The 288,358-nt window shown below is 37.7% G+C and overlaps 2 protein-coding genes across 13 annotated transcripts; both read right to left on the bottom strand.

The window, feature by feature from the left end:
- Nucleotides 1-10,690: 10,690 nt before the first annotated feature.
- On the bottom strand, nucleotides 10,691-22,020 carry LOC308651571 (required for drug-induced death protein 1). Its single transcript, XM_081298845.1, has 2 exons — nucleotides 21,659-22,020; nucleotides 10,691-13,014 (listed from the first exon to the last, which is right to left on the bottom strand). The coding sequence occupies exons 1-2, from the start codon at nucleotides 21,947-21,949 to the stop codon at nucleotides 12,895-12,897; spliced, it is 411 nt and encodes a 136-aa protein (XP_081154971.1). The 5' UTR covers nucleotides 21,950-22,020; the 3' UTR covers nucleotides 10,691-12,894.
- A 19,770-nt stretch (nucleotides 22,021-41,790) lies between these two features.
- On the bottom strand, nucleotides 41,791-179,566 carry MARK1 (microtubule affinity regulating kinase 1). Of its 12 annotated transcripts, XM_081299131.1 has the most exons (18): nucleotides 179,432-179,566; nucleotides 109,583-109,786; nucleotides 108,350-108,403; nucleotides 91,233-91,281; nucleotides 89,925-89,990; nucleotides 86,177-86,247; nucleotides 81,520-81,576; nucleotides 79,167-79,403; nucleotides 78,959-79,078; nucleotides 70,550-70,649; nucleotides 69,386-69,498; nucleotides 66,072-66,225; nucleotides 65,576-65,769; nucleotides 54,835-54,935; nucleotides 53,398-53,562; nucleotides 51,892-52,143; nucleotides 47,750-47,794; nucleotides 41,797-43,918 (listed from the first exon to the last, which is right to left on the bottom strand). In XM_081299131.1, exons 1-18 carry the CDS (start codon nucleotides 179,480-179,482, stop codon nucleotides 43,564-43,566), a joined length of 2,388 nt encoding a protein of 795 aa, XP_081155257.1. In that variant the 5' UTR covers nucleotides 179,483-179,566; the 3' UTR covers nucleotides 41,797-43,563. The 12 variants fall into 12 exon arrangements, 9 of the variants coding, with proteins under 9 accessions (XP_081155260.1, XP_081155262.1, XP_081155261.1 ...); XM_081299134.1 differs by lacking the exon at nucleotides 47,750-47,794 and having other exon boundaries at nucleotides 41,791-43,918; XM_081299136.1 differs by lacking the exon at nucleotides 179,432-179,566 and having other exon boundaries at nucleotides 41,791-43,918; nucleotides 91,233-91,309; nucleotides 109,583-109,651.
- Between the last annotated feature and the right edge of the window lie 108,792 nt (nucleotides 179,567-288,358).

Below are 288,358 nucleotides of genomic sequence, written 5' to 3' on the forward strand. Positions count from 1 at the left end.
CCCTGTGGCCCAGGTACACCCTGAGCAAGTTCTTGGGTGACTTTCTCGCCCACAGCCTCATGCCCACATCAGCAAATCCTGGCATTTCTGTTCTATCCGTAGGACTCCAGCTGACCCTCTATTTCCCATCAGCCCTGGCCACCAGCTGTCCTCTGGGAGAACCTAATGGCCTTGTCCACTCTTCCCACTTCAGCAGTGCCCACCCCAGGCCTGTCCTGTCCCCACAGCAGCTAGGTGGGCCTTGTCCAACCGTGGCATGGATCCCATTGCCTTCCCCCGCCTGTCTAATGTCTGCCCTTCATGTCCCCTCACTGCCCAGCCTCAGGGGGCCCTTTTCTGCCGGGCTAGCTTCCCTGCTGGACTTGTCCCCACCCTCTCTCGACTGTGCTGGGCCCCGGCCACCCTGGCTTCCTTTTTCCAACGATGCAGCCCTTCTGCCCTCCCGGAGGCCTCCTCGCTCCTGACAGCCCTGAGCAGCTCTGCCCTGACTGGACGCCTGCACCCCGGCCATCATGTCCTCTGACAGGCCTCCCTGCCCACCCACTGGAGGCTGGAGTCCCATCGTTTGCTTCCTCCACAGTGGTTGTCTGTTCATTTGTCATGTATCCTTGGTGTGTCCCTCACTATGAGGACAAGGGGCAGGCACCACGACCTTGGTTACTGTGCAGTGCCAGGGTTGGGTGCAGAGTAGATGCTCATTAACACTTGCTGAATAACCCAAGGATGAAATAAGTCAAAAAATGGAAAGAATTGATAAAGGAATGATATACCATAGAGCCAGGCGCCCTTCTTTGAAGATGCAAAGGCAGGGGATAGGACACCCATATCAGACTTCAGGCCGGCTTAGAGCCCCAGAAATGCTCCTGGAAACCTTGAGTGCTGACCTGTGGTAACCTTGAGTGCTGACCTTGGCCGAGAACTCCGCATCGAATCCGGATGCCAGCACCTCCTCCCTGGGCAATCTACAATTTGTCTGTCCTTGTTCACTGGAGGAGATAGGAAAACCCAAACAATAAAAAGAGAAGTACTTTCCCTACGGTCACACACTCACCACAGAACCCTTCTGACACCACACGTGTCCCCCACAGAGCAGCTCTCAGTGGACACTGCTCTCGACCTGGAGTTAGAGTCAGATCCCTCAGGATCTGACAAGACTGCCCCCTACTTCAGACACCCATTCCAAGTAAGAGGTTGTCACCCTGACTTCTGACTGACCCGCTCTAAATGGGGGTTCCTGTGGCTGTCTCACACAGGTTTGGGTAACTTGCCAGGATGGCTCATGGAATTCTGGGAAACACTTCACTGATGTTTGCCAGTTTGTTATCTTAATAAAAGAAATGGAAAGGATACGAATAAATAGCCAAGTGGAGAAAGAGATACAGAGGACAGGGCCCGAGCACAGGAGTGTGCCCTCATGGAGTCGGGGTTCACCATCTCCCAGCAGGTGGACCGGCCTGTCAACCTTGAGGTTTTCCACACCCCAGGGTTTGGGATTTTTTTAATGGAAGCTTCATGATACAGATATGTTCAATTATTAACTCAATCTCCAGCCCCTCTCCCCGTCCCAGAGAATGGGGGCAGGGGGGATTTGAAAAGTCCAAACTTCTGATTGTGGCTTAGTCCTTCTGGTGACCAGTCCCCACCTAGGAGTCCACCAAGAGTAGCTTCATTTGAACAAAGAATATGTTCCTATCACCTAGGAAACTCTAAGAGACTTTGGAACCCTGTGTCATTTGAACAAAAAAGATACTCCTATCGCTTGGAAATCATAAAGGTCATAGAGCTCTGTGCCAGGAACTGAGAGCAGAGATCAAATATATCTTCACTATTATATCCGTGCTATGGCTTGAATATGTCATCTCCAAATTCAGATGTTGCCAGTGTGATAATATGAAAAGGTAGGATGTCCAAGAGGAGATGAGGCCATGAGGACTGCTTCTGTGTGAATGGGATCAGGTGCCCTTAGAAAAGGCCTTGACAGACATCTCTCTTTGCCTTCTGCCTTCTGCTATGGAAGACATAGCATTTTTTCCCTCCAGAGGACACACCACAAGGCGCCATCTTGTCAGCAGAGACCTGACTCCTCAGACAAGCAAATGTCCCAGTACCTTGATCTAGAGAATTCCCAGCCTCTAGAACTGTGAATAAATAAATTTGTGTTGAAAGATTACCTAAGGGCTGAGTGGGTGGCTCATTGGTAGAGTACCTGCCTAGCATACATGAGGCCCTGAGTTCCATCTCCAGTTCCATAAAATAAAACAATAAAAATTACCTAGTTTGGGGAATTCTCTTACAGCAGCAGTAATAAACTCAGACACAATATCATTGTCAGTCATCAGCAAATGCTCGTTGAGCTCCAGCTTTGCGCAGACAATCTCGAAGGCACTGAAGATTCAGGAATTATTCCTGCTCTCACAGAGACTACGTTCCCATGGTAGGGAGTGGCTTCCAAACCAGTGAGCAAAACACATACCGACTGGACAGCAGTGAGCAGGGTTGTGGTGACATCACACCCTCAGAGGATGGTGGCCTGGGGCCAGGCAAGTTCCTCACTTTGCCTTGGTGACTTCATCTGTGAAATAGGCTAATGAGAGTTCCTCGCCATGGGCTGGGGAGGTGGCTCAAGTGGTAGCGCGCTCACCTGGCATGCGTGCAGCCCGGGTTCGATCCTCAGCACCACATACAAAAAACAAAAGATGTTGTGTCTGCCTAAAAAATAAATAAAAATTCTCTCTCTCTCTCTCTCTCTCTCTCTCAAAAAAAAAAAAAAAAAAGAGTCCCTCGTCTTAGGGCCAGGCCCTGTTCTCCTCTGTCTTCATCGCAACCAACAAAGCCCCTTGCTAATCCATGCCACTCAAGTCCTGCTCCCTGAGCTTGCTTCCTCCCACTGTCCACCCAACCCCCACTGGGCATCATGCTCTACCGCTCCTTGGTCAGGCCAGACAACACACACCTCTGAGTGATACCTAGGCAAGCCCAAACCCTGAGCTGTAGCTAGGGGTTCTGCCCTCCCTGCCACCCACACACTTTCTAGACATTCTGGGGAAGGGCTTTCTAAGTGCAGCTGCAAGGTCACTAAGAATGACTTTTCTATGGTGTCAGCAAGGGCCCAAGGACCTTACTGAGAGCCTCCTTCCTTGTTCCTGAGCAGAGCTGTTAACAGAAGTGCCCAGTGCCCACACTGTCTACAGATTTGTGTTTATGCTGTGGTTTTATCTTGGGCATAAACAATAAGTGGGCAAATTTAGCACTAGATGTACCACCAAGCTTCCTTTAAAGGTTCATGCCATTTCATTTCTTCCTCTTTTCTCTTCTACACTTTGCTCACCAAACATCCAGCCCCTGCTGCATGCAAACCCCAGGCTGGGAACAGAACAGTACTGGGAACAACAGCTGTGAACAGCAAATCTTAATATGCATCAGAGTAAAATAGGAGGGGCTGAGAATTGGGACATGCATGATGCTGCTCTGCTGGAATAAGGTTTCATCCCAACCCCTGGGGTCAGCAAATATTTCATTCCTGCAGAGTTCTTGAGCTTTGCCAGGGAAGCTGAGGTTGGAGAGAGGAATGGAATTCCAAGTACAGCAGGTATGAGGCAGACAGCAGGGTTGGGGCGAAGGCTCTCCTGGGCAGTCCTCTTGCCCTGGGAACCCTGGTCTTGGAGGAAACACAGGATGGAGGGTGTGGTGGGTTGGGGAAAACAACAGCAGTGCCAGAAAAACAACTCTGGATGCCTACCCTTGGCGGGACAGAGGCTGCCCGGGAAGCGATTCCCATTGTTTCTGTTTCCTCCATGGGGGCCTGTTTGAGAGGAGGCCATGGGCCTGCTAATTGTCAGAGTGGCCCTGAGAGCTCCTTAAGAAGTCAAGAGGAAGGCCGAATAGGAAATGGCCACCTTCAAAGATACAAAAGATAAGCAATGATCAAGTGAAACAAGCCATAATTTCGGGAGAACAATAGATTCAGAATAACAAGGCTGGAAGGGGCTAACATACCATCTACTTGAACCTCATCATTTTTGCAGAATAAGATGCCCAGCTCCAGAGAGGTGAAGTGACTGGTTTGAAGTCCACACAGCCAATAGTTCTCCTGACTCACATCAGAGTGCTCAGATTACTTCCTGGGGCTGAGAGCAGCCGGAAAAGAAAGTTCTACATGCCTTCTCCTTCCAAATGCAATTCCCAACAAGTCAGGACAACCTGCCCTTATGCTATTGATGAGCTCATAGCCCAGGGGTTCAGCAGGGCCTCCGGGTGACTGCTGCTGCACCACTTGTGACCTTGGAGATGAAGGTCAGAGTGAGACACTTAACTGCTCACCTGCATGGCTTTAAGTCCCAGATATCTGGGAGACCTGTTTCCAGCCCCAGCTAATCAGGAGAGCACACAGGTGAGGCAGTGCTCACAGCAGAAGGCGTATCCTCCCTTTACTCCTACATTTACCCAGATCAGCCATGACTCAGGCTGGACCACTGCCCTCTCTCTGCCGGCCCTGGCTGCCCCAGTACAGCCACAGTCTCTGGCTTTCTCATGCTTTGAGGCCTTTTTACATACGCTATTCCCATCGCCTGAAATCTTCCTGTCCCCAGCTCCTCCTCTGCCTGCGCAGGTCCTGCTTATCCCAGAGGCCCAGCTGGGACATCCCTTACTTTTGGTAGGCCTTCCTGAGATGGGGTGAGGTGCCTCTCCTAAGGAACCCTCTCTCCTGGCTGTACACAGTCATCACACTGGATTGTAACTGTCTGCAACTATGTGCAGCAACACACACAGTTCTTCCATGGTTTGCACTGTTGTGAGGATTCGCTCACTCTATCCTTGTGGCAGATGTAAAGTGTTATTTTGCCCATTTTCAGGCGAAAAAACTGATTCAGAGGGGTTGAGCCTCTTGCCCAAGATCACACAGTGAGTCATAGAGTCAGATTATATGAAGCCAGTTGGGAGGACAGGACAATGTGCCATCCTGATTTCTCCTTCAAGGAGAGACTATGCTGGCCAGCTGGCAGGGCCATCAGGAGACTCATTTTCATTCTAAGCCCTTTCACTTAACAGCTTCAGCAACTTAGAGGCATGCCCTTCCCAGAGTATCTCTCCATGCACCAATCAATGGGGGGTACAAAAGCTTGGTCATCTCATCTCACGGGGCCATTTTAGCTGCAGAACTCCCTAGGGGGAGGGCAGAGGCCTTTGATGGACCCACCTTATAGCTCACCTTCTCCCTGGTTCAGTCCTGCTTCCTTCTTGTGGGGTTGATTCCAAGGCTCCCCAACAGTCACCCTATGAGTCGGCTGCCACCCACAGCCATAGCTGCTTGGTTCCAGCACTGCCCCATGGTACAGGCCTGGCCTCTAGCATGGGGTCAGCACACAGCAGTGCTCAACACTGATCTGTTGAATAAAGGAGCAAATGCACAAATAAAGAGACTGTGTGGTTAAGGAACGTGCATATTCACCTTCCAGGTTCTCAGCAGCTGTTACTCAGTAAGTAGGTGGCCATCATGTTCGCCATGTGCCTTCCCCCGCTGACATCCTTGGGCTGCCCCTTTGTCCTCTGAACACATGGTACACTGGGGAGGTGCCCTTTCTGCCTACCCATGTGTTTTAGTTAGCTTTTTTGTTGCTGTGACAAAAGACCTGACAAGAACAATTTTAGAGGAGGAAAAGTTTATTTGGTGCTCATGGTTTTGCTACAGAGCTGGGGCCTTCTGGAAAACTGAGGCAGTGTGAAGACCTCCCCCACTTCAAACCCCAATTCTTATGATCAAGTCAAAGATTTCAGACATGGTGCTCAGAGGAATAGGAGTGAGTTTATTGAAGGGATAGGAAAAGGGGAAGGGGACACTTTCAAGGGAGAGGGTGGGTCCTCTCAAAGGGGAGAGAGACAGCAAGTCTCTCCTGCACTCCAATTTTATTGGGGGTCCCAGAGAAGTTTCCAGAGAGTCCTGCCCAAGCCCACTTACTGACTTTTGACTGACGGCAGGATAACCTCAGACTTTCAAGTCCCCACAGCCATGACAACTCTGGGCTACCTTGGCCCATGTTGACCAGTTCTAACAGGATACCTCACAAGATTTTATGGTTAGGAGGAAGCATCCTTATCTCCCTGAGTTTGGTGATCTGGTCTATGAAGAGTCACAAAAGTTTCCTCCTTCAGGGTGACTTGGGTTTCTCTTATCTACATTGTTTCAGGCCTGCATTTCTCCTGCAGATAACAGATAGTTTGCTGTGGAATGTGATGTAACCTGTCCACCGAAGCCAGGACTAGTTGCAGGAAAATTGCTTCTTAGAGAAGAAAACATGTGAAGGTCAGCACAGTGGGCTCATTTGATAGAATTATTCCCTTAACCTGGAGCTCCCACCATTGGCACCTGTCTGCTCCCTAACAGTTTCAGGGATCTCAGTTCATGGTTGGCCGACTCCATGGCTCTGGGCCTAAAGTGAGGCAGAACATCATGGCAGAAGGGTATGGAGGGCAGAAGCAGCTCAAGACACAACAATCAGGAAGGTGGGGGAGAGAGGGCATGAGCATTCCATTCACCTGGGGCAAATAAAAAGCCCAAAGACACACTGCCAGTGACCTACCTCCTCTGGCCACAACCTCCCTGCCTGTAGTTACCACCCAGTTAATCCATTCAAGTGGATTAATGCACTGATTAGGTTAAGGCTCTCATAACCCAATCCTTTCACCCCTAAACTTTCTTGCATTATCTCACACATGAGCTTTTGGGGAACAGGGTTTTGTTGTTGTTGTTGTTGTTTTGGTACTGGGGATTGGACCCAAGGGTACTTTTCCACTGTGCTACATCCCCACTCTTTTTATTTTTTATTTTGAAACAAGGTCTAAGTTGCTTAGGTTCTCCCTGAGTTGCCCAGGCTGACCTTGAACTTGAGATCCTCCTGCCTCAGCCTCCTGAGTCGCTGGGATTACAGGCTAGTACCCCCATACCTAGCTGGGGGACAGCTTATAACCTAAACCATAACACCGTGTTATAGATAAGGCAGTTTGGGTGTACAGAAACAAGGCTAAGGGCAAACTGGAATGAGTTCAGGGTGGAGTCCTTCTTGGGGCGGCTAGCAGAAACCAAAACCCACAGACAGACTCTCTCCTGCTCCTCAAGTAAGTCAGTCATCTCCAACCTTCACCCCAGCCCTTGATCCTGCTCCTCATGCTCCTGAGTCCTCAGCCCCACACCCTTGCAGCTCCAACCAGCAATGGGAAAGCAGCCTCTAATCCGGATCGTGAACCTGGAAAGAGAAAAACCGCTCGCTGGTGGATGGACAGGCAGGTTGCCTCTTTCCTCCCCACCCTGGTGGGGTCTCTCCAGTCTGGCTCACCCCTGAGCTCTCAGGCCTTCTTCCTTTTCCCACCAGTCAGGGACAAATGAAGAGGGGGCTGTGGGAGAAGAGCAGCTGCAGAAGGAGGACACTTAGTATCCTACCTACCAGGGTCTTAGTGAACTTCATATTTAACCTTAACAGATAAGGCTCTGGAGTAGATATCATTTGCTCTACTTCACAAAGGAATCAAAAACAAACCCTGAAATGCGAAGAAGTTAAGGAATTTGTCCAAGGTCACATAATTAGAAGATCAGAAGCCAAGTTGTTTTTTTTTTTTCTGATGCCAATACTATTCCTATTATGCGGGGGTGGGGGGGGGGTGGAGGAGTGGCTTTTGCAGCCCCTGGGGCTTTGGCATGTGGCCCCAGGATCCTGGGGTGAACAATGGAAGCCTGGTTCAATGGAAACAAAATGACTAGTCAGTGGGAACAGTAACTGCAGCTCTAGAAATAGGCAAGGCATGGAGACATTGCAAAATAAATGCAAAACCGTTCATTCAGGGTCACACATCCCCTCCCTGGCCAGCCCTGTGTCCTCCCTTATGTGCCTTGACTGTGGCAAATCAGCAGTTGAGCCATCCCAGCATCTCCAAAATCCAGAAGGTGATGGGCTGGACAGCACCTCCACTCTTTCTTGGAGTCCTCTAAGAATGTGGGTTGGCTGTAATCCCAGTGGCTGGGGAGGCTGAGGCAGGAGGCTCACAAGTTCAAACACAGGATCAGCAAAAACAAGGTGTTAAGCAACTCAATGAGACCCTGTCTCTAAATAAAATACAAAATAGGGCTGGGGATGTGGCTCAGTAGTCAAGTGCCCCTGAGTTCAATCCCCAGTACCAAAAGAAAAAGAATATGGGTTGGATGGGATTACATGTAAAGCTTCTCTTTTCCTTGTGGTCACTCAAGGTATCAAGAGTCTGAGAAGGAGTAGAAATAAGAGGCAGCTGAAGCTGACAGAAAGAGCACAGCCTTCGGTCTGGTTTCAGCATCCCCTGACCATGGCCTTGCAGTTGACTACCCTGCAACTTCCCTAAACTCAGTTTTCACATCTTTAAAACCTAGGAAATCAATGATGTTAATGAGAATGAGAGGAGAATTAAATAAAATATTCTAACACACTGCCTCACATACCTACCAGATATTGAATGCAAGTTAGTTTCTCACCTCCAATCCCACAAGCCCCAGGTCTGAGACCAGGGGAAGTAGATGGGATAAGGAGCTCTTGGGATTCTATAAATGACTCACTGATTTACGAATACAGAAAGATGGAGACACAAATTCAAGTCTAGTTTTGGATGGAAGAAGAGACGCTACAAAGAAAGTTCACAATTGACATATGTTTACTTATTTTTCTTTTCTCTCCTTCTTTCTTTTCTTTTCTTTCTTTCTTTTTTTTTTATTTGTTTGTTTCTGCTTTATTGCTGTAGTTTTTATTATTTCACAGTACTGGAGATTGAACCCCATGGCACTCTGTCACTAAGTGACATCCCTGTCCCTTCTTTATTTTTTTATTCTTGAGACAGTGTCTCACTAAGTTGCCCAGGTTGGCTTCAAATGTTCTCTTCACTCTTGAAAGAATTCAAAAAGATAAACTTGTAAACATGTTTCTCCCATAGATGCCTTCACCAAAAAAATAAAAAAAGTTCATTTCACCACTCTTTATCTTTTGTAAGCAATTCCAAATATTTCTCATAGCAAGCTAAAAACAAAACCACTCTTGATTATGAGTGAAGAAAGCAAGTGCGGGTTAGAGGTGATTTACCCTGGATTTGCAGGGACAGGGAAGGAAACATGAACCCTTTAGTCCTATTTCTTTCCAGTTCTTTGGCTCTGATTTTTATGTCTGGTTTGAACCAGATGCATTTGTTTAGATCCTTCTCACCAGGTTACACAAGAGGAATCACCTGAAAAACATCTTTTTTAAAAAGCAAAGCCAGTCCTTAAGGTGCTGAATTCTGATCTCATTTGTGTCTATAGACACAGCTGAAGTTTGGAAAGCATGAAGCACCCCAGGGGTGCAGATGTGGCCCAGGCATCCAGCCATCAAGCCTTTGTTCTCCTGTGCCCTGCTCCTCCCAGCCCCACCCCTGTGCCCCTGCAGGGCTGGGCTCCCACCAGGCTCTGGCACTGAGCCACTTAGAAGATCTGAAGAGATCTCCTTTTCCCCTTGGCTATGATGTTCAGCAGAGTGCTTTGGCTCAAAAACAACCTTGCTTCTGGAAGGGAAAAAAAAGTATTATTTTCCCACATTTCCCTATGAATGGTCAAGAGAGTTAGAATTTTATTTTATTTTATTATATTCAGGAACCATCTGGCCTTTTGGCAAAACTATGGAGCCCCTCAAATGCAGCCTTACGGGGATGCTGAGTATGTCCTCCACTCTCCCCCTTATTTGCCAGTGCGGGGTACTGGGGATTGAACTCAGGGTTAACTTGTGTGTTCCCAACACTCTGAATTAACTTCATTTCTCTGTGCTTCTGCAGAATCAGGAGTCCAAAAAAGACATGATGGGTACAAACCCCCTAACATCAGTTACTAAGTCAAACACTGTGATCACCTGTCCCAGGGACTTCTGGATGGCATAGAGGAGGTCCGAGTTCAAGTCCTCCTTCTGAGAGCTTCTTGGTCACAAATGCCAGTTGGGGCTCTCTGACCAGACACAGGGCTGGTCAGGGGCATCAGGGTGACTCCATGGTAGCTGAAGATATTGGTACCTTGCCTCTGTTTTTGCTTTAAGCCTATAGCAGGTGGGGACCCCATTACCCCAAACCTGTTCAGGTACAAAATCTAATGGCCACCCAGGGCCACTCTTCTCCTATTTACCTTCCCCACCACTAAGTCCTTTCTCATGGTTTTGTGAAGATTCAGTGAGCAGGCATGTCACATATGCCCAGCAAGGTGCTGGCACCCAGCCTCGGGCCTTGAAGATCCTCTGGCCTGTGCAACTGGGGACCACTATTTCTCAGGTAAGGTAGAGGACAGCTGTGCCAGAGCATTCTCAATGATCTCAGCTGCTTAAAGAAAATGCAGCCTCCCAGGCTCTACATTGGATTCTCCAAATCCAAATCAGAGATTCTGAAAATTTTCAGTCTTAACAGACACAGGGGCTAAGGCTTCTGTTAGCCTAGGGTCTGTTCTGCTAGACTTCAAGGGAATTGATCCTTTTGATACCCTGGTGATTCAGAGCTTCTCCTTCCATTGGCCTCTTGGAGAACAGCTGTAGTTTCCTACTGAGTTCCCCAAGGATATCTCTGCCACTGACCATCACCTGCTGTACCAATTCTCAGGCTTGGCAGGAGCTCCAAGAATCTCCCTCCAGCAAGGAAAAAATCGAGGGAGAAACCAACCTTCACACACACAAACAATAAACGAGCTGGGATTTTTATTTTCATCACAGGGCAAGAAAGGGATACAAAAGAAGCCTCTTGGTTGAGCCAGTAAAGGGAAAGCTCTAAAATTTAATTCTCAGTAGGGTGTGGCCCCAGATACCAAAAAAAAAAAAAAAAAAAAAGAGAGAGAGAGAGAGAAAGAAAAAAGAGTAATTTGCAACATGATGCAAATTCTTAAATTCAAAGAACTGATTATGAGAACATCCCGGAGCCCTGCGCACCATAGGGGAAATGACCACACAGGCTGGGAGAGGGTTTGAAGTCCATCTCTGCATACTTGAACCTGACTCCCAGGTCAATCCCTGTGAGCTTTCGACTTTTGACATTCCTGAGTTAATTCTTAACTAGGGCCAGATACGCTTGACCTTGCAGTTTTTCCAATTTGGGGGTTGGGGAGGAGCTCTTCCTTGGACAGACTTGTCAGGCAAGAAAAGGCCCCAGCAGCCCTAGTCCCTTCTTTGAAGCACACTTCCCATTCTCCTGCCTTCACTTCCTGTGACCAGAAACCCTCACAGGTCCTGACTGTCTTTCCTTCAGCCTCAGCGTTTTCCTCTACCTGGGTCTGTGTCTCCTTTTCTCCCATGCCAGTGTTAGCCAGACAAGCTATCATAATCTCACATGTGAAAATATGCCATTATCAACTTTCACCATTTGGGCTAAAACAAGACTGTTTACTCTTTTCCTCACAAATGTTCATTAGGCCCTTGTGTATCTTCAACATGAGCCTCTAGAAAGAGAAGCTGAGTCCAGCCTTAGAGCGACCACTTTCTCTTCCACCCATGCTTTTTTTCGGTCCACCTGTCTGTCTTCCTGTGTTCTGCACCTCTCAGTGCCTCCTGGTTGGGCTGGATGCATGAGGCAAGAGTGTGAAGGACTCCCTGTTATGCCCTGGGAAACCTCCTGGGGTAATGGGTTGCCACTGATCTTGTAGACAGAGCAGAACAGTTCTGGACATTTCTACAAGCAAACCCACACCACTGGCCCCAGACGGGTTTTAAACACCACCATGGCACCCTTCACCACCCAGATTTCCTTTGTTCCTACTTAGGGCCAAAGGCTCTGCCCTTTTGAGATTCCCCACCACTGAGCACCCAGACCTGACTCCTGACTTCCAGCGGTCTCTTCCAATATCCTTCTCACCCTGTTTCTACTTCCTTCACCCCTGTCTCCTACTTAATGGTTTCTTCATTTAATCTACACTTTCATTCCCAGGTTTTGTGTCTCCCTCTCTCTTTCCTCCTCCCCTGTGTTCAGGACAAAGCACCCTTCATTGGCCTGGCATAGAGGAGCAGCTGAGTAGCTGTCAGGAGGGACCTGACGCAGCTAGGAGGCCTATGATGAGCCAGCCACACATTGCTGGAGGATCTGGCCAGCTCCAAACATGTGGCTAAGCTGGTCTGGGATGAACCAGGTGCAGTCCCTCAAACCAGCTGTCCCGGCCACCCAGCCTGTGTCCAAACTGCCCTTCTCCTTTCCTCAATGCCAGTTGCTCATCTGTGCAGAGACGGGTAAAAGTGACGTGCTTTTATCTACTTTAAACAGTCATGACACAACTGTGTACACAGTTTTCAAAGCATCATAGAATTTAAAGAGACTTTCCCCACCCCCTTTCTTCCTTCTTCAAGACTGTAATTAAACTCCTGGTGACAGAGTGGTAGAGGAAAGAGATGGGGCAGAATGACTTTGGAAATAAACAGCTCCTTTGCTGTCAGCAGAAATGAGGCAGCCTAAGGCTGTAAAAGGTTCTGTCAGCCAGAACCTCTGCAGGAGAATCTAGAAAACCCTCTGATCCCAGGTCAACATATGTTTTTCCTGCTCAAAATTATCATCTGCTCATATCTGTCAAGTGTCTGTCTCCATCCTTGTCCCTGTCACCTTCACGTGAAGCTCTCACCTTTATACAATGCAAACTAACTCTAATCCCCAAACTTAACCTGACCTAATTCTCTGCAGGATTGACTACCGGATCCACCAGTGTCCAAGAGATGTGAAAAGCTCAGCAGTTGGCCGGGGATGGCACCATCAGAACATTCTTCCAATTCAACAAAGAAAGACATTTTTTTTTTCTCTTCTAAGTTTTTCTGTGAGTTCAAGTCTGAAATGCTCCTGGGTTTGCACTGTTCCGGGAGCAGAGGCTTCTATTCCTTCTTGTGGTGCCTGCGCCGGTGGCTCTTGTTAACGCACAAAGGATACCACACTGGTGGCTACTCCAAAAGGGGCAGAGTAGGCCGCTGCAAATCCTTGCAGGCCGATGACTATGTAGCGACATCCTTTGGTGATGACCTTCCCGACATTCTGTTTTAAGGAACAAAAGAGAAAAGCAAAGGGTTAGGTTAGGCCACTTTTTAATTCCAGCATGAGCCATGGTGACATACAGAAAGAATCATTTATCCTCAGTCTCCCAGGGCAAATTAGCAAGTTGCCATGCTTCTATATTGCTGGTGTCCAGTGCCCAACCCAACATTGGAACTTGTGGGGCCTCAAAACAAGCACCATCTTTGCAAGCACAACAAACTAAAACCCCACTCCTCTTCTACGTTCCAGCTAAAATTTATTGGAGCATCTGTAGACTGGGTCAAGTTCTCCTTCATGAGCCTTGTCTGAAAGCCCAGCCTCTCTGCCCCACATATTTGTCCCTTTTGTGACATTATCCAAATACTGCACGCATATAAGTCTTGTGTTTCCAAAACAATCCTATGCTTCTTGAGGGCAAAAACTGGAAAAATGCTTTCTTGGAATCTTTTCTCTCCCTCTCTGCTGGGGCTGGGGCTGGCCAAGGGACACCCAAGGGACTCAAATAGAATTGCAACAGAAAAATTAACAACTCAAGGGCTAACATTTATTGCACTGTTGTCCTTAGTCATTCTCTCTTCACCACCAAATTGTGTCATCATTCTTGGTGACGTCAGGGTCCATGAAGCTGACCTGGACCTTATCTCACACACCTTGTCTCTCAGCCCTTTGACTTTCCCAACTACAATAACCCCACTGACTGGTTTCACTTAAAATTCCTGATCCTGATCACAAAGTTTGCTCTGACTTCCAAAGCTGACTGGTCAACCCCACCATACCAATCTGGTAGGCTGTCTTTCCTCTTCTTCCACACACAAACTCCTACATCTTCCTGTCAAGTCTCCTTACCCTCAGCAACCTCCATACATTAGATGATTCCATTTCTTTCACTGCAAAGATGAGACATTGTCAGGGAACTTGTTCACCTTCCCACCACTCTCTATAAACCTACTTGTACCTGCCCATGGTTTCCCACCCCTACCTCTCTAGCCTGTGTGACACAGAGACAATAGCTCTCTTCTGGCAGGGTCATTCCCTTGACACTTGCTGTCGTCCCCTCTCCCATCATGCCTTTGGCTTTTCCTTGTCCAGCATCACCCTTCCTTTCTCTGTCAGATCATTCCCAGTAGCTTACACTGATGCTCAGGTGCTACACAGCCTGCCCCAGGTCTTTGCTGTCCTTCATGCCAAACCAACTGAAAGAAACATCCACATAAGGTCACCGCTCTGCACTCTCTATTCCTTCTTACTCTGGCTCCTGCCCCCACCTATTTGGGGGTTGCTTGGCCATCTCTAATCTCCCTGTTACCTGATCCAATAGATAACTTTCTGCCTTTCCCTTCCCTGACCTCTCAGCAGCTTCTGACATGCTTTGTAAAATAATCATTTGGCCCCATTGACCATGTTCTCTCGGTTGTCCTCTGCTTCTCAGGGACCTACTTATCCCTCTTACCAAAGATTAAAATATTGAAGGACTTCAGGACCTAGTCCTGGGTCCCCCTTTCCCTCTCTCTGCCCCCCCTTGCCTACAATCATTACTTAGGTTGTGTCATCCATTTCTAGGACTTTAAGTATCTCCAGGATGCGGATAACTTTTTAGCTCAGGTATTCAACTCTACTGGAGATCCCCACTTGTTGAGATCCTACAATCCCCTTGGCATATACTCTCCTTCCTTGCACCAAATAAATCTAACTTGGGCTACTGGCATGTCCCTGATGGCCTTTGGCTATTGGGCTTCAACAAGAAGAAAGTACAGCAGAGTTAAATTTATCCAGATGGTAAGAGGCAGACTAGAAGTTTGATGCCACAGAAATAATGCCTCAGAACCCATTCCCTTAGCCACTCCCTAACATACTTCCCTTCTGTATTGGAGGCAGTATGTATAGTTAACTGTCCACTGCCTGGTAGTGAATGGCAGCCCCATTGTTTACTTAACCTTCCTTGCTCTCAGCTTCCTCGTTTTTTACAATGGAAATATATAGCAACTACCTCATTAGCTTCTTTTATTTTATTTATTTTTTTTAATTTGTTTTAATTAGTTACACACGAAAATACAAAGACCTTGACATATCATACATTTGAACCAGATGGGATATAATATCTCATTTTTCTGAGTGTACAGGTTGCAGAATCACATTGCTCATGCAGTCACATATATACGCACAGTAATAATAATGTCTGTTTCATTCTACTATCCTTCCTATCCCCCCATCCCCTCCCCTCCCCTCCCATCACTTTTCTCTACCTAATCTAAGGTAACGCTATTCTTTTTTTCCCCCACATCTTCGTACATGTATTTTGTACAAGGATGAGGGTCTCCTTCCACCATCCATGCAATTCCCCTTCTCCCTCCCTTTCCCTCCCACCCCTCTTCCCTATGTAGAGGTAATCTTCTTCTCATGCTCTTCCTCCCTATCCCATTTTGAGTCACCCCCTTTAGAGAAGATTTGTTTTGGGGGGATTGGCTAACTTCACTTAGCATAATCTGCTCTAGTGCCATCCATTTCCCTGCAAATGCCATGATCATTAGTTTCTTAAGAAGATTAAATGAGCTTATTCCAGGAAAGTATGTGGTTTTTGGTTTTTTTTGTTTGTTTGCTTGTTTGTTATGTCTTGGTGGTGCTGGGGATGGGACCCAGCGCCTAGAGCACGCTGGGCAAATGCTCTACCCCTGAGCTGTGCCCGTAAAGGAGAGCTTAGAACTGTGCCTGACATAAGCTCCAGCAGCCTGGGTGCCCCCAATGTCAGCTAGTATAACTGTAAAATACCATTTCCTTCTTATTATTACATAGGAATTTAGATGTCTGTCAATGACATGATATGTCCATCTAAGATATTTTGCTCTTTTCGGGAAAGTTTCTTAAGAGTATATTTTCCTAGGATTTCTGGCTTACTTGAGCTTTCTGCTAATTAAATGTCAAATTCCCCCACAATAACAGAGTGAGGGCAAGAATTCTCTTACACCCATCAAGGCACCCCCAGCATGCAGAAAGATCCCAGGTGTCTCCTTTGGTACCTCTCTGGTTACACAAGGAGCTTTGGGAAAACTGGGTGCATCTCTGTCCTCTCTAGACACTGCTTGCTGGGACACTGCCTCATTAATTTCCCAGTGAGACACTGGTGTGCACGTGAGCACGTGTATGTACTTGTGTGTGTGTGTGTGTGTGTGTGTGTGTGTGTGTATCATGTTGCTAAAAGATACATCTCTATAAGTGTGTGACGATGAGAATTGGAGAATTTTACTTATATGTTTGAAACAACAACCAAAACCATGTTTTCTGGGAGAAAGAGTAATAATCGAGTGATCCTTTATATACAATGCCAGAGTATCACAATTGCCTGCCTTAAACTTGACATTTTTGGTATTTGTACATTCATTTTCCTTAACCTGATATATTTTTTAAATTGCTTTATAGCTTCATCTTTGCAATATGGGGGGGGAACCTACTAAATTAGTTCATTAACTGGAACATTGTCAAAACAAAGAATTGAGAAATATAATGCAAAAAATTATAAAGTATCAACTTCCATTTTAATGTCATTCAGGGAACAGATTTGGGATTTTTTTTTTTTTTTGGTACTAGGGATTGAACTCAGAGGCACTTAACCACTGAGCCATCTCCAGCCCTTTTCTGTATTTTATTTAGAGACAAGGTCTCACTGAGTGCTTAGGGCGTTGTTAATTTGCTGAGGATCCTCCTGCCTCAGCCTCCTAAACAGCTAGGATTACAAGCATGCCCAACTGTGCCCAGATGGGAGTCTTTGATTTGAGTAAAATTAATCTCTCAGAGGGGCACTGAGGGAGCCTTTGTGTGCCAGGCTGAATAATGGCCCCCAAGATGCCCATGTCTTAATTCTCAGAACGAGTATATATGACTCTATTAACTTACATGGCAAAAGAGATTCTTTTTTTTTTTTTTTTTCAGAAATGATCTTGAGATGGGGAGGTTATCCTAGATTATCCAGGTGAATCTCATCTTTGTGCTGGATGTGGAAACCAGAGCCTCATACATGCTGGGCAAATCTGCTACCACTGGGCCACATTCCCAGCCCAGGAGAGTGTCCTTTTAAAGAGAGACGTAGGAGGACTCAGACAGAAGGCAATGTAATGATGGAAGCAGAGAGGGAGACTTGAAGAGTTTACACTACCCACTTGGCAGATGGAAGAAGGGGGCTTCTGGAAGCTGGAAAGGGCAAACAAATGAAGTCTCTCCTGGAGCCTCCAGAAAGAAGCAGCCCTGATGATTTTAGTTCTGCAAGACCAAGTTGAGATTCTAGCCTCCAGAAGTGTAGGAGAATAAATTTGTTTGGTATTAAGTCATGAAGTATGGGGTAATTTGTTACAGCAGCCATAGGAAACTAATACAGGTAGGAGGGCTTTCTGCAGGCTCATTCGCATTGAATCCATTCCTAGTGAGACCCATTCAGTTTCAAAAAGGAAACCATCTGGGCTGGGGATGTGGCTCCCCTGGTGTGTGTGGGGCGCTGGCTTGGATCCTCAACACCACATAAAATAAAATAAACATATTGTGTCCACCTAAAACTATATATATATATATATATTTTTTTTTTTAAAAAGGAAGCCGTCTATCCTCAAAGATCATTTTCTCTGAACACAAAGATCAAGTATTCAGTTGTGAAATGAAGTCAGGATCTAAGCACCAGCCTTTGGTTGGTAGTCAGTGATTTTATTCTGAGTTAGAACTTACTTAAAAACCCATAAGGAGCTGGGTGCACATCCCAGCAACTCAGGAGGCTGAGGCAGGAGGATCACAAGTTCAAGGCCAGGCTCAGCAATTTAAGAACTAAGTAACTTAGAGAAACCCTGTCTCAAAATAAAAAATAAAAATGGCTGAGGATGTGGCTCAGTGATAAAGCGTCCCTGGTAACAAAAGAAGAAGGAGAAGGAGAAGGAGAAGGAGAAGGAGAAGGAGAAGGAGAAGGAGAAGGAGAAGGAGAAGGAGAAGAAGAAGAAAACACAACAAAGAAAAACCGAAAAACAGCCACCTCTCCTCTACCCTCCTAGATGATAATAGTCAAGAGTTACAGAATCCTTGCTAGAAGCCTGGTAGAGTCTCCGACTTCTTTGTGGATTAACGAATTTATTCTCACTACTACCCTATTATTATCTCATACTACAGATGTGGATACCAAGGCAGAGAGGGAAGCATACATAGCCTGACACCAGTAGGTAACCAGGTACACCTTTTCTGCTTGCTTTCTTTTCTTCTTTTTTTCCTTTTTCTTTTTGTGGTGATGGGGATTGAACCCAGGATTTAACACACAATACACTAGGCAAGTACTCTACCACTGAGTTAAGTCACCAGCCTAAAACAAGGGGCTATTCCTAATGGCTTCTATTTACCTTCTCCAACACCCTCCTACCTACATGATTAACAAAATAGAATTACTTTTCTCACCTACACCTCCCCCTTGTTGTTCCCAAGGGTATCTGAGAAAGGCAACCTGTATTATTATTATTATTATTTTTTAAGTTTACGGTGCTAGGGATCAAACCCCGAATCCCCCACAGATTAGGCAAGTGCTCTACCCCTGAGCTATACCCCCAGGCACAAAGTGCTATGTTAAGCTAAATTCTGAGGAGTTCTCCTTCTGATGCCCACTGATCCTGCACAAGAAGAGGCCAGGCCAGACTCAAGTCCTAGCTCTCTCTCCTGCTCTCTGGCTATGGTGGACTTGAACAAATAGCTTAACTTCCTTAAACTCCAGCTTCCTTCGCTACAAAACAGGGATAATCACAGCTTTCCAAGGTTGCTGAGAGGATTCAGAGGTTCTGCATATAAAGTACAAATCAGGGTACAGGCACCCTGGAGGAACACAACAAATGTATGTTCCTACCTTTCTAATGCTCAGCAAATAGCATTTGAATAACAATAAATGCACTATATGCATGTTATTATCGTTACTTAAAAATCTACTGGGAACATTAATCTCCAGAAGAGTCCCAGGAACACAGGCTTCCAGAAGGCTGGACCAACTCAGCATTAGGGTCTAGCCCTAGGAGGGACTAGGGGGGCAGTCTGGGAGTGTGAGCCACCCTTTCATGTTCCACAAAGGCAAACACTTTTCTTTAAATAGAAGCAGGAAGGGGCTAGGGTGAGGGATCTGAGAAGTTAACAGGAATAGGAATTGAAAGAAAATGTGTTTGTTAATAATATAGAGTTATTTGTACATCATTCCTTATTCTACTGGACCGAAGTAAGAAAATGTCACCTAGTGACCAAAGCAGCTAAAAATTACCTCCTATATTCCTAGCTGAGCCTTAGTTGTTCTCATGGCTTTTCAGCAAAAAGAGATTGCAGTTCTCTTCCTCTTTGTTGGAGACTGGAACCCTTTCAGTGGGCTCTGGGAAAGTGGAAGACAAAGTCTCTCTTTTGAATCCCGACATGGGAATGTTATCTCCTTTGGCCTCCTGGATCTACTGAACTAGCATGTAGCCTTCTAGAGCTTTCGCATATATACTTTTTTGTTTCTTCCACCATGGGTAACATTCCTTTTCTGTCAAAATATTTTTTTTTAATTCAGGGAAAATTCACATAACATAAAACTAACCACTTTTAGTACAATTTAATGGCACTTAATACATTTACTTCTGTTTAATTTCAAAACAATGTCATCATCCCCAAAGGAAAGCACACACTCCATTAAGCAGTTATCTCTACTCCTTCCCCAAGTTCCTGGCACCCATCAATCTGGGTTCTCTTTCTTTAGATTTACCTATTCTGGATTTTTTTTTATAAATGGAATCAAAGAAATGTTGTGTAACCTTGAGGTCTGGCTTATTTCATTTAGCACCATGTTGTTTGAGCATCATCCATGTGGCAGCATACATTTAGCACTGGTTGAATGATATTTCACTCAATGTACATATCACACTTTATTCATTCATCCATGATGGACATTTGGTTGTCTTTACCTTTTGGCTATTTGGAAATAATGTTTCAATGAACATTTGTGCATAAATATTTGAGTAGCTGTTTTCAATTTTGTTGTTGCTGTTGCTGTTGTGTTATATACCTAGGAGTGGAATTGCTGGACCACAGAATAAGTCCATTTTAGCTTTCTGAGGAGCTTCCAAATTGTTTTCCACAGTGGCTGCACCATTTTACATTGCCACCAGCTGTGTACAAGGGTCCTAATTTCTCTGCATTCTCACAAACATTTGTCATTTTACATTAAAAAAAAATAGCCATACTCGTGGGTGTGACTGGTAATTCTTTGCTATTTGGTGAAAACTTAACTAATCCTTCTATGTCCAGTGTTTACTTCACCATGATTGGAAGACTTGCCTGGATTTTACTCATTCTCATTAGGAACCGCTGAACTCCATGAAGCTCCACAGTAATGCTCCAGTTATATCAAGTCTCCCTTGGAGGCTGTGGGTCCTCTAGGGCAGGGCTCCATTGTTTTCAATTTTGCATTTCTAGTACAGGCACAAAGCCTGGAACAGAGTAAGTATCCCCCAAACATCAAGTGCTAGCCCCTGAGCTGAGGATTCCATATCCTCAGCCTACCAGCTAAGAGGCAAATGCTGGATTCTTTGGGCTCAAGATTAACCCTGGCATAACCTCCAGACTCAAAGTCCCAACTTTGTAGTTTTAATTAATATATATTTAGCCACTGTCTGCTTGTGTACTGCTTCCAAAGCTGATGACATACCTTTCAGAAAATGATAAACCTAAGCTCTCTGTGTGGAGACTGAAATACTTCAGGTTTGATAAGAGATCACTAAAGGCCACAAATATCTGGACAATAAATTAGGTGGAGCACATGGCCTTTGGCCAGGACACAATGAGTTAATTCGTGATTCTTTTCTAGATCAAGGGAGACCTTGTCTAGATCAAGGGAGCTTGATCAAGATCAAGCTTCTGCGGCTTCCCTAAGGGGAACTGGTAACTGACTTTGGGCTTTGATCTTTGGGAAGGATACTGTCATTCAGGGCCATCTCCATGTTTCCCTTCCTCCTCCTGAACCTCTCCCTCTCCTCCAAGGCAAATAGCAGAAGGCCTCGGAGTACAGACAGAGTTGGTCTCAAAAGTAGACTTAACAGGTGCCTATGAACTTGTCGAGCATCCAGGACCCGGAAATAACCCTGGAGTTTCAGGAGAATAATCCAAACATTTCTCAGCTAGTGGGATATCATGGTGAGGAGGTTTCCAGAAAACATAAACTTGGCTGGAGCTCCCTACTTCACAACTGGGTCACCTCCTCCAAGTCATCTAACTGCGCCAAAGCTTCAGTATGTGCATCTGTAACACAGAACTGATTCTTGTCCTGCGCAAGTAAAATAAGAACCCTCTTGGGCAAAACCCTTTGAGAAGGTTATTCACCACCCACCCGTAGAAGGTAGTGGGCACCAGGCAACCCCGCGCCAGCCTGGATCGAGTATGTAACCCCACTCGCCTCTGGTGAGGGAGTGGGGCTGAACGGAGTTGCAGGACACCCCAGATAAACTGAGTCGCGACAGACCATCGCAACCGACTCCCGCTCTCAGCTGGTCCCTGCAGACCCCCGGCTGAGAGAAGCGCCAGAGCCCATCCGGGCTGTGCTTGTGCGGGGGTGGGGGGCGCAGGCAGGGGCGCCGCAGCCCCGATCCCGCGGACAGTGGCAGTCTCAGGTCCCTACCTTGCCGTACTTCTTCAGCTTCTGCCGGTACTTTTTCTTGGGCTTCTCGCCCGGTGCCGGCTCCTCCAGCGGCTCGTAGCGCTCGGGCAGGACGGCGAGGTGCACCCTCCTGGCGCTGCGGTTCCCCGCGCGCCGCCCGCCCGCCTCGCTCTCTGCGGCTTCGTCCCCGCACTCCAGGTGCTCCAGGATGGCGTCCGTGTCCTCGTCCCTCTGGGTCCGCGCTCGTCCCAGGGGCCCGCGGAGAGGGAAGCTGTTCGCCGCCTTATTTCGGAGTCTGGCTCCCACCGTCATGATGTCGCTTGCCCCTCCGACGAAAGTCTAAGAGCGAAGACGCCAACCTTTGCTCCCAGTCCGCTCCTTCACACCCGCCTCCCGCCCCAACCGGGTCCCCGCGGGGGACTTGGGTCACAGCGTCCCCTGGCGATGGGGTTCGGGATTACGGCGATTTCGCCCGGGATTGACCCGTCCAGGTGGCGAGCACGGGAGCCCGACCGCCTGCATCCCACCTGTTGCGCAAAGAGGTGCAGAATAAACGAAAGCTCAGTGACAATGCACGTAGAGAACACGCTTAACCGTACTTACAACGAAATGAATGAACCCCAAACAAGGAGACTCTATTTGCCTACATTCAAGATTGTGATAGAGCTGATTCATGAAGACCACAGCTCTGTCAAGGGTGTGAGGAGAGGGTCATGATAATAATAGGATATTAATGGGAATGCATATTGATGGCAAATCTTTGGGATAAGAAAATGTTTATCAAGTGCCAGAAAAGTCCATATTTTTCTAAGACGTATTCAGAAACACCAAACAGTGTGTCCACAGCGTTCATCACAGTGACACAACATGAAAAATTGAAGCAAGCCAACAGGGATGGGCAAGCTCGATTCTAGTGCGTATGACAGGATATGTAATGAACTTAAAATCATGATTTTCAGGATATCACTCTAGGAGATATGCATTGTCAGTGTACTATGAAGATCAGCCCCCTTGGAAAGCCTGGAGGGGTGGTGGTGACGGTGGTGGGTTGTGTTTTTTTGTTTGTTTGTTTTGTTTTCGTATTGAGGATTGAGCCCAGGGGTGCTTTGCTTTACCACTAAGCCACATCCCCAGCCCTTTTTATTTTTTATTTTAAGACAGGATTTTCCTGAATTACTGAGGCTGGCCTCGAACTTGTGATTGCCCTCCCTCAGCCTCTCCAGTCTTTAAGATTACCAGTAACATCCCCCACATCCCCCACTGTTTTGTTTATGAGACCAGTTTCTCCCCTGTTGCCCAGGCTCAAGCTGCCCTCCTACTTCGGCCTCTGGAATAGCTGGCACTACAGGTGCTGGCCACCTGTAGAACAATTGAAAACCAATCTCCAATAGACTCTTGTTACCAGCTTTTACCTTTCTTTTTATGTGGTCCAACATCTCTGAATTGTGGGGAATATGGAAATAAACATAACATTAACTTAATAAATATTTTAACATTAAAGTTGGAATAAATTTAAAAATAATTTGGATATCTTGGTATAAGTATGTGAAATGTTTATGTAATTTAGCATATTAGAATATAAAATTAGTTTGGGTATTCCTATATAAAAGTACTTAATTTAGATTTTCTTAATTGACAAGTAATAAATGATTTAAATTATATTTAATATTTTAAATATACATAAGCTCTGTAAAATACTATTCCATATATATAGTTCAATTTAAGGTAAAAGATAAAAATACATATAATTTTATGTATTTAGAAAAATTACATAGACTCTTGTTACATAATTGAAGTACTTGAGGACAAAATCAAATATTAAGTTTGTAAAAGTTGCTTAAAATGTTTAACAGAATTAAATTAAGTAAATGGTATCTTCAGACACACACACAGGGATTGTGAAATTATTAATTTGTAAATAGTTTAAAACAATATGGTATTGAATTTTAAAAATCAAGGGAAAGTAGATTTGTGGATCTTTAAGTTTACCTAAAGCAACTATTAATTTTTAAACAAATAGATACCCTCATAGTCCCTTTTCTTTGTATAAAAATGAACCTCAGAGATGCCCAGACCACTTATCAAATGAAGACAGAGGTAGAGAAATGGCAGGGTCTAACGTGTTTTGTCTATACAAAATACTGTTCAACTATCACAAGGCAAAACCCTAGAACAAGTGAAAACCAATCTCCAGATTAAAACTCTCCTACTGGAATCATCAGTGATTGAGCAGGATTCAAGATGTAATCAGAATCCATCCATATGTTGTTTTCTGTTGTCTTTTTAGAAGTTATTCCTGCCCAGTGTTTCCCTTGCTCCTGAGTGGAAATTTAGACAGTCATATAGTGTTTCTGCTCCCATTGAAGTAATAAAAATTCCAAATGTTGTAAACATAGCCTCACTTTATATAATCTTAAATCTTTTTTTTTTTTTGGTGCATTCTTCTTTTCTTTTTTTTAAATACACGACAGCAGTGGAATGCGTTACAATTTTTATTACACATATAGGGCACAATTTTTTGTATCTCTGTATATAAAGTATGTTCATGCCAATTTATGCCTTTTTACATGTACTTTTTTGCATTACAATTCTTAATACACATATATACCACAATTTTTCATATCTCTGTTTGTATATAAAGTATGTTGACACCCAATTCAAGTCTTCATACAGGTACTTTGCATAATGATGTTCATCACATTCCACCATCCTTGCTAATCCCCTGCCTCCTCCCTTTCCCTTTCACCCCTCTTCCCTATTTAGAATTCATCTAATCCTCCCATGCTCTCCCTCCCTACCCCACTATGAGTCAACCTCCTTATATCTGAGAAAACATTCAGCATTTGTTTTTTGGGGATTGGCTAACTTCACTTAGCATTATCTTCTCCAATGCCATCCATTTACCTGCAAATGCCATGATTTTATTCTCTTTTAATGCTGAATAAAATTCCATTGTGTATATATGCCACATTTTTTATCCATTCATCCACTGAAGAACATCTAGGTTGGCTCCACAGTTTAGCTATTGTGAATTGTGCTGATTAAATATTGATGTGGCTGTGTCCCTGTGGTATGCTGTTTTTAAGTCCTTTGGGTATAGTCGGAGGAGAGACATAGCTGGGTCAAATCTTATAATGTTTGATTCCATGTAATACTCAGGAACTTGGACTTGATTTAAAGTAAACCCTCTCTCCTTCCTCAGGCAGCACCTTTAGTGAGCTGTCCATTTTGTATGTGGTGGAAGTTATGGGACAGGACAATTTCTTTTCTGTACTCTCTCACTTATGCTTCTTGGTTTCTCAAACTTGCAAAAGGGTTTCTGAACCCTCCAAAGCCAAAATAGAGAAGAGAGCAGAAACCATTCTTCACTGGTGTTGCCCAAGATGTCCTCCCACCCTTAGGACATGTATTTGAAGCTGACACTTTCCTTTGTTCTTTAAGGGCCCTTGTTGGGAATGCTCTACTCTATTGGTCATGACCCTGTAAATGTCCTCTAATCCTCAACTGCCTGTGCCTTCTTCAATCCCCAGGAGTCCCATGTTTCACTGGTGCTATGATCTCATTGTTTTCCACAACAATCTATGTGATAAATTCTAACACCCAAAGTGATGATGTTATAAAGTGGTGTCTTTGGGAGTGACTAGGCCATGGGGCTGGAGGCCTCATCAATGGGATTAGTGTCCTTTATAATGAAGTCTAAGAGAGCCTTCACCCCATCTACTGTAATGCCAGATTCGTGGGACCTCAACAGACCTCCAGGAGCCGAATCCAATGCAATCACACAAGAGTCTTTATTGCAAGCTCGAGCCTGGACTCACAATCGTTTCCTACACAGCGGTCCCAGGGAGTGAGTCCTGGCCCTTTGTTCAGTGAGATTTTATAGGTTTTGGGGGGTACTATATGTGTCACAACATCACACAGCAAATCATTTCACATCAAGGGAAAATCAAACAACAACTCTTAACATTAATTAACACATTCACTGGCGGGAACAAGTTGGGTAGGGGTGATTGGTTAGTACAAGAGAGGGATTCCTTTGAACTGATTGGTTTAAGCCATGATGGGTGCACATGCTAAACTACATGGTTTCCCAACATGTTATCAACCACCATAAACTACTGGGAGGGTCATCTGGCATCCCAAGTATTTTCCCTGTCTCATGCTGGTTGGTGGTTGGTAGGGGGTTGCTATGGGTCCTCACCTAGCCTAACTGAGTCAGGGACACCTGGCACCACAGATCTCTCCTGTTAATTGTAGATAAACAACTCAGCAGGGTGGGTATGTTCCTAAGAGTGCTCTGTGGGTCTTTCCAAGGACAAGGGTCACCTCCCCCCTTCCTTGGACAGGCTTTGAGAGAGAAGCTGTTTTCAAAAATGGAGTCACATCAGTTTCTCACTACCATGTGAGGATACAGCAAGAAACTGAATCTGCCAGCATCTTGATCTTGGACTTCCTGGCCTCCAGAATTGTGAGAAATAAACTTCTGTTGTTTATAAACTATCCAGTTGGTGCTATTTCAATAGAGTAACCCGAATAGACTAACAACAAACTGTTTCTCCTATCCCAAGCCTGTGAGTCCTTCTAGATGTGAAGACAAGATTTGATACAGGTTATTCAGTGCTTCCAACTCACCCCAAGGACTGGAAAAGCAGACTCTAGTCCAGGCCACCTCCAGTGTAACTCCACAAAAGCTGTTGCCTGTGCCATAGTCAGGAGGTTGGGACACCAGGAGGCTCCCCTGGAGCTGTTGGCTGTAAGGACACACCACCTCCAATGCCATTTAGGAATCCTCCCCACCCCCCAGTTAGCTACAGCTCCACCATACCTGTGTATTAGTCTGCTGGGGCTTCTGTAACAATGTTATTGTAGACTGGGAGGCTTAAGCTACAGAAATTTATTTTCTCACAGTTCTGGAAGCTAGAAATCAGAGAGCTCAAAGTGTCAGATGTTTGGTTCTCCTGAGGCCTCTTTCCTTGACTTGCAGATGGCCACCTTCTTTCTGTGTCCTCACATGCCCTCCTCTCTGAACACATTCCTGGTGCCTTTTTCTATAAGAACATCAGTCTTAGTGGATTAGGACCCCACCCTTATGACCACATTTAACCTTAATTACCTCTTCAAAGGCCCTTCCTCCAAATACAGTCACCTCCTAAGGTACTGGGAGTGAGGGCTTTAACATAAATTTTGGGGAAACACAACTTATTTCATAACAATCCTTGGGGCTGCACTGGCAAAACCCAGACACCCCTGCCCTGTCTCTTCTCATCCCTAAGACTGGACCAAACACTGGCATTCTGGCACTTAAAAAGCCAGTCCTGCAGGACTGCTTGCTAGCAGAAGCAATTCCAATAGTGGAAGAAAGCTTTCCATTCTACTCCTTCCAGAACTCTTGGAGTCACCTGATTAGCCTAAGCTAACTTGCTTAATTTTCCTGAGTCCCCAAGGGAGACTGAAGCATGCTTTTTTATTTTTATTTCTCCTCCTTCTCCTCCTCCTCCTCCTTTTTAAACTTCATAGCCTCTAAACTCTAGAAGGAAGGGAGGAAGGAAGGATGTTGAAGGACAATGCACATCACCCGCCACTGGAATCTTTCTTTATTAGTAAGAATTAGTAAGCTACCTTTCAAAGGAGCTAAGACACCGGAGAGCTGAGATTCATGAAAATGTATTATCTGTGATTGAGTTAAAAAAATGTTTAGATATCTCAGAGGCTTAAGAACAATTACTTACATGAAATAACTTGCACAGAAACAGTTATGGATATTTTTCCGTTTGTAGACATATAAAAATCTTTTGTAATAAATGTGTAAATTGAGAGAAAGATAATATGAACCTGAAGTTGTATAAATTAAAGTTATTTAAAATTGTTAGGTTTTTTTTTTTTACAGGATAGATTTAGTTGGAAAAAGAAATATAACTTTGGAGCTGATAAGAACGGGTTATAAACCATGAAACAGGAACCACCATTTATCCCAGTTATCCCACTCCTGGAATATACCCAAAAGACTTAAAATCACCATACTGTAGTGAGGTGGCCACATCAATGTTCATAGCAGCTCAATTCACAATAGCTTAGTTATGGAACCAACTTAGGTGCCCTTCAGTAGATGAATGGATAAAGAAAATGTGGTACATATACACAATGGAATATTGCTCAGCCATAATGAAGAATAAAATCATGGCATTTGCCAGTAAATGGATGAAACTGGAGACTCAGTCAATCAAACAATGATTCAGCACAAAAATGAAAAGTTATGATATCCCCAATTTTTGCAGATACAGAAACAAAGTAGCAGGGTACAAAAGAGATTATTAAAACAATTTTTTTTAAATCATAGCATTGATGCTTCTGTTTTGTGGAAGGCACCTAGGAAGACAGAAACCCTCAAGGAGATGAAGCTTCCTGTTAAACTCTCATTCGTGCTGTCTCTCCAATATATGCAAAAAATCTTCCATCACACATCACCGTGCAACTATAGGCAGGAGAAATGGTCCACTTCTTTAGAATAAATGAAAGACATTTCAGATATAAGCCAATATCTCTTATCAAGCGATGTAAGCCAAGTGATATAAGCCAATCCCAAAAAACCAAAGGCCAAACGTTCTCTCTGATTGTGGATGCTTATTCACAATAGGTGAGGTGGGGGAGTGGAGGTTCACCAGATTGAATGGAGGCAATGGGCAATGGGAGGAAGGAAGGAGGGTATTGGAATGGGAAAGACAGTAGAATGAATTGGACATAACTTTCCTATGTTCATATATGAATACACGACCAATATTGTGGGGAGCCATTCTGACACGTGATTGGGTGACTCCCGTTAAGGGCCTGAGGCGCTCTGGCTGTGTCAGAGCTATCCCGACCCTTTCCTGATGAGAGAGCCCATCCGTGTGGGGGTGTGCGTGACCACTGACCCCGGAGACCCAATCACTGACCCTGACCTTGGAGTGCAGCCCCCCCTCAACCTTCATTGGATGGAATTCTCCCCTGAATCTCTTGTCCCCCAAATAAAAGGCTACTCCCCGGCGTGTTCGCTCTCTCTCTCTCCTGCTAGCCCAGAGTAATCCTCGCTGCCCTGCTGGGCGGCTGGAGGCGGGGAATCAGGGAGGCGAGCCGTCTGGGACCTAGCAATGTAAAATAAGGTACTGTCTGTGTGTTTTATTTTGATCTCTTCTAACTAACTTAATGCCAGAACCTCATTAATGAAACCACTGCGCAGGCCGCGTGGTAGACAGTATAACTCCACATCAGGTACAATCACAAGGATGGGAACTTATACTCCATGTATGTATGATATGTCAAAATACATTCTACTGTTATGTATAACTAAGAAGAAGAAGAAGAACAACAACAACAACAACCCATGAAACAGGATAATAGGTTTAATTTTCCAAAGACTGCAACTTAAAAGTGTGTGTGTATGCATGTGTGTGGCAGTTTTTAATCCCAGCTAAGCCTTGATTTTTTTTTTTTAGCAATCTAAAAAGGGAGGATGATAAATCACCACCTTTTTTAGGTTAAACACTTTATTTTCTAAAAGATTGTTTTCTAATTTGAGACCTCCTCTCATAAATGCCTTTTAGTTCAAAAGGTGATCAAAATCGATGGCACAATAAGAAAAAAAAATGAACTTTGCATTTAAGTTTTTTGCCAAAGTATATATGATAATCATGCAGGTCCTATAAAATGCAAAATCTGGAATTTCAGGCGGGGCACATTTGTATATCACCTAAGGGGTGAGATTTCTGCACCAAAAAGAAAGGGATTTGAGGCAAATATAAACATAGGTAAAGGTGTTAAAACTGAAATTTGCTAAAATCAGAAATCAGGACCCTTGCATATATAGTTTCTTCTTGGAATCTGAAGAATTAAAAAAATTATGTCTTGTTCTCAGAGAGAGCAACTTCTTCCTGTGTCCGTGGCAACAGTGAAGGGCTAATCACTGAGACCCACCAAGAATTGGCTGAGCCTGGGCTGGGGGGGGGGTGGTCCCGGGGTCTAATTAGACTGCATTCAAGTCTGTTAGCTCAAACCTTCTAACCTCTGCCATCACTGTCAAGGGTAGGGACTGGAGGGCAGAGTCTGAGTTTTGGATTACCCACTGCACAAATGTGGGAGGAAGCACACAGTCTCCTGGCTTTGCTGGAGCCTCTCCTGGGTGGAGCAGCTTTCTCAGCATAACTCTGGAAATGAAAAAGATGACTTTCAGGGTTGGGAAACTTTTTATTGAGTGCTTTTTTCAGATTCCAGTCTGTATTGCCAGCCCACACTGTAGCTAAAAGCTTACCTGGCTTCTCCTTACCTGGAAGAGGCGTTCTTAAGTGCCAAGCAAGCTCACTTTCTGCACACCTGCACACCCAGAGCAGCGACTCGTGCAGGTTTGGAAACTGCCATGGTGGGGGCTCACCCATGAAAGACCTGTCCATTTTTGGAATACGGCTTTTAATTTGTGTGTGCATAGATTTAGACCTGTGCTATTATTAGATTGAAAAGCCCTTTGAAACATTCTACATCAGAAGCAGAATCCGAAATCTCTGGAGGATCATGTTTTAAAGCATACTACCTGACATTTAAAATAATTCTTTAATGATATAATGGAATTGTATCTTATTTGGCTGTATTTATCTAAAAGACCAGAGTATTTGGAAGACTACTGAGCCATCTGTGCTTAATAATATGTATAATAGAAAAATATGTGTATGGGACTAGGATTGTGGCTCAGTGGTAGAGCACTTGCCTAGCATGTGTGAGGCCCTGGGTTCGATCCTCAGCACCACATAAAAATAAATAAAATAAAGGCATTGTGTCCAGCTACAACTAAAAAATAAATATTAAAAAAGAAAGAAAAATATATGTATAGCGAAATAAGGTCAGATTTATGACCTTATAAGTTAAAATAATATTTTGGACAAGATCTAAAATCCCTGCATTCATGTTTTCTCCCTTACCCACAGAATGCCATTGTAATATGTATATTATTAGAACACGCATATGTATATCTAAAACACACACATGCATATACCAACAGCACAAAGCCACACTGTGTAGTATCCAGTGGGTCTCCAATATCAGTGTCCCCTGAAAGAAACTGGGACTTAGAAAATCAGCTGATTGTACTTCTGGGGCCAAGAATGTACAAAATGGTCCTGGAATATTTTGTTGCTCCCAACCAAAAACACTTTAAAATTTGTGTGCATTTTGGTCAAAACTGTCAAATTTTGTTAAGGCTACATGAGCTGATTCAAGGGCTCTTTTGGCTAAATTGTGACTTTCTGAGCACCAAAGAAAGAACTAATGACTACAAATAGTTCAAACAGATTATATTGGTGGAAGCTATGAGTTCACCACAGTGTTTTTGGGGAAAAGATATAGCACAAAGACAATACAGCTCTAAAAGACTGTCATTTTGTGATGCCATTTTAATATCCCTAAGTGCTTTGGCCCTGCTAGACTCATACAAAATGATACAAAATGGAGAATTCCAAATCCCCCCAAATTTATGAAAGCATCACATAAGGACGTGAGGGATCCAATGGAATGGAATTAAGGTGTCTTTGTAGCCTGATGGAAAGACAGTTAAATAACAAGAGTGAATGAAAAAAGTGCAAAATCCCACTGAAGCAGGGAAGGATGTTTGCCTGAAATAAGATATGGTATTTGTTGAACCTAAGGAATGATGGCTATAAGATCAAGTGCTTTTGGGGGAGACATTGGAGCTCCTGCCCTTCAGCCGGGTCCATAGGTTTCCAACTCTTGTGGGCTGCAGAACACACTCTGTGTCCTGGGCAGGGTGTTTTCTGACCTCTAGTGGTTCTCTCTGGTAATAACAGGGTATAACAACAACATCAACGTGTCAAAAAATAGAAAGAAATGGTATGACATTTCTGTGCCTTGGGCTGGAATTATTATCTCCATTCAGTTTGGTAGCAGGAATTATTTCATACCAAGCAGAATCTTGGACAAGTGAGTTATTACTTAAATTCAGCTCGATGGAACAAGACTTTCTGAAGTTGGGTGTACAAAGAACAATGTGGTTGTTGGTGGGTGTTTGTCTGGGATGATGTTGAAATAGCTAGCAGCACAGTAGGCTGGTATTCAACAGCCAGGGTTAAGACCTTGCTTATTTGGACCAACTCACTTAAACATCTTTGAACTGTTTTCCTTTCTTCCTTGTGAGAAAGGAGGCCATGAATGAATGGTTTCTCAGGCCTCATCTGTCTGTAATATTCAGAGAACAAAAATGTTGAAGAGTTTAAAAATCAGAACTGATGTCTCAGTCTGGATATCTGTTTTCATAGTTAAGTTAAATCCCTTTAATGAACAGGATCATCCTTTCAAAAGAAGTAGTTAAAGAAAATATTACAGCTCACATTTTAGACCTCAACATTTGAAGCTAAAGTAATTGGATTAGTTCACCCTTTCCAGACTCTTTACAAACAGCTGAGAAAAAAAAAAACTGTCTACTTTATTCCCATTCTGAGGTACTTAATAGTCAAATAATAATAATAATGTATTTTACGAAAGTCATCCTAATGTTTGCAAATTTGGAACTATTTGTCTTGAAAGGAGACCATCAAAGAGGTCCACTAAAATGAAGTTATTGGCACTAAGTGATATCTGCCTAGGGTGAGTATCTGGCTCCAATGAGTTTGGGTTATTCTTGTCTTTTAAATTAACATATATATCAGTATATTGAGTATATCCACACTGTTGTTCAAGCAATCTTCAGAATTCTTCCTTTGCAGAACTGAAACTTTATATTCATTAAGCATGATTTCCCCATTTCTCCTTTTCACTGGTCACTTGGAACCACCAGTCTACTTTGTCTCTTAATTTGACTACTCTAGGTAGAAGAAACATGATATTTGACAGATTTATTTCATTTTGCATATTGTCCTCAAGGTTCATCCATGTTGTTACACATATCAATCCCCTGCCCTTTCAAGGCTGAATAGTATTTAATTACTTATTCCATTCCATTTTGCTTATCCATTCATCTGTCAATGAACACTTGGATTGTTTCCACCTTTTGGCAAATGTAAAAAGTGCTGCTATGAACATGGGCATACAAACATCTGGATGAGACCCTGCTTTCACTTCTTTTGGGGATATAACAAGAAGAGGCATTCTGGATCATAAGATAATTCTATTTCTTATTTTCTGAGAAATCATCATGCTGTTTTCCACAATGGCTGCACCATTTCCATCAGCAATTCACAAGGTTTCGAATTTTTGCACATCTTCCTCAAGACTTATTCTTTTCTGTTGATTGACTGATAGCAGTCATCCTAGTATAGGTAACAGACAGACATGAGCAGTGGAAACATGAGGCTAAGGGGATAATTCTATAAACTAGGCCTTCTGTGCTGGCCTCCATATGGTTTCTTTTCTTTTTATTGGAGCATCATATTTGTACTAATTACTTGGATTCCTTTTGACATAAATATACATATAAGGAATTTGATTTCAATCCCCATACCCCTCTCCTTTCCTCCCTCCTCCCTCCCCCTTTTTTCTCCACTCTACTAGATTTTCCTTTCACTCCTTTATTTATTTATTTATTTATTTAATTGGTACTTCGACATATACATAAAGGAGATAGTTACTTTGGTATATTTATATATGTATAAAACATGATTCTGTTATATTCATTCCATACGTGCTTTATTTTTTAAAATTTATTTTAATTTATTATATAGGACAGCAGAATGCATTATAATTCATACTACACATATAGAGCACAATTTTTCACATCTCTGGTTGTACACAAAGTAGAGTTAGACCATTCATGTCTTCATACATGTACTTAAGATAATGATGACCATCTCATTCCACCATCTTTCCTATCTCCATGCCCCCTCCCTTCCCTTCCCACCCCTTTGTCCTATTAGTGTTCGTCTAATCCTACAATGCTCCCCCGCAACCCCATCATGAATCAACATCCTTATATCACAGAAAACATTTTGTATTTTTGGTGATTGGCTAACTTCACTTAGCATTATCTTCTCCAACTCCATCCATTTATCTGCAAATGCTAAGATTTTATTCTCTTTTAATGTGTACATTTTTCCCCACATCCTCGCCAACACTTATTGTGGTTTGTCTTTATAATAGCTGCTATTCTGACTGAAGTGAGATGAAATCTTAGAGTAGTTTTGATTTTCATTTCTCTAATTGCTAGTGATGATGAACATTTTTCATATATCTATCTGTTGATTGATTGTATATCATCTCTGAGAAGTGTCTGTTCAAGTCCTTGGCCCATTTATTGATTTTTTTTTTTTTGGTGTTAAGATTTTTGAGTTCTTTATATTTCCTAGAGATTGGTGTTCTATCTGGTATGTGTGTGTGTGGTAAAAATTTGCTCCCAAAACATGAATGCTTTCTCTTTTTATTATTATTTTTATTTATATATGACAACGAAATGCATTACAATTCTTATTATACATATAAAGCACAATTTTTCATATCTCTGGTTGTATACAAAGTATATTTACAGATGAACTCAAACTAAAAAGTTTCTTCTCAGTAAACAATATGTGAGGTGAATAGAGAACCTACATCTTAGGAGCAAATTTTTACCCTTCACACATCAGACAGAGCACTAATCTCTAGGATATTTAGAGAATTCAAAATGTTAAGCACCAGAAAAAACAAATAACTCAATCAATAAATGGGCCAAGGACCTGAAGAGACACTTCTCAGAAGATTATATATGAAAAAATGTTCATCATCACTAGTAATTAGAGAAATGCAAACCAAAACCACTCTAAGATTTCATCTCACTCCAGTCAGAATGCAGCTTTGTTTATACAAACCCACACCAATATCCTCTTGCCATAGATAAGATAAGCCCTGGGCTTTAAGAGACCCCCAAGGGCTGCTGCCCTTCAGAATTCTCTAACACAGAGACACTCTTCACCATGCTGGTGAGTGGCACCCCTGAGACACGTAAGCCCCTCTCCCCAGCATATTTTCTTGCTTTTTTCAGCATATTTTCTCCCTTTGAGCAGGGTCTCAAGCTGGATCTGAAAGGTCTCCTGCTCTGAAGGACTCCCCTCCATGAAACCTGACCAAGCTCATTGCATGCTACTGCATCTCCTGGCTCCCAATCAGTTCCGATCTCCAAATTCCCTATGGCTATACTATACACAGATTTTCCCACAGCAAAAGGATGAAGGACGTATGTCAAAATGGCTTATGAGATATTTGAGTTTTATTTTTTCTTCTTTTGGTTTGCCTATATTTTCATTAAACAGGTGTAATTTTTATAAGAAAAAAAAATTTAAAGGTTTTCTTTTTCTTTTCTTTTTTTGTGGGGGGGAGGGTACTGGGGATTGAACCAAGGGGCAATTACCACTGAGCCACAACCCCAGCTGGTTTTATTTTTTTATAAAAGGGGCATATGTAAAGATTATTTTTATTGCTGTTCTGAATTATTTTATGACTTTCAGCTAGAAAAGTAACATTTTTAAGCCCAAAGTGAAATTTCTAAATTGCTTTAAATGGCCTTTGAGAAACTGAGCCAAACAGAAAAGACTACAAAAACTAATCAATACTGATTCTAGAAAAATCTTTGAGTGGCTTAGGAATGAAGCACTTAGGAAAATGAAAGGTAATTATTAGCAATTAGTGTTCATTAGGACAAACTATACCAGATAACCTTTCTTTTCTTCCTCCTTAACAATGAATATTGTAAAAAGTATTTCTGGATCTGTTTCAGTGAAATATTTGGCAAAATCAAAATATGAAGCTGTGAGTTAAAAGATTTAGTAAGACTCCCAACTAGCTGAATGAAATACATGCAGTGTCATGAAATGCATGGAGTGTGTGTAAGACCCCATTGAGTGCAGGATGGAGTGGGAAGGGAGGAAGGAGGCAGAGGAGGGGTGTGCTTTGGGACAGTGGTCATCTTTGTGCTCTCCTTTGTCACTATGGCAGCACTAACAGCATGGCCAGTTGTGGAGAGAGCTTATATTAAATGCAGCATCATAAAGCCCATTCAATCTATGATATTTTCATTCTTGGACTGTTCATTATTAGTTAATCTGGAGGTGGATAATGATAATCTATATAAATTACTGTTGCAGTTGAAAAATTTGTCCACAGTTGGCACAGTGATATTAAACTTCAGAATGCCTCATGGTGAATTTAATTACTGATGGTATTAAGAAAAAATCAAGGATTTTAAGCATGAAAGCATACTTCTTATTTTCCCCTTTATATATTTATTTGATGGTAGTAGGGATTCAAATCAGAGCCCTGCACATGCTAAGCAAGTGCTCTATCAAAGTACATCCCCAAGCCCTTCTTTTCACGTCTAAATCAGGCAACTTACCATTTTTCCCGGAGATTTTATTTTAATATTTAATTTACAACAAAGTGGAGGAAATTTTATAATAAACATCTGAAGACTTATCACCTACATTTGACCACTTACATTTTTACTAGGCTTATTTTCTCACATATATTTTCATCTCTCCATCATCCTATCCATATTATTATTTATGCATTTCAAAGTTAATTGCAGATATAAGGTTTAATTCATATTGCCCTGATGTCTGATGATGCTCATCACTTCTTTCATGTGCTTACTGTCCTCTCATACATCTCTTTTTTAAGCAACATCAATCATTCCTTTTATTTTAGGCATATTATTATTTGGCAAATATCAAATCCCTCCCGCTTAACCACCATGATAAGAGTATACTTTTCTACTTACATATTTTGTTATTTTGTTTTAGGGGTGGATACTGGGGATTTAACCACTGAACTACATCCCCAGCCTTTTTTTTTTTTTTTGACATCTAAATTACTTAAGTTGCTTAGGGTCTTGCTAAGTTGTTGAGGCTGGCCTTGAACTTGTGATCCTCCTGTCTCAGTTTCCCAAACCACTGGGATTACAGGCATGCACCATTAACAATTGGCTACTTATATTTTTAAAGAATTTAAAAAATTGATGTATTATAATTATACATAATAGTGGAATTCATTTCGACACCAATGGGTTTCTTGTAGACAGCATATGGTTGGGTCTTGACTTCTTTTTAATCAAATCTAAAAATTGCAACCTTTGCATTGAAGCTATTAGACCATTTAAATCTATTATAATTTAAATCTATTGTAAATGGTTGTGTTTAAAACTGCCACTTGTTATGTTTTCTGATCTGTTCTTTTGTCCATCCCCACCCCCCCTCACCCTCCCTTTTTTTTTGCCTTTTTTCTTATGTCTTGAGGATAATTGTTCCAATTTTTAAAATTTTTTAATTGACAAGTAAAATTTTATACATTCAGACATTGGCAAGTAAAATTTATCAATGTATAATTTACAAGACTGAATTCTTTTTTAAATAAAATCTTTACATTTTATCAACATTTTGATACATGTTATATAATGTATGTATGCATTATAGAATGAGCCAAATCAAACTATTTAGTGTATACATTATCTCTCATACTTTTTTTTTTTTTTTTTGGTGTATGTGTAGTGAGAACACTTAAAATCTACTCTTAGCGCTGTTTAATTGTACAACATATGGTTATTACATACAGGTAACATGATAACCATGATGTACAATAGATCTCTTGAATTTATTCATCCTAACTGTAATTTTCTGTTCTTTCACCAATATTTTCTCAATTCAACTCCAAGGTTCTAATTACCATTATTTTACTCTGAGTTTTACTTTTAGATTCCACAAATTAGTGAGATCAAGCTGTGTTTGTCTGTGTCTAGTACATTTCACTTAATATACAGGTTCATACATGTCATCACAAATCACAGAATTTCCTTCTTTTTTAAAGGCAGAATAGTACTCCATTGTATGAATAGACAACACATTTGGTAGTTGTTCATCTCTTGATGTACACTTAAGTTGACTCCATACTTTAGTTATTGTAAATAATGCTGCAATGAATGCGGAAATGCAGGTATTTTTAAAAAAATTTTTTTTTAGTTATACACAACTGTAGAATCCATTTTTACATAATTACAAAAGCATGGAATGTATCTTGTTCTAATTCAGTCCGCAGTACCTTCTCTCCCCTTCCCTGTGCTTCTTCCCCTTTACTGATCTTTCTGGGAATGCAGATATTTCTTTGACATTCTGACATCATAACCTTTGGATATACACTCAGAAGTGGGACTGCTGGATCATATAGTTCCACTTTCCCACCAAATGTGTACAAGGATTCCCTCATCTCTATGTACTCACCAACACTTACCTTTTGTTTTTTGATAAAAAGGTTTTGAGGGCTGGGGAGAATGCTCACCTCGCATGTGTGAGGCACTGGGTTCAATTCTCAGCACCACATAAGAATTTTAAAAAAGGGTCCATCAACAACTAAAAAAAATATTAAAAAGGAAGATTATGAGATGCGATTGTGGTTTGAATTGCATTTCCATGATGATTAGTGATTTTGAGCATTTTTTTCAGATGCCTGTTGACATCCAGATGTCTTCATTTGTGAGCGTATACATTATCTATTCAGGTCCCTTGCTTATTTTTAAATTGGGTTGTTTTCTTAGAGATGTGTTCCTTACATATTTTATATATTAACTCCTTATCAGGTATATAGTTTGCAAAGAGATCCATTCCTTGGTCTGTCTCACTTGGCTGATTGTTTCCTTAGCTTAAAGGAACTTTTTAGATCAATGTAATCCCAAGAATGCTAAAATCTATCTCCTTTGTTGACTTATTAGCTGTAATTTATGTATTTTTGGTGGTATACAGTATACAACTTTAATTTATAACCCATTTTAAAATGGTATTAAACTATATATATATAAAAGCTTTGCAAAAAAACATTCAGGCTTTTGTGCTATATTATCCTAAGTTTTAATTTTACATGTTGTGTATCCTCAATACATTGTTACTGTTTTTACTCTTAACATAGTTGGTATTTAGGGTATTCTTTTTTCTTTTGAGTAGATGCAGATTTCCATCCAGTGTATTTTTCCTTTTGCTTGAAGGATTTCCTTTAACATTTCTTGTAGTACATGTCTACTATTAATAAATTCTTTTATAAATGTATAACTTACAACACTGTATACTTTTATATAAAATTTTTACATTTTATCAACATTTTGATACAGTATATAATGTATGTATGCATTATGGAATGGGCCAAATCAAACAAACTATTTAGCATACACATTATCTCTCATACTTAACTTTTGTGTTTTGCACATACAAAACACCTTTATATTGGAAAGATATTTTATTGGGTATATAATCCTACTTTTATTTTCTTCCATTGTTTTCTGGTTTGTACTGTATCTGACAAGAATTTGTTATTCTTATCTTTGTTCTGCAATGAATCCCCTCATCCTGTGGTGTAGGCCTGGTTTTATTTCAATCACTAGTTTTAAGGTAACTTGTGATATGAAAACTTGTGTTCTTCATTGGTGTTTATTAAACATTTTGGGTCTGCAGTCTTATGTTCTAGCACATTTTGAACAATTATAGCTATTACATCTTCAAATGGTTGGTTGTTTTGCCTCCCTATTCCTCCCTGATACACTATTTTTCTGGTTTCATTTTGGATAGTTTCCATTCCGTCTTCAAGTCCACTATATTTTCTTCTACAATGTTTAATTTGCTAATTCCATCCAGTGTGTTCTCAGAAGTGGTAATTTTCATTTCTAGATATCTGAATTGTTTTTTATACCACTCACTTCTCTATTTCCCTTCAATTTTCCTCTAACCTCTTAAACATAGTTCCAATTGTTTTAATGTCCTTGTCTACTAATTCTACCACCTCTTCCATTTCTGGGTCAGTGTTCATAGATGTTTTTGCCCCACTCCTCATTCTAGATTGTACTTTTCTGCACATCTGCATGCAGGATAATCTTGAACAGATGCTAGATATGGTGAAGGTTAGTTACTCATTGGATGATATGCATTTTGTGTTCCTGTACATATTCTTGAGCTTTGTTCTGAAACTATTAGAGACATTTATCCTTGTGGATATAGCATTGTTAAGCAGGACCGAAGGAATAGTTATTCCCACTACTACTGAGGCAAATTTATCAACACTATACTCACTGCTCCATGAATTATGAGGCTTTCTACCATGGCCGGCTAGAGTATATGCACTCTTGCATGAGACATGATTTTTCCTTCTAATACTTTCAGGTGGCTCTTTCTCTGGCTTCAGATAGTTTCTTCACACGCATGTGCCCATCTCTGCAGATTTCTGGAGCTTTTTGTACAGCTCCAGTTCTCTGCCCTGCGGATTGTCTTAGCCTCTCTGGTCTCAGTTCTGATTTCTTAAATAGGGAGGATACAGATTCCACACAGGTCCCTCTTTTTCTGTGCCACAGATTGAAAATCCTCTCAGGGTAGAGAGTTGGGTCAATAGTAAGCCTCCTTTCACTTCCTTCCATTTAGGGATTATTGTCCTTTGTGGGCTGATATCCAACGTCTGGAAAACACTTTTTTTGTTTTGATGACAACGCTGTATGAAATTGTTATTTCATGTATTTTGCCTATTCATTGTAGGGGGGTAAGTGTACTACTCTTTGTTAGATAAAAATAGCTTTTTTGGTGGTACTACTTGGAATTGAACCTGAGGCCTCATGCAAGCTAGGGTTAGGTTTAGAAGTTTTGATACACAAGTTGAAAACCTGAATCACATCAGGAAGCTGCTTCTGCTATCCACTCATTTTTTTTTTTATAGTCCACAAATCCTACTTCTAATATCTTGTTGGCACATCTGTTGAAATACCTCTCAAATATACCCTTCTCTACATTTTTCAACCTTGGGTTGGCCATTCATCTATGCTATTTTAGATATTTTACTGCTAATAACCTCTGAAAAGATCTTCTTGGTTTGTCTTCAACCCAGCATATAAATCTGTTATAGATTTTTTTAAAAACCTACTATTTCCTCAGAACTTAGAATCTGATATATATGTTCATACTTAAAAAAAAAAACAACACCTTGCTGAATTAACGAATTACTCTTCTTTAACAATGATGTATTAGAAAATTTAGCAAATCTCATTGCTCCCCGCTAACCATATATCAAGTCAGTGAAGTTGAATGAGGCTACAAATCGGTGCTTTGTATGATCTGTTAATCGACCCATGAGAAGCCTGCTGCCACCCAGAAAATGTGGTTCATTTCTAACATGTGTCTGAAAACTCTCACTACCTTCGAGCCTTTTCTTGCATGTGTCTTCCATCTGTAGGGTCTTTTCCATTCTAACTCTGAAAAGGCTTTCCTTTCTGGTATCCATACAGACCCTATTCTTTTCTGAATTTCCACAGCACCTGTTGTCTGTATTTGTCTCAGCACTTTCATAGTTCTCTATTTGAGTGGGTTTTTTTTTTTTTCGGTTGTGTACATTTACATTTTGTCTTCTCAAATGGATGAAAATCTTGGAGAGGTAGGAACCTTTTCTTACAATTCCTTTACACATCTTAAATAGAGATTTTAAAAATGAAGGCAGAAATCTTGATTAGTTTTACACAGGGTGACAGAATTTCTTACAATAAATTGGCACCTAACTTATCATGTTGCATTTGTTGTTCACATGTGCAATGGTAGTTCCGATAAAAAGCACCTCATAATAAAGCCTTTTGAATTTAAAATTAAATTCTATTTTACAGAATATTATTGGGTCAATGTTCTGGAGTATATTTCATCTTATTATTTTTATTTAACAAATAAAATACTGTGCCCTCAGTTTCTACAAAATAATTAATTTAACATAAGGGATGTCATATCAAATAGTAGTTCCATAGAAGCCAAGAAAATCCTGGTATCACATAGCCAGTTAATATACACTGGTATTTATAATGAAAACATTCAAAATTCCTCTAAGTCTTCAAAAATTATTTATGTTGTTACGAACACATAAAATGGAAATCTAAAGTAAATATCAAGATTTCATTTTTAGTTCAAACAATAGTGAAGTAAAATTTCCTTTCACAAAACATAAGAGTTGGCCTGAGTGAGAAAATGTAAAAAATGTCAGTTTCTACCTGATGGAAAATGCCTGAGGTCTATCTGTTTTTTGAAAAGTATTTCAATGAAAGGAATTCTTATTAAAAAAATTAATGACGTCTTGAAAACCTACATAATTTTACTCCTTGCCAAGTAAATTTAGAACACATCAAATAAACTCCCTCTATAAAATATTTTTGTCCTAGTAAACAGGGAATTCACATTCTGATAAAGAGCCAAAGACAAGTGCTTTATTATGAGAACTGTTCAAGTAAAATTTCAGTGTGCACCAGTGAAAGTGAAGAAAGGACTGCATCGCTCGTTCTGAAGGACACTGGAGTATAAAGGGGCTACACAGTTTTGTTTTGCTTTTTCAAACATCACCCTTTGCTAAGGCAAAAATACACTTCATTTTTGAACAGAACTATTACAGAAGAAAGCTACATCACAGTACAGTACAGAATGTAAAATTCATCTTCGTCTGGAAGCCATTACGAAATGGCACATCACCTACACTTAGAGCTTTCCAGTGTAGGTTAGAACTACAGCATTTATCACAGCTTTATTTCTCTTTGATAAAATCTGAATACACTTTCTATTTCTCAAGAGTGTGCAGATGGGGCCCATATGTTGATATTACAGTAATTACAACATTAAATAACATTGCACAGTCAACCTCCAAGGCTAATTCAGTATAAAATAACAAGTATTAAAAGGTACCTTTACTAGTGGTTTTACATTGTATACATCACTAATTATGAAAGAAAAGTAGGCAAATGCCAATTACAAAGCTGCACATTATAGGCATAATGAAGAAGAATAAATACAAGAAATCTGGCAAAATACTGAAATCAAATGGGTTACGTGGGAACAAACTGAACAGCCACATAAGCGTAAATCATTGATAAACTGTCATAAATAGTATGTTTTGCTCACAAGTCTTTTAAGTACTTACAGAGATTATAGAGGCAGGGGTGCATGGTGGATGAAGAGGATGGGAAGAGAATGAAGCGAATGTTCCCAATGCCAGTTAATTCCTGAGGTGGCATTATTTCTTAACTGATGCATTGATCAACACTGTAAAGACGAGTTTGTGCTATGAAACAGTCCCAATATTATTACATTTCTGCAATTATATTGCAGTATTCTGAAGGCAGCTGACCTAAGTGACAATTTACATTATAATAGTCAGTTGAAGTATTGATTCATTTCAATTTTGCTGCTATAATTAGCAGTGGGACAGAAAACACTTCAAAGTTCAAAAGAAACTTGGAATAGATTTAATTTTCCCCAGTACTTCCTAGCTCAAGCCAAAGCTATTATTTATTTTCACGTACTTTATTTTAAAAACTCTAAGTGCTGACACTGTAAACATTTCGTATCTTCTTAACTAAACCTTGTTTGATAACAAGGCTAAGAGCAAAGATAAGCAGGAATAATTCTGTGTATAATAAAGCTGATCAGCTTCTGATTTAATTTTCAATATGATTTTAAAATAATTTTTAAAAGTCCATGCTACAATTGTAAAGACTACTTTTGTGCACTTTTAATCCTGGACACAATTTTCAAAATTGCACGACGGAGGTAAGAATTTAAAAAACCCACCAAAATGTAAATAACAGGGAAAAAACATTTTCAACTCAAAGCATCAAATGTACATTTATGTGCAGAAATCTAGACAACTATACAAGTTTTTAAGCAATCATATTTTATTATACAACTCTATGAACAAAAAATGAACAGAAATACACAATATACTTACCTGTACATGTGAACCTACTTTTTAAGCTACAGATTTATTATAGTTCATACTGACTTTAATTTTACAGTTCATAACTATGTATAACCTTATTGCATTAAGGGCAAATTCTACATGGGTAGATTCACAGGTGGACCACATTAGGCATTACCAGTACATTCAAAAACTGTACCTCATTTATGAATGTATATTCCCTGATCCTGTAAATTTGGATTTCTTTACAGCTTAAGCTCATTTGCTATTTTGGATGCAATGTTCTTGAAGGCAATAGAAGTCCCCGATATTCGCTTGAAACGAACCCCATTAAGTGACAGACGTGGCAGTTTGCAGACTTCCATCTCCCACTGCACGAGGCTATCCTGTCTAGCATCTCCATGGACACAGAAAAGCAAAAACCTCTCTTTTTGTTCATAATCACAGTTATTTGCATCTAACACTTTTCGGATTTCTCTCATCATGTCATTAGGGTCCATTGAACTAGTGGTCTTCATACTCCATGTGAACCGCAAAGAACGCGGCTTGGAATCTTTACCCTCTTCCTTGTCTCTTTCTTTTGCTTCCCCTGATGTACTTCTGGAAGCAGAGGGCAAAGGGAAAGAATGAAAACAGAATTCCATTCAGCAAAGAAATCAATACATAGATAAAAATATGAGTGATCACAACTTAGTGCCTAATAAAGCTATTCAACTTGTAGGTAGATAGAAAGATTCATGTTATCTCGCTACTACTAGAGCAGACCTGTGGATGTCATCTGTTTTGACTTTCAGCATCACTCATCTAACATAGCACATTTTCTTAAATACATTTGTTTTTGGGAAACAAATTTGCAGCTTAAAATGAAGAACTGGTTTTTTTTTCAGTTTTCTTCCACATTTCTCTGTTCAAGTTTGCAAAAATAGATTCTCTATCTTCTACACACACACACACACACACACCAGGAACCGCTAGCAGGCACCATTCTGCTTATAAACATATTTTTGAAACATAAAGAAAAATGTCCTCTTTTTCTGTCCTTTTTGAGTAGGAGGAATGTAATGACTATAGAGGAAAAGAGAATTATTTACACCTGGTAATGTTGAGAAAGAATGTTGTATTGTGTATTGTAATTATGTAAAGATGTCACATAGTATACTTCTTGAAATTCTCCAATGTTTTCCCATTTCACTAAAGACAACCTTCAAATCATCTACAAGACTGCTTTTATTTTCATCTCTTTCTTTTTCCTGAGGATTGAACCCAGGGGCATACTGCCACTGAGCTGCAGCCTTTTTATTTTTTATTTTGAGACAGGGTCCCACCAAGTGCCCGAGACTAGCCTCAAACTTGTAATCCTCCGTCCCAAGCCTCCTGAGTCACTGAGATTATAAGTGTGAGTCACTACACAGGGCCCACCCCCTCACCTCTTATTATTTCCACCTTGCTCACTTTAATGAGGCCATTTTGTCTCCATGCTATTCTTCGAACACACTGGGTATCTTCTTGTCTCCAGGTTTTTACACAGTTCCCCAGATAGCTGCATGGCTAATTCCCTTACATTTTCCAAATCTTACTATACCCTGACTTCGGCATGACAAACGCCCCTATCCTACTCTATTTTCTCTACAATGCTTGTCACATTCAAATATACTATTTAACCTATTAATTAGGTTAACATACATTTAAATCTACCACTAGATTGTAAGCTCCAAGAGGGCCAGGAATTTTGTCTATTTCATTCACTGACATACCTCAGGCACCTAGAACTATGCTGGTATGTAATTAAGACATTATTTGTTACATTAATCTACCTCACTGAATTCTGCTTATGGAGGTACCTCACAAATAACATAGAACCAGAAAAATCTATTTCAAATAACCATAGGGAAGTAAAACTAGTAGACTGTTCATTAATACCAGGTAATTTATCAATTATCCAAATACAGATGTTCATTAATACCAGGTAATTAATTTATCAATTATCCAAATACAGACAAATGTTACAACTTTAACTTGTTAACCTATCTCACTAATCTGTGATTTAAGGAAAAAACTGCATACTCTGAAATAAGTTAATAATCTACTATATAAATATTTTCTATTTATATATTTATATCAATACTGATATATATGTATATATCACCTTTATACAATTATTTATATACACATATACATTGTGCCTCTCATTTCTATATATTTGAGTCCCCAAATTTTGCTAACTATGCAAACTTGAGAAAATAAGGAAAAAGGTAGAGAAAATAAATAAATTTCCAAGTACTGTTAAATAGGCATGGAAAGTATTTATTTCACATCTCTACCTCCCTTTCTTTGCTTACTGAATCTAAGCCATTGCATCATAGCCTCTTTGGATTGGCAGAGCCAACCAGAGTCCTCTATTAGCATCACATGCCTAATTCCAGTGGTGGACTCACTGTACTAGAAATGGAAGGGGCCTGCCAGATCGCTTCATTGGGCACTCATTTTAAAAACACAACTGATGCCTAGAAAACATAATTTTCTAAGGTCATAGAACTACTGAGTTGAAAGCTGACGAGTAAAAATTAGGTGTCTTATTCCTCCAGATGATGATATGGTGACCTTAGGAACAATAGAGAGATACAAGTTATTTTTCTGCTTGTGTCTTACAGGCATTATCACTGATAATATTAGTTGTTGAAAGCTCTTGATAGTGCCCAGAACAACAGCTAACATTTACTGAGGACTTTGTAGGTGTAGGAGCTGTTCTATGTGTCTGCCATGTATTATTCACTAATTTACGCCTCAAAACAATCCTATGAGGCAGTCAGGATGAGGAGATAGAGGCATGAAGCACTAAAGTAACTTCTCCAAAGTCACACAAATAGGTCAGTTGTAGAACACAGCTCAAACCTTCATGGCCTAGCTCAAGAGCCTGTGCTTCTAGTTACGGTACCACACCATCTCTCTGAAATGAAGGAGCCTCATTAGGACTGAGGGAGTCCCGCCTATGACCTTGCTATTTCCTCATTTGTAAAAAGGGTATTTTTAACCTGGTTGTTGTGAGGGTTAAATGACCAGCAAGCACCTTATAGGTAGTAGGTACTCAATTGAATATTTCTTCAAAAATAATAAAACAAAACCCAATAATAATAAAGAAAAGGAATTGTGAAAAGGGCTTTGTAAACAAACATTTATAAAAGATTAGTTGTTAAATTCTTATGTTAAATTAGCAGTCATACTAAAATGATAAAAGTGCATGTAGATTAATTAGAATATTATTAGTAGCCACTTGTGACACCACACACTACTCAATGTCTTGATGAAAAACTTAATAGAAATGTGGTATGAGATTCAAGCAAGGGGCCGAAAACAAAAGTACTCCATGTTTATTTAATAGGTAGAAAAAAGTTAAAAATATTGATTTTGCTCCCTACCATGGGGACTCAGGTACCTACCTCTACAAAGAAGCAGGTCAATGATTATTACTAAACATAAATACAGCATAGTTTGTAAAGAATACTGCATGGTAAACATTAAGTTTTTCTAAAGCTCATTATGTTTCATATTTCAAATGCTTTGAACAAAAGTCAAAATTAAATCAGAGGCCCATGTTGAGCTGCTCAAAATTATTTCTAAATAAAGCCAGCTTTGAGAGTTATTCTGTATTCCATAATGTTTGTGTATTCTCAAAATAACTTAATGCCTTAATTTTTCAAAATTTTCACTTATTAAATATGAATATACAGACTAACTTATCTGTAATGTGATTCTCAGACCACCATCCACAAGGCCTGGAAATTTGTTTGAAATGCAAATGCTCAGATATCCCTTACCTTTCACTGAATCAGAAACCCTGGGCATAGGGCCAACACATTAAAAAAAAAAAAAAACACAAAACATCAAATCCTCCCTATAATTCTGACTGTGCTCAAGTTTGAGACCCATTGCCAAAATGGACATCCAAGTAGTATTAAAGGTCAAAACCCCCATAAAGTATGGCAGGAGAGAGTTTTAAAATGTGGCCTAAAACTGAGCACTCACCTAAAATACACATTAATGTCAAATCTTCCTACATATTACCAATATACTGGTATTTGTGTGATTTGACTTAGGCTAATTTAGTTACACCACAATAGAGAAATAGAGGAAAAAAAGCAGTTCCTTTTAACCTATTAATTTTTCTGCCATGAAATATCTGATAGGATAAAAGGCTATTTCTTCACCAAGTATACAATTCAAAACAATTTCTGGAAAACACAAACTTAAAATTGATGTAACTTAATTAAATGCTAGGCAACATTAGGAAAACCCACCCCAATATAAAAATTTACAATATACATACTATCTATTTATTAGTTCTATTCATGATTATTAAATGCTGAAAGTATTTCGAATATCTGCTTCCATTCACAGGGACCTAGCAGCGAAGTATTAATAGTGGCTCCTCACCTTGAGGTGTCGGTTCTGCCACTGGCTTCGCCTTCACTTGGATCCCTCAAAACAAAGTGAAGGTTGAGATTTAATGATAAAATTGAGAAATATATCAGAAATCCTACATCTAAAATTATTTTAAAATTAACTTGTTGAGCAAACTTCTATCATAACAGTTTTCTATTATGAGGCAGTCTAATGCTGTTGCTCACGTTTTTCATTATAATTGCATGTTGCCATCATTTATTGAGCGTCTACTGGGTATTGTTCAAGAGGAGATACTAGGTGAAAGCTTAGGAGCTTAGGAGGTTTTTTTTGTTTTGTTTTGTTTTAACATGATCTTCCAATTCCGAGACATAATTTTAATCATAATTTATCTTTTAGTTTAGCAAAATCTAAAGGTAAGACTATTTAATAATTACTAGTAGAAAGATTTAACTTCATATTTTTTATTACATACAATTCTAGTAGTCGCTCAATTGAGAAAAAGAATTAGCTTTGCAGTTAGTAAACATATATTTCTAAAAATAAATACCAATTTTAAATAAGCAATCAACTTCACAAGTTATATTAACAATTCATGCACAGCAAGTCAATAGCCTATTGAAACAAGTGAGTCTAAAAACAGGGATTCAACCTTAAACAAAAACACTGATCTTACCTGAATATCCATTTGTGAAATAAAACCAGGAAAACACTACTAATTGTCCTTATGTAGAAGGTTATTAATATTTTTGAAGTCTCCCAAAATTTAGACCATTTTGTCATTTTCAAAAGTAATTCAATATCTACACAGGAGTATCAAGTTACAAACCAGTTCAAAAATATTAAGAGATGGCCTGTGATAGAGAGCAAAGTACTCTGAAGTAGCTGGGAAAGCTCATCAACTTGAACCTGTAAGTTAAGGTTGTCTTAATGTTTTAACCATTCCAGACACATTGACATTATTTATGAAAAGTGAAGCAACAGGAACAAAATCAGTGCCACTCTCCCATTCCCTGAATTAAAACCAGCTCTGCTGAAATGGTTATTAGAAATATGAGTATCTCATACTTTGAAGGACCTTAAGGCTTTTCTCGACAAACATATTGCATAAAAAACATTTTTCTGTCAGAACTGAAAAGAATAATAAACTGTATTCTCACATTAAAAAATTTCTTCTATTTCTATTTTAAATAACTAGTATTTTCATTGGAAAGTTTAATAAAAATCCAATACCCATGGGAAGAATGGAGGAATTTTGGATTGGGCAAAGGGGAGGGAGGGGAGAGGTTATGGGAGTAGGAAAGATGGTGGAATGAGATGGACATCATTACCCTAGGTACATTTATGATTGCACAAATGGTGCATCTCTACATAAGTATGACCAGAGAACTGAAATGTAGCAATCCATTTGTGCACGATGAATTCAAATGCAATTCTGCTGTCATGTGCAACTAAGTAGAACAAATAATAATAATAATAATAATAATAATAATAATAATAGAAAAAATCCAATACCATTTCTACAAATCTATTTTCATTATAACAAACTGAAATAAAAGAATTCTGGGCATGCTGAAAATGAAAAGTACATTTTCAGTTACATATAGATGTACTGATATACTACAAAGAAGGGTAGTGCTCTAATTTGGCAAATACGTAATGCTATTGATCTCTGAGGTGAAGACAAAATGACTTTACTAAAAGGGACACAGGTATCACTGGACTTTTCTGAATGTTTTGCATTTTAATTCACTCTTAAGACACTTACCCTACTGTGGCTAAACTTTAAGCATTAGGAATGAAATTTCCTTTAGGCCCTACTTCCTCTGTTACCATGAGTCGAAGTAGCAATTGGCTCCTATCCTGTCCTGCCTACTTGCCAGTAGGAACACTGGAAGAACTTTTGCTACTTGACAACTGTTTCACACAGCCCAGGGAGTCTGCTCTAAGTAGCCCTGGTGGGAGGCAGATAGTGATACAGAAGGTGTGGCTGGCTGTAAGATCACACGCAGCATAGTATGACTCCCCAACACCTAAAACTTAAAAAACAATTACCTTATACATGGCAACATATACACAACTGAACAGAACCCTGTATAAGAATGAGCTATGGTTAGAAAATCATAAAGTTTGGTGCAGAAAAAGCAAGCCATGTGGATATTGGGGGCAGAGGTTTCTAGGCAGAATGAATAGCAAGTACTAACTCCTGGATCAGGTACGCCTATGGTGCCCAAGGATAGACAGGGTCCTACATGGCAGGTGTGCAACTAGCAAGGTGAAGAATGAAAGAGGAGGTCTGAAATATGAAAAGAGCCAGCAAAGGAGCCTGGGAGGGAGAGTTAGTTTCTGAGGTAGAAGAAAATTAGAGCCAAGTGAGGAAAATGTTTCAACTGTGTGGAATGTTGCAGAAAGTAAGCTGCTTTCAGGAAGGCAGGGACCATACCTGTCTCCTAAGTGCTGTACCAACTGCACCTAATAAAGTGCCTAGCACATGGTAGATTTTCAAATATGTGCTAAATAACAATATGGCAATCCTTTTTCTGAAACCCCCAACAGACCTTCTCCTAAGGCACTTTCTTGACATTCTGTCACCTGACTTCTTGTCCATAGTACTTTCCATTACATTTTATCCAGAATCTAAAATTTTTCTTGCAAGGTAAAGAGAAATGTTTTGAACAATGCTTAATAGCAATTAAGCATTAAACTCAAAAAAACCTATTTTTTTCTATACTTTAAAATCAATCCAGGTTTAACCATGAGAAGGTTCTGGCTTCTAAAAATAGCTTAAGTAGCTAGTTATATTCCAAAAGCAGTTAACATTGTCCTCTAACTTTCCTGCTGACTCTATCCTGAGCCTCGGTCTTTCTCTAGCAAAGTGTTATGCTGCATAGTAATTGCCCAAATAGCATAAAATAATTGACTGATATAGTCAGAAATTGTGATGCATTTGAGGACTTAAAGTTTTAAATTCAACTGTGTGATCCTGGGCAAGTGGATCTATGAGCTGAGTCCAATAAATAGCTCCACAACAAGGTAGGAGACTCAAGATGATTCTTCTCTTTCCCACACCCACTCTGAAATCCTAGGAACACTAACAACATTGAAAATTAATATCCTTTAAAGGAAGCATAATAATTTCATACCTATTATTTAACGAACAGTTGAATTAGCTATATTGAAGGAGCCCCTAGACAGAAACAATGGTACCTTCCTCTGTACTCTTTTAGCACCTTGCACATACTTTTTCTATCCCACATTCTGCTTCATATCATGACTAGTTGTTTACATGTCTGCTTCTTCCAAGACTTAAGTGTATGGAGAAAAAAAGATGTCATCACAATTCTCTTTAAATCCTGCTCTGTACCAAGCACAGTGCTTTATACATAATGGGCCTAAGTAGGCATTTAGTGGTAATGGTAATGGTCAAATTTATATCAGCCTGTATATGTTCAGCAACCTGTATAATTGGTGTGCATTGTACACATATGCTTGCTTTTTGAAAAAAAAGTTTAACTGTACTATTTTATTATGCATGCATTTATTTTGTGTTTACTATATTTTGATGTGATGTTAAGATTTTATGAGGTTAAATTACATAAGAAATTTGTGATTCCAGCATTTAGTATTTTTATAAAAAAAAGATAAACTACATATTATATATTAGTGAGCAACTGAAAAGTACTTTTAAGGGTTGGGGATGTGGCTCAGTGGTAAAGCACTTGCCTAGCATGTGTGAGGCCCTGAGTTCAATCCTCAGAATCAACAACAACAACAAAAAAAAAAGAGTTAAAAAAAAGTATTTTTAAGATAAAAAATATTATTTGAAGGATACACATCAGCTCACAATTGATTCCTTTTTCTAAATTGAAAGCCTTTTAAATAAGAAACACTCTTATGTTAAAATGTACATTTTCAATCTCAAGTTTTTGATTTTTCTACCCTATTTGATAGAAGTTTTAAATCCTCATTTTGTCCATCTTTTCTTTTTCTTTCTTAAGGAAAAAGCCTTTATGTCTTCCTGAAGTTTTTCTTCCAACTTCTATAAAAGAGCAGCTCTAATGAAATGTCATAAAACCATTCTGGAAAAAAAAAAATCACTGAAAAGATCAATGAAAAAACCAAGTTTATTCATGATTCCTACGGGAAACAAAACATGACAGTACATTGGTACTGACCTGCGAACGAATTTGGATGTGATTTTGCTTATTATACCAGTGGACGTTCCCCTTCTGGCATGTGCAAAAGCACCCGTTTCATGGGATGGCGAAGCAGGTGGCCCATTATAAGCAGCACTGCGACGCTCCCGGAGCTGCTCCCCATGGAAAGTGCTTCGGCTTGAACTCCCTCGGGGAAAGCGGGTCCGGTCTGGAGTGGTGGCACTAATACTGTGAGCAGATGGGGAAGCAGCAGGCACTCTTTGGGTTGTACTGTTGGAACAAATTAAGATGTATTATTCAGAATAATGACAGGGAATGCTTTTACTTAGCTAAAAACTGAAAAAATAAAAATGGCTATGGCTACTTCTTTTTGCTCAATTTTATGTATTCACTGTTGAGATGTGATAAATGGGTTAACTGTATTTACTATGGCTTTGCAGAGTGAAATCAACACATTTATAAAATTAAAACTACTGAAACACAAAGACAAATGCCTTTTTGTATCAGGAATGCCCAACCAGGGTTCTGCATTTACATATGTATGTATGTATGTATGTATGTATGTATATGTATATGTGTGTGTGTATGTGTGTGTGTGTGTGTGTGTGTGTGTGTGTGTGTGTGTATATTTAAACTTTGTGATCTAAATATTTGAAATCCAATATCCAAAACTCTTCTGGTCCCAAGAATTTCAGATAAGGAATACTCAGTTTGTACTCTTAATCTACTTGGAAATGTAGAACATGAATTTTATTGTTTATTAAAAAGCCTTTGAACAAAATCATTTCCTATTTCTAATGTAGGTGTAAGTGATAGCATAATGCTATATGGCACTATCAGCATGACTAACAAAACCTAATTACCAAAGGGTTAAAATATTCAGGTGTTCTGAATTCGAGAAATTCTAAAACAGATAAAAACTAGAAAAACAGACACCTAATTTTAATTTTAGTTTATACCTGACAGTTCTCTGAGTTAATTTGTTTCATTAATACAAGAGTAAGTAAGGGCTGGGGTCGTGGCTCAGTGGTAGAGTACTTGCTAGCATGTATGAGGCACTGGGTTCAATTCTCAGCACCACATTAAGTAAATAAAAAAAAAAATAAAGATATTGTGTCCAACTACAACTAAAAAAAAAAAGAGCAAGTAACTGGTAGGAGCTAGTTATTACTCTTTATCTAATTGTTTTTTTTGGAGGGGGGGCATCGGGGAAATGGGGGGCGGTGTTTAAATAGCAAAAAACTCAATTTACTTAAATGATAAATTAGGCAGCATTATTTTACTTCATGGATGGGTTTAAAATAAAGTACTTTTAAGAAAATTCCTCTAGAAAATGATTTAAATTATATAGCAACATTTCTGATAATAGCTAAAGTACATAGTAAGCATGTTACAATTAGACTTTTCCTCCACCATAGTGAGTCTTTCCAGAAAACTGTCCTGTGATGGTGACTATAATATATTTTCAAATGGCTCTATATTTTGTAAAACAACAAAGAAGATAAAATGTGATCAAGATATTACCCAGGCCGGTAAGCTTCAGAGCCATCTTTAATGGTTGGCAGTGTGACTTTAATAGGATGACCAGAAGTGGACATAGACTTCTGGTGGCGGGGTCGGGCTGAGGCAACAGCAGAGGCCACAGCAGAGCCGGTGGAAGATATGCTACTTGCAGACATCTCTGTAAGGCTTTCAACATGAAATGGTTGAGAAGACCATGGAAATGGAGAAAAAGAAAAAGTGCACTTTATTAAAATTTAAAAACAGGTTTTGAAAAGTCTAAATTGACTAACATTTTTCATGACTGAAACACTTGAAAGAAACTAACATTAGTGGTATTACTAGTAACTAATGGAACAATATTCTTGTTAAAAGTATATAGGGAGAATTTATCTTTCACTGAAAAGATTTCACATACTCTTACTCTATACATGTGAACCTGAGAAGGTATGAAATGATTTTTGTGTATTTGTATCACTTTTAGATAAAATGATTATGATTAAAGGTGTTTTTCACTTCTTCCAAATTACAACTTTGTGTGATGTGTTGCTGTGGGGTGCACTATACTAAATTATTCATAAAAGAAGGCTTAATTATACCAAAACCACTATCACTGGAAATATCATCAAAATACTTTTAGCTCATATCATGAATCAACAGGTTAACTGTGTAGACTTAGGGCCTGTACATTAGTATAGGAAAAATAATAAATCATTAATCTATTTCCAACTGTCTATCCTAAATCATCTTATGTCCAAGGAAGATACATTTCTTTTCATGTCTTACATTAACACTTACTTCACATGCCTATTCATTGAGAAGAAACAAATGTGAGAATTTTTTCTGTCCACTCCACTGAAATGACTAGAGGTAGAACTAAAAACAGAATTTAGTTTAAGTAGCAAAAGATTCCATACCTTTTTGAGCTACTTTAATAAGGAATCTTCCTACTCATGATAAATGAAGTTAATTTCTTAAAATAATAAAAATACAATTCATCATATTTTACATAAAACACTAAGAATTTCATGGTTTTGACTAATCAGTTGGGATGGCCACATTTTCTTTAGATGAAGTAAAGTAAAGTAAACCCTTATTTTTTGGATAATAATGATGGCTTGGTGGGAAGGAGAAAGGGAAGGAGGGAAGAAGGAAGCAGTAGCTGCCCAAGAGGATAAGATTCAAATTATGAGGAACAGATTAGGAGCAGATGATCTGCTTTGTTACAGGGAAATATCTACTATCATATATTATCTGGAAATTCATATGTTTTGAGATTTATCTCCTGCTTTCCCTAAATATTTTCTTGTTATAAAAGGGAGATGTCTTAGTAAGAATGCTTGGTTATAATCTTACTATTTTGTATTCCTTTCCTGTTGATGTGTTTATTTATGGGTACTTCAGCAAAAGCACTATGAAAATAGTGACAAAAATATTACTACTTGGCATTATGACACTTACCTGCTGTCCTTTCCATTCTGCAATGCTGTGTATCGATCTGTGGTCCTCTCACAGACGTATGTATTCCTTCTTGCCATGCTACCTCCAGAATACACATTGTTCTTTAAGAAGGAATAAAAGTGATTTTAAAATTATAACTGTATTTGTGGAAAGTCAAAGAAATATATTTAATCTTCTAAGGATTTGAAAAAATTCATATTAGAGTTGTAACTCCTTAGAATTTTATATTAACATGCTCTATCTCCTCTCCCTCTCTTCTTCTCTCTCATAGTTGGATTTTTGGAGAGAAGGCAAAGTGCTAAAAGCAAATTTATCACAATTGCAATCCTACAGCAGCAGTGAGCAGTCATTTGGAAGCAACAAAAGGCTGGGTTTTTATTCACTCCCTCTTTTGTGAGCTGGTGTTGGGGAGAGGGCAGAGTATCGGTACAGGCAGCTCCAAGTAACTAGGAGTGCTATCTCCCCACTAAATCTCAAGGAACCTGTGTAGTAAAGACGGCATGCCTTCCATGCCTTCACTTGCAGCCTCATCTACCCCCAGCCAATGGTACCAGCAAGGAGAATAAAGCTCCAGATTAAAGGCACTCTTCACAGAGGCTGCCATCAGAGAGGGTCAGTGTCATACTTTGAGGATATTTCCTTTGGTCTCAGGTTTTAGCCAGGAGGCAGGCCAAGCCAAAGGAAGAAAAAAAAAATAAGCAAAGAGAAGATGGCGGCGAAGGGAGTGCATCACCCCAGTGCGCCGCGTCACTGTGCAGGAGAAAGACGAGGTGAAACGGCTTAAGGCTATCTTGTTGGGAATTTCCAGTGAAATTGAGGTGCTCCAGAATCTAGTGGACGGATTTTCATCGCGCGAGGTTCGGCTGCCGGGGCTCGGATGGGGGCGATTTCTCCGCACGGAGGGTTGCACCCCGCAGCTGGAGTCTGCGGTGCGCGCTGGGAAGCGGCGAGGTGCCGGAGTGGGGGTGCAGTGATGCGGATTCTGGGGGCTCCTGCCAGTGGTGCGATGGCCGTGCTTAGTGCTGAGTTCCGGCTTTGAGACAGAGGAGAGAAGCGGTACAGTTCGGTTCTCGACACCGGTCGGACCATGGAGGAGGACAGCAGCCGCCATCTTGGAGAGCTGATGTAATCATCCCTGTTTTCTACTGATCTCAGCTCATTCAGCTACGGAACAGGTGATTTCAGGCTGGTATTTGCCTGCGTCTCGCAGACAGATCGCTCAGGCTCGGGGCTGGAGAACCTGAGGAGAATACTCCTAGGGGCTCGCTCCTGGCAAGGCGTGCGCCGGGCTCTGAGCGGCCGGAATCTGGTTCCCGGGGCTGCTTTGGCCCAGGGCTGGGGAACCTGCGGAGACTGCGTGTTGAGGCCAGCTCCAAGTGGAGCGTGCGCTGAGCTCGGGGCGGCTGGGTTCTGACTCCCGGAACAGTTTTGGCCCGGGGCTGGGGAGCCCGCAGGGACTGTGTCTTTGAGCCTGTTCCCAGCAGAGCGTGCACCGAGCTCAGAGAGCTTGGAGCGGCCGGGCTCTGACTCCCGGAGTTGCTTTGGCCTGGGGCAGGGGAACCCGTAGGGGTCGCTCCTTGGAGCCTGCTCCTAGCGGAGGGTGAGCCGGGATCGGAGAGGCCGGGTTCCGGCTCCCGAAGCAGCTTTGGTCCAGGGTTGGGGAACCTGCGGTGACTGCTTCTCGGTCCGGGTCCTGCTGGGTGCTGTGGGGGCCAGGGGGGCAGAGTGGAGCTGCCGCCTGCGCCCAGAGCAGGCCAACTGACCCGCCGGCGTGGTATCACGACACCCCAACTGCAGCTGGGGCTGAAGAGAGTAGCCGCCCACGCCTAGAACAGGACCAGTGACCCGATGGCGTGGTAGCCAAGTCACCCCATTTGGAGTAGGGGCTGTGCAGAGCCGCCGTCTGAGCCTGCAAGGTAGGCAGACCTGCGTCCCACTGGCAGGACAGGCCCGGTAGCCTGCCAGCGTGGTGGACACGTAGCACCGAGGCAGTCACGTCACACTGGTCGGAGCGGGGGTGGAGCAGAGCCGCCGCCCGTGTCCGGAAAAGGCCCAGCGCCCAGCGACCCGTTGGAGAGGCAGTCAGGTACCCCCGTTGGGAGTGGGGGCTAAGCAGAACTGCCGCCCGAGCCTGCAAGGTAGGAAGACCTGTGACCCACCGGCGGAACAGGCCTAGAGGCCTGCCAGCGTGGTAGACACGTCACACCAATTGGAATAGGGGCCGAGCAGAGACGCCACCCACATCCGGATCAGGACCAACGACCTGAAGGCGTGGTAGTTACGTCACCACAATTGGAGTGTGGGCAGAGCAGAGCTGCCACCCACGCCCGCAGGGTGGGCAGACCTGCCACTGACCAGAGTGGTAGACAGATCACCCTAATTAGAGGAGGATCACAGCCACTACCCGCCCTGCAAGGGAGATTTTCCAACTATACAAGAGCAATATAAATAAATAGGGGGAAATTTTCAAAAACACAACAGTTTCACCAAGCAGAAAGAAACGCGAGCAGTATGAAAAGACAAGGAAAGAAAGGACCACAAGCAATGCAGGTCAACTCAACTTTAGAAGAGGTAATAGCTGCAACAGATGGAATGTCAGAAAAAGAGTTCAGGATATACATGCTTCAGATGATCTGGAGTCTCAAGGAAGACATGAGACAGCAAAATCAGACAATGAACGATCACTTTGACAAGGCACTACATAAACAAATCCAGGAAGTAAAAGATCAATTACACAGGGAGATAGAGGTAATAAAAAACAAACAAATAGAAATCCTAGAAATGCAGGAAGCAATAAACCACCTTAAAAACTCAATTGAGAATACTACCAGCAGAGTAGATCACTTAGAAGATAGAACATCAGACAATGAAGACAAAGTATTTCAACTTGAAAAGAACATAGACAGTTCAGCAAGACTGCTAAGAAACCATGAGCAGAACATCCAAGAAATATGGGTAACATTAAAAGACCAAACTTAAGAGTCATTGGGATACAGGAAGGCACAGAGCTCCAAACCGAAAGAATAAACAATCTATTCAATGAAATAATACGAGAAAACTTCCCAGACTTGAAGAATGAGACAGAATCCCAAATCCTAAAAGCCTACAGGACGCCGAATGTGCAAAATCATAAGAGATCCACACCTAGACACATTATAATGAAGATGCCCAACATACAGAATAAGGAGAGAATTTTAAAAGCTACAAGAGAAAGGAAGCAGATTTCATTTAGGGGTAAACCAATCAGGATATCAGCTGATCTCTCAACACAGACAGAAAGCTAGAAGATCCTGGAATAACATATTTCAAACACTGAAAGAGAATGGGTTCCAACCAAGAATCGTGTATCCGGCGAAATTAAGCTTCAGGATGGAAGATGAAATTAAAACCTTCCACGATAAACAAAAGTTAAAAGAATTCGCAGCTAGAAAACCATCTCTTCAAAAAATCCTTGGCAAAACATTACAGGAAGAGGAAATGGAAAATAACAATGAAAACCAACAGTGGGAGGTAGGACAGTAAAGGGGGGAAAGTAATCAAAGAGGAAAACAAATCAGGTTTAGTAACATTAATAAACAAATATGGCTGGAAGAACAAACCATATCTCAATAATAACCCTAAATGTTAATGGCTTAAACTCACCAATTAAGAGACACAGGCTAGTTGAATGGATCACAAAACAAGACCTAACAATATGCTGCCTACAGGAGATGCATTTGATAGGAAAAGATATACATAGACTGAAGGTGAAAGGTTGGGAAAAATCATACCACTCATATGGACTGCGGAAACAAGCAGGAGTGTCCATACTCATATCTAATAAAATAGATTTCAAGCCAAAGTTAATCAAAAGGGATAAAGAGGGACACTGCATACTGCTCAAGGGAACCATACACCAACAAGACATAACAATCATAAATATATATGCCCCAAACAATGGTGCAGCTATGTTCGTCAAGCAAACTCTTCTCAAGTTCAAGAGTCTAATAGACCACCATACAATAATCATGGGCGACTTCAACACACCTCTTTCACCACTGGACAGATCTTCCAAACAAAAGTTAAATAAGGAAACTATAGAACTCAATAACACAATTAACAACCTAGACTTAATTGACACATATAGAATATACCACCCAACATCAAGCAGTTACACTTTTTTCTCAGCAGCACAAGGATCCTTCTCAAAAATAGATCATATATTATGTCACAGGGCAACTCTTAGACAATATAAAGGAGTAGAGATAATACCATGCATCCTATCTGATCATAATGGAATGAAACTGAAAATCAACGATAAAAGAAGGAAGAAAAAATCATGCATCACTTGGAGAATGAACAATAGGTTACTGAATGATCAATGGGTTTTAGAAGACATCAAGGAGGAAATTAAAAACTTCTTAGAGTTAAATGAAAACACAGACACAACATATCGAAATCTATGGGACACATAGAAAGCAGTTCTAAGAGGAAAATTCATTGCTTGGAGTTCATTCCTTAAAAAAAGAAAAAACCAACAAATAAATGATCTCATACTTCATCTCAAAATCCTAGAAAAAGAAGAAAAAAACAACAGCAAAAGAAGTAGAAGGCAAGAAATAATTAAAATCAGAGCTGAAATTAATGAAATTGAAACAAAAGAAACAATTGAAAAAATTGACAAAACTAAAAGTTGGTTCTTTGAAAAAATAAATAAAATCGACAGACCCTTAGCCATGCTAACGAAGAGAAGAGAGAGAACTCAAATTACTAGCATACGGGATGAAAAAGGCAATATCACAACAGACACTTCAGAAATACAGAAGATAATCAGAAATTATTTTGAATCCTTATACTCCAATAAAATAGAAGATAGTGAAGGCATCGATAAATTTCTTAAGTCATATGATCTGCCCAGATTGAGTCAGGAGGATATAGATAACCTAAACAGACCAATAACAATAGAGGAAATAGAAGAAACCATCAAAAGACTACCAACTAAGAAAAGCCCAGGACCGGATGGGTATTCAGCAGAGTTTTACAAAACCTTTAAAGAGGAACTAACACCAATACTTTTCAAGCTATTTCAGGAAATAGAAAAAGAGGGAGAACTTCCAAATACATTCTACGAGGCCAACATCACCCTGATGCCTAAACCAGACAGAGACACTTCAAAGAAAGAAAACTACAGACCAATATCTCTAATGAACCTAGATGCAAAAATCCTCAATAAAATTCTGGCGAATCGGATTCAAAAACATATCAAAAAAATTATACACCATGATCAAGTAGGATTCATCCCTGGGATGCAAGGCTGGTTCAATATACGGAAATCAATAAATGTTATTCACCACATCAATAGACTTAAAAATAAGAACCATATGATCATCTCGATAGATGCAGAAAAAGCATTCGACAAAGTACAGCATCCCTTTATGTTCAAAACTCTAGAAAAATTAGGGATAACAGGATCATACCTCAACATTGTAAAAGCAATCTATGATAAGCCACAGGCCAGCATCATTCTGAATGGAGAAAAATTGAAGGCATTCCCTCTAAGATCTGGTACAAGACAGGGATGCCCTCTCTCACCACTTCTGTTCAACATAGTCCTCGAAACACTGGTCAGAGCAATTAGACAGACGAAAGAAATTAAAGGCATAAAAATAGGAAAAGAAGAACTTAAATTATCACTATTTGCAGATGACATGATTCTATACCTAGCAGACCCAAAAGGGTCTACAAAGAAACTATTAGAGCTAATAAATGAATTCAGCAAAGTGGCAGGATATAAAATCAACACGCATAAATCAAATGCATTCCTGTATATCAGCGACAAATCCTCTGAAACGAAAATGAGGACAACTACTCCATTCACAATATCCCCCCAAAAAATAAAATACTTGGGAATCAACCTAACAAAAGAGGTGAAAGACTTATACAATGAAAACTACAGAACCCTAAAGAGAGATATAGAAGAAGACCTTAGAAGATGGAAAAATATACCCTGTTCATGGATAGGCAGAACTAACATCATCAAAATGGCGATATTACCAAAAGTTCTCTATAAGTTCAATGCAATGCCAATCAAAATCCCAACAGCATTTCTTGTAGAAATAGATAAAACAATCATGAAATTCATATGGAATAATAAAAGACCCAGAATAGCAAAAACAATGCTAAGCAGGAAGTGTGAATCAGGTAGTATAGCGATACCAGACTTCAAACTATACTACAGAGCAATAGTAACAAAAACAGCATGGTACTGGTACCAAAACAGGTGGGTGGACCAATGGTACAGAATACAGGACACAGTAACCAATCCACAAAACTACAACTATCTTATATTTGATAAAGGGGCTAAAAGCATGCAATGGAGGAAGGATAGCATCTTCAACAAATGGTGCTGGGAAAACTGGAAATCCATTTGCATCAAAATGAAACTGAATCCCTTTCTCTCGCCATGCACAAAAGTTAACTCAAAATGGATCAAGGAGCTTGATATTAAATCAGAGACTCTGCGTCTGATAGAAGAAAAAGTTGGCTATGATCTACATACTGTGGAGTCGGGCTCCAAATTCCTCAATAGGACACCCATAGCACAAGAGTTAACAAGTAGAATCAACAAATGGGACTTACTCAAACTAAAAAGTTTTTTCTCAGCAAAAGAAACAATAAGAGAGGTAAACAGGGAGCCTACATCCTGGAAACAAATCTTTACTCCACACACTTCAGATAGAGCCCTAATATCCAGAGTATACAAAGAACTCAAAAAATTAGACAATAAGATAACAAATAACCCAATCAACAAATGGGCCAAGGACCTGAACAGACACTTCCCAGAGGAGGACATACAATCAATTAATAAGTACATGAAAAAATGCTCACCATCGCTAGCAGTCAGAGAAATGCAAATCAAAACCACCCTAAGATACCATCTCACTCCAGTAAGATTGGCAGCCATTATGAAGTCCAACAACAACAAGTGCTGGAGAGGATGCGGGGAAAAGGGTACACTTGTTCATTGTTGGTGGGACTGCAAATTGGTGCAGCCAATTTGGAAAGCAGTATGGAGATTTCTTGGAAAGCTGGGAATGGAACCACCATTTGACCCAGCTATTCCCCTTCTTGGTCTATTCCCTAAAGACCTAATAAGAGCATGCTACAGGGACACTGCTACATCGATGTTCATAGCAGCACAATTCACGACAGTAAGATTGTGGAACCAACCTAGATGCCGTTCAATAGATGAATGGATAAAAAAAATGTGGCATTTATACACAATGGAGTATTACTCTGCATTAAAAAATGACAAAATCATAGAATTTGGAGGGAAATGGATGGCATTAGAGCAGATCATGCTAAGTGAAGCTAGCCAATCCTTAAAAAACAAATGCCAAATGACTGCTTTGATATAAGGGGAGTAACCAAGGACAGGGTAGGGACGAAGAGCTTGAGAAGAAGATTAACATTAAACAGGGATGAGAGGTGGGAGGGAAAGGGAGTGAGAAGGGAAATCACATGGAAATGGAAGGTGATCCTCAGGGTTTTACAAAATTACATATAAGAGGAAATGAGGGGTAAGAGAAGAATAATACAAGTGGAAGAAATGATTTACAGTAGAGGGGGTAGAGAGAGAAATGGGGAGGGGAGGGGAGGGGAGGGGAGGGGAGGGGGGATAGTAGAGAATAGGATAGACAGCAGAATACATCAGACACTAGAATGGCAATATGTAAATCAATGGAAGTGTAACTGATGTGATACAGAAATATATATACGGGGTAAAAATGGGAGTTCATAACCCACTTGAATCAAACTGTGAAATATGATATATTAAGAACTATGTAATGTTTTGAACGACTAACAATAAAAAAAAATAAGCAAAAAGAAATAGACAGATGGATAATTCTCCACACATATAACCCTTGCCCTATAACCCCATTGCCATGCCTGCCAAAACCTTGACTATTAGTTACCAGTAGTAAAATATACAAAAATAATTTTCAAAAGGGATAAAAGTCTTGTTTTACTCTTACTCCAACAGAAAAAGTCTTCCCTATTTTTAGATAATCTACCTTTCACTATTCTTTAAAATACACAATTAACATAAAATTTGTTTAATAATTGGGGCTAGAAAATCCATAGACAACTGCTTGAATTCAGTTGGGAGAATGACAAGAATTTGTGGAAGTGCAGATTTAAACCTTTTCAATAGTGCAGGTTCCTAGGCAGAATAAGTTTTGTCATTCTAGATAAAAAAATATAAATTAAAAACTATAAAAGTATGTTAGCAAAGGAGGCTAAGATTACTTAAAATTTTTTTTAGACTTTGTCTATATTAACCAAAAGAAAAGAAACAGAGAGATCCATTATGAAACTAATTTGCATTACAGCTCTTAAAAAAACTAGAAATACAATCTGCACTTCATATTTTGAAACATGTCATTTCATTACTGCATTCTCATTTAACAGGTCATTAATTTCTATCTATGTTAAGTGATAAAAAGTTTTATGGCTTCAGAGTATGCAGCTTTGCAGATGAACCATATTTTATTTTGACCAATAGATTTCTAGGTTTTGAGCTTTTAAATTATTTATTTACTTATTTTTTTAAAAAGAGAGAGAGTGAGTTTTTTAATATTTATTTTTTAGTTTTTCGGTGGACACAACATCTTTATTTGTATGTGGTGCTGAAGATCGAACCTGGGCCGCAAGCATGCCAGGCGAGCGCACTACCGCTTGAGCCACATCCCCAGCCCTTTTAAATTATTTTCTACTTTGCTTCTATAAGCTATTGAGGAGGTTAAATTGTATAGAGTTCCCTGAAAACTTAAAATCTAGAGGAAAAACCCTAGAAATAATAATGAAAACAGAGGACAATTATGAAAAATTATTAAAACTGCACATAGGTTACTAACAGGCTACATCAGTCACACCATGGGCACCAAAAGTACCAATGTAAGAATATTAGCTTTTGACATTTTTATTATTTTGGCAACTCATTATGAGTTATCTGAGTTTGAATAAACATCAAATTGTGTGGCCATCCATCCTTTGGAAGTCTCTGAGATGTTTCTGACTGTTCTCAATGATGTGTCTTTCCTTCTCATTGTGTGATGGTGAATGGCATTTCCTTCCAAGTAGTGCTAATGAGTCCTGCTCTTCTGTTATCTCCCTTGCCTTGAGCCTCATGGTGCCAGTGATGCCCAAGTGTGGCAGCCAATCTGCCCAAGCTGCAATTCACAGGGGAACTTAGCGTATAATTAGCAAAAGTTATAGAAAAAGTCTCACTGGGCTGGGGTTGTGGCTCAGTGGTAGAGCGCTTGCCTAGCATGAGTGAGGCACTGGGTTCGATTCTCAGCACCACATATGTATAAATAAAATAAAAACCCATCAAAAACTAAAAAAAATATTTAAAAACAAAGGGAAGAAAAAGTCTCACTGATTCCATCTGACATAGGTACCATATAAAATTGACTTTTTTACAGGTTGACCTTCCTATTTCAAATAACAAAGCTCTATCTAGTGACTGCTAAGCAGGAAAGACTTTTCTGTTGATAATTTGGGGCACATGGAAACTACCCTTCCTTGAACTCCAATTTGGTAACTTCTCCAAGGCAGAAACCAATCATGTAAAAGACTTATTTGGGTTTATTTTGTAGTAAAGAGATTATATTTTACATAATTGTCATAACTTTTATATACAATATATTATAATCACTATTGCAGTCTCAATTTTTCCGAGTCTCCCAGAAAGAAGTAATTTCTTTCTTCATTTCAAAGTTACTTTTTACTGAGAGTTCATATCTTAGTCTTTTGGGGCAGCTAAAAACTGGCAGTTTTTAAACACCTGTAATCCCAACGGTGCTGCTCAGGAGAATGAGAGAGAAGGAACTTGAGTTCAAAGCCAGCCTCAGCAGAAGTGAGGTACTAAGCAACTCAGTGAGACCCTGTCTCTAAATAAAATACAAAATAGGGCTGGCAATGTGGCTCAGAGGTCGAGTGTCCCTCAGTTCAATCCCCTGTACCCACTCCCAAAAAGCCCCCTTATTATCTAAATGCTCCCTCCAGTCTTAAGTGTTCTTTTATATTTTCTCTTTATTCTTCCCTGTTGCCTTACAAGGGGGCATCTCAGTCTGTCTTCTAGTTATCATTGTATAATTTCTATAGTATGCAGCTTCAGTGAGTAACATGAGGTAACTTTATAAATCATTAACTGAATCTACTTCAATTGAACAGTTTATTTGTAAATGTAAGATTAAATGCACCAATGTAACATTAAGACAATATTACAAACAGGAAAAACAAAGCAGGAAGGTTAATGTACCATTTTGTGCTAAGGCTGTTACATGAAGAATTCTTTTGATTGTTCTATCTATATCCATCCATCCATCTATCTATCTATCTATTGGTACTGGAAATTGAACCCAGAGGTGCTTTACCATTGAGCCACATTTTCAGTCCTTTTTATTTTGAGGCAGGGTCTTTTTACGTTGCTTAAGACCTCGCCAAATTGCTGAGATTGGCCTTGAACTTACCATCCTCCTACCTCAGCCTCCCAAGTTGCTTGGATTACTGTTGCTTGCCACTGTGTCCAGCTAGTTGTTTTCTTAATTTGCATTTATGAGAAGCATGGCTCCCTTTCCAGTTTTCAAATTATGATTCATTTTGAAACATTTCAAAACACAAAAGATAAACATTTTACAAAAAACTGATAATAAATACATTCAACAAATTGCAATATAACAGGATATTTACTCACGCTTGGAATAGTTGAAGATTTTTTCCTCTCTGGACCCACAAGTGGGCTTGCAGTCATCTCGCTTTTTGATCCAACTGTGGTGCTGCCAAGTTTACGAGCCACATCTTTGTCCCACTCCTCTTTCTGTTCACTTTCTACACTGTTAGCCTGAGGCCTTTTAGTGTATGATACGGCAGGGGGAATGGATGGACCAGCTGTAATAAACACAAAACAAAACAAAACAGCATAATTAGATAAAAAGACAACTGGCATATTTTCTCACAAATAAGAACTCTACAATAAAAATATCTGTGGTTTATACTCTGAACAGAGATTAGACTATTCAATTAAAGAATCTGATCAGTTCCTGCAAAAGGGTTCCTGATTATCATTCAATAATGTAAATCTGTGAGAACTACATGATACAATCCATGAAGATGTGACTATATAATACTTAAAATACATGAGTGTGGGTAAGACCAGCTCATGTTTTCACTTATTTTACTTGTTCCCCCACCATGATCACTAAAACGCCGCTGCTTCTGATTTGCTGAGATGCTTCGCTGGACCTTCAGGTGAGCAGGGGACTGAAGAGTGCTGTTGTTTAGGTCACTACTGGGCCGGGACCTCTGACACAGGTTTCCACTGGATAGCGATTCACTGCCTTCGAACTACAAGAAGAAAGACCACCAGACTTTTAAAACAGGAAAATGTTTAGACAAACAAAATGCACTCTTGATTTTCTAAATGATTCAAAGCTATATAAGGGGTAATTAGAAAAGGAAGGTAGCTCAAGATATAGAATCTTGAGTTGGAGGGAAGTGGATATAATTTGCTCCCATGAGTACCTGTATCCTTAGTTTAGTCAAAATATCAAATAATATGGTAATTATATACTAGACACTGTCCTAGCTTTTCACTTATACCTGTCACTTAATCATTACAACAAACCTATAATGTATTACCCTAAACTTTCTAGATGGAAAAAGTGAAGTTAAGAGTCAAGGGATAAAATCTAAATCTTTAAACACATATGCACCTATATAAGTAAATACATGTACATATATATATATATATATATATATATATATATATATATGCATACACATATACAAAGACTGTATTAAAATATCTACATTTGTTTTACATTTTGAACAAAGATTAAATTACTTTTTTTCCCTCCTCACTTACAAAACAAAATTTGATTTATTGGCTCTGAACAGGAAATTACTTCTACTTAGAACTAAGCTTGGGGGTTGATACACTACTTCTCTCTCTGTAACACAGAGATCTGATGCCAGCAAATTTTTGGCTGAATGTTTAAGACATGAGTTTTCCCCCAAAGCTCATGCATAAGTCAATGCAAGAAAGTTTAGAGGTGAAATGATTGGGTTATAAGAGGTGTAACCTAACCAGAGCATTAATCCCTTGATAGGCATTAACTGGGTGGTAACTATAGGCAGGTAGGGTGTGGCTAGAGGAGAAGGGGCATGTCTTTGGGGTTTATATTTTGTCCTTGGTGAGAGAAGTCTCTCTCTGCTTCCTGGTGCAATGTCCTGAGATGTCTTCCTCTGACATGCCCTTCTGCCATGATGTTCTGCCTCACCTCCAGCCCAGAGCAATGAAGCTAGCTTTATATGAACTAACACCTCTGAAACCATGTGAGCACCAAATAAACATTTTCTCCTCCAAAATTGTTCTTGTCAGGTCTTTTGGTCACAGCAGTAAAAGAGCTCGCTAAAACACTGCATCACTGACATTCCAATGTGAAATTTAAATTCATATGTAGATGAAACTAATAACAAATGGCAGATTAATGATGGTGGTAATCATGACAAATATTAGCTAAAATGGAGCACACAGTAATCTGCCAGCAACTATTCTAAGTGTTAATTTTTTATATTCTCACAATGACCCTAAGAGGTAAGTACTATTCTTATTTTCACTTTGTAGATAAGGAAACTGAGGCATAGAAAATTAAATTGTCTATGTGACAGAGATGCTGTGTGGGTAGGGAAGGTAAACCTGGCTCTTAAGTTCAGGCTTACTCTCACAATAGCTTCATTAGTTTATATTCAATACAATTCATACTTCATTTTAACTCACAGGCGGGGTGGACTGTATACTTATAAAATTTATGCTTCCTTTGTATTTAAATTAATAAGAAAATCAAAAGATCTCAGGACTAAAATTTAAAAATCTAAGTAGAAACAGTTAAGAATCCAGAAAAAAAAAATCTTTTGTGCTATTCCCACTTAAAATTCTCTTGACCTGGCTTCTTAGACACCACTTCCTAGCTATCAGTATTCCCACTGAAGATTCTTCTCCTCCAGTATAGCACCTTCTTGGGGCGTTCATTGAGAGAATTAGATGAATTCTTGTTAAATCCTTTAGAACAGTACCTGACACACTAGTGCATGCAACATGTGTTCCTCAGATGATGACTCCAAAATCTGTTAATTCTACTTGAATCTTTTCCTGCAGATCCAGATCTTTACATATGAATATCTATTATACAGCTCCAAGAGAAATCTCCAATTCAACCATCCCAGACTTCCCATATTTCCCCTAGAATCCATAGCTTTCCTATCTTGGCAAATGCACCTTATACAACCAGTCATCCATACTGAGGAAATAAGAAATATGAGGGACTCTTATTCTTTATTCCAACTGGTTGCCAAGTACTATTATTCTTACATCCTCCATCTCAGTAGAACACCTTGACAGACCTCACCTAGCCTGTTGTAGGTGCCTATCCTCCTATAGCTCCCAGAGCATCCGAACACCTACCACACTGTATCATATTGTTGAGTACTTATCTCTGTACTGTGAGCTCTTTGAGAGGAGAAACTTTCTTGTTTTCATATTTATACTATTGAGCATAGTTCCTGGTACAGGGAAGATTCAATAAATATTAGCTGGAATGTGCTTCACTCATAGTTACTATTTAATTACAACTAATTTCTGCCTTTTCTTTTCTTTTTGAGAGAGAATTTTTAAAAATATTTATTTATTTATTTTTTAAGTTTTTGGTGGACACAACATGTTTATTTTATTTTTATGTGGTGCTGAGGATGGAACCCAGCGCCCCCCGCATGCCAGGCGAGTGCGCTACTGCTTGAGCCACATTACCAGCCCAATTTCTGCCTTTTCTATAAGATACCTTCCCCATAGATGTCTAATTTTTAACAAACTATTAATTCTCTTGGCCTCCATTCCTACTCTTAATTTACGCCCTTTATAACTGTTTTCCAAAAGGATAATTTCCTTTTACGATTCACCATTTATTTACAGTTATTTCCTGAATCTGTCTCCTTATTATGGATCTCTTCTGGCCTTGGGGATGCATTAAAGCCACTTGATATGCTATGAGACAAAATATCATGAAACAACATTTCCCTGGGTTTCCACTTACACAAATCATTTCATACATACATTTAGTTTGAAATACTGCCACTTTCTTTTGTTTCAGTCACTGTCTTATCTGTACACCCAGAATTATCGTAGTGGCTTTGATGAGGCTGGTACACTTGGATGCAGAAGCTGTGCACTGTACAACTCTGGGGGACATCATTCTAAGACCAGACAGTGAGTGGTGCTTCTTGAAACCACACAGGGCAATGGGCCTACTCTTGCATAAAATCCCTCTTGTTACCCAGAAATGAAATTAGTTCATAATTTAGCACTTTGATTTTTGAATTCTAATAAGAATATTAGAATTTTGTATTATTTTTTATATCATAAAAATAATTTACAAACATTATATCTTACACTTAGCTGTTATTTAATTAAAAAATAATTCACATTAATTTAAAAAGAAGGAAGACTTACTTCAGGTGGTTTTCTACCTAGAAGAATATAAGTAGCCATAACTTCATCGTATTTCTGACTTATTAAGGCATCATTTATTTCATCTCGTGCAAAACCCATGGTGACCATAATGTCTAGGAAAAGAAAGTATAAATTTTCTGAATATGGGTTCATTTTATTAAAAAACAGCAAAAATTGGCAAGTTTTCCAAGAGACTAGATATGAAAATTAAGTCTTAAAAAATTTAAAGTATAGTTTTAATTTTACAAATTTTTGGATTATTAACCTACAGATACTGTGTTCACAGGCACACATTCATAATTTTTCTTGCAGAATTACCTACATTGTACATTATGTACTCATGAGCCAACTCAGTTTCTCATTGCCTACTACATTCCTGAGCTGACTTCCTTTGTCTAGTCAGACTATTAGTCTGTGTCACTCCATACAAAATCCTTCTTCTTTGGCTCTTTTTATCTGTCTCTCTCAATGCATCCCCAACTACTCATGGAGTGATCTCTCTCATCTCTTAACAATTTCTGCTTTGGAGAACAAATTCTTCTGTGGAGGGCTTGAATTCCATGATGGTTCTGATTAGGATCTTAGTGCTCTCCCCTGCCACTTTGCCTTTCAGTCAGATAAAAGCCTAGTTGAGACGACTCCTGTGAGTTTCTGATGGCTTTGGATAGGGATAGAGAAACAAAGGAAGCGATTTTGGAAGCACAGTGATGGTTGAGTGTGGGCAGACAGCAGGACCAGGGCAGAGGGCCAGTGGACTCTGCTAAGAAAGTGGAAAACAAAAGGTGAGCTGAAGAGTTCATTCCCTTTATTTGAGTGCTTTTAGAGTTTTGGTAAAAGTACATGCTGTGTTTGCTGATACTTATCAGTCTGATCAGTGCTGATAGTTGCATCAGTCAGCCCTCCTGTGAGAGACTGACAAAGGAAAAAAGTAGGTTTATCTACATGATTTTAACTTGTATGTTAAAGTTGACAACGATTAACTCAGACCATAATATATATGAGAACAAACTAAGGAGCCTGCAATTTTTTATGTATAGTGTTTATCATTAAGATGATAAATATTTTTCTAATAAAAATTGCTTCCTAGTTTTAAACTTTATTTTATAGACTAAAGACTCTTATTATGGCTTACTATATCACATCTTACAATATTTAAATACTTACCTATTCTTTTTGTATCATTGAAGTCTGGTTCAGGCTCAGTATATGGCTTTAATTCTTCTTCTTCATGACCAACATTCATCCATTGATCTTTCATTATTTGCTAGGAAATAAACTCTATGTTAAGTTTGGTCACTTGAAACATTCAATGAGTTATTTTAGCAAATGTGAAATTTACTGGTTTACTCAACAAGAATCATGTAACATTTTCAAATAAAGTTATTGTGTATAGTTTGATTACCAGTTCAATAAGAGGTATGGAACTTTGGAACCCACATACAGTATCTTAAGACAACTGTGACTGTCATCCCACATACTTACCAAATGTAATGATTCAAAATAACTTTTCTTCCATATTCATTTAAAAAGAATATTTTCAAATTTGAAGGTCTTAAGAACCTCCTAACTTTAATCTTTTATTCATATTTATAATTTAAAGATTACTGAAAAGATTTTAATTTTTGTCTGGTCTTCTACCAAATATATACCTGTGTTTAAAAATCAGCACTTATTAAGATATTAAGAAAGGAGAGAGTTAGTTAGTAAAGATAACTCCAAGAGAATATGGAAAGAATTTGAATCTAGAGTTATAAATTAGGTAAAAATCAGGGTGAAGACAGGTATTGATGCAAACTACCACAGGCAGATTTAAGCTGAGGCTGTAGAACAACCATCAGTCCTGGCTGTTAAGACAACCTAATGGGGGCAACCTGTGGAATGGGAACAAACATTTGCAAACCATTTGTTGGTTAAGTGGTTAATATCCAAAAGAACTCCTACAACTCAGTAAGGTAAAAATAAATAATTTAAGAAAGATCAAAGAAATTGCATAGACATTTCTCCAAAGAAGACATACAAATGGCTAACAATAAGAAAATGCTTACATGAAATACTAATAATCAGGGAAAATCAAAACCACAATGAAATATCTGAAATCCTTTAGGCTGCCCACTATAAAAAAAACCCTAAGTATAATAATTGTTGGCAAATATGTGAGGAAACTGGAACCCTTGAACAATGCTGATGGGATTATAAAATGGGACTACATCTATGTAAAATAGTATTAAGTTTCCTCAGGACAGGAATAGAACTACCATATGATCCAGTAATCCCATTTCTTGGATATTTATCCAAAAGAACTACAACAGAGTATCCAAGAAATATTTTCACATCTGTGTTCACTGTAGCATTATTCACAATACCAAGATGTGGTAGCAACCTAAATGACCACTGACAGATGAATGGATACAGAAAATGTGCTGTATATATGCAATGGAATATTATTCAGCCTTATAAAAGAAATTCTGTCACATCCTACAACTTGGATGAACCTTGGGAACATTAAGTAAAATGCTTGACAACCACAGAAAGATAAATACTGCATGATTCCACTTAAATGAGACAACTAGAAGAGTCAAACTCCCAGAAGCAGAAAGCAGAATGGTGGTTACTAGAGACTGAAGGAGAAGAACATGCTAGAGCTAGCTGTTCAATGGGTTTAGAGTTTTAGCCACAGGATGGAAAAGTTCCGGAGATCTTGTACAAGAGTGATAGTTAACCAAATTATAATTATAAAAAGAAATGGTTAAGAAGGCATGTTAAGCCAGGCACAGTGGTGCACGCCTGTAATCCCAGCTGCTTGGGAGGCTGAGGCAGGAGGATTGTGAGTTCAAAGAGAGCCTCAGCAAAAAAGTGAGGCACTAAGCAATTCAGTCAGACTCCGTCTCTAAATAAAATACTAAATAGGGTTGGGGATGTGGCTCAGAGGCCGAATGCCCCTGAGTTCAATCCCTGGTACCAAAAAAGGAAAAAAGGCATGTTTATGCTATTTTTTAAAAAATGTTGCCCTTTTATTCATTTTAAAAATTTATTTTGTGGTGATGGGACTGAATCCAGGGCCTTCCACCCACTAAGCAAGTGCTGTACCACCTACATCCCTAGCACTCCCCCCCAAAAGAAAAACCTAGTGGTAAATTACCACATTCACAGCCAAGCAATAGGAAACTGGGAGCTAGAGATCCATGATAAAATCATTATGCAGATGATGGAAAACCTCACCTTCAGCATTTAAAGACAAATAAATCTGAATAATTCTGTATTAATTTTTAAAATGGTTAACTTTTTATTATTACAGAATTCTATGCTTTCATTGTAGGTGTTGTATATTAGTTTTTTTTCCAAGCCCTGTAAAATATATTCTCCAACTCTATACTTTATTTGCCAAGAGTCTACTAATTAGAAAAATAACTTTCTCTTTTTATGGCTGACTCCTTGAGTGCCTAGATATTTCCCCTTGTTTATATTAATATTTACCCAAAGTCAAGTACCAGAAGACAAAAACAAGCAGATTTTTTTTACAACCACTCTGACCAATGGTTATAAAAATAATTTAAGTATATCATCCAATAAATTAAATAAAAGCAAATCTACTACAAATTTTAAAATAATAGTGATATTATGTAAGGTTTTTTTTTTTTAATTTTTTTTAAATTTAAATTTTAGTTCTAAGGAGTAAACCCAGGGGTGCTTAACCACTGAGCCATATCCCCAGCCCTTTTTATTATTTTTTGTTTTAAGACAGGGCTTCACTAAGCTGCTGAGGCTGGCTTTGAACTTGTGATCCTCCTGCCTCAGCCTCCTGAGTTGCCGGGATGGCAGGAGTGCACCAGCACACCTGGCCCATGTAAACTTTTAGTGATTATTCATCAGTAAAATTGTTAGGGAGGTTGCATTCCAAAAGAAAAAATAAGGACAAAGCAGAGCTGCAAATTTCTGTCACATAATTCCCTCCTTTCTGTTCCTCATTCCTTCCCTCTCTAACAGTATATGTGACAGAAGCCTAGGCTAGAGTCATTAGTAGCATTTATAGAAATAAAATATTATAGTCTGCAGAATTTCCTAAATTAGAAGGTGAAGACATGTCTTTCCTTTATCTATGGTTTTGCTTTCCATGGCCTTATACTATCTTTTTCGGCACAAATGTTTGTTGTTTTTGAAGAAGGTAGTTCAAATAAAATGAGGATGCTAAAGAGCCATGGGTAAGATAGAATGCAGAGATTCTAGCAGCTAGATGACACTTTAGGAAGCTGTGAAAATGTTCGGGAGGGAGACAACAGAGGGCTCATCTGGATATATGGAGATGGAAGAAAGAAAACAGATTCATCTCGAGACCTTAATGACAAAATTTGTTTGGGTATTAATGAAAAGGGCCAATCCAAGAGAGCTCTGAAGATTTTAACTCAAGGGCCTGCAAATTAGGGTTTCTATGAATTAAATAAGAACTATACAGGAGACAGCAGATCTGACAGTTGGAATACAGGCAACTTAAAGCAAAATGAAGATAATTCAAATGTTCTGATGTCTTTATCTGTTTACTTGATACTCATCATACTCATATGTCCATGTTAGGAAAAAAATACACATACCTAGACCAATGTTGAAAGTGTGTGTGTGTGTGTGTATACTGGTAAGTGCTATTTCTCTTACTCAGGAAAAAAGATTTATTCATGAAATCTAAAAATATTTTAATACACAATATTCATCTATTCAAAGTTGTGCTATTAACATCAAGTTCTTACAAAAGACCAAAATGTGCTGGAGTTTTCTGAGAAGGAATCATAAAGATGTAGGAAGTGAACTTACTCAAGATATAAGTAGTATTTGAACTGGTAGAAAGTTAAGGCAGAAAGATGTGAACAGTAGTGAGGAAACTTCCCTTTGACTTGGAACAAAGATAATATGCAATGAAAGAGTGGAAGGTACAGTTAGTATCTTCTGATGATCAACTGAAAGTTGATTTGAAAGGCCAATGAAGAAGTGCTACATTTTATTAACAAAGAAGATAAACCACATTTTAGAAAAAATACAAGAAAAAGAGTAATAGGCAGTGACACAGAAGAAGCAGTGACCCGACCACCCTCACATGAAAGAGATATGAGGCAACACTGAGCCAGGAAAAGGAGAAACTCAGTGATTAGGAAAGACAACTGGGCAGCCATGAGAGAATCAGCAAAGTTTAGGTCTCCTTCCTGTTACTCTAGTCAATGGGAATTGCCAAGAGTCTACTCAGCAGTGTGTGTCACCACAGTCGTACTTCAAAGCAGAATAAAAATAAACTGAGGATGGAAGGTAAAGACAAGAAGGAGAAGATATGCCTAAAGAAATAATACATTTAATAAATTTTTAAGCGGAGGATCTTTTCTAAGAATAAGGCACAAAAAGAAATAAAATAGGGATATATGAAAGAAAAGAGAGACAAAGAAGTACCTGTCATTAGTTGCATGAAACTCAGTCCTATACAAAATCCTTTTATGGCAAACACAAGAATTAATGTTAAAAGCTGAGGAAGAAATGTCTCCAGGATCTGGAGGTATTGTGTGACAGAGAAGCCATGAAACCCTAATCTGGGTGGATTTAGGCAAGGTAAAAAAGAACTAGGCCAACAAAGTGTACTAGACATAGGAACCAGTTGGATAAATTAATCTACTTCAGATTTCATTTCAGATACCTCATGAGAAATAAAGAGGACAAACACAATTGCAAACTTAACAAAAGAAAGCTTACTCTCCCATCACTGCCAATGAACAGATATGGCTACTTGCTGACTGTGTAAGAGTAAATACTAAGAAAATAATTGCTTCAGATGAATTATAAAGAATTAGAATAATTAACTATGGGAAATGTACTCTCTATTCTTGGTGAACATTTAAAAATAGTACAATTTAGGGTGGTCAGTATATTAATTTTACTTAAATTATTAAAATCTTTGTATTTGTACTTAGATAGCTTTCTTTTTTCTAAAAAAAGAATAATTATTATTCTTTTTGCTTTACTGTCACTTGTACTGCATGGACATAAACAAGATTATTTTAGCAGCTCCTGAAGAAAGTGTTGAAAGTCAAAATATATACTTCTCGAGGGAAGGCCAAAGATGACACAAAGAAAGCATTAAGAGGAATGTTACTTGAGGATCACATTTTGTATTATTTGAAAAGTAGTAAAGTCTATTGTGGCTAAGAATTGTAAAAATGAGAGCTGGGGAGTGCTAGAGTTCCTTCCTAGGATGCCAAAGCATCCTAGCACTGCTACTACAACAAAAACTAGAAAAATGAATAAACACAAACATAGAGAAGGGAAAGGAGAAAAGCTTTTTTGTTTCCTTCTAAATCTAGACACATTAATATCCAGTAAACCAAAGATGGGGAGATCCCACTACACAATATAAAACACAAATCTTTTTAAAATCATGTGTGATACAGTTTCCTACCAATATTAGGGCAAATAGGAAGAGTTAACAGCATTTACACATGCCACCTAAAAAGCTCTACAACTCTTTAGGTCTAGAAACAACTATTGGTCAAACAAGTAGAATGTGAAACTAATTTCATAGAGTATAAATATAGTATTTAACTTACAAATCCTTAAGAAACATTTTAATAATATGTGGTTATATCTGGTAAAGAAAAGAAAGGAATGCAAGCTAAATAAGAAGTTTAGTAAAACAATAAACAAGATTCCCTAAATTAAATTTCAGTGTTAGCAAAGCACATAAGAAAGACTAGAAGTTACTCTAAAATCAATAATTCATGATAGTTGTGTGACACTGAAGAGAAACAAATGAAATTCCATTTTTTACAATATGAGAATTAGCAAGGGCAATATTTCATCTTAAAAGCTACAAGGCTGGTACAAATCTATAAGGCAATTAACAGATTCTTAGATGAATAGTTAAGAGACATTAAAGAGGTTATATGTGAAAAAGCACAGTCAACCTATTAATTAAAAATATAGAGCTTTATCACTAACAGAAGAAACACAAATTAAAGCAATTTATAAACAATTATAACAAATTACACAAAGGTATCATACTCTAGAACTCATTATATTCAACACTGGATCAAGCAGTGGAGAACAGGCATATTCAAAAGCCTTGAGTCACACACTTCTTTTCAGCAAAGATATATGAGAGCTATCAGATCACTTAGACCCTTGACCCAGTAATTCCACTCTGGAGACTTTATCTAAGTATATATCTCAACAGGAAAAATAAGTACACCATATTATTTTTAGCAAAAGCAATGGAAACAACTCAAATGTGCAACAAGCAGGGAATGGTTAAATAAATTATGATAGGTAACCCAAGGAGAACCAAAGGACACAGCTAATTAAAAGGAAGGAGCTCATTCCTGCAATAAAGCAAAAAGAACATTCTCAAAATTTTAAAGCTAAAAAAAGAAAAAAAAAGAATGACATGGAAACACTACTTCTGGATAAAAAGTTATGTATACACATCAAAGATAAGTGTTTTGAAAATAGATTTTTAAAAACAAGTTACAGATTTTCACTATAAAGCTGATAATAAAGTTTGTATTAAAATAAAAATAGACTAATATAATGTTTTAAGTCATTGATATTCCCAAGGTTTGGTGACAGTTTCTCTGGGAAATCTCTTTGGGGAACTGTGAAGCAGACCAGCCTCTGTATAGTGAAACCTGCACTATTATGATAATATTTTCAATGTGAACACATGGTTCTGTAGTTGAAAAACTTAGTTTTGGTAAGTTGGAATGGAAGGTTCCAGGCTCTACTCAAATGTGTCAAACTTGAACTTTAGAAGATTGAATGTTTTAACAATAATAATTATAATTTGTCATTTAAATTGAATTCGAATAAATCTAATAGTTTAAATCCTCAGCAATTTAATGTTACGGATAAAAGACTAAAATATTTGGCTACTGTAAAATTAATCATCTTTATTTTTTTTTTTAGAGAGAGAGAATTTTTTTAATATTTATTTTTTAGTTTTCGGTGGACACAACATCTTTATTTTATTTGTATGTGGTGCTGAGGATCCAACCCAGCTCCCTGTGCATGCCAGGTGAGCACGTTACCACTTGAGCCACATCCCCAGCCCTAAAATTAATCATCTTTAAGACATAAGTACATCTTATAATTGTCCACAGAGATTTGTAAGATCTACTCTCCCCAAATAAGTTTTGTATGTTCTTTTCATTCTGCTTATTGACTGAGCTGCTGCTCAAACTTTGGATATTTTTGATAAGTGACACTCAGGTAAAGTGGGTTCCTGTGATAAAAGAGGATCATGATGTAAGAATAGGAAGATCAATGTCCTCTAAATTTCTTGAATTTTAGAACCAACAGAGTGTTAACAATTCTAATTTTTAATTACTTCATGTTATTGTCTATGAATAATGGTTATAGGTAGGTTTAGAAAAAGCAGTGATATAAAAATGGGCCTTTTTACTGTATATGTTCTCCATTAAAATATCACTAATATATCCTTTACCCATAAAGGAAAAAAACACAAAAATCTTAAGCTTAGAACTAATCAAATTTAAACAAATAATTCAGTAAAAAATAACTGATAACTGATCCACTGACACAGAGCATTTAGAATAATTTCCCAATGGAAGTGATCATCCCTTAACTTCCATCAAAACATATTGTATCTTTTTGTGAAAAATATTTGTGGAAATAGAATTACAAAGCCCAAACTAACCTGAGAGCTCTGTACACAGGGATGGCTCACTATAAGGCTGCCTCCTAACCAGCATGGAGTCCGTGCCAGAAAGCCCCATTGCTACACTAAAAAAGTACAGTTTAAATGAAGTTAATTCTCTGAATTTTCTACCCTTCCAATTAAGACAAATAAAAGAAGACAAAAAGCACAAGTGAATAATAATGCATGCTGAATCTCTGCAATTATATTAAGTACAGGCCAAAATTTGACTCTTAAAAACAGATGGGCAAAATACTTAAGAAATAAGTTATTCTAATTGCAGGATCAGAAGGAAAAATGATTAGACATTTTGGTTATGCAAATCTCTGATGTTATTTGGCTGTAACATACTTAGTAACACGTATAATAAAACATATGAAATGTATGTACACAACAGCAGTGTGTCAAAAAATGAAAATAACTGCTTCTAATATGTCCTACTTAGGTATTAGTAAATTTACTAATACATAGAAAATTAATGTTTCTATTAAATTTTTAATATCACATACTATTTTCAGAAAGAGCCATGAAGTAGACACTGGAATTTTCACAATCTTCTTTCATCATTGATTTATTGAGTCCTTACTGAAAACAAGGCTTATGTTTTGTACCAAGTGGCTTCTTACATAGGCTGTTTTCTTTTTTTCTCTAACTAAAAGTCAATTTTATTCCCATTTTTATTTCGTTTTAATACTTCATTGGAAAATCAAAAAGAAATAGTCTTTAGAAAAACCTACAACAACAAATTCTGAATAATCAAATCACTTTCTCTACCTTAAACAAAAGGCAAACTATATAACTTGGCAATTTTCTAAAGAAAATGCCGGTGTTCTTTGGTTCCTGAAACATCTTAACTTTTAAACTTTATATCTGGAGCACAAAACTTCACTCACTTCCAAGCTGCCTCTCTTTATTGGATTCAGCACTAATAATTTCTTCAGAAGATTTTCACAGTCTGTGGACATGTAGAAGGGGATACGGTACTTCCCTCGCAAGACTCGCTCCCGAAGTTCCTTAAAAACATGAAAAAAAGCACTTACAACTAGCTTTTAAAATTATTGGTCTGGGGATAAAAACATAAACATCAAATTCAGCTGATACCTTTAAATTCTGGCCATCGAAAGGCAAGGAACCACTGACTAATGTATAGAGAATGACACCAAGACTCCAAACGTCCACCTCGGGCCCGTCATACTTCTTTCCTTGGAAAAGCTCAGGAGCGGCATAGGGTGGGCTTCCACAAAATGTGTCCAATTTGTTCCCGACTGTGAATTCATTACTAAAACCAAAGTCAGCAATTTTAATATTCATATCAGCATCAAGGAGAAGATTTTCAGCCTAAGAGGAAAATAATAAAAAGCACAATGTAAAAAGCATATATGAAATAAAAATCTACATACTTGTTTCAGATCCTAGACTTATTTCTTGCCTCTCATTTTTAAATATAATACCAAATTTAGAAGCCCAGTATGACATACCAATACAACATCTATGTAAGACTGAATTTCAATACCAGAAAAGGAAAGCTTTCATTTACACGCACATACGGAACAATTTAAGAAAGGTTATTTAAGACCCATTTTCTCCTTTATGGTTAAGAAACATCACAGAACTACACCTCAGTAGGATGTATTCTAAAGTAAAATCCTATTCTACCTGGGACTTCAACCAAGTTTACCCAGAGGAGCTCTAATTTAACAGGGTGCCCTTGGATGATGCAAGGTTCAAGGTCATATTACAAATCTGCTAGCCAAGGGTTCTGTGACTAGTTTATTCATTCCTTTGTCCTTTCTTCTAGAATGCTTCCTCAATAAAGTAGTATTTAAGAGAAACAAAACACAATCATACAGCTTCCCTAGGCTGGTTTCCTAAAATCTGATCACAGAATCATTCAAAGACAAAATTTTAAATGTGCCTTTTGTAAATGCAAGCAATTCATTAAAGGATTTGCTTTTATACATATTTCATTTCAAACTCTGAGTTTCAATTGATGAACAGGCTAACAAAGTTAGAGGTTATCTTGTAGGTATGTTTTATCAGATTCCAAAACAATAAAATCTGGCCAAAATGAAAATCAAGAGACACTTCTGCTCTACCTCTGGAGGCTCCAACAGGCATCAGCACCAGGCACTCTACCTATCATATATCTGTTCCCTGCCTCACATTCCTTTTTCTTTTCCTTTCACATCCCTTCTTCTTTTCCTTATTTTATGGTATACTAGCTTGGGACATTGTTTTGGAAAATGGAAATATGCCTCACACTCAAAATAGGGAATTAAAAATGTGGTATCACTTTTGATATAAATATTACAAAACAAATATATTTGAGAGATTTATATGAGATCCTAACAATTATGGACTGTGTAAAAAAAATGAAGTTCTGACGTAAGGGTCTGGTCAGTGTATGTTTCTGAGGCTGTCTGTGAGCAAGCCGAACCTTCTTTACTCTCCCTTGAACTGTCTGGATGGATATTAAAGTACCCATTCTGCCTCAGATGAGAGCTGCAAGGGGTTCCAAGCTCTCCTATTAGAAACAACTGGGAAAATTCTCTCCACTGGACTGGAGGGAAAACATCAATGGTGTTATGGTGTTAAACAAGATTTTTTGGCAAATTTTTTTTTTTCCATGTAAGAAATGAGATGATAAGCTGAGAGTCAAACATAAAAGCCAGGGAACAATCTTTTCTTTCTTTGTGAAAGTGATTTCCCCTTGAACTATCTGAGGGAGGAAAGTGAAAAACAAAAACATTTGGAGCAGTAGAAAGTCTGTGAGCTCAGAGAAATGGAGCCAAAAAACAAGTTAACAATTTTAACAACCGTTTAAAAAAGTGTATTCAAATATATCCCAAACTGGTACTAGTAATTCATAAAGGCAATGGAAAAAGAAGTGAAAAATAAAAATAAACTCCTAGATAAAGAGATAAAGAACAATGCAAAATAGATTTGGAAGAATGAAGAAAAGAAGAAAAAAACTAAAATATTTTAGCTCAGAGATTCTACTTTCATTTTCTTTTGAAACCTAGTTGGCCACCATCATTTCTTGATTTTTCATATATTTTAATGCTCATAAAAACATTTAGAAGCTTTTCTTATTTTAAGCTTTAATGCAGAGAATGGACATTAAAGCTATATAGGTGAACATGGATTTGTACTTTGACCTTGCCTCTGTCTAAATGAGACCTCAGGCTTTTTTGTTGGGGACAGAGTTTTGCGTTTATCTATTTAAAACAAGCTAATCAAAGGTGAATAATATCCTCTAGTCTTTGAGCTAAGTAACTTCATATCCATATTTTTCTTCATTTGCTCATGGATCCTTTCATAAAATTATCATGAGAATTATATAAAAACTACCTGCATAGCACTTAGAACCGTTAGGTAATCAAAGAGTCAGCTCCAAATTTATTATTAAATATCTGCTAATCAATATTTTTTTGTTATAAAATCAGATGCTTACCTTAAGATCACGGTGAACAATGCACTTTTGATGGCAATACTGTACGGCAGACACAATCTGAAATAAACATTTGAATAAGAGTCAAAATTATTTTATGGTAAAGACACTCTGATTTTTCCACAATCACCACCTCCAATTTAAATAAATTACTACCTCAGATTTCAAAGTGATAGTCATTTCACTATTCCTTTAGTTAAGAAAACTATGCAGATTTAAGTGATAAAACTTTTGCTCTTCAATGTTGAAAATGGGGGAATATAATATTGTCTTACTAATACATACTAAAATATTTTTTGTCAGAGCCCATGAAGGTTTTGTCTGATTACATGACTGAATGTGTATAATTTGTATTTTTGGCCAAACGGTTTATTACAGTGTTGAAATAAGTACTTTAACACACATGAATTAGTATTATCTGGCTAGAGTTAAAAAAACAAATCTCTGATGTTAGGAATAACATCAATGTGTTCTAGGCATGTTTCCTCAATTTGTTAAGACCTTTTAAATGAAGTATTTAGTAATATCTTATATTTATCTGTTTAAACATAAATAGAAAAAAATTTTGAGCCCTAAAAACACCCAGTTATCAAAATGAAAATGAAATTTAATCTTACACCTCTCACTAATTCAGAAAAGCAAAGAATTTTACACTTATAATTACGTTTGGTATGTCGCCATAATTTTTAACCATTACAATATCTCTTTGGTGACAAGGACTATACAGGGAAGACAGTTTAAACAAGTTTAAAGGCTAAAATATAAAGTGAGAAGTAGATTATAAACAATTTTATGACAGTTCTTTACTACGCAAAACAAGGAAATGGGAAGACTGATAACAATCAATGAAAAGGCTATTTTGTATTGTATCTGATGTATAAGGCAATGACCATTTTAATGCACAGCAGAACATTCAATTCTGTGGATTCATTTAAATGTAAACACAGTTTGAATGCTGAACATTGGTTAGTTATTACAAATGGAGAAAGAAATGAGATTTTTTAAAGTCTAAAGGTGATGTGAAATATGATCAGACTAATAGGAATATGGGTAAAAAAAAGAACTTCAAAGTAGAGTGAAACTGATATTTTGGTATTAGAAAATAATTCTAATGTGTATTGAAATGGTTCAAAGACAGAGAAGACATGAATTCAAAACAAAATAATCAACATAAAATGAATAATATATAATTCACTTGAATTCATTTGATTCAACAGTTTATTGAGTACCTGCTATGTGCAAGAAAATGTGCTGGTTGCTAGGGGAACACAAAAATGAACACTACATGAACTCTGCTCTTAAGAAGCTTACAATCTGACTGAAAAGGAAAAACACGTACGTGAGTAACTGTAATACAAGATAACATCATAAAAGCAGTACAAAATAGTGAGAGAATAATAAAAGATACAGAATAATTTCAGTTGGAAATGCTTCCTGGAATAGGTACTATTTGATCTAAGCCATTCTTGAAGGACGAAAATATTTGAAAATGTTGAGATTTTGGTATGGGGAAGTAGGGGGGTAAGGTGGTGAAATGTATTAATGACAAGGGGACACAATGTATTTGAAAAATTGACAGAAAAATGATGAGGGTGGGAGTCCAACTTTGATACAGAGGCTGGGAAAAGTCCTTGAATTCCCAAATAAGCAAGTACTATAGAACCACTAAGTTTGGGGCAGGGTGACTATGAATGCTTATGATCATTTAGAAGTTAGAGGCTTTTAAAATACTGTAGAACCTAACAGCAAATATTTGTTCTATTAGTCTTTTTAAGCAGTATGCTTCAAGATTCCAACACCCAATTTTCACTAAATTATGTGTGCTGGACATAGGACGCTCTACATTTATATGCATATTTTATTGAATATACCACACAGGTTATAGTACCAGGCAACTTTGTATCACAGATGACAGAATTTTGCTGATAATGCTATTATCTTTTACAAGTCACACATCTGTAAGATACAGTGAAGGTGTGCTGCAAATAATGATTTAGTTATCAAATATAATCAGAAGCCATGCATTTCACGTCAGACAGAATGGTCTTCATGAAAGCAGTTCCACAGGGATATCTGGAATCAAAAATTCTCCACGCCTTTAAGCTTTAAAAATGGAAAGCTAATTAAAGAGAATTCTCTGTATTAAGCATGTATTATCACAAAGAATGACCTCTGAGCTAGCATTCATTCAATGTGGTGGTTCACAGTGTTTCTATGCTTGCGTTATAGGGAACAGTCTGCCACAAGAGAAGTTCTGGCTCCTGACTCACAGCAAACTTCTCCATCCACAAACCAGTTTCACTGCATTATTCTGTGGTTAGACTCTCCCATCTCAAAACATTCTGTATCCCATAAATAGTATGTGGGAGCTTCTTGATGATCCTTTTACTATGGACCTTGAAAATGGATTTATAATCAGCCTTGCACTAACCTTAAGGCTACAAATGTCAGTGTGTTTTGGGGAAGGTGCAGTGGTTGAGGTTGCTCTGCCATTACTTACAAGTGGGTCAGAAGTTCCTATATTGAAAGCAATACTATGATTTTTTTGTAGCCCCTCAAATTTCAGGAATGCAGAGGTATTCTATCAGTGACAGCTGACAAATGGTCTTAAACTGTCATATACATCTTTGGTGTGTCTCACAGTGGGATCAAAGACATGTATTTATATATCCTTGCTAAGGTAGTACATCCTTTTACTGCTAAAAAAAAGTCCATAAAATACAGAAAAAAAAAATAAAAAGAAAAGAAAATCTACTTTTATTGGTTCTTTAGAAGTTCATGTTAAATCCAGAAAGAAAAATAAGCTCCTCAGAAATAAACTTTCCAATTTTGGGGGAACACATATAGATATTAAATACATTTAATATTTACTGCACATGAATAATTTTAAAGAAAATATTTTTCATTGTTTTATATTTTAAACAGCATTAATTTGACACAGCTTCAGCAACATGAGGAATATAAATCTGATTTCTAAATAATTCAGACTTTATTCAAAAGACCAAACCAATTTTAGTATTTATTTGATCTGTATTTTAAAAAAATCTTTTTTCTTTTTTGCAGTGTCAGGGACAGAACCCAAGGCCCTATGTGTGTGCAAGGTATATGAAAATATTTTTGTCCTAACTTCTTATCCTACTTTTGTCCACCAGCCATGATAGTGAGTTTTTTAGAATAGCAGGCATTTTCAACTTCTCTAGTTTCATATAGTACCAAGAATAATTTTCTACATGAGTGTATTTTTCAGTAAAAAAGTGAAATTAGCTGACTAATTTAAAAAGTAGCAATCATCTTTAAAATATACATTAATATATCAGTGGAAATATTTAACACCAATTGGAATTGACTTGCAGGTCTGCTACTAACTAAAACTACTGTGACTTATAATGAAAGAAGAACAAAAGTGAAGTTTGTAATGCTTTACTTAAGAGTAAGCTTAGAATTTTGTCCCAGGACAGGAAAGAATTTAACAGCAATGGGCTGAACATAATTTCAGCTTCTTAATGTTGCTTTTCTCATTACTAGTTGCTTTTACCTTTTACCTTCACTTTTTTATATTAATACATCTAGGAATCTATCCTGAAAAAGGCTTTGGTATAAAGCATTTCACCAACTGTGCTTAAAAAGGTAATAATTCTGTAAAATATCAATAATAAAAGTTTCACAAAACAAAGTCACTCCACAATCAATCTGGAGAATGCCATGTCCAGAACAAATAGGTATTGACTTCCCTTGCCCTTGAGGACATCTGAGTGTTTAATATGTTAACATACACATAACTACTCAAGAGACAGATCATATGTGGGCGTTCAGTGTTGTCCAAACATACTGATCATAGAACCTCTTTAATTGTACAATCAGTGTTAATGCTTAGAAAAGAGGTATTGAGCCATTTTAAAGGAAAATTTTAAATTGACTGAGGGAAAGTTTAGGATATAATGTTTTCTGCTGAAACTTTAGTACATTTTATGAATGGGTTACAACTCATTAATTAGTCATTCTATTATAGTTTATTAAGCAGGTTTATTTTAACTACTTGAGTCATAAAAATTAAAAAATAAAAATTCTAGATGGATTCAAATTATTTTTCTTATTTTATCATTTCTGTAACAAGTCATATTGAAGTTGAATTGGAAATATGAATGTCTTACCACAGCCTTCAACCACATAGGCATCATGATTCCTTCCCTATAAGACTAAATAAAATTAACTATATTCTTTAAATCTATGAGTATTAGATTTTGACACCTTTTATTATAAAAAATAATATAACAACCTCTTTAAATAGTACACTTATATGCTGTAAACATAAAGTTAATAATACTTGGTAAGAATTACTGGACATAAGCATGAAAGGATTAAGTGTTTCTTTTCTATCTTAGTCTGGTCTATATTTCCAATACTCAAAGAGTTAACAAGATGAGTTTCACTTACAAAAATTCACTATTTATGACCATATAAAAGTAACTATCTGCAACTATTTTAAGTTTAAATTCAGGAAAATAGGCTTTTTTTCCATTCTTAAGTATGACAATCATACTTCTTTTAAAATCTTACTTTAACAAAAATGCCAAGTACTTTTAAAGTCCAGTTTGTGATACTCTCCACTGTACATCACTGAAAATATTAGCAAAACAAAGTTGAAAACTACTTTCCATACCTGCCTAAATTTTGCACGGGCCTCTTTCTCTTTCATTCTTCCATGGGCAACTAAGTAATCAAACACTTCACCTGAATCAGAAAGGTAAAGCAGACAGTAAAATATATGTAGATTTTTGGTTAACAATATATACAATATCAAGACTTTGCCTTATTTATAAAGAAACTTTTGGCCCACAATTTTCTGCTTATGTCTGTAAAAGTCACAACCTAATACACAAGTAGGAAAAAAAATTTAAAAAGAAAAGGAAAAATCCCATATAGAATTGAGCAGCAATGTATGATTTAACAAAATTCTTTTAAAAATTATAAAAACATAACCAAGAAAATTCATTTTCTGCTTTCAGGTATTATGTAAAAATATAGTCAATTCTTTATTATCCATGCTAATAAAGGGAAGCCACAGCATGGGCAATCAAAAATTATATTTGGCTTTGTATTGGGGCCTCCATTTCAAACAAAATAAAGTCATATTATGTTGGCTTTCTGTTTCTACGCATAATATAGTCTTGGTCAAATTCCATCTCACTACTTAATTACCACATTGACTTCTTTCTTTTCCTTTCAATTTTCTGATTATGCTTTTCTTACTCTACTCATTTATTTTGGTCGCTAACTACAAATTATGTAGAATTAAATAATCCTTGAATATATCTCTATTATCCCCAGAGAACTGCAAACTACTTGAACAACTTCATAGTATCTGTACTTTATTTGTATCTTCATCTCCATGACAGAATACAAAGCGCATAGGCAACAAATATGTCTTGAAATAATTTGAAAATAACTAGAAGCTGAAGAAAATTTTTGCTGAATCCATTATTCACATGTTCCTAGTTTTTTGGTTTTTTTTTTTTTCATTTTTCCCTCATCAGTAATAGTTTAGAAAACAAATAATGTTTAATTACAATATTAAAAAAGTTATCTCAGTGTCAGAGAAAATTTTATTTTATGTCCTTGTAATTTATACTACATAGACATACATGAATATTAAAATTCTGTAAAATGATTTAAAGAGTTCTTGTTAAAGTACAGCAGAGTAGTTAAAACTCAAGCTTTAGAATATGACCAATTTTGGCATGAATTCTAAGTAGTTACTAGAAAACATTTAGATTTCTAAACTTCATTAACTGCCTATTCACATGGCTGGTGTGAGGAATAAATGAAATAATGCATGTGCTTGGCACAATGACTGGCATATAGTAAGCACTCAATAAATGATATATTTGTGCCTAGGTATACAAATATATTACATATACATATATGCAATATCAATCCTAGGATATAAGCAAAATATTAAAAATCAAATATGTAATGGATATGTCAGATGAACTTATATATCTACAATGCTGAACAGCATATTATATCAAGAATACATAAGTGATTAAATGGGATGAGAACAGAGAAATGAATGGATGCTCTAGTTGACTCATCAAAGCAGTTAATTGTAGATATGTGTTAATGTTGTTAATTCCAGTTAACCCATCAAAGTAGCTAATTCTAGATATATAGATTGAGGCTAGAAAAGATGTCTGCAAGATTTCAAAAATTTGGATTTATTCATAAGTTATTCCTAGATTGCTCATACTTCAGATATTTATGTAACTTAGCTCTTCACTTATCATATACTGTTGGTGTATGATTTGCTTCTTCAACTCTACTATAATCTTCCTGAGGGCAGAGACTTAAACTTTGCTCATTTGTTTATTCCCAGGACCTAGACTATTACCTGGTAAATGTTTAATAAATATTGTTGACATGAACAAAAGAAGGAATAAATACACTATTCTAGAGTAGCGCTGACACCTATTTTTTATAGGTTCCTTTGGATTAAATATGCTTCAAAAATCATGAAGGATTTCCCTAATTTCCTAATCACTGAAAATTCATTAGTGAATAAGAATCAAGTAATCAACTCCTGGCAAAGAGTCTGACTCAGCTCTTGTTCACGCTGAATTTCTAGTGTGCATGTCACATTCAATCTTAAAGTATCTAGATATTTCAGAAGAAAAATATTCAGTGTTTTATTTTCCATAGTCACCATGCCATTTATGGACTTAAAGGGCAAGAAAATGATTCTATATTTACTACCAAAGAAACATGATAGTTGTGTTACAGAATCACTGATCAGCAAGAACCAACGAAAAGTTATCACCAGGAATCAGAATTGAATGAGAGACTGGCTGGATTGGGTAGAATGCCAGAACCCATTTCTCTATCCCACTCCCTGCTGCCCCTACCAGCTATGCCACTAAAGGAAAGCAGTGATGACCCTGTGAGTTCTGTCCCTCCATCACTCCCTTTCATTAGCACCAATAGAGACTTGACTGTACTTGCCGGTAACAGTTAAATCAGCTCTTATATTAATATTAACCCAGCCTTGTGGTGGACCTTCACAACCACAGAAAGGTATGCATAGATTTTAATGCCCTATAATTTCTCATTTCAAAGCATGTCTAGCCCCAAACTATTTTTCCTAAAAAAAAAAAAAATAGTCTAAATGAACTAAAAATAACATCCCAGGTTTTCATATCTAACTAAAGGATAGAAAAATAAAAATTCACTATGTGATATTTGCAGGTTTATTACTTTTATTATAGATCTGTTTTATGCAAATTTGCATGACTATATAAATAATAAATTATAAAAATCCAGTAATAAGCATTACTGACCCAGATTTTCATGTTAAATTAAAAAAACCTATAGCAAAATATTTTCAGAGTGAAAAAGTTTCATAAAAAGCAAATCCACTAAAACATCTAATCTGTATAAATCACTGAAAATGTAATCAAGTATGTTTAATATTTATAGTAAAATTCCTAGAAATTTGAGACCATATAAAAATATACAGTATACATGCTACAGACTAGAGTAAATCCCTCTGCATTCCAGTGTGCATAAAATATGCATCACCATAAAATCTATTAACTTTACAAGTTAAAAGGACTAAATATTAAGTTAAACACTAAGTTTTTCTGTTGAACACAAAAAGTTAAACAACCAAGTAATTTCAGCTATCCTTTCTTTTCCAGTTGCTTAAGTTCTCTAGGTCTTCAAAATGTTTCTTTAGGTATTCTTTTTTTTTTTTACTTGGTAAATGATTTAATTCCATAAATTTTAAATAAATTCCAGAGAAGTCCTAATAATAATAATTTTGAGTCAATGTATACGAAGAAAATAAATATGATTTTCTATTATATCTCAGCACTTAAAAATCTACATATGTATCTTTTCTATCTCCTTGTCAATGCAGTGCTCTAATATAAAATATATAGATTGATACTTATTTAAATTGAAACATTTTATGGATTATTTTGGAAAAGTACATAAATTGAAAAATCTGTCACATGTGAACAGTCAGTGAAATAAACATCTAACCTCAAACAAAGTCTATTTACAATAGACTTGATTAAATCTCAGTATTTTCTGTACTGAGATTCTATTTAGAGCCAAGAGTTCCTAATCATATTATAATATATTGTATTTAAATATGCAAATCAAAACAGTCAAAAGATTCCAAAACAAAAAGTCCCTAAGTATTTTTTAAATAAGCCAAAACTTCTATTTATAATGTAGGACCAAAAGGTCTTGAAAACAAACACTGAATTTTCCTTAAGTTTATAATTTAAAGGTATTTTAATAAATTATAGATTGGTTTATAACACTGAAAGCAAATGTCATGCTGAACTGTTAGGTGTTATTAATTCTGTGTCATTAAAGGGAACTTTTCAATCCCCCTCATTTCTTACCCCCACTTGCATACTCCATGACTAAATAGAGGGTCTTCTCAGTTTCTATAACTTCAAACAATTTCACTGTAAAAAAAATTAAAGATATAACTTTATGATTGTTAGCACAGAATGGATATGCTAAGCAAATCTAATGTAACACTAAACAAGTGGAAAATTGGAATATTTGCTAAAAATGTTTAACTACAACTTGAAACTCAAAAAGTCTCTCAAGAGTATTACTCCTACAGAAGAAAAGTATATGCCCAAACTTCTTAAGTGAAAAAAGTTTCTAAGATTAAAAAAAAATTACCTTTTCTAATTAAGAGTAAGTTAATAAAAGTGAAATCTTAAAAATCAGAAATATAAAAGTTTAACCAAAGCTTAAAAACAGACTATGTTGTAATGAGGTCCCATAAAAAACTAAGCAAGCTTTGATACAAAAAAAAAAAAATCTAAATTTATGTGATACTATAAAAATGTCTGGCAAAAAACAAAAACTAAATTAGACTTACACAGTTGAAAGTCTTCACCACAAATAATCACAATAGCTATATACAAATAAGATTTCTAAATGCTCAAGAAACAAGTGTATAAAAATGAACAGATTTTTAAATAACTGGGAGGATACCAGGGATTGAACTCAGGGGCACTTGACCCCCAAGTCACATCCCCAGCCCTATTTCATGTTTTTTATTTAGAGACAGTATCTTCCTGAGTTGCTAATGCCTCGCTTGTGCTGAGGCTGGTTTTGAACTCACCATCCTCCTGTCTCAGGCCCTCAAGCTGCTGGGATTATATGCATGCACTACCATGGTTTTTTACTTTTTACAATTATGTATAATAATAATCTGATCTATAAATTTTTTTTGTAAAGATGGAGAGAATCAGAACTCACAAAAACCAAATCCATTAAAACTGAATGTAAGCATTTTCTTTAAAATGCAAAGTTCTTTTGCTTATCATATTTTGATAATATGCACTCAAGTGCATATTATCAAAATATATGGAATTCATATTATATAAACATGTAAATGGTATGCAATCTCTCTGTACCCAGATTTAGTAAGGAGATAAAAAATATTTGTATGTATTAGCTCCAAGTTATACCAATTATTCTGGTGATAAGCAGAAGACATCAAGATAGTAAAAAACATAATTTGTAATCTTCAGTTAACTTCCTTATCATCTTTTCTTATACAATGTATCACTTTCCCAGGTTATCACTTTTTTTCAGTTTATATAAAGCATCCTTAACATTGGACCTTTTCAAATACCCTCAAATTAAGGATAATACTTTGTCATTAATTGTATATATAAATTGCATACCTATATTAGGATGATTCAGTATCTTCATTATTCTTACTTCTCGAAACAACTGTTAAAGAAAACAGGTAGATATAGTTCTGTTTAAAAAAAAAAGACAAGACTCAAGCAGAGAGCCAATTGAAATATTTACTTGAAAAAATTCACCTGCTTACAAGACACTACAACATTCTGGCAATGAGTAGAAATAAGAGATGTCTCTCAGTGCTATCTATGCACAAATGAGCTATGTAACTTAGATTTAACAGATCAGTCTCAGAGACTTGGTTTCGAAAAGAATTTTAACTAAGTGAACATAAATGGTTCTGTGCCTGTGTGGTAAGTGAATGCACTATAAGCAATAAAACTAACATTTTTATTCAACGACTCTCTGACTAGGAACAAAAGAAAAATACTGTGGAAATGAAATAAAATGATCCTTCACATGTTCTTTATCCAGAAACAACTTCATTGGGGGTACAACTGTTTAAATATATCTCTTCTGGCTGACCAGACATTTTAATGAAAGATTCAGGAGCATTTTTAGGTATACTTGTAGAATAATAAGAAAGGATAACAAAATATACTCAGTACTTTATATGAAACTAAAACAAAATGGCAAGAAATTGCTTCTCTATATGGCCCATTTTTCAAAGGTATGACTTGGCATTTTTCCCCTCTCTTCTGTCTTTGCATATGTGTTAGATTCTAAGTCAAGCAATTTGTTCAAGAAAAGAGAATAACCAAGAATTGGTGATATTCCAAAAAGTCTATATTAAGACATATGAGTTGTGTCAGAATAAAATCTAAATTCGGTACTTCCAGAGGTGACATTTGTCCAAAGATATATAATGGCTGAAAAAGAAAATGAAAAGATGTTCTGCATTGTTAATCATTAGGAAATCACAAATCAAATCTGCAAGTCAATACAACCTCACACCTATTAGGATGACTAATACAAAAAACAAAACAAAAATGCAAACAAAACACACTCTAAGAAAATAATAAGTGTAGGATGTGGTTAAAATGGGACCCTTGTATATTGCGGATGGGAATGTTAAATGATGAAGCTTCTGTGAATCAATTAGATCAATACAGTATTATAAAAAACAATATTCTTAAAATAATTAACAGAATTACCATATGATTTAGCACTTCTAGGTATATACCGTATACTCAAAATAATTGAAATTGAGGACTCTACAAATATTTGTACACCAATGTCCACAGCAGCATTATTCACATTAGCCAAAATGTGGAAGCAACTCAGAATTTGTCAACAGATAAATAGATAAACAAAATGCAGTATATACATATAATGAAATATTATTCAGCTTTAAAAAAGAAGGAAACCCTGACACATACCACAACATGGATTGAACCTTGAGGAAACTGCTAAGTGTAATACTCCAATCACAAAAGGACAAGTACTGTACAACTATATTCATAAAAGGATCTAAAGCAGAGTAGATGAATTCATAAAAATGGAAGGTAGAATAAGGTTGCAAAGGGCTGGGAGGACGTGAGAGTGACGGTTGCTGTTTAATAAGTACAGAATTTGGGAATATGAAAACAGTTCTTGAGATGGATCGTATTGGCTACACAATGTGAATATACTTAACGCCACTGAACTGTACACTTAAAAATGGATAAAATAATAAATTGTATTCACATTTTATAATGATCTGAAAAGAAGTAAATATAAGGTACAAAACACACCAATAAAATTTCATTCCAATGGAAAAGCCTAATTAATACTTAAGACTTACCTGCTACAAACAGCTTGCCCTAGCTATCCTCAATAATTCCTACACGAGATCTAGGAAATTTCTAAGTCTGTAAGTGTATATATTCATGTAAGTAAACTTTTATGAAGACCATAATACTTAATAATTAAAATTTTCACAATGGTAAATAGAATACAAAGACAAGTTAATTCACATTCAAGACAACCCCTCTCTATAACTGTGAAATATGTTCTTGGTTTGTGTTTGGGACAAAGCACTCAACTTAACCTCTTGATGGTTTTCAGTACACTTGAGATATCCTACCCAGCTCGAAAACTATTTTCCTAACCATCTGCCTTCCTCTTATCTTATTGACTGCTCAGTCTTCCACTAGATCCTCTCCCTGCTCTTCAGCCTTTAACACAAGGACTCCTAAGTGTTCAGTTCTTAGCCCCCTTATCTTCCCACTCTACGTGCTCTTCCTGGGTGCTTTCATAGCTTCAAATATCAGCAATTTGATGCCAACTCCTATATTTATATTCCTCATCCAGAACATTTTTTTAATCTCAAAAGTTCATACCCACATTATGTACTCTATATTTTCACTTGATTCTCTCACAGGAATTCAAGCCCAATATTTGATTTCTCTCAAATTGGTGGTTTACCAATGCCATTAGATCAAAATCCATAATTGTGAACAACCAAGCCCTGAAAAATCAAGATCCCATTTCCCTCTCCAGCCTCATCTCATGAAACTCTTGCTCCCAGAAGAACTGCACTCCAGCCATCCAGCATTTTTCCCTCAGTTATCTGTACTCATTCGGTCCTTCCCTGATACTCAGGGCCTTACAAAATCAGCCTCTCTGACTGGAATGAACGTTCTTCTCCCTATTTGTTTTTTGGGACATAAAATATTTCAAATCTTTTGAAAAGTACAAAAATCAATATAGACCCTCAAAATTTATCACCAAGATTAAACAAATGATGTATGTGCATTATGTTATAGCTTTCTTTTTTATTTAAGAATTATGAATTTTGGTTACTATTTTAATAAGGTATTATTAATACATTAACCATTACAGTCAGAACTAGAGACTCCCCCACCTCTTTCTCTCCCTTTTCATCCTAAGCATTACCCTAAGGTACATACCATTGTACATATTTCATACTTTTTCTATACGTAGCAATGTTCAATTTCTGAGCTTTAGACTTTAGATAAGTGGAATCATATTGAATATATCTTTCTAAACTTATCCTTCTTTTGACATCCTGCTTTGAGAATTATCCCTATATTTAGATATAGATCTGGCTCATCTATCTTACTTGCTGTGTTTTATTGCATTATTTCAAGACACTATCATTTATACACTGTGCTTCCTACTGAGGATGCTTAATTTACTTCCACTTTTCACTACTGCAAACACTGCTATAATGAACATTTCTGAATGCTTCCCTAAGGTATACCTAGAAATAATTGTTTGATAGCGGGGTATACACATCAAATTTTGTTAGGTCTTGCCAAATTACTAGCTCCAGCCTCTGCCCCATTCTTCATCTGAAGGCCTAGTATTGAAGAAATATCAGTGCCAATCAGTGCCTAGACCACTCTACCTTTGGGGCCCCATAGTCCTAATGACTTCTTGGAGCTGCAAGTCACTCATGATTTTGCTGACTGGAACCTACAAAGGGAGGCAGCTTCACACCCAAGAAGAGCCCCTTGATGTTTTGGACTCTTCATCTCCCAAACAGAGATAACAGGTTTTGAAAAGTGAATATTACCTTTTCCTGGGCTCTTGTTGAAACTGAATACCTGACCACAGAGGGACAGCCACATTCACTGACCAAATTGCCTTATTCAGACATGTGAATCAGGAAAAGGCAAGAAAGGTAGGACCAGAAGTTGTTTTACATACACACACACACACATTAATTTTTTTAAATTTTAAGTTGACAGCAAATTGAGCAGAAAGTACAAAGTTTTTATACTCCCTTGCCCTTCCCAAACACATACAGTCTCATCTCCAACCCCATCAAAATCCCAAACCAGGGTGGTATATTTATTTTAATCAATGAACCTGTACCTAAACAATTATCACTAAAAGACCATACTTTATATTAGGGTTCATTCTTGTGTTGTACATTCTGTGAGTCTGGACAAAAGTATAACATGTAATATTCCTCTATGCCGAAATACTCTGCACTATACCTATTTACCCTCAGACCTTAGTACCCACTAATCTTTTTACTGTTCCCATAGTTTTGCCTTTCCAGAATGTCATATACTTAGAATAATATGTTATGTAGCCTTTTCAGATTCACTCAATAATAGTCATTTCAGGTTTCTCTATGTCTTCTCAAGGATTAATAGTTCATTTCCTTTCAGTGCCAAACAATACTTCACTATCTAACTGTACCACATATTATTTATCCATTCACCCATTGAAAGACAGCTTGGTTGCTTCCAAGTTTTGTCAATTATGAAGAAAGCTGATATCAACATCTGTGTGCAGCTGTCTGTGTAGACCTATGTTTCCACCGCCTTGGTAAATACTGAAGAGGGCAATTGCAGATCACAGAATAAAAGTACATTTAGTCTGATAAGAAACTGCCAAGTTTCTTATCCACCATGGCTGTACCATTTGCATTCCCACCAGCAATGTGAGAGTTCCAGTTGCTCCACATCTTTATCAGCATTTGGTGTTGTCAGTGTTTTGAATTTTCACCATTCTAACAGGTATGTATTGGTATTTCATCATTGTTTTAATTTTCATTTCCCTGATGACATTGAGGTAAAGCATCTTTCCAATTTATTTGCCATTTGTATAGTTTCTTCAATAAAGTATTTGTTCAGATCATTTCTCCATGTTTCAATAAACAAATTATGCTGTTTGTTTTCATAAGTTTTTTCAAACCAGTTTTTGAGGAAGCTGTTCCAATCCTCAATAACACCAGATGCAGGCCTGTGGACAATGAGGAACATGGAATATACATCAGGTTGATTCATTTGTAACATAAGAGAATGGGTCTTTACTCTGGGCAGTCCTGGAGGCCCTGGGCAGAAGGAGCCAGAAATTACATACTCTCACTTCTTCCCTGGGGGTCTCAGGGAGGTTAGGACCTTGGTCTGAGTGGTGTGCCCTCAGGTCAGAAGGAAAGAATATGCCTGGAATATGGGTGAATATTCAGAATGAAGCACGGAAGGAACATTCCATACTAAAACAAAGGAGATGCTACTCCTGTCTGTTCCCAGGACTGACCACAGGGGTAAAGCTCTGTAGGGTCTCCTCTGTTCTTTGTGGGGAGCTCTTCATAATGTACTCAGGGTTCTTACCTGGGCTTCTGACCTCACCTGGGCCTCTTTTCTCTGCAACCTGATCCCCCAACCCCAAACTAAAGCTCATCTCTTCGATGGGCACCTCATCAAGGACTGAAAGCAAAGGGAGAACTCCATGGGTTACATTTTCAGGGGCTCTAGACTTCTGGTTTCAACTTTTTTTCTCCCCTTCTTAACATGTAACTATAAAATCAAAATTCATAAATCTAATGATCCTATGTTTTAATGTAACCACAAAATATTTTTTAAAAAACAAAATATATGATACCCTCTTATTTTGTGATAATTTTCACGAAATCATTTTATAAGCACTGAGTAATAGAGTCTGCCATTTAAACATTTAAAAATAATTTTTAAGGAAAATACTTAATCGTAACCAAGTTAATTTAAAAAAAAACACAGGACGTTATCTTTTAAAAATATTGATTAACCCCACCTAACCTGCATCCCACATACATTACAAATGCAAACAGTCTTAATTCAAATCAGCAGCAAAAGCAGTCAGTAGAAGGCAAGAAATAATTAAAATTAATGAAATTTAAACAAAAGAAATAATTGAAAAAATGGACAAAACAAAAAGTTGTTTCTTTGAAAAAATAAATAAAATTGACAGACCCTTAGCCACACTAACAAAGAGAAGGAGAGAGAAAACTCAAATTACCAGCATACATGATGAAAAAGGTAATATCATAACAGACACTGTAATACTACAGAAATACAGAGGATAACCAGAAGTTATTTTGAAATCTTATACTCCAATAAAATAGAAGACATTGAAGGCACTGACAACTTAGTCATACGATTTGTCCAGATTCAATCAAGAAGATATACACAATTTAAACAGACCAATATTTTGGCTTTCTCTATAGTCATACATATAGTCATTTTAAAGGTGGTAAATGTGTTACTAATGTGAATAGTATTTTAAGTTTCATTTATATTCATCCTTATTATCACTCTTATGTATTTCTAACAGAACAATCCCTGGTGTCAGTCTTGCTCTTCTAGACTTTTATGCAAATGAATTACTACCTCTGCTTTCTTAATTTATTCTTTCTTTCTTATTAAAATGTATCTGCTAAGTTGTAGAAAATAACTACAAAATATAACTAACAAGTGCTTGAGTGGAGAGGAAGTTTTTATAATTGGTCTCCACTGAACCAGTCTGTCAGATCTCTTGCTTTATTCTCTCATGCAAAACACAAGTGACAGCACTGAATCCAAAATGTGCACAGCTAGTTGTACTCCCTGCACCAGTACACTTTCTGTGAATGAGCAGTATGCTTATCAAAGGTTGTTTACGTCCCAAACATGTTTGCCACTGCAAATAGGTGATCTGGCTAATGTATTAGCTTTCTATTATCACACCCTAGCAACTTATAACAACACACATCATCTCAGTTTCTATGGCTTAGTACTCCAGACATGGTCTCACTGAGTCTCTGCTTATTACGGGGCTGCAATTAAAGCATTGTCTGGAAGTTTGACTAGAAAAGAATCTATGTTCCAGCTACTGTAGTTGGCAAAATCTATCTCCTTTTAGCTACAGGACTGCAGACCCTGGCTTCTCTCTGGCTCTCAGCTAAAGACCACCCTTACCTCTCCTTGTCAAGTGGGTTTCTCCAACATGGCCATTTACTTTTTCAAACCAGCAAGGATAAGTACTAAAGTGAGTCTGCTAGCAAGACAGACTTATTAACATAATGTAATCTTGGGAGTGAAACCTATTACCTTTTCCCTATTTACCAGTTAGAACCAAGTCAAAGCCATACCTTAATCAAGGGAAGGAATCATCCCATCAGAAGGTGAGGATCACTAGGGATTGCCTTAGAGTCTGCCCAACACGATTAAACTTTACATAAACCAGTGAATTACAGGTTTGTTGTTTAATGCAACAAACCAAATGAGATACTTTGCAAATACTGAATAAAAGCTGCTAACAAAATTGCTGTTCAACTAGGTGTGGGTGAATTAAATGTAAAAGATTAAAATAAAATCTGAGATTGTGCTCTCAGACTGCTTCCTGAATGTCATTAAATAACTCTCCTTTCATGAATTCAAGTAGAACAAATAGAGCAAAACTGGAAATAATACCAAATGGATTGTGAATTTCTGAGTGTGATTTGCACTAGATAAACAAAGTAGAATTCCAGTTTGCAGACTCAAATTGAAAAGAAAAGAAAAAATGCCTTGACTTATGTTGGTCAATAAATGTATACTTAGGTGTTCAATTACTATGTTAAAAGATTGTATCCTTTTAAATAACTCCTCACTTTTAGCCCAGGAAACAGGGCTCTTACTCTACTCTTCAATTGGCATAGGCATTTCCTATATACTGGGAAGGGTGACCCAAGGAGCTGCAGCATGAGTAAGCCATACCAGTTTCTTGACTCTAACTTCTTTTCTTTCTTTTCTGTCTTTCGAAAGCACATCAAATTACAGAACCGTGAGGACAGTATTGCTATATGGATGACACTAGTTAATTTATTAAATTACTGGCAAACTTAGCAGTTTTCTAGCAGTAAAGTGGCTATGACATATCTGAAAACTAACTGAAACATACTAATGTCTCCTGGTAGCTTCATGTTTGAGCATAATTTACCTAAAAGAATAGATTAACCACATATCCTTTAGGCATTATTCCCTAAGTAATGTTATTTTATTTCATTGCTTTATAAGATGGGCTTTTAAGCAACACTGAGTTCATGAATTTAGTCCCTGACTGGTACCCAGAATGTATTCATTCCATTTTATCCTGGGGACAGGATTAAGATTATCTTGTGAAAATTAAGGCATATAACATAATTAGCACCTGCTCATAAATCCACTCTACTTCCACTGGGAGATGAGGCATGGGGAATAGTTATAGGCAGGGCCAATGTTCTCATCAGATATTTTTTATTCTAGTTAAAACAATAATACACATTCATGGGGATCCCTACATCTCAAATATGTCTTAAATATATTATTCTAGACTTAGTTTCCTCTTCTTTATCAGTTTTTGAAAAAGAATGAGAAAAAAAATGTAACAAGAACATGAAGGTGTGTATGGGTTGGGAGTGTGTTGGCTAAAAATGACAGGCAGTTGTGCAAAGAGGAAAAGTAGTTGCTTTTGAAAGGATGTGGATATTTTATATGGCATACTGATTAAGGATAATGAAATGCCAGAATCCTGCCCTATCAATCATCCCTCAACCACTTCTATCCAAGAAAATGAATTATCAGTTAGATTTGGATCACTGCTTTGTACTGTGTACCTCCAAAATTTCCATTATAACCCTAACCCCCAATGTCACATGACTGTTCTTACAGATAGGGTCTCTCAGAAGATAATCAAGTTTAAGTGAGGTCATACAGGTTGTGCCTTAATCCAATATGACTGCTGTACTTAAAAGAGGACACCAGGGAGAAGCTGGCACAGAAAAAAGGCCATATGAGGCCACAATGAGAAGATGGCAATTTTACCCCAAGGAGAAAGTCCTCCATAGAAATCAACACTCCCAATGCTCTCATCTTGGGCTTCCAGCCTCCAGGACAGTGAAAAAAAATCTGTCTTATAAGCCATCCAGTTTGTGGTATTGGGTTACGGAAGCCCCAGCAAACAAATACATTAACCCCCTCAAATCTAGAGGATTCCGACCAACTGAACTGTGGCCCATCATTTTAGCAAAGGTCTCAAATGTCTCAATCTCCATGACACCCTTTAAATCCTACCTAAATCTCTTTATTTTCCAGTTGTCTCCAAAGAAGAAAGAAATTGAAGCTAACATCAGAGTCTTCTGCGTGAACTGTGAGTGTTAGAAGGAGCAGGGAGAACGAGGAAAGTGAGCCACATATGCACCAGTGATCTTGTAATCCACAGTGGGTCCTCCCCAGCAAGGGTACCAATCTCATCAATGTTTGTCTTTTCTTAGAAAGTAGAGAGTTTTGAGGGGAGAAGAAGAGCAGAATCTTTAGACCCTTGTTAGAAGTTTACCCTGAAATGTAGACTTGCTTTAAATAAGACAATTATTCTATGTGTCATATGTTCTGGGTACAAGTAAGGAAAGCAGAAGTGCCTACAAGTGTAAATTAATCACACACTAGTATTTGAGCTTCTGAGTCTAATTTTTAGTTCTATTTTTTCTCACTTTCAAACTGTGATGTGATGTTTCTAGAATACATAAATTTAGCAAGAGAGCTCCAAGTCCACTAGTTTCAAACTTATTGTTTTAGGTTTGCTGTGAGCCAGAAATTGAGGGCAAAACTTGTTGAAATTACATGTAAAATCAGAGAAATAAATGTTGAGTGAGGGCTTGAGATGGGTCTTCTGTGACTAAAAGGCGAGGACTTTACTATTTAGATATGACAATAGTTATTTTAGTTGTTCATTATTGCTTCCGTCTTGGTTCTTGGCTTTGTTCCACATAACTCAAATTAGTAAACAATCTTCAACTTTATGGAAGATATTTACTTTTCAATTCAGTCCTTCCTGGTTAGGGCTGAGGATAGGATTGGCTAAACACCATGAGTGTAATTATGCCTTGATTATGAGTATTTCCCTTTTCTCCTTCCAATCTCTTACATTCCTTCTGCCCATTACTCTTTTTTAATGGTGGGAAAATCTATTACATTTAGAACTAGTCAACGGGACATGTCATTCCAGTTGCATGCAAAGCATCACAAGAGAAGCCAGTCAAATACACATCAACTTCTCTGCAGCAGACCTGCTGGCTGTGTGGTCTTTTTCCTCATCCATGTCATAGGACTCCTTCACAGCTTGCTTGATATTGAGGCAGGTGGAGGGTGAAGCTGCAGCTGTGGGAAACTTGACAAAGGTTATTCTGCCTGGGAGATCTCTTCCAGGCTGGTTTAAACAGTAAACTGAGGAGGGTGACATGCAGATCTTCTTGTGCCTTTCAGCACAGCCTTCTTGGCCTTTTGTCTATTTTGCTCTGATTTGAGTGTTAGGAACTCAAATCACTACAGTATTCTTTACCTTCACTACAATATTTGTACAATATTTGTAAACATCCCATCTGTATCTCTAACAGCAGTTTATCAGCCCATTAATGTGAAGTGCAGGCACTGCTTTATCACCCTGCAGGAGACAGTTCCAAGAGACTGCCAGATCCTTGGCTATACTCTCAGAAGTACCATTCACTGAAGGAATATATTTGTGATTTGCCCACATTAACAGAACACTGTAAATCAAACTTTCAGCTCTTTAATTTTTAGAATCATCATGTCACTCCTTTTTTAGCTTTCAGACATTTTATTTTACTAGGATATCAAACATCAAAACTATTGCTAGTAGTACTCTAAAAATTTAAGCTAACTTAAAAGACAAATATAGTGGTATACACTTAAGAGTCTTAGTTACTTGGGAAGTTCAGATGGAAGGATTGCCTGAGTCCATGAGTTTCAGACCAGACCAGGGACACAGGGAGACCTCATATCCAAAAATAAAAAGAAAGAAAAAATTAATCTAATTTTTTAGGTTACTCCTATGAAATAGTAGCACACAGAAAGAGACCTGAATATAATTAAATATATATTTAATTATTTCTAGTTAAAATATAAAATGATTAGTCAGCATTACTTCCAATCCTAAACTTTAAAACTTATCAATTTTTCACTGCAAAGCAATAGAAGGAAATACTCTTTAAATGACAGACTATGTCAGTTTCTCAAAGTTTTTATCTTCACAGATAGATTATGAGAATCTTATAAACTGGTAGCAATTTTACATTATTTGAGTCTCTCAAATGGCCTTGTACCACTTGGGGTACAAGACCATGTTCAGTAAATGCTATTTGAGATATGAAATTAAATAACTTCATCATTATTCAAAGTACATGAATGAAGTCATGAATTGGTATCAACATATTTTAGATACAACCAGAGATATGAAAAATTGTGCTGTATATGTGTAATAAGAATTGTAATGCATTGTGCTGTCATTTATTTAAAAAAAATTAATAAAAAAGAAAGAAGGCATTAAGTTTACAAATACATTAAATTTGAAAGTATGGTCATCTCATAAGAAATTATGGAAATTAAAACTAAAATTAAAATTAAAACTAGATATAATTCACATCCATAAGGCTAGCAAAAAATTATAAAATATGAAAATATAGTATTGGCAAGAATGTCAAGTAATAGTAAATCTCATACAATGCTGGGAGAAGTAGGTAGCAGTGCAACCACCTGGAGCAATTTGACATTACCTAGTAAAGATGAGGATATGTATGCCCTTCAACCTAGCACTTGGAGAGATATAGTCCTCTACACTTCTGCACAAAAAAAGATATAAACCATAATGATCATTTCAGTATTGCCTGTAGCAGTAAAAACAGAAAGTTAACTAACTAGAAGCATAAAATGGAAACACAAACACAAAAATCTATGATACACCAACAGGAAAACAGACTATATAACTAACATGAATATACTATAAGACAATGTTCAATGAAGGAAAACACGTTACAGAAGAATAGGAAGTTTAAAAATAAATAATATATAGAAATTTATGTACAAACACATGTAAAATATTTTTGAAAACTCTGAATGGGAATAAGAAAGACTCAGTTCAGAATAGTAGTTGCTTCTAGGTAGGAAGATACAAAAATGAGACCAACGCACTGAATACAGGGTCTCAAATATAACTGTGATGTATTATTGATATTTTTTAAAAAGTTGAGAAAAAAGATTTTAGTATGATAAATAAATACCACAAAAAAGCCATTTTCTTTAATGGAAAAGATATTTAGCTTAAACTACAAGAAAGTTTGTACTTATAATTATTACCTTTTTTTCATCTTCTTTTATTTCACCTTTTATTTCTATGAAACTTAAAAAAAAATCCCAAATCACAATCACAGATGACTGGGGAAAGGATTAGATTATAGGCCAGAAAACCTCAGAGACATTCAAATTGTATCCAACCTTACAGAGATATTCTTCCCTTAAGATTATGTATAGTTGTCAAATCCTAGGTTGCTAACCTCATCCCACTCAAAAATAGAAAGATTGGAAGTGTTAATTTGAGAAAGACTAGCAAATAGTATACTCTTTGGATATACTTATTGTGGAGGGTATTTTTCACATGTGGGTGCAGAACTGTATATTACACATGCCCAATAATATGTTATTGAAAACTTTCTCCAATAACTAAAGAGGGCAAATGAGTTTTAGACATCAGATATTTAGTCAGCAAACTGCTTGAAACAGCTTGATTCTTTACAGCAAATCTGGTTATCTTTTCCTCAACATTTAAACTATTTATATATTAGATTTATATTAATATTATATTATTATCACTTTCTTTTAAAAAACTTGTTAGAATGCTATTTCTCTCAAAACCTATCTTATTTCAAAGTAAAAGACACACTTCCCATCAATTCTTCACATTGTATGCTAAAGAATAACTCTTAGCTATGATTTTATGATAATCCTTATTTTTCAGTATTTTCTTCAAAACCAAATCAAGATCAGAGGCATGTTACTATCTACTCTTCATAGAAAATGAAGCAATGAGTGGCTGGACATTAGGTATAATCTTATTTACTCACATGGCAGTATCATTTTTGCAGAATGAAAGAAGAAAATGAAAAGAAAACCTCCATAGGTACCCCCATCATTTCTGATTCAAAACAACTTTGCAGTCTACAACCCCGCTAAAATCTAAGTATCACTTAGGTTTCCACTGACCTACATAAGCATTGGTCAAGATTTTTCATTCCACACATGTGACAAGAACTATGGAAAAAAGAACTCGTAGGTGGTGTTGCTCAGCTATAAAGTGAAATACACTCTTTTTAAGATAACTTAAAGCATGGATACATGAGGAGAACTGATAGTTCAACATATGTCCAACAGAGACATCTGTTAAGGAACAGCACCAAAGAGCTTCTGCTGCTTTTGCCTTGATCAAAATATTTTCCAATAATTTTGTGATCTGGTTTTATAAACCTAGTTTTTTGGTAATCTGCTAAGAAATGTTAAAATTCTCAATATTGCTTCTGTAATTCTGCTCTTTTCTCTATCTTTAGTGACCAAATTCTTCAACATAAAAGAGATTGTTTTGCAGTTCTGGAAAATATAACTAGATTATCAGAAAGGTTTCTTGGCATTATCTGAAAATGCACACAAGTTCAACTGTCTTAGGCCACCAGACACTAGCAATAAATGGATTTTTTATTTAAGATGTCAATTACTGAATTTTTTTACAATTTCATAAGTAGGAGTACTTACACAAAATCACTATCCTACCACTGTGAATTACATCATTTATAACTTTAATGCAGCTGTCCTCTGTTACTTAACAATGTAATTCTAAGTTGTAACAGTCTTGTCTTTATTTTCATTACAGGTTTTACCACCCAGGAATCACTTCTGAACCACTGGGCCATTTTTGTGAGGATGGAATATTATGTAACAAAGTAAAACCACAGCCGGGCTCAGTAGCCCACACCTGTAATCCCAGTCACTTGGGAGGCTGAGACAGGAGGATCTTGAGTTCAAAGCCAGTCTTGGCAAAAGTGAGATGCTAAGAACTCAATGAGACCCTGTCTCTAAATAAAAAATACAAAATAGGGCTGGGGATGTGGCTCAGTGGTTGAGTGCACTTGAGTGTAATCCCTAGTACCACATAACACACACACACACACAAAAGTAAAACTACAGAAAATGTAAATTAATAAACAATACACAATGCCAGGCATGGTGGTGCACACCTATAATCCTAGTGGCTAGAGAGCTGAGGCAGAAGAATGGCAAGTTCAAAGTCAGCCTCAGCAACTTAGTGAGGCCCTGTTTCAAAATTAAAAATAAAAAAAGGCTGGGGATGTGACTCAGTGGTTAAGCACCCCTGGGTTCAATATCTTGTACCAAAATTAATTAATTAATTAATGAAAATAAACAATACACAAGAGAAAAAAATGTTAGCAGAGATGAACTGTATGCTAGTGACTCTGAACTAAGCCAGATTAACACACACTTTGCCATCTGTGCATAAACTAATGTGTCCACATTTCAAAAGTAGTGGAATTTATGAGAAAATTATGATTATACACTTGAAATTTATTAACTATGAACAAAACCATTTTACTGTGTTAGTTTTCCTTCAACGTTACTACATTGCTTAAAAGAACCCCAGGGATCACTAGTACGGGTCCTGGGTCATTCTCAAAAAAACACAAATACATGAGGTGGGACTCATACTTTGAAGAGGAAGTTATAAATATAATACCTATCTCAAACACTTTTTAAACTTTGAAAACTCATCAAATTGGATCCCATTAATTTAATATACATGACACAAAAAATATGACCATATTAATGAATAATGTTGAAGACAATTAACAATTCCAAAGACCAAACTGTTTTTAAGAACTTTAGATTTCAGAAGTTTTAAACTTATGACATCTCAAATTTAGATTCTCTTCCTCCCTACCCCCCAGTACTGGAGATTGTACCCAGGACCTCATGTATGAGGTGCTCTATCACTGAGCTACATCTCCAGTCCAAATCTAGATTCATTTATCTATTATTGATGTTGGCAAAGGCAGGCAATAGTCCTTATAAATATATTATGCATGAAGAGGATGAAAGAGGGGATAGCTAAGTTCAGATAGAACCAGAACAAGAGTTAACAAAATACTTCTGAAGGTGTGATTAAAATGAATTCTTAAGTATCTTCTTATCTGCCTTTTAGTATGCACACCTGACATGGAGGCATATTTTACTATTTTTTTCTTTACCAAGAGAACTTACCTGACAATGTTAGGGAAAACAAACGAATTGCCCTTCATTCCATTATTTAATTTTTAGATATGACCAACTGGGAGATGTTACTGAGCAGACAGGTAAGGCCAAATGAATGTTCTTTAATGATGAGAACTAATCAAACCTTGATCTGTTTTTCTCCTCAAAACTTAATAGAAAGCAACTCTATGAACATAAACGCAACTGTTTAAAAACAATAATGTATACTGGTTATAATTAGTGAATCTCAATTGTTCTTTTGCTATTATTTTCACAGGTTAAGGAAAACAAAATTATATCATGCCTGAATGGACATGACGAATGCATGATTATGCATGTATGGAAATATCGCAGTGAATTCCATGAATATGTGCAATTAATATGTGCTAGCAATTATAATAAAAAATCGCATCATTCTTTACATGCTTGTTTTAAAAAAGCAACACTTAACAGCAAAGATTAGCAGAAATTATTTAATTTCAGAAATTATTTAACATCAACAGGGAAATCTTTTAGTTAAATAAAAGCAGATAAATAAAGCAACATTCAGCTTCATGTTCAAATGTTTCAACAACTAAAACTGCGCTTTAAAGCGTTCTCTGCAACCCCTTGTTAAAGACAGAGTGGGAGATCACATTATTAAGTATCCCAGCTAGAAGTTCTAAATGTCACTAAAAATCACTCAGTTTGCCAAAGTAATCCATGGCTTAATCCAGGAAAAAAACCAAAATCTAGGTGGGCTACGGAGAGAACACCTGGGTACTGTTAGTAGTCTGTGTGTTTCAAATGGGTGAACAAAATTCTGTCCCACTGTGGCTTCAGCCCAGTAAAAGATAACACCTTTGGGTAATGCATCAGCCTAGGAGGATGCCTTGTCACTCACACAATTGCCTCATTAGCTGAAAGACTGGTAATGTAGAAGAGATTTTCTCCCAGAAGAAATCCATAATAATTATCTCACATTCACTGCAAAAGAAGAATCCAGGAAACTTTTCATGTTCTCACTGAGCAGAAATATCAGTGCTATGAAAAGTTATATTGGTTGTCAAATTTAAAAGGAATCTCAGGAAAGTACAGAGACAGTTCTCTAAAGGGACATAAAAATATACTTGAGTTATCTGGCACTAAGCCAAATGGGAAGGAAGTTTTGATATCACAAATCTGTATTTTAAAATGTAGTGTTAGAATCACAGCAGATGTAGTTAAACATGCCATACTAAAACTTTCTTTTATTTATCTATTTATCTGTCTATCTACCTGTCTATTTATCTATTTATTTATTTATTTTTGGTATCAGAGATCAAACCCAGGGGCACTTAACTGAGTTCCATCCCCCACCCTTTTAATTTTTTTATTTTGAGAGAGGATCTCACTAGGAGCTTAGAGCCTCACTAAGTTGCTGAGGCTGGCTCTGAATTTTCAATCCTCCTGCCTCAGTCTCCCAAGCTGCTGGGATTATAGGTACACCACTGTACCTGGCATAAAAATTTCTTCTCTCTGTTCTGGGACTCCAAAAGTCTTATCACATTTGCTTATGTGACTATGATCCTACTCTGTTTTAATACAAATCAATCAATCAATCAATCAATCTATCTAATAATATATGTGTATGTGAAATATTTATACATATATATAAAATTTCACTATATACAAACAGTATACATGGCCTAACAATAAATTACTTGCTTCATTTTTAAAATATGAAAATGTACATCTGAGAAAGTTTTCCCATTGAAGTAATGAATGAAGTAACAAGAAACAACTTTGGTTTACCAGGATAATTCCCATTCTAACTGCTCTTTTTTCTCCCCATGTGGTTTTGTTTTTTCACTCTTTAAAGAAATATTCTTGTCTTTTACTGTGAGTAATCTGAAAGGCAAGTGCTATGAGAAAAAAGAAGAGCTAAGTGAAGCAATAAAAGAAAACTCATCTGTTATCATATTAACTCAAAACTAGATTTTAAACTAAGAAGCCTGAATACTTCAAAATATGATACAAAGTTTTATTCTTCTCAATGAAAAGGGAGAAATTCCTTTCATATGGAATATGCATTACAATAAAGTCTATGTAAATATTCCAAAATCCAAAAATATCTGAAATCTTAAACACTTCTATTCCCAAACTTTTTGGGTAAAGGGGACTCAACCTGCAGTAGATATTTTTCAAACAACTATTTATTTGTAAACGTTATGTTTTATATCATGTTTTTTCTTCATATATGTATGAAATGTAGTATTGTACTTAACTTAATAGAAGAATTCAGATAACTGACTTTACAGAACTTTATGTATTAATAATAAACTCACATTCTAATTACATGCTAAATTAATTACCTTTTGTAGACTGGTAGGATTTAGCTGAGTTTTGTCTATTATTTTCACAGCAACCTAGAAAAGAGAATCATTAAGCTGTATTTGAGAATATATATTTTAATGAATAAAAACTTACAAAGAAAATGTCTTTTGTTTCATTCCTAACTATGCATTATTTAGTTCTATTTGAGTATTCATGATATTGGTAGTTTTATAAACTTGTCAGTCTTAAAATATATTCCATTGACCTGTCTTTAACATATCTGATCTTGTGTCAATGAAATTAAGCCTTTGCTATTTATTCCAAGTTTTCTCTTTTACTGTAAAAATCACTCCTGTATCTTGTTTACTCATGATCTCAATAAACAAATATAGGGGGATAACTTATAAACATGCAGTAATTAAAATATTATGTGAATAAAATGATTACATGGATACAGAGATTAGCTATGTAAGCCTTCTTATAGCAAAAAGGCAAAATGGATTTAAATATCACTGAAGGCTCCATCTGGTATAACCTGTATATAAACAGCTCTTAGTGTTGGAATGAACTAAACTAAATGGAAAATGACAATCAAAGTATACATAAAATGAAAATATTAAAGTAATTTTGTAGTTGAGACTTTTAAAAATAATGTCCTAATCAGATCTAGTAAACATTACATAATACGATCGTGAGCTATTTCTTTAAATGAAGTCTTTAACCCAAATATACAGACATAAATATAAAATGCACAATGTGCAAATATATAAATTTTTACCACACAAGTACAGATTATTTAAAACACAAGGGATTTTGGAAATCCAATTCTCTTATCACTGAGAAAACCACCTGTATAGCAACATTCATTTACTGGGGTCTCTAAACAAAAACTAGTGGGGAATTTTCCACATATTTGCACTTAGTTTACCTTAAGCTAAAAGCTTATCCTAGCCTTGCTCCTGAGATTAGTAGCAATGGTAATCAGAAATGTTTACAGAAACCGTATAATAAAAGACGGAAGGCCGAAAGTTGCTCATTTGCAGCACATCTGATTTACAAGAGATGTTAATATGTAGGGATGAATCTTTCCTAAATGCTAAAAGATCAAATTTTACGCCATGATATAGATCAGTTTACTAATGTTCCATTCACACATAATAAATCACATGTTGCAACTGTCATTTATTCCTCAACATCAACTATTAAGAAAGCTCTTTCACAACACTCTGGAGAAGTCCAGGCAAATATTAAAAGGCATCATAAAAACTTACCTCTCTACCAGTTAGAACATGTCTTGCCAATTTCACTTTGGCAAAATTCCCCTTCCCTATTGTTTTTTGTAAACGGTAATTTCCAATGTGAGGCTGTTCATCTGTTGCTGATGTAATGGAGTTTCTACACCGGGGGATGTTCTGTCTGCTACTTGATTTGGTAGGCTGGATGTGTGGTTCCGTATATCCATCTACAGATGTATGCTAAGAAAAAGGTTATAAGATTTCATCATTAATTAAATTATATTATAAAAGGGCAATTAAAAAGACTACAAATAATTTTCATTAACAATTATTCCTCAATGAAAATATACTGTGCATACAATTTAAAGTTGAGCATTCTATTCACAATTCCTTCTTGACTTCAACTCCTTTTACTGGTAAGTTCAACCATTTAAAATAAAATGAGTATATACTTTTATTTATTCACTTTATTATTTTTACTGTGCTGGGGGGTCAAATCCAGGGCCTTGTGCATGCTAGAAAACTGCTCTATCACTGAGCCATATCTCTGGCCTTTACATGCTTTGAATGAAAAATGTAAATGGGGGATTCCAACATGGTGGCGGGCGCAGAGAGATCAAGTCTCTGACCTCTTCAGCTGTGCAGGCATAGGGAGTCGTAAACAACCTAAATCTGTTTGCTCAGGATCACTAGGCAATGCTGAGCTGACGTGGATCTGGGGCGAACAGTCTGGGCCTCTCAGAACACACACTGAGCCCGGATGGGCTGAATTCAAGCTCCCGATCGCCTGCTTCCCGCAGACAAACAGCTGTGACTCAGCACTAATCCATCCGGCTGAAACAACTGGTCAGCCCTTCTCATCCTAAGGAGGTAAATGCCTACCGAGCCTTCATAGGTAGTGGCCACAGGTTTGAAATGGGGCTTGGGAGAGACAGTAAGGACCCACCCGTTGCATTGGTCGCCCGGCAAAGGGAAACGAACTGTCGCCATTTGCAAGAGACACCACCATGGCAGAGAACTGACGTCATCAGACTGCGGCGGAGGAGATAACTTCATTGAAACCTGCGGCTACAGGTGTGTAATTCCCTAGCCTTCCCTCTCCACACATCGGGGAAACCTTAAGGGCCCCTCCCAGCTCTCCCGTAAGGGCCCCTCCCAGCTCTCCCATAAGGGCCCCTCCCAGCTCTCCCGTGAACGCAATAGCCAGCCCGAGGGAATCAGAGATGGTGCGGCACCCGCCGCGTGGAACTACCGCTCCCACCAGTGCTGACAGCTGAGGTCTCTTGCACCAGCTACCGGGGGCATGGCTACCGGAGGGCAAGTAAAATTCGCTGAGGATTCTCAGCCCCAAGCTCTACAAACTTAGGGTCTGAGGGAATGGCAAACTGGAAGAGTGTGCCTAGTCGTTCATGAAAACAGGGCTCCTGGGAGCAGCAGACCTGGCGTGTAGCCAGTATTGTGGTGAGCGGCACCATGAGAGGGGCCTGGCTAGAAGAAAAGTGGGAAGTGACTAGACACAAGAGGAGGCCCTAGGCACTCAGGATTGGAGACTCGCCCAGTCTGGGAGGAGCTGCTACACAGTGATTGGCTCCCGCGTATTGACAGGAGAAACCTGGCCTGGTGGGCACAGCGCCACCTAGTGGAAGAGAAGTTAATCAAACTCTAAGACTGCATTTATTAGTTTTTTTTTTCTTTTTTTCTTTTCTCTTTTTTTTTGATTTGGGTTTTTCTTTCATTTTCATTTTTCTTTCTTGTTGTTTTTTTAAATTTTTTTTTACAATTTCTAAAATCTTTTTTCTTCTAATTTTAATTTTAATTTTTTTTATTATTTTTTAAAAATTTTTTTATATTTCTTATTTTTTTCCTTCTTTTGTCTTTTCATTTCTTTTCAATTATCTTATCCCCCCTTCCTTGAATTCTACCTGCTTACTCTCATTCTCTTTAGTGACTTCTTCCCTTCCCTTCTAATACCTTTCCTCCCAAGCATCTAATAAATTCATAGGAGTAAACAGTAACTCATCAGTCAAACAGAACAAGAAGTAACATGAGCAGCTTCAAAAAGCAAGGAAGAAAAGGAGTACAAACAATGCAGGGCAGCCTAAATATTCAGGAGGACCTAGAGTCATCAGAAAAATGGTCATATAAAGAACTCAAGGAACACCTTAGACAGATGGAATGGAACCTTAAAGAGGACACAAGACAGCAAATTCAAGCAGCGAAAGAACACATTGAGAATGAATTACATAAACAGATAAAAGAAGAAGTTAAGCATCTTTATCAGGAGATAGAGATTATAAAAAATAATCAAACAATAATTCTAGAAATGAAGGAAATGATAAACCAAATTAAAAACTCAATTAAGAGTATCACTAACAGAGTGGAGCAAGTAGAAGCCAGAACGTCAGATAATGAAGACAAAATATATCATCTTGAAAAGAGTCTAGCCAACTCAGAAAGGCTGGTAAAAAATCACAAGAAAAACATCCAAGAGTTATGGGATAACATAAAAAAACCAAACTACGAGTCATCGGGATAGAAGAAGGTACAGAGATTCAAACCAAGGGAATGAGTAACCTGCTGAATGAAATAATTACAGAAAACTTTCCAGAAATAAAAAAGGAAACAGATATACAAATTGAAGATGCATACAGGACACCGAGCACACAAAATCACAGTAGACCAATGCCAAGACACATTGTTATGAAGATATCCAATATACAGAACAAAGAGAAAATATTAAAAGCTACAAGAGAAAGGAGGCAGATTACATTCAGGGGTAAACCAATAAGGTTAACAACGGATTTTTCATCACAGACGCTGAAAGCAAGAAGGTCATGGAACAATGTATTTCAAACACTGAAAGACAATGGATGCCAACCAAGAATTCTGTATCCAGCAAAATTAAGCTTCAGGTATGACAACGAAATAAAAATCTTTCATGATAAACAAAAGTTAAAAGAATTTGCAGCCAGAAAACCAGCACTGCAAAGCATTTTGAGCAAAACACTACACGAGGAAGAAATGAAAAACAATAACCAAAACCATCAGTAGGAAGTGCCTCGGTAAAGACAGAGGGCGAGGGGAAAGATAATCATGGAGAAACAAACTAAATTTTTTTTAAAAAAGGATAAATAATCAAACATGGATGGAAGTACAAACCATATATCAATAGTAACTCTGAATGTTAATGGCTTAAACTCTCCAATAAAGCGACATAGGCTGGTATCATGGATTAAAAAAACAAATCCAACAATATGCTGTCTCCAGGAGACACATCTGATTGGAAAAGACATACACAGGCTGAAGGTGAAAGGATGGGAAAAAATATACCACGCACACGGTCCTCGTAAGCAAGCAGGGGTGGCCATCCTCATATCGAATAAAATCGACTTCAAGACTAAGTTAATCAAAAGGGATAAAGAAGGACATTATATACTGTTAAAAGGAACCATTCACCAACAAGACATAACAATTATCAATATTTATGCACCAAATAATGGTGCTGCGACAATCATAAAACAAATTCTCCTCAAGTTCAAGAATCAAATAGACCACAACACAATAATTATGGGTGACTTCAACACACTACAGAACTCAATATCACAATCAATAACCTAGACTTAACTGACATATATAGAATATATCAACCATCATCAAATGGATATACTTTTTTCTCCGTAGCACATGGATCCTTCTCAAAAACAGACCATATATTATGCCATAGGGCAACCCTCAGTAAATATAAAGGGGTGGAGATAATACCTTGCATTTTATCTGATCATAATGGAATGAAACTGGAAATCAATGATAAAAGAAGGAAGGAAAAATCCTACATCACATGGAAAATGAACAATATGTTACTGAATGATCAATGGGTTACAGAAGACATAAAGGAGGAAATCAAAAAATTCTTAGAGATAAATGAAAATACAGACACAACATATCGAAATCTATGGGACACAATGAAAGCAGTTTTAAGAGGAAAATTCATCGCCTGGTGGTCATTCCTCAAAAAAAGAAAAAACCAAGAAATAAATGAGCTCACACTTCATCTCAAAGCCCTAGAAAAGAAAGAGCAAAACAACAGCAAATGCAGTAGAAGGCAAGAAATAATTAAAATCAGAGCGGAAATCAATGAAATTGAAACAAAAGAAACTATTGAAAACATTAACAAAACTAAAAGTTGGTTCTTCGAAAAAATAAATAAGATCGACAGACCTTTAGCCATGCTAACGAAGAGAAGAAGAGAGAACTCAAATTACTAACATACGGGATGAAAAAGGCAATATCACAACAGATGCTACAGAAATACAGAAGACAATTAGAAATTATTTTGAAAACCTATATTCCAATAAAATAGAAGATAGTGAAGACATCGATAAATTTCTTAAGTCATATGATTTGCCCAGATTGAGTCAGGAGGATACACACAATTTGAACAGACCAATATCAATGGATGAAATTGAAGAAGCCATCAAAAGACTACCAACCAAGAAAAGCCCAGGAACGGATGGGTATACAGCGGAGTTTTACAAAACCATTAAAGAAAAATTAATACCAATACTTTTCAAGTTATTTCAGGAAATAGAAAAAGAGGGAGCTCTTCCAAATTCATTCTATGAGGCCAACATCACCCTGATTCCGAAACCAGACAAAGACACCTCAAAGAAAGAAAACTACAGACCAATATCTCTAACTAACCTAGATGCAAAAATCCTCAATAAAATTCTGGCGAATCGAATACAAAAACACATCAAAAAAATTGTGCACCATGATCAAGTAGGATTCATCCGTGGGATGCAAAGATGGTTCAATATACGGAAATCAATAAATGTTATTCACCACATCAATAGACTTAAAGATAAGAACCATATGATCATCTCGATAGATGCAGAGAAAGCATTCGACAAAGTACAGCATCCCTTTATGTTCAAAACATTAGAAAAACTAGGGATAACAGGAACTTACCTTGACATTGTAAAAGCTATCTATGCTAAGCCTCAGGCTAGCATCATTCTGAACGGAGAAAAGTTGAAGGCACTTCAATCTGGAACAAGACAGGGATGCCCTCTATCTCCACTTCTATTCAATATAGTTCTCGAAACACTGGCCAGAGCAATTAGACAGACAAAAGAAATTAAAGGCATAAAAATAGGAAAAGGAGAACTTAAATTATCACTATCTGCAGATGACATGATTCTATACCTAGAAGACCCAAAGTCTACAAAGAAACTACTAGAACTAATAAATGAATTCAGCAAAGTGGCAGGATATAAAATCAACATGCATAAATCAAAGGCATTCCTGTATATCAGCGACAAAACTTCTGAAACGGAAATGAGGAAATACACTCCATTCACAATATCCTCAAAAAAAAAAAAAATACTTGGGAATCAACCTAACAAAAGAGGTGAAAGATTTATACAATGAAAACTACAGAACCCTAAAGAGAGAAGTAGAAGAAGATCTTAGAAGATGGAAAAATATACTCTGTTCATGGATAGGCAGAACTAACATCATCAAAATGGCGATATTACCAAAAGTTCTCTATAGGTTTAATGCAATGCCAATCAGAATCCCAACGGCATTTCTTGTAGAAATAGATAAAGCAATCATGAAATTCATATGGAAAAATAAAAGACCCAGAATAGCAAAAGCAATTCTAAACAGGAAGTGTGAATCAGGCGGTATAGCGATACCAGATTTCAAACTATATTACAGAGCAATAGTGACAAAAACAGCATGGTACTGGTACCAAAACAGGTGGGTGGACCAATGGTATAGAATAGAGGACACAGAGACTAATCCACAAAGTTACAACTATCTTATATTTGATAAAGGGGCTAAAAGCATGCAATGGAGGAAGGATAGCATCTTCAACAAATGGTGCTGGGAAAACTGGAAATCCATATGCAACAAAATGAAACTGAATCCCTTTCTCTTGCCATGCACAAAAGTTAACTGAAAATGGATCAAGGAGCTTGATATCAAATCAGAGCCTCTGCATCTGATAGAAGAAAAAGTTGGCTCCGATCTACAGATTGTGGGGTCGGGCTCCAAATTCCTTAATAGGACACCCATAGCACAAGAGTTAATAACAAGAATCAACAAATGGGACCTACTTAAACTAAAAAGTTTTTTCTCAGCAAGAGAAACAATAAGAGAGGTAAATAGGGAGCCTACATCCTGGGAACAAATTTTTACTCCTCACACTTCAGATAGAGCCCTAATATCCAGAGTATACAAAGAACTCAAAAAATTAGACAATAAGATAACAAATAACCCAATCAACAAATAGGCCAAGGATCTGAACAGACACTTCTCAGAGGAGGATATACAATCAATCAATAAGTACATGAAAAAATGCTCACCATCTCTAGCAGTCAGAGAAATGCAAATCAAAACCACCCTAAGATACCATCTCACTCCAGTAAGATTGGCAGCCACTATGAAGTCAAACAACAACAAGTGCTGGCGAGGATGTAGAGAAAAGGGTACACTTGTACATTGCTGGTGGGACTGCAAATTGGTGCGGCCAATTTGGAAAGCAGTTTGGAGATTCCTGGGAAAGATGGGAATGGAACCACCATTTGACCCTGCTATTGCCCTTCTCGGACTATTCCCTGAAGACCTTAAAAGAGCATGCTACAGGAATACTGCCACATCGATGTTCATAGCAGCACAATTCACAATAGCTAGACTGTGGAACCAACCCAGATGCCCTTCAATAGATGAATGGATAAAAAAAATGTGGCATCTATACACAATGGAGTACTATGCAGCAATAAAAAATGACAAAATCATAGAATTTGCAGGGAAATGGACGGCACTAGAGCAGATTATGCTTAGTAAAGCTAGCCAATCCCTAAAAAACAAATACCAAATGTCTTCTTTGACATAATGAGAGCAACTATGAACACAGCAGGGAGGAAGAGCAGGAAGAAAAGATTAACATTAAACAGAGACATGAGATGGGAGGGAAAGGGAGAGAAAAGGGAAATTGCATGGAAATGAAGGGAGACCCTCATTGCTATACAAAATTACATATAAGAGGTTGTGAGGGGAATGGGAAAATAAACAAGGAGAGAAATGAATTACAGTAGATGGGGTAGAGAGAGAAGATGGGAGGGGAGGGGAGGGGGGATAGTAGGGGATAGGAAAGGTAGCAGAATACAACAATTACTAATAGGGCATTATGTAAAATTGTGGATGTGTAACCGACGTGATTCTGCAATCTGCATTTGGGGTAAAATTGGGGGTTCATAACCCACTTCAATCTAATGTATAAAATATGATATGTCAAGAGCTTTGTAATGTTGTGAACAACCAATAAAAAAAAAGAAAAATGTAAATGGGTACGTAGCCAGACACTCAACAGACCATTACTGCTATACAGGGTATTGCCCTTTTACATTGAATGACAGCATAGACCAGGACTGCTCCATTAGAAGGACAGAATGTCTTTACTACCAAAACAAAACAAGCTCATGATATAGAATATTTGGCTAAACTAGCCCAGCCTCTCAGACTAGCCACTTTATGTTCTCTCTTACATTTCTTGCGAATATAACTTGATCAACTGACCAAATAGGTGCCTGCTACAAGTATATCTCTGATCAATTACTGCCTAGCCCCCTCGCCCAGCTCACCATGCTCATGTAAGAGGTATCTATATTCTTACCCAGGTTCATGGTTCAAGATTCTTTGCATTCTTCCTTAATATTGTTCTTGACACAAGATGTCACTTTGTCTCACAGTCTCATGATAGCATATGACTTCAGTGGATAGCTGATCCTGCTCAGTTGGGGGCTCAGTACCTGGACTCTCAGTTCAAGCTGCCTAACCATATCTTTTCCTAGCTCTGATTATTTATGCTGCTAATTTTGTCTGCTTTATGACATACATAAAAGCTATTGCAAACATAATCACACATGATAAACATAATGTTTTTCTCTGACTTTTTAAAAAATAGCTGCAGATGCACCAGGAATGTGGATCAATGATAGAGTATTTTGCCTGGCATACATGAGGCCCTGGATTCAATCTCCAGCACCAAAAATAAATAAATAAAATAAAAATAATGCAGTATGACAAATTAACAAAAGAAGGGTCATCTTTTATTTGCAAAGTAATTCAGATTCATGTTGTCCTAACCTATATAAGAAAACGTTTCTCTAAAATATTCTGAGTTTATTGTAAATGAGGTAGTTTTTCCTCATTTCCTTCTCAAAGGATTTGTTACTGGTATACAGAAATGCTTTTTATTTATGGGTGTTGATTTTATATCCTGCAACTATGCTAAATTCATTTACTAGTTCTAGAAGTTTTCTGGTAGAGCTTTTTGGGTCTTCTAGGTATAGAATCATATCATCAGCAAATAGTACTAATTTAAGTTCTTCTTTTCCTATATGTATCCCTTTAATTTCTTTCGTCTAATTGCTCTAGCCAGTGTTTAAAAAACTATGTTGAATAGAAGTGATGAAAGAGGCATCCCTGTCTTGTTCCAATAACCTCAAAAAAAAAAAAAAAAGATACTTGGGAATCAGCTTAATGAAATAGGTGAAAGATCTATATAATGAAAATTACAGAATCCTAAAGAAAGAAATCAAAGATCTACCTTGCTCTTGGATAGGCAGAATTAATATTATCAAAATGACCATACTACCAAAAGCACTATCCACATTTAATGCAATTCTGACCAAAATGCCAATGACATTCCTCTTAGAAACAGAAAAACCAATCATGAAATTCATCTGGAAAAATAAAAGACCCAGAATAGTTAAAGCAATCCTTAGAAGGAAGAGTGAAGCAGGTGGCATCACTCTACCAGACCTTAAACTATACTACAGAGCAACAGTAACAAAAACAGCATTGTATTGGCACCAAAACAGACTGGTAGGCCAATGGTACAAGATAAAGGACACAGAGACTAACCCACAAAATTACAATTATCTTATATTAGACAAAGGTGCCAAAAACCTGCATTGGAAAAAAGATAGTATCTTCAACAAATGATGCTGGGAAAAATGGAAATCCATATGCAACAAAATGAAATTAAACCCATATCTCTCACCATGCACAAAACTCAACTCAAAGTGGATCAAGGGCCTGGGAATTAAATCAGAGACTCTGCGTCTACTAGAAAAAAAGTAGGCCCTAATCTTCATCATGTGGGTTAGGTCCCAACTTCTTTAATAAGACTCCTATAGCACAAGAATTAAAACCAAGAATCAATAAATGGGATGGAATCTTCTCAGCAAAAGAAATAATCTGTAAGGTGAACAGAAAGCCTACATCCTGGGAGCAAATTTTTACCCCTCACACATTAGATAGAGCACTAATCTCTAGAGTACATAAAGAACTCAAAAAGCTAAGCACCAAAAAAACCCCAAATAACCCAATCAACAGATGGGCCTAGGACCTGAACAGATGCTTCACAGAAGAGAATATACAACCAATCTACAAATATATGAAAAAATGTTCATCTTCTCTAGCAATTAGAGAAATGCAAGTCAAGACTACTCTAAGATGTCATCTCACTCTAGTCAGAATGACAGCTATTATGAAGACAAACAACAATAAGTGTTGGCGAAAATGTGTGGAAAAAAGGTATACTCATACACTGCTGGTGGGACTGCAAATTGGTGCAGCCAATAAGGAAAGCAGTATGGAGATTCCTTGGAAATTTGGGAATGAAAACACCATTTGACCCAGCTATCCCTCTCCTCGGTTTATACCCAAAAGACTTAAAACCAGCATACTACAGGGACACAGCCACATCAATGTTTATAGGAGCACAATTCACAATCACTAAACTGTGGAGCCAACCTAGATTCCCTTCAGTGGATGAATGGATTTAAAAAAATGTGGCATATATACATAATGGAATTTTACTCAGCAATAAAAGAGAATAAAATCATGACATTTGCAGGTAAATGGATGAAGTTGGAGAAGATAATGCTAAGTGAAATTAGCCAATCCCCCCCCCCCCCAAAAAACAAATGCTGAATGTTTTCTCTGATATAAGGAGGCTGACTCATAGTGGGGTATGGAGGGGGAGCATGGGAAGAATAGATGAATTCTAGATAGGGCAGAGGGGTAAGATGGAAATGGAGGGGGCAGGGGGTTAGCAATGATGTTACCAAAGTACACGTATGAAGACATGAATTGGTGTCAACATACTTTATATACAATCAGAGATATGAAAAAAATGTGCAGTATACGTATAATAAGAATTGTAGTGCATTGTGCTGTCATTTATTTTTTAAAAAAATCAATAAAAAAGAGAAAAAAAGGTGATTCAGAGTCAAAAAATAAAAATAAAAAATAAATATTTTGAGCAGAAGTTTCTTTTTCCTTGCTTTTTTCATTGGTGCATTATAGGTACACAATAATAGTTGGATTCATTTTGTCACATTTGTATATGTATGCAACATTATTGGCTCAATCTCTTTCCCAGTACCTTCCCTTCCTCCCTTTCCCTGATCCATTTACTCTGCTGATCTCCCTTCTATAATAATTATTATTTTAATCAGTGCATTTCATATATATGTGTGTGTGTATATATATATATATATATATATATATATATACCTATATAGTATACATACCATTATACACACACACACACACACACACACACACACGATTCATTGTGATATATTTGTACATAGACATAGCATAATTTGGTAGATTCTGCTGAATAGAAATCTCTTAAAAGCAAAACTAAGAATGAGTCTATTTACCAGCCTTGTACAAAGCATGATTCATACTCATTTTTCTATTATTACTTCCTGATTTTTTATAAATAATTGTTTTAATTCAGTTCAAGATTACAGATATTCTTCTGAGTCTTATATATAACTCTAGTCTCTGGCCTCCTTCTGAATTAGAGGCCCTTTTGGTGCACTCTTACAGTGACCTGTTTCTATGTAAATAACATCCATCACACTGTACCATCATTATATATTTACTGATCTGTCACTGGCACTCTATCATGAACAATTCTAGAGCAAGGATATTTTCTTTTCATCTCTGTGTGCTCACCACATTGAAAGTGCCAGATACACAGGAAGGATTCAATAAATCAATAGTTCTCAAAGTATTATCCTGGACCAGCATCATCTGGGCACTTATCAGAAATGCAAATGCTCCAGTCCTGTTCCAGGTCTATTAAATAATAAACTCTATGGGTAGGTTGCAACAATTTGTGTTTCAACAAGTGTCTTCTGATACATACCAAAGTTTGAGAACTATTGCAATAAATCATATGAAAATGTTATTTAGTGTCTCTTAGAGACTCTTCTATTAACTGGGCACAAACAAGATTTTAACTCCATTCAATTCTAAGAGTTAGCAGACTGCTATAATATTTCCCACAAATGGTCTCTGTCTGAACTTGTTCTACAGAGAATGCTGACTTGTCCATCCTTCAGTTCAATATGAAAATTCCTCTTTCATGAAGCTTTTTGTCCTTTCACGAAAGAGTTTATTCCTCTCTTCCGTTGCTACTTTTATATCCAGTAAATATTTCCACAGTTGGAATTATCACACCATCTTGTAAATATCTATCCATAGTCTATTTTTTTAAATTTTAAATAATTATTACTATCAGCAGCAGCAGCAGCAGAAGAGGCAGCAGCATTTTTCACTACTGAGGTTTGTCCCCAGCCCTTTAGAGTTTCTGAGAATCTTTCTTTTGAGGTGCTGGGGCTTGAATTCAGGGTATCATGCATGCTAGACAAGTACTTTACTACTGAGTCAGATTCTTTGCCCTTATTTTTTATTTTGAGACAGGGACTCAATAAGTTGCCGAAGTTGCCTCAAACTTGTAATCCTCCTGCCTCAATCTCCCAAATTTCTGGGATTACGGGCATGTGCCACCACGCCTGGCTGTCCCAGATTTCTTTTTGCTATAGATCCAAAGCTCCCAAATCCGCATAATTTAACATAGTGTTAGGGACAAAAAAGGCACCAATACACATTAACTGTATTGCAGGGGTTTAATATGAGACCTCATACCCTTGACTTTTAAGAAATGATTCCTTGTTGCTCAGATCTATGATGTGTATAAGAAGAGTAATAGTTAAAATATTTGAGATGTACCTGGCTCCTAAAGGCAATTGTAGGCTAGATCCTGATGCTAAACCAAACTAACAGATTTGATTAATTCCAAGTTTCTGCACCCTTTCCTATGTTAATTTTCCAGTGCCCTCCCACTGAAGGTGGGGAATAATTCCCAGTCTTTGGATTCATGTCATTTTCTTTGGCCAACAGAATAAACTGGATGTAGCAGTTTATAAAAGACCCAAGCAAGTCTTCAAGTGATATGTGTCAACTTACTCTCATAAAATTCTGCATCACCATAAGAAGAACTTACCCAAGATGACACCAAAGTAAGATGAGACATACATGGAATAGAACCACTCCCAGCTAAGCCCAGAACAAATCAACTGACATCAGATGACCCTCAGACTCATAAGAAATCATAAATGACTGTTGGTTTAAGCTAGTGAGTGTTAGGAAGATTTGTTACACAGCAATTTTGGACGATACACAAACCCATTATTTGACTGTTTGACTGGTTATTGATTGATTCATTGGTTGACTGACTGCAGGGCTGAGAAATGAACCCAGGTCCTTCAGCATATTAAGTACTCTTTACCAAACTACATCCCTAGCCCCTATCATCATTTTTAATTTAGGAGGTGAACATAAGGGAAAATACTTATAAAATATTCTTATCAAACATATTCAAATTCTAGCAGAATCTGAGGAGAGGGGCAGTGTAATCAATTCCCTAAGAAGAAACCCTCGGTCATAGGTATGTAAGCTGTAGAGGGGACTGTTTTGTATCCCTAGCACCAAACACAGTATAACAGAGGAATCAGCAAAAGATTTTGGAGAATATACTACCCATGGGTCTACAGACTACAGTTGAACAACTTCTGGTGCAACACATCACATTTTGGGATGCAGGCTTTAAACTGTCCAGTTGATTTTTCTTTTTTTAAAAGATCTAGCTCTCGACATTAAATGTGATGATTTTATGATCTTATATGGATCATAAATACATAAAACATAGAATATACTGACTTAAATTAAAAATTGCCTTAAATAACATATTAAAGAATATATTATCTTAAATAAAAGTCTTTTTTATATTTGAATCAGATGGAGTAAAATTTCTCATTTTTCTGAGTGTATAAGTTGCAGAATCACATTGGTAAAGCAGTCACGTATATACACACAGCAATAAAAATGCCTATTTCACTCTAATATCCTTCCTTTCCCCCCATCCCCTCCCCTCCCCTCCCCTCCCATCACTTCTCTCTACCCAATCTATGGTGACACTATGCTCTCTCTTTTTTTTTTTCTCTCTCAAGCTCTGAAAGAAATGCATATCAGTCAAGAATTCTACACCCAACAAAATTAAGCTTCAGAACTGATAAAATATAAACCTTCCATGATAAGCAAAGGTTAAAAGAATTCACAACTATAAACCCAGCACTACAAAACACATTCAATATGATATTTCATGAAGAAGAAGTGAAAAATAAAAGTAAAAACCAGCAATGGGAGGAATTACATTAAAATAACAAGTGAATCAATGAAGAAACAAATTCAAATTAAAAACCAGAAATACATCAAAATAACAGAAAATATGATTCATATCTCAACATGGAATCTAAATGGCTTAAACTCATCAATCAAAAGACATAGGCTGGCAGTTGGATTAAAAAACAACAGCTAACAATATGCTGTCTCCAAGAGACTCACCACATAGGCAAAGACATCCACAGACTAAGGGCAAAAGGATGGGGAAAAAGACATCATTCACCTGGATCTCGTAAACAAGCAAGGGTTTCTATCCTCATGTCAGATAAAGTGGACTTTAAACCAAAGTTAATCAGAAGGAACAAAGAAGGACATTTCATATAGCTTAGGGGAATCATATATACACAAGACATAACAATTGTAAACATTTATGCCTCAAACAATGCAGCATCTATGTACACCAAACAAATCCTTCTCAATTTCGAGAAGCAAACAGACCACAACACAATAATACTGGGTGACTTTAACACACCTCTTTCACCCTTGGATGGATCCTCCAAAGAAAAACTAAATAAAGAATCTATGCAACTAAAAAATACAAATAATAATTTAGACTTAACAGACATATACAGAATATTTCATCCATCAATGACTGAATACATTTTCGTCTGAGCAGCACATATATCCTTCTCTAAAATAGACTATATCTTATGCCACAAAGCAACTCTTAGCAAATACAAAAAAGAGAGAGAGAGAGAGAGAGAGAGAGAGAGAGAGAGAGAGAGATAATACCTTGAATCCTATCAGATCATAATGGAATAAAATTAGAAATCAACAATAAAATAAAAAAATAAAAGCTATTTTACACCTGGAAACTAAAGGATACATTACTGAATGACAAATGGATAGCAGAAGAACTCAGGGATGAAATGAAAAAAAAAATACTGAGAGGTAAGTAAGACTAGCAATACAACATTTCAAAATTTCTGGGACACTATGAAGGCAACATTAAGAGGAAAGTTTGTTACACTGAGCTATTCATTAAAAGAAGAAAGTCAACAAATAATAACTGAATATTACATCTCAAAGCCCTAGAAAAAGAGCAAACCAACACCAAAAGCAGTAGAAGACAGGAAATAATTAAAATTGGAGCTAAAAAAACCAAATAACCCAATCAACAAATGGGCCAAGGACCTGAACAGACACTTCTCAGAAGAGGATATACAATCAATCAACAAATATATGAAAAAACGTTCATCATCTCTAGCAATCAGAGAAATGCAAATTAAAACTAAGATACCATCTCACTCCAGTAAGAATGGCAGCCACGATGAAGACAAACAAGAACAAGTGCTGGCGAGGATGGGGGGGAGGGGCGCAGAAGTTACACTCATACACTGCTGGTGGGAGTGCAAATTGGTGCAGCCAATTTGGAAAGCAATATGGAGATTCCTTGGAAAGCTGGGAATGGAACCACCATTTGACCCAGCTATTCCTCTTCTCAGACTATACACAAAAGACCTAAAAACAGCATACTACAGGGACACAACCACATCAATGTTTATAGCAGCACAATTCACAATAGCTAGACTGTGGAGCCAACCTAGATGCCCTTCAATGGATGAATGGATAAAAAAAATGTGGAATATATACACAATGGAATATTACTCAGCACTAAAAAATAATAAGATCATGGCATTTGCAGGGAAATGGATGGCATTAGAGCAGATTATGCCAAGTGAAGTTAGCCAATCCCCTCAAAACAAATGCTGAATGTCTTCTCTGATATAAGGGGGGTAACTCAAAATGGGGAAGAGAGGAAGAGCATGGGAAGAAGGTTACCTCTACATAGGGAAGAGGGGTGGGAGGGAAAGGGAGGGAGAAAGGGAATTGCATGGATGGTGGAAAGAGACCCTCATTGTTGTACAAAATACATGTATGAAGATGTGAGGAAAAAAAAAAAAGAATAGTGTTACCCTAGATTAGGTAGAGAGAAATGATGGGAGGAGAGGGTTGGGGTCGGGGAGATAGGGAGGATAGTAGAATGAAACAGACATTATTATTACTGTGTGTATATATGTGACTGTATGACCAATGTGATTCTGCAACGTACATACTCAGAAAAATGAGAAATTATATCCCATCTGATTCAAATGTATGATATGTCAAGATCATTGTACTGTCATGTGTAACTAAGTAAAACAAAGAAAAAGAAAAAAGAAAAAAAATTAGAGATAAAATCAATGAAATTGAAACAAAAGAAACAATCAAAAAAATACTAACAAAAGTTGGTTATTTGAAAAAAAAAATCAATAAAATTGATAAGCCCTTAGCCAAGCTAATGAAGAGACAAACAGAGAAAACTCAAATTACTAAAATTTGTAATGAATAAGGAAATATCACAATGGACACTACTGAAACACAGATGATAATCAGAACCTTTTTTAAAAATTTATACTGTAATAAAATAGAAAATTTTGAAGACATTGACAAATTTCTAGAGACATAGGACCTACACAACTGAATCAGGAAGACATAGAAAAATTTAAGAGATTAATTTTAAGCAATGAAATTGAAGTCACCAATAGAAGCCTACCAAGAAAGAAAAGCCCAGGACCAGGCGGATTCTCAGCTGAGTTCTACCAGACCTTCAAAGAAGAACTAACACCAACCCTCCTCAAATTATTCCATGAAACAGAAAAGGAGGAAACCCTTCCAAACTCATTCTATGAAGCTAGTATCACCCTAATACCAGACAAAGACATATCAAGGAAAGAAAATTTCAGACTAATATCCCTTATAAACATAGATACAAAAATTCTTAATAAAATCCTAGCAAATTGCGTACAAAAACATATTTAAAAGATAGTGCACATTGATCAAGTGGGTTCATCCCATGGATACAAGGTTGATTCAACATACATAAATTAATAAACATAATTTATCACATCAACAGACTTAAAAGACAAGATTAACATGATTTGAAGCAGGAAAAGCATTTGACAAAATACAGCATCCATCCATGTTCAAAATACTATAAAAAATTAGGGATAGTAGGAATATACCTCTTGTAAAGGCTATATATACTAAACCCAAGGCCAATATCATCCTAAATGGAGAAAAATTGAAAGCGTTCCCTCTAAAAACTGAAACAAGACAGGGATGCCCTCTTTCACCACTTTTATTCAATATAGTCCTGGAAACTCTAGCCAGAGCAATTAAACAGATAAAACAAATTAAAGGGATACAAATAGGAAAAGAAGAACTCAAGCTAACCCTACTTGCTGATGACATGATTCTATACTTTAGAAGACCCAAAATTCTGCCAGAAAACTTCTACAACTCATAAATGAATTTAGCAAAGTAGCATGATATAAAATTAACATATATAAATCAATTGTGTTCCTATCCATCAGTAATGAATCAACTGAAAGAGAAATTAGATAAACTATTCCATTAACAATAGCCTCAAAGAAGATAAGGATAAAATATTTGGGAATCAATCTTACAAAAAAGGTGAAAGACCTCCACAATGAAAAGTACAGAACACTAAAAAAAGAAATTTAGAATATGGAAAGATCTCCCACGTTCTTGGATAGGCAGAATTAATATTGTCAAACTAGTCATACTACCAAAAGCATCATACAGATTTAATGGAATTCCTATTTATGTTCTAATGACCTTCTTCATATAAAAAAACGGTCATGAAATTCATCTGGAAAAATAAGAGACCCAGTATAGCCAAAGCAATCCTCAGTAAGAAAAGTAAAGCAGGAGACATTGCAATACCAGCCCTTAAATAATACTACATAATAGCTATAGTAACAAAAACAACATGGTATTGGCACCAAAACAGACATGAAGACCAATGGTACAGAATAGAAGACACACAGACAAACCCACAAAAATATAGTTATCTCATCCTAGACAAAGGTGCCATAAATACACATTAGAGAAAAGATAGCCTCTTCAACAAATGGTACTGGGAAAACTGGAAATTCATATGCAACAAAATGAAATTAGACCGTTATCTCTTACCCTGCACAAAACTCAACTTTAAATGGATCAAGGACCTAGGCATTAGACCAGAGACCCTGCGTCTGCTAGAAGAAAAATTAGACCCATCTCCATTATCTTAGCTTAGGTACCAGTTTCTGCAACAAGACTCTGAAAGAAGTAAAGCCAAGAATCAATAAATGTGATTGTATTAAACTAAAAAGCTTCTTCACAGCAAAGGAAACAATCAAGAATATGAAGAGAGAACTTACCAGAATGAGAGAAAATCTTTGCCACCTGCACCTCAGAGCATTAATCACAAGGATATATAAAGAACTCAAAAAGTTTAACACCAAAGCCAAAAACAAATAAACAAACAAACCCAATCAAATGGGCAAAGGAACTCAACAGATACTTCACAGAAGAAGAAATATGAAGTATTTCAAGTATACAAAAAATGTTCAATATCACTAGCAAGTAGAGAAATGCAAATTAAAACTACACTAAGATTTCGTCTCACTCCATTTAGAATGGCAATTATCAAGAATACAAGTAACAATAAATGAGGATGTGGGGGAAAAGGTACACTCATACATTACTGGCGGAAGTGCAAATTGGTGCAACCACTGTGGAAAGCAGTATGGAGATTCCTCAGAAAACTTAGAATGGAAACACCATTTGACCCAGTTATCCCACTCCTTGGCATATATCCAAAGGACTTAAAATTGACATATTATAGTAACACAGCCACATCAATATTCACAGCAGCTCAATTCACAATAGCTAAGCTAAGGAACTAACCCGAGTGCCCTTCAATAGATGAGTGGATCAAGAAAATTTGGTACATATACACAATGGAATGTTACTCAGCCATAAGGAAGAATGAAATTATGGCATTTGCTGGTAAATGGATGGAAATGAAGGCTATCATGCTAAATAAAATAAACCAATCCCCCCAAACCAAAGGCCAAATGTTCTTTCTGGTGTGTGGGGCGGGGGGGGGGAGGATTGGAGGTTCATTGGATTAGACAGGGTGAGTGGGGAATGGAGAGGGGGTGGGAATGGGAAAGACAGTAGAATGAATTGGACATAACTTTCCAATGTTCATATATGAATACAAGAGCAGCATAACTCCACATCATGTATGACCATAAGAATGGGAAGTTATACTCCATGTATATATCAAAATATATTCTATTGTCATTTATAACTAAGAAGAATTTTTTAAAATTAAAAAAAAGAAATCAGAATATATAACCATTTGGTGGGAGTACCGGGTATTGAACTCAGGCACTCAACCACTGAGCCATATCCCCAGAAGCCCTATTTTGTATTTTATTTGGAGACAGGGTCTCACTGAATTAAGCACCTTGCTTTTGCTGAGGCTGGCTTTGAACTCTTGATCCTACTGCCTCAGCCTCCCAAGCCACTGGAATTACAAGAATGCATCACTGTGCCTGGCATAACCACACATTTTATATTATATATTTCTGATTATAAGACACCTATTAAAATGAACATTTCAAAAAAAATATATCTTTTCTCCACTTAGGAGAACATCTTTCCTTGAAAGGACTCCAAAGAACAGTTTAAGATAATTGATCTTACTCCTTCCTAATCAATAGCTTAATTCTCAAGTAGAAAATCTGGCAAGACGACAAATTCAGCTCAGGCTAGATTAAACAGTGAATTTAATTAGAACTATCCAAACCCTAAGGTTGTTAGATAGAAGAAATTGTGTTAGCTTAATTATAGCAGTTCTCTTGAGTTTTAATTTCTACCTTTAACTGAAAATAAATTCAAATCCTGTCATTCTTTCTTCAAGTCATCTACTCAATCCAACAGACCTTGATTTCATTTTTTCTGTAGCCGTGGCAACATGGCCCTAAAGCTTGCTTTGCATATTCCGTGTAGTCAAAGTAATCAGAGATGATAGTTTCAAGCACTCTTTTACACTGCATCCCATGTATTACCAGACTCCAATTCCTAAATAAGAACAAATGTTTTCCTGTCTATAACACTAACTGAAATGATCTTCTACTCACTTGCTGTGCATCCTTGGACACACTTAACTTTTATGTGACTACTTCCTTATCTATATAATGGAGCTAATAAATAAAGCCTATCTCTTTACCTCAGAACTATCTCAGGTTGTTCTGAGGATCATATAAAATAAGGTATGTAAAGGTGCTTAGAATAGTACATGGTAAGCAAACCAACATAAGTGTTAATTTTAAAAAATCTTTTAATTAAAACTACACAAATAAATAATGAGACAAAAATAACCCACCTCCTAGCGTAGGTAACCAAACCCATTTCCTTGAATGTCTGTTGCCTGCAACAACTTCTGTATCCGACAGGTTTCTGGTCAGCACTTTTCCCCCTCATTTTGTTTCTTTTCTTCTTTTGATAGTACTGGGGATTGAACTCAGAGCCTTAAGCAGGCTAGACAAGGGTCTATGGCTAAGCTATATGCTCAGTCCTTCAATAGGTTTCTAGTCTATAAATAATGGATACTAATTTAGGCTAACTCAAATAGAAATGAAAATTTTTTAAGTCTAAGGTAGTTGAAAAAAATTCTGAAGGATGAAGACAAGAATGTGGAAGTAACCAAAATAAAATAATTATACTTGGTAATAAAGGCTAAAGTGAAATAAACTAAGGTGATAAGGTGACCTGACAGAGTGACTGGAAGTAAGAAAAGCTGAAGTGAGTGCTACTTTAGACAGAATGGATTTAAAAGGCAATGAAAGGTGCTGTTTCTCTAGCAAACAGATAAAGAATAACAAACTAATTAACCATTAAACAAACATAAAGAAGAAAAAATATGTTAAATGTAAGCCATCTCTCATCCTGAGTGTTTCTCTCACTTGAAACAAGCAAACTTTTTATATCAAGAGAGTCTGGCTTGGACTAGAATTTCTGCTGCTTTCAGAATTTTTTTCCTCTGTAAGAACAGCAATATCTTAGTTATCAAATTATACTAAAAATTATCAGTTTTCCTATGAAGTGCCAGGAACTATATTAAATGCTTTTAATTTTCAAAATAACTCTGTCAAGAAGCATGCAGTGATGGCACCATTTCACAAAGGAGGAAAATGTGGGCTCAGAGAGGTTATATACTATTGGGTTCTGACTCTTCTGGTAGTTATGCCCAGTTCTGTGTGAATATCACCTAAAATGCATATTTGGTATGTAGGAGTGGGTTGTATTCCTTAAGGAATTCATATATTGTCCTGCACCCTTAAGGAATTAATATATTGTCCTGGGTTAAAAAAGTCAAAATAAAAAATGAAATGAAAAAATACTGGATTTATAACTTTATGCTATTCCTACTGTTAATAACAGCATCATGATCATACAGAAAGACACCAACTTCCAAGTATAATATGTCTGGGAAAGACATACTAGTAACATATTAAAAGCAAAAACAAGAATAGGCATTTGTTTTATTTAAATCACATTGGAAGTAGAGCCAGCCAAAAAACTAGAATTTTGTTGGAATATAGATGGTGGTCCTATTTTTTTTCTTTTTAAAAATAAGATGGATTAACCTGTCAATGCAAGAAAAAGAAAATTTCACTGGGTGTTTTAATCTAGCTCAATTATTTCTGATCTTGTTATTTAAAGTCAGAAAGTAGGGGACTACAAGGTTCAAAGCAACTAAGAATAATTTATATAATCAAAGAAAACCAGGTACCTTCCAAGTCAATCAGGATCTAAGCATCCACAATTTTGCTCACTGTATTCACAGCACATGTAAATATACCTCAAAATTGAGCCGCAATTTTAATTGCTAAACATGAATCGTCCCACAAAGACATAGCATGCTTGGTTTTTATCTAGGCAAAGAACAGTTCTTCCATATGCTGCCTCACTAACGTGGCTAAGGTATATTTCATTTTATTATTTTCACTACACATCAACTGTTGTCAAGACAGATATTAAAAGGAATAAGCACTTTATCTTTCCATGTACAGCGTTAGAAACAGTTGAGTAAGAATTGCTCTCCTATTCGGCACTCACAATGGAGTGAATTAAAAGTCCTGAGTTAAAAGCAGGTTAATTCAATGTAACACCAAACTTCTCACTTCATCTTATTATTTGAACTCCACCTTCTATCTCACTGTTCAGTAATTCATTTACTCATTTAATGAATAAAAATTTACTTTGACTTACTGTGTGCAATACACTGATTCATATACTAGAAAAATGAGAGAAAACAAAAGGTCCTCGTGTACTCATGGAATTTCTATTTTAGCAGAGGAGGGTAAAAAGAGAAAAGGATGATAAATATATTCACAACTAGAGGCTGCGGCAAGAAAAAAGAAATCAGCCAGAGTAAGGGATTGGAAGGTGAGAGCTGTCATGGATGAGATGACATCTGACAAGATACCTGAGTAAAATAACGTAGCTAGGATTATGAGTTGAAAAAGCAGGGGAAAGTGGAGAGGTAGAGACACTAATTTTTATATATATATATTTTGCTAAAGGAAGCACTTCAAACTCACTTTTCCCTTTGAAACATCCAAGTTGCAAAAATAAAATTGCATTTATTTATATTCTCTTCCCAGGTGTACATGTACATGCACATACCAAAAACCTACTCATCTTGTTCCTTTGATGTTACTTCAACTTGGAAGTACCCAGTATCTCACCAAGGAAGACCAAATAAGGCGCCAGAGGATAAGGAAGACTATTGATTCTCAAAATGGATTTAGATTTTCTCCTTGTGAAAATCTTTTGGCACCCCTAAAAAGATGATAATGCCCAGAAGAGATACTAACATGGGAAAGAAAACACTCCCCAAGTTATCAGTTAACAGATATAGCTCATCATCCTGTTTCACAGTGCCATCATACCAATTACACAAAGCCATATGAATTCATTAAAAATTACTCTAATATCAAAAGTATATTGTGCCAGGTGTGGTGGCACATGCCTGTAATCCCAGCCGCTCGGGAGGCTAAGGCAGAATTTTCCTGAGTTCAAAGCCAGCCTCAGCAAAAGTGAGGTGCTAAGCAACTCAGAAAGATCCTGTCTCTAAATAAAATACCCAATAGGGCTGGGGATGTGGCTCAGTGTACTGTCAAGTGCCCCTGAGTTCAATCCCCAGTACCCCCCAGAAAAGTATATTGTGATGTTTTATGACAGCCAGTGAACCTGCTTAGTGACTGAATATTCAAATGTTCCCAAGAAGTACTATCATACAGCAAGAGCCCTGAAGGTAGAGATGCCGTAGTTCTGTCCCCAAGATTCAGCCATATTACACTGCTGCACACCTGGATTCACTCTTTGTCAAATGATATCGGCATCAATACAGGCCCTGGTAACTTAGAAACAATAACTGAACTTTCATTTCTCAAATAAAAGAGTAGGGCTGCTAACAGATAAATAGTTTGTATATATGTAAATTCACCAGCAGATAAAAATACAATCTCTAGGCAAAAATTTAAAGACAATTCTTTAAAGGCTCTGAAAAGTCACAAAGAGCAGGCAAAACCTGAGGGCAGCTAAGAATGTCAGATATGAAATGTGTGTTTTTTCTTTTTTTTACAGTTTTCACCTGGGAGCAAACCCTTGTCCACCTGGCTCTACGTGACTTAGCTGAGCAGAAACCAACAGCTTTACTGGTTAAAGCACTCAGGATTGAGCTGAGAGCTAACAGAATGGAAAGTGAGAGAAAATGTTAAGAAAAATAAAGTTACAGAGAACTGAAATTTTACTATCTGCTACAAGTGCTTTGCTCAGTTATGAATTAAGTTTGAGCAACACAACCTCCTTGGAACACATCAAAAGGAAGCAGAAGTTGAAGAAAATAGATGGAGATCCAGGCTGTGAAACTCTATAAGGCAGACTGGATTTGAAGTTAGAGAAAAAGTTTGAAAAAAACAAATACACTCTAAAATTTTTTTTGCAGAGGAAATATTCTTCAAAAATGAAGGCAAAACCACATTTTTAGATTAATAAAATCTGAATTTGTTGCCAGAAGACAGACTGTAAGAAATATTAAAGAAAATGATCACAGGAGGAAAACTGGATCTATATAAAATAATAAAGAGTTCTGTTAAGTAGTAAATATGACAGTACACATTTTTCAATTTCTTGATTTCTTTAAAAGTTATGTGAGTAAAGTAAAACATAATAACACTCTATACTGAACTCACAATATATAAGTATATGTGAAGACAAAAGTACAAAGGTCTGCAAAATTTTAAGATTCTTACATTTGATCTAAACTGGTACAAGATTAACTCTGTGTAGACTGTAATAAATTATGAATATATTCTGTAATCTCTAGAGCAACCACTAAAAAAATGCATCAAAAATGCAAAAGTGTAAGTAAAAGGAATTAAAATGAACACTAAGAAAATGTTTGATAAATTCAAAAGCAGGCAAAGAAGAAAAAAAGAACACCAATAATAATAACACTTAAAACCAGATGGAGTAAAAAGCACAAAGAAAACAAAATTTTAGACTTAAAAACAAACATGTTAATAATTATTCTTAATGTAAATACACTAAAAAATTCAATATAAAAGAGAATATCAAGTGAATTTTAAAAATAAAGATCCGATTATATTCTGTTTCCAAGAGATGCATTTTTAATGCAAAGACACTGATTTAAAGTAAAATGATGGGGAAAACATAAACAAAATGTGATCACAAAAGATTTTTGAAAAAGCTACAATAATATTAGACAAAACAGATTCAATCCCCAAACTACAAAGTGACAGTTCATAACGACACAAAGGCCATCAGGAAGACATAACAATCCTAAATATGTTTGTGCCTCATAACTGAGTTTTGTAATCACAACCTGACAAAACAAAAGAGAAAAATAAAAACAAACCCACAGATACAGTTAGAGGTTTTAATCATTCTCTCAATGGCTGAAAGAACAAACATCATTATCAAATTAAAGATGGTTACGAACTTCTAGAAGCACATAGTTCTTAGCCTTCAAGTCAAGGACCTTTTTCTTAATTCCTTAAGCCTTACACACAGATAATATTTTAGTTTTCTTTAGAATGACAACCTTGGCTTTTTATCGGAGGGCAAGACAAAATAGCTATAACTTGTACAGAAGCATGACTGAAGACATCATTAAAAGTGATCAATAACTATTTCATAAGTATCCAAACAATGAATGTGCTTGACTTTATTTCTGAAATATTTCTCTCATCTAGTATGCATCTTTTATTATGTTATGATATCATACATAAATGCCTCTCTCTTTCTCCCATTATGGTGTTTCAAGGTGAATTTTCACTTTAAATAGTACAATGGTGGGTGGTGTTACTGAAAATAGTAGCTTTATTAGTGTAAAAACTTAAAAGTAAGAATGTTCACTGAGAACAAAACCCCTACGATTCTCCTCCCCTGTGTTCCTACAGCACTTGGGACATTCTTTTATATAATATTTAAAACCTTTTCATGCAACTGACTTCTTTTTTTTAATAATACTAACTCCTACTAAACCATGAGGTTTTTAAGTTGTCAAGCACTATATCTTTTACATTTCTCTATCATTCAATATAGTGACTATTATATGAATGGCCCACTAAGTATGCTTTTATTCTAAGTACCACACCTGAATACTTCCAGAAATTGACCAACAACACCTTTGATACCTTGAAAACAAAACAGAAACAAAAAATGGGCTGGGAATGTACTTCAGTGGTAGTGTTTGTCTAGCATGCATGAGGCTGTGGGTTTCATCCCCAGGAATACCACACAACAAAAACAAAACTAAACTAAAAATCATCAACAAAATGTAATTTAATTTCAAATAGATAAAAATTGATTTTATTTTAATTATTTTGTAGCTTTGGTAAGATAGTCATATAGCTATTTACAAAAAGCATAAAATACAAAAACTAAAGTTTAGCAATGGGGGAAAAGACTATTCAAATAAACTGATGCTAACACCTTTGACCATGCTACCATGTTATACACTACCATAAATCCAAGGGGAGATGTACAATATGGTGATCCTGCCTGTCCTCAAAGAGTAAGAGCATAATATTCCAAACTTTCATATTACAAGTGATCTATACCTCATCTGTTTTTAGGAACCATAAATAACTTTGATTTAAAAACCTAAATAATATGATAAAAATAAGAAAAATAGCCAATATAGTTTAACAGAGATCCAAGCAACCTGAAGAAAATCTTAAACACCACTTAACAACATCTTAAGGAATTATTGTTAGAAGTAGTTAGGCAAAGGCCCAGAAGGCAAAGTTAATACTATACAAGAAAAAAAATTGAATCACTTCGATTTGAAAACGTTTAGTAGAACCAAGTGATAAACCAAAACAGAAACAAGACTATTTCATCAAACTCCTTCAAGTGACAGTACTAAGTATATTAGCAGCACTTTTTAAGAAGAAAAAGAATGTATGGGGCTAACGATTATTTGTACCATATTTTTCAGTTGGTATGACTATAAACCTAGAAAATATAAATAAATCAATAAAATATCTTTGGAAGTACTACTTGAGTTCAACAAAGTTGGAAGACAGGAGAAACATCCTCAATAACAATTACATTCTGAGAGAATCACTGGGTTCCCTTTCAAGTCATCTCCTTTCAATTTAGACATCACCCCCTAGGAAAAACCACACATCATGTCAGAGCTTTTACTTTATAACTGTCAGGCTCAACACTTTTGGTCTTTCTATTGTTTTTAGCAACACATTGCTCCAATATTTTCTCCTAGTACTAGGGATGGAACCCAGGAGACTAACATAAGACTAACATACCTCGATTTCACTCGAGGACACAAGAAACAAAGCTGGTAATCTGAGTCTTTTTAAAAATGAGTTTAACCTATTACATTCATTGTAATTACTGGAATATTTGGATTTACTTTTGCATTTTGTTTTGGGTTTAAGTACTCTTATGTGTTTTCTTCTTTTGTTTCTTTTTCTTATATTTGATTTTCTTCTATCTTTTGTCCTTTTCTAGTGATTTAGAAGCACTAACTCTTGCTTCTGTGATTATTTTCAAAAATATTATGGTCAAAAGTCAAGATGCAGAGAAGGCGGAGCAGGGGCAGACATTACTCCTGACTGATGTGATATGAAAAGAGGCAACAGCACTGCAGCTGGAAAATAAAGGGACATAGGTGAATGAGGTTACTGTGTTTGTTTTAAGATGAGAGAGACTCAAACATGTTTAATGCCAAGGGAAGAACCCTGTAGAGACAAATAGGTTAAGAGAAAGAGAAAAGGTAAATTAGTTCCTGGAAATGTGTAAAGTGAGATGACTAAAAGCACTAATGGAGAGATCACCCTTGCTGGAAGAGACATCTCTTCTCCTGTAACAAACAGTAGGAGGAGAACTCAGGTCTAGATGTTAAAAAAAAAAAAAAAAAAAAAGTGCATACATTTTATAGTGGGAAGTTGAGGGAGTTCCAATATGATGGTTCTCACTTTCCCTCTCTAATGAAGGTCATACTGCTAAGAGTAAGGACAGGCCACAGAGGTGTGCAGAGAGTAGAAATACTTGAAATAATCTCTGTAAAGAGAGGAACAATGAGTTAACTAAAGAAGCCTAGGAGGGCTGTTGAGCAGTACTGACAGTCTAGTTGAGATCAGTGACCATGGATTTATTGTGGTTCTACTCTATCCAAATGTTTTATGTCCTCAGCAACAATACTCACCTGCCCAGAAATAGGTTATTGAGAGGAATTGAACATAATTTTCCTATGTTCATATATGAATACACCACCAGTGAAACGCCACATCATGTACAACCACAAGAATGGGATCCTAATTAGAATAAGTTATACTGCATGTATGTATAATATGTCAAAATATACTCTACTGTCATGTATATCTAAAAAGAATTTTAAAAATTAAACAAAAACGAATTGGTATCTTCCAGTCCTGATTTCATCTTGGACTGGAAGATCCCAACAAGAGAAAGTAGCAAGATAAGTTACTAGCAAGTCATGGAAATGATGGATAACAAAATCTGTGTTAGGGAAAGAAGTGAAACAAACAAAAATGTTGAGGTAATAATTTCCTTGTACTGCTAGTTTCTCTACCCTTTTTAACATGAATAAGTGCTGGATTTCGTTAAAGGCTTTTTCTGCATCTATTGAGATGATCATGATGATTCCTGTTAACTTCATGTGGTGTATTACACTTATTGATTTTTATATGTTGAATCAATTTTGCATCCATGTGATGAAACCCATTTGATCATGGTGTACTATCTTCCTAATGTGTTTTTTAATGTGGTTAGCTTATATTTATTAAGGATTTTTGCATCTCTATTCATCAGAGATATTGGCATGAAGTTTTCTTTCCTTGATGTGTCTTTGTCTGACTTTGGTATCAGGATAATACAAACCCAAGCCAATATCACACTAAATGAATAACAACTGAAAGCATTTCCTCTAAAATCAGGAACAATAAAAGGATTTCCACTCTTACCACTCCTATTCAAGATATAGTTCTTGAAACTCTAGCCAGAGGAAAGAGGAAAAAGGAAAGTTAAGGAATACAAATAGGAAAAGAAGAAGTCAAACCATCTCTGCTGATGACATGATCCCATATTTAGAAGACCCCAAAAACTCCACCAGAAGACTTCTATAGCTGATAAACAAATTCAGCAATGCAGCAGGATACAAGATCAACATACATAAATCAATTGTCTTCCTATTCTCCAATAATGAATCTGCTAAGAAAGAAATCAGGAAAACTATCTCATTTACAATAACCAAAAAAAAAAAAAATGCTTAAGGCATCACAATACAAGATCTCAAATTATACTCCAGAGCTATAGTAACAAAAACAGCATTATACCGGCATAAAACAGACATGACAACTAATAGAATAATAAACTATAAGACACAGAGACAATTCCTCATAGATAGTCATTCGGTACTTGAGAAAGAAGTAAAAAACATACACTGGAGAAAAGACAACCTTTTTAACAAATGATGCTAGGCAAACTAGATATCCATATGTATTAGAATGAAACTAGATCTATATCTTTCACCTTGCACAAAAGTCAACTCAAAGTGGATTAAAGACCTAGGCATCAGATCAAAACTTAAAGAAAACACAGGGCCAACACTCCAACATATTGACACAGGTACCAACTTCCTTAACAAGACCCCTAAAGCTGAAGAAATAAAATCAAGAATGAGTAAGTGGGATGGCATCAAATTAAAAAGTTTCTGCACAGCAGCTAAGAGCATGAAGAAAAAGTATATAGAATGGGAGAAAATCTTTACCAGCTGCTTCTCTGATAGGATTAATATCCAGAATATATAAAGGAATCAAAAAACTTAACAAACGACAAATAGCCCAACTAGTAATAGTAAGTGGGCCAAAAAACCAAACCAAAACCAAAACAAAAACTACATGGACATTTCTCAAAAGAAGAAACACAAATGGCTAACAAATATATGAAAAAATGTTTAATGTCCCTAGCAATCAGGGAAATGAAAATCAAAACTACACTGAGCTTTCTTCTCACTCCATTCAGTATAGCAATCATCAAGACTACAAATAGTAATAATAAATGCTGGTAAGAATGTGGGGGGAAAGGTGCATTCATACACTGTTGGTATGATTGCAAATTGGTAAACCACTTTGAAAAGCAATATGGAGATTCCTCAAAAAAAAAAAAAATGGGAATGGAACCACCATATATGACCCAACCATCCCATTCCTTAGTATTTATCCAAAAGAACTAAAATTGGCATTCCATAGGGATACAGTCACATTGATAAATAATAGTGTAATTCACAATAACCAAGTTATGGAATCAGCCCAGATGCCTATCGATAGATGAATGGATTAAGAAATAATGTGGCATTTATTCAGTCATAAAGAAGAAAATTATGGCATTTGCTGGTAAATGGATGGCATATAAAACAAACCAGACTCAGAAAGGAAAGTCAAGGGTTAAATGTTTTCTCTCATTTGCAGAAGCTTGACCAAAATAGAGGGGAAAAAAGGTGTGGGGGGATCCCATGAAAATAGAATGGAAAGGAGTGGAGCAGAGGAAGGGGACTGGAAAAGAGAGCAAAGGTGGAATGAAATTGACCAAATTACACTACTTACATATATTAATTATTAATAGACTACAGTGAACTTCAGCTTAATGTATATTGATAAATCACTAATTTAAAAAAACTATAAATAAATAGAAGGAAGACTAGTATAGTAGAGGAAAGGGAACAGAAGGAAGGTTGGGAGAGGAAGTACAAGGGACTGAAATAGAACAAATGCTTACATGATTATGTCAAAATGAACACCAATATAATGTATAACTACAATGCACTAATGAAATATTAAAAATAAATATAAAATTTTAAGATTTTTTAAAAGCCAAGGGAGAAGTAGAGACCAGAAGATCCAATGAGGTAAAAGAATAATTATAGCAAGACAAGTTGAAGAAAGAAAACTCTAGAAGGCTAGGTACATGAGGTAGAGATATGGGTGACTGGATTTATGGAAGTACAGCAAGTTAGTACATGACTGGATTTAGTGATAATGAAAGTACAGCAATTTTGTATGCTACCAGTATAAAATGTTAAAACCACCAAGAATTATTCTGGACTTTTGCAGTTTTAAAATACACGTCTGTTCTATTTTACAAACGTTTTAAAGAACTGAAAAAAACTTCACAGTCACATTATTAGACCTTGTTTAATTATATTCAACTTTCACTGGTTACATTATTCACCATACTTTCTTACATCCCTTTTTCTAATTTGTAGAATTTTTTTCAGATAGACGATGAGTAGGTGATATATTTTCTGAACCTTTGCAGCTACTAATTTTTCCTCATTTTAATTTAACATAAAAATTCAGCTGGATATAGAATAGATACAAAGAAACATTTTCCAACTTATTTCTGAGTTTATTCTGGAATGTGGAACTTTTTAGAAACATAACTTATATATAACCAGAAAATCACTATAATTAAATTGTGACCCCTGAGTGACAAAACAGTAAGAGAAAATAAAAAATTACTATGTGACAAAAATTTTACAGAATTTTATCTAAGGAATAAACACAAATGAAAAGGAAATTTTATGATATCTTAATCTGATATCTTATTATTTTATATCAACAGGGATAATAGGTTATTTAATAAATGATACTGGAACTAGAAAAAAAATAAAGTTCATCTCAAGGATGTCAAGGAGTGAAATATCATTTTTTACAACAAAAAAATTTGCAGTGGGTTAGGATATAAATGTAAAAGCAAACACATACACACATAGAAGTATTAGCCATAAAAGTAAGTACTAAATGAAATAAATGACAAGCTAGTAACTGTTTTTTTTTTTTAGTCTTAGCATGGGAAATACCTTTTAAAATATGACATAGAGCAGAAGCCACAAAAATTTTGACAAATTTAACATCAAAGAATTTAACAACAACAACAACAAAAAGCTTTTCCTAAATCCTCAGCAATCCCGCCCCCCTCAAAAAATTCTTTCAATTCTTGGATTAGAAAGTTTACTTTTAGACTTCTTTCATAGCAAAGGAAACTCAAGAACATGAAGAGAGAGCCTACAGAATGGGAGAAAATCTTTGCTACCTGCACCTCAGATATAGCATTAATTGCAAGGACATACAAAGAACTCAAAAAACTTAATTCAAAAAAATAATAATTAATAAATGGGCAAATAATGATAATTATTTATTAATTAATAGATCATTTATTAATAACCAATTAATTATATTTAATTGATACGATTATATTAATTATGATTAATATAGTAATTAATATGATTATTTATAATTATTAATTGTTAATAATTAATAAATGGGCAAATTAATAATGCCCGATTAATAAATGGGCAAAGGAACTGAACAGATGTTTCACAGAAGAAATAAGAATGGTCAACAAATATACAAAAAAACGTTCAACATCTCTAGCAATTAAAGAAATGAAAATTAAAACTACACTGAGAGCTGGGGTTGTGGCTCAGTGGTAAAGCGCTTGCCTAGCATGTGTGAGACACTGGGTTCAATTCTGAGCACCGCATATAAATAAATGAATAAAAATAGAGGTCCATCAACACCTAAAAATAACTTAAAAAAAAAAAAACTACTCTGAGAGTTCATCTAATTCCAGTCAGAATGGCAATTATCAAGAATAGAAGTAACAATAAATGTTGGTGAGGATGTCGGAGGGGAAAGGTATACTTATATATTGCTGGTGCAACCACTCTGAAAAGCAGTACAGAGATTCCTCAAAAACCTGGGAATGGAACCACTGTTTGACCCTTGGTTTATATTCAAAGGATTTTAAACCAGCACACTGCAGTGATGCAACCAAATCAATGTTTATAGCAGCTCAATTCACAACAGCTAAGCTATGGAACCAGCTTAGGCACCTTTCAACAGATGAACAGATAAAGAAAATGTGGTATATACACACAATGGAATATTACTTAGCTATAAAAAAGAATGACTTTAGGACTTTTGCTGGTAAATGGATGGATGTGGAGACTACCCTGCTGAGTGAAATAAATCAATCACAAAAAACCAAAGGCTGAATTTTCTCTCTGATATGTGGATGCTAACACACAACAAGGGTGTGGGGAAGAACAGAAATTCAGTGTATTGGACAAAGGGGAATGAAGAGATGTGACGGGGAGAGGGAAAAGGAAAGACAGTAGAACGAATCGGACATAACTTTCCTATGTTCGTATATGAATACACCACCAGTGAAACTCCACATCATGACAACCACGGGAATGGGATCCTAATTAGAATAAACTATACCCCATGTATGTATAATATGCCAAAATACACTTTACTGTCATGTGTATCTGAAAAGAACAATTTTTTTTAAATTATAATAGAAAAATATATTTTACTTTTAGTAGTTCATACTATAGTCACAGACACACACACACACACACATATATATATATATATATATATATATATATATATATATATATATATAAAGGTTAGATATTACAGTTTTTAAGAGCAAAAAATAGAAACAAGCATAAATGTCTATCGATAGAGAAGTGGTTATGCATGTATAGTACATTCTTTGCAAATATGTACATGCGTATATGTACACATCTTTACACATGCTTCATTAAACATAGAGCACTTTTAAAAGGTTACATGAGGGACATAAATATGAATAGTCATCTCTAGGGAGAGTAGCTAGGAGACAGGGAAACAAACAAGAAGTAGAAGGAACACTTTCTCTTTCTGATTTATCTTTCAAAATATGTGGATACTGTTCTAAATGCACATATATTAACTATTTGATATAAAAATTATTTTTAAAATGTGTCTAAGAGAACACACAAAGAGAAGAGAATCAACATTTATTAATGTCCACTATGTACCATACATTGTGTTAGACAAGCTGAATATCATCCAATAAATAGTTATATTACTGGACTCAAATGCCAGTGTTTATGGCTATAGACATGGTTGGAAATATGTTCTTAAAAATTAAAATTTGAAGTAGAACTTTGGGGACAAAGTTTAGAACTCATTAAATTAATAAAGTTGGGAGAAAACAAGTAAATGTAACAATGAATGCAACAATTTGACAACTTCATTCTTCCAACTCCAAATTAAATAAAAAGTAGTAAATGAATAGTTTCAGAAGGCCCTCCCTAAGTAGGAAGGCCAAGTGTACAGACCACATGAAAAATGACAAGTGTCTACTGGGCACCTAAAAGAAGAACCACTTGGTAAGATCATCTTGTCTTCTGTCAACTAGTACAAAGAAATGCAAATCTGCTCATTCTGGAAAAAAAAAAATAGAGAGGCCAGAATCTAAGGAGCATTCCCCTATGAACTGGATGTGACTCCAAGACCCTTAACATTCAGCGAAATTGTTCTAAGAAAATACATGTTACCTGAGGCCTTCTACTTGATTACCACCACAGTTTCTATCCCCTTACCCTCATTACTTCCCTGAAGTTGCTCAAGGAATGAAAAGAGACATAACTCTTTAACACTTACACCCAACTGTCAGCTCAAGTTCTATTTCCACTTATTAGAGAGGTAAATCAAGGAGAATTCACCTACGCTATTCTTGAGCACATACCAAATCTACATAAAATTACCTAAAGGGTAAACTATATGGAAAAGATTCCAACCTATGCATAGACAGTGGGTGGAAGAGGAAAAGAAGACTATCATTATAGAAGAATAATTACTCCAGGAAACAGGAAACAAAACTAAAAAACACTTTAGATAAACCTTCCATATACACATTTGAATGTACTTGCAAAAAGAAATACTAGAAGGATAAACTGAAAAGTAATTGTTGGGAAGGAGGAAACAGGATGAATGAAATAGAAGGAACTCAGACTTTCCTGAATATACCTTGTTACACAGCTTCAACTTGGAAATTATGCAAATGTTTTAAACATTCAAAGAATAAAATCAAAACTAAAAAAAAGTAGTCTTGAAATATATAATATAAAACATAATAAATTAATTAGATATCAAATTGATGAAATAAACAGAAGGAAAAATATTTTAAGTGCCTTTAGGACTTTACTGTGAATGTATATTCTTGGTGGAATATACTTTTAGGCAAAGCACTCTTAATTTATCAATCAGTAGCTTTATTAACATTATTATCTTGAGATTACACTTTTATATAAACACATATATAAGATAAAATAACTATATTATAAAAATTGTTCACTATAAATAAAATAAAAATCCTATGATATTAAATTCAAAGTAAAAATATCAGCTTGAATTCATACAGTTTTGAATATTTTAAATATTCCCCAAATAATGACAAATGTTTGAGGTGATGAATATAGATATGATCATTATACATGTGCACTAAAATATCAAACTATACTTGGGAAGTATGAAAATTACTGTGTGTATTTTTTTAAATTTAAATATACTTTTAAAATGTAAAGGCTATTTTCCTGATTCTGTCCATGAAAAAGGCCTTGTACCACAGATGACCCGGTAACTCTCTTTAGAAAAATAGCTGATTACATGACTGGGGGGATCAGTTTGGAAAAACTTGTACCAGAAGCAAGCCTAAAAGGGTTCCCAATGTCACTCTGCTAAAATAGCAGATCTAGGATTAAAATGCATGGAGTATGGCTCCAGAATTCGTGCTCTTAACTACTAGTCTAAACTGCCTCTTTTAAACAAGAGAAGTTAAATTAAAAGGAGGAAAGAAGATGAAAACCAGAGACCAGAATAGAAGAAAAATATCTTCTGTACTTAAAAGCATTTTTTGACAGTTGATTCTTTTCTCCTTTATACACTGTTTGGTTTTCACATTTTCCTCCTGCCTGTTCTCACCTTCTCAGACTTTCTTATTTGCTTTCCTTCTCCCACACTTCCTAATACTGAAGGACCCCAGGAATTCAGATCTTGGTATTCTTCCTTTCTTTGTCCATACTACACCAACTGCCTTGATTATTCCACCTAGTCTCAAAACTTAAGTAACTCATATTAAAAAAAAAAAAATCACGAAGTTCTATCTCTAGCCATCTCTCTTGAACTCCAGAATGTTATATCCAGCAGCCAGCTCCCCTGACATCTCCATTTGGATATGTCAAGATCTCAAACTCCAAAAGTGCTAACTTGATCTCCAACCCCTAAGCCCTTTCTCTATTCCCACATTCACTCCTTCAGGAAATCCTATTGATTTACCTTAAAATAAATATATCTACAATCCAGCCACTCTCATCATCCCTACTGCTACTATCCTAATCCCAAACACCTGAATTATTGCATTTGCCTCCACAGGTCATCCTGTTTCTAACCTTGCCTCTCACCATTTTCTTCTCCTCAGTGTATTATAAACATAGAAGACAGACTATTTCTTTTAAAATATATGTGATATCAAGACATTCTTTTGTTAAAAAGATTCCTGCATCAGATCCCTGTTTTAATCATGATAAAACCATAGTCCTTATAATGGCCACTAAGGCTGCTCATCAAAATGTGGCCCCTTAAGCTGGGCATCCTGGCACATACCTGTAGTCTCAGCTTCTCAGGAGGCTGAGGCGACAGGATTCCTTGAGCCCAGGAGTTTGAGGCCAGCCTGGGCAAACATAGTGAGACCTCATCTCAAAACAAAACAACAATAACAGAAATATCTGACACAACTACTTCTCTGACCTCATTTACTACCATATCTCTTCTCACTTTGCTCCAGTCAAACTAATCTCACAGGCATCCTTCAGGCAGGTCTGGCACGTTCATAACAGCTCTAGTTGTTCCCTCTGCCTGGAACGTTCTATCTCATATAATCTGTCAGTCCAGCTCCCTCAGCTCTTTCAATTCTTTTCCTAAATTTCATTTTCACAGTGAGTCTTACTCTGACCTAATGCCACTTTCTCTTCAGGCCCACTCTATCTACCCACCTACCTTTAGTTTTCTCCTTCCCACACCCTCCTAAAGATGTAGATATTTCTCTTTTCATTTAATATTGTATTCAAAATGCCCAAGAAAGTGCAAATATCAAAAGCACTAGAAACGCTTAAAGAAAATAATTTAACAAAGCTAAGCTTATCTATCGTATAATTGAGCACTAACCTAATTTTAAAACAAAAAATGAGGTGTACCTAAATTCAACTACATGCTACCTGTTAAGAGACTCATCTAAAACAAATGGAATTTTAAAAAAAGGTAAAAGTAACAGAATATATGAAAACATGCCACATAACTAAAAATGGATAAAAAGCAGGGATCATGTAGTAATTAAGAAGATAAATTTTAAGGACAGATCTAGGATCAATAGTACCTATGCCACTTGGCTATGTGACCTTTGGAAAGGTACCTCTCTGAGCCTTCATTTACTCATCTATAAAATGGTGACAATGACCTACAATGTGAAAGGGTTTTTAATGACAACTATATGAAAGAAAACATTTAACACAATGCCTGGCACACTCTCAATCCCAGAACCCAAAAATGTAATTTTTGTCCTTATCATATTCTACAATTGAGCAAATAAATGCCTTTCAATATTTCTCATATCAGAAACACAGTCCTAATCAGAGTTGTTTCATACTAGGGAGAAAAAAAACAAAGCAGCAATTCTATTTTCTACATATTTGTGCAGGTTTCTAAAGAAACCTAAAGAAGACTTTAATATAATAAATGTTTACCACATAACTGGTAGCTAATCCTAACTATGTTTCTCCTCTCTGAGGCAAAATACACATACTTACTATACACTATCAGAAGTTTCTTAAGTGTTCACTCTATGACCAGTAACTCCACTTGTAAGAATTTAGCACACAAATAAACCCCCGCACACATAAATATAAAATGACATATGTAAAAGTCAGACAATTCACTGCAACAAAATATTTACAACAAAAGGCCAAAAACATTCTAAATAGCCATCAGTAAGAAATGTGATTAAATATACCCACACAGTAGAATACTAAGCCTATTTTTAAAAATAAGATCTTTACATAGAGATATGGAATAATCTCTAAAATCTACTTTTAAAATAAAAAATATCAAGGGAATAAAAAGTATCAAATATTGCCATTTGTGTAAAGAGGATCAACATTTGCTTGTAAAGTTGTTCCTTAGTATCTATGGGAGAAATATTCGAGGAACCCCCATGAAGATCAAAATCTGTGGATGCTCAATCCCATTCTATGAAATGGTACAGTATTTGCATATAACCTATATGCACTTCCGTATACTTTAAATCATTTATAAATTATTTATAATACCCATATAATGTAAAATACTATGTAAATAGCTGTACCATTGTTCAAGGAATAATAAGGAGGAAAAAGTCTGTAGGTGTTCAGTACAGATGCATTTTTTTCCCTAGAGTTCTCAATGCATAGTTTGTTAAATCTGAGAATGCAGAACCCACACAGATACAGAGGACCAATTATATATGAATAAAATATTTTTCCTAACAACTCTAGGCTGGGAAGAAAATTTACTGAATATCCTTTTGAATTTTTAAAATTTTCACTTATTTGCATGTATTATCTATCATCAAGTTTATTTAAACAAAATATAAGATTATTAAGTAGCTGGTTTCTATCTACTAAGTAGTTACTTTCTAGGTAAATTAATTATTATGTCTCAATTCATTCATCAAATGCTAACTGAACATTTACTATGTACTGTCATTTTATCTTCAATTTCATTTCCCTACTTGATTAATGTGGCTGTTATTAGGGATCTACATGCCTATTCAAATACCATTTATTGAGCCTGGCAAGTACAGTGTATTTTCTTTACATCAACTCACATTACCTCCTTCTTAAAATAAAAATAAATAAATAAACAGCGATAGCAATGGTTTGCTTTCAGTAAACTGCTTGACCTATAACAGTTTCAAGCACAAATATCTTTTGGCCATACATGGAAACCCAAACTAGAAAATTTTAGTGGTTAAAGTTATGGTGAAATGGTATGACTCATTCTAGTATTAAGAAATCCCTCAAGATTAGATAGCATAGATTTATGTCTCATCTAGCTGTTCCTTCCCCATTTGGTCCTAATTCCCACATGAGCAAAATACATTGGAAATTACATTAATCTCTAAAAATAGGAATAATGTTACTACCAGACCAATAATAATAATAATAATAGCTATTATTTACTTAATATTGACAATGTCTTTTGTATTTAGTACCTTTTTAGACATGATTTTACTTAATCCTCTTTGTAAACCTGACAAATTGAAAATATTATCCCATTTAAACATGAGCTATGAGCAGTCAACAAACAAGCAGTCAAAAATACACTTACTAAATGACAGTCCCAGGAGTCAAACTTAGATCTGTCTTATTTTAAAGCCTCTGCTCTTCAATAGAATGCTAAGCTACCTCCCCAAACCTTTTTCCTAACTCAATATTAATAATCTCTAAACCAAAAGTTGTTGTTTAGGACTCAAAGCTTTGAGAGCTGTGTGTCTACAGAGAACTCATGTCCTTGTCAGCTCTCATTCATAGGTAAGCTTTGCAGCGCAGGCTCTGCCCTCATTACCAGAGGTGTACAGTTGTTCAGCCTTGCCAATAACTAAAAACAACATGGTTAAAGGAAGAGATCAAAGATCTGATGAGAGTTCTTAAGGACAAAGAAAAACCTCATTGGTATCTCCCACTGGCCATGATGCCACTGGCAGTTAGTTTCCTCTACCTGAGTTTACAGCCAGAACATTTGGTCTAGGGAAGCTTTGCTTCCTTCCCACTCCCAGATACACTTTGTTGCCCCAAATTTACCCTTTTTAGTAGATACAGCACTAGGAGCTCACTAGGGAGTGCAGAATAGTGCGAACCCTCACAAAATAGTGCCAAGTACAAGCACACACTCACACGTCAGCGTTTCCTTCTGTTCCTCCAGAACAATGAGGACAATGTCAACAAATAGAGATTATAGACCACTTTACCAAAGCAAATGTTAAAGTGGATTTTACCACAGGGACACTGGTAGCTTTCCAAAAGACCTCAACATTATAAGCATGATCTGAAATAGACTATTAGCTGATCAAAGAATTTACAGGCTCAAGTGATGGTTGTTGCTAAGAAAACAGAACCATTATAGCTTAAATATTCAATGAGAAAGGAATGGGAAAAAATCTGATGACTATAAATGCAGATATTTTAAAATGCAGATATTTTCCTCTTAAGTTTTACTCATTTTTCATATCTACTATTCTATTCTTAATGAAAGAGCTATTGCAAATAATGTCCTACTGAAATAAAAGAGCAGAATGGCACTCTTTGGGAAGTTTATATCATTCTGCATAAAATAAATAGCTTTGAATTGTCTTAAATTACAGTATAAGCAGGTTTTTCCTGCCTTACCAAAACAGAATGGGAAAAAAAGAGAGAAAATGTAATCTTCTAATGAAGAGAATGATAATAAAAAGAATAAAGTGGAAATCATATTGAAGAATATCATCGTTAGTGTTTGACTAAACTGCTTTAAAGACAAAAAACATAGTATTGTTTCAGGAATAAGATAGAGCTCCTAAACTTCAACATTACTAGTTTAACAAATTCTGAGAACTTTGCTGAAGGAGTAAACATGGTTTTAAGAGATGGTCCAAAACATTAAAGGTTAGTGAAAGGGAAACTAAGCGTTTCCATCTGATATGGTAATTAATAAGATAAATAACACAGGGTACCATTTTTTTCTGTTAGAGTTGTTTTCCAACATCAGTTATTCTCAAAAGCTACCTGAGCTACTCAGTTGATCTTCTTTTATAAATCTGTACCATAAGGGTTCTATTTAAATAACATAAATAGGAAACAGTTTATATACATGTCTAGGTTTTTGCCTTTTATCAGTTATCACTATAATCAAATAATTAATTGTGTACCTCCAGAGAGCACAAAAAGTACTGGCTTAGTTATCTCAGACCAACCAAAATACCTTTGTACAAGTTGCATGGCCTCCAAAAGGTTCTCATGTGTGGAATGAACAACTGGACATCCAAACGCATTTGGACCTATGACTGGGCTTCAGTGCAGCATCTTATAATTACAGATTACACACAGCCTTTATTGAGTTAACAAACTTCAATCCAAGCCACAAAAAAAATCATAGGCCAAACACATATAAAAAACTCAATTATTTGTATTAAATGAAGAGCACAGAGAACAGAGAGAAATGCAATCTACAGGCTGTTTAAAAGCCATTTAATGCAATGGTTTCTACACAGACACTCATTCACTAAACTAATGTTTTTAATGAATAAGCACATAACCCATTTTAACTTGGCAACCCTTCTGTTTTCCACTGCTGTCCTCTAATAGAAGTGCTGATTTACAATGAAATGCTCAAAAGGAAAATTGCATGAAGAAGAAGGAAGCTCTCTGAGTATAAACAGGATTATCCACTTTTTAAAGCAAAAAAAAAATGGCTGAGTTCAAATAAAATATTTCCATTAAAATATGTTTTGGTTTTCATTTCCACAAACAGCACAATCATTAAGAAAAATGAGTCTGAATAGGCCACGCAGTCTGAATTTTAGCACTGCAACTTATCAGCAGTATGACCCTGGGTAAGTTATTTAACCTGGGCAATTCCAGGTTACCACAGGTAGAAAAAATAGACAATAATACCCATTTCAAAGAGCTTATGCTAAGTTCTCACCCAAATGCACATATGGACCTTCTCTGATGATCACTTCTAAAGGAGACTCACACCAATTTCTCTTTATCCTTTAAACTTTCTTTATTTTCCTCACATAGCTAACTATTATCTAAAATTATATGAGGGGGGGCACTTGTTTTCATCTGACTTCCCCTATAAAAATGTCTGGCTTATTAACTCTGTATTACTGATGCCTAGGAACAGTGCCCAATACATACAAGTAGGAGCTCTTATATTTGTTGAGTAACTTGTAATATAGTAAGGGGTACTTTGTACCCATTCAATAGATGTTGGCCATTATTCAGGTAATTAGTATCTTGGGATTTTCTTTTATCTCTAAATAATTTCTTTCATTGTCTTTGCAGGTTTTATTTACCATTCACAAGCATCAAGAATCATACTAATTTACTACTTGAAAGGATTTTCCTTCCAGGGTTAAGAGCTGCCATTGGGATAGATTATTTAAGTTCATTTCACACATATACTGAATGCCACACTAGCAATCACATTCTGTTGATACAGAAATGAAAGACAATCCCAGCCAGACTAAAGATTGTGTCTCAGTGTAGTGCCTCTGGCCAAGCCTCCTACTTCACTGTAGTATTAGAAGGAAAATGGGTATGAACAGAATGTTATTCAGTTGAGGGATGTGGGACTTTGTAAAGGGTCCTGAGCTCTTGATGGAAACCTTTGTCAACTACCCAGTTCTTTGGGAAACTTTAAATTCCTTAGCTCATTATGGCTAGAATTTTACCTTAGCTGCTATTTTTGTTAATACTAATAGTTCATTCAAAAGGCAAACTAGATTATGATCTAGGTTCTCACACAATCAAGTCAAAGTGTTTCCAAAATAGTCCCAACAGATGAAGGTTTACACAGGTTCTCAGCAAAATAAAGAAAATATTTGTGTGTATCTGCAAATGTAAGCTAGTGTAAGATTGTCAAAAGTTCTCTTTTAAAAGGACCATCCTTCATTTAAGACCATGTACCAGTTTTGCTATTAAGCTATCCTTTCTACGAAATTATGTTAATAGTTTATGATAAGTCTTTCCCCTACTTATTTGACAAACAGAAAGTTGGCAATGTCAACTCAAAGATTTTTGTTTTTGTTATTATTTTTTACAAACCTTATCAATTCATGAAATTCTGAAATGAAGAACATCTAGAAGTAAAAAAAAAAAAGAATACAATTAACAGCTGCCTAGCCAAACTCCAAATACAGAATACTTGATCTTTTATTCATTAACACATTATTCCTTCATTTACTCAAGCCCAGTTTTCATTAACCCACAAGTCCAGCAGATCTTAATTACAACCCAGATAATGTTAACAAAACTTTTCTGACCATGTGTTTGAAAATGGTAAGGACTTTCTGGGAAGTGCTTAAATCTTGTCATGCCGTGCTGGAAACACAATTTTATGTATGCTTGGCTATGTCCTTTTTAACTTTTAACTTAACATATGACCCTTTAAATAAATTGTTCATAGAGAAGCTGAGAACATTTAACTTGGTTGTGCTTAACTCATTATCTGCAATGTCTTACACTGAGATATGCAAAGCTTTTTTCAACCTCAAAATCTTCAATTCATTGTCCATTCCCACTTGTCCCTGTCATATCCTCACCTATTTCCTTACCAAGGTTATATGTATGCTCCAGTTCTTTACTATAACCACTCCCTCACAAGTCCCCCTTATTCCTCTCCTGCTTTCCACTCTCTCTTCCAAGTTTGCTTGGCAACTCCCCACCATTCTGAAACCCAACCACTTCTCTTCCCAAACAACCCCTATACTTTACACCTGAAAGCTCAACACTACGAGAGATATATTCAACAAGATTACCTGACTTCACTTAAATTTGTGGGAATTTATCCCAAATGAGAACCCAACACCACCTGATAATCCTCTGTACTTGAAATATATTCACTTACCCTTCTCTAAAATTCCCATTACCTACTGACTCCTATCCCCCCTTACATCCCAATTTGCCAACTGTTATGGTTTGAATATGAGGTGTCCCCTGAAAGCTCATGAGAGACAATTGCAAGAAAGTTTGGAGGAGAAATAATTGGATTATAGTCTTAGCCTAATCAGTGAGTTAATCCCTGATGGGATTAACTGGAGTGGCAGGGTGTGGCTGGAGGGGGTGGGAATTGGGGGCGTGGCTTTGGGTATATATTTGCATCTGGAGAGTGGAGTTTCTCTCTCTGCTTCCTAATGTGAGCTGCACCCTCTGCCACACTCTCCTGCCATGATGTTCTGCCTCACCTCCAGACCTGAGGATTGGAGCCAGCCTTCTATGGACTAAGACCTCTGAAACCTTGAGCCCTCAAATATATTTTTCCTCCTTACAGTTGTTCTGGTCAGATCCTTTAGTCACAGCAATGAAAAAGCTGACTAAAACACCAACCACAGGTCATCAACCTCAATACAGCATACACACATCTCCAAATTCTCTGCCTCCATAAAATGTTCCTGCTGTTATCAAAACCTGGAGTGTGGTAATTGCAAATGCCAAGAGAATAAGGAAACAGAGGTCATCTGTGTCTTCTCTGTTGCATTTAGGTAGCTGGTGACCTTGACAAGACTAGTCCCACTGAAATCTTGGAGACCAACCTGGCTGAAGTGGATTGAAGCTGAGAAGCAATGACAAGTATGAAAATATCTTTTAAGAATGTTTTTGACATAAGTAAACAGAGAAAAAGACTCCAAGCTAGAAAGGGACATGTGGTCACAGGAAAATTTTCTCTTTTAATATAAGATATAGAATATGTTTATGTGCTAATGGTTGAAGTCTGTTTGTGAGGGAGTAATTGATTCAGGTAAACAAGATCAAATATAAGAACAAAAGCCCTTGACAAGTTAAGTGAGTAGGATCTGTAGCATGGGAAGTGGTAACAAAGCATTACTGAATATATAAACTCAATTATTCTAAATATATGTATAATTCAAATATACATAGATCTATCTATGTAGAGAATTTGAGCTATTTTTTAGGAGGATGGTTATACTATGTTCTGATTCACTTCATTTATCAAAACTACTTTGAACCTGGTCCAAAATTTAGAGAGAAAAAAATCCTATGTTATCTAAACAAAAATTCTGTAACTTCCTTACATGAACAGTTATCAAAATCCATCTCCTTCTAAATGCACATTAATATTTTGATAATATCTTATTAATATTTATTAATATTTCAGGATGCTCTGTTGTGCAGTGTCAGGGCACATCTGTCACATTCTTTTTTAAAAATATTTTTTAGTTGTTGATAGACATTTGTTTGTGCTGAGCATTAAACCCAATATCTCACACATGCTAGGCAAGTGCTCTACCACTGAGTTACAACCCCAGCCCACACACCTGTCACATTCTAATTTATGTGGATGGTGTCCCCAGACTTTCACACAGCCTATGCAGCCCTCAGTGGCCCTGACCTCCATTATTTCACATGGATAATTAAACTGAGGCAATAACTAATGTGACTATATAAGCAACACAGATCAGCTTGAAAAGTTAAAATCACCCATAAAACACTGTAACTAATATGAGTGGCAAGAACTTTTTTGAACTGTGGTAGTCTTTTACTGTCAATTTAGCTAAGCTGCAACTATGTTTCCCCAAATTTCCTTTCCTCCATGGTTCTGTTATGATTTGTCCTTTGCCACAGTGAAATGTGTGTAAGACTTAGAAGACAAATGTTATTTTCTAGGTCTAGGTCAGGTACTTTTGCAGTTCACACTGTGATCTAAATAAAACTATAGACTCACAGCCCCTCAAACAACTCCCACAGTTGAAGAACTTCAAGACCCAGAACCCCTTGAATGAAGGAGAGACCACTACTATATACACCAAAATTGCAAACTGTAAATCTTCCTCTTAACTTTCCCTAAGGGAACTTCAACAATTTACTAGCGTGATTAGTCGCTGGGATGTAGGGAGAATCCAAACTGTCTCTAATCTAACTGCAATTCCTTGAAACCCAAAACTCCATTGTGTTTTACCAGTTAGAACAGAAGCTTATGGAAATCAGATGATCGATAAACTTTTAGATCAGGTGAAGTTCACAGAGGAACCAGTGGGTTCTCAAACCCATCTTTGTGGTTACTTCCCCAGTTCTGGAATTCACAATTGAAATACACATACTGAGCACCTGCCAGAACTCACACAATCATTCTCTGACTTGTGAATTAAGCACTGTTATACTAAGAAAGGGCAGGTGGAAACCATTAGAACTCCTTGGGCTTACCAAAATAGTAAGCCAAAGGAAATACTACTTCCTGGAGAGACTGTAAAGATTATTGCCACAAATAATGTAAAAGATGCAGAAATGATAATCCTCACCACACCTCCATTCAAGTCACCTATTTAGTTGATGCAGAAGACAGATACATCTTAAATAATGAAAATATGTTATCTAAACTTAATTAGTTGGTAATTGCAATTATAGCTGCTATTCTAGATTTTTTACTGGATCAAACAGACATACCCCCTGGCACCTAATATGTAGCTATTGACCTATTAAACACTCCTTTCCCGGTATATTTGTTAGTAAAGAATACTGAAGGAGTTTGCTGCTTCACTATCCTACCTCAGGGCTGTTTCATATCTCAAGCCTTATGTTGTCCAGGGTTACCCAACCTTGGCACTGTAAACATTTTGAGCCAGGTTATTCTTTTTGGTAGGAAACTGTCCTGTACATTATACAATGTTTAACAGCATCTATGGCTTCTACTTACTAGGTGCCAATAACTCCCCAATCCCCATTTGTAAATAAACAAAAATGTCTCTAAACATTGGCAAATGTTCCCTGGGAGGCAAAACTTCCCCTGATTGAGAACCAGTGATCTAGTTCACAGGGATTTTCATCACTTTTCTTTTCACAAGACATCAAAGTGGTCCATTATGTTGATGATATGCTGACTGGACCCAGTTAACAGGAAGTAACAACTACAACAGACACCTTGATAGACACAAGCATCTAGAGAGTGGGAAATTCATCCCACAAAAACTCAGGGGCTCGTCTCCTCAGTGAAATTCATAAGAGTTTAATGGTGTAACCCCTGTCAAAACACCTCTTCCCAGGATAAAAAAACAAGTTGCTGCATTTGGGCTCTTTTAACCATAAGAAGCACCATGTATACTGATTTCGAAGGCAATACAGACTTTATTACTATTACAGGTCAGCCAAAAGCTTGCCACTTTTGAATGGGGACCAGAACAAGAGGGTTCTGCAACAGACCTAGGCTGTCATGGAAAGAGCTCTGCCACTTGAACCCAGAAATCTTTGTAAGTGCTTCAAGTAAATACCTGTGGCAGACAGAAATCCAGCTTTGAGCCTTTGACAGTCCCCTAGAGTAAATTACAGCACAGACCTTATGAGTTTTGGGACAAAGGTATGCCTTACTTTGTCCTCTTTGGGACAGGTGTTGGACATAATCCCCACCCTCACCTCCCAAAAATAATAATTCTGAGTGCCATAATCCAAATGTTGACATTCCAAAATAATACAATCCATGTATTCTCAACATATCAGATCAAAAACCCAGCAATAAAATTCTGAAAAAAAATAATTTTTAAAAATTTTAAGACATTTACTTACATTTTAAAGGATTTATTTAAGAAACATTTAAAAACCATAGACCACTTTATATAATAGATAATAACATACATATTTTTGCAAGCATAAACACTCTAGTACACTAATGACAATTACACAAATCTAAGTTATAAGTAGATGAACCATATTCATAAATAAATAGGCCAAAAAGCAAAACATATAAAACACATATCACTATGATTGGTAATTAGGTGCATCCAACTTTATAATTATAATCATTTGAAATACTGTGACAGACAGCCTATGTCTTTTAGTAAGATTGATGCAAAACTGTGATAGTTTATCACTGCACATACAGTTGCCCAAAGAGTTCAGTTATCAAGAAATGCAAATGTGGGCTGGGGATGTGGCTCAAGCGGTAGCGCGCTCGCCTGGCATGCGTGCAGCCCGGGTTCAATCCTCAGCACCACATACCAACAAAGATGTTGTGTCTGCCGAGAACTAAAAATAAATATTAAAAATTCTCTCTCTCTCTCTCTCTCTCTCTCTCCTCTCTCACTCTCTTTAAAAAAAAAAAAAAGAAGAAATGCAAATGTACAAAAAGAACACCTCTTGATTTACTGAGGAAATTTCAGCATTTTTAATACATGCACAATGCTTGCTACATACATACAAAAAAACAACATTGTGATAATGTACTTTCATAAAGTCAAATTTGTAAAAAATATACAAAACAAATCAGAACTCTATAAACTACAAAGTCTTGACATAATTTGAATGACCATTATTGGAAATAATACTAAGATAAAATATACAGAAGCGCAAACTGCTATATAACAACAACAACAATAATAATAATTTAGGGTAATAGAAAAAACTACAAAAATAAAAATGAAAAAAAAAAAAACCTAAAAGGAAAAATTGACACATATAGAAAAGCATATTACAGGAATGGATTAGGGGCAATTACATGGAGGGATTCTATAAGTTGTCTGGTTTTCACAATCATTAACTATATTTTAAACTCTTGCATTCAATGAATAGTGGGTTTTGTTTTGTTTTGTTTCCAATTTAGGGCATGGCCTCTCCTCTAAAACTACATTCACAATCACTTTCTACATGGCACTGTTCTTTTGAAATTCTTCTGTGATTTCACATATAAGGATGTGAGCACTCCCCATTAACATTTCCCATCTTAAGTGCCATCCTTCTGTGATGTTTTAGGTATTAGAAAATCCATTCCACATGCATTCATATACAGACCACAAATTTGGCAGAAACTATACTAGCAATGAAACAACACTTACTGTGTGTCTTATTATCCCACACTACACATCATTTTCTCACTAGTCAGTAACACTGTAAACAAGGCTTCTTCAAGGCACATGCGGCTTTAACTAAGGTCATAAAAGCTCCTGAGATTACGTTAGTTGCAAGGAATGCTAATGCAGATAAATATAGAACTGGTTTTCTAGGTATTCATTCCACCTAACATGATGCAATTATCCTGTATACAACCAAAAATGAACAACTTTCCCCAGAATTTGGCTTTCTACCGCTATTATATATCTTTTTTTTTTTCCAACAGAAATTGCAGTTTTAGGGATTTCAACTTTCAGAATCTTACAGTCAGAATTTTAATTTTCAGGATTGTGATTTGGGAGACTTTAGACTTTAGGGATTTCCACAATCAGGATTATGGCATTCGGAATTGTGTCTTTCAAGATTACAATTGGTATTGTTGCTGGATTGCCACTGGTTGGGATAGACACTGAACAGTTGGCTATAGGCCACCAAGTTACCCATCAGCATAAGATTCCCATGATGACCTAGGTGTTGTCAGACTCATTAAGTCAAAAAGCTAGGCACACACAGATAACATTCCACTACCGAATGGAAGTGGTATATATTTTAGATAAGGCTTAAGCAGATCCTAAAGGCACCAAGTTATGCCTTGAGATGCCCCTAACTCATGCTCTTGCTATACTGTTACATTCCTTATTCTTTCAAAATCCATACCAAAAACCTCATGGGAATTTCCCTATGACCAGATGATGAAGGAAGAAAAAAATCCAAGCCTTCTTGTTTACAGTTGGTTTTGCACAATATGCTGCTACCACACAAAAATGAACAGTTGGGACATTACAGCCACATACTGGGGTGGCACTGGAGGAAGAGTGGTGAAGACAAAATTCCCCAGAGAGGAGAATTTAAGAGCAGTGTGCACTTAGTTGTTTGATTAGAAACAGAAAGAATGTCTAGTATGGATCTATAGACATTCAGAAACTGGTACTAATGACTTGGCTAAATGATCAAGGACTCAGAAGGTTAAAATGATTTGAAAATTAATGACAAAAAAAAAAGAAGAATGTGAATAAATCTCTCCGAACAAGCACAGCACATGGAGATAGTTGTGTCCCTCTGAATTGGTACTCAAAAAAGATGATTAATATTTATGTTATCAGTCAGCCTCCCTTTAGCCACACATCCTTGCCAATGGCCTCAAGAACAAAGTAGCGACATTAGCAGGAATGAAGGTTATATGTGGGCCTAGCAACATGGACTAATATTCACCAAGTTAATCTGCCAACTTCACAGGATATTTATTTCCCAAAATGGTACCACTCCTATGGAGTTACAGGGTAGGCTGTCAGCCAGTTACTTGGTGTCAGGATGATTATACTAGACTGCTTCCATATTAGAAAGGACAGTGCTTTATCTAGTCTCATTGTTTTTTTCCTCACTGGAATAGATGCTTACTAAAGATATGAAATTTGCCTTCTCTGTCCACAGTCCCTATTTCAAAACCTCCACTGGTAGACTTACAGAATGAATGTTTACCATTAAGGTATTTTTCACCATGACAGTATTCCACACAACATTGCTTCCAAGCAAGGAACTCATTTCATAGCAAACAGCATGATAATGGGCTCATGCTTGAAGAATTCACCAGTTTTATGATATTTTCCAGAATTTTGAAGCAGCTGCCTTGATAAAATACTGGAATAGCCTTTTGAAGACTGTTACAATGCCAACTGAGTGAAAACTTTGCAGTGTAACATCTTCCAGGATGCAATATGTGCTCGAAATCAATAACTAATATATGGTTCCATTTCTCTCATAGCCAGGATTCACAAGTCCAGGGAGGAAAAAAAAAGAGAAATGGGAGCATCACCCTTCACCATTATCCGCAGACACCCACTAGTGAAATTTTTTTTTCTAGACCCTGCAACTCTGGGTTTTGCCGCTTCTAGAAATCTTAGTAACTAGGGAGAAGATGCTTCTACCAGGTGTCATAGTAATGGTCCATTAAACTGCAAGTTGAGATTTCTTTATGGCAGTGAATCAATAGGCAAAGAAGGACATTATCATTCTGGTGGGGGGGACTGATACTGACTATCAAAGGAAAACTGGGTTGCTATTACATATGACTATGAAAAGTATATCTAAAATGCAGGCACTCTCCTCTGGGGCACCTCTTCTTACTCTCATGTCCTGAGAAAAGTCAATGGAAAAATTATACTAACTCAATAGAGACAAGACTTCTGATGGCCCAGACTCTTCAAGCATGAAGGTTTAGGTTACTTCACCAGGCAAGGAACTATAATCAGCTGAAGTGTTTCTGAGGGCAGAGAGAATACAAAATTATTAGAAGAAAGTAATTATAAATACTATCTACAACCACCTGACCAACTGAAGGAATAAGGACTATTACTACTTAAGAGTATTTATCCTTATTTTGGTATGAATACGTTTGGATACATATTAGCCAATTCTTTTATTTTTATTCCCCTTTCCATTGCCATCATTCAATATTAAATTGTTAAAATTAATTTTTTAAGTTAATGTTGAAGTTACAGGGTATAAAAAAGTGAAATATGACTGAGAAGATAAATGAGCACCACCTAAAGACTGATAAAAGGACTTCATATCTTCTTTTGAGGAATTAGAACATTTTTTATGTATCTAGGATAGCTGCATCATATTAGGCAAGATAATTTTGTTAATATCTTTATTTGTTAAAGTTAAGTATGGTTAAGAGAGGTGTAGCCACATCACAAACTTAAAAGACATGGCCAAACTGGAAACGGGATGGACTGTGATAATTTCTAGTGTGATGATTCAGCCAAGCTGGAACTGCTTCCCAGAATTCCCTTCTTCCTGAGGTCCTGAGTTAGAACTAGCCACAAGAGAAATTTGCACAAGATTTGGAAGGCAGATATATGAAAACAGCAGCCATTTATATGCTCTGAAGGTCAGTGAAGAACCAAATACAGCTGGAGCTTACATCTGACCTAGCTGCTGCGCTGGCACAACTCAGGGGGATGGAGTGTGATCAGGCCTCACAGTTCCTTCAGCTCCTGCTGGATTACCTGCTTTAGTTGCTAGGAATTCTGGTCCAGGTGATGGGCAACTCTCTGATAATGCACCAGCCTACCCTGCAGGTCACCTATCTTAGAATATAGAAAGCAGTGAGATAGAAATGAATTTGAATTTGTCCCTGCAAATTCCAATTTATACTTAACTCTCCCTTAATCACATCCATCTTTTCTTCCTTCCTGACTCCAGACCTTGTAGACTTCGTCTTCTTAACACTAGACTCTGAAGCAGCAATTGTACACAGAATGCTTAACAGTTCCTACAATTGTATAAGGGTAATAGCATAGTAAAAGCCTCATTCTAATTTGCTCATAGGATTCCTATTCCCTGGCTGTACTCTGATGCAATAATAAGTTAAACTGTAATGTTCTTACTTTTAAAAGGTAGCTGAACATGGAATTCTATTTCCAATTAAGTCACTATTATGTAAACATGACTAAGGTGAAGTTAATTCCTCTGAATTAAAAAAACACACCTATAAAGTATTATTTTTAGAAAGTTAAAGAGAAACATCTTCCCTTAAAAGAGGACAAATATAGAGTTAAAGAAACTTCTCATCATTCCACCTAAACCTTACTTATCAAGTTAATACTTATAATTTCTAAGGGGCAAAAATATAAGCTTTATTGTTAAAAAAAGGTAGAAGAACATTTGGATTCCAGCATACACAATGACATTATCAAAATTATCTTTAATCTATAAATCCCTGATTTAGGGCTTGTCTTTATTATTTGAATTCAGTGAAATCAATGCAGTCTCGAGAGAGAGATTCCATTAACATGTTTAAAGCAGCGATCAATCCAAGTATATTTGTACTCAGTCTGAATGTATTCACATGAAGAAATGGTAAGCATGGGGAAAAAGAACATGAATTTAGTTGTATATTTTCATCACTGTGGAGTAGGAGTAAGAAGTTCTAATTAGCAATTATGAATTTTCTTGTCACCTTAGTTTTGATTCCTTGTCTCTTTGGTACCATTACTGAACACCTATTATCACAAAGTACATTAGATAAACCTAATAATTTAAACAGACAACTCTCCAACTACATGTGTATTATCATCATTTATAGATAAGGAAACATGTCCAAAGTTATATACCTTATAAACGGATGAGCTGGGAGTAAACCCCAGAGCTGTCTTGTCCTGAGTTAGAAAAAGTTTGTACTCTTAAAGATTACACAACACCCAGGTGTGTCCATTCCCACAAAGGATATCCATGTCACTAAACAACTGCTCTCCTAGGTAACCTGCTCTAATTTCCTCTTCACCAGGCCATCTGTAGATAATTCTGGTTCTCTTACACTTAATACAAGCATTCTAGCAAACCAAAAAGTTACACTTCCCATGGTAAATGTAATATTTTTTCTTGGTATAAAAAGGAATATAAACCCATGACTTTTAAAATACAGAAATTTTTTAAAATGAAAATTATGTATAATCCTGTAACCTTGAAACACTTACAACTCTGCCATAATTTACACCTTACAACCTTAATCTGAGTGTAGCACTGACAATAATAACAAGAGCAGCAGCAGCTAGAACTTTTACTAGGAGCCAGGTACTGTTCTTGGAGCATTATATGTATTCCATTGGTTAAACCTCACAACAACTTATAAGGTAGGCAGTTTTGCTATTCTGTTGTAAAGATAAGGAACCTGAGGCATAAAGAATGGTTTCCCAAGGTCCTAACTCATTTTTTTTCTCTTTTTTTTTATTGGTTGTTCAAAACATTACAAAGCTCATGACATATCATCTTCCACACATTTGATTCAAGTGGGTTATGAACTCCCATTTTTTACCCCAAATACAAGTTGCAGAATCACATCAGTTACACATCCACATTTTTACATAATACCGTATTAATGACTGTTGTATTCTGCTACCTTTCCTATCCCCTACTATCCTCCTAACTCATTTTAATAAAATGGTTTCCCAAGGTCCTGACTTATAAAAGGCAGAGCACGGATTTGAACTCAGTCTAGCTTCAGAGCATGTGCTCTTAACCAAGAAGTCATACTGCCTCTATATTTGAGCTGTAGTGTGGGAAAGGCATCAGGCATTTACTCCTGTTCTTCTTGCTCCCCACACCAACACAGCCAGAGGGCTAAGATACAGACAGGGAGTAGCTGAGACTGTATTTTTATTTTAGAAGCCTTCCTCCATAAGACACTCCCCTACACTCCAAAAAGCTCCTCTGGGAAGGCGTGCACTACAGTTTTCCAGAAGACATTACGAGCTAACACAATGGAACCTCCAGAGAATTAAGAGAAAACATCTGCCTAAATTATATCTAAAAATATGGTGCTAAATTCTTTTTAAAACTTCCTAGTTCTTTCCTTCTCACATGTACAAAAGCATCATAGCAATCTTCTGCTCAAAATTACAATAGATGTTTGTTCTTTAAATCATTACATTTAACACTTTAGTAGTTAAAGCTTTATCCCAAGACCCTCAGTTCAGTTATATTAAGTCAATCTAACAATCCAGTAATTAGTCCCTAATACAAACTAATAATCTCATCAACTTAAATGTCAGTATATTTTCTAAATAAGTTTTTTTGAAGTAGACTGAGATTTTAGCTGACGACTTTAACTTATGAACATGAACATGAGAGAAATATCTATCCAATATACCTCTGAAATTTATAAGAAAAAATGACTGGAATTAAAAATCAAATATTGTGTCTATCTTGCACCAACCACCTTAGATCTTTTAATTACTTCATTATTTCCAGAGAACAAATGAATCTTAATTGTATATATTTACTAAGTATCCTCTAAGTTGCTGCTATGTGCACAGCACTGTGCCAAGATACTGTAGGAATGGGAATGTAATTTACTGACATGTTCTTGCTGATTTTAATCTGGCACAGCAGGGGATTCTGCAAACTGCAGTCACCACTGCTTATCTGATATGGCAATCAGGAAAAATTTTTGGTCTCAAGGGGTTTGCAGCATTATATGTGGGGCAGGCTTAAGAAAATCACTGTACAGTTTATTTTGTATGTCATAAAATGCATACAAAATACAATTAGCAACATGAATACTGGATTCTGGCAGAAAGATCAGCAGAGTCTCCTCCTTGACATACTTGCCTTGTTTTTTTCTCTCTTCTTGGAGAGGAAGGTAGGAGGAAAAGGTTTAAGTGATCAAAGAAGCTGGGACTAAGTCCTTCTCTGAGACTTTATCCTCCTTAAGATGCCCTTTGAGCACTGGTAGTTAAGAATTCACTAAAGGACTGGGGATGTAGTTCAATGGTGGAGTACCTGCCTCACATGCTTAAGGTCCTGGGTTCAATCCCCAGTAGTGGGGGGGGGGGGAGTCACTAGAACCAATTCCTCAGACTTAAACAAGTAGACACTGGTAACTAACTTTATTTCCTTCTACTGTATGGCATTTATGCAATAAAAAGCATTTAGAGTGGCCAGAAGGATCAATGGCATGATTTAGTAACACTATTCAGTTAATAAATAATTTTTTGCAGAGAAAGTATGTAAGACAGTTTATAAATAAGTATCCAAGTGAGATGTGCCAGTAAAATCCACAAAGAAAGGGTAGCTAGAAACTCATTAGCACCACAGTTTTCTGACTTCCATCCCTAGGTTCTTGTTCTTTTCATTATTTTAAACAGGTTGAAGACTATCTTTAAAAGGGGGTATACCCCTCTTGAAATAACTGAAGTTAAGAGACAGTGACAGAAAAAGAAACCTAAATCAGACAAAGCAGAGGCTAAATGATCTTCATCTCAGGTCAACTGTATTCACCACTGATTAAAAGCATAGACAATGCAAATGAAGGCCAATGAGTTACCAATTCTAGCATTTACCATATCCGTGTAGCCTATTCATATCACCCTGTTCTTCTTCCCTACATCTAGAGCAACACTACTTTCTAATCACTGGTTGTTTTATGGTACTGTGGGATTCTCTAACCTTTATTCCCAACACATACCAACAGTGCCATGTATATGGGATGTCATTAGGAAACATAAATCTTTTCTTAACTGGTTTTAAAGAAAAATCAATTCTATACTAAGCTTCTTAAAACAGTAAGACAGACTGTTTAAAATTAAAAAAAAAAGAAGACAATTTATACAAAACGATTGTAAAAAGGAAGAGAAAGCAAATTCACGTATGAATATAGCCAAGACCTAGCTGTGGATTTATAGCCAAGGAGCAGAAGTGAGGGGCGGTGCTCAGCATACATGGAAAAATTAGTAAGAGGAGACATCAATGATGGGGGATATAGAACTCAACCAGAGGGCTGGGGATGTGGCTCAAGCGGTAGCGCGCTCGCCTGGCATGCGTGCGGCCCGGGTTTGATCCTCAGCACCACATACCAACAAAGATGTTGTGTCCGCCGAGAACTAAAAAATAAATATTAAAAATTCTCTCTCTCTCTCTCTCCTCTCTCACTCTCTCTCTAAAAAAAAAAAAAAAAAAAAGAACTCAACCAGATATCAAGGGTGATCTCATATGAAGGGTAGTTATCTCACCAAACTAACTGAGCAAGATTCTTTGTTAAGACTGGGCTATGCAGCCCCAGCAAGGACAGGATGGACACAGATGACCAAGGTCAAAGGCTTAGTTGAGAAGGCTCAGAGGAGCCTAACTAAAGCGTGGTCAAGAGTCTTTGTCACTAGCACTGACATCTTCCCTTTACAAAACTCTTCTCCCAGTATGCCAAATAAAGTATTTGTAAATGCTATATTAAAAGCTCTTTCATGGATCATGACAAAGCAGCTCACTAAATTTAAAAACTGGAATGGTTCTAAAACATGCAGGCTCTCAGTGAATATAACTATGATCATGTTGACCCTCTACTTTAATCTTCCAAGAACTACAGCAGCCTCAGGATCCAGTTCATGCTAAGACATACAGGGCCCTGTATATTCCCCTGCTGAGTACTCTCTTGTGCTAAATATTGCCTCCTCTGTGCTATGGCTCCCCTCCTCTCACACTCACTTCCTCTCACTGTCAGCCTCAGGACTTTTGGGCATGAGTTCCTTGAGCCCAGTACCATTTTCTTTCCCCCAACTCAACTTTCTACAGAGCCTCTTGGCAAAGGAATACTTCCCTTTTGAGCTACATGCTGTCAGGAGCACCCTGTCCTGCCTCCCCCTTCCTTCTTTGTTTAGTGTTCTGATCAGTCAGATGACAAGGAACTGTAACTTTCTACTGCACTTGTTTGTCTCTATGTCTATCTCCCTCTTCAGGCTCCGAGTCATTCCAGAGCAGGGAATAGGTTTCATTTGCCTTTGTATCCCTATTGTCTTCAATTGTGATGAAGCAAAAAGAAAAGGAAATAAAATAAACCCTCTTTTCAAGTTGTGAAAGCTGTACTGCTGATCCCAGAAGGAAAGGCAGACATGCTAAACCTGTTACCACAGCCTTTACTGGTAGAGCACTAGAATTTTGGACTGTTTCTCAGAGTCTGTTTACTCCCTGAACTATAATGATAAGGTGATCAAAATGGTTTTAAATAATACTTTCTTGGAAGAAAGAGTCAGCCTATAAACAAACACAACATATAATGAACTCCTTTTGCCGCCATTTCCCCTTCACCAGTATGCTTAATCACATAAAGATAGGAGAAAGAAGGGAAGAACATCGAATTTCTTGTTACCAGCTTCTGTCTCACACCTACAAGTGCCTCATTCATGTAACTTATTACCTCCAAAACCACACAATTCTCCAGTACGTTCTACCGTTATCACCTACCGGACTGGTTCATCATTTCTCCTAAATCTGCTTTCTATAATATAAACATCAACTATAATTATCTTTTCCTTTGTTGAAAGATGAGATTAAAGTGCAATCATCATCACATACATCAGTGTTTTAAAGTCAATGGATTCATGCATCATAATTACCTAAGGAATTGGGGAAAGAGATTCCTGGACTTTAAAGAAATTGAGAATATGTGAGAGACAAAAGAGGGGACAGGGAATATGAATTTGAAACAATTCTTCCTTTTTCACTATATTGAGAATAAATAAATAATACAGATCTTGATTTATTAAGTCAGTACCAAAAAAAGAAGTTAGATAACACAGGATCTATATAAGTAATGTTAGAAGTAGTCTGTGACCTCAATGTATGTTCAATTGAGTTAGTAAAAGTTTATACATGAACAATTAGAGATCACTGCTAACTCTGTGGAATAAAATGGACTCTTAAAACTTTAGACCAAGTATCTCTATATTTAAATTTTTAAACTATGGACCCCATAGGAATATTGACTTACAAATTATATACGGATTAATTTATGAATCGATTATACAACAATAAAATATATGAAAGATGAAATTTTTTTGAAAATACACAAGTAGGGGATCATCTTAATTGTATAATTATTAAATTATTATGCTCACATTTTAATCCATTGATTATATGAAAATTTTTATAGAAGTTCTGCTAGTAAAATTCTACCTTCCCTGATAATAATTATATTTTCTTGAAAACTAATCTTCTAATAGTTATAACAAATAGTTTCCCAAAACCATTGTTTTTTTATTTATATATGACAGTATAATGCATTACAATTCTTATTACACATATAGAGCACAATTTTTCTTATCTCTGGTTGTATACACAGTATATTCACACCAATTCGTGTCTTCATATATGTACTTTGGATAATAATGATCATCACATTCCACCCTCATTAATAACCCCATGACCCCTCATTTCCCTCACAGCACAATTCACAACAGCTAACCTGCGGAACCAAACTAGATGCCCTTCAATAGATGAATGGATAAAAAAAAAATGTGGCATATATACACAATGGACTATTACTCAGCAATAAAAGAGAATAAAATCATGGCATTTGCAGGTAAATGGAAGGAATTAGAAAAGACAGTGCTAAGTGAAGTTTTCCAATCACAAAAAAAAAACAAATACCGAATGTTTTCTTTGATATAAGGAGGCTGATTCATAGTGGGATAGAGAGCAGGAGCATGGGAGAAATAGACCATTAAGATTTTTGAAATAGAAGACTTATAAACAGCTAGAAAGCTGTGGACATTTTAAGCATGCCTGTATGATATTTTCAGAAATGACACAGACTTGAGCGTAATAAGATCACATTAAGTATGGAAATTTTTGAACACCTATTTTCACAGTGCTAGGGATTGAACTTAGGTTTTCATGCATGCTGGCCAAGCACTCTGTCCCTGAGCTACACCCCTTAGCCCTTGAACACCTGTTTTCATAAGCTTATTCTAGTCTTTCTGCAAAGAAGTATACACAGTATTGTGAGGAGTCCTATGGGAAGGGGGGAGAAAGCATTATTTTTACATGTGCTGTGAAAGTGGAAGAAAGTAAAGGAAACATTCAAGGGCAAAACAAAAACAAACAAATATAAAAAACAAAAGAAACACCAGCTGAAAGTAACCACAAAAGCCAGAATTACCCTGGGTCAAATTCTAAGTCTTGGACCCACTATGAGATGAGCTGAATCCCAGCCCTCTCAATGAACCAGGACAGATACAGGAAACTAAAGTGTCCCAGGCCAACAGGTTTTCAATAGGCACTAACACAAGCCCTCTCTGTAGGAAGGCATCCTCAATTTAGACTCCCATGTTTCACACAGACAAAATGAGGCAAATGGGAGTTTGCCTATATATTAAATGGTTATGGAAATGAAGTTGAAATCAAAAAAAGTAAGCAAGGACCAAGAGACCAGAGTTGTTTGAGGGAACATCTTAGAACTTGTAGAAATTAAAAATAGAATTAATGGCCTGTGTGGTGACACATGCCTGTAATCCCAGCTGCTTGGGAGGTAGAGGCAGAAGAATTGCGAGTCTGAGACCAGCCTCAGCAAATTAGAAAGATCCTGAGCAACTCAGCAAAGACCCTGTCTCAAAATGAAAAACAAAAAAGGCTGCGGATGTGGCTTAGTAGTTAAGCTCTCCAATACAAAAAAAAAAAAAAAAAAAAAAAAAAACCTGATGAAATTAAAAATTCAATAAGCCCCAGAAAAGCAAAATAAATAAAGGTAAAGGTAAATCAACCGATAAGGAAAGAGAAGAATGGCTTTGGGGCACTGCTGGAGGGATTGTTTGGGGATGCTGATAGAGCCCATTATACTCTTAATGCCAACACAAAAATAAAAAAGAAACATAAAGAGAGCAATAGAGGATAGGATGGGCAAAAGAACTATAAAACATACAAAACAATTAACAAAATGGTAATATTAATTCCTTCTCTATCACTAACTACATTAAATGAAAGGATTAAACACCCCAATCAAGACATCAAGTGGTTGAATGGGTTAATAAAATAATATTCTGTCCATACAATAAATGCTGTCCATACTAGATACTCACTTTAGAATTAAGTATACATGCAAGCTCAAAGTCAAAAGATGAGAAAAGATATTCCAGGCAAACAGTAAGCAAACAAAAGCAGGGGTGACCATATTTATATAGGCTTTAAGTCAAAAACTGTCACAAGAGACAAATGTCATCACATAATGAGAGAAGGACCAATTCATGAGGAAGATATAAAACACACACACACACACACACACACACACACACACACACACACCAACATCAGAGGACCAAAATCTATGAAACAAACATTGACAGAACTGAAGTCAGGAATAGATAGCATTTATAATAATAATAGAAAATTTCAAAAACTATATTCAGTGGTGGATAGATCATTCATATAAGATCATTATGGAAATAAGAGGACCTGAAGAACATTACAGGCCAACTGGACCTAAGTGGCAGAGCACTTACCTCCCACATGTGAGGCACTGGATTCAATCCTCTGCACCATATAAAAATAAACAAGCAAAATAAAGATATTGTGTCCAGTATAACTAAAAAAGTATTTTAAAAAAGAATACCAAGTATCTTTTCTAACTACAATGGCATAAAACTAGAAATAAATCCCAGAAGGAAAGCTAGAAAATTCACAAATAAACCACACATTCCTAAACAACTAATGATTCAAAGAAAAAAATCAAAGGAGAAATTAGAAAATATCCTAAGACAAATGATAATAAAAACACAACATACCAAAATTTTTGAGTTACACCAAAAGTAGCATGAAGAGGAAAGTTTATAATAACTTCATTAAAAAAACACCTACATTACAAAGAAAAGGCCCAAATAAACAACTTAAACCTCAAGAACTAGAAAAAAGAACAATCTAAATCCAAAGGAAGGAAGGAAATAATAAAGAGGACAGCAAAAAGAAATGAAAAAAATAGAAAAAAAAAGAACAAGAGTTTTTTTTTTATTTTAAATGATCAATAAGATTGACAAACCTTAGGCTACATCAAGAAAAAAAAGAGGGCTCAAATACACCTAATCAAAAATGAAAGAAGAATTGTTTTATACACACACACACACACACACACACACACATATCTAATAACAGAAATAAAAGGGAAGGTAAGGGATGCTACAATAAATAATTGTATGCCAACAAACTGTACAACACATGAAATTCATCAATTCCTAGAAACATAACCTATTATGATAGTTAATTCAAATAGCTGGTAAAACTCAACTTCTAGGTTTGTCTGTGAGCGTGTTTCGGAAGAGATCAACATTTTAATAAGTAGATATAGCAAAAAATATGCTTCCTCATTAAAAGAATTAGTTGGCACAAACAATAAATCTGAATCTCAGGTACTTCAGATATACCACATCATTTGATCCACTGAGTGACTAAATAGAACAGAAAGATAAAATGAGGAAGAACTCTCTTTTCTTGAGCTGGAACACCCAACTTCATTTGGTCAATGAAGCTCCCAGTTCTTTGGACTTGGACTAGATTATGCCACTGGTTCTCCACCTTATACAGATGCTCTCCAGCAGGTACTTTTCAGCCTCCATAATAGCATGAACCCATCCCCATAATTAATATCCTCTTATAAATACCTTCCAAATAAACCTACCAAGACCAAATTGTGCAGAAATAGAATGGCAGTATGTAAAAAAGTGGATGTGTAACCCATGTGATTCTGCAATCTGTATACGGGGTAAAAATGGGAGTTCATAACCCACTTGAATCAAATGTATGAAATATGATATGTCAAGAACTATGTAATGTTTTGAACAACTAATAATAAAAATTTTTTAAAAAGACCTATAACCAATAAGGAGACTGAATTAGTAATCAAAAACCTTCCAACAAAGAGAAGCCCAAGACCAGATGGCTTCACTCATAAATCCTATCAAACATTTAAAGAAGGATTAACATCAATCTTTTTCAAACTTTTCCAACAAACTCATTTTTAAGCAATACCCTAATACCAAAGCCTTAAAAGGATGTTACAAAAAATAATAATAAATAACTGCAAGCCAACATGCCTAATGAATACAGATGGTAAAGTCCTCTAAACAAACAAATTTAAAAACAGCAAACCAAAATCAATGCCATATTAAAAGAATCATATACCATGACCAACTGGGATTTACGCCTGGAATTCAAGGCTAGTTCATATAAAAATCAGTGTGATACATCACATTAACAGAAAAAAGAATTTTAAATCTATGATCATCTCAATAGATAAAGAAAAAGCATTAGACAAAATCCAGTACCCTTTCAAAATAACAACACTCAACAGACACAAATGGAAGGAAATTACATCAAGGCTAGTATCACACTTCGTGGTGGAAAACAAAGCTTTCGTCTAAGAACAAGAATATGAACAAGTAGCAAGAGGACATTCTTGCCATTTCTATTTAAACATAGTACCAGAAGTCCAAGCCAAAGCAATTAAACAAGACATAAAAGGCATCCAAACTAGAAAATAAGAAGTAAAATTGTCTGTAGATGATCTCATGGGTAGAAAACCCTAACACGCCTGTCAGAATAAACAAATTCAGGAAAGTTCCAGGATACAAAATCAACATACAAAAAAAAAAAAATTGTTTCTATACACTATCGAGAACATCTGAAAATTACAAAAAACATCAAAAAGAAAAAACTAATTAGAAATATGCTTAACCAAGTAGGTGAAAGACTTGTACATTGAAAATTACAAAATACTGCTGAAAGAAATTAAAGACAAACAGAAAACAGCCTATGTTCACGAATTGAAAGAATATTAAAATGTCCATACTACCTAAATCCCTGTCAAAACCCAATTGCATTGTTATTACATTTATTGGTACATTATAATTATATATATAACAGTGGGTTTCATTACACCATATTCATACACACATAATTTGATCAATTCCATTCCTTAGTATCTTCCTTTATCCTCCCCTCCTCCCATCTGCTTCCTCTATTCTACTGATCTCCCTTCCATTATTATTTTAATTAGTACATAAATATACATATAAATATAAAAGCAGGACTTATTGTTGTAGATTCATTCATGAATGTATTTCTCCATGACCTTCCCTCCTCTCTCACTCTCAATCTCTTTCTTCTATTCTATTGGTCTCCCTTTTATTTTGATTAGATCCTCTATTTTATTCCTCTTTCTGCATTTCTATCTCTTCCTCTCTCTTATTCCTCATCCCTCATCCCTCTCCATCTCCCTTTCTTTCACATATGGAAGAAAACTTTAAACCCTTGACTTTCTGAGACCGGCTTATTTCACTTAGCGCATGTTCTTCAGTTACATCCGTTTACCAGCAAATAACATAATTTCACCCTTATTTATGGTTGAGTAAAACTATGTTGTGTATTATACCACATTTTCTTTATCTATTCAATTGTTGACAGATACCTAGGCTAGTTCTGTAATGGTTATTGTGAACTGCACTGCTATAAATATCCAATGGCATTTTTTTCTCTTACAGAAATAGAAAAAACAATCCTAGAATTCATATAGAATTATGAAGAACCCTGAGTAGCCTAAAAATTTTAAAGAAAGAATAAAGCTGAATGCTGCCTAACGCTTCTTGACTTCAAAACAATACAAAGTTACAGTAATCAAAATGATATGGTACTAATAAAGAAGAAACATATGGACCAATGGAACAGAATAGAACGCCTAGAAATAAACCCATACAAATACAGGTGAATTATCATAATTTGTAACACAAGTCTTCTTCTCAATGTTACTATTGGGAAATGGAATTTATACATACAAAAGTGTGCAACTGGACCCTCATCTTACAACCTATGCAAATATCAACTCAAAATGGATTAAATGTCCTAGAAAAAAACATAAGAGGAACAGCTTCATGACACTGGTCTTGGCAATGATTTCTTAGATATAACATCAAAAGCTCAGGTAAAAAAAAAAGTGAAAATAAGCAAGTAGGACTACATCAAACTAAAAAAGTCTCTATATAGCAAAGAAAACAATAGTATATAAAGGCCACCTAAAGAATGGGAGAAAACATCTGCCAGCTACGTAAGTGATAAAAAGATAACATCCAAATTATATAAGGAATGCCTATATTTCAATAGCAAATAAATAGCTTGATTTTAAAATGGGCAAAGGAGCTGAGAACAGTGGCATACACTTGTAATGCCAACTACTCCAGAGGCTGAATCAAGAGGATCATGTGTTCAAGTTCAGCCTGGACAATATCGTGAGACCCCTGTCTCAAAAAGAAAAAAAAAAAAAACCATGCAAAATACTTTAATAAACATTTCTCCAAAACAACACACAAAATGGCCAACAGTTATATGAAAAGATGATCAAAACCACTAATTATAAAGGAAATGTGAATCAAAACCACCATGATATATCACTTAACATCTAATTTTAGGATGACTATTATCAAAAACAAAAATAACTGTTATGTGTAACTAATTAAAACAAATTTAAAAAATAAAATAAAATAAGAGTTGGCAAGAATAGAGAGAGACTGGAACCCTGTACACAGGAAAGTAAATGGTACAGCTACTATGGAAAAAAAATTATTAAAATTGAAACCAACCCAGGTGACCTTCAACAGATGAATGAGTTAAAAAAAATGTGATACACACATACACACATACACACACACACATACAATGGAATATTACTCAGCCTTAAAAAAAAAAGAGTGAAATTAGGGTATTTGCTGGTAGATGGATGGAGCTGGAGGACACCGATCCACTGAGTGACTAAATAGAATAAAAAGATAAAATGAGGAAGAACCCTCTTTTCTATCAGATTGGCTTATTTTATCATGCTAGATGAAATAAGCCAATCCAATAAACCAAAAGCTGAATGTTTTTTCTGATATACAGCTGCTAATTCACAATGGGGGTGGGGGGGGCTGGAGATGAATAGAGTTACTTTAGGTAGAGGGGAGTGAAGAAAAGGGAGGGGGTATGGAGATACGTAGGATAATAGAATGAATCAGACATTCTATGTATATTTATAACTATACAACCAGTATATGTACATATATAACTATATGACCACTATGATTCTACATCATGTGTAACCAAAGAATGAGAAATTATACTCCATTATATATGATGTATCAAAATGTATTCTACTGTCATGTATAATTAATTAAAACAAGTACAAAAACTTTAAAAAATAGAAATAACATATGAACCAGTAGTTCAACTTTGGGGATTAATCTAAAAGAATTGAAATCAGTATCTTAAAGAGATATTTACACTCCCATGTATACTGCAGCATTATTTGCAATGGCCAAGAAGTAGAAACAACCCAAATGTCCATCAACAGACACTTAAACAAAATGTGGCACATAAATATAATGGAATATTATTCAGCAACCAAAAGGAAAGACGTCCTGTCATACATTAAAACATCAATGAACCTTAAGGACATTATGACAAAACGAAATAAGTCAGTCACAGAAGGATAAATACTACACGATTCCAATTATATGAGGTATCTAAGATAGGCAACCTCATCGTAGCGCAAAGTAACAATGGAGGTTGCCAGAGGCTGGAAGGAAGGGGAGAGAGAGTTATTGTTCAAGAGGTATAAAGTTTCAGTCACACAACATGAAAATTTTCTAGAGATCTGCTGTACAAACATGGTCTATAGTTAACAATGTAGCACTATACACCTAAAAATCTCATGGGGGCAGATCTCATGGAGTATGTTTTTTTTTTAAGATTTTTTTTAAAGATGGACACAATATCTTTATTTATTTTACTTATATATTTTTTATATGGTGCAGAGGATCAAACCCAGTACCTCACAAGTGTGAGGCAATCGCTCTACCGCTGAGCTACAACCCCAGCCCCTGGGGTATGTTTTTTTCACACACACACACACACACACACACACACACACACAAAATATATATATATATATATATATATATATATATATATAGATGGATTATAGGAGATTTAAACACACTGAAAAAAGACTGACCTAAACGCATTACATAGAGTAACCATAGTGCAGATTGTACTGCAAATTATAGTAAAGAGAAATAATGAACAGTAGAAAAACATGACTAAGGGGTTAAGACATACAGAGAACAAGAATAAAACATTTTAGCATATCTAATCAGAGTATCAGAAAACACTCCAGAGAACAGAGATAAGACAATACAGAAAGAGATAATGGTTGATGCATTTCTAAAACTGATGAAAAATATGAATCCACAGAAGATAAAATTCTAAAGAAATTATATAGTTTGTCATTTAGAGAGACAGTGAACTAGGAAAATAAAAAGTAGTTAAGGCATACAAGGTTAAGGTCTAACATAATCAGAACATCAAAAACAGGAAAACAATAGAGACACCAGGAGCAAGGCAATAATCAAAAAGATAATAGCTGGTAACTGTCCTAAAGTTATGAAAATGATTAATTCATAGATAGAAAAAGTAAACAAGATAAAAAAATTCCAAATCTACATGCACTGCAGTGAAACTACTACAAAAAATACTAAAAGAACTTTAAAGGGACAAACACAATCACCTGTTATGTAACAGATGACTTCTGAATAGAAGCAATGGGCTCAGTAGACAATGGAATGCCATCTTCTGAGCAGTAAAAGAAATTACACTATCAACCCAGAGTTATGGACAGAGCCAAGCCACCTTCAAGAATACAGACAAAGGGCTGAGGGGCTGTGGCTCAGTGGTAGCATACTCGTTTGGCATGCAAGAGACACTGGGTTCAATCCTCAGCACAACATAAAAATAAATAAAATGAAGATATTATGTCCATCTAAATTTTAAAATACTTAAAAATACAGACAAAATACATTTTTATCCTTCATCAAAAGAACTTCTAAAGTGAAAATGACCCCCCAAAGCAAAGTCTGAGGTGGAAAAAGAAATGATAGTAATGACAATAATTATTTGAAAATTACATAGCTAATTCTACACAACATGGGCTTTAAAAAAAAAAAAAGACTTAACAGCATATAGGTCAGAGGGAAGTGATAGATATTAAAGATATTTCTTCTTCCAATGCTGTGTCCCATACTCCTGCTTTGAGAAATCCAGTGCAGACTATATGCACACACCAGCACTGAGCTACAACAGGCAGCAATGTTGGCTGCCATCTCCTCAGAAGTCTTGTTAACACCAAGAGCCAAGCCACAAAGGATTTGTAAGTATAGGGAAAAGGGAAAAGTGCAGAGCACTCCAGACAGAGAAAACACAAAAGGTTCAAGAGTAGACAAGGAAGAAGGCATACCCTGTTCTTCTTTATTATATCATTGCACATGTTCTTTTAAAATCTCTAAGACAAAACAAAACAAATACCTCCTGGAAGCAGCAGCATGAGTAGAGCAACTGTGGAAAGTGTCCAAGATTTAGTATGACCTTGGGCTTTCTGAAGGCTTCATCCTCTTATGTTGTAATATGTAATGCTACTCTTGCATATATCATTAATGTCACAGGGGAATGCTATCACACTAGGCATTGGCAATGTGGAACAGCAATTAAATTGCAACGTGGTAGTGAGACATGGCAAGGATGCACTGGGTACTGAGCAAAGCCAAGGGTGGTTGCAGACATATGCTGTCCTCTTGCCTTTTCACACTATTAGCAATGATTCCCCTAGGACAAATACTGATGGCCACCTTGGTTACATTAAGTACTTGGTAGAGTCATCACTGAGTATTTCAGATTTATCAAAAGATTCATCATCAAGAATTTATTGTTGTAAAGATTTTTAATCTAACCAAGTCAATTTTAAAACATCACAAGAAATAGTCAAATCAATTTTCTTCGTACCAATCAAAATTTCAACACATAAAACTAGACAGGGTATTTTTGACCCATAAAAAATACCATAATCCGTTTTTCCAAAACACTAAAAAAACTGTTATTGTTTCAATGAAAAGCACACAGAGAAATAGTCACGAATTATCTGTATATATACCAGAATTATACAAGTATAATCTAACAGAAGGAAAAGAGAAGAAGAAAAACCTTTCAAACATGCATTCTTTTTTCTGAACTGAAAAAAATCAAACACATTCTGCATAGATTCTATGATCTGCAACATGTCTTTCCTGCTTCACTAGGAAGTGTTTATTGCCTTAAAAGTTAATCATTGGTTATTCTGTTGTATTTAGCCAACTGAGGCCTATTAACAAGGCACACACAAATCCCTCATCTAAGAAAATACTCCTGAAAAAGTACACACTGAATGTTCTCAAAGAAAAGCAATTCTTTCTCACTCTACTATACACAGCCATGATATGTACGAGATCAATGCTACAGCATTCTCCTTTTGAATTTTTAAGTTTATCCTGAATATATAGATTAGTGACATCAGGAATGGTAGATATCACATATTCCCAAGGACACAAAATCCAAATATGTTATATGTATGCTACATGTATAAAGAAATTTTTACACTAACTGAAAATACTAAGATGGTTTAAATTATCGTAATTTGTTGATTTTAATTTCTTAGGGTAATAAAATGTTTTGGGTTACTATCTTTGGTATTCCAAAAGACATAGAAGCCTTTAGTAGTCATATAAATAGAAAATTTTTCATAAATATTTTTAAATGTCAATTAAAAATGACTATAAACAAATGTACATTTTGATTAGCATTAATATATTAAGATTTTTTAATCTAACAGGCAGATTTACTACTTTATGTCACCATGAGATAATTAAAAATGGATAATACCATTACTATTAAACAAGAATAGACTCCAATGATGATTTAATAGCCAGCAGTGGTAGCCCCTTTGATAAACACTCATAAACCAATTTAGCCCTATTTATACATTGTCTTCTATTGCATATCACTTGAGATCACATTCCTTAAAGGGAGAGGCCTTGCATTAAATACTTCTACACTACCCTTCTAGTTCAAAAACAGAGTTGATTTCATACTTATTGATTAATTAACAGCCACAGTATAACAGATATTTTCCATAGCAATTAGAAGATAATTAGGATGTGGGTAAAGTAAGCTAAATGGACAGATAGTTATGCACCACACAATAAAGAACAAGACCATAACTGTGACTTTGAAATACCGTTCAGAAACAGAGCAAATGAGCTTATGCAGCAAAATCATTTTCAGAAGGTCCTCACAACAAAATTTATCACACTACTATTGCTTAACTCTAAAATCATTTTTGTCTTCCATGTGATGCTGTACTATTCCTTGATGCATATTTCTATAATGCTATCTCATGTCTGTATAAAGTGTCTTATTCATACAAGCATGAGAAGAGCCGTACTATTCAAAATCCAAAGGAAAATAAAAATGTATTTTTCCACTCCTTCTCGGTTAATACACACAGTACTTTGCTAATAAAAACAAAGGTCATCATCTGTTTTACTTTTCATTAACACTCATGAATGACAGCAATTTTTTTAGAAATCCTGTTAGAAAAATCCTGTACCAAGCTGGCTTTAAAATTAACTTTAACAAAATTCATCTTTTTCTCTGATCTTCTTCAGTCTCTCAGTCAAAATCATGCATCAATTATATTTTTTGAAAACCAGTTATGATGCAAATTAAGTGACAAAGTATGATAGTGGCAGCCTTACTGTACCTTTCCCATTTTAAATATATGACACAGGAGGGGACAAAAGCACACTGTGAAACATCTTTGTGGGTCTTCTAACAATGGCCTCTTACTAGAATTTCTTTTCCCTTCATATAATTATATTGTTTTTTGAGCTCATCTACTCTTAAAGATTAAATAATGTTTATATCTTAGACCCCCTCCAACACTTCAAAAGTGAGCTTGTACCTCTCCTCTTTCACATCTTTTTTCTCAGAACGCCAAAGCACTTCATTAATTTATTTTACAAAACCCTTGAAGTCATTGGTACATCAGGCACTGGGGGCTGATGAGTCAACCAGACAACCAAAGAGCTCTGGGCACCAAACCAAAACTTAGTACACCTCTAGCTTCTGAAAACTAGTTGGAAAATCAGTCAAGGCCCTATTTACAGGTCACGGGATTTTAAAACAAACTAACAAATCATAAACATAAAAATCCTTTCCCACAAAGAAACCTGCACAAACACACAATGTACTTTTCATAAGGTGGAAGTATGACTGGTCTTGTTCTTTTAGTTTGGGAGAGTTTAAACACGGGGGACATCTAAATCTTGATTAAAAACTCCTGAGGGCAATTTGATCAGACAGAAAAACCCTTCCTCCAAAGAAATGCACCTTGTGCCACTCCAAGGAGGAGAGATTATTTAAAGTAAAACCTGCCCTGAATCATTACCACTGACTTGGAGGAGAGAATACAAAAGCCAGTTGGCTTCACGGGGCTTTCAAATATTTTGCTCTAACCCCAGGACCACAGAAGCTTTTCGTGAAAATTCTACTCATCTCTACTACAGTATCACAGCAATGGTAAACTCATACACACACACACACACACACACACACACACGTCTCTACTTCCATTCCTGTGCTTCTCCCTTTGGTGTCGGTGACCCAAAATGTGGACACAATGTTACAAAAAGCAAAGTCATGGGGCAATGAGTGCGGGACGGCGGGGTGGGGGTGGAGGGTATAAAGGATTGAAAGATCCAGAAAAGCAAGGGTGTAAAAGGTAGCTGGCTCTTCAGTTATCATAAAGCAAATCTTAATTCGGGTGGGGATACAGAATGCAGAGGCAGAAATAAAGCTGTCTAGGACGCCCACTCTGTCACCGCCTTCCTCCTCTCTGCCCTCCATCACCCCATCCTGTCCTGAAGGACCACCTCAGGGCGAGGGGGCGCCGCTCACCGTGCCCCCACCCTCACCCTAGAGGAGAAAGAAGCGAAATGGGGCTGGAATGAATAGGGGCTGGGCAGCGGGTGAGGGTCACGCCAGGCTCCAGGTGGAGACCCTGCGGGTGGCCGGCGCTGGGCTAGGGGGCGGCCCCAACGAGGCTGAAGGGGGACCGGAGGAGGGTCTGGCCCCCGCCGCTTCTGGGGGAGGCTCCAGTTACTCACATTCTCAGTGTCCCGCTCGTTCACCGTTGGCAATGGCGTCCGGGCCGACATTTTGTGCGGGCGACGAGGCTGGGCCGGGGTCTCTCCGGTCGGGTTGGGGTGCGGGCCCCGGGGGGCGAGAGGAAGGGAGTGCAGACGCGAGCACCAGGCCCGGCCGCGGCGAGCGGCTCCCGCAGGCCGCGGGCGGTGCAACAAGCGGCCCCGGCGGGGGCCGGAGGGGAGGGGACGCGGAGGAAGAGGAGGGGGTGCTGCTTCCCGCGGCTGCGCCGCGGGGGGACGCGAGCAGGGACGAGGGAGGGCTCCCGGCGAGGGCGGCTGCCTGGCGCGGGCCAGGCAGCGAGACCGGCAGGATGCGGCGGCGGCCGGTGCGCGGCGGGGAAGGGGAGGTGGGGGGACGAGGCCCCGCTAGGCTATCCGGGCCATGGCTGAAGGTGAACCCGGCGCCGCGAATCACTGCCTGGCTCGTCCCGGAGAGCGCGGCTCGGCAGCGGGAGCCACGGCCCTAACAGCGCCGCCCGCGCTCCGCGCCCCGCCTCAGGTGTGCGGCTCCGCCCGGCCCAGCCGCATCCACGCGCCCAGGGCCCCGCGGCGGCGGCGCCCCGGCTCTCGACGCCCAGACCCACGGCGCGCGCGTCCCTACTCGGTCCGCGCAGTCATCGCCGCCGCGCCCCAGCCTGGAGGAGCGGCCCGAGCCGGCTGCGCGCGGAGCGGCGGGCGCGGCACGCAGCGCCCAGAGGCACTTGGCGGCCGCCGCCGGGTGGGCGGGCGCCAGCCGAGGGGCCTCTCCATTCATTCCCTCATTAGGGATGCGGAGCCGCCTCCTCCTCCTCCTTCCTCGCTCCCTGGCCCGCCTGCCCCTGTTTATTTTTGTTTCTCGCCCCACCCGCGGAGTTTACGGTGCTCTAAGAGCCTCTGTTGGTTTTTATTTTTATTCGTGTTTAGTTTTTGCTGGGTTGGGGTGACAGGAGTAATACCCCCCCCCCTTTATTTTTTTTGGTCCATTTCATTGGGGAAGGATTGTGTAGGATCCTGCCCTGGATTCCACACCTCCTCTCTCCTATCTCGGGGACTTCTCCCATTCTTAAATCCTCCTCTGCCCGAGTGCTCAGGCTTTCTCAATTCTTGCCCCAGCCAGAACCCTCTTTCAGTTCCCTTCTCCTGGGAGCCGTTGGTTCAGGGTCACCCTCACAGTTGGGACAAAGGGCACAAAAGTCCCTCCCCCCCCCCATGCACCAGCAGCGTCGGAGTGGTTCCTTTTACACAAGGAACTCGGCCCGGACGGCGCGATCTCCTCGCGAATGGGGCGCGTGGAAGAGGACTCCCTCATTCCTACAGCTCCCCCGGAGTGGGTGAGACCCAAGAGTCACGACATCTACATTGGCTGATCGTCACTTCCTGGGACACAAGGAAGTGTCACTTTGGCGAGCTTATTTATTAGGGAGGATGGAGAGCCATCTCGGATTCTGGCCCTGTCCTACAGCTTCCAGGTGGCTTTCTCACCCTTCCACCCTCCTGCCACTCATTACATCGTGAAGACATCAACGTATACAGTACAGTGTCCAATACAGAACAGTGTCCAGAACCTATTGGCCCTTTAATAAGCAATGCTGCTTTTCTCTCTCTTACTAGAGAGCCTATGTTTAGCACACTCAGCCTCTAGGACAAAAACCTTACCATCTCTCTAACCCTCTTCTTTCCAATATTTCTTTTTCACATCCTTTCACAGATAGGCAGGAAAATAAAAGGAGTAATAGATATGAGAAGATAAATACATTTTTAGAGCTACTTTCATAAGCCTCCAATGGGAATCTTATGTTGGTGGGAAATTCCTCCTCTCTCTCTGGAATTCATCCATTTGAAGAAAGAATTCCTCCACCAGATGGTTTTTATCCTGACTCATTAAAGGTTGTTTCTAAAAAGTTAACACTTGACCCTTAAAACATGGGACCAAAAGACCTAAAAATAGCACTCATCAATCCTCTGAGGGGAAAAAAAATTCTCACCCAGTATATAGTCGTTTCTAGAACACCATCTGTGTATTTATTTCTCTAATATTTTATATTGTAAACATGTCCCAATTTCACAAAGCAAATAAAAATCACAAGACCCCTTTGGTGGTCATCACCACTCCTTAAATAGCATTCAGGCTCTGGAACTGCAAGACTGCAACCTAAATTATGGTGTGTATCTGGAAATACCATGCTTTTATAGTTCTTCTGAATCACCAAAACATACTAAAGTTGCCAGTACATAAACTTGTACTTTTCTGATCAGCTAGAGTCACTGCTGCCTATAGGGCTGCCCATAAGATATCGTCAGTATCATTGACGATTGCAGCAATTCAAGGGTGGCTTGCATTACAATGGTACTGATGTTGACCCAGAAATAAACATATATCTCTGAAAAGATGCTCAGCCCCATTGGAATATGAATCATTCTTTCAGTGGGTAGCTTGGATTTTGCTCTTCAAAGTGCACTCACATGTTATCCTTTATCTTATCCTTGTGTTGACCCTGACAGGCATATTTATTTCCATTTTTCAAAATTCCACTAAATTGACTTCTTTGAGATCATGTAAGCATCAGGTTAATGAGATACAGAAGAAGATAACTGGAATATGTGGTACAGTTCAATCTTGCACCAGTCACAGGACCCACAGGGTCAACTCTGTACAATATAATGGCTAATTAAAGACAGAGCTCAAAGGAGAGCCCAGGATTTTGACACAGTAGCTTCCACAAACTTTAAAGTGTACATTAAAAGTCATGGGCAACTCTTTTAGCTGGATTTGTTATACTGTGTTCACATTACTAAACATTACATAATAATAATAAGGAATACCCACTTTTAAGTCAAGTCCTAAAGCAAATTTTATGCCCATTGAACTACCTTCAAAGGGAATCATAATTGGATAACTCAAATCCATAATCATGTCTAACAGAATAGACTAGAAACAACTGTGTACATCAAAAAAAGATATTGAAATAATCCTCCTTAATACCTACAGTCTTAGTACATAATGAAAATGCACTTTGCGTAGGTCTAAAGAAAATTCTGATTTGTGATCTCTTTTCCTTTAAAATGGCATAAGACAGTATTGTGATTTAATCAGAACTTTAACCCTAGTCCTTAATAATGAAAATGCTTACAAGCAAAATTTTCTTGTATAGCTTCTTATGTCTGTGACTATGGAGAAATAACAAGAGGAATGTTTTAAGGCTTTTGAGTAATTTTCTTTAAGATTATTAACCATATGTAGCAGGTTCAAATTAGATTTCTAACTTACAGTGTTAGGGTATTAAAAGTTTCAGAAGAAAATTGTAGTTCTGATAAAACAAAACAGAAATAAACATATACAAAATCCTAAACGTACACTAAAATGTGGTGAAAGAACATTGTCTACTATCAGCACTGTGGAGTAGAATGTTTAAGAACTACACTGTCCAATACCATAGATCCTAGAAATTTAAAAAGTAATTTGATTCCACATTTGGAAAATTTTAGATTATGTTTGGAAAAACTAAGTAAATAAATCTACCTTGTCCACTATAAATTTTTGAAATCCAAATACAGATCAAGTATTTCTGTTAAAAATTTATTACCAGAATGAGGTTGTTCTATAAAGTACATACAAATTCTTAAACATGTGGTTGGCAAAATGAATGTAAGATATCTTGATAAATATTATACTAATTACATATTAAAATTCTAATATTTTAACACATAGGACTACATAAAATGTTATTAAGTTAATTTCCACTTTCTAATTTTTTCAAGTGCAGGTAATGAAAGATAAACTTACATATGTGGTTCACTTTATATCTGTTGGACAGCACTTCTCTATGAGGTCAAAAGTGAGAATAAACAGAGTTAGTTGCTGAAGAAGCAAAGGTCTTGATTAGAAGCTCTTAGCTTATTCTATGGTAGAGTGGCGTCTAACAGACATTTTGGGGGTGCTACTCTACCACATGCCATACTGTGTTATGCAAAGGGAATATTCCCTACCTAATAGTTACTAGTGGTTAGCATTGTAATCTTTTCAGAGCTAAAATATGTTGAAATCATACAAATGATTGTTAACAGATTGTAGTCATTTGTAAACTTTGATAAATTTGATAAATTCTTTATTTATCAAATGTGACAGATTCAACAGTTAATAGTTAAGTCATAAAACTACACCCTTATTCTATCATATGGTTTAAATATGTCTCATGCTTAATATACTTGGCTGGTCAACAACTCTTTATTGAGGGCACACTTTGTTTAAGGTACTACAGGCTACTTCCAATCTTTGATTTGATCACACTAGAAAACTACAGGATGAACATTTCTATAAGGTAACAAAGAGATATCCCAGCTAAGAGAAACATGGTTAATGGCCATCAGTAAAGAACCATTAAGTCTTTTCATAAATAAACTGGATCCTGATTGTGTTTCCATGGTTTGCAAGATATATTTTTGTTGTGTGTCAATACTCCCAGCTCAAAATGTAGAACCACTGAAATGGACAAGGCCTTAAAAAACTTTAAGGCTGTGTCTTTTACATTTTGCATATGTGTGGGTCATGGAAGGACCTGAAAGTCCTGGTGATTATTTAAATGACACTTGTCTCTACTGCCATCAGTTGAACAGAGACACACCAGCCCAAGAATCAGCCCAATGCACTTTCTAGGCTGTGCCACTCCACACTCACAAACACAATCTAAGTCTAAGTGATATTTACTCTCCTACCAGCAGATTCAGCAGCACTAGACTGTTTGGAATTCCCCAAGCACACCATACTACTTGCCTCCTCCACCCTTGTGTCATCTGTTCTCTCTTCCTGAAATGTCCTCCCTACTTTTGTTGCCTGATGACCTCAGAGTTTTAAAAAGGATTTAAAAAATCCTTCCTTTGGAAGCCATTCCTGACACCCCTATTTTCTTCACACTACAGAGTTACCACTCCTATTTGCTCTACCTCTGTACCCTGGACTACCTTGTACACTTCTATTGTTGCTCTCCTTGCACTATCTGAGTGGTCCCCTATGCAACTGTGCCTTAAATAAAGAAAGGAAATATGTTTTTTTTTTTTTTTTTTTTTTTTTTGCCTAGGCCCTAGCTTGGTGCCTAGAAATTCATAGATGCCAGTTTCTTAAGGGGACTTTATTGATTTGCCCTGTGTTGCAGATTCTCTGGAACTTCCATACACTTTTGAATTCCTAAGAAACATCACATAGGAGTTGAAAATACATTATAAGAGAATAACCAAAGTTTACAGCCAAGAGTAGATAAGAGTTCACATTGATATACAGATTATCTCCTCAATAAAGTTATTGACTTATTGACTGGGAGGCAAAGTGACTCTGTTCTTTGTCCTATAGCTTAACATAGTGTTGCTAACTTTACTGCTCTGTAATTTTGCTGTGATCATCCTTTTTTTATCCATACATAGGAATTATTGATCACTGATATTTTAAAAGAGTACCTGAGGTGTTGGGGATGTTGCTCACATGCTTAGCATGCACAAGGCCCTGGGTTGAATCTCCAGCACACACATACACACAAAACAAACAAATGAGAATCTGCATAAACCAAGGTGTACTGACAGCAAGTTATTTCATCAAGAGAAAGTCCTTCACAAGTAGGTTGAAAATGTTAAAATGAAATAACATGACAATCTAGTGTTGCAAGCAATAGAACCGCAGACCAACACTGGGTAGCAAGTATCAGGAATTAGGTGACTCTTCCTAAGCAAAAGCCTTTCAACAGACTCAGTATCATCATCACTTGTCAGTGCAACAGTGGGACAAAAAAAAGGGACAAGATACATGAAAGTGACATTTGGTGGTGAGTTATGCATTGGTCTTTGGCAATGTTGAGAAAATGCAGATAAAAATCAATATTAATAGTATTATCTTCGAATAAAAGGACCATGGTGCATATACATTCATAAATTTATAGGTGTGGATGCACATACATTATTTTAACTTCCAAAATGTAGTTTTGTGATGTCCCATAGAAAGCAAAACAGTCTTTTGAAAGTCTTGTGGTAGTTCCCCTAAAGTAGGAGTTCAGTTATCTTTCATTTGGCATTTGTGACTACAAAAGGAACATAATGTAATTCAGTACCTTTTAAAAAGTCTTGCAATTTTAATATTTGATTTCATGAACAATACACTGAGTGAACTGCTCTCTTACATTCTTACACTTATTTTCTTAGTATAAAACATTAGTTTCATCATTTCCTTCCATACATTTATTCAATCCCTTCACTTATTTTTCTCTGTCAATTGCTACAACACTTAAATTTTGATGGTCTTCTTCCTTGTCTTTTTTACTTTGCTTTTCATTCATGTGTTCATTTAAAAATGAATTCATTTAAAAATTAGCCATTAACAGCCAGTCGTGGTGACTATAATCCCAGCGACTGAGACAGGAGGAGGCAAGTTCAAAGACAGCCTCAGCAATTTACATACTGAAGGAGACTGTCTCAAAATAAATAAATAAATAAATAAAAGGGTTAGGGATGTGGCTCAGTCGTAAAATGCTCCTGGGTCTAATCCCCAGTTACCTAAATAAATAAAGTAAAATTAGCCCTACTAATGCCCAGCTCTATTCTAATCTTTTCAGAAAGAGCAATAGACAGAAGAAACAAAAATTCCCGGCACATGAAGTTTACATTTGGATAGGCACTTTCAGAGTCTAGACAGTTCAAAAGCTGAGGCTTCCATAGTGCAAATAACACTATGTTATGCATTGATCATTTTTCTCTTTTAGCAAATTTACAAGCACTCAGATTAAAATTTTTAAATTAATAATTTGCAGTAACTTGATATTTTCTCCAATCCAAAAGTACCTGTAATTGTTTTCTCTTAATATCTTGGCCCTTGTCCAACAAGCTTTTGTGTAAACAGCTTTAACTGGTTCCACCAGTAGTTTGGGTGCTTTAAAACCATAATAAAGATGCCTTCCTGAGCCGGTGACTTGTATTTGATCCACATTTTGTAATATTACCCCAGCTTTATTATACTGACACCAGCATACTTACAACAGTTCATCATTATGAACTGCTTTATCTTCAATCACTGGGAGTTTTCTTCCTTCTATGTCCATTAACTCCAGATAAACTTAATATTTCAGTAGTTCAGCAAGAATCATAGTAAATAGAAAATTATGTTTATGACCATTTTAGTAGTACTTTTTTTTTATCAGGTAAAGGAATAGTTTCAGAATGTTCTCCCCAGTCCATCCTTTAAAAGTTAAGTCACTTATTTTCACTTTAGTATGAACTATATGTTCTATTCTTCCTTGACAGGTCTTGTGCTATTAACTAACAAGGAGGTGCTATGAGGCCAGTACTGAACCTCCAGGAACTAGCACAGTACTTAGCATATGCGAGTTACTCAATTCACCGTTAAAAGAAAGAACAGTAGATTTACCCATTTCTCTGAATTTGAACATATGTTTTATATCTTAATTTCTTTCAGATAACCTTCCTATATTGCCACCTAAATGTGCAGAGACTTTAATCTTTCCAGACTGGCTCTCTGGAGTCACCCATTGGGTCCTTGCCATCCATTGCTTTAGGAGATCAATTGCCAAGCCTCCCAGATTAAATTTCCTTCTGTCTGCTAATATATTCCTCTTCTAGTTCTAAAACAAGTGTCTAAATTCCTAAATCTCTGTCTTTTTTTCAAAACCTTTATTTTATTTCTTTTTATGTGGTGCTGAGGATTGAACCCAGGACCTCACATATGCTAGGCCAGAGCTCTACCAATGAGCCACAACCCCAATCCTAAATGTCTCTTTTTGAAAGCATTAAATTAATGAAACATACATCTCGGAAGATTACCATAGCTAGAATTCAGGTTTTCTTACAGGTGAAAAAAAAATGTATAGCCCTCTTTTTATCTATTCATCTCATGTCAAATTCTTAACACCAGGCTACAATCAACTAGACCACTGAGAACCTACTATGGGTTTCTGTCTATTCTAAGAGGAACTAGATACAACATACAATACTAACTTGTTGCAATTTTTACATATATATCCTATGACATAGAGCAAAAGTTGAGCTGAAACTTTAAAGTGGACATTCTGGGGAAATAAATATTTAAAACAGTGATGGGATATTCTTAAGAATTTCTCTTTTTCAAGCACCTTTTCACCTGTGGCATGTTGTTATGTGTATTCTCAGTATAGAAAATCTTTGGGTTTTGACAGTTTATTTTCAGTGAAGATTCATTCAGAAACAACTTTGATAAATAGTATGGATGATTGAATTAGATAGTCCCACATTTGATCAAACAATGGAAATGTAAGAATGAAAACAATATTGTATTCACTAAACTGGATCATTCTTTAAAGAAGCATCTAAAACAGAGAGAAGACATCTTAATTTCAAGGAAAAATCCCTGAAAACTGACTATCTTAAGATATGTATGCACTGGTTTATAATCACTTCTGCCTGTGGTCATATGGTTCATCAGTTAAGGAATGTTTAGCCTTAAAGGAGTGACATGAGAAATTAAAGAACAAAATACAATGTCAATTGTGATGTGTCAAAAGGGTTCTAGAGGCAAAGGAGGGGGAGGGAAAGATTTTATACAGGAGCTTCACTGTACATCACCATCTTCTTCATTAAGAGCTAATATTTATGTGAGTTTTTGTAAAGTCTTCTGTTACATTGTCTACAGTAATCTAGTAAAAATCTTAGTGCATTCCCCCAAGAAGAGATAATGTCTTAACAGGTGAAATGGTTTAACTAGTAGCATACCTTTTATGACAAATAGATCTGGAAATTCAAGTCACCCAACTTTGACCCCAGGCCTCTTTTCCCTTCATTTCTGAGTCTCTCACATGTACTCATGGGGATCCATGTAATGATTGCTAACTCCCAAATCCACATCTCTCTCTTCCTTTTTGCTCTGCGAGCCTTCTTAATATAAAAATCATAAATGCAACTGAGAGTTAAGGACATAAAAATATATGAATAACTGTTGTGAACTTATTCTGTTATAAATGTGAAATAAAATCAGGCCTGGCCCTATGAGGCCTGAGCTAAGCCAAACTGAACTATGTAGCTTGCCTGATGTTTTCATATGGATAAAATCAGATTAGAATTAAAACCAAGAGCAAACTAGAATTAGGAAAGCAATAGTGAAAATATGTAACTTACAGCTTGGAAAGTATGTGTTGAAAGGAGGGGGAGGAGGAGAAAGTACCTATATGCAGAAATGCAGAAAAACAGCCTGGTTGATGGCTGGGAGAGAGCTTGTGGCCTAAGGTTATTGCTGAAGGCATTAGATCTTTTCTTCTGTTGGAGGAAGGTCAAACTGCTTAAGCAATGATCATGCTAGAAATGACTCTAAGTGTATTCAATCAGTGCACATGGAAGAGTGGCAGGCTATCCCGCAGCAAAGGAAGTGAGTCTGAAATCCACCCAGATTTGCTGTGTAGTTCAAACATGTGGTAGTTTGAGAAAATATGTGAGTCAGCACACTGAAAAAAAAAAAGTGGGTAGGGTGGACTGAATCTCAGAAGATTTAGGAACCATCCAATTCTCTTCATTGCAATTGGTCAAAAAGAAATAAATTTCTCAAAGAAATAATGATCAAAACTTCCCTGCAGGCAGGGTCAGCTTTATGGGCTGGCACATCTGTGCAGTCACACAGTGCTTAACACTCACAATCCCCAAGCTTTGTTTAATGCTCTATTTTAGCTGTTTCAAAATGCTGTATAATTTTTGAAGAAAATGTCCTTGCTTGGGCCCCCAATTTGAAGTAGCCAGTTCTGCTGGCAGGGTTGTTCCGAGGCTTAAGTGAATTAATGCACATAGAATGCATAAAATGTTTCCAGGTACCATAATTAGCTCTCAGCATTGTTAATTATTTTTGTCACTCTATCATTATTATTATTAGTCATGCTCCAGAAACATGGGAAAGTCAGTGATGACCTCAGTCCATGCATGCTTCACTATCTTCATAACTACCAGCCCAAAGAGCATAAGTCATCAGTAAAAGACAGGTATGTCCTAAAGGCCAGCATCAATTTTTATGACCATCTTCCTATCTCAGATGAACAAAGGCAGGCTACTTCCATTAAGTCAGCACAACGGCAGTGGCAATAAAAACAACCAGCCATTGGAAAGTAAGACCTCACATACTAAGATTTGTATTAGACTCACATATGAAAATAGAAAACTCCTACTATTTAACACCTCCTGAGTGCCCTGCAGTTCACATTTATCATCTCATTTAGTCCCTATGCCAATCCCATCGGAGTTGGCCCAGAGTCACACACACTTAGGGAATGTGCCCAATTCTGTCACAATCTGATGCCACCAAAGGGAATAGTCTCTGCTCTGGAGGAGCTCACAGCTGAGTTAGACCAGACTGCTATAAATCGTGTTTCACAGGAGCTCATTCACAGGATCTCTCTCTCAGTCTCTCTCTCTCTCTCTCTCTCTCTCTCTCTCTCTCTCTCACACACACACACACACACACACACACACACACACACACACCCCACAGCTAAAAGCACCTACAAAGCAAAGTAACTACATAGAAACACAGAATTAATGCACAGATTAAGGCCTCAAGGAGACAATGGAGTTAGAGTTACATGGGGTTCATCAGGAAAGACCTTCTGGGGAGCAGAGCTTTAAAATCTGTTTTAAAAGTTTAAAAGGACAAATATAAGTGGGGTGAATCAGGCATTCTCCGAAGAGAATGTAAAAGGGAAAAACCTGGAGGCAAGAATGAGCATGCTGTTGACGGGACATGACACATAGCTGTGTTTCACTAGAACAAAGTTTTAAGCAGCACAGAATTATTTGTGCAAAAGAAAAAAATATATACATATATATTTAAGGACTCAACATGTGTGTGTTTATGTGAACATTTTCTTTTTCAAACGGAACATTGCTCCTGGCTGTAGAACCATTAGCATCTACTGAGATGACTTAAAAATGAGTCTGGGAACCATCACTTGCCCTTTTCACTTCCCCCCAATGGAACTTTTCACTCCTCCTTTTCTTTGGGCTTCTCTGAATCTAGTAGCACTTACTCCTCTTGGATCTGTCTATAGATGCCAGTTTAAAAATAAAAAAACTTTCTATTTTCTTAACTGTAGAATGCAATCTTTATTTATAGTTGAAATGTATTATTGTGCATTTTCTGACATTCTTTCCCAACAAAAGACCACAACTATTTGTAGTGAAAGAAGGTTTTGCAGTTCAACATGTTGAAACTTGTTTTTGTAAGATACTTTAATACATTGCTAAAGAAATATGTTTGCTTTGCTTTGCTGTCTGTTATTTTTAAAGACCATTTATTTGTGAGACTAAGAACTTTAAATAAGCGAACACAATCCCAGCCCCCATCATCTCCTCTGGGAAGGAGGCGGGGTCTGGATGTTAAACTGTACCAGATGATGGAATGATGGGAACTCTTGGTCTGACTCACGGTTTCCATGTATCTTGGATATTTTCATTTCCTGTGCCTCAGTTTCTTTATGAAAGAATGATTTTTCACTGTAAATTGTTTTAAAAATATGTCAAAGCTCCAGCAAAGTACATAAGCTTAAAAGTGCTTGCTTTTTCCTATTTAGGATAAAAATACAAAATTTAGACAGCAGGGTGTCTAGCTCAAAAACAAACCAAAAAAAGAAAAGAAAAAAAAAGTAAATCTATAAAACACAAATCACTAGAATAAAGAATCAATCATTCACCTCAGATCTCTTGGATGGTGACAAAAATGTCACTGAAACATTATGTTGAGTTTATGTGTCCCAGTTCTGAGGAAGTTCATAGCTCTGGTCTTTGACGTTTTTAGGTTTCTCAACATACATATATTACTCCAGAGCACTGATTTTCAAATGGTTCGGAAGGGCTAGATTTTCTCTCCTCAATTTCAAATCTGTCAGAGGCTAATACTTTTGTAAAATACAACAAGAATTACTTCACAGAAAAAAAAATTTAATGTAAATATACAAAGTTAAATTTATTATCAGATTCGACAGATGAAAAATTACTCCGTCAAATTCTATACGTTTCTAAATACTGCTAATTTGTTAACCTATCACCAAACAGGACTGAAAAATTCAGATTTGGCATGGGTGCGTGAACCAACCATACTTTGAGTAGCACTGCTCTGAAGCACCCTCCCTGAACTCTTTGTCCCTCATTTATTCCAGTGTCGTCCCTCTAAACCTTAACTCTAATCCAATGGCAGGACTCTGTAGTGGAGGGTCAGGAGTTTAAAGCTGCCTTCTCATTACTGGGCACTTGAAGCATCTTCCCAGCTTTGCTTCTCTATTTCAAGGCCAAAAAATGAATCCAAGCTATTTCTTTATCATTGGGAATAGGCTCAGCCTTCTGATAAAGAAAGCTAATACAGACTGTCCCTCAGTTATGATGGTTAGACTTGAGTTTTCAATTTTATGACGGCAGAAAAGTAAGGTGCATTTAGGAGAATCATACTTTAATGGATGCTGTTATACTTTGGATCTGGAATGTCTGCCAAGGGCTGTGTATTGAAGGCTTATTTTCCAGATTGTGGTGCTATTGGAGATGTTGGATGCTTTAGGAGGTGGGCTTAGAGGAGGAAGTAGTCACTGGGGGCATGCCTTCAGAGGGAATATCTTGTCCTTGCTCCCTTTACCCCCTAGCTTCCCAGCTGCCATGAGATGAGAAGCCTCTTTTGTCATACACCATGATTTCTGTCTCACCTGAGGGTCAAAGCAATGCATTCAGGTGACCTTGGACTGAAATTGTGAGCCAAAACAAATAACCTTCTTCTCTGAGTTTAATTTTCTTAGGTATTTTGTTACCCTGTCAGAAAGATGACTAACACAAATACGAACATACATTAACCATGAGTACCCACACAACCGTTCCTTTTTCAATTTTATTTCAGTATTTGATAAATTGCATGAGATATTTAACACTTTTTATTGTAAAATAAACCTTGTGTTGATGATTTTACCCGACGGTAAGCTAATGTAAGTCTTCTGAGCATGTTTGAGATAGGTTAGGCTAAGCTAAAATGTTTAATAGGTTAGGTGTATTAAATGCACTTTTGACCTATGACATCTTCAAGTATGATGGCTTTATTCAGATATGGTCCCATTGCATGTAAGTCAAGATACATCTGTGTGCTCCACTTGTCCCAATAACTCCACATGCGTACACCATTGGGGGGATTCCTGAGGCCTGCTGCAGCTGTTGCTAAATCAGACTTGAACACATCCAAGTAAAATGCCAGACCCTTCGTGTCCCAATTTCCGGTCCCGAGACCAGGAGACCAAGAGATTTGGGAACTTCATAAGTGCGTTTGTCCTCCTTCTCAGCCTTAGTTTTCAGTGACCTCTTCCACCTCCATTAATGACATCTGCCTCCTCAAAACTGCTTCTAAGCAGCCATCCTTACTCATCCTTTGGCAAGAATTTTCTCTAATGAATGCATTCCTGTAATAAAAGATAAATAAAAAATAGAAAATAACCAATAGGTATCTGTCTTCATAACTTTAAAACTAAAAAGAGTCTCCTAAAACTTTGATAAAATCCAGTATTCTCTTCTCTCCCACCTCTTGCCTATGACATAATGATGTAATGAGGTTGCCCTCTCTTGACTTCTGCTTCTACCTAGAACTATCATTAAATTAGGAAGGATTTATCTGGAGTCTAAAAAAGAGGGAGATCCAGAAGCCTTCAGAAATAGAATAAGTAACCAAGTATAGATGTGAATTTTTCTGTAAAATGAGAACTTAGTTTTAGTCAGATTTTCAAAAGACCTCTATTTGGGGAAAAAAAGTTTGAAACCTCTATTTTAAGCAATCTGAAATGGAAGAGTAGCTCTCTTTCTGTATTCATTTTTGTTTTGGTTTGTTTTGTCTTGGTACCAGGGATTTAACCCAGGAATACTTAACCACTGAGCCACATCCCAGCCCTCTTTATTTTTTATTTTGAGACAGAATCTAACTTAGCTGCTTAGGGCCTCACTAAGTTGGTGAGGATAGCTTTGAATTTTCGATCCTCCTGCCTCAGCCTCCCCAATTGCTAGGATTACAGGTGTGTGCCACTGTGCCCAGCTTCTTTTCTTTATTCTTGATCTCAGTTCTCCAGTGTTACCCTCAGAACTTGCTTAATGTTTCCTCTTCATCTAAACACTGTGATTTTCAAATTTCATTTGTGATCCATACCATGAATCATTATCGGCATTCACAAAATGAATAAGAATACAATGAAATATTCCCTAGTGTCTCGGGCATGGTAAAAGTAAGTACTATTTCATAACCCTGTTATCATGTGTATGTATTGGGTCTTGATGTAAAATGAATTTCTTTCCTGGGTTATGGCCAAAATAGGTTGAAAGCTATTGATGTAGAGCTTTAGTTCACAAACTTGAGTGTGTGCAAGGATCATCTGAGCAGTGAATTAAAATGTGGATTCCCACAGAACCTGCCTATTAGAAACCCTGTCAGGAGCTTGTGTACCAGCTTTTCTACTGAATCTGATTCTGGTAGGCTGTGACCACACTCAGAGAAACACTCACCTGGAAGCTGTGACTGAGTACATCTGGGAGGTGCGCAGATCAGAGCAGAAAGACCAACTCAGTTGTGTTTAGGATCTTGGCAGATGACTCTGTGAGCATGGGTCCTTATCTACAAAATGGTATCGAATGTCCTATCATGTAGAGTAGTTGCAAGCAATATAGGAAATAGCCTGCATGCAGGGTCAGCTACAAAATTTGCAGAACACAGTGCAAAATAAAAATGGGGGGCTCCTTTTAGAGAAATTACTCAAAATTTCAAGATGGCAACAGCAGAACATTAAATCGAGTGCAGAGCCCTTCTGAACCCTGATTTGGCAATTGCACAGATGCATACCTATGCCAGACCTGGGAATGAAAAACATCTGATTTGGTGCTTAGCAAATATTCACAAAAGTGCAGTTTTATCTAGCTAGATCACATATAAGTATAAATATGAGGCAGTCTATGTTAAAGTAGTTTAAACAAAAGCACTCACCTATAAATAGACCAAGGTATTATTAGCAGGATGTGAGCTAACTTCTATGATGCTGATGTAAGCTGACTGAACTTTCTTAATTAGGATCAGAAATGCTGTGTTCTACTGTTTGGTTGCTTGAAAGAAGAACCACAAGTACAAGGACTGAATTATTTCCGGCATGTTCAAGACTCACCACTTCCACCCGTACCCTTCTGCAGGGTCACAGTTGAACAAATGAACACCCCCTTTCAGCAGCAGTGACTGGATTGTATGGGAAAAGCAACCTCCGGCCCCCTCCCCTCCTCTAAAGTCTCCCAGGAACTGCTCAGCAGCCTGATGAAAGCCCACTCAATCAGTACAAGTTTAAAAAAGCACTTTCCAGATCTAAGAATAAGTCTCAGAACTTCATGCAAAGTGGAAATCAAGTATTATTAACATCAGTACAGAGATAAAAAAAAAAAGACTTATAGGAAAACTCATTTTCAGTCTCTGGGCAACTTCTCTACATGCTTCATTTGTTATATGTCCCCAACTCTCCAAAGTATATTTCTACCAAGGCCTTCTGTTGTTGACCTACACTCTCTGAAATTAAACACATTTCTTCTTTAATTACAAATGAGCTTAAAACCAAACGTTTTAAGATTCCTTGCAATGGCTTTTTTTTTCTTGGTATTTTGTTTTGTTACAGTGTCCCAGACCAAGACCTTGAAATTTTCTGTATTTTACCCTACGCTCCTATCGCACCTAACATGCACTGTTTTGTATTGTAGTTATTTGTGTGCTGCCCTAATGCTCCTACTGGATTCAAGTGGCCAGAGGCAGGAACTGTGATTCATTCTTTGTGCATGCCCTGTCAGCCACCAAAACTGTCCCATTCTTCATATGTTAGCGATAGAGAATGAAGGAGGCTTGCAGCAAACCTGTAGTAGATTTCACCATCATTTTGAATTTCCACCTCTTCTTGCGTGTGGCTTGCTTGGCTTGCTGAGTACAGCTCCAATCATCTGGAGGTTGCAATGGCAAGTGTCCCCCAACACTTATAACAAACACTTTATAACAAACATCACAATTTGCAATTCTGTGATGTTTAGAAAATATTTGCCTGAGGTAGAGTTTAGGTATAAAGGACTTCTCACTCTACTGGGTAACAAGGTAACACTTAATTGAAAACTACTTAAATTTAAGTACCTTAAATCATTCTTATATGATTTTTTGATGCTTTAATACCTAGGACTACTTCTCAGGTATATCAATCTATCAACAGGCTTAGGAATATCATATCAATCAAATTCACATGCTAGGTTAGGTCCTCATACACCATTACAAGGTGTAAATTTTGACTTGACACATCTGACAATTGAGTGGAAGATGCTGTCTCTGAAATTAGAAACAAATCAAAAAGCATTAATGTTGTATAACTGGCTATAAATTTGAGAAATGGTTATAAAGTTATCAGATTAATATGTGTATGATTGAATGGAAAGAAGCTTTTGTGGAGTTTGGCCTTGGTTTGAACTTTGAAAGATGAGTAGGGTTTGAATGAATAGAAGGAAGGCAAGAGATGCCATCAAGTAGTAAAAGAGGGAAGGCTAATTTTAGCACATATAAGAGATTAGTAAGGAAATTAGCCTGGCTATGGGTAGCAGTTTATATTTAGGAATAGAGGTACCCAAGTTGGTATATTTAGGTAAGCCTGGAGCATTAGCCTTAGAATGATGAAAGGACTTTGAATTTAATCTTATAGGCAACAGAAAACAATTACATTCTCTTTTCAAATTAGTGACAGGAAGAGTTTTGGGCATATGAATTTGTTACCGGTACATATGATGATCTGGGAGGATGAGGATGATAGGGTGGCAAGGTGATGAAGGTTCTGCTGTAATTCATATGGGAGATTGTTAGAAGCTGGGCAGATGGAGAGGTGTAAAAGTAGAGGGGAAAGAAGAGCAAGGTATCTGGGAATTCCAGAGAAGACTTAATTGAACACATGTGTGTTCGTTCAATGGGTTCCTGCTAAAAGCCAGAGCTTCTGCAAATGCCCAGGGGGGTACAGTGGTAGACCAGATGACTATGGCCCTTATGTATTAAAATTTGCCTTCTAGTGAAAGGAGGCAGACAATAAAAGAAGCAGTCAGTACGATGCCATAGGTATTCTAAAGGAAAAAGTGGGGTATTCTCCAGATACACATACACGAGATCCCTAGCCCCAGTGGGACAAAGTACAGGAATGAGGAGTCAGGAAGATACCTAAATATGATGACATTGGACATAATAAAACAGGATCAAAGAAAAGTATTCTGCAGTGCAACAGATGAGAAGAAGGAAGCCACATACACAATTCACACAGAAAGCAAATGCATCTTAGAAGTGGCTCCCAATCTTCAAATCATTTGTCCTTAACAAGGCAGAGCCTTGGATGTAAGTCTTCCTTGGGTCTTGAAAATAAAGGAAACTAATCAGATTTGTAGTCCTGCTTTCCCTATTGGAAATAGAGTCTTCAAATATAGAAGGAAAGTGACAAAATCTTTGCTCTAAGAAGCTGCTAGTTGAAGGGAGAGCATAAAACAAACACTTGAGGCACAGGAGACAACTATTCATGCCTGTTTTGCATATCTGCCATCATACCTCACTCTCTGCTTAAGTTAATAAAGTTGTGCCTCCATTTCAAAGACCTACTTGAAGCAGCAAAGGTGAACAGGGATGCACTCAGCACTCATGAGCTTCGTGACAAGAGGCAGGGAAAGCACATGAAACAAGTTTATGAACCATTGGCACTTACATTGGCCTCCTTCTTTAAGAAAGGCAATACAGGGCTGGGGATGTGGCTCAAGCAGTAGCATGCTCGCCTGGCATGTGTGTGGCCCGGGTTCGATCCTCAGCACCACATACCAATAAAGATGTTGTGTCCACCGAAAACTAACTAACTAAATAAATAAATATTACAATTCTCTCTCTCTCTCAAAAAAAAAAAAAAAAAAAGAAAAGAAAAGAAAAAAGAAAAAGAAAGAAAGGCAATACAGGAAAAGGAGCAGACTTGGGGTATACATAACAGTTCAGTTGTCAACATAATGAGTCTGAGATATCTATGAGATGGACGTGCAGATGAAGATATCCAATTCACAGGTGAATTTGGAGCTCCGGGGAGCAGTCACAACACCCTATATAATAAACACTTCCTTCGAAAAGAAGATATGAAGCAAATATCAGAAAAGGTTAACATCTCTAAACTCTTTCTAACAGAGATATAGGAGACTCAATCCCTTCTACAACAATATTCTTGAGCTAATATTTTTTTTTGTGTGCAGAGTAACTTTTTGTTACATAGAATATTCCAAACACAAAGAAATGTTAAAGGAATCATTAAACAAGCACATTTGTCAATCAACAGCAACCCTGAGCCTTTAAATCAATTTACCCAGAAACCACAAAGGCCAGCAGACAATAAAATCCACTCATCTTCTTCTCTCCGGCCTCTTGCCCTTCTCTGATCCTCATCCCTCTCCTCTGTCTCCTTCCCATTTTGTTATGCTATTCTATCTTAACTTCCCCTTTCTCTTGACCATGTCTTCCACCATCATATTTCCATCACCTTTAAGATGTTACTCTTCCCTGCCACAAGCTTAAGTTCATCTGTGTCATCCTGGCTTTCCATTAATTCATTCATGGTTCCTGAGAAAAGAATGGTCACTGACCTCCATAAAACTCATGTGCCCAAACACTCCCTCCTTCTTACTCTAGACAGGACCTACCCTCCGAAAATAATTTATAAACTCGGTAGTTCCTTCTTATTTGAGGTTTTGCTTCCCACAATTTCAGTTACCGGTGGCCAACTGTGGCATTATATAAGGATTAAAGGATTATATAACCTCACAGTGGGACTGGGGTGTGTAGCACAGTGGTAAAGCATATGCTTAGCATGCACAAGGACCTGGATTTGATCCCCGGTACCAAATGAATAAGTAAAGATCATCACAAGAAGGGTGAAGAAGAAATTTTGTGTGAGAGTACATGTTGTTACAGTATATTGTTATAACTATTCTATTTTATTATTGGTTATTGTTATTAGCCTCTTACTGTCCTTGATTTATAAACTAAACTTTATCATAGGTGTGTATGCGTAGGAATAAAACACAGTCTGTATAAGGATGGTACTATCTATGGTTTCAGGTATCTGCTACGGGTCTTGGTATGGATTCTCCACAGATAAGGGTAGAACACTGAACCAACAATATTCCCAATAGAAAATAGCCCTTTCCAGACCAACCAAGTGCCATTCTGTATCTCTCTTTCTGTGTTTTCTATATTGGGCTTACTCTTCCAATTCTGCTCACCTCCCGTTTTCTTCCTCAGTTTCAAGCCTGCATAGACATCATTCATTGTGGTCATAAACCACTAAACATTATTAACCATGTTGAATCCTTCAACATCAAAAAACCTGTATAAATATTTCAATCCCTATAGCCAGGTACAGGGTGACTTAACAAAATGAATACTGAATTTGGAGCTCTGCATTTAAATCCCTCTACATTTTAAAATATTTTCTGGTTCTCCATCCCAAGTAACCTTAAATATCTGACTCCATCTGGAAATTTCCTCTGGGTATTCTTACTTTATTATATCTCTTTTCCCAGTGACCACAGTATTACTATTAAACCAGCACAACATAAATGAACATAATCCTGCCCATATTTGTATTGTGATAGAGTTATTTCAACCAAGACTTTTGCATCTCTTCCAGATGAACCAAATTGTAGGTTGATTGAAATAAATATGAATACATGCTCAGATTTGTTGTGAGTAGAGAGAAGAAAAGACTGAATGATAAAGGTCAGCTAAAGTGCCCGCATGCTTTTAAGTGAACACTAGGGCATGACCAGACAATTGCTCAGTCCCCACCATCCTATCCATGCAGCTCCTTGCCACCACATAACTAAGAGTGTCAATGGCATATGTATCATGGGGTCAACTAGTCCTTCGAAGACCATGAACTGGAACATAGTAAGAGCAGGGTAGTGCCCCTGTACATTTACTTCATAGTTGCCTCAAAGATTTAATGTTCCCAATTTTATAATACATCTCCCAAGAAGTTCCCATTTCTCGTAGCTAAAACTATCAGACCTTTTTTCCTAATGAAATTTATTTTTATCCTTTTCCTGAAGCTTCATGATGACTTCAGTGAGAGTGAATGTGAATTCCAGTAAAAGCAGAAGACACTGTGGATGTTCCAGCTGCCTGGACCTTATAGGTCCTCAAACTAGAATGGGGTAAAGGGAAGAATTTATGTAAGCAGGACAGGTAGCCACTGGTAGGTAGATAGATAGACAGACAGACAGATAGGGTATATAGTTTATTGAGTAATTACTTTGTACTAGATTCTGTGTTAATACCACAACAAAGATCATCCCATGAGTTAGATACATTATTACTCTCTATTCTGGATATGATAAAATTGAGGATTGTAGAGGGTCACTAATTTTCCCAAGGTCAATGCCTAGAAAGTTGTAGTGTCAGGATTTGATGTCAGTCTACATGTAGAGCTCACATTCTTTCTTCTCTTCCTCTTCTTCATTTTTATCTTCTTCTTTCTCTTTCTTTCCTTCTTCTCCTTCTACGTATGTGGTACTAGAGATTTAATCTAGGCCTCACACATGCTAGGCAAGCATTCTTTCACAATCTACATCTCCAGACATTTTTAACATTTTTATTTTGAGACAGGATCTCAAAAAGTTGCCCACACTGATCTCCAACTTTTGATCTTCCTGCCTCAGCCTCCTGAGTAGCTGAGATTACAGGCATGTGTCACTACTATTGGCTCAGAGCCCACATTCTTCATTATTATTCATTGTTCTGTTGCATACGAAGAGGAAGTTTAAGTCTATCAACCTTTTTCTGTTTACTAAGCTTATACATGAAATGTTCCCTAAAAGATCAGGTGTTAAAGGTTTGGTTTCCAAATTGATGCTATTGGGAGGTGGAGGAAACTTTAGAAGGTAAAGGCTAGTAGGAGGTCTTAGGTCATTTGGGTCCTGCCCTTGGAGGATATTGTGGGACACTAATCTCTTCTTCCTCTTCCATTGCATCTCGGCAATACAGTGAAGTGTTGCCATGCACTGCTACCATGATGTGCTGCCTCACCACAGGTCCAAAAGCAACAGGGCCAACCAACTATGAACTGAAACCTCCAAACCTGTGAGCCAAAATTAGCCCTTTCTCTTTTTAAGTTTATTTATCTCAGGTATTTTATTACAGTAATGGAAAACTGACTTACACATTGTACTTATACTTTATTGACAGTACAATACTTGAGAATACCTGAAAAGTTTTGGGCACTGAAGAGGATTGTAGATAAATGATATCTCATTTCTCCTCCATCTTTAAGACTAAGTAGTTGGAATTGTACTCAAAGCATTAGCAGAAAGAGCATAGCTAGACCGGTGTCTTCAAAAGATCATTTTAGCCGTATCTCTTCCACTCATCTCTAATACTCATGCAAACATATTCAGCTAATTTCACTTTCTCCAATATCTCTTTTTAAAGATTGCCTTCTCTAGAAGTTCCTTTCTAACCTCTCCCTCCCAGCAGACTCTTATGTCCATTTGGTGCATGTCTTTGTCATAGAATTTATTATACTATCCTGTAAACCTTTATTTTCTTGTCAGCATCTTGGGACTTACGAGGAAGCCATCTTTGTATGATAGCTACTCTCTAGTTCATGGCACTGAAAAGACTTAATATCTGCTAATAATTAATTAATTATTAACCATGGCAGCAGAGAGCCTTTGTTATGGTTTAAATATGAGGTGTCCCCAAAAACTCATGTGTGAGACAATGCCAAAAATTTTCGAAGTGAAATAATTGGGTTATGAGAGTTTTAACCTATCAGTACATTAATTCCTGGATTGGGATTAACTGAGTGGAACCAGTAGGCAGACAGGGTGTGGCTGGAGGAAATGAGTCATTGGGGGCACACCTTTGAGGTTTATACTTTGTCCGTGGTGAGGAGAGTCTTTCTCCCTGTCCTAAACCACGTGCCTCCACCATACCCTTGCACAGTGATGTCTTGCCTCACCTAAGGCATAAAGCAATGGAGTTGGCCATCTGTGGACTGAGACTTCTGAAACCATGAGAACCAAATAAACTTCTCTTTCTCGAAAATTGTTCTTGTCAGATCTTTTGGTCACAGCGATGAAAGAGCAGACTAAAACAGTCTCTAAGTATGAGTGAAGGACACTCATCTTTATTTCAGGGAACCACTAGCCAACTGTTCACACTTCAAAAGTGTGAGCAGGGAAAGCTAGGCCAAGAGTCCACTGTGATCAGAAAAAAACGTAAGTTGCAAACCCTTACAGTTTTTCAGAATAGAGGACCTCAAAGAACTACTGTTCTCACTTGTCAGTTCAAATATTAAAAAATGTCACCAGATTCCCAGGAGCTGCTGCTGTTGACAGGCACCATGGTGAGCAGGGCCTTTCTGAGTCTTCTTGCTTGCTGGTGGGGTCCAAGTTCAGAAAGGTTTGAGGAAGGAGCACGGCCTTGCTTTTTACTGTGCTCTGGCATGAAGTTTTCTTGCCATATATATTTTTAGAGAGAGAGAGAGATTTTAGTCCAAGGTCATAGGTATAACTTTGCACACCTGGAATCATGTTTTCTGCCCTCCTTGGACAGCTATCTTCCTGATGGCGGATTTAAATTCTGATTCAAAAGGAGTTCAAGCCATACCTCTTCCAAGAAGCCTTCAGTAACCTGCTACCCCAGGCTCATTTAAATGCCCCCCTCCATGTTCTTTTGCCACAGGGTACACGTTTTGTTGCGGCACTTACCACTTAATTGAAAAAGGGCTAGTGAGCTCCTGTTTTCCACCAGACTGGGAGCCACAGATGGTCAGTCCCAAATTTCAGTGTTCAGCACTGTGCTGCACAAACAGACTCTTGCATTGCTTCCCTCCCTGTTTCTTCCTGGCCGTGGAGTGAGGGTGGGGATGTATATCCTTCTCTGTTCTAATGGTCTTTGCTTTGGGCGATGCCATGTTTGCATACCCACAGCTCCAGACAGCAGGGAGAACGATTTTAGTGTGGCCTTACTGCATTAAGACAAAGACTGACAACGAAAGGTAGCCTAAATAAGTTCCAAGCACTTTTCCAGCTCTAAAAATCTAAACTGTAATTTCATTAGATGCCACCTTCCTTTCTCCCTCCACACAGAGCCCAGCTCCCTGCTCAATAAACACTGAGAAAATGGGGTTGCGGTGAACTGAGCAGCCATCTGATGGCCTTTATAGACACTCCCTGGGACTTCATAACAGTTGGGAGGGCCATAGTACTGCTGATTCAAAGCCGAGTCCAGCTGCTATCCTGGGCTGAAGGATCACAGGGGGAAGATGCTGAAGCAACTGTTATAGATCTTCCCGGCAGTGGCTTTCGACAGACTGGAATCGAAATGATGATTGGTGCAGACGTCTCAGGGGTCACCAGTTAATAGGAGAAAGCTCTCTGGCTTTCTATAATAGCATTCTCTCCCTGAACACAGTAATAACCTTGAGGATGGTACCATGAGAAATGAATTCATGTGGGGAGAAAGTCTAGGAATAAGTCTAAATAGCAGCTGATAATCTTCCAGAAACAAATGCTATAATGAGAGCAAAGGATTTCTCTGTTACCAATTTAGGTAGCCAAATAACTGCATCCCTGTTTTACCGGGAAGAAAACCTTCCAAATTAACAAATAAATTCACATCGTTAGGGGATATTTTCATAACGAATGTACGTTATCTCAGTGGAGGAGAGAGAAGTTAGCCTTTCTTTGCTGGCTGCAAATGACCTTAGAAAATACTGTTAAATAATAAATGTCCATTAACTAGTCTTAAAATAATTGCACTGAAACCAATTTTGTGATCATATAGAACTGCATTTTACATCAAAGTGCTGCAAGATAAAAGTACTGCATATTACAGTTATTAGCCAATAACAGAGGCAGTATTGTAAGAAGGGATTCACTTTCAGGGAAGCCAAAGACCCCAAATGTCCCCCAAATATGGCTTCACCAGCCTGTGGTATCTATCTCCTCTTCCCCCATAAAGGGATGAACTAGGAATCACATCATAAAGGTAAACAAGTTGCTCAAAAAGGCAATGGCGTGACTTGATGGAGAAGGGAAGCTCTTCGTAGACTCCACCACAAATGCAGGTGAGTCCTTCTAATTAGCTTTTTTCTCATCTTAGAAAGTAGAGAAAATGGGCTAGTAATCTTTATTGACCCCTAGAGTGGTCAAGAAAATAGGTTGTAGCAACGCAGAACAACATTTACCCCTGGAAGGCTAGGAGCATCTTCTCCTTGAACGTGACCTACCATGTTATCAGCATCATCATTACCTGAGTTTTTATGTACATATTCAAAGTTCTCTATGGTGACGGTACTTCACGTGAAGAACTACATAGAGAAGCTGACCTTTCTCCATTTCCATGCTCCAAGGAGAGAGTGATAATTTTTTTCTCAAAATGAAAAATTTACACTACTGTTATTTAGTCAGAGAATTCTTATGTGTTTTAGAAGAAGAAACAGAAATGAAATCTTTAGGTAGAAACCATAGAAGTTCATAAAGAGTTCAAAGTGAAGAACTTATGGCAGGCATAGGCAGACAAGAATACAACTTTATATGTATCAGTTGACTTGGTAATAATTCCTCGGTATATAGAGTGTGCCTGCTGCTATACGATGCACTTCCTTAATGGATTAGCATTGGGGCAAATGTTCCTGTGTGTATCCTGTTGTGCCACATGAAATAAAGTTGCACTATATGCAAAGAACACAAATGTTTTGATATATGCTTCTTGATTTAATGAAAATGGTTTTCTCATCTTGGTCAATAATTCTGAACCCTCAGATGCAATCAGGGAAGGTGGCAAGGGTCGGAGCAAGAAAATCTAACCTGTCAGTAGCTTTTCCTTTTATATTTTCAAACAGCCCTTCCCCCTTCTTATAGGCTTACAGGAAGAACTACAAACATATGGGTTGTGCATTTGTACTCCTTAGTATTTACTGTAGTCTTAAGAAAGGTATTTTTAATGATAACAGTGAAACACTGGTAAACTGATAAATGAACAATTGGTCTAGCATTACTTGTAAAGCAGCGACATGAATGAGTGAGTCTTGGGCCGTGTGTATACTAGGCCTTAGTTGATGAATGAAAAGAATAGAAATACCTCTTCTCCACCTCAGCCTCTGTATTATTTAGCTTTCCACCACTAGAACAAATTCACTGGGATAATCAACTTATACAGAGAAAAGGTTTACTTTGGAACTATCGATTTATGATTGGTTAGCCCTGTTGATTTATATATATATATATAGTATATAGAGCAGAACTGCTTATATCAGGAGCCAAGAAGGAAAAAAGAGGAAACAGAAGAAGCTGGGGTCCTTCCATCCCCTTATCCCCTTCAAGGGCATGTCCCCAGTGTCAACACACCTCATCTTAAAGGTTCTACCACCTCCAAATAGCAAAACTCTGGGGACAGATCCTTCAACTCAGAGGCCTTTGGGATATACTTGTCCAGACCACAGCACCCCGCTCAATCTCCTCCACCACCTGCCACCATGTTGGATATAAAAGTAAGGGAAAGGGGGCTGGGATTGTGGCTCAGAGGCAGAGTGTCTATAAAAGCCATCAGATGGCTGCTCTGTTCACGGCAACCCCATTTTCTCCAATGTTTGTGGAGCAGGGAGCTGAGCTCTGTGTGGAGGGAGAAAGGAAGGTGGCATCTAATGCCTAGCAAGTGTGAGGCACTGGGTTCAATTCTTAGCACCACATATAAATAAATAAAATAAAGATCCATTAACAACTAAAAATTTTAAAAAATAAATAAATAAAATAAAAGTAAGGGAAAGATCAAACTGTACCTGCCCAGAAGCATTATTCTCCATCATCATCAAAAATCTCTTTGCTGGCATTAGTTGGTTGGAAGTAGCTCAAATGGTTGTAAAACCACTCAGTAGATCAGAACACTCTTTTTATACGGTAGCATAATTTGGGAGGGTTCTGAGGTAACTTGTTCTCATCCTGTGAGCTTCAGCTGATGAAAGGTTTCAATCCATGCAGCAGTGGTTGCTGCCCACAGAGGCCAACTTGGACTTTGGATTTCCAGTCCTTTTCTCACATCTGTTGGTCAAAAGGTTGTTGGGATGATTATTTAACTTAACCAAGGTGAATCTCTAAAGTAGTTTCCCAGGGTTTTTCACTGTGCGGGTTTGATTCAGTGTACTTTGAAAGGCCCCAGGGGGACTATGATATTCATCCCATGTTAGAGACAATGAACTGCCAGGAAGATATCATCTGTCTTCGGTAAGAAGTGACCCAGGACAAAGCCAACCAGAACCGTGAGTGAGTTAGCATCGTCTGGAGCTGATGGGGTGGCTATAGCAGTGGACAGGACAATGATGAGAAGACTATAGTTACTTAACCTCATGTACCTTAGTCTTCACATCCATAAGATGGTCATAGTCTTAGTACCTACCTCATGGAATTGCCATGGGCATTAAATGGATCAATCCATGTGAAGCACATAGGACGGTACTTGAATTATTTTTTTTTTACTTTGCCTTACTGTGTATTTTCTAGTCATTAATTGAGACGTAAATTTGAAGATTAAAATTGTCTTTAAAAAGGGGTTGTAATAGCCGCTATCAAAGCAATATTAAAGCTTGATTTCAAGGATGCTTTCAGCTTTAGAGTCAGTCTTCTTTGTCAAAAATCTTCACCACTTCATCAAAAACTTCAGCAACAGATTTAGAAGCATCTATTTTCTTGACTTTCCCCATTTTCTCATAAAAGTCAATAATTGGCTTTGTCGTCATCACTCCTACCCCTACTTTTCCCACACAAGACATCGTTCAATACAGATCTCATTGTTACTGTCAAACAACAGAACAGAAGATACATCTGCCTTCCCATCCAGGGTCTTGTTCTAACCTTGAAGAATTGCCTTGATTTCTTGGAAATCCATCAATCAAGAACTTATTCTTCTCAGCGTTGGTAGCCATTGTTTACTTCATTTCCCTCTTTAATAAACTGATGGTTAGCACCATCTTTCCATCTTTAAGGTACTTTTCAATGAGTTCACCATACTGTGAATCTGGGCTCTTCCTTTCATCATGGAGAAGTTCTCTGGCAGAGAGGTGGGAGTGTAGCCATATTTCTCAGCATGGGGCCTTCTCCTTGCCCACTTGTGAGATGCATCTGGTCCCCAAAATGCAAGGAAAAGGGGGCACAGGAATAAGCACCTTGGGCGGCTCCTTGAATATTCTTGATAAATGTCAACTGCTCTCATCTTTATTTGATTCTAAAGCTGCTTAAGAGAAATTGGAGAATTCAGCAAAACTATTGAATAGGACAAGTCTGCAAGGGCCTGGAGAAAGCACAAGGGAAACTGTTTGAGCTTCCTCTGAAGTCCAGAGAGAAGCAGGACACTCTCCTGTGGTCCGTCTTTAAAGGTTAGTATTTTGTTATTTTACTTTAAAAGAATGAATTTAAGGTAGGATCATTTAATATTTATAACTTAACAATTTATGTCATCCTAAGGAACCACCATTTAGCCAAAGGGGAGAAGGAAAATATCTTACCAGTAATTAGGATTTTTACTAAGAAACTCTTAGCTTCACAAATATTCTTAATAGAAACTGCAAATATTCTCTAATTTAAAACTCAGGTTAGGGCAGTGCTATGGTAGAACATGGTTTTTCTCCCTGAGGGTTCATGTGTGAAAGCCTAGTCCTCAGTGTGGTGGTGTTAAGGTGGTGGGATTTTAGGATGTTGGGTGAGATGGTTAGGTCTCTGTCCTTGGAAGGGACTAGGGTACTTCTCATGGCTTCTCAGTTAGTTCCTGAGAGAGTGAGTTACTATAAAACAGTGAGGCTGCTAGGCTTGGAGATATGGCTCAGTGGCATGTACATTTTGATTCCCCAGCACTGTAATTTTTTTTTTAAAGTAAAGAAACAAAATTAAAACGTAAGGCTGACCCCGGAATCTCTCTGACTTTTCACATCATGCTCTGTGATCTCTCCCTCTCTCACATGCTCCCATCATGATGCTATATAGCCAATGGAACACTTACAATATCCAAGAAGATACTAGAAACTGGATCTTAGACCTCTAAAACTGAAATCTAAATAAACCTCTTTTCTTTATAAAATACTCAATCTTAGGTATTTTGTTATAGCAATGGAAAACAGACTAATACAGGCAGGATATTTGTTATCTATTACTATGTAACAAATAATCACAAACCTAGTAGCTTTAAACAACACATATCTGACATGTTTCTTGGGATTGGTAATACAGCCACAGCCTATCCTGGTCCTCTGCTTCAAGATATCTCACATGATTACAATCAAAGTATCTGCTAGAACTGGGATCTTATATAAAGTCTCTAAAGGGGAAGGATGAGCTTCTAAACACATGCAATTGTTGGTAGGCTTCAGCAACTTGTTGATTCTCCTTTGGCCACTATTTTTTTTTTCTGTACCAGGGATTGAACTCAGGGACACTTAACCACTAAGCCACATCCCCAGCCATTTTTATTTTTATTTTTTTTAATTTTAAGACAGGGTCTCTCTAAATTGCTTAGGGTCTCGCTAAGTTGGGGAGCTGGCTTTGAACTTGCAATCTTCCTGCCTCAGGCTCCTGAGCTGAGATTAGAGGCATGTGCAACAGTGTCTGGCCTTGCCATTATTAAAGACAGAAGGGAGAGAGTCAGCTAGCAGGTTAGAAATAACTCACAATCATCCTCATACTCAAGGGGAAGAGATTACACAAGGGCAGGAATCAGGAGTCATTGAAGTTCATCTTAGAGTTGGTCTACCACGGGCAGCATTTCCCAAACAGGGTTCCTGGAAACACAACTGAGTCTTAAGACATGAACTGATACTCTAGAAAACACAGCATTCAACCAAAACCAGTAATGTTTTTTCATCTAAATTTTCTTAGAAAGATAAAAGCAAAATATACTTTTATATAACAACCCCAAATATTATGTGACAATCAGCCAAACTCGAGACTTTCCTTGAAAGATTATTACTTGACATAAGAATGCAAAACATTCACCCTCTACAGTGATGCATAAGCAGCATTGATTTCAGGTTGATCCATGTCATTTATTCAATGACCGCTGCTGTATGTTATGTATCTTGTCTTACAATTTCAACATAAATTAATATTTAATGTTTCTTTTATATTAAATATTTATTCTATACAAACTCACTCTCCCTAGACCTGACTCAAAGAAGAATGTTTTCAAATTAAAAAAAAAAGTCTTGAGGTTCTCAAAATGTGTCATAAACAAATAAGCAAAAGTTGGCCAAATAACCTTCATTAAAATTAAGTTTACAGTTTTGCTGTCTTAAGATACTGAGGAGTTAGCTGTCTGCAATGAAACAATGAATTATGCTGAAATAATCTAAATCCAAACTAACAAGATTCTGCAAAGCACAAATATTTGGGCTCTTCTGTCCCTCTAACACATCTCTACAACATTGGATTATTTCATATTACTTTGCAATGAAGGGAAAACAGAATTGACCTAATGCTATAATTCTCATTTGGCTTTTGACTCATTAATATCATTCCCCAAACTCCCCAAATTAATATCTATGGGAAGGAAAGATAAAAACACTATTTTCGTTGAAAATGTTTTGTCTGATGGACATATTTATATTAACATGTAAAATAAGATTTTATGTTTTCTTTTAAAGTATCACACTTTTATTATTTTCGTTCTGACAACCTTATCACATGGACAATAAATATTAAACCTTAAATACATATGCTTTTCCCAGGCATATATTCTACTGAATATTCTGTTCTATAGTTAGTTCTTTGGACCTTTGTGGTGATGGTAGGAGAAAAGGTGAATTGAAGACTGGGAGAAATTACGAGGTCAAAGATCAAAAAGAAAAAAAGAAATTTGGAGGCAGAGGAAGGTCATCAGAGTTTGGGGAGAGAAAAAGGGACTGGAAACGGCATCTGTCAATAATGTAGTTGAGTGTTGAGAAAGATGGGAAAGCTACTTGCTTTTCTCTGTACTTTACAGTATAATCCTCAACTTTGCTACCTCCTCAAAATAACGTCACTTAGTCATCGTTCCCATCCTGTGAGTCTTTCTCCGAAGCCACTTTGTTTCTTTCAGATAGTTTCTGTGTTGAGGTGGGTCTTCCTGTAGGTGCTCAGGAAGTCGACTGTCTCCACAGCTTCCTTTGTTTGTCCTATGCTAATTCTGACAGTTCTTCTCCCAGTTTCCATAACAGAATATCCACTCCGCAGGCATTAATGTACCAGGAATATTTTACTGAATTTCCTGAGAATTTCTTAACCAACCATTAAAATAATAGCAACACATGGGTTCATTACAAATTGGGTTTGAAATCCTTTTCCTGAATATTATGCATTTTGGAGACAAGAATAAATAAGGTGATGGTTCATGTCCTGGGGAACTGTTTCTCTCTGCCCCTTTTCCTCTTTCCCCCTATTGCCTTATTATCAGTATTCATCCAGCTTTGGGGGCCCATAGGTCCTATTAGCATTCCAATGTAGTAATCAGGTAACAAGACTTCCTCAGTGAAAATGTGCTGAACATAGGTAGCTTGAATTTGATGGAAGGGAACCTGCTCTTAAATACAGTAGAGCCCCAGGAGATGTTGCCTTCACTTTGTGAATGCCTTCATGACAAAATTCCCTTGGGTCCTGTCTCTCCAAGACTGCCAGCTGCTCCTTCTGATATTGTCTCTGTTTGTCCATCTCCCTTTTCCTCTTTCCCCATTGACTTATCCCTCTAGCCTTCCTGCACTTCCAGATCTGCCTAATTACACACAAGTCCATCACCCCACATGGCTAATCAGAACTATCCCTAGAAATCCATGTAGGACCATGTATAAATTTTTTTTTTCACTGTCACCATAAGATAAAAATATAATAAAAAATAAAATAGGTCAGATTTTAATCATTTATGACAGTAATTGTTTTATCTGGCACAAATATAAACCAATCCCTATTACATCTCTGTAACACCTGTCAATGATCTATCAGTACATTCTAAATTCAAAGGAGTTTTGATGTCAAAGAGGCTTGGGAAATTTTGTAGTAAGCTGTATGTATGGCTGGGCATGGCATCCCTAAATTCTAATTAGACAGGAGGGTCCAGGCAAAACTTGGGTACAGTGGTTAGTTCAGAAGGATAAGTCATAGTGCATCGGTAGAGGGAGAGGCTAAACGTTTATTTGTTCACTAAGTGTCATGAGCCAGACACTGAGCTGGGTGCTGGAGCTGTTATAGTTAAAGCTTTGTCCCGGGGTTTCATAAACTGACTTCCAGACCACTCACATATAATCGAATTAAGCCTTTATTGAAGCACACCGGTGGCGGCTGACCAGAACATAAAGCTGTTCCCCTGATCAGCCCCGAACAATTGCAAGGGCACTCCTTATAAGCCTGAAAACCACAAAACGGATGTTCAGGGGGTCTAGCCAATGCAAGCAAGCCAGGTTACAGAAGAGGGACAGTGCAGTCAAGCGGTGAGACGCCTAACCAATCACAGTTAGCCCAGTCACCCCAGTTACAGAAACAGAGCCCCGTTACCCTAGTGACAGAAACAATACCCCATTAGGTAGTTCCGTGTTCTTAAAGGTTTCTATAGCAAAAGGAAAAGAACATCTTGCCCCAGTCATGACTCTTCTACTTGGCATGGTTGTTTTACAGGATGAAGTCATAAAACAAAATGGAGTCACATTTGCTCTTACTATCACAGAGCTACAATAGGAAACAAAATAGACATGGCCCCTGCCCTCAAGAAGTCTGTGGTCTCATGGGAGAGACAAGCAATCAAACAATCAACTCGAATATTATCATGTACTTAAGTGGCAGGAGAAGTGCAGAATGGAAGGAGGCAGTATTCCAAAATCCCCTACCCAGTTTGTCTAGGAAAAATAGAGAAGTGTGGGGGAAGGGAAAGAAAGAGTCTTTGAACACAGATCACAGAGAGGAGAGAGGTGAGGAAGTAGAGAATATGGGCAGCTTGAGGGTGTCAAGAAAGGAGCTCACACAGACATTATTACCCTATATGCATGCATGAATACACTGCTGGAGTGACTCTGCCCCATGTACAGCCAGAGGAATCAGAAGATGTACTCCACTGGTGTACAATATGTCAAAATGCATTCTACTGTAAAATAAATAAATTAATTAAAAAAAGAAAGGAGTTCATTTTGACAGGCACATGGGTGTGAGAGTGATAGGGCAGGTAAACCCCCAGAAAAACCTGGATAGGAAAGTTCCATGTTTGCCTCCGACTTTCTCGGGTTTCTAATGTTCAGTGGTGAATCTATTATGCTCATCTGAAACCTAAGCTCAATCTGAGCTGGTGCTTTCACTGCATCCCCTTTTGCCTGAAGGAACCCAGAGTTTCCAAGTCCAAGATATCTCTGCAGCATCTCAAAGACGCCCCTCAGAACCTGACTCCACCTCTCTAAAGCTGGGATGTGCATTTGCACTATCGTTATCTTCATGGCCCTCAGCTTAATTAGAATGCCTATCAGAAAACAAAAAGTTTTAATTGATATAAATAATTTAATCCTACTCTAAGAACTTTCCTGAGAATTTCTTAACCAACCATTAAAATAATAGTAACATTCAGGTTCATTACAAATTGGGTTTGAAATCCTTTTTCTGAATATTATGCATTTTGGAGACAAGAATAAATAAATAATTACGAATAAGATGATTGAATAACTAATAATAGCCACATCCTGGAGCTACATCAATTAAAAAAATAGATCTTCAGAGAGCCCAAAGTCTAGGATATATATATATATATATATATATATATATATATATATATATATATATATATAAATTACATATATACATTATTACAACCCAGACCTGAAGACTTGAGTTTAAAAAATGAATGACTGGGGGCTGGAGATGTGGCTTAAGCGGTAGCGCGCTCGCCTGGCATGCGTGCGGCCCGGGTTCGATCCTCAGCACCACATACCAACAAAGATGTTGTGTCCGCCGAGAACTAAAAAATAAATATTTAAAAAAAAAAAATCTCTCTCTCTCTCTCTCTCTCTCACTCTCTCTTTAAAAAAAAAAAAAAATGAATGACTGGATAGAGCTCACCGAGCAGGTGATAGTTCATCCTGCGGAATTGTTTCTCTCTGCCCTTTACCTCTTTTCCTCTATTGCCTGATTATCAGTATTCATCTAGCTTTGGGGCCCATGTGTCCTATTAGCATTCCAATGTAGTAATCAGGTAAAAAGACTTCCTCAGTGAAAATGTGCTGAGCATAGATAGCTCGAATCTGATGGAAGGCAACCTGTTCTTGAATACAGTAGTCTTGTCTTTCTTAGGACACTCCTCTCCATCTTGCCTTCCCACTCACTTGTTGCTCCAGTTGGCCCAGAGATCTTCTCAAATCAGCAGGCAACTGGACGATAACCTAGATTGTTCTCAGATACCCCAGCACTCCCCACCCCAACTCAGGAATGAAAAATTAGCAGATAGAATACCTAACTAGAAAAGACCTACAGAAAGACATGGAGACAGAGACCAAGAGAAGCAGAAACTAGCAGACACGGAAGTGGAATTCCAAACAAATTAGAGGAGGGGAAAGACACAATTTCAACATCATTTATCATAAACTTATCCACTTTTTTAAAAACTCAGCATCGTAATGGAAAAATGACAATAAACAATTGAGGCTGTGAAGTAGAATCAAGTGATATATATTCCTTCTTCTCATACACCTCGAGTCAAGAACCAAAGAACCACACTGAGAATAGAGTACCCTCTTAGTATAGAATAGGAAACTTTGGATATTGTAAGTAGACTTAATTATCAGCAGTAGTTATTTTTTCATTCATTTGCTCATTTATACAACAAAAATATACAGAAGCACTACTACATGCCATATAATCTGGATCCAGGATATAAGTAAAACCTTTCTAATAAGGAGATAGTTTGAGAAAAAAAAAAAAGAGATGGCTGAGTACAATATAGTGATTAGAGTACAACGTATTAGAGAAAAATGTAAACATCACAAAGGGTAGGGACTACATTTGCTGTTCAGTATTCTATCCCCAACACTCAATGCAACACCTGACATGGTAGATGTTCATTTAAGTACATGCTAAATGATGTGTATATATGTCAAATGCACAGCAGGCTATGATATCATGGAAGCAGAACACATTATCAGACAGGATCTGGGAGAGAAAAATGTCCCGTTGAGTTTGTTGACCATACTTAGAGTGTCCCCATTCTGCCTGATGGCATGATTTTATGAAGCAGTGCTCAGTCGCTCTATTATGTATGGAATCACTGGATGATTTGAAGGATGAAAAAATAAGTTTCAGAAGGTAAAATATTTAGGAATAGAAAGACAAAGAGTGATTGAAAGACGATGAGTAGGGAAGGGAATGAAGAAGCTCAACAGAAACAAAAATCAAGTGGCCAAAACCTAAGAGGTCTCAGTGAGATTTAAAGACCAGAGAAGGGATCATGGGTGAGAAGATGGGACAAACAAAGGAGTCCTGATGTCTGAAGGTCAGGATCCTGATGTTTAAGATTTCAGAAATGAAGCTGTGTAGGGTCATGTCAATTTCCAGAGGCCATCTGAGAGAGAAGATCAAAACCATCTGCACTACTTGGGTGGTGGGAGGATCACCTTATCTGGGTAGGACAATGGCAGGAGTAGGACTGGAGGAAGAGCCAGAAGCCAAAGACCTCCATGGGATAGTGACAGGGACATCGGTAAGTGACAATGAGCTTCCAAGGTGAATCTTAGCCAGGATTCTCCCAGAAATCGGAGTCTGAGTCAAGGGCTTACAATTAGTTTCTGGACACGATCCTAGGGAATATGACAGGAGGAAGGAGAAGGGTGAAGGTGGGTTGTGGGGGGCCAGGAAAAGCCAACATAAGAGCATCCTTATGTGAGGAATCATGTTTCTAGGTGAATTGGGCTCTATCCTGTTCGGAAACCTCTGAGAAGCCGTACAGAATGAACCTCAGAATTGATTTGTACTTTCTCCTTCCCCCAGAAGTCAGAGGTAGTCTTGTGGGGCTTGAACTCCCTTTCGTTACGGCTGCAGCCTTACTGTTGAACAGAAGGCTGGTTTCTGCTGGTGTCCTACTCTAAGGCCTCCGTGAAGCCCCAGGTGGAAATCAAATCATAACAAAGTACAGCGGAGGCAACATACTGTCAGATTCACACCTGCCAGGAGCTGGTTGTCACAGCCATGGCTGGAATAAGAAGTGGGCAGAGAATGCAAGGTAGGGCATAAGAAGTGTGTGACATGGGCAAAGGAGTCATTGTTATTAAGCAAATAAGAAGTCCCTGTAGGCACTAGTGACCAAAGTTCCAGTTAGAGCTTTAATCTAGGACTCTAAAAGAATGTGGATGAAAAGTCATCTTGCACCTGAGCAAGACTAAATTCCAAAGAAGGGGGCCAGATGGGAAGATCCATGCTCCCCTGGGCATCCAGGTGTCTAGCAGGACCAAGCAGGTTTAACCAGATCCAGGCACCTACTCAAGCCATGGCTGACTGTGAAAGCAAGCCTAATCAGTGGTATCACCATATTAAGAGAAACAATGTCTAAGCTCACAGAAGTCCAATTGAGACGATGAAATTTGTGATGTGCATGTGTTTACTGAAGATTTTTTTAGGGAGAGCCTAGAAGCAGAAAAAGAAGGTAGCATTTAACTGAGCCTTGGAAAAACTCTAACTTACAAAGATATAATTGATCTGATCCACTCAGCAGTTTTATTTACGAAGGTAAATTAACAAGTTAGCATTCTGATTTAGACAGAACTCTTTTGGGAATTTGTTTAGCCAATGAAGCTCCCCAGAGCCTCAGCAATTGAGCTTGCTAATAAACGAAGTCTGTGGACCTCCAACGAAGAGGATCATGTATTGTTCTGGAACTCAGTGACCACAACAGAGAATTGATGCCAGGAGGTCCTACATTAGAATCCACTTCAACTCTTTCTCTGATATTTTAAAACTTGCGTTCTGACTTTAACATCCTACTTCTGTGACATATCACACAGAAATAAAATTATGTCTACGTGGCATTTATTGACCTATTGCCGTATAACAAATTATCCCCAGATTTAAAACAACCTACATTTATTGCTTCGCAGTTTCTGTGGATCAGGAGTTGGGCATGCCTTAGCTAGTTTCTGCACTTCAGGGTCTCTACAGGCTGCATTCAAGGTGTCAGCAGGGTCATAGTCATCTTAAGGTTTAACAAGGATCTTCTTCCAAATTCACATGCTGGTTGGCAGCATTGAGGTTTTTGTTGACTGTCTGAATGAGGGTCTCTGTTTCCTGAGGCTACTGGCCACAGGCCACCTTCAATTCTATGCCACATGTAACCCTCCAACATGGCAATTTGCATCATCAAAACCTGGAAGGAGAATGTCTAGCTGTAGTAAGAGGAACATTGCAATTTTTGGACCTTTATCACAGAAGTGACATCGTGTAATCTTGCCATATTCCTTTGAATAGAAGAAATTACTGGATGAGCCCATATTCAAGAGGAGGGATTACACAAAGGTGTGCATCCCCGGGAGGCAGAGGTCTTTGGAGAGCATCTTAAAGGCTACCTAGGCTACCATGTGTTATCTTAGACCATCATATATTGTTCTCATGGGGACTGTGGCTCATTGGGGTACAAGCTAAGTTGTTTGAACAAGGAAATCCAAATGTAGTAACTTAAGGAAATAGGTTTAATTCTCTCTCTCAAAAGATAAGTGGCCAGCAAACAGTTTGAGGCAAAGAGGTGGCAATGCCTCTCCAGGTACCAGCAAAAACAGATTCCTTTTATCCTGTTGCTCAGTTCTCTTCCAGGATGTGGAGGACTGTGACACTGTCAGACAGTCCACACAGACCTCAGTGCTGCCAACCACCATACAAACTTGAAAAAAAAACCCTTTCCCAGTTGAACCTTAAGATGTCTGTGTTCCAGATGATACCAGACCTGTTAGAGACCCTGTTAGAGACCATGAAGCCTATTAGAGACCCTGAAGTGCAGGAATTTGCTGAGCTCTGCCAGGGTCCTGGCCCACAGAAACTGGGATGCAGTAAATGTGAGTAGTTTTAAATTTGGGGGTAATATATTATACAGCAATAGTAGAAGAAATTATATATATTGTAGATATATACATAAATTATATACACATATATGAATATGTATATACACACATATGTAAAATAGTTCGATTTCCTATGATTAAAAATAGATTACTACTTCATCTTCATTCTTCTAATACCTGGGAATTAAATTTGTTTTGAGGATGTGATGTAACAGGGTGATTACACAGATCGCGCCCACTCACATATTATTAGTAGGTACTTGGGCATAGGACCACACAGAGCTACAAGGAGGCTGAAAACTGTAGTCTCTTACTGGTCAGCCATGTGCCTGTCAAAACTCAAGGCGAGTGTGTGATTAAACAAAGAAGAGAGAATGGATAATGGGGAACAATAAGCAGACTCCACCATGGTTACCAAGAATGGATGGAGAGTTGAACGTTTCTTATTTTCAGAGCATGCAGCAAATGTTTATTTGTCCCAACCCTGACATTGTCTTTAACACTCCGACAGCTACCTGGAAATTACTATATGCTGGCAGACCTGGCAGGCAATCCTAGATGAGCAATTTTCTGCTTGATTAAAATACTAATTCCAGTCTTAATGAGAGTTCAAGTGTAATGTTTTCCCAAATTGGAAAGAAAATTTAAGTCCATTACAGATTACCTTAACATCATGTAGCTGTACTTTGTTATTAAAATCTTAAATGTTAAAACCCAAGCTTATAAGATAATTAAATTATTGGATCCTTGCTAAGATGAGAGAACACTTTTTATGCATTTCAGCACTGTAGTCTATCAAGAGAGCCCCTATGCATTTATTTAAAGAGATTAATTTATTTTAAAAGGGAAAAAAAGCCCTCTGTATTAGGTTTTGATTGCTATCTATGTTGTCTGTATCAGAGACTCATTTCCAGTCATTGGTGGTAGACTAATCCCATCAACAGAAGGAGACTGGGATGATGCCCAGTGTTTTTGGTATCTTTAACATATGTTTTATCATTCAGTAACACACTTACTTCACAGTCTACAGTTTCTTCTGTTTTAAGTAAGAAAGACTCTAGGCTCTTTTTTTTTTAAGTTTTTTACTTAAATTAAAAATCTGTCTAAACTTTATTATTTGTGCCAGTTCAGGCTAATTATACAGCTAAGAAATTTCCACTAACTTTATCTATCTTGAAACCTGTCAGCAGAACCACTGGCCAGAATACAACTGATGAACATATAGAACCCACAAGAAAATTAGACTGACCCTTTGAGCTGACATTTCCAAATCCATCAGAACTTTTCTCTTTTAATATTCTAGTACCATAAAGATATAGGGAGGGGGCTAGGGTTGTGGCTCAGCAGTAGAGCACTTGCCTAGCATGCGCAAGGTCCTAGGTTCGATCCTTAGCACCACATAAAAAAAAAATTAAAAAAATAAAGGTATTGTGTCCAACTACAACTAAAAAATAATTCTTTAAAAAAAGGTATAGGGAAGATCAATGGAATACAAGAAGGGAATGAAAGGGAATAAGGAAGGAGAAGGAAAAGACAAGTGGAATGAATTTAACAAAATCATATTATCACATATAAAGGTACCAAAGTGAATTCCACCTTTATGCATATGTAGAAGAAAGAAAGTTTAGTAGAGTGGAGGAGAAAGAATAGGGGAAGGGAGGAGGGGAGGAAAAGTAGAAGGAATAGAGCTTGAAATCGAATTCCTTGCATTTATGATTTTGTCAGAATTGACCCAATTACTATGAATGATTATGATGTACTAATAAAAATATATTTAAAATATTCATCTTAGTCTGATGGCATTTTACAAGAAGTATAAGAAATTCAGATGCATCTCTGTTCTGTCACCTAGTTATCAACAATTTATAACTGCATTTTGGACATTTTCCTTCTTATTTTTTTTAAAGCAAAATACAGTTAAAATGATATACCTTCTAGCACAAGGAATTTCAAAATGGATTCCATGCAACTGCTTTGGGAGTTTTGTAATACTCTTAAAATTGTGAGGTTGATCTCTATGTGCACAGACTCTTAAAAGGGTCTTTGACATTAAAAATGGTTAAGAACAACTATTCCAGTGAATTAATGACATGATAGTGAATTAAAACCTTAAAAACAATAGAAATAACAATAATCATCCTTATGGGACAATTTTTTGTGTACCAGGTATTATGCTAAGTACTTAATGTAAAATGTATCATTCTGTCCTCACAACAACACTATGAGGTATGAAGCAATGTCCCTACTTACTATAAAGAAAGAGGGAGAGTGGCATGTCTTAGGAGTGTCCTACATAAATAAAGAGTTGGACTGTCCAAATGGATAGAAGTAAGACTATATGGGCTGAGTTTAAGTCCAGGAAACAGAAGGTCATGTAGAATCATTGTCCATGAGTAATAAATGATATAATCCAAATCTGAAGTCAGTGATATCATGCCAAAGCCATAGCTCCTGATGTCGGTGAGTTCTAGCCTCCTATTGTATGAATAGGCTGAAGAGGAGTTTGTCTTATGTTAATAAGCAAGATCCACTAAGAGGAAAGTAGAAAAACAGAAGAAAGGTTTAGTGGTTATTTTTCTAAGTTTGGGGTTGGGGTTTGTTGCTTGTTGTTTGTCATTTGCTCATCCATCCAGTCAACCAACCTTCCATCCATCCATCCATCCATCCATTCATCCATCCACACTTTCATCCATTCATATGTATATCCAATATTTACTGAGCACCTACTATGTGCTAATCATAGTGTTAAATACCGGGGATCTCAAGACTAAAAGACATGCCCCTCTTCTCAAGGAGATTTACAAGTTAATGGGGACATAAACTCTCTAACCCACAATGACAGTAGAGTGTGAAAGAACCAAAGTGAATTTGTGAACACACGACAATAAGAGCATAGGAAAAGAAATACTTAAATCTCCCTGGAGGAGTCAGAGATGATTTAAAAGATGAGAAACGCTTAAAATTAAGTTTTAAAGAGTAGGTTTAGGAAGATAAGCAGGGAAAAGTACAGAGATGAAGAAAGGGAATGAAGAAAAAGAGAACATACAGCAAGCTCAGGGAATGTCACACGGTTTGACATTATAAAAGTATGAAGAGTGAGTAGGCTACAGAGGTGTGTTGGGGCAAAATGACAAGTCTGCTCAAATGACTATGAAGATGACGATGAAGAGGCTGACATCAGGTGAGCAGCACAGTGATGTGGTTCCATTTCAGTGTTAAAGGTTTGCTCCAGCAGCTCTGGAGAGGAAGGACCAAGGAGATCTCAGACTAGAGGCTGGCATACCCTCTAGGACACAATGCAATAATCCAGGTGACTTTGTCCTGCACTAGGAGAGTGGCAATGGGGAATGGATTCAAGAGATAATTAGGTTGTAAACTCAATAGACTTGATGCTCGATAGGGTCTGGTGGAAGAGGGGGAAGGGAGAGGCCAGGATGACTGGGGTGTGTGACTTGTATAACTAGTAGGTGACGGTGACAGTCACCAGTTGGGAACACAGCAAGAGGAGTGGACTTGGTAAGAAGAGAATCTGCGTTCTGTTGTGGACTAGTTGAATGCAAAGTGACTTAAGACACCCTACTGGAGTCATCCAAAGGCCTGAGAACTCAGGCTGCTTGGTTTTATGACAGTAAAAACAGGGAGAAAGGACCTCCCCCCATTCTGTGTCCTCCTTTGCCCCCAAGGCCACTAAAGCAAAGCTGCTTTTGCTCCAAGTTTCAGGATTTTAGAAGAATTAATTCTTTTCACATCTAATTCTTTCTAACCCTCTTTCTTCCACAGTGGTTCAGAACCATTTAGGGGAACCAAGCCAAGCATACCCCAAACCATACTCCCTATGATCCTTATTTCTTTCTCCAATATTCCTGTTGAATCCCTTTCCCCACCTTCATCTAGAATGCTGAAGTCCCTATGCATATGGACAACAAAATCCAAATAATTGGTTGGAAGAAGATGTCCGCACACCCTATCCCCATTTAGCAATTCCTCACCCTGTTGCATCTCTTTGTGGAATAAAGTCTAGGGTGAGTGGAAATGCTGACAGTGGTTTTTAATGTCTTTTTGTTTACCTTTATGTTTAAAATTTTCTATCTGGGTAATAATCTCCTCTCAGTAGTCCTCAATGACTGTGCCTGAGGCCATCTCTGGGACAATGGACCAGACCTGCCCCTGAATGCCAACCACTGATCCCGCACATCCACTTTTACACTTCCGTTCAGCCCCTGCTCTGTGATCAACTGGAAATCACATGTCCAGTGAAAGGCAGAACCCATGTGAAAGAGATCTGATTACTGTGAGCGTTAGCCGTATTATAGGGAGTGTGAAAAGAGATGTGCAGCAGGCTGTAATCAGAGCAAAAAAAAAAAAAAAAAAAAAAGAGGCTCTATTCCTCATTGGCTCTGACATCATTGCACATGGAATGGAAACCAGGGCAATGAGTTAATAATGTGAAACTGTAGTCACCTGAATGTTGCAACTAAGACGAGGGTGGAACAATGGAAAGGTAACTGGAAAGGACAGTGCCATTCAGGACAAGGGTAAGACACTGGTTTCTAGTGTGAATAAAGTAGGGTCCCCGGGGAAACAGCAGAGGGTTACAATGGTGCCACCACCCATTGCCTTATTCACTTAGTGCCATCAGGTGATGCCCCAGCCTGAACAGGAACATCACCTAACACCATAGAAACACTGTCCCCTGATTCAGAGCTCACCAAGGAGGGAGTTAAAAATTAACCATTGTTACCCTAGGTACATGTATGAAGACACAAAGGGTGTGACTCTACTTTGTGTACAACCAGAGAAATGAGAAGTTGTGCTCCATTTGTGTGCTATGAATCAAAATGCATTCTGCTGTCATGTATAACTAATTAGAACAAATGAATAAATTAATAAATTAATTAATTTTAAAAAGTTAACCATGGAATTTACACTACCCCTTCACATCCCTTCAGACTTAGAAATGTCTCCTAGCATCGTCTTCTCAAGCTTCCTTTTCCAGAGGCCTCTATGACCTGCTGGCACTGCACCCCTCATAGTTATTTTTTATTCTTTTGCAGAAACAGAAGCACTATTTCTTTTTTTAAAATTAATTTTATTTTTTTTAATACCACAACAGCAGAATGTGTTACAATTCTTATTATACATATAGAGCACAGTTTTTCATATCTTTGTATAAAGTATGTTCACATCAATTCACATCTTTATAAATGTACTTGGTTTTTTTTGCATTACAATTCTTTTTTTATATTTATTTTTTAATTATTGGCGGACACAACATCTTTGTTGGTATGTGGTGCTGAGGATCGAACCCGCGCCGCACGCATGCCAGGCGAGCGCGCTACCTCTTGAGCCACATCCGCAGCCCCTACAATTCTTATTACACATATATACCACAATTTTTTCATATCTCTGTTTCTATATAAAGTAAATTGACACCCAATTCGTGTCTTCATACATGTACTTTGGATAATGATGTCCATCATATTCCACCATCCTTGCTAATCCCCTGTTCCCTCCCTTTCCCTCCCTCTCCTCTTCCCTATCTAGAATTCATCTATTAGTCCCATGTTCCCTCTCCCTACCCCACTATGAGTCAACCTCCTTATATCAGAGAAAGCATTCGATGTTTGTTTTTGCAGAATTGGCTAACTTCACTTAGCATTATCTTCTCCAATGCCATCCATTTACCTGCAAATGCCATGATTTTATTCTCTTTTATTGCTGAGTAAAATTCCATTGTGTATATATGCCACATTTTTTTTTATCCATTCATCCACTGAAGGGCATCTAGGTTGGCTCCACAGTTTAGCTATTGCAGAAGCACTATTTCTGAACTGTGATTCTTTCTACAGAAAGGCCTACAAGAAGGGTCAAAGCTATTTTTTATGCCCAATGTCCTGGAACTTTGGGGTGCTGTGATAGCCCCAGGAAGCAAGCAGCCCTGTGGTGACTTCTAGAATTTGTCTGGCCTGCCCTCCAGATTCTTTGAGCCTCTTCTGATCAGGAGTTGCTTCCCAAGGTCCACTTTTACTTTAGGTGAGCAATTTATGTACCTGGATTTGGAGACATCTCTACTCCTAAGGTGAACTAATTCAGACTTCAGATTTTTATCATCTGAGTCATTCTTGTCCTTTGACCATAGTTAAAATTCAATAACTACAAGTTCACTTTCAAGTACAAAAAAGCGAGTGAAGGCAACAATGTCCTTTTCCTATTAATCTAGGTTCTGTGGATTCTGCCTCTTGCATGGAGTTGCCATGGATTCTTTAGCCCATCATGGTCTTCCTCATTCCTGAATTCCTATAGTGTCTGTCTTTGGGTACTAAGCACCTCATGTCTACCAATACACCATGTTGTATGTTTCTGAAGTCTAGTGATTGTCTACTTGGGGAAATTGCATCTCCTAAAGGATATTTGTCAATGTCTGGAGACATTTTTTGGTTGTCTCAACTTGGGATGGTGCTATTGGGTATCTAGTAGGTCTAAGAGCTCATGATAGTCCCAGTAATGAAGAATCATCCAGCCCAACATGTCAACAGTAGCAAGACTGAGAAACCCTGCTCTAGTTAATGGATGCCACCCTTGCATTTTCAGCTATATTAATAATATAACAAAGAAAAATTCAACCAGATCTAAAATGGGAGTAAGTTTTAAGCTTTATCAGTTGTCTACACTATACTTAGTGTGAATGCTCTAACATATTCTTTGTAGGAACAGCTTTAATGGGTGAAAGTAGAATATTCGGGTATGGTTCTGGGACCAGGTATGAGAGTAGGTAGACATAATTCAAAACTGAAACCACAAAGGAAATTTCACCTTCACTGGGAGAGGTGCTATATTTGCTCCTCTAATGCAGTTGGTTAATTTATCAGCATGTACATCAAAATCCCCTGGGGGAGTTCTTTCAAAATAAATATGCTTAGGTATCCTCTCTGAAATACATTTAGAGTTGGGCGTGGGCATGTGCTCTTAAAGAATTTCTCAGGTGACTATGACGTGCACACCTAGTTTCCATCTAATCTGCCACAGGCAATTATCCAGTATCCCTATCCTGCTACATTTTCCTTCCCAAACATGGATTTCCAATTTTTCAAAGGACTAATCATGATTGTCCTAGTGTATGCTCCCTGTAAATTAAGATGGAATGTAGCTTGCTGCTCTGCTTGAATCCCTTGTCTTGAGACATAATAACCTCCGGGGCCAACTCCACTAAATTTCCATTACCAGGCTCTGGAACACAAGCAACATTACCTGAAGTACAATTTCTACTCAGAACAGTTTCTCAGTCTGGGAGATTAGCACATGTGAGTGGAACAGAAGCTACAAAGCACTCTCAGGAGCCTTTTCCTTACGTAAGGATTGAGAGTTTTAAAACAACTCATTGCCCTTTAAAAATGCATTCTTTTATTTATTTGTTTATTCCTTTCACCAGTCAGGCAACAGCTATATTGGAGACTGTCCATAAAATTATGCCATGTATATATGAGATGGTGTTATTACAAAAATATCTTCCTTGGAGGGAACTTACAGTCTACTAGGGACACAAAATAAAACAAAAACCATGTAAAGATGAAAAAAAATAAACAGAATAAAGAAAAAATACTTTGGAACCTATCTAACAGGTCATTTATCTTCTTTATGTTTCAATTTTCTTTTCTGATGAGAAAGAGGTTGGATTAAATGGTCTTCAAAACCCCTTCCAGCTTTGAAATACTCTAAATCTGTCATGCTGAAGTGTGTACCCTGAGTGTCTGTGTTCTCCTTGACAGAGCCTTAGTGCCAAAGGGGATGTTAAACATCCCCGTCCAGGAGATACAGCCAAAGCTCACCTGTATATGTCAACCTCTGTCAGCCCTTTGCAATGGTGCCGTCATGGGTGATCTTCTTCAGATGAAGGCTTTGCCCCTTGTAGTTTGTGAGTCAGTCATGACAGCTTATGGTCGCCTCTGTTACAGTTTGGACTTAATTGGTTCTGCTGCCTTGGACTCATGGGCTATCATCCTAAGTGCATGCATACCTATGTAACTCTGCCCCAGTATTAGCTCAATCTGCATGACTTGGATTGGTTTTTGTTTGGTTTTCTTGCATTTGTTTATTTGACAAATTTTAGATGCATGTTCACATCAGGTATTGTCCTTGTCAACCAGATAAAGACATATGAGTAGGCCTGGCCATACAGAGTCCACAGTCTAGCTTTGCCTGTTCCTAGCCTGTGAACCCTTCCTCAAATCCATCTTTGTTGGATGAGATTTTGCTGTGCAGGAATAAATGCCCAAAACTCATACCCAGGGTTCTGACTGTCTTATCTGTGAACTGAATCCCTCTGCCGATAGGATACCTGTCCATATCTCAAGCCACTGCAATCTCCTCTTTTTCCTTTCCTCTCTCCTCCTCTCCTCTCCTTTCTTCTCTTCTCAATCTTCTCCATGGGCCTCCCCATCTCCATGCAGACAACTGACCTCTTCTCACTCTAGGTCCTGTCTGGTCTTGGCCTCTTCTACTAACTCATCACCCTGTTCTTGAAATGCCACTTGTGGCCAATTCCTACCAAGTAATGACAGAATGGAAGAATCAAGTCACCCTCCCCCAGTCATTCATAATCAGAAACATTTTTATTCAATGTGTTCTTAAAGCATCGTGCTTGAGATGTGTCACAATTAAAAACAGGAGTCCTTAAAACAGATGGTGTATGGTTAATACAGTCATGGAGCATTAATGGCACTGAAGTGATAGCTAGGACAGTTGCCCACCAAACACAAGCATCTTGAGCCATATTTGCAAAAATTGAGTAATGGAAAGTGTTCCGCCAAGACTCATGTTTGCTCTTTCTCTGTAGACATGCTGCCAGAGCAAGGATGATTGCTGGTGACAGACAAAGCCAGCATTCCTTGGGAGCATCACTCGAAAGGTTCTGTTATCCGTCCCTCTACATTCCCCACCCCCATCCCATCACCACCCAGTAGGAGTTTAATGTGCAACACATATGCTCTTCTCTTTGGCTGGGGTTGCAGCTTTGCTGGAACCTGTAAGGCTGCCTTGCAAGCATATGGGCAAATCCTCCCTTTCCAGCCTCCTCTTAACCCAGAATCCCCTACAACATGGAGAGAGAAGGCAACACAAGCCCATGCAACAATATGGAGATGTTTATCCAGAGTCAGAGGCTCAACCTCCACCCTGACCACACTGTCAGCAAAAGGTCAGGATTCGTTGTCTTTAAGAGAGAGGACTTTGAAGCTGCTGTTTCCCAACCCGAAGAATTCCAAAGGAGAGCTGCAATGGAAATTGCTGTGACCAACTCAGTGAGCTATAAATAACATTTTAAAGTCATCGAGCATGTCGTCACCTGCTCTCATATCATTTCTTTGGATCCCCACTTTCCCACTCCCTGCCAGAAGCTCAAGTCCTGAACTGATAACTGGTATTTCCTTCCTTACTGTTGAAGGTTGCAGCACAAGATACAAAACCTGATAAACAGTCTCCACATGATCACCTTCCTCCAATCCCCAAATCTGTTCCAGATTCCCAGGCATCCCTAGGCATTCTAGCTGCAGAGGCAGGACAGCAAGCAATGACCCTAGCTAAACTGTTACCACTCTAAGTAGCCTTTAACCAATCATCTCTCCCCCACCTCACTGGAAAAGTGAGGAGAATACTTTACTTGGGTACTACATAGAGCAAGGATTTGAGAAGTACTTGAGGGGCTGGGGATGTGGCTCAAGTGGTAGTGTGCTCACCTGGCATGAGTGTGGCCCAGGTTCGATCCTCAGCACCACATACAAACAAAGATGTTGTGTCCACCGAGAACTAAAATAAATAAATATTAAAAAATTTTTTTAAAAAAGAGAAGTACTTGGAGATCCACAGATGGGTGGGAGCCAACACTTGGACACCAGAGCTTGCCCTGCAGCACCTATTAATCCCCACACCTGCCTTGTGACTTAGATGTCATCTCCAATTTTTAAATAAGAAAATTATATTTCAAAGAGGCCAAGAATTGGGCCCAGGTCACACAATTGGTAAACCAGACTAAAATTCTAACTCTGAATTTTATGGCTCCAAAGGCTAATAATTAAAATTGTTATATTTCCCCTAAAATCTGAATATGTACTTTAAAAAATTCACCTACTCAATAAAAAATTTTCAAGTACCTACTATGTGCCAGGTATTTATGATACTTCAATAAAACAATTAAAATTTCTGGGCCTCATGGAGATTAAATGCTAGTGATGGGGGGCAGGAGGGCAGAAGGATAATATTTCAGTTTTTATTGCTGTTGAAAACACAAATAGACACGGTAAAAATGCTGCATGAAGAATGCAATATTCTTAAATGAAGCTGAATTTATTATAGTGATCAAAGCCAGAAAATTCAACCATTAAGAAATCACATTAGCAAAGAAATGGATTATCATTCCTACAGTGGATGACTGACAATTGCTAAAATTCTGTATCAGCAGTCAAAAGGGGAATGCTGTGTATTCCTGAACACTTATTAAAAGAATTAGATGTCTGTCAGTATATGACATTTTTTCCCATAACATGCAAAGGTCTGTATTTCCATACCATTGCATAGATATGGAAACCAACTCTCTAGGGAATGAAATGGTCACAATCCCTCCAAGATCATTCTCATAATGTCAAAGTAAAGCCCTGAGTGGAAAATTAAATGATTTACTAGCAGAGATGTGAGAGAAATTTAGAGAACACTACAAGACAAGGTCTTAACTTCCTATGCTTCAAGCAATAGGAATTAGCATAGAAAGCATTTATATGAAGATCTTTTAGAAGTCAGACTTTCCCTCTTAAGCCTATGGCTTGCCCACTAGAAAGGACAGTACTGATAATAGGATTCCTAGAAAATAAGCTACCATATTTCTCTACTGCTCAGCATAGAAAAGACAAATGACTCAGCACTAGGAATATAAAGTTATGGTTCCACATGTCAGGTGAAGTACTGGCCCCATTACCTGGACCATGTAGCTTTATTTTACAAGAGCATGTAGGAACCCCCAAAGGTGTAGGTGATTTTTTTGATGATTATTTCACTTTGGGTTCATGAGTGTTAAGGATAAGTGGTACTAATAATGGTTTAAATCCTGACTCTGCCACTTATAAACTGTGTCATTTGGGGTAAATTACTTAATTCTGTGTGTCTGAATTTCCCCATTTGTAAAGTGGGAATAAAAATAGTACTTATCTCATGGGATCATCATAAGAGTTCACTGAGTTAATATGTGTGAGAGTCGTGAGTTGACTCACGTCTGGCACCAGAGTAATACTCTATAATGAGTGATATGATTATTTAGAGCTGTGCGTCTACATGAAGAAATGGGATAATGTTCTGACACAGTCCATTTTGCTATAATAGCACTTGAGATTTTTTAAAATGATGGTTAAAGTCACACAGAAATAACTTCCTGCCATAACAATTTTTTTTTATCTCAACAAGAAAATCTGAAACAAACCATCACATTGTCCATCAGGTTACCAAGTACAAAAATCATCTACTTAGTTGATTAAATACTGCATTTACCTTGGCTGCTTTGGCTGTTCCGTCTATACCTAAAAGTGGCTGACATCCCACTGCAGAGCAGACTAGGAAGTCATGACACTTCAACAGGAGCAACAGAACTAAGCAGGAAGAAAAACTCTATATGAATACAAAATCAACTGGTTAAAAATTCATTTCTAGGGGCTGGTGATGTGGCTCAAATGGTAGCGCGCTTGCCTAGCATGCGTGAGGCACTGGGTTCAATTCTCGGCACCACATAAAAATAAAATAAAGATATGTGTCCACCTAAAACTAAAAAATAAATATTAAAAAGAATTCATTTCTATTAAAATGTGGGGTAACTTTCAGAGATTGAATCAGGGAAGGAGATTACACCAAATAGTAATGATCCAATTGTAATTTTGATTACATCAAATTTCAGTCTAGGAAGAAAACAATGATATAAAATATTTATTTCCTATCTCCAGGGAGATCATCATCTCTGGCAGCCTTCTGCGTGATTTGCCAAAATGGAGTACAAACCAATGACGAATCCAATGAAACTTTACAGTTGTTACAAATGAGTCAGGTAATAAATCGTCAAGCTGACTGGTTATTTCACATGCACTGGGGCTATAATATGGGGTCCTCGAGGAAAAGAAGAAAATATGTTGATGTTGTTGAAGGAGTATATATTTCTTTAAATGTCAGAGCCTGGGTTTGAAATAATGACCTTGATGTACACTTGTCACACAAAGGAAAAAAGATTTCTTGAGTTCCCTCACCTTGAACTTTATTTCTGGAATGAAACCTTCACATAACTCCCAGAAAGACTGTTTCCAGCTAGAAATTCATGTGGATAGCTAATAAACCAATGTGCTTTCTTATAGCCTTAAAAAAATTTAATATGTACTAGGAAGAAGAGTTAGCTACCCCTCTTATTTTAAGTGGAGGGAAACTAAGTTTTTAATCCCTTAGGTCACCAAAGAATGAGTCCCTCCAGGAGTCTCTTTTGATAGATAGTATCTTATTGGAAGATTGGTGAAGTGAACTAAATGTCCAGCAATAAAATTGAATAATTAACAAAAGGTCACAGATATGCTATTTTAAAAATTTAAACAATTAATCTGTTAATTTCAGCATCAGAATCTTTCAGTTCAAAATATTTTGGGATCTACGTTATCCACAAAATATTCTAAATTAACATCTCCAATTTGCTAAGAGTTTTAAAATGTATAGGAAACATCCTAGATTTATTTCAATTGTTCCCCCCCCTATATATTTGCCCACAAATAGCTTGGATGCTAAAGAAACTTAAATATCCCTTAGGAGCTTTGTATTAATTTAATAACCAAAGACATCTACAGATTTTATTAAATATCTGACTGGATACCATTTGGCTATAGCTTTTCATTACAAGGGGTCTGATTTTAATAATTAAAATTATTACAATACTATTAATAATAATATTACTAGCAGGAAAAGTAGATTTATTTAACCAAATATATTTTCAATGAGTAGAATTTTCACCCTAAAAAAATAACCGTATATTGTCCTGAATGGTGTGATCCTATTGTTCAGTGGAGTTCTTCATTGTTACTATAAGAAATACCTGAGATAATCAACTTATAGAGAGAAAAGGTTTGACTCATAGTTTTGAAAGTTTCAGTTCACAGTCAGTTGGCCTTATTGCTTTTGGGTTTGTGGTGAGAAAGCATATCATGGCAGAACCATGTGGTGGAGCAAAACCTATCACCTTGTGGCCAGGAAGCAAAAGAGAAAGAAAGGAAGAGACCAAGGTACCATTATCCTTTATGAGAGCACACTGCCAACAATCCAATAGCTCCTGTTAGGTCCCACTTCTTCAAGACTCTATCATCTCCCACTAGCACCAATCAGGGGACCAAGTCTTTAACACACTGGCCTTCGGGAGACATTCAAGATCTAAACTGTAGCATTCATTATCATCAATGGGTAGAACTGAGAGGAGAACCACCAGCTAGAAAATAAAAGTATAAAAAGAGAGTTTAGAGCCAAAGGATACTAAGAACAGGAATAAAGATGAAAGTCTATTGACAAGATTTGGAGAGCTCCCTGTTACAGTGTCAGCCCTGCCCCAACTGCTTCAAAGAACTTATGTGGTGGCATATGTGCCAGCACAGGCATATCTTCCAGACCTGGCTTTTGCTGATCCTGGGGCTGGGATGGCTGAAGTAAGGCGTGGACTGTCACCAAGATAGCAAGTAGGTCAAGGATTTGCTTTGACCAAATAACCAGCTAATTTGATAGAAAAATGTCAAATGGGTTACATGAAATTCATAAATTATTCATTCAAACTGAAAGGAACTCTAGCCTACATAAATGGCTACAAATAGGTATTAGGTCTAATAATCAGGATAAAAGAGCTGTAAAATTTATTTGAAAAGTAATAAAGCTTATGGAAGTGTCCTATATTATTACTATGCCATTATTTTCCTATACCTCCATGAGTGGATTCATTTATTATTAGAATCAAATTTCCATTTGAGGCATGAAAGCTATATTATTCTATTCTAAAAAATGTACATTTTGGGTCCCACAGTGATTTTTTAATTATTATTATTTTTTTTAGCAAGCAGATAAAACCACATTACTTGCTCTTGTTGGCAGTCATGTATTTCTTATGCTTACTTCTTTATCTGCAAACAAACTAATTGGCCTTGAATCCATTCTGACAACATTTTAATTATTTACTAGTTAATATTTCTCAAAAGCAATCTCAACATTAAAATGTCTCTTAAGAGCATGTGCAGAACTCTCCAATCCCATATAATCACTTCATACAATATTCATACCAACCTAAATTTTCTCTGAGATCTTTACAAATGTATATAACATATTTTTGTATTCAGAAAATAACCTTAAAGTTCTATCACTATGTATAACATTCTTCGTGTAATAAATATGTATATTCTCCAAACACCTTAATTTTTACTATAATTTTAGTTTATCTGATGTTAATTTTTAAAAATCAACACAGAATGTAATGTTTAAAAAAAAACCTAGTCCCTACCATGTATAAAACTATACCAACCTAACACTACTCCTTGAAATAAATGCCAAGTGAATTTAAGAGTTATTCTTAAAATGTATGTCAGAAGAAAATATAGTAAAAATTTGGAATAGGAAATAATTTCTAAACAAGGCAAAAAAAACATAAAGGAAAATATTGGTAGACTGGACCAATTAAAAATTTTAATACAGCAAAAGATATCATACATTAAATTGCATGACAGAAAAGAAAACATTGCAACATACTTAAAGGAATAATAATTAATATCTAACATATAATGAATCTTTTCACATTAATAAGAAAATGCCAAATAGCCTATTAAAGAAGGTAGAAGATGGAAAGAAATTGAAAGAAAGTTATAAATGAATGATAAAATAATATGCAGATTCACTATTGTCTGAAAAGTGAGTATTAAAATAAGTGTAACATTTTTTTGCCTGTTAGAATGTTAACAATTAAAATATTAATTGTTTGAGTAGGTACTAATAGGTAATGTAAAATGCAGAAGGGAGTAAACCTGAAAGTTAATCCCACAAAAATATATGTGTGATCTTTGATTCAGCAACTTCCCCATTCTCAAGAAATACTTCTTTATTTAAAAAATACAAGAATGTTCATTATTAGCTATATAGGGAAATGGCCAAACTATATATATTACGTGCATAACAATGGTAGCCATTGTAAGAAGGAGGTAGCGCTGCTTGCGCTGATGTGCAGAGCTCTGCAAGATTTAATACTAAATGGAAAAGCAAGTTGAGGAATCGACCATATATTAGGGCCACATGTATATAAAACAAATAGTGAGGCTGGAGAGTCCAAAATCAAGACGCTAACAGATTCAGTAGCTGCTGAGGACCTTTGTCATAGATGTAATCTTCCTGCTGTGTCCTTGCAGAGCAGAAGGGGCAAACAGTGTCCCTCAAGCCTGTTGGAGAAAGGTACTAATCCTGTTCATGATCTGATCTCCTCTCAAAGGCCCCATCTTGGACACTAGGTTTCAACACATGAATTTTGGGAAGCACAAACATTCAGACTATGGCAGACATTCACCAAAATGTTAACATTCTCCCCTCTGGTTAAATAAGTCAGAGTGGAAAGAAGGAAGGTATTTACATTTTCTGTCCATGTATTTCTTATAGTTGATATTACTTAAATCATTTATGATAAGAATATATTTAAGTATTACTAGTATCACATTTTAAGGCAATATATGTAAACAAAAAATACAGCTGATGGTATGGACCTGCCAATTGGATTGTTGGGCCTCTGGCCCTAGCTCCTTCCCAAAGTAGTTGACAAAAGACAATTGCACAGGGCTGGGGATGTGGCTCAAGCGGTAGCGCGCGCGCCTGGCATGCGCAGGGCGCTGGGTTCGATCCTCAGCACCACATACAAATAAAATAAAGATGTTGTGTCCACCGAAAACTAAAAAATAAATATTAAAAAATTCTCTCTCTCTCTCTCTTAAAAAAAGAACTACACAGGAAATATGTATATGTATATACAACATACACATGTATGTGTATGTGTATATATCAAGTATGGTGAGGACTGATTACATACCACCACTTTTCGCTCAATCTGGAGATGCTTCCACATTTTAGTGAAATAAATAGTTGAGAACAGACCCTTCAAATATATATATATATGTGTGTGTGTGTGTATATATAATATATATATACTCTCTGTATGTATCTCACATACATATGCCCTCAAACATGTGTTTATTTATTCCCCAGGTGTTTGTTGACTATGAACCTAATTATAATGCTGTTGTAAGCATAAAGTGGTGTCACTTTATCATTACCCTAAGTAGGTAAAATATGCATTTTCTTAAATTTTCTGGGACATGATGCTAGCTATTAGGACAGTGATGGTCTGGTGCAGTTTTTGATGATGAATGATTTCAGGCAATTTAAGATGAGCTGTCCCCACCTGCCACAGTCTCCAAATGCTTAGAGGGAGCTGAAAAAAGCAGGTGTTGGGGTGAGGGAGTGTTGAGGAGCTACCTATACAAATATGTGTGTGTAGTATAGCCATCCCATTTTAGCTGAAGAAAAGAACTAGCCTAGATACATGTGTATGAATTCATTTGTGTTAGAGGCAATGAATTCTCACAAGAAGGAAATAAAACAGGGGACCAAAAGATTCATAGGATGCTTGGAGCTTCTATAGAGAGGGCAACAGAGGTGATACTAAAAACAGAGCAAAGATCAAATGATGCAGGAAAATAAGAATGTGGAAGAGCAACCACAGAGACCAGGCCATTGCCTCTAGTCAAAAAAAGGGCTAGTTGAAGGAAGTCTGGGTATGCGATCCAGAGTAAAGACAGTAAAGCACTCTGGGAGGCTGGGGTCAGAACCAAACAGACTTTTGCAGGTTTTAAGCACTGAAAAAGATTATGAGGTACTCTGGTACTCTCCCCCATATGGGAGTCCAAATAAAAATGATATTAATGCATCAACTAAGTGAAATACAGGAATTTGCAAAATCTTTAAAAAATTTTGATAAATATTTTGCTTCACTTTTATTGGTTCACCAAGCATATTCTCAGGCTACCCTGGGGACCACCTGTAAGATTAGCTTCAACCACTGAATACCAGTCTGAGAACAAGATGATCAAGATGGTTCACCCAGCCGGCTCAAAGTCAAAGGAAGGGAACTGATTCTTATAGGGTGGTGAAAAAAATGCTGGGCCACCTAAGTGGGTTGGGATAGGTATGAAGGTAGGAAAATGACCATGAAGAATGCTTTAGGTAACCTCCTTGTAACTGGGGAAAGGTTGAATAAGTTATCTCTAAGGAGGGGTGTCATCTACTTCACGTCTAAAATCTGTTCATGTTACCATTACTTACCTCTAACTGATGTTTCTGCAGGTCTTCTGGAAGCTTGGAGAACAATAAATGTATAAGCAAAATGGAATATAGACTCAAGAATTCTTGTGTTAGTGAGCTCAGCATCATCCTCATACCATGCAACGTACTAACAGCTGCTGCCCTACCCACAAAGCCTCTGCCTGCAGGAACCAGGGGCATTTGGAATGGACCCTGATACCGTGTTGCACATACAGTGGCACTACCCACAACTTGTTCAGGCCCACTCATTTCCCATTTTTCAGATGTGTAATTTAAAATTGTTTCCACTCTAATTAAACCCTCATATATCTCTCTTTCTGCACAATAGTCAATGTTTTCAGATGACAGCATCCTAGCTTGACTCCAAGTTCATAATTCTTCAGTGCTATAGTTTGGATCTTGAATATCCCTTAAAGGCCCTAGTGTTAAAAGTTTGGTGCCTTTAGGATAGGTAGCAACACCTGTAGGAAGGTGGTAGAATATTTGATAGACGGGGCTTTGTGGGAATTCCTTGGGTCACTGGGGAGTGCCCTTGAAGGGGATGGTGGGGCCCTGGCCCTTTCCTCCTCACTTTGCTTTCTAGCCATGAAGTAAGTGGTTTTGCTCCACTGCACACTTTTACCTTGATGAGCTCCCTCACCACAGGCCCAAAGCAAAGGTGTCAATTGATTATAGACTGGATCTTTCAAAACTGTGAGCTAAAAAATGAACCTTTTCTCTTTATAAGTTGAGTATCTCATGTACTTTGTTATAGTGATGGAAAGTTAACATAATTACTCTTGCACAAAATTTTACCTTTTTTATGGGTCCAATCTGATGGATTTTAGCTTTGAAGCAAGCTATATCTCTGCATTGGGACAGCCCTATTCCTCAACTACAAAAGGATGATTCTCAAGTGGATTCTATTTTTACAAAAGTGCCTTTTTTTCGTAGGATGGTCATATATTTTTTGAACTTCAGGAAGTAAAAGTCCTTCTACCATCACTTTCATTCAGACAGACACACTGAATGTTAGGGGGAAAAAACATTGAATTACAGAGGAAGACTTCATAATGCTATTTTTTGAAGTCAAATTTTTGAGATGGTCCTTAATAGAGAAATATACTTGCAGAATAACCTGACTCTGGCACTAACTAGAGGCAGGATAAACTAACACAATTCTAGCAAGTGGACAAATAGAAATATTTTCATTTACTTATTAGGCATTCTTTAGAAGAGGTTTGTTATTTCTGTGTGGTATTGGACACGCAAATATAGCAAGCCTCTCCTCTGCATATGCATAGATTCTGTATTAATAGAAATTATAACTGGATCTGTAGTAAGCACCTGGCTTATTCTGAGATGTATTTCCTCCTGCCCTAATGGTTACATTTCTTGTTGAGCCCACAAGAGGAACAATCCAATCTTCTTTATTGCACCACACTGACATGCATTCATGTGCAATATTTTAATGTAACCCAGTGTCTCTAATCTCCTTCTCATGGAACATTCCTCCCAAAAGTTGCTCTGCCATTTAGGATATAAAGTATGTATTTTGGCCTAAATAAATATATAGTAATAAGAAATCTAAGATATCAAGATCTTCACTTTCATAAAATGTGCTTGGTACATAAAAGGTCAATTAAGTCCTTTGACTCAGTTTCAATTTTCAGGGCTTATGAAACAAGAACAAAGATAATATGCATCATAATTGTCACCACATTGCTTTATGTTAATAACATTTTTAAAAACATAGAAAATAATTTATAGAAACTGCCCATCAATAGAAGATTAGATAAATAAATTATGGTACATTTATAAAAGTATTCAGCCATAAAAATGATGTTATAAAGGTATACTTCTTAATATGGAAAAAGGTACATAAGAAAGCCAAATTTTATTATTATATAATATAAAAACTATGATCCATTTATATGAAATAATTTGGCATAAACATATATAAAGGTAGCTAGAAAGAAGGTTATCAAGTTACCAATAATTTTCTTCTAGTAGTAGAATTTAGAGTGACACATTTTTCAGAATTGCTTGAATTTTTAAAGTAGATTCAAAAAGAACAAGTTTATTTTATTTTGAACTTTTCCTCCTAACAATTCTTCTACTTCCTGCCATTTTTCCATCTTCCCTTTTCTACATCCTTTCAAACCCATGTTTATAACGGCATCATTCACAACAGCCAAAATGTGAAAGTAACTCAAGTGTCAATCAACAGAATAATGGAGAAAAATGAGGAACATACACACAATGGAATATTATTCAGCTCTAAAGAGGAAGAAAATTTTGACATGTACTACAAGATATAGAAACCTTGAGAATTTTATATTAAGTGAAATAAGCCAGTCACAAACAAACAAATACTATAAAATTACTTATATGAAGTAAAAAATGGAGTTAAAATCATAGAGACAGGTAGCATTATAGTGGTTGCCATTGGATGAAGGGAAAGGTAATTGCTTAAAAGGTACATAATATCAGTTTGGATTTTTTTTTTTTGGTACTGGGATTGAATTTAGGGGCACTCAACCACTGAGGCATGTCCCCAGTCCTCTTTTGTATTTTATTTAGAGACAGGGTCTCACTGAGTTGCTTAGTGCCTCACTTTTGCTGAGGCTGGCTTTGAACTCATGATCCTCCTGCCTCAGCTTCCCAAGCTGCTGGGATTACAGGTGTGTGCCACTGCACCTGGCTCACCACTGTGCCCAGCTCAATTTGGGAGATTTTTAAGAGGAGTTCCAGAGACACATCTTTGTAATGGTTGTACAACAATGTGAATGTATTTAATATCACTGAACTATACACTTTAAAATGGGTAAAATAGGGGTTGGTGATATAGTTCAGTAGCAGAATGTTACCTAGACCATGCAAGGCCTTGGGCTCTATCCCTAGCACAAACAAGCAAACAACAAAACAAAATTAAAAATACAACACACATAATGGTACATTGTATGTTATGTGTATTCTACCACAATTTTATAAAAAAAAAATTTCAACAACAACAACAAAAAGAAGAGGATATAAATTTTTACATTTAATTCTCACTGGAGTATCCAAAGACCCTGGGGGCGCCATATTTTTGGGTCGTGGAGGTTGAAGATGATGGTAACCTGATCTTTTGTGTCTCATGGTCTATCATTCTTCTTGGTTCCCAGAGAAGGAAGGAACAATGGCAACTTGTGAAATGTGTGAAGAGCAGAAGGATAAAAAAAAAAGCAAAAATCAATACAGAAAAACAAAAGATGATGTTCATTCATCACACAGGATCACCATCTTCCGTATTTTTCCCTGTACAGATAAGTATGTCAAATACCCCTCATTCACAAAAGACAGATGATGATGGCTTGAACCTGTTTGAAAGACCAGTCCCCACTTTGAGTTGCAGAGGATGATGACCAAATCCAGTGCAGCTACTCTCTAAAAACTGTTTCCCAGTGTTGGCCTTCGTGGTTTATGTCCAATGGGGCAAGTTTTACAACTAAAGAGACTGATGGGAAGTTGGAATACAAACAGCATCTTCTGGGCAAAGAGAGAGGATTCAATTTCTGGGCCTAAATATTAGGAAAAAATCACCTGAGTTCCAGTGCTGGGATGCTACAGGAAGACCTGCAGGGAGAGGGTACAGAACCAAGCCTGGTCCTCTAGTGAGGGCTCTGCTTGCTAAGCAGAGGCCAGTTCATTGAAATGCCACCTTCTCTTACCTGATGATTTACAAGAATCATCCAAATGACACTTCTAGGTCTTCTTTCCCTCTGTTGCTTCCAAAGCAAAACCTGTTCTCCCTCAAGAACATTCTGAACCTATCGACCTTGAATGATTCTGCTTTCTTTTGGCTGGACCAGGAGAAAGAATGATCATGCAATTTTGCCTTTCTTTGGCATTCCCAGTGTGATAGGCACACTATTCTAGGATATCTTGTGTCTTTACAGCAGAAGAGACTATAACTATTAGTGAAGAGTTTTCAAATACAATAGGTTTTATAAAGACAGATGTCTTGAAAGGCAAGAGATTTGGATTTTAAGAGGTCAAATTTCCTTTCTTTGGGATTGAAGGTTATACTTCAGTGGTAAAGCATTTGCCCAACATGTACCAGGTCTCAGGTTTGATCCCCAGCTCCCCAGCACCACCACCAAAAAGAAAATCCTTTTTTGGATTCTATGTAGGGATAAGAACAAACTAAACTAAAAAGAGAGAAATTCAGGATTGGGTCAAATTGGAAAGACACAATATTTTGAAGATAAGACAGAATTCTAAGTATTCTGTAAAACTCAGCTAATAATTTCATTACAGATCTTAGCCATTACTTACAGAAAGTTCTAGACAGGAGCAAATGTTTAAGAGCCAAACAAACGGGAATGTTCAAATTAAACTTCAAGTAATGTGTAAGCTACTAAGAATGACCAAATGGAGAAAATTGACAGAATAATGATATAAATCTACCAAACTTTTATTTTATTCAGTTACTTCTGCCAAGTTTTTTTTTAATATCTTTTCTGTAACATTTTGACTCAGTCTCTGCTTCAAATTCCAGCATCAACTCATGACTTGCTCAAGAATCATCTGGCTATTAGTTCAGTGGCTACTTTACTTAATTCTCTTTTTCATAAAAACAAAAGTCATCAGTTGCCTTTTTCAAATCAGAGAGATTCTCTATCATATCTGACTGAGGAATATTTGCAGACTGTTGTGTGTTGGCACACACCTGTATCCCAGCTACTTGGGAGGCTGAGGAAGGAGGATCATAAGTTTGAGGTCAGCCTGGGCAACTGACTGAGACCCTATCTCAAATAAAATCTTTAAAAAAGAGGAGCAGCCTGGGGATATAGATCAGTGATATAGTGCTTGCCTAGCATTCATGAGACCCTGGGTTCAATCTCTAGCACCACAAAAAAAAAAGGAAGAAAAAAATTGTATATTTTTAAGATCTTTGACCTTAGTTCACATCTAAAGTGATTTGACCAATTCATCTTAATTCCTTATATTTGGTTTTATTCTGATTGCTCACTGTATCCATTGTTAATTATTTTTATCAATATTGTCTTAAATATTTTCCATCAGCTTAATGAAAGCAGTCAGTCAGACTCAAGTTAAACAGATTCACATCTTTCTTAAGAAGAAGGCCTGCTAGGTCTAGGCACTGTCGCAGAGGTTAAAGGTGCAATTTCTTGTTCTTGCTCCATGCAAATGCACATAGTCACAGCAATAGCACAAGGTAGAGGGTAAGGGGCATGGTCTTGTTAGAAGAAGAGACCACAGCCATTGCAGGAATCAGAGAAGGCTGAAGACAGAAAGTGATCCTGGAGCTAAGTCTTCTCAAGGATGGAGAGGATTTCAATAAGCAGAGAGAGAGAAAGGCATTTTGACTGCAGAAAATCATAAGCAAAAAAAAAAAAAAAAAAAAAAAAAGAACAGGCAGAAACCAGGGTGTGTACAGGAACGGCTAATAGCTCAGTCTGGCCAGAATACAGAATATTTGTGGGGATTTGAGCAATGTTAGGAAAGGCAGGAAAAACAGGTGTTGAGGTTGCAGATTACCTGTAAGTGGGGTACTAAATAGACTGAGAACTCTCGGCTGAAGAGATCTCAGGAAGGGAAAACTGACATGAGACAACTCATCAATTGCTTCATACCCTGCTGGATAAGAGAAAGCTGATTGGCCATCTAATCAGAAATCAGCAGCTCCCACCCAAGTAATGAGCAGAGGAGAGATAGCTCTTCATGCTAGTGTGGAGATCTGTTGACCTGAAACACAAGCCTCTGTTGTGGAGAAATAGCACCTGACTACTAATGCCCTCTGGTCATAAAACCAATGTCCCTTGTCCCTTGTTCAAACTCTATGGTTACCAATCCTACCAAGTCACTTTTATAATGATCGTCACCTATAAAATGACCTAAATTCTATAGCAAGACATATGAGGCCTTATACACAGATCCAAATTCAGCCTGTCCATTTCTACCTCTCTTGAGTTTCTCCTCATAGTCAACCACTTCGGAGATGAAGGGGGTGGAATCTTACAATTGACCTGGGCTCAGGGTGTTGGAGTGATGTATTTCAACTGAGATGAGGTTGACTTGGGAGCTGTTTTTGTCAGGTTTTTTTTTTTTTTTTTTTTTTTTTTGCCACTGTGACTAAAAGACCCGACCAGCACAATTGTAGAGGAGGAAAAGTTTATTTGTGGGCTCATGGTTTCAAAGGCCTCAGTCCATAGACAGCAGGCTGCATTCCTCGAGGCTCAAGATGAGGCAGGACATAATGGTGAAAGAGTGTGGTGGAGGGAGGCAGCTCACATGATGATCAGAAAGCAGATACAAAATATGTATCCTGAAGCCACCCTCCATTTCCCACCTCCTCCAGCCACACCCTACACTCCTTCAGTTACCACTCAGTTAATCCCATCAGGGGATCAGTCACTGATTGGGTTAAGACTCTCATAACCCAATCATTTCTCCTCTGAGCCTTCTTGTGTTGTCTCATATGTGAGATTTGGGGGGACACCTCACATCCAAACCATAACAGGAGCTACAGAACAAGGGGCCAAGGGCATGCCAAAGACCATGCCAGAAATAAAGTCAGAATCAAATCCAACCAACGTGTCCATCCACAGGGCTGCAGAAAGTAAAGCCAAATATGGAAACCAGAGTTACCCAGGCAGACAGGCTTATTTAATATGATGTGTAGGAGGCAGATCCTGGAGAAATTCCAAGGTTCTGGAGCATTGTCCCAGGGACTTCTTTATATGGGTATATCAAAACAGCTCTTTGAGATGTTGTGAGTCTCCACTGAATTAATGTCTGTGACATCATCTGTGGGTGGGAGGGAACTGTTCGTGGAAAGTGTTGTCCTTCCTAGAGTTTTTCTTTGTGCATCTCCCTTTCCTTACCATGCACACCTTCTCCCTTCACCTGCTTGTAGAGTTCTTTGTACCTTTCCTAGCCACACTTTAATGGAATGTTCTCCTTGAAGCTCTACCTGACTTTCCCTGGCAGAAAGTGGCTTTTCTCCCCTAAGTTTGCAAAGCACCTCACGTATTATCTGAGAGCCCAAGAGACCATCTTTTCCAAGCTAGAAATTGGTACATATATTTTGACAGGTATGGGGTTCAGATATTTAAATGAACTCTCTTTAGGAAGATCAGGTTCGTGAACTTACCACATATAAAGCATTCTATCACAGTATTTAGCATCTTGCATCCCTGAATCAGTTTCACACTTCTGAAATACAGGAACCATTTCTCATCTTTGTAACTATTCCTGCATCAGCAACATGCTCAACAGGTGACAGATTCTTGGCTTTCCAGAGGGTAAACATTTGTGGAACAAATTATCCATTAGTTTTAAAAAGAATTATAATTAGATTATTTCATTTCCCAGTTTATATTCAATATTATATCTAATCCACAAAATAAAACTTTTAACTAAAAATAATAATTCTCTCAAAATTGGTTTTGTCACAGTGTTTTGAGCAGATTTCTTTTCTTTATTCATCAATAGTCTGATGCTCCTCCAATTATTTTATATATTTTTTTCTAATGGGAATCAAAGTATACAATCACTCCCCTGTATCAACCTCTGCCATTAAAAAAAAAAAGTACCAACTTCTGCTAACAAGGCAAGTTACCTTTCAAAAGGCAGAGCTGGGATGGGAGAAGGAACAAAGATGAATTGGCTAAATCACTTTAAAGGTGAACTAAGGTCACAGATCTAGAAACGGGTCTCAGTGTGAGCTGCAAATACAAGAAAAGAAAGTGAAAAACAAACAGTAGGGGTTGACAGCAGATGAAGTTGAGAAGAAGCAGGATCCAGTGAAATGAGAGGAGATGGTTGAGGGAGTTGGTTCAGAAATTAATGTCATGGCCCCCACTGTGTTCTGAATGCCCCTCCTTTGAGGTGTTTAATGTGTGGTAAGTGGGAAGGCTGTGGCAACAGAAAGGAGCTCTGCAGGGCTGCACCATCATCCCAGTGCACCTGAAATTATCTTTGGGCTGTTCTTCCCCTTCACAGAATCTACAGGATGCACCAGGCAGTGCATCCATAATTATTGCTTAGCTGTCTGAATCGTTGGTTGGAAGCCAGTGTGGGCTACTTTCCTCCTGATGCTGCTTTTAATGATTTAAGGAACCAAGTCCTAGAATGCCACTATATTACTTAGGAATCAGTTCAGCAGCTAGAACCAAGGACAAAATAATCATTGTTAAAATAAGAAAGGTTTATATTTCTCTGGAACAATATGAGTGAACAGCCTGTGATAGATACGGAGGTTTCCTGGGAGTGGGGACCCAGGTTATTTCTACCCATATTGTTCGTCAACACACCACCTTTGTCTCACATTAGTGGCTCTATTTCCCTGCATTGAATTCATATTCTACCTGAAAAAAAAAAAGAAGAAGAAGAACAGGGATGTGTACATTTCTTTCATTTTGAAGGCAAAACCTAGAGGTTTCAGAATCTAGTCACATGCCTTGCCCACCTTTCAGGGCAGCTGAGAAATGTGTCCCTCCGCAGAATAGCTCACAGAAAATGAGAACAGATGACAGAGGGCCTTGGTCTCTGTCATGAAGTGTTTGGGTTCTCTACTGGGTCCACGCTGTATCTAGTACAGCTTATGTCTACACAGAGCTAAAATCACTTAAGAGAATGAGGGAAAAGGTCTGGATGCTGTGGACCTCTGGCCTATGTAGGGTTGTCCATTTCCCAAAGCAGACACCATGGTCCAGGGATAAAGGGAGGCTAATAAATTTGGAGAAAGCCTGGGTTATACAAAATAAGAAAGGTTGGGTTTATCCCACAGACTCAGAAGCACAAAAGGTACCACTAAACTTTATAAATTTCCAAGAGGAATCATATGTGACCTTAGAACCATTTTTCCCCCTCTAATGCATATTTTGCTAAAGACCATCTCATGAGAGAGGTGTTCTACAGAGCCTAAGTAGATGGATGCCACTCTGAGTGTTTAACCAGAGTCCCCTCCCTATTCCTTCTCCAGGGTCTAAGTTTTATATCTTCATTATAAAATGTTAAGTTTACTGCTCCTTTTAAAAAGTTTATGTCCTTTCATTTTCTGGTTTTTTTTCATAAGATTCATATTGACTTAACTAGATCATTTGTATTGTACTACTTGTTTTGAGAGATTTTCCAGATTTTTATTTTATTTTATTTAAAAATATGGTCTCCCTTTTTAATATTGTTATTTCATAAATACCATATAGTATAATTTCAAATCTAATGATATTAAGCAGAACATTTTTGTAATTAGTTCCTTTCTGTTCTATGAATTTTCTGTACAAAACAGAATGAAATAATCTTCTTATCAGACAGCTCCCAATACCAGAGCAGGTTCTGAGAACTCTAGGCAACAATGTGATCAAATTGCATATACAGAAGAGTAGAAGTGAGGCTTAGAAAAGAACCTAATTGGCTACAACTTAATCCATCAGCCAGCTTTAACTGATTGGCTGTGGGGTTTCCTGTGACTTACCAAAGCTCAGTTTCTCTGATTAAACTCCATATTTATTGGGTCCATTGGGCCTAGTGCAGGACGCTAGTCCAAATCAATGGCTCCTTATAATTTTATTTGACAGAAACTACTTGGTGGTAGACACAGCAAATAGAGGTAAATGAAGAAAGACCTGGCATGAAATCCAGAGGACCTGACTTAGCAGAAAAGCAAAGAGAATTCTCAGATGTCAGCTGTGAAGGTTATGAGGCTGTAAGGCTGGTCTCTGGAAAAGCTACGGTAGAGGGGGTAAAATGAGATAAAGATTGGAAAAACTTGAAGATATGATACATTATGAGAATAGAGAACAGAAAATTAGCAACTGCAGAAATAGCAGAAAGCTGTCCAAGAAAGACAGAGATCAAATATTAAGCAAACAAAAACATCTTGAGATTGTAAGTAACTGATGCAACATTAAAAAAATAAATAAAAAATAAAAAGACTATCCATTTGACCTTGTAGTTAGGAACATTTTATTTTAATTAGCCCATGGGTGTTTCCAGGGGACTCCAAGAAAAGAAAGTAATCCTAGCCCTCAGCATAGCATAAAACAGTAAAAACAATGTAAAGCATAATTGACTTTTAGCTTTTAGGGTCAACTATGCACTCAACAGAGAAGACTTTGTTGCCATAGAAGCAAATATAAATGTCAATTTCAACAACAATGTAAAAGTAAAAAGATTTTTCCAGAATGTGGATGAAGCGAGGAAGAGAGAAAATAACATAGAAAAGATAAAGTATCTTTATTTTATGAAATGGACAATTAGGGGATCCTGTACAAAGTTGACATAACAAGAAATAGAAATTTTAGAATATTAAAGTTTCAAGGTAACTAATGGAACTAAAATAAAATAATAAAATTAGGAGGAAGATGGGAGAAAACAATTTAACATAAGCTAAATATTCAACATTCTTGTGGAGGAGTCAACAGATATAATATGTAGATAAATTTAAAAAATAATAGAGCTTGGGTTGTGGCTCACTGGTATAGTGCTCGCCCAGCACATATGAAGTGCTGGGTTCAATCCTCAGCACAACGTAAAAATGAATGAATAAAATAAAGGTATTGTGTCCACTTACAACTAAAAAAATTATAAAAAATAAAGAAAAAATACAGTCATACATTGCCTAAATGACAGGTATGTTCTGAAAAATGAATCATTAAAGATTTTGTCGTTATTTGAACAGCATAGTGTGAACCCACATAAACTTAGATGGCAAAGCCTACACACACCTAGGCTATATGGTATTATGTATCATAGCTGATTGCTCCTAGGGCCATGATGGACAAAATTAAGCACAAGAGAAAATGATGCAACAGGAAGTTGTCGTAAATATAAGATGTGAGGCTGCTGCTGGTGTAAGAGGGCATACCATCCTATAGCAAGCTCGTTTTGTAATAAGTAGGAGTATGCTCTAAAATAACAGAAAGTATACTACAGTAAGTACATAAATCAGTAACAGTCATTAGTTATCATTAGCAAGTATTATGTACTGTATATAATTGTGTGAGCAGCACATAGATTTATACCAGCCTCACCACAGATGCGTGACTGATGTGTTTCACTGTGACATGAAGATGGCTGAGAGGTCACTAGGAAGTTTTCAGCTCTGTTATAATCTTATGGACCCTCCATCAAATATGCAGTCCATTGCTGACCAAAATGTTGTTATACAATGGGTGATTATATAAACGCTTTAGATATCTGGATGCACCCAGAGAACTCAAAGTAGAAACAATTAAAAGAGCTTTCTTCTCGGAAGTGGGGTTGTGGCCGGGGAGGGAAGGATTATAGTATTGCCTTACACTAGAAGTGCTTTTCATCATTTTTCACATGTAAAAGAGAGTCCTGGTCCCAAAGTGATGGCTCCTCTGAGAGCTGTGGCCCTTATTTAAGATGCCAATGGCTGTTGATGCTTCACAGGAGTTCCCTGAGACCTTTAGCATTCCAAATTAATTCAGTTGTCAGAAGCAGTCAAGAAAGGCACCCTTTGTAAATGGGTGAGGAATGAAGGGCTCACAGGGAGAAGAGTGTGGCAATCTAAGACAAAACACTGAGCACCCCATCTCTAGGAGCCAATTTTGTTTCCTTCAAACCAATCCATGCCTTGACTCTTCTTTTAATTGAGACTCTAGCTCTTTTCCTCTTAGTTTGGTCGTCTTTAAAATGGTTAATTTCCCAAGCATTTGGCCCTGATCCATTTTTCTGGAACTTGTCCATCCAAATTGCTTGGGTCCATGAACTTGGTCTCCTAGGAATGAACAATCCTACTCAAACCTTCTCATCTTACACCCACGCCTCAGTATATCCATCAGCACCACAGTTTCCTTTCTTCTGCAAAGGATAAAAGAAGATGCTGAACAATGTTTGGGTCCCTTGTTCAGGGTATAGCATGGTCCTCAGGAGCCTCATTCCCCTTCATCTCTCTTGGCAGATGAATCATTTATCTATGAAGTGACCCAATAGCTATTCTAGTGGCTGCCTTCCCCATAGTGCATCTTCCAGATGCTGTGCGAATTCTCTTCCTCCTTGCTTGCTTCCTCTTTTATTTTAAAATGTAGCATGAGTCCAGCTTTCACTCTATTTTGCCACAAACAGGTCTTCTGTCTTGGTAATGATCATTTTCCTGCTTCCCCCTGGGCCTGAACACCCTCCTCTTTCTCCTTCTGGTCATCCCATTGCTGGGCCACTCTTACTGCTGAGTTCTTAAGCATCATCCCCACAAAAAGATGTAAATAGCATTTAGGCAAAGAGAAGAGATGTCAAAAGACAAGGCATGATTAATTGCCAGATGTACTGTGCAGACAATAATTGCCATAGGAGGTCAGAGGAGACTCTCTGAGAGCATGCTAATGAGCCATCTCTTTTTCACACCAGCAACTGTCTCACTTGTCAGTTGTCTCTTTAATCACTGAAGTGGTTCTCAAAGTGTGGTTCCCAGACCAGCAACCTCAGCATCTCCTTGTTAGAATTTGTTAGAAATGCAAATACTTTGGTCCCACCTCAGAACTGCTGAATTTCTGGGCTTAGTAAGGTCCAACAGCCTGTGTTTAAAGAAGGCTTCCAGAAGATTCTAAAAACACTTGTGCTTGAAAACCTTGGCATAAGTTTGTAAACGCCAGCATAAACCCTTTTTTTTAAAAAAAAACTGTTTTAGTCATCAATATATTTTTAAAAATATTTTTATATTTTAGTTGTAGATGGACACAATATCTTTATTTTATTTTTATGTGATACTGAGGATTGAACCCAGGGCCTCACACATGCCAGGCAAGCACTCTACCCCTGAACACCACCCCAGCCCCCAGCATAAACTCTTATTTGCAAATACTGGTTTGAAATAAAAAGAGTCACAATGATTTCTGTGAGCTAAAATAAGCAATGAAGGGGCTGGGGTTCTGGCTCAAGTGGTGGCGCACTCACCTAGCATGCGGGAGGCACTGGGTTCGATTCTTTAACTTCGATTATTTAACTTCTCACAGCTTACAGATCTGTTTTTTATATCTATCACAAGCTTCTCTTTCCTCTCAAAAGTGACCACTTCCTGAGACCTAAAGATACCCATTGCTCTTTCTCTTGCTGCTTTCTACAGGGAATGCCCTTCCCATATCTCTAGTGTTTGAGGACAAAACCTCATGTTGACTCTTTATTTAAAGACAATAAACATTAGAGGTAGACAAAATCCTACTTCCTCTCAGAAGCTTCTCATTGTTTCATTCTTCATGAAGAATGAGAATAACAGCAATTAGAGACAGCTTGGCCCACACCGAGCACCACCCCAAGGTCTTTACATGGGTGCTCACGTAATCCTCATAACACCCCTATGAGGTAGGTCCTGGGAACCTTCTTCATTCATAGGAAGAAAGACTTGGAATGGCTTAGTTTTCCCCAAGATCACATTGCTGGAAGGTGGCAGATTGAAGACCAGCTTGATTCCAAAGCTGAGAGCTCGTTATCATCCACTTAGTCGTATGTGGCTTTGGAAGTAACTGTTCACTTCTTCTAATATAGAGTATTGGCCTCTCTTCAAATAACCGTTAGGCAGATCAAGAGCAAATTAGGCATCCCTCTCAAGTTTGGGTTCTTCCTATCCCTTCAGTACCTGTGCTTTCCAGTAAGTGTTTGAGAAATGAACAAATGGAGGAGACAGGACTTGTTTCCCCACCCTTGCCCTCTTCCATGGGATTAGAGAAGTTTCATCAGGGGTCATTTGTGCTTCCAGAGGTAAGAGTGGCAAGAATGTGGTAGGGCACTTGGCCTTCTGCAGACATCTCACCCTATTACAGAATGGGGTTCACTAACTCCCCAGGGCTGAATCCTTCAATGTTCTCTGTGTGCTTGCATTATGGGTCCCCAAGGGCAGGACAGAGATGTATTTATTTCTCCTGATCTCATCTCACTCTTGTACCCTAATTTCTTGATCCTCTCATAAGTTCATATTTTTTCTTTACATTCATCCTTCCAGTTAAGCATGTAACTGTGTAGAGAATATGGAAGACAATTTTTGGATGCATACTGGATTCAGTGACTGAGTTAGGGAACTATATTAGACAGGGTTCACAAAGAGAAACAACCAACAGGGTGTATATATGCTTGTGTATTGTGTGTGCATGTAGAGAAAAATTATTATAAGAATTGGCTCACATAGTTATTGGGCTGGCAAGTTCAAAATCTGCAGAGTAGGCCTACAGGTTAGAGACCCAGGAGAGCTCGTATTTTGGTTTCAGTCCAAAGGTAGACTATTTTGAAAGAACTGATGTTACAGATTATGTACAAAGGCAGGCTGCTGGAAAATTCTTTCTTGCTTGGGGGGAAGCTGATCTTTTTGTTCTATTCAGGATTTCAACTTACTGGATGAAGCCTATTATATTATGGAGGACAATCTACTTTATTCACCAATTTAAACATTAACATCTTCTAGAAAACTCTCACAGAAACACCCAGAGTAATGTTTGACTAGGTATCTGGGCACCTCATGCTAAGTTGACAAATAAAAGTAAGTGTCACAGGACTATCCAAGCTGGAACAGAAAAGTCTGGCAAGTAGAATTAATAGCTGTTCTTGTTCAGAAAGGCTGGGCCCATCTTGTTCACTTTTTTTTTCTCATTGCCTAGTAGGGTCCATAGCACATGACAAGTGAGAAATAAATATTGGTTGAATGAATGAAATACGTATTAGTCAAAAATGAAGGAAAGCCTCCTGACGTCTACCAGAGAGACATGTAAGAAATACTTTTAATGTTTCCCCTTTCATGACTCCATGAAAGGAACAGTCTCTGGCCCTGAGATCCAACTTGCATCTCCCTAAGTGCTAGTGAGACCCAAAGAAACGAATGGAGAAATCCAAAGAGATTCGCTGTAGGCTGCACCATGCAAAATTAAGGCAAGAACTTTTCTACTACCCTTTTATACCTTTGTAACTCATCAAATCAGGTGCCACTATCCAAAGTTGAGTTTTATTCAGTAATTTGGAGAAGATTCTCAAACATATTTTACCATGCACAGTGGTGACCTAATCTGTTAGCTTCAGAGAGATATAGAGAGATTTATCGATTGACTAGTTCCCCTTCCTGAATCCCATCGCCACAGGATATGACAATTAACCTCCCAACCGCAGGAAGCTGATTCATTGCTTAAAGCAGTTAATTTAAAATAATGGTAATAATCACCTGGCCTGAATCTCACCAGCAGAGATTCTGTAAACCTGGAATGAATCTGCATTTTACCTAGCAGGAAAATTTCTCATTTACCAGGAGATGCTCATATTGCTCCTATACAAAGTGAAGGGGATACCCACACACTCATGGCCCTGATTTACACAAAGGAGAACACTCGATAACTTTAAGGGATCAACTTAATTCACAAAGAAAATGTTCCCATATCCTGGGGAATTTGGCGTTACTTGGTACTCTCTGTTATACTTTTATTGTTAATGGCCATTGATGATAATATCTTTCATTTGGATAGGCTTCCCTGTTTCTGAAGCACCATTATTTACCCATCACCTTTTCTGATCCTTCAGGCACCCTTCATGAGGCAGGATCTTGGAACTTTGCCTGTTTCTAAGCTCCTATTGGTTTCAATCATAACGGTCTCATCATTTTCTACTGCTCCTTTAGGCTCTTTGCTGGTTCCTGATTTGTGTGAGGCATTGAGAGTACCCTGGTCTCACTTCTTCAACTCTCTAAGACACTTGAGTTTCATTACTTCAGGCATCTGGAGCTTTCCCTTAGATCTTCATCCAGAATTCATCTGTGCCCTTGATTTGAAGGTCATCTTTGTCCTGCCCAGATGGCAGACAGTACTCTCAAAACAAAACAAAACAAAAACCTGAAAAGTCTCTTAACAGGAAATAGCATTTTTTATTAGCAGAGAACACAGCTGTCCCATCTTTTGCTTTCATGTGCCAATTTGCCTGGGAAAGTCCTGCTTTAAGCCTGGTTTCCCAGTATAATTATTAATAGCTCCCCCTTTCACTCTCAGAAGTGTCCTGGATTGGACAATAAATTAGGTGACCATCCTACTCGTTTGACATATCTCCCCAGGAAACCAGCTTATGTGTTTTAGAATAACCGATAGCATTTGATGCTTGTCAACATTGGTTAGGCAGCAGAATTACCCAGGGATCTTGTTAAAAATAGATTTAAACCCCCTTTGACTCCCCCTCTCCCCCCAAAAAACTATAGCAACAGCAGTTTGGGAGTAGAGCTGAAGAATCTGTATTCTGAGAAAGTTCCCAAGTGATTCTCATCATGTTTTTCCAAAGACACAAGTTTGGGGCCTACTCTTCAATGAGCACACAGCTTAATCACTCTGAATCTGTGTTCATCTGTGGGGGTAGGCAAGCTGCTCTAAAAAGCACCCTGAGAATTTTAGTGGTGTAAAACAGTTGTAGGTTTGCTTCTTATCCATGTCTCAGATAAGTACAGAATGGAAGAGTGTTCTATCTCTGGAGATTCAGGTCCAGACTTGTTCCATTAGGTTTCATTGTTCCCTCAGAATTCTCTGCTAGCTCCTCTAAACCAAGATGGAAAATGAAGGGAAAGAATGGTATGGAGGATTTTCCAAAGTTTTATGGGTCAGTCCTGGAATGGCATACATAATATTCAGGCATAGTTCACTGGAAAAATATCATTGATATGGCTGACCATGGATAGCCACAAGGAAAGATAGAAAACGTCTTTTAGCTGTGTGCTAGGAGGAAAATGAATTGTTGGATGAAAAATTATTCAATTCTCTTCATCAATCATTCCTTCTGGTCATCAAAGCTTTGTTTTAACACTTAACCTCAGCAAACGACAGGAGACAACCAAAGCCCCTCAAAGCCCTTGCCTACCCAGTACATGCACCCAGTTTAAGTCTAAGTTCTCCAAGGAATGCAGGTTCTTCTCCATCAAGCCCAGATATGGCTCCTTCTAGTGTTGGAGATCTGTGACTGCTACTCCATGTCACTGCCCCATATATACCCAATATAAAATGAATTAAGGATAAGTATCATCAAAAGATACTTTCATTTAGAAAGGATTAGAAGAGAGACATATAATATAAGCCCATTGCTATGTAGTCATTAAGAAGGCTACTCCCCTAAAATAAGAGTACTTTTAGACCCTAATTGTGCTAATTGTTCTTCATTGTCTATAGCCATAATTCTGCCCTTTGTGGTGTTTTTGTTTTTGAAGTCAACAATCTCTCTGTCTGAAGGGAGCACTGGGGTACATGTCTTCCTTGGAGGTGGTATAGGAATGAAACAAGTTTGGAAGCCAGTTGCTGTTTTCCATCTTGGAGAATTCAGACTCATGCTTTCTTTGGCAAAACAATTCATTCACACTTCATAGGTTTCTGGTGTGCCTGCCACCAGTCATTGCCAATAGTCACACCCAGTGTTCTTTCCTAGACATGATCCTCAAACCTGGATTGATTGATTGATTGATTGATTGATATATTTCCTCTTTACCGCAATGATTTGTATTCTCTCTTTCTCTCTCCCTCTCTCACTCTCCAATCCCATCCTCTCAATAGTGGCTACCTGAAAGTCATCTGAAACATATTGAAAAAAGACTGGTGTTTCAGCCCATTTTGTGTTGCTATAACAAATACTACAGACTAGGAAACTTATAAAGAAAAGAAATTTATTTCTTACAATTCTGGAAGCTGAGAAGTCCAACATCAAAGGGTTCACAAATGGCAAAGGTCTCTTTGCACTACATCATCCCAGGGCAGAAGGAAAAAGGGCAAGAGAACATGAGAGTGAGAGAGCAAGGGGGGTTAGAACTTGCTTTTCTAATAACCCACTCTTAATAATAATGAATCCACTCTCATGATAGCATCATAAATCCATTCATGATGACAGAACCCTCATGACCTAATCACCTCTTATTAGGCCCTTACCCTATTGCATTAGAGATAAGTTCCCAACACATGAATTTTAGGGGACTGGTTCAAGCCATAGCGGGTATACACTTAATCTGACTTTTGTCAAAGAGCTAAGTTACTATTCAGTTGGGGAATGTTGCTAGATCTTTGTCACTCAAGACCTGCTTAAAATCTTACTCTTGGGGGCCAAGAAGAAGTTAGTTTTTCCTGCTCTGATGCCCCCAATTCCTGGACTCTTTCTCTAATTTTCTGTGATTGCTTGAAAACTGGCTAGTTCAGCCCTGAGTTTATCTTGTTATTAGTGGTGGTTTGGCCCATATTTGTCAAAGAGAGACAATAATGGCCACTTTCTCACTAATACTGATGTATTCCAACTACTTCCTTTGGAGCTACAGAAGCTTGGCTACAACTGTTCCAGCTCCTTTTGAATCCTCCTTCAGCTTCTCTAGCTAATGAGCCAGGTGAATGATTAACTTGGTAATGAAAGGTTCCAGTTTCTCATGCAAGTCATGTATTTTCAAAGATGAAGGCTTAAAAGAGGTACAATACCCATGCGGATTCTACCCTGTCCTTGGGGTCCCAGCTTCTCCTCGTGGGTTCCATGTTGTCTTTGTTCTTCCACACTTCTTATTCATCTTTTCTTCTTGTGTTAGTTATCTTTTGCTGGGTAACAAAGACCCCCAATTAACATCCTATGATAATAAAATTTATTATCTCATATTGTTCTGGGGGTCAACAACTTGAAAGAGACTTGGCCAGCGTGATTTTGGCTCAAGGTATCTCATGAGGGCTCCAGTTGTTGGACAGAATTGCAGACTTACCTCGGCATGGTTTCTCACTGTTGTTGGCCATAGATTTCAGTTCACACAAGGGGCTCCCCAAAGGGTTGCTCTAAGTGGATAGGTGAGAACTACACAGGAATGCAATGCCAAGAGGGCAGGAATCATTGGGACTCTCTTACAGGCTAGATGCTACATTTCCCTACTGCTTTCCCTGCTGACTTTGCAACCTAGCATGAGAAACAAAAAATGCAATCATCATTAATTATTTAACCAGCTCCTATAATTTCATAAGATCAAGTCCCTTAAAAAATTGCTTAATATATATGGCTCCTAGTGGTTCTGTCTCTGATTTAACCCCATCTGATGCAGATACCTACTTACAAGGTTCTTTTAAAAATGAACTGATGATGGACATTCTTATATCTATAAATAATTACTATGACTAGACTCTAACCAACACCTATAGCCATATCTGTGGGGAAATGCATAGAAGGTTCCAAATTGGGAGGCTAGGAACACACCTTTTCTAAGGGATCTCAATTCCTGAACTGCTTGGCCATGGGATTAGGGGAATTAGGGCCAGAACTTGGCGTGTTGAGTTATGGGACTCCTGGCTTATTCCAACAGAGTCCATAGAAATACTTCCTTTGGCCGAGCTAGTTTCCAGGTACTTGATTTTTTTCCCCTGAATTTCTACCATTTGAAAAATAGGACATGAAAATCCTAGAAGCTCAGAACTGGCAGAGACTTGTGAAATCTAGTTCCATATACACTCTGGTTTTGAGGTCCACAAGGTTCAGACAAGTCAAGTAATGGGCCAAATTTGATGTTAATGCTCAAGAGGGAAAACAATATGGAGTTTCCTCAAAAAATTAAAAATAGAACTACCATATGATCCAGCAATCCCATTTCTGGGCATTTATCCAAAGAATTGATTTTTTTTTTCAGTGCTGGGGATTGACATCCAAAGAATAGAAAGCAGTATCTTGAGAAGATATATGTACTACAATGCTCATTGCAGCACATTCAGATAGGCAAAAGATGGAGACAATCAATCTAAATGTTCATCAACAGAAGAAAGAAACGATTGTTTATATACACAGTGGAGTATTATTCAGCCTTTAAGAAGAAGGAAACACCAGGCATGGTGGCACATGCCTATAATCCCAGTGGCTCAGGAGTCTGAGGCAAGAGGATCACAAGTTTGAGGCCAACCTCAGCAACATAGCAACATACTCTGTCTCAAAGTAAAAAATATGAAGAACTGGGGATGTAAATCAGTAATAGAGCACCCCTGAATTCAATCTCTACTATTGAGATATAACCCTTTTATATTTTATTATGAGACAGGATCTCACTAATCTCACTAATTTGAAATCTGCCTCAAATCACCTAGCTAATGATAAGGCTTGCTTGGTTCAAGCTTGGCTGCTTTCTCCCTTAGAGCCATGCTCTGACCACTGTGCATCACTGCCTGGTCGTGGAATGCCTGAGGTAAGTGTGTGAAACCCCCCATCCCTCAGACCAAGAGAAGAACCTGCCTGTTAAAGAATCCAAAATCAACCCGGGCCAGACCTTCCCAGTAACCACACTCAACCAAGTCCTCTCTGCCTCACTTCTTTCCCTGAGAGAATGATGAGAGGCCATGACCCATCATTAACCCACATTAAGTGGCATAAAAATTGTCAGGAAATCCTTTGTCTGACATGAATCCTTCTCACCCTGGTTGAACTCATTTCCTCTTTTGTACTTTGCAATGAAGATGGACAACAACCTGGGCCAGTATCCTCTGTATAAGAGGTCCTCATCTTCTTCAGGTCTTTACCAAGCTGGTCTCTCTCCTTCACGCACACAAATATACACAAACACACACACCCCTGCAGTGTCTTTCTAAACTTTTGGTTATTATGATTACTCATTTTCAATCCTGAATACAACTTGGTGTCCTCTAAGTCCTATAGGAAGTTACTGTTATTTTATTTTGTAAACTCTCCCACCAAAATCTTTATTTTATTTATTTATTTTTATTTTTCTTTTTTGTACCAAGGATGAAACCCAGGGGTGCTTAACCCTTGAGCCACATTTATAACCCTTTTATATTTTATTATTAGACAGGATCTCACTAAATTACTTAGGGCTAAATTGCTGGGGCTGACCTTGAACTTACAATCCTCCTGCCTCAACCTCCTGAGCTGCTGTGATTACAGACATGTGCCACCACACCTAGGCAAAATCTTCATTTTAGCCTTTGAACCTCACACTGTTTTCTTCCTTTGAAAGATAGTCTTGGTTAATTTATTAAACTTAGCATTTATGATGCATCTCCGAAACATTTCCTTAACATGAAACTTCATTCAGCATTAATATTAAAAATAAAATAAACCACCAGCATATGATAAAGAAATTTATTTGTTTTCAGAGATCTGCCAGGTGGTCACTGATGTCTGGAAAATCTGAATTGATATTTCTCTTTCCATTTGGGGTCAGTTAAAATCCAGTGACATTTTTGACTTCCTGGTTGACAAGGACATCCCACTGGAAGAGGATCCTCACTCTCTGCAGCAGTGAACTTGTGACCCTAATTGCTATTCTTCCCTACAACATTATTGACTGCTATTGTTTTTCTGGAAATAACCCAGCCCTCCAAAATTCTCATTTTCTTGGGATGGTATGACCTTGGAAAGGATCTGATGAGCTTTAGGTTAATGGGAACCACAGCTAAAAGGAGGTCTTGGTGAGTTTCATATAAGTAAGCTTCCCTATTTCCCTTGAGCTTTGCAGACCAAGACTCATTGTTTCAATCCGTGAAAATAATCCTTCCTTTGGTGGTTTTCTCAGCATCAAAACATTCTTCTTTCTTCTCAGTGGATTGATTCCATTAGATTTATGTTTAGGTAAACTTTGGTACAATTTTGAGTCTTCTTTCTTTTTTTTTTTTTTGCTCACAGGGTCATTATGTAAGACTTTTTAAGGAAGGGGAATGAGATGAATCTTTCAATCGTGATTCCTGGAAAGTAGAAATGTGTGGCAATGGAGAGTAGGCAGGGTTGGTTGCCCTGGAAGGAGACACTGAGTACTGTCAGAAGCAGATTTATTATGAAGCTGATCATGCTTGAGCTTTCAGGGCCGCTCACTCGCATTGGCTGCTTCCACATTTTGCCGAGGGACCCATTTTGTCTTCATCCATCTGTATCATATTTCTTAAAGAAGATCCTTCCTCACACCAATGTTTTAAGTTGTGGCCCTCCCCCAAGTCTAACCACTCTCATGGATTGTGCTGTGCACTAAAAATAAGAAGGAACTCCCCTGGGAGAGGGAGACTTACCTTACATAATCAGAATTGAACTCAGAACATGTGATCAAAGCCCTGAACAAGTAAAGTGGTAGGTAGGGCAAGGGAGCTATCCTAAGAACACACCAGCTTGACATGGGAGGTCAGGCCACATCCCTGGAAGTAATTGTGCTCTGTATAGATGACAGCTACAATAGATGATATCCTTAATACAGAGCACTGGATTAAGGCCTTTCAGGCAAGACAGTCTCAAGCTGACCTGAGGCAGAAAAAAAGCAAGAGTAGAAGATCAGGACCTGCAGCAACCAGAAGAGGGCCTTGGATCCAGCCGGGATGGGGGATGTCCTCACACTCATCCTTTTACTCAAAGTCATCATGTTGGGTGTGGTCCCAAAATTCCTACATGATACCAAAGATGGGAGAGGCATGGCAGATGTCCTCTGCCTCCTTAAATTCTATCTAAAAAGCCCCATTCTTCCAAGTCCTATCGTATTGGACCTCTGAATAAAATTGTCTATGGGGAAAAAAAAGTTGGATTTTTTTTTTTAAAGTCCCCAAATCAACAATGTCAGAGTACTTCTCTGAGAGTCTTTTAAACACAGAGACATACTGTAGAGCTTAAGTCTATTGACGTAGATTTCTTTTCATTAAATCTCTTTTTCTAAGGTTACATTAAGAGTCCTTACTATGGAGAAACACTCAAATGTTCTACTGCCACAGTCTGGCTGGGCACAAAATAACCGAGCCACCACAAAAACTTGTAGATTCCAACAGCAACTCTTTATTCCCGAACTCTCACCGGCACTCTACACGCACGTTCTGGGGGAAAAAATCCACACCTCCACCGGGCTCTGCATCCCAAATACTCTCTGAATCCCGGGAGAACTCAACGGGAACTCAAGGAGTGGGCACCTGAGGCAACAGGATACGCCCTACTCCCAGCAGGATCCACCCTAAACCCGGATCCGCCCTAATCCCTGAGCAAGGTCACCTTTCATGCAATGTCACTGCAAATGACCTGGGTCCAAGGCAAGCCCATTTCCACAATGGAGAGTCCTCCCTCTAAGCAACATTGGGTAGGCTGACAAGGAAATTGCCATGCGCCATTTCTACTTGGCTATGGCTCTCAGCATTCTACAGACTATGTTTCTCCAGCTTTCTGATTTCAGCCAGTGTGAAAATCTACATAAGGTTATGAGGGGACTCTTCAACATCTAAATTATTCATAATTGATAAAAATGTGCAGCAATAAGTCAACAAATAAGGTTAAGAGCATACAAAATCAAGATCATGTGCACATTTTCTCTCTATCCGTCCTCTTTCCTTCTCCCCCAACACCTGCCAAAGAATTTGAGCCACCTATTTTACATCTTCCTTCTTGCCTGTAACCCTCACATATTTGCCAACATTGCCAATTCTACACTACTCACTAGGAGGTTATCGTACTATAATAATATTTCTTTTCAACCCCTGCCAATAAGCTTTTTATTTTCGTCTCTATCAAAGGCATTGAGATTTTTTTCCCCCTTTCTGTTTCTAACCATACTTCATTTTGTTTGCTTTGTAGTCTCTGGAAATAATTCTTGAGAAATAAATAAGCAACAAGAGAACACACGGAAAAGTAATGAGGAAAATATGTGAACAAAAAATGAGAATGCATCTTAGAAGTGAAGCCTTGTATTTAAATATAGACCACTGATTAAGGTTTCTTTTCTTTTCTTTTTTTATTTCTTTCTTTTTTTTTTTCTGGACAGACATTCGCTAGTAACACAATTGTGCCAAAAGACATCTCAAGTAAATATTGACTTCAGTCGACAAAGCCTGACTACTCCAGCTTTTCTGACACTAGTAAGATGCTTGCCTCCCAACGTGTGAGTGAAGGTGGAAGGGTACAGAAGCAAGCAGATGTCTCCTTGGGCAGGAGAAAAATCAAGCAATGGCTTGCAGAGGGGAGAACTTTCTCTTAATGCAGTGTTTCTCAAACCCAGGATGGATCTTAGGAATTCAGATTCCTGCCCAGGTTCTGATCCTGAAAGTTTTAGGATCTTAGATTATTAAAGGAATCTTACATTATTAAAGTCCCCAGGTGATTTTGATATACAAACCTGTTTGGGGAAACCCACCTCTAAGTGTGCCTAGTACGATTGTAACTTGGCCCAGCACCTACATCAGCTGGAAGGGCCAAAGATGAAATAAATCGTGAGAGTGCAGTAACATTATGTTCTATAAAGGAGGTCCTTCAAGGTTAGGGCTGAAGCACATGGCCACTGTGTCCATTTCTTGCATAAATAGTGGAATTTATCCTGCGGGCTGCCAATTTGGCACCTATTTGGAGCATTAAATTCACTTAGCAAGTCAGAATGGGAGGTTTGTTTTTTGTTTAAAAAGAACAAAAAACACCATTTTCGTTAGGGTAAATTTCAACTGACGATGCCCATATTTCCTTATTGTAAACAGCTGTGATTATTCATAACTACACCCTGTGTTTTCAACATCAAAGATCAAAGTTTCTTTTAAAATCAGTCAATCAATCACAGTTTCCAGCTGTGGTCATAATGATACATAAATCCCTGGAGTTAGTTGGACCTGTGTTTAAGAACAGTTTCTCTTACTGATTGTGCCTCTGGACACATTGGTCTCTGTGCTCGTTAGCTTCCAGTATTCTTCTCTTGAAGTAGAGGTAACAGTAGTACCTACCATATAGAGTTACGGTGAATTATAATAGCAAAATACAGGACTCTCTAAGCCTTTGCCTGGCACATAGTGAACAATCGAAAGTGTCAGCTATTGGAATTATCATTCTTACTTTATTTGACATGCAGCCAATACTCAAAATACATGATCATGATGACTATGGTGGAATCAACTGAGATTATTCTTACAACCCACAACCTCCACCATCATCACCCCCTCCTCCAAGGATTTAAGGTCCAACAATTTGAGGTGGTGCTCTTCATTTCAGGGTCAGCTTATCGGAGACAGTTTTTGCAAAAACAACTCCGGGCAGAGAGGGAGACATCAATTCTCCCTCAGCATAATCAAATTAATGGAAGTATTTCACAAGAAAGAGAGTCAAGGTTGTGTGGATAGAAGTAACAGTTTCTCCAGCAGTCTAAACAGAGGGCAGTTTGGGAAGAAATTGATCTTCGTGGGGATGTTTGATTTCTAATACATTCAAGGCAACTAGCACAATCTGGAGAGGAAGACCTATAGAGTTTCCACCTCCTCATACAAGAGCCAGATCCAATGGGACACACAGATACAGAGATGGCTCTCCACCCTTCTGCCATTGACACTGGGTAATGGAGGTTGTGGAACTGACAAGACTTGAGAGAAGATTTGGAACTGGATAACTTCTCTAGGGATGGTAGATGGGGACACTGGAAATGGGTAAGAGTGAAAGAGCAAAGGCTTTTAAAAGAAAGAAGTGAGGAGAGAGTTTAGGAACAAGAAAAGTATGCAAGATACCACCTTACTATTGCCTGGGAAGTATCAAGGTAAGCCTCTCCTGGTCAGCCTGGGCAGTGAGACCTTGATCTTTGTGTGATCCAGAAACACCAAAGAACTAACTTGAGGAAAATATCAATTCTAGCCTGGCTTGGTTGCACACACCTGTAATCCCAGCAACTCGGGAGGCTGAGGCAGGAGGATTGTGAGTTCAAAGCCAGCCTCAGCAAAAACAAGGTGCTAAGTAATTCAGTGAGACCCTGTCTTTAAATAAAATACAAAATAGGGCTGAGGATGTGGTGCAGTGGCCAAGTGCCCCTGAGTTCAATCCCTGGTAAAAAAAAAAAAAAAAGATAGAAAATGCCAGTTATTCTTCCATCTTTTTCTTCATTCTATGCAATTCTGGAATGGTTACTGGAAACCATTCATTAAAAATGTCTCATGTCTTGGGCAGAGGTTGTGCCTCAGTGGTAGAGCCATATGCATTCCTATCATGTGTGAGGCACTGGGTTGGATTCTCAGCACCACATATAAATAAGTAAATAAAATAAAGGTCCATCAACAACTAATAAAAATATTTTTTTTAAAAAATGTCTCCTGTCTTTATTGAGGTTGAATAGGAGGCAACCCGAGAGAAAGTACGTGCATTGTTTCTGATCCCTGTTACATGGGTGCAACCCCCATGTGGACCACAGGACAGCAAGAAGAGACCATTGGTAGCCTCTCATCCCACACTGTCCCACCTCACCTCAACAGAACTGCCCTGAGACCTGAAAGAGACAGGAAGAGACACCTTTGTGGACAAAAAAGGGAGAAGCTCATGTCTATCAGGAGTTAATTGGTAGCTGTTTTGATAGATGCTATAGGTCCTAGAGGCCACACAAACTGTGTAACATGCAAAGCCTTTCCAGAATTCAAATAACTAAACCTTTGGACATATTTCCAAGAGCATTTGAAAATTTTCCATTTTTGGAAAACTTGAGAATACAGACCATTACCTTGTACATTTTAGATTTTCATCCTGCTTGACATAAGCAGCTATACCAGTTAACACTCAGATCTTCATATACTAAGCTCTTGATGCTTCTATATTACCAAGTGGAGGCGGGCAGCCGGGAATCACATAGATGGGAGATCCCAATGCAATTGGAGCTTAACCCACCAGTTTTAACACAATTGAATTAAAACATAAAAATTTGTTTATCGCACCAATTTTTTTTTTTTTACTTTTTTCCTCTAATCATTATTGGCCACCTTTGTTTACCCAAATACTCCCCAACTCCCTTCAGTGCTGAGCATGGTGCTAGATATTGTGAGATAAGGTAGGGGTGATGTTTCACAGGATGGCTGAGTGTTGGGTTTTTGAACAGGAACATGGGAGTTAGGTCAATAGGTCAACTTTTATTTTATCTGGGATTTTTCTGTCCTGGAAGAAAGGTGTGGTTGGACAGGTAGGTAGTTTGTGTCATGGTTAAATGGAAAATTTGAACTGTGGTATTCAATATAGCTTGAAATACAGGGAACCTGTGCAGGTCAGCAAGCGAAGGCAGTCTTAGGCTGAAGATTGAACAGTCTTTTAGCCACCAAGGAAGACTGAAATCAAGTTGCTCCAACCCTACTGCAAGACTCAAGCCAATATCCCTGAGATTTGCTTCATTAAAACATCTTTTCAAGTGGGACCTGCCCATGACATCCATTCTGACTCCTCAGTATCAGGCTGGTTTCTTCCCCTTGTTATTAGTACCCAGTGATAATGGGGTAATAGCTATTGGCATGCAGGACAAATTTATGAGGACCTGTGGTAGGGTGTATATGTGTGTGTGTGTGTGTGTGTGTGTGTGTGTGTTGGGGGGAGTTGTATGGGTGTGTGTCAGAGACAGAGAAAGAAGCAAGATGGTTGCCAACCTGTAGTTCTTCCCATCATAGGGCCTGAGAAAATCAGCGAATCTATAGGTCCTGCCTTGGACCTCATGGTCTTCAAAAATGTCTCATGCACATTGAGATGTTCAGTCACTTAGCTTGTGAGAAATCAAAATAGAAGACTGGTGAGGGTGGATAATAAGAAAGAAGATTTAAAAGATAAGGCTTAGGCCAAAATATGGACACCCATAATGACAAACCAAGAGAAGGTTTTGGGAAACATTTTTTCTTTTTCTTTTTTTAAAAAATTTGGAAACCATCTGAATGCTTAGTCTCTTGTAACCAAAGATATGTGTAGCTGGACACTCTTCAACCAAAGATTTTGGTGTCATTTAAACACTGTTCTTATACATTTTTCACAATTTATGCAAAGAATGCATTCCTCAAAGGTTTTATTCAAGTCACATGTAGCAAATCAAATCATATTTAAAATGTTCTCAGGAACCTGGCTGTTTAAAGAACCCCTTATTATTTATACATCTATGTATGTGTATGTGTGTGTGTACATATATACATAGTGTGTGGGTATATAGTGAATTTATCTTGGCTGAAAATTAGATGCAGTTATGGTTTAGTCACCCATTACACTTACCATTTACTAAATTTTTAAATTGCTGTCTTTTCCAAAGATTTAATGGCTAAAAACCACTGCCCTGAATATCTGTCCAATTTTCAGACAGGAAGACAGCAGTTCATTGTCATCTACTTCATGCCCACAATCATTTATTGTCAATAAGACTTCTGACACGTCAAATGTCTGGTGAAAATGTGTATTATTTTTAAGAGTATAAGAGGGAGGAAAGAAAGAACCGCTTGGACTTCCCCCAGACGTCTGTGTGGGATATTGTTTGTCCGTTTTGAAGGACTCTGTGAGTGGGTGAAACAGAAAAGGGAGGGAGAAGCTGTTCAAGGCTGGTGGGAGGAGGAAGAGATTGCTAAATCTAGCTGGGAGAAACTCCACAGATCAAAGAACTGCTTTGCTGAAGCTATGCTCCTAGACCTTTCTGGATTTCTCAGCTAAACCAGACCCAAATGGACCTGTTGCTTTAATTACCCAGCTCATTGCTTCAGTTTCTCATTTTGCTTTGTCAGCAGGAACCTTAAGCACATACACACAAGCACCACCCAAATTTGTGTGCAAGAACCATCCGCTTATTTTGTATCTCACACAGGCTGGCTGGGACCTTCTCTTGAATATTTCTCTGGTCATCTTGAACTTGAACTTGAACTAGTCCTTTAACTGCTCCCATCTCAAGGCCCTTTCTCACAAGACTTTCTGTTCTGTAATCATTTGTCCCAGGGCATAGATTAGCACAGTGCCAAGGAGATAAAATTGCTGCCAGAGCAGAGGTGGGACCACAGCACATCCCACCTTCACTGATTCTGCATGTTCACAGTCTCCAGGCTCATCCACATGGTCTCCTTCTGTGTGCATATTTGTTATCCATTGCAGACCACGAACCACTGCAAGGCCATGGGATGTTTAAGCTCATAATAATTGTACGACTAGAGACCCTTGGAACAAATTAATGCCAAATCTGAGGTCACATTCATATATTATGTTTAAATATACACTTAGTTCAGTCTAATGACTAAACAGTTCAGTTCAATTGACTATTTAAAATTCTGTCTGTGGGTTTGACTATTTCTGCATGTCACCAACTGACTGTTTAGTGCCATGTTGACACCTCCAATTTTTCCTCAATGGCAGAACTAAGTCCTTCTCAAACTCAACATGTCCTTGGAGAGTTCAGGGAACCCAGAAAAGAACCCTGAGTTTATGGAAAGGGCAATAGGATGTGTGGGGGGTGACTTACAAGGATGATCAATTTTTAATTTTTCTAATTTTTTTGCAATTTTTTTGGGATCATAGAGTCTAGGAATATGAAGAAAAGTGGGACTCCATCTATAAAGCAGGAATGAATATAATCTAAATTTCTCACTAAAGTAATTGTATTATCCCATTCCTTGCCAAATATTCATTCCATCAGTGATTTTCAGTTCAATAGATTCCCGTATGAGATTTCCATACTTCAAGCCACTTCTGCATAAGAACAGGAGTGCTGAGGGCCATTGCCAAATAGGAATGACGCATCAAAATTTCCTTGCTAGCGTACCCCATGTTAAATGGATTTCGCTGTTGACATTGCATGTAAGGTGACCTTGCTCAAGGATCAAGGCGGATCCGGGTTTAGAGCTGATCAGGTTTGAGGAAATATCCCGGTCCTTGGGTTTAGGGCGTTCCGGTTTAAGACAATAGGGGTTTTAGGGAAGTTGGAGGTTGAAGATTATTGCTGCCGGGATTAGGGTGTTCCTGCTGCTTGTTCCCGTTGAGTTCTCATGAGATTCAAATGTGATATTGGAAAAAAAGCCTCCTGGAGTAGGTGAATTGGGCGGAGGAGAACTGGGATTGCCCCAGAGCGTGTGTGGAGGCCAGTGTGAGTTCGGGAATAAAGAATTGCTGTTTGAATCTACAAAGCTGTGTGGTGGCTTGTGATTCTGTGCCCAGCCAAGACATTGGCACAGGAGCCTGATCTCATAATAATGTTATATGATCTCATATAATTCATAATAACAATGGCTACCTTTACCAAACACTTAACAAGTGCCAGACCTTGTATTATGCCCTTTTGCAAACATTATCTTGTTCAATTAATCTTATGAACAATCCTGATATCTGTATTTTTCATTCCATTTTCCTGATGAGATAACTAAGTATTAGATAGCACACATGACTTGTTTTTGTCTTCCTTGAAGGACTAACCTTCCTAAGCTTCCTCTGTAAGCTATTAGGGTTTCTATCCCAGCTCTACCTAATCACAGGACCACAGGAATAAGCACATGTTCAAATTAGGCCAATCAGAATCTCTACTGCAAGAACTTGCATTTAGAGTGGAGATGCATCCCAGGACTCAAAAGCAGTGGGAGTGGAGTCGTCTGAACTAAGTACTTGAAAGATAGAAGAGGTTAAATATCATTGCCAAGTTTCCAGAACTGCCCTTCACCCTGTCACATGGCCAGCATTGCAACTCTTCCTTTCATTCTGTGAATGATCCTGTTTCCATCCAACAAATTCCTTTTAGGAGGGTTTATGTTATCCTGAGCTAGCTTCTAATCCTTGCAACCTTCCAAAGGCACCTGATGTACTGGAACAGGTTCAGTAATTGCTAGTTGATCTCAGAGCCAGTGAGAGGCAAATTTGTTATTTTTTAACTCAAATCTACATGATTGCAAAATTCCACCATAACCATGAATTATGCTGGCTCATTTACCCTGTTGCATTCACCTCATGACTTTTCTGCCAACGGCTTTGGCCAATGTCTTCCTAGTATAACACATCAACCAATATCAGTGCTAATTTTGTTTTGTTTCTTAATTTCTGCCAAAAAGCACACTAATAGTTCTACTCCTATAATGTTGGACAAGTTACTGGTCTTGGTGTCTGTCTCTTCATTCATCTGTGACATAAAAGTGGGGAGAAGTCACATGACTACAGACTGCCTTCCAAGGAGGAAGGATGTAGGAAACTGGAGGGAACTCTCTTTGCTGATTATGAATGACTGATGAGACAGTTGGAGGGGCTTAAAGTCACTGAAACACAGCCACACTGCTCAAACACCTGAGGGAGGACCATCGGAAGGCTGGGCCTAGAAATGGAAGATAAATGAGCCCAATAGTTTTCAAACTTTTGTTCACTCTATAGTGTCAAAATTTTTGAGCGTGAAACTCCAATAATGTATATCATTTTTATAAATAATAAGCATTTACTACTGAATCTTCTTCATATGTTATAAAATACATTCAAAAGCAAAACAAAAGAATTCCTTAAAAACTATCAATGAAAGTTACAATATTTTATTTCTACATCTGCACTATTACTTTGTGTACATCCTAGGATATCCACACCCATTTTAGACATCACTGAGTTAAAGGTCAAGAGAAGGTGATCCTTATAATAACATCAGATAAATTTTTTTTTGGACCATGATTTTTGCTGAAGGACTTTTTAAGGTCCACCTTCATCCTTGAGGTTTACATGTAAAAATGTGTTCGTATTAGTAATTTAGAATGTACTATAAAGCATTAACTAATTTTTATGTATATTCTCCAATTGGATTCTGACACTTTTAAAGGCAAGAGCTGTGTCATAGTCACTCCTATGTGTTTTCTCCAGCACAGAAAGTGGTAAAAGTCAGTGTCCAATAAACAGTTGTTTAATTCGATAGAACCCTGCTTCCTCCACAACCTTCCTTCCAGGGTTGCCAGCTCAGGTATCCACTTTCCTTCACATTGGTCAGGCCTGGGCCACCACTGGACAGTGTAGTTGAAGCCATTCTGAGCAGTTGCTGCAGGTCCCAAACCCAGCAGTTTTTGCTCTTCACTCAGCCTCTGAGTTAAGCACAGACAAATACATAAATTTGAATATCAAGAAATTAACCTTAGGTCTCAGAAAAGGAAATCTGTTAAATAGCAATGTCACAAAATCTGTTGTGCCTTTAGATACAATCTCTGTTGGAGAAATGGGCAAAGTTTCTGATGTAAACTTTCTGATTTTACTGTGTAATGGAAGAAAAACCAATGTGTTCCTCCAGGTTCTCATTAAGTGATGAGCATGTGGTGGAAGGATCCCACTGTGGAGAATTACATTTCTCCTGTCTGTAGCTCTTTAGTCTTGACTCACTTGTGTTTTGCCATTAAGATCCTGAATTGTGCTCAGGTCAGGAAATAGTGCATATGTTTCTTGATTTCTCTAATCCCTGGACTATATATTATCAGAGCTTATGGAGGCGGAGGTCGCATCTCACATTTTTGTGACATTATGCAATTCCGTCTTCCTTACAGTCCCACAAGAAGCCTGGGAAAATGTAACAATCTCAACCTTTTCTCCTTCCCTGAGAAGGAAGTGTAATTACATTCCTTTGCCCTGCTGTTTACCCCCACATGAGAAACACTCTCCTACAAGAGAACAATTCAGAGAATTCATAGAATTATCAGGCACTACATTTACATCTTTGGGGAGGGAAAAAAAATTAATAGGATTCCCAGAGCCAGAGAGATGTAATCTATAAAACTTCAAGGACGTCCCACGTATACATTTTCAAATGATGAAGTTAAGGGATAGAAGACCAAATCTTTGTCCAGGAAGAGAAAGACAAAGTAAATGCAGAGAAATTGAGGAACTAAAAATGTATTTTAATTCCTCACCCTATCTGTGATAGGGACTATTTCTTTTGAGAAGAGATGTTAGGACTGAATCTAGAAGTCTCTTTCTTTGAGGCCAGAGTCCTCAGACAGACAGCACTCAACAATTCATTCAGGTCCCCTCTCCCCTGCACAAATGCTGCCTCAGCTGTTTGTGGCGGGCACTTTCACATGCAAATGTAACGTTGGTCACTCGATGCTAATCTCAGTTGCTATTCTAGTTGCTCCTCTATCCAGGAGAGAATTGGCCAGAACACCAATACTACCCTGCAACTCCCACTGTCACTGCACAGAAAGAAAGAGAGAGAGAGAGAGAAAGACGACAGAAAGAAAGAAAAAAAGAAAGAAAGAAAGAAAGAAAGAGAGAGAGAGAGAGAGAGAGAGAGAGAGAGAGAGAGAGAGAGAGAGAAGAAAGTCTTGATGCATTTCCCTCTCCAACAGGGCCAATTAGTTATGGACTTTCTTCTGCCTCCATGGTATTCAAATGAAAACCAACCAAATGGAACCCCCAAATCCCCCTCCCTGAAGTTGTCTAAGAAACTCACGATACAAAAACTGAGAGAGTGTCTTTTCTGGGCTGGGTTTTTCTCTCTGAATCTTTGGACAAAAATATTACTTTAGCAGTTGTGTTCCTGGACTTCTCTCTCTCTCTCTCTCTCTCTCTCTCTCTCTCTTGCATGAAGATATTGTATTTGTCCTCCTGACCCCAGACAGAAGAAAATGCTCGCCCTACTTACATTCTGAAATTCTCTCCTTGAGTTGGGCTTGCTTCTGATCATGGGCAGATTTGCAACATGAGATTGAGTGGTCTTCAGGGCTGTCAGCAAAATAATATCCCTCCTTTGTGAAGGCGTGACAGGCCATACAAAGAGTGCGGCCTATTTTATCTGCTCATGCTGGCTGCCAACTTTTTAAAAAACCATTTAAATATTTTCCCACAGAATATATGCTAATTGAATAAAATGTGCATAACACAGACAAGCCAAATAAAAGAGCAGAGGGGATCTCCCATAATTCCACTACTTAAAAGAAATCACTATTCATGCTTGATGGGCATATCTTGCTTTTCTTTTTTTCTATGCATAAATTTTTTCTTTTACTAAAAAAAAAAATACTGTTTTATTATTTTTTCTTTTACTAAGCAAGACTTCTGTGCATTTCTCACTGCAGATATTTTTTTCTGAAAATTCATTTATAAAGTGTTATTTTTTACCTGATAAGTATATCATAATTCACTTAATCAATCATCTATTCTGAGAACATGTGAAAATTTTTTTTATTAGAAAAAAATTTGGGGTAAAATCTATATTTTGGGCACATTTATGACAATTGACAAGATTGATTACTAGCAGTAGAATTATTATCCAAAGTAAACAAAATTTTAAGTCCTTTGACTCATCTCCAGTTTCCTTTCCAAAAAGACTACACCAATTTACAAGACCACCATCTATGTTTAGTTATTTTTAATTTCTGGCACTTATCGATAGGTACTCAACAAAGTATGTTCTATTATTTAGTTTTTATGTATTTAAATAGATAATACATTGAGCATTTTCCCTCTTTACCATTATTCTCTTTACTATCTCATTTGTGGAAACTATTTTGTTAATACCTTTATCTAGAGTCCTCAAACTGCTCATGAAGAATTAACTATTGGGAACTGTGTACTTTTCATAAAGTTGTGTCAGAACTCTTTATATATCAGTCTAGAAGGCAATTCTCTATATTTTCCAATTCTTTTTCCTCAGTTTGCTATTTGATTCTCAATGTTTATGCATGGGGCATGTAAAATAAGTTTTCTTTTTTATAGATTTACAAAAACAATTTTTTAAGTACAGAGAAACAATAAGATAATAAGATAAATGAACTATACTCACATAAATACCACTACCCAGAGATAACAGACATACAGAAATTTTTATCATTAATTCAATTCAAATCATTTCAGTATATATTTTCTTTTTTAATATTTCTTATTATTCTTAGAAATATCTTTCTTACTTTATAATCTCCTGCATTTTTTGGATTCCTTTTTCTATTCACAAATAAGTCTTTCATTCATCTGGAATAGTTTGGATATATAGTATGAGTTAAGGGTATAACTTGATAATCTTTTAGAATTCTCTTTTTTTTCTGCCCAGTATAGTTTTATCAAAAAAACAAGTCTTTCTACGTGAACGTGGAAGGGTGAATAGAAGGAACTGCGAGTAGACCAAATAGTCCTACAAAGCAAGGAACTGTGCCAATCACAATAAAGACTGATCAGCATGAGTGGTCACATCTAATAATCAGGTTGAAGGGGGTCCAACAGCATGTGATGAAATGCTGGGCAGCATAGACGCCAAGAGGTCAGCTGGCTGTTCACACTCCACTTTTAGCCCTCTGCCATTTCCTCCACCACCACCTTCCACCCCCTGCTGCCACCTCCTGGGAGGTAAAAATACAGACCTACTCATTAAGATCAGATGACGTGAAGGCATAATGAAGTAAATATGTCTGCAAAAATGGGAGACCCAGAGACCAGGATTTGATAGACATGGGCCTGGCTAGCTGAGACACCAAGGAAGGTATCAGATGCTCTTGTCTTTGCCATCTCTGGATGATAGAGTAAAAAGCTATGGCTCCATATATGCGGGGAATTGTTAATGGTTCTAATATTATACAGCTCCCCCATTTCTACTACTAATTCTATAGTTTCATGATTTAATTTAGATGATCTTCCCCACCTTCTCTGGCTCTGCCCAAGCCTCCTTTAGAACAACCTAATTTAAGGTTCTGCAGCATCCTTCCACAGTAGCCCCAGGCTGTTTGGTTGAAGATGGTGTCCAGTTCCATCTCCCTCAGATGAACATAACTTTCCTTCTCTGCTCTTGGCCTCCCTTCTGGACTTTGGTACTAACACACTACTTACTACCTGCTCTTGACCTGCCACTGGCTAGGCCTAATGCAAAGCATCCTAGACTTTTAGGAGTCAAGACTGGATGCCATGACTCACCTTTCCTCTCAATTTGTCCATTGGTGATGGTGAGATTTTTATATCAGTTAAAATAAAACCTCAAGTTTATTTTCATCTCTGTAGAAATTGACAACCATTTTTAAATGTTTTTTTTTTTTTCTTTTGTGGTACTGTTCTGGAACCCGGGGCCTTGAGCTTGCTGGGCAAGTGTTCTATCACAGAGTTATACACCCAGATCTTAAATGCTTAATAAAGAGTTCTCCCCAAATCTTTCAGCTAACCCTTTTCTTTCTGAGAGGAAAGTGACCACAACACTTGGAGCAACTGAAAGATCTTTATTGCAGCAGTGCAACAAAGAGAAAAGAAAGAAGGAGAGAGAGAGAGAGAGAGAGAGAGAGAGAGAAGGGAAGCGCACGCAGGAGAGAGACAGAGAAAGCAAGAGAGATAGCAAGAGAGGGAGCAAGAGAGAGGGGGGCCTGGCAGGAGGGAGTTTTTATAGTCCAAATCTAATGGGGCCTCTGGGTCTGCAAGCTGCCTTGTTGGCCCAAGGGGGGTTGAGTGCTCAGCCTTGAGTGGGCCTTGACACAAACAGGTGATAAAGGACTAGATAGAGGGGGGTTTGAGTGTGTGGGCTATCTTGCAGCCAACATCTGTTCAGCCTGCCCTACAGACAACACAGTTCAGCCTGCTCTGCACCCAACACTTTCCTTTTTGGTTTCAAGTGTGTTCATAACTGCTCACTGAAGCACTTTTACAATGGCTGCTTTAAAATCTTTGTCAGATAATTCAACATCTCTGTCATCTCACTGTTGGTATCTATTGATTTTTTTCCCTCTCTTTTTTTCAGTTGAGAACTTCTTAGTTCTTGGAGTGATAAGTGATTTTTGATTGAATATTGGACATTTGGAGTATTGTGTTACGAGACTCTGATCTCACTGAAGCCTTCTGTCTGACTGTCTCAGCTGGCCTCTTCTGACCCTGCTCCACCCAGGAAGAAGGGGACACCACCCTGTTACTTCTAGGTGGGGGTAGAAGTCCAGGTTCTCCCTTTGGCTTCCTTTGGCCAAATTGAGGTTGTTCTTAGTTACTGCCTGACAGGGTTAGGAATTTCTGCTCCCCACTAAGCTCCACTGGTACCCACTGACTAAGAGGCACTGCGGCTTCCACTGAAGTGAGGGGAAGTCTTTATCACTGGGCAGTGATAAAAGTCCAGAGTAGGCCTCTTCTGACACCACCCCAGGGGAGAGGGAAGGCAACCTCAGTTCCACCCAGGAAGAAGGAAGTTTCTATATCCTACTAGATCTTTTCAAACACAATCCCGACAGGGGAGAGAAGTTGGAACACTTAATTACAGCCTGTAGGGGGTGGGAATCTGGGCTCCCTATTTGGCCTTTGCTGGCATAGGAGGGGCAGGGCCACAGGGTTTTCTGTGATGTTGGCTGAAGTAGAGTATTTCCTGTCTGAACATCTTCTGTCTTGCTTGGCTGCCCTTTCCCTGGCCCTTTGGTCAGGAAGAACAGGCCTTTGTTAGAGGGTTTTTTTGGTTGTTGTTGTTTTCGGTCTGTACCCATTCATGATTCTGGGTTGCCAGCATCTTCAGCCCAGACTTGGGTCTGAGATATTCAAAGCAAAAAGAAAATGCAAGGAATTACCACTGGGTCATTCCTCTGCTTTTGAGCTCCTTAGCCATACCATTCAGTTGTATTTGTTTTTATACATAAGGAGAGATAAAGCAGATTCATACATATTTTAAACACACTCATGTATATGTACACATATTTATGTATTTATCTAGTTGGTTGAATTTCTACCGTGTGATCACCAAAACTCGTGCTACTTTTATCTAGTTTATTTTGTCTCAATATTTAAGTAAATGTGAGCAGTTTGTACTCAGGAAAAAAAAATTCTCATCAGAAAGAGTCACAATCATCTAAAAGTAGATCATCCCTCTTTCAATGTCTAATTAGACTTGTCACTGTCAGACCTTGCTTGGTTACAAATCATCAGTAGTTCTTATAATTATACCTTCATAATGAAAGGCAGGGCTGTTTCTCCCTTATGCCAGCATTTCTGAGCAATGTGAAAGCCATGTTGAAGTTCTCAGATAGGATTCATATGAAACATCATGTGTGTGTGTGTGTGTGTGTGTGTGTGTGTGTACATGCATATATACACATCTGTACATGGATCTCTACTTAACTAATAGAAAATGTTTAAAGTCACAGCAAATTCCTTTGGGGATCATTTTAGAAAGAAGACTAGTTTGTGTCTTTATGGAAACAAAATTGAGAATTAAAATGTTAAACTATCTCCCTCCAAAACATGCTGGATCATCATAAGCCCTGCTTAATAAAGCAGGTTGACTAGTGAAATCAGTTACTCCACCCACAATCAGGGACCGGAGATTTTTCGATTGGAATCACAGCTAAATGTGTTTGAATTAAACAGTTGTTGGAATAAACCATCTGAGCTGTTCAGTTTAGTGCCATGTCCTGTCACCCAGGATTGGGGAGGGAGTGCAAGGAGAGCAGTGCCAATAAGCAGTGACACAGCTTCAAAGAAAAAGACATAAGCAAAGAAAAAGTCTCCAAGACTAAACCTGGTGTCCTCAAAACTGACTCGCCAGCCTTCATCATGAGAGTCATCAGCCTCTGAGTTGCAGTGGGAGGATTCCCCACCATCTGTCAGTCACTTGGGAGTCTCTGCTCTGCAAGGGAGGGAGGAAACAGAGAAGTCAACACAAGCCCTTCTCTGATCGTGACAATGACAGCTTCATCATATTTGTAAAGAGCTTTGAGAGCATTGAGGAAATCAGACTTTCCCCCGTGTGGCAGATGGATCCTGTTTCAGAACTTGACAATTCTAAATCTAACTTCACACAGGACTTGCAGAGCGAATAACATGTGGGAAGCCACATCTAATGTCTCCCTCGATGCAGTCTCCTTAATTCATCCTCACTCACTCAGACACCCACTAGCCCATGCAAGCACCCTCTTACGTTCACAAAATCAGCTCAGGAAACTCTATCCTCATTCTCCACCCCAACACCACCACCCTGCTTATCCCCCAAATGCTGCTGTTTCTGTCTCGAGGCAGCCAATGTAGCCTGGCCCCATAGACTTAAGGTTTGCCAGGCTGCAGTGTGAGGAGGAAGAGTGCAAAGCTAAGAAGTCCTTTGTGGTCCATCCTGTTCTGTGATTCTGTGACCTCATGACCTGAAGGAAAGAGCTAGAGAAAGCTGTCATGTGTGGCCATGCTGCAGGTGACATTCTATTTCTACCAACCTGAATTTTGGTTTTCTTCTCTCACTATCTTTACTTCTTTCTCCCTTTTTCCCCTGAAAAAAAAAAGGATTTTTCAGAGGAAATCCCTTCTGGTAGACATGCTGGTCAAACTAAGGCTGAAGAAATGGCCCCTGAGATGGCTTCTAAAGGGTGGTGCTGATGGCCACTGCCCAGTGAGCTCTTCCTGTGTGCCAGTCCTTGTTCTGTGTGCTTTACACATATTGACTAGGATAAGCCTCATCACAACCCCGGGGTCAGTTTCTAAATAACATTCTGCATTGCCAATGTCATGTCTTTTGAAGTTTTTTTGTATGCCCTGGGTATAAAATGTTATACTCAAGTGGCACTTTATTTTAAAACTTAAGTCTAACCCTTTAGAACTTACTTTTTAGTAAGGTGTAGTGTCTTTAAGAGTGCGATCTCTGAAAGCAACATTGCCTACCTGGGTATGAATTCTCAGTTTAAACTACTTACACTTCATGATCCGAAGATAAAATAATATTCACCAACATGGTTATTAGGAAATGAGGAAACTTAAGTTTCCACAAGGAGCGGAAAAGTTTAAGTCCTAGCAGAGTCATCCTCGTGTCTCTGTTCTACAAATGGATCGTTGGTGCTAGCCTGGTCTTTGCAGTCATATTTATATCCAGTTGGGATGTCCGTACTGAAAATCTATTTTATCTCTGCCTAAAGCCAAAGAGACATAAAATACAACTAATCTGCTAGAGCATGTTGCTGGTACTTCTGTGTTTGTTTTTTTCCCTGGTACTGGAAATTGAACCAACAAGGGCTTTGCACACACAAAGCAAGTGCACTACCACTGAACTATACCCCGAGCCTTGTACTTCTATTTTTATTGACTAGAAAACAGACTCAACCAATATTGACTGGATAAGCTGCTGTGTGCTAGGCAACATCCTAGGGATTGAGAATGTACAGATGAATAACACAGAGCCTTTCCTACAAGTGGCTCATGTTCAATTGAAGGAAAAGAGCTAGACACAAAGAAGCTAAATGAAGTGAATGACAATATAACATTTCTGAAGTGTAATTGATTTATTTTTCTAGCATCGTTATTTCTCTCCTTTTATCTTCATTCGAGCAGAGAGGACAATCCATACCCACCACCACAGGAGAAGACTGTGACAGCCTCATGGTATGAAAATCTAAGCCCTGAATAATGGAGGTCTAACTTAATGAGAGGGAGGAGACCAGTACCAAATCACTGACAGTATAATTGAGACAAGTTCCAGACCCACAGAAGCATTTATTCACTTGAAATTCATTCATTTATTCAACTCATGATTGTTAAGTAACTATCAGGTTCCAGATACAGTTTTAGACATTGGAGATATAACAGTGGACATAGTAAATTTTCTATTCCTCAAGATGCTTATATTTTCATGTACAAGAGACATAAAATAGGCAGCTCAACAAATGTGGGACATTAGATGGTGATAAGTTCTATAGACAGATGTAAAGCAGGGTAAGTGCATGGTGCAGGAGGTGTTGCTGGAGGTAGAATGGAGAGGAGATTGCTATTTTATATGAAATGATCCAATGACAGCCTCTTTAGTTAAGTGACTGAAAGAGATAAGAGAACCAACATGATTTTCTGGAGAAAGAGCATTGAGAATAGCAATTCAAAGGCCCTGAGGCAGAGATGTACTTCATATTTCAGTACGTGGATGGAGCAACTGAAGATGAGAGAGTTAAGAGATGAGATCATAAATAAATGAAAGTCCACCTTACATAAGGCTTTAGAGACCATTGAATAGAAGGCTGTTCTTTCCAGTGAGTGAGACAGGAAGTCATTGGAGTGTTTTATGCAGAGAAGTGACATGATTTGACTTTTGTTTTAAAAGGACATTCTTGTTCCTGGGTCAGGAATTGGGAGTAGGTAAAAAGAGAAGCAAGGAGCGGCATTTAAACATTGTTAGGATAATCCCAGGAAGAATAGTGGTTGCTCAGACCAAAGGAGCAGCAGAGGCAGAAATGAGAAGTGATTAGATTCATGTAGAGATCACAAGATCTGCTGATGGGCAAAATGCGGTGAGTCAGAAAGAGAGCTGTCAGTCTGGTCCAGGTCAGCAGCCAGATCTGCAGATTGAACAAGTGGAGGCCAAGACTTTAGGGTAGATGAAACCCTGCCCTCGCCCATCCCAACCCACTCATTACAGTGTGGTGAGAAAACAGATCCAGGGAGATGAAGGAGCTGCCCCTAGTTACATGGGAAATTAGAGACTGGAGTGAGCGTTCCTAAATCTCAGTCCACTGCCCTTTTCTCTTCCCTCTTCAACATCATGGAGTTGATTTCTTTGCTTTGGAGAAATTGTCCGAGGCTGCTCTCACTGAAGTTCTGGCTGATGAGAAATGGATAACTGCAAAAGAGATTAAGAATTAGAAAAATAACTAATTTGTGTTTTTAACATGATACCTTCATCTATTTTTTCAGTATATTTTGTCTTTGAATAGTTTTCAATTTATGGAAAAATACAGAGGTCTGTACACCCCATACCTGGTTTCCCCCAGTATTGGCATCTTCCACTAGTATGGTATATTTGCTACAATCAATAAACCATTAAAATTGATATGCTATTAACTAAAGTTTGCATTTCATTAAAGTTTTACTCACTTTTTTACCCCTAATGTCCTTTTCCTATCCCACCTAGGACACCACACAAAACTCAGTCATCATTTCTCTTAGGCTCGTCTCAGCTGTGACAGTTTCTCACACTCTTCTTTTTGATGACCTTGATGATTTTGAGGATTATTTTGGGGTATTTGGTCAATGTCCCTCAACTGGAATTGGTCTGATGTTTTTCTCATAATTAGAGGCCTTTTTTAGTAGGAAAAGCACATAAGTGAAGTACTTACATCGTATCAGGTGAACACACGAGCAATATAATTTATTACCATTGAGTTAGGCTTGATCGCCTGAGGTTGTATTTTTCAAATATCTACATTATAAAGTTTCTTTTATTCTGTTTTTCCATACTACATTCTTTGGAAGGAAGTCACTATGAGCATCTCACATTTAAGGAGTATGAGGTTATCTTCTACCTCTTTGAGGATGGAGTGTGTATGTATGTGCATGTGTGCATGTGTGTACATGTATGTGTATTGGGTATGCATATATGTATATATATTCATATGTATGTAATTTGGAACTCTATTTATCCCCCGAACTTATTTATTTATTCAGTCACTTAGTTTTATTAATGTGTAGGGAAGGCACCAATAATATCTACTACATTTGACATAGAAAATAAATAACAGGGGTGGGGTTGTAGCCCAGTGGTAGAGTACTTGCTTTGTGAGGCATTGGGTTTGATCCTTAGCACCACATGAAAATTAAGTAATTAAAGTTAAAAAAAAGAAAAAGAAAATAGATGACTGAATGGTTGGATAAATGAAGGCTTTATTGACAATAGAGATTGTTATAATAAGCATTGTCCATACAAAAACTTGTACAGAAATGTCCAAAGCAGTATTGTCTATAATAGACAAAAAATTGGTAACAACCCAAATGTACATCAGGTGGTGAACAGATAAATTGTGGTATACCTTTTCAATGGGAATAGTATTTATTTGGCCATGGAAATAATGAAGTACTTACACATGCTACAACAACACAGATGAACCTTGAAAGCATGTCCAGAGAAAGAAACCAGTCACAAAAGACCCCAGATATTATGTTTTCATTTTATATGAAATATCCATAAGATAGACAGAAAGTAGATTAGTGCTTATTTAGAGATGGGAAATGGCAGGTTGTTTGAGGTTGGGAACTAGGGGTTATTTCATGGTTATATAGGATTGGGAAATTCAGTATGAAGTTTCCTTATTGTGAGTTAGCATCTGCATATCAGAGAAAACATTTGGCCTCTGGTTTGGGGGATTGGCTTATTTCACTTAACATGATATTCTCCAGCTCCATGCATTTACCAGCAAATGCCATAATTTCATTCTTTTTTAAGGCTGAGTTTATTCCACTGTATATATTTACCACATTTTCTTTATCCACTCATCTGTTTAAGGGCACCTAGGTTGGTTCCATAGTTTAGCTATTGTTAGTTGAGTTGCTATAAACATAGATGTGCCTGCATCTCTGTAATATGCTGATGCTAACTCATAATAAAGGTGGGGGGAGCTAAGGAAGAATAGAGTTGCTTCAGATTAGGTAGAGAAAGTGAAGGGAGGGGAGAGGGTATGGGGGTAGGAAGGGCAGTAGAATGAATCAGGCATTATTACCCTATGTACATATATGATTGCCCCACTGGTGGGATTCTACATCATGTACAACCAGAAGAATGAGAACTTATACTCCATTTATGTATGATGTATCATGGTGCATTCTGCTGTCATGTATAATTAATGGAAACAAATAAATAAGTAAAAGATTCATTTTTACTGTAGATCTTAGAAAAAGTATGGAGTTTCCTTTTGAAGTGAAGAAAATGTTCTAAAATGGATTGTGGTGATAGTTGAGTATATCTGTGAATTTACTAAAAATCATTGGATTGTGCACTTGAAATGAGTGAATTGCACATTATATGAATTATATATCAATAAAGCTATTTTAAAACAGCATGCAAGTTGAGAAATATAATTTGGCCTCTCTTACTCTAACATTAGACCAGTTTGTACTTTACTGTGGATGCCTGGTTTCTTTGATGTGGAAATGAGCAGAAACACATGGCACTTCAACATGTTGGACAACAATTCAAAACCACTCACATTCAGTTCTAGAAAATATCACAATGGTTCTGAGGATTCTCCTTTCTAATTATGTTTTGCCTAGGTGATGATAAAAAAAAATTTTACCTCCCTTGAATTCATAAAAAGAGAGTCACAGGGAGAAACAGGCAAGACGTTTTCTAAATGGAAAGTCAACTCAAGATGAAATGTGCTTCAAGTACTCCACGAAGAGGAAGAGCCACGTGTGAATAGTGGATATGACACCAAAAGCTCTGTCCCTGTCTCCATTGCCAATCCAATAATGAGAAATAGGTTTTGAGAAAAATAAAAAGTTTAGTGATTTGCTAGCAAAGGAGAAACACAGGGCTTATTAAAGGGGAATACAAGGGGCTGGGACCCAAATATTATCAGTAGGTACAGTCAATTAGCGTCCATCGGGTGTCCTTGAGAGAGCTGTTGATCCAGCTCTCAAGTCTGTAGTCTTTATTTTATTTTATTTTATTTTTTTATTCTTGTAGGCAGTGAAGGACACCAGAGCTTAGGCTTGGACAAGAAAAATGTTAGTCTTGTTTTCCCCCACTAGGGAGGGAGAGGGAGAAAGAGAAAAGTGGGGAGGCATATGTCAGTCACTTGTGGTTAAACAGCAAGCTTTGTACTCACAGCATAAAGTGAATGCCGTAGTAGGAAGCTGAACATATACAGGCATGCACGTACCCAGCATGCCGGGCAATGTTTATTCCTACAACTCAACTGCCTCTCTCTCCTCCCTCTGTCTTCCTTCATTAGCTTGATTACCACCTCAGTTATGAATGTTAAGACCCCACACTGCTCAGCCTAAGGCACAAGGAAATGGGCTATTTCAACATTAAATGGAGCCAGATAGACAGAAGGGGAACTGCAGCTCTAAGCATATGAACTTGAGCTTTTTTGGCAGATTCTGACCAGCAAATACATAACACTCTTACTGAGCAGAAATTAGCTCGGCATTTGTCTGTGGAATTGGCCCAGGGCAATCGTTTATTTCCATGTTCCATCTGCAGCCCTGCCATCCCTTTAAAACTGGGTCGGCACCCCCCACCCCCACCCCCAGAAACACGTTGTCAGGGAAGACTCAAGGAGTTGTCTCCAGTGTTTGTCATGACCTGGCAGCCTGCTCTCCCCTCAAGGTAGGACTTACCTAAAAACAGCACCGAGTGTTCTGCTGGGTGAAGGGAAACTGCTCTGCTGACTGAGTCTAGCAAGTGGGTGGTAGAGGTGTGCCAAAGGAAATGTTCTCCCTCTGATGAAATCATATGCCACAGCCATGGGAAGAGAGAGGAAAAGCTGGCTCTGGTGTCAACAGGAGGGGCTGATTTGTGTTAGGGCCCTTGAGAAAGGGGACAAGGAAATCTTCCAGACCAAACAGGTCGTTTTATTATTCTATGAAAAGACCAGCAGCTGTTGGAGGCCGATGCTTTGTTCCCTGTTGGACTGTCTATCCTGGGACTGACACCGGGAAGATATATGGAAGGCTGAGTTGTGAGGAGGAGTGAGGGAAGGAATAGTTCAAGGCCAGTCTCCTCCGGTCCTCTGGACTGCTGTTCCCACTTGCGTCTGCATCCTAGCCAGTGTCTGGAGAATTTGCTTCCCATCTCTCCCAATCCTCTCTTTCTAATCTACTCTTCCTAATGCTTTAGCAACATTCAGACTTTCCAAGTCAGTCCTCATTTCCAATCATCTTTCCTATGAAGACATAAACAATCAAAAATTTTGGATATTCTTTTTATTAACCATACGACTTCTCTTAAACCATTTCTTGCGTCTCTAAATGGATTATGTCTTCATCAGTTTGGACTGCTGTGACAAAATTGCCATGGAACCAGTTGGCTTAAACAGCCAACATTTATTTCTCAGGGTTCTGGAAGCTGGAAGTTAAGATCAGGGTGCCAGCATAGTAAAGACTTCTCCCTGATTACGTCCTCACATGACCTTTTCGTGGTGCCTTCGTGCACAGAGAAAGTGATCTCCTGTCTCTTCCTAGTTTTCTGGGGGTACTGATTCTATCATGGAAGCTACATGCTCACAAGTTGCATCTAAACCTAATTAACCTTCCAAAGGCACAACCTCTAACCATGACATTAGGGATTAAGGCTTCAGAAGATAAATTTGAAATAGGACACAAACATTCAGTCTATAGCAGATCACAAGCCACCCATTGAAATCTCCAAGGTCAGCCAAAATTCATATGTTGAAACTTAATCACCAGCGTAATGTATCAAGAGGTGGGCCCTTCAGGAGGTAATTAAGCAGAGGGCAGAGCCTTTGTGAATGAGACCAGTGTGTTTGTTCTCTTCAGCTCTTTGGTCATGTGAGGACTTGGGATTCGTCCCTTTTACCTTTGCCTTCCCCTATGTGAGAAAGCAGCCACGGCACCTTCTGCCACCTGAGAATTCATCAAATAGGCCCTCACCAAACACCAAAGGCTGGCACTTCAATCTGGGACTCCCCAGCCTCCAGAACTGTCAAGTAAATCTTAATTGTTTAAAAATTACCCAGTTCATGGTATTTTGTTATAGTAGCACAATGAAATAAGACAGTAGTTGTACAACCTAATGTACCTCTGCTTGGAGGACCTGGTTCTAGACAGAGTGAGGAGAAGAGTGCATGAATGTGTTTCTTCTCCTAGAAATTCTCCCTTTTTTTTTTCTTGGTATCATAGCAGTCTATCAGCTTGCTAATCAAAGGCCATTCACATTCTGAATCATTGATGGGAGTGGTAGGGCAGGATAAAGAAAGGCACGAATAATAGCATCAGAGTAGCAGGATTGCTTATATTGGCACGTTCAACAAAAATATAATTTGTGCAAACTCTGAAAGGATTTTCTTCCTGCCATTCATCACACCCCAAGGTATTTGAACAACACTCCTAGGAAAACTCTCAGGAGAAATTCCCACTTGAACTCATCCCTCCTATTCCCTTCCCATGAACCCAATACTCAACACCAACCACAACTTTAAATGGCACTTTCTAGGAGCTTTGCAAATGTTTCTGCTCACTCACCCTAGGAAATCCACTTGCCAGGTACTGTGGTCTTACCAAAATAATGTCTTCTTATAGAATTTGCCATTGATAATGAAAACATTAGTCTAACAGACAAAACAAGCAAAAACTCCACAGGGTTACATCATCCTTAGTTACCTTTTTAAAAAATTTTCTTTAATTTGTTCTATTTAGTTATGCATGAGAGTAGAATGCATTTTGACACATCATACATAAATGGAGTATAACTTCTCTTTCTTCTTGTTGTACAATGATGTAGAGTTGCACAGTTCATGTAATCATATATGCATATTGGGTAATGACGTCCTATTCATTCTACTATTATTCCTACACCCATGTCCCCTCCCCTCCTTTCACTCCTTTCTGTCTGGTACAAAATATCTCTATTCTTCCCCCATCCTTATTGTGAATTAGCATCCATATATCAGAGAGAACATTTGACCTTTGGTTATTTGGGATTGGCTTATTTCGCTTAGCATAATATTCTCCAGTTCCACCCATTTATTGGCAAATGCCATAATTCCATTCTTCTTTAAGGCTGAATAATATTCCTTTGTGTATAAGTACCACATTTTCTTTATCCATTCATCTGTTGAAGGGCACCTAGGTTGGTTCCATAGTTTAGCTATTGTAAATTGAGCTGCTATAAACATTGATATGGCTGCATCACTGCAGTATGCTGATTTTAAGTCCTTTGGGTATAAATCTAGGAGTAGGATGACTGTGTCAAATGGTGGTTCCATTCCAAGTTTTCTGAGGAATCTCCATACTGCTTTCTAGAGTAATTGCACCAATTTGCAGTCCCATCAGCAATGTGTAAGTGTACCTTTCCCTGCACATCCTCATCAATATTTATTGTTGCTTGTATTCTTGATGGTTATCATTCTGACTAGAGTAAGATGGAATCTCAGTGTAATTTAGATTTACATTTCTCTAATTGCTTAAGATGTTGAACATTTTTCCATATATTTGTGTTTCTTCTTCTATGAAGTATCTATTCAATTCCTTTACCCATTTATTGATTGGGTTATTTGGGGTTTTGGTGTTAAGTTTTTTGAGTTCTCTGTATATCTTGGAGATTAATGTTCTATCTGAGGTATGTGTGGTAAAGATTTTTCCCATTCTGTAGGCTCTCTTCATGTTATTGATTGTTTCCTTTGCTGTGAAGGAGCTTTTTAGTTTGATTCCATCCCATTAGTTGATTCTTGATTTTCCTTTTGGGTTTTAGGAGTCTTGTTAAGGAAGTCAATTCCTAAGCTGACATGGTGGAAATTTGGGCCTAATTTTTCTTCTATTGGTGCACTGTCTCTGTTCTAGTGCCTAAGTCTTTGATCCACTTTGAGTTAATTTTTGTTCAGGATGAGAGATAGGGGGTTAATTTTATTTTGCTACATATGGACTTCTAGTTTTCCAGCACCATTTGTTGAAGAGGCTATCTTTTCTTTTCTCCAATATATGTGTTCAGCACCTTTGTTTAGTATGAGATAATTGTATTTATGTGGATTTGTCTCTGTGTCTTCTATTCTGTACCAATGGTCTATGTATCTGTTTTGGTGCCAATACCATGCCTTTTTTGTTACTATGGCTCTGTAGTGTAATTTAACTTTTGGTACTATGATACTTCCTGATTCATTTTTCTTGCTAAAGATTGCTTTGGCTTTTTTGGATCTCTAATTTTTTCCAAATGAATTTCATGATTGCCTTTTCTATTTCTGTGAAGAATGGCATTGGGAATTCAATAGGAATTGCATTAAATCTGTCTGACCTAGCTACTTTTTGGTAATCCACAGGGTTAACACACCACTTCCTTCTTTTCCCTCTTTAGAGAAGTTCTCCAAATTCCCTAGCAGATATTCAAGTCCTTATCCCTGGCCTCTAATTACATTTCTAGCCATTCTTCCTAATGATAAAGGCTGTCACTAAGCTGGTGGCTCAGCACTTTCTGAGCATGCTCACTTTTTTCTCACTGCCCTGACTTCATGTACCCAGCTTCCTCTTTCCATTACAAATGCCTTTCTCACAAGCTCCATCTGTTGAAATCCTACTGTCCCTCAAAATCCAACTCAAATATCACCTTCATGATGAAGTCTTTCTGAATCTACACCTCTTAACTTTTTCCCCTCTTGTAATGAAACTTTTTCCTCTGTGACCATACCTATATACCTGATCATCAAACTTTTCCTAATAGTTATGACAGTTAGTTATCAGTAAGTCTTTCTCCCATTCAAAACATGCAAGTTAAGGGACTTTGTCTGACCATCTTTATAATTACCATGGAGTCTGGAAAATTGCCTTGACTATTTAGCATGTGATAAACTGATAATTTGCAGTACTGGACCTTCAGGTTTCATGAATATTTAATGCAAAAGGACCAAAATATAATTTATACAAAATAACTGCTTGTGTTTCAGACCAACTGAGTCAGGCTTTGAAAAATAGTAGTAAGGCTATGTTTTTACATGATTGTCCTATTGGGGAAAACAGGATTAGAGCATACTTTGGTGGGTGGAGTTGGAAGCTTCTACAAAAAGAGATAAATATACAGGTTGCTTAACAGAGCAATCCTCTGTTAGGGAACAAAGACTCAGAAGTAGTTTTAGTCTGTCTTGAAGGGAAACCCTTTTCCTCTTAGGAGAGAGTAAGGTCAAAGATACAGAGATGCCAATAGCAATTCCAGAGGTGGGAGGGTAGCTCCCCTTGGCCACATGGATGTTAGCTGTGTGTGAGGCAGAGAGAAGGACTGAGACAGGACCCCCAGACATCCTGGCCTTGTGCAATTATCCATTATCCCCAAACTTCAATAAATCATCAACATCTATAGCAATCTGCTATGCCCTGTAAACTCTAGGGGGAAAGCCAATTTCATCTTTGAGAGGAAGAGAACAGAAGGCAAGCAATTCCCTTGCCCCTGCATTCAGAAGAGCTGTCACAATGGTGGTAATATATATTATCATTATAGATTTACATTTCTGTAATGTCTATAATATATATAATATCTGGAATGTACCCTGAAGACCCATGTGTTAAAAGATTGATGCCAGCTTGGTGCTATTGGGAGGTAGTAGGGATGGTGGGAGGTCTTTGGGTCATTATGGGGATATTGAGACTCCATCCACTTCTCTTTTTGCTTCCCAGCCATGAGGTGAGTAGTTTTGCTTCACCACATGCTCCTGCCATGATTCATGTCTCATCATAGACCTGAAAACAATGGGACCAACTGATCTTGGACAGAGACCTTCCAAATTTTGAGCCAAAATAAACCTTTTCTCTTTACAAATCAGCTTATCTCAGGTATCTATAACAGTGATGGAAAGAGGACTAACACAGTTGGTAACTCAGCATAGAAGTGATCAACAGGAGGTATGGGAAGCTGAAGGAGCCAGAGTACACACTGATAATCTGGTACTAAAAAGAATGTGATATAAACTCTTTTCAATTATTCACTTTTTAATTAACAAGTGCCTTGAGCTATTTTCAATATGATTGGTAACTGCAATTTATTCAACATATTGAGAGCACACCAGAAGTTAGCACAAGTCACAAAGATACCAATAAACACTACAAAAATGCCCAAGATGGTTTGAGCACTTTTCTTTAAGGAATATGTTACTTTAAAAAAAGCCTATCAAGAGCCCCACTGAGCCAGCACGGAGCACAGGCAGGCCCAGGTCAGGCCCAGCAACACTTGCGGAATCCGAACTAGGTGGGAGCTTCAACTTTGAACATATTGCCCAACATCACTGCAGGCCCCCCGCACTTGACCTGAGACTCCATCCCTGAAAGTAGTCGCCTCCATCTTGGGACACTATCATTGCTATCTTTAGTTCTGGCAACTCCCAGGTTGGAACACCGGCTGGGCAGGAGAGGTATTGGAACCCTGCAGGGACACTAAAAGCTTAAAGCATAAAAAATAGCAAAACTGAAGATCCTCAGTGCTAGAAGGAAAGACACACAAACAGCATGAAAAAAAAAGTGCCCAAACAAAGCAAAATATTACATCATTAGAATCCATGGCTAGCACAACAGAAGAAATGACAGAGAAGGAGTTCAGGATGTACATAATTAAAATTTTTCTGTGAATTAAAGGGTGATGTAAGACAACAAATACAGGCAGCAAAAGATCATTTCAATAAAGAGCTACATAAGCAAATATAGGAAGCAAAAGAAGGAGTTGGAGGTTCTGGAAAAAAAAAAGAACAAACTGAAATTCTTGAAATGAAATAAACAATAAGCCAAATTAAGAGCTCAATAGAAAGAACAATCAACAGATTAGACCAGTTGGAAGACAGGACCTCAGACAATGAAGACAAAATTATATAATCTTGAAAAGAATGTAGATCACACAGTGAAGATGGTGAGAAACTATGAGCAAAACATTCAAGAAATATGGGATACATAAAGAGACCAAATTAAAGAGTTATTGGAATAGAGGAAGGCATAGAGTTCCAAACCAAAGGAATGAGCAACTGTTCAATAAAATAATATCAGAAAAAATTCCAAACATGAGGAATGAATTTGAAAACCAAATATAAGAGGCCTACTGGACGCCAAATGTACAAAATCACAACAGATCCATACCAAGGCACATTATAATGAAAATGCCTAACATACAGAATAAGGAGAGAATCTTAAAAGCCATGAGAGAAAGGAATCAGATTACATATAGGGGAAAAACAATTAGGATATTCACAGATTTTTCAACACAGTCTCTGAAAGCTAGAAGACACTGGAACAACATATATCAAGCTCTGAAAGAAAACAGATGTCAACCAAGAACCTTATATCCAGCAAAATTAATCTTTAGATTTGATGATGAAATAAAAACCTTCCATTGATAAACAAAAGTTAAAAGAATTTACAACTAGAAAGCTGTCACTACAGAACATCCTCGGCAAAATATTCCACGAGGAGGAAATGAAAAACAATAATGAAAATCAGCAGAGGAAAGTATTACACTAAAGGAAAAACCAATCAAAGGAGAAACCAAGTCAGTTTAATACCAAAAATAAACAAGAATGGTTGGAAATATAAATCATGTCTCAATAATAACCCTGAATGTTAATGGCCTAAACTCACCAGTCAAAAGACACAGACTGGCAGACTGGATTTAATAAAAAAATCCAACAATATGCTGCCTCCAAGAGACTCATATCATAGGGAAAGACATCCACAAACTGAAGGTGCAAGGTTGGAAAAAATATATTATTCACATGGACTGCTGAAACAAGCAGAGATTTCCATCCTCATATCAATAAAGCAGACTTCAAGTCAAAGTTAATCAAAAGGGATAAAGAAGGACATTTCACATTGCTCAAGGGAACAATACATCAATAAGATATAATAATTATAATAAATATTTATGCCCCAAACAATAGAGCATCCACGTTCATCAAACAAACTCTTGACAAATTTCAGAGTCAAATAGACCACAACACAGTAATTTTGGGTGAATTTAACACATCTCTTTTACCACTAGATAGATCTTACAAACAAAAGCTGAACAAAAAAACTGTAGAATTCAATAAAATAATCATTAACTTAGACTTAATTGACATATGTAGAATATTTCATCCATCCATCAATGAGTGAATGCACTTTCTTCTCAGCAGCACATGGATCCTTCTTTAAAATAGACCATATGCTATGACACAAAGCAACTCTTAGCAAATACAAAAAAGTAGAGATACTACCCTGCATTCTATCAGGTCATAATGGAATGAAATTAGAAATCAGTGATAAAATAAAAAATAAAAGCTACTCCAACAGCTGGAGACTAAATAACATGCTACTGAATAAACAATGAGTGGTAAAAGACATCAAGGAGGAGATTAAAAGATTCTTACAGGTGAATGAGAACACAGATACAACATATCAAAATCTCTGGGACACTATGAAGGCAGTACTAAGAGGAAAGTTCACTGCAGTTTATTCCTTAAAAGAAGAAAAAGTCCCAACATCACCCTGATTCCGAAACCAGACAAAGACACCTCAAAGAAAGAAAACTACAGACCAATATCTCTAATGAACCTAGATGCAAAAATCCTCAATAAAATTCTGGCGAATCGAATACAAAAACACATAAAAAAAATTGTGCACCATGACCAAGTAGGATTCATCCCTGGGATGCAAGGATGGTTCAACATACGGAAATCAATAAATGTTATTCACCACATCAATAGACTTAAAGATAAGAACCATATGATCATCTCGATAGATGCAGAGAAAGCATTTGACAAAGTACAGCATCCCTTTATGTTCAAAACATTAGAAAAATTAGGGATAACAGGAACTTACCTTGACATTGTAAAAGCTATCTATGCTAAGCCGCAGGCTAGCATCATTCTGAATGGAGAAAAGTTGAAGGCATTCCCTCTAAAATCCGGAACAAGACAGGGATGCCCTCTATCTCCACTTCTATTCAATATAGTTCTCGAAACACTGGCCAGAGCAATTAGACAGACGAAAGAAGTTAAAGGCATAAAAATTGGAAAAGAAGAACTTAAATTATCACTATTTGCAGATGACATGATTCTATACCTAGAAGACCCAAAAGGGTCTACAAAGAAACTACTAGAACTAATAAATGAATTCAGCAAAGTGGCAGGATATAAAATCAACACGCATAAATCAAAGGCATTTCTGTATATCAGCGACAAAACTTCTGAAACGGAAATGAGGACAAACACTCCATTCACAATATCCTCAAAAAAAATAAAATACTTGGGAATTAACCTAACAAAAGAGGTGAAAGATTTATATAATGAAAACTACAGAACCCTAAAGAGAGAAGTTGATGAAGATCTTAGAAGATGGAAAAACATACCCTGTTCATGGATAGGCAGAACTAACATCATCAAAATGGCGATATTACCAAAAGTTCTCTATAGGTTTAATGCAATGCCAATCAAAATCCCAACGGCATATCTTGCAGAAATTGACAAAGCAATCATGAAATTCATATGGAAAAATAAAAGACCCAGAATAGCAAAAGCAATTCTAAGCAGGAAGTGTGAATCAGGCTGTATAGCGATACCAGATTTCAAACTATATTACAGAGCAATAGTGACAAAAACAGCATGGTACTGGTACCAAAACAGGCGGGTGGACCAATGGTATAGAATAGAGGACACAGAGACTAATCCACAAAGTTACAACTATCTTATATTTGATAAAGGGGCTAAAAGCATGCAATGGAGGAAGGATAGCATCTTCAACAAATGGTGTTGGGAAAACTGGAAATCCATATGCAACAAAATGAAACTGAATCCCTTTCTCTCGCCATGCACAAAAGTTAACTCAAAATGGATCAGGGAACTTGATATCAAACCAGAGACTCTGCATCTGATAGAAGAAAAAGTTGGATCCGATCTACAGATTGTGGGGTCGGGCTCCAAATTCCTTAATAGGACACCCATAGCACAAGAGTTAACAACAAGAATCAACAAATGGGACTTAATTAAACTTAAAAGTTTTTTCTCAGCAAGAGAAACAATAAGAGAGGTAAACAGGGAGCCTACATCCTGGGAACAAATCTTTACTCCTCACACTTCAGATAGAGCCCTAATATCCAGAGTATACAAAGAACTCAAAAAATTAGACAATAAGATAACAAATAACCCAATCAACAAATGGGCAAAGGACCTGAACAGACACCTCTCAGAGGAGGATATACAATCAATCAATAAGTATATGAAAAAATGCTCACCATCTCTAGCAGTCAGAGAAATGCAAATCAAAACCACCCTAAGATACCATTTCACTCCAGTAAGATTGGCAGCCACTATGAAGTCAAACAACAACAAATGCTGGCGAGGATGTGGAGAAAAGGGTACACTTGTACACTGCTGGTGGGACTGCAAATTGGTGCGGCCAATTTGGAAAGCAGTTTGGAGATTCCTGGGAAAGATGGGAATGGAACCAC

Source organism: Spermophilus citellus, assembly GCF_964194105.1.
Source record: "Spermophilus citellus genome assembly, chromosome: 6".
Taxonomy (NCBI): Eukaryota; Metazoa; Chordata; class Mammalia; order Rodentia; family Sciuridae; genus Spermophilus; species Spermophilus citellus.

Excerpts from the sequence above, each read along its gene's own strand:
- MARK1 (XM_081299131.1), bottom strand. The coding sequence starts at position 179,482 with ATGTCGGCCCGGACGCCATTGCCAACGGTGAACGAGCGGGACACTGAG. Across the intron at positions 86,248-89,924 it reads CATGGAGTATGCAAGTGGGG|GTGAAGTGTTTGATTACTTA; the intron begins GTAAGAAATGAG and ends TTTCTGATTCAG. Across the intron at positions 47,795-51,891 it reads ACATCCAAATTCGTTCGCAG|GGATCCAAGTGAAGGCGAAG; the intron begins GTCAGTACCAAT and ends CTTTGTTTTGAG.
- LOC308651571 (XM_081298845.1), bottom strand. The coding sequence starts at position 21,949 with ATGACGGTGGGAGCCAGACTCCGAAATAAGGCGGCGAACAGCTTCCCT. Across the intron at positions 13,015-21,658 it reads AGCTGAAGAAGTACGGCAAG|AATGTCGGGAAGGTCATCAC; the intron begins GTAGGGACCTGA and ends TCCTTAAAACAG.